Source organism: Drosophila nasuta, chromosome 3, assembly GCF_023558535.2.
Source record: "Drosophila nasuta strain 15112-1781.00 chromosome 3, ASM2355853v1, whole genome shotgun sequence".
Taxonomy (NCBI): Eukaryota; Metazoa; Arthropoda; class Insecta; order Diptera; family Drosophilidae; genus Drosophila; species Drosophila nasuta.
The window spans coordinates 29,428,099-29,671,891 of record NC_083457.1 but is presented as its reverse complement, the minus strand read 5'-3'; the positions used below and the strand labels follow the sequence as shown (position 1 = coordinate 29,671,891).

Here is a 243,793-nt window from a genome sequence, read left to right as displayed (position 1 = left end):
GATGACAATGGGAAAAATTAATTTTTTGAATTTTTTCGGCAAAGGAATAGCGCACAACCTCGCTGCTGAGCTGTTGGCAATCTTCTGAAAGCCAAGCTCCGAGGCGAGAGACAACTGCAAGCGCCTCGACACGACTTCGGGTAATGTCTTCGGCTCTGCGGCTCGTCTGGCAGCTTTTTTTGGCACTCGTATCGCGTTCGTTTTTGGCCGTCTCAACGTTTGGTAGCTGTTGCTGTCTTTTGGCCTGCCACACCGTTACTTGGCCAGTTGAAATACGCAGCTTGGGGCGAACGGTTCTAGCGCGCGCTTCTTCCAAAGCTCACAGCTAGCAACAGATACTAAAACTACTAACAGAAAGAACACATCGAGCAAAGACACACAGCAGCACGTCGTCAACTGTCGCGTCGTCGTCAACCGTTCTAAACCTCGGAGAGTGTTGTGCAAATAGACAAAAAAAAAAAAACAAATCAAAAAATTAAAACAAACAAAAAAACAAAATTAACGGCTCACGCTAAAGCCCACAATAGATTTAAACCAATCGTAAAGCGAGTTAAACACGAAAGAAACACAAATAAAAACTACAAAAGTATATAGTAATAAATATATACTACGTTGATTGATTGTGGGTGTGAAAGCCAAATAGAATATTGAATCATCCGTACAACTTCAGTGCGTCGTATCATCAACATCGAAGAAAGCATCTTTTAAGGGTGCGTGCTTGGATAATCGACAAGAAAAAAATCACGCATACGCTGCGTCGCATATTGCCAGAGAGACGGTAAGTGAACCAAATTCGAATTAATCATCAATGATGCTGCTGATGCAGCTGCAACCTTGACATTTAGGGGGATATACTACAATTAATTTGTCATTCTTTGTTAATTAAAATCACAGCACGTCCAACTGCTTTTGATTGGCAGCTAAATTGTGCAATAATTTCTGAAAGTGTTTAAGACATTTTTTGTTCACTGTTGTTTTTTGTTGGTTGGTTTGACGCTTTGGCGTTTAATTAGCGTTTTGCTGTGGCTTATAAATAAACATGTCTGGGCTGTGGTTTTATAGTGCATGAGCGCATGTGTGAGTGTTGGATGTGCTAAACGCCAAAGGCCACTTCAACAAATAGCATTAGTTGTTGTTGTTGTTGTTGTTGTTGTTGTTACTCTTGCTGTCCGTGAGTGTGAAATAAAAACTAAAGAGCAACGGCAGCGGCAGCGGCAACTGCTAAGGCATTGTAGGCATGTAAATTACAAAATCAAGTTCGTTGCTTGAGTCTTTTGTTTGCAGTAGGCACAAAAGGTTCTTAAGCATGAAATAGAAACTAAGCCAACGCATTTAATAATCATAATAATGCTAGCTAGCATACCAAGCCATACCATATCATACACACAATGCAAAGTGGATAAAAATTGTTGTGCAGCGATTATTTTTATTGTTGCTTTGCAACCTTCAATGTATGAAAAAAAGCACACACCACAGCAACAGCAACAACAACGAAACCCGTTCGACATGAAGTTGGACTGCGTGTGCTTAATTTACGCCCAGATTAGCATTTACATTAATATAATTTCACATTTTTATTAACAAAATGTCAGAGAGTAAAGCGTATTTATTTTTTCGGTTTGCCTTGACAGAGTTCTGCGTGCGTTAGCCAAGCCAATAAAGTCAAGTCAAGCCAGGCCAGGTAAGATATGCCGGTCGATATAATCTGCAGTTCGACCGCAGAAGCCCCAAAAATGGCCAAAAATAAAGTGAAGAGCACACAAATCAGATGCGTAATACTTGTCCGCTTTTAGAATCATAGTGTCGGTTTTTTTTTGTTACCTGTGACAGATGTTTATCGAAAAGCTCACCGTAGTCTCTCTGGGGTCTTTGGCCTATAGTTTGTTATGAAATTCGCCATCAATTTGGCAGATAAGAAGAAAGCCGACTTTGAATGGGTTCTTTCCACCATACAGACAATCACACAGAATCACAGATTTTGGGGCTTTCGCCAAAAAACTGCATATAGTAGTTATATATAGAATTTGGTTTATCTCACGCTCATTTGCATTCGACCCAATTTGCATGGTCGCGCTTTGTTCAGCTTAGTGAATGGTCATGGATACACAATCTATATACCCTATACTATGTATAGACGATCCCTAATGAATCAAACTTGAAACTAACGCTGGATTAATTTTGCTTCTTTTCAACAAATTTTTATTTGTCTGTTACCAAAAGCGAAACCAGTTCGTTCGTGCCTTAAGTCTTTTGCCCCTGAATTGATGAATTTATTTCTATTATACAATTACTTGCCAGAATTTTACACTAAATTATCAACAACGCAAGTACGCAACTTATATGTTTTTAATGATACAATATGTGGCTAAATAAATGACAGGCCATTTCATATTTAATTAGGAACTCGATTCACAGCTCAATTTCAATTTGAAACTGATATTAATGAACTCCAATTAAGCAGAAATCAGAAAGAAATAAACGAAAAAACTCAACTATTGAAAATGCTCGTATCGCAAAGGCCTTTTGTTGGTTGTCGATACGGGTTGACGTTGTTTTTGTTGCTTTATTATTATTATTATATTAAATTGTATTTATATAGTTGTATATTGTAGTTTCGAGTTTGTTTTTTAATGATACACCGACAGGTTGGACTGTCATCTCGTCTGCTATTGATTGGCAACTGAAAAGGCGTATGCGATCGCTATAATGATGTAATTTCAACTTGTAACTTGAGCAGTACATGCAACAGCATCAATCTGAACAAAGTTTATGAATCATAAAACTGTATAAAAATGGTACGGGTTAATGGAGAAAAATTAACATAGTCAAATTGGCAATTGACTAGCTGACTGAGACTGAGACTGAGACGGAGACTGCACGGTTGAATAAATGAACGATGATGAATGACTAATTGAATTGAGATGCTGTCAAAGTTTGAGCATAACGAGACACATTTAATTAGCAGCCACGTTAAACATGAAATTCATAAAGCAAACATAATCGAAATGTTCGCATTTGCATTGTTCTGCCTGTTGATCATAGATTCTTCATTCTCACTTTTTGTGGCTTTTTATTATTATTATTATTTTGCGGCACTTGTCAAAGCCTAAGAATAGCCAAAAATAAAAACATAACAACCAAGGCCCAAAGCGCGCACGTTCACAAAAATTTTGCAAGTAATTTTGTTGTGCACACACATTGAAACAATGCCTTGGCGGCTGTATAAAAAAATAATCACTCAATAGCAATAACAATAACAATAACATCAACAAATAATAGCAACAACAACAGCAACAACAAAATATATAACAAAAGCGGAAGTTAAAGTCGCCTTCGAAGCCACACGAAAGCGCTGTGTAATTTTTGTCTTTTCTCTTTCGCGCCTTCCTGGCACGAATGCGAATACGAATGCGAATATGAATATTTTTGTGAGAATTCTCAACAGTTGCAAAAGGTAGGCAGGCAGGCAGACGGCCAGACAGCCGATAGAGAAATAACTAAGCGAAAATATTATGAAAGCCGCGCGTCGCGCGCTGCGCTATAAAAACAAAAAAAAATGCAAGTGAAAATTGGAATTTATAATTTCGTGCCATGCAGCGCGGCCGATTTTCAACCGCAAATGAAAAAAAGCACCCGCCGACCCCCGCCATGTGATCCATGGATGCATTTTTGTCGACAGACCTGGCACTTGTCACTGAAGTTGCTATTGCTATTTCTATTGCTTCTGCTGCTGCTGCAGTCGCTACTGATGATGATGTTAGCTGATGATGATGTAATGAGCGACATGCACATCAAGTGACAGAGCAAAAGTTGCGCATACGCCGCATTGTACTTGCGCCGAGTGCAAAACTCACAACAGTCGAACAGGTCGAAAGCCAAGCAATGCAGAGCAGATGGATTGTTGCAGCTTTTGCTTGATCACATCACAAAGAATTGACCTAAAAACCTTTAAAACTAAAACAGAATGCACAACGAAGTGCAAAGACTCTTATAAGAAGAAAACTAAAACGAATTTTATATAACAAAATTAATTGCTAAGCTGCTAAGAGCCAACTGTACAACCCTAATTTGCTTACTTTTAGCCCATAATACCCCAAATATTTCTGCAGCAATCTCTACACTACCAACTACGTTATAAGCATGCAACAATCTGTTACTTCTGCCACATTATTTTGACATATGCACGTGCTGAGCGACCTAAAAATAAAACCAAAACTGTAACTTGGCCATAAACGTACAACACCTATGGCTAAGTATATGGCATAGTACTTGGCTTTTCATGATATTGCGTGCCCCTTTTTTTGTCAGCAGGTACTCGTACTTCAAGTCGTACTGTATGTTATTTCAATTTATGTGCTCAGCTCACATGAAACAAAAAGTGAATAACAAAAGACAAAAATAAAAAAAGACTAGAAAATAAAATGCCAACTCATAAAAATAATGTTAACCACAGTTATTGTTGCTGTAAGTTGTCGTTGTCATTGTTGTTTGTTACAGTTGCGTTGGAAACAACAGCAGCAGCAACAGCAGCAGCGGGAGCAGCAATCACAAGTCACACTGTCACCCCTTGTACCACCTCTTATGATTGTGCAAAACAATACACAATCCATATATATTTGCTGTTTTCATTTGCAGCATTAAAAGAAACAGAATTCATGTTATAAATCTTTAAAAGTAAGTCTTATAATTAATTAAGTCAATTGTTTGACGCGTTACTTTTTTTAATTAGAATGCATCACATAAACACACTTGTTAACAGCGGCGTTTTTTGCAATATTTTTGCATATTGTTCCTAAAATTGATGGCACCCATAAAAACACAAAAAAAACCTAAAAAATAAGACGAAAAATAAAAGTGAGCGCATTGCATAGAATTTTTGTTATATTTCGCGAACAAAGGCAAACTCGTTTTAGTCAAGAGACAAGCCGGAATCACAGCCGGACATGTAAGGCCTTCCCCCTCCCCCCCCTGCTACCCCTTCTCGCCTACAACACATAACGCATGAGGCATAAATGCGCTCACAGTTCAAGTCGTTTAGGTTTCCACTTTCAAGGTTGCAGCACACGCCAAGAACTTGCGCAAAAATAATGAAACAGAACAAACAGAAAGGCAGCAGCTTGTACAATACATTATGCAGTGCATTTGGGTGTGGGTCTGTCGTACGCCCCACTTTGTCCACTTGAGGTTGACAAGTCAGCTCACACACACACACACAGACACACACACGCAGCATGGCAGCGCCAACATTTTGAAAGGCGCACAAAAAAAAACCAAATTGCAACTAGTTTGAGTTAAGAGTTTGTGTCTTTGTTTGTGTGTGTGTGTGTGTGAGTGTGGCACATGCCAAGTGGCCAGCAGTTGCGCAATTTGTGGCATGATTCATAAAAACCAATTAAACAAATAAAACAATGCCACTGTTTTGTGCCATTCCGTGGCCACTCAGCAAGTTTTTCACTTAAGCCGCTTAGTAGCAGCAGACAAAGGCGACTAGCGATAACTAAAAGACTTCCTTCTGCGCAGGAACCGAACGACCTTGGCAGACGTACGCTATAGAGAACGAGCGAAGTCGAGAGCCAGAAGAGTTTTACGCACGCAGAGAACAGTTTCAGAATGCGTTGTGGCTAAAAATAAACATCGAGTTAAAACTAGCCCGTTGCGGCCTTGAAAACGGACCAGCAGCTTACATAATTAATTGCAGCTGAAATTGAGGCTAGGCGGTCACATATACACACATACATACGCTATATAGACTATAGAAATGTATTTAAGCTTGATTGCTGGACTGGCATGCGGAAAATGTGCGCGTGCAAACGAAAGACTTAAGACACGAACTTGACTCTGAGTGCGAATTGCAACGCATTGTGACGCACATCAATCGCAAAGCGACACGACAGCTTCTTAATTAACATTTAATGCAGTTTTAACAGCTCTCTCAGTGCGTAGTTCAAGCAACCTTTTTTTAACTGCCCGCTGATTAATAAAACCCACAAAAAAAAACAAAATATAAACACCGACGTTTAAATATTTACTAGATTTATAGGTACGCACATAGTTTATTATCTTTTTACATATAGTTTTTAACTGTCAGATTATAGCGAAGTATCATAATACGAAGTACAAATAAATCGGCGTTAAGATAAATAAGGTTTTTTGTCTGTGTAATAATTGGTTAATTTTAATGCACTTCCACATGTTGGTAACAACAGCAAGACAACCAAAAGGCCAGCTAGCTAATTAAATTTCATGAATTTATTTGCATGTGTGTGCGTGTGTTGGTGTTGGTATTGGTGTGCCATGTGATCATCGCTAAAAAATCAACAGCACGTTCGGCATACAAAAAAATTTTATATATTAGTTAAAAGCCAAAATGCCAGCAACAACAGCAACAACAAGGTAAAGAACTGTCAGGGAGCGAAAACAGCAAATGGAGAAAAGAACGAAATGTTACGCGTATATATTATACAAGATAATAATAAAGAGACAACAACAATAGCGATACATCAGCTGAGCAACAGAAACTTCAGCATTCTGGCGAACTTAATCACAATACTCTAAAATAGAATATGAAACACTCAAAGATTCCCTATGGGTATTTGGGTATTTTTTAACTCCGCAGAGGAGGTCAAATTTGTGGCCATTAAGCGGAGTTGACTCATGAATGAACATGAACTATATTAACTGGGGGAATTGTGCAGAAGATTGAAACATAGTATCTGACTAATCGAAGCATATAATACCAAAAGTTGTAAGTGAACATGTGTATCTACTCATATGTGGTACAAGGCTAGACTTCCATCAGATTGTGGGTGCGACAACATTAACAGCAAATTAGCAACAAGTTCTGCGTTCTCAAATGTACAGAAACAGAAACATAAAAACCAGTTGGAATTAGAAATTTATCAGGCAGGTAACGGACTTTTGGTGCGTGACATATATCAGTTTTATGGCCAATCTGCCTGCTAATTAAGAGCAACGCCAACGCAAATAGAAAGCCAACAGCCAGCAAAGACTGATGACTTCAATCGAGCTGACCGATTTGACCGCTTAGCACTTAGCATGCTCAGCGACCCCAAAGCCATTAAACGATTCTAAGCTATTAGGAAACGCACTTCACTTCAATTAGATCACGAGTGCAGCTCATTTGGCTTGCAGTGCGTGTTGTGCCCTTAATGTATCACTGGCTGGCTCCCTTGATGTGTGTCATTAGACGACCGATAAGTACCCGAAATGATGCTAAACGCATAGCAATGCCTTTTGGGTCTTGGGTGGGCAATTAACGTTGGCTAGGAAGTATTAAAGTATGGTCTGCATGATTTGGTTCTCAGACTCACTTTCAATGCCCACTCAAGTCGTGTGACATACATACGTTGACGCATTTATTGATAAATCGCATTTGGCTGAGCCAATTGAATGCCAATCACGTGCATGACCGCCACTACACCTGATATGCCAAGTTGGTTTGCTGGTTGGTAGCTGGAATTTTGTCACAAAACGTTGACAATGCGCATAAAAAAATCAGGCTACTTGACTTTGAAACCGTTTTCAACAAAATAAAAACCCAAAAAGAAGTCGAGAAAAACCAAGCAGGCAATTGAAATGCATTGCAAGTCTTGCTGACGAAAAATGCAAAATAAAAAGTTGAACAAATTGTCGCCAAGGCACACGCAATTAGAGGCAGTGACATTGATCATTTCATTATTTCAGCTATACAAACATTTCTATAAACACTAAATACAAAACAAATTCAATTTCAAAATCAAATGACTTGAGCGACAAACTCAGCACAAGCAAAAAAAAAGAAATATATATAAAAAAAAGTTGATGAAGTTCATTGGCTTGCAGATTGATTGGCTGATTGCTTAATAATCTTATACCGGATTAAGATTTTCTCTATAAAACATAATTTGATTCCTTACACGCCAAACAATTTAGTCGTCAGCCACAGTCAACAGTCAATAGTCCACATGCCCCCAGTCCAGATCTAATCATTTCAAATGGCGCTCAAAGAGCCATTCGCACCGCTAGCAACAACGACAAATTAATTGTTGTAATTATATCCATGTGTGTGTTTGTGCTGTCAATAATAATTTGGAAAAACGCTCTTTTCAGAATAGAATACAACGAACACCCACACAAAAATGATTTCGCGCCGCAAGATTATATCGCGTTCCCTGGACAATTTGGACGCCATTGGGCAAGACGAGCAGGAGGAAGATGTTTGGCACGATCGCGAAAAGTTATTCCGCGTAAGTATGACTTCATTTTTAATGCGTTTCTAATTCTAAAGCATTAACTATCTTTTAACATCAGGATCATATCAATGAAGTGCTGACCAAGTGGGAGCAAATCGATGATGAGATTTGGGCCAAAATTATTGTCTTCGAGAAGAACCGACGAGTAGCCAAGGCCTATGCCCGCTCCTCTGTGATAACTATCAATGGTTCCAAGCATGGCTTTGATGGCGTACGGTGAGTGCATAAGAATACTTCATTTTGAATCAATTTATTTATCTTTCTCTCCATCTAGTATTGGTCTTAACGGTTTCGAGAATCCCATGCGTGATGCAGAAACAAAGGTCATCAAGAAGGCTATCGGAGATGGCTTCAAGATCAAAATGGACGACACTGGAAACATTTTCATCAAGCGTTACGGGAAGAGCAGCATTTACGTGAACAACACTTCGTTCGCCAACGAAGAGACTGTGATTGGTGGAGACATTATTCAAATGCCACAGATGTCACTCACAGCCGGCACCTCGTCCAAACTATTTGACATGAAGAAGTTTCAGACGAATATCAATCGTGAATTCGCACGCAACTATCCGGAACGCAGCCGCTTGGAGCGTCAGTGTTTGTCAGCCGTGTCGCTGGTCAAGTCAAATAATAATCTAATCAATACACCATTGTGGATAATGGTTATCAATGTGGTTGCCATGGATATGCTGAAGAATCGCTTGCAAGCGCTGCCCAAGTCGGTGGATTCACTTGGCATGCGAGTGCCACTCACACATTCCAGCGAGGATCCATACTCCACCATTGAGAGCCAAGTGGGTCTCATTTATCCCACTCCGGCTGCATCGGATGATTCGCAAAACTCGAGTAACTCCAGCAAGGGTCGACGCAGTGTCTTTAGTGCAGCTTTCCTCAACGAGAGTCCATATGTTCCCAAGGTTAGTTCTAAGATAAATCCTCTAGGTAGCTGGTTAACATTTTGTTTTTTATTATTTGTAGCCGGACTACGAAGCAGGCGCTTCTTTGGCTCCAATTTATGCAGAAAAGAAACGCCCGAAAAACACGCAACAGCGCAAGAAGCAGGACGATCCCTACTACTGTGGCCTCTTGGCACGCATTCCCAACTTTATCAAGTCATCTAAACAGCCATGCGCCAGTAAGCCCAAAAAGGAGCCGAAAATCTCGCGTAAGATTTCGGCGCAGCATCATCAATTCCTTTTGGCCGCCCAGCAACAACAACAGCAGCAGCAACTGCAACCGCAGGCGCCTATTCCAATAGCCACTTTCCATCACTCATACTTCCCCTATAAGCTCTATCAGCCACAGCACCGACTCTCGCAGTCGCAGTTGTCACTCTGGGATGCGCGTAGTCTAATCAGCGCACATGGTAAGAAGATATTAACCCATCATACAATAACTTTTACTAATCAACTATTTTTTTATTTTCTTGCAGAATGAGTAATACGAGCAGGCCCTAATTTATTCATCGCCTAGCATTACATCTTACAAGTATTTAGTCAAAAGTCAACGTATTACATTTTTCGTCGGTGGAGTGCATTTCGCTCGCTCTTTTGTGATGATTGAATATGCGGAATGCAGCCATTATTATGAGCATACTTTTGGGCGCGTCACTAAAAATACGCATTAACCATAATATTAACCATAATTTACAGCAATTAATGATTAGACATGAGAAGAGATTTAATGATTATGCAATTTGTAATAATTAATTAAAATTTTGCCATAGTTTTTAAATCGTTTAAGACTGAGAACGTCCTAGAGTTGAGTTGTGCACAATAATAAGCGATAATAAGCACATTTTGTTAGCAAAATAAAAGTGTGAGAATTGTCATAAGCAATTGTTTGCTACTTTAGGCAAGTAACATTTATTGTTTTATTTCCTGTAAATACATTTCATATGTAAATAAGTTCGAATATTACACACATGTGAACACTCTGTAAACATTTAAATATTAAAAGAAAATTTCCCAAGCAAACGTGTTTATTATTTTGGGTGTGGAGAATCATCGATGGTGCTATCGATGCTTTGGGACATTTTATAAAATCGATTTATTATAACGTCAGCATTTATTTGCAGTCACGTAGTTTTATAATTTTTTTTATTTTTTAATGATCTTAAATTAAATGAAACATTTTCCTGCTGTAAAACTAATATTAAAAAGTTATTTTATAAATTTAAAAAAATACCGTTCATTACCGATGGAAATATACCATAGTACAAAAAGCCCAATAATTGCCATCTGGTATATTTCGAATTCTAACTTTCATTCCATATCGGTTAATTTTATTTTTTCATAAGAAAAATTGTTGCTTTTTCATATCAATCTGATCAGAACGTGGCAAAAGTCGTAGAACATCATCGCAACGCTTTTTAATATTAATGAAATTAAAAGCAATTAAAATATAGCTACTTTTAATGGAAATTATAAAATATAGTGTAACCAAACAGCTAAAAGCAGTATATTTTTTTACTTTTAAGGGAAATAGTATTTCAAAATTAGTTTTGTGGTCACACTGATGCTAACGCTAGGTAGCCGCCAAGTGATTTTATAAATTGTATTTATAAATCTCAAAATATATCAATAAAATTAAAGCAATATTATTAAATAAAACATAAACAGTTAGTAAACTTACTTTATCATACAATAATAAGCAGAGGCGATACATAGGAAAACAAACGAGTTCCGTTGGCATTCAAAGGCAACGCTCGTTGCTGCATCAGGTTAGCTTTGTTATTTTATTAATTATTACCCAGATATTTTATTTTTATTTAGAAAGCTCAAAATTTAAAGTGATTGTTAAAAATTACCATTGTGTTCGCAAACTGCACACAGCATAACAAAAAAAAAACAATGTCTGAACGTGCGTAATATTATTTTAGATTACAATTCAATTTATATTTTTAATGCATTCAGAGATAAAGGAAAACTTTGTGGACTTGTGCACCTCGCAGTCTTCTGTCCCTGATATAATGTCGACGGCGCAAATCGGAACTGCACCAGCGATTGCACATATGCTAATGACGCCCAAATCCAGGGATGCAAGCAAACCAGTCAGCCCTTCAGAGCATTTACGAAGAATGATGCCCCACCAGGATGCCAATGTTTTACGCATGCAAAGAGATCTCAATAGTCCCAGCGCCTCTTTGCGCATGCGTGCCCTACGTGCCTTAAGGTAAGCCAACAATTTCACGTTACAGGCAAAAGGTATAATAAGATTATCTTAACAGGAGTCCAAATAAAGCATATACCAATTTTGATGTACCACTTGCCGAACAAAGCATTATTACAGCAGACGAACGTAATCCGGTTCCAGAGACAAGTCTATCCGATATCTTAAAGGATGTAATTGTCTACGTTGAAGTACGCACTGGCAACGACAATCGCTCTGAGGGCGTCAAATCCATCATTTCCAAACTGGGCGCCCAAGTGAATGATCGCCTATTGCGGTATGTTGCACATTTTATAAGCGGTTATATTACTTAATTATATGCAATCTATGTACGGTCTGACAGCACTACCACACACGTGGTCTTCAAGGACGGCTTGTTGTCAACATATAAACGTGCTCAGAGCTGGAATATACCCATTGTGTCCATATTGTGGATTGAGGCATGCAAAGTGCAGCGTCGCCTCTGTGAGCCAAAACAGTTTCCCATTAGTAATATCCATATGTATGAATATCCGGAGCTCTACGGTAAATTGACGGTAAGTGATCACCAATTAAATGGGTCACCTAATATCAAATATCTAAACTTTGAATTCTCGCCACTTGGTTGCGTAGTGTACGTTCATTCATTTTTCGATATTTACATAGTACAATTTTACGTTTTAATTGATCCATTCCACTCACTGCTAGTAGCAATTTAATTGGTTTATGAGCGCCATAAAAGAACCCATATAACATAGTACATAGAAGTACTAGAGTACTTGCAAATTGATTAATTGTTTAGTTGACAACATGGCTTTGATAAGAAGCACTGCATTATCAAAAATGAAGAACAAAAAAAACCTAGGCAATGACTCAGATAAGCTTACGGGCTCTTTTCAATTACGTTTACTCGAGCATAGTTCATAAGATTACCTGCATTAGTTTGTATACGAAATTTGCTAGCCATGCACGTTCTACGACTCTTGATATCTTTGAAGTACAGGGTATGGCAACAAAAAGTCGCATGAATACATTCTGTTCTTCGTAGCGCAGTTCTGAGTGCCGTCTGCAAGTTCACGTATTTCATTTCACATCATTTGGGCTTTCAGCCTGACAGATTCTTATCAAGGGACGACAAATGTTATTATTGTTTTTGTTTGGCCAACTTGTGTTATCTAATTCAATTTGCGTGTAACGTTGTCGAGTTGTTGTGTCTTTTGCCTGTTTATCAACACAAACTAGCAGGAATTTGGCAACAGGCATAGCTAAGAGTCGAGAGTAAAAAAAAAGTGCAGTTTCTTATTATATATACAACAGTATATGCATACATTATGTTTTATTACTTAAATATTACGACAGTTTAAAAGACAAAGCTGATCAACGATGACAACTTAAAACCTATTTCACATGCACACGTCTGTTTACCGCCGCTTCACAAGAATACAATTTATACGCTATTATTATTATTCGCATTCATTTACATAACTCGATAGATGGATGTACGTCGACTTTAGGGGCAAGGCAAGACGTTGCGAGGCGGCGGCTGCGTCGTCGTCAGTACATAAAATGTTCAAGTTACTTATAAAAAATACTTGTGTAGGGTTTTGCATTTCGTTTTGGGGCTGGCGTTAAACGCGCTACAGGCAACGTTTTGTGTTTTTCTGAGATTTTAACAAATACATACACATATATGTACATATGTACAAACAGTGAAGTATATATATAAATAGCTATATATAATAAAAGTACTAGACAATTTAAACATACAAAATATCATATAAAGCCTGTTCTGCGGCTGCTTCTGCTATTTACATACAAGAAATGCGCATTAAGTACGTTCGAATTTTCAAATTTACACACTGATGATTTATGAGTCCTCGCTGTTTGCAATAACTATCACACGTAGGAACATTGTTGAGGATTTTCTGGGAGTGTAGGAAATGCAGGTGGAGGTGGAGGTGAAGGAGGCCACATCAGGATAGTGCAACCTCCAGGCACATCATTATCAAGAATCCAGAGACAGTTCCCCATGTCGCAATCGTGCCATTGCCGCTAGCATGTGCCTCGGGCAATATATCATCGGCAACAATGTAAATCATGGCGCCAGCCGCAAACGACAGTGCATAGGGAAGTATGAGATTAGCGAAGGTGACCGCCACAGCTCCTAGAACGCCAAAGATGGGCTCCACCATGCCCGACAATTGTCCATACCAGAACGCACGCAACACACTGAAACCGGCGGCATGTAACGGCAAACTGACCGCTAATCCCTCGGGAAAGTTTTGAATGCCGATGCCAATGGCCAGGTTTCTGGCACTCTCGAATGTCGATGAGTTTGTGGTGCCCACGGCACCAAAACTGACACCCACTGCCAGACCCTCGGGTATATTGTGCACCGTTATGGCCACCACCAGCAACATGATGCGCTTCCATTGTGACAGCGCTTCCTGTGCCCGCTGCTGCTCCAATGCAGCCTCAGCGGTGTACGTGCATTGCTCGACCTCGCTAATGCTGCCCTTCTTGCGGCGTCTTGACTCACCACCGCTATGCTGGACACTCAGGCAATCGGAGAAGCTGTCCAAGCTCTTGGATGTCTGACGTGCCTTCGCGCCGCCGTTCTGCTTGAGTTCATCAATGGCTATATCGGCCTTATCCTTGCTTTGGGTCATTTGTATCATCATATTGGTGCTGTTGAGGCCCAGATACGACATCAGTTTGTCGCAGCCATACACAAAGATTGATCCAAGCAGAAAGCCACCGGCGACAGGTAGAAACGAGTAAATGCCATACAAATTTGAGGTCTCGGCCATTTCAATAGCAGGGCTGAGCAATGACCAGAACGAGGCGGCGATCATGACGCCAGCTGCAAAGCCCAGAGCTGCATCCAATGAGCGTCGCTGGTTGCCGCGCACGAAGATGACCAATGCTGCACCTGCTGCCGTGAGGCCCCAGGTGAGAAGCGTGCCCAATAGGGCTTGTGTCACGGGTCCATAACCAGGTATCATCTTTGCTTTTGCTTTGTTTTGTTTACTTTGGTGCCTGTCTCAGTCTGGTTCTGGCTCTGCTGATATTATAATTGTTCTATAATTGCACCGTCTTTGTAATTTATGTACGTCTTATCGCAATACAATGTCAGTCTGTGTGGGGGGAAAACAAGTTTTCTTAATTATTTTTCCAAGACTGCTCAAGCAGACGATACTTCATCGACGCTGCTCTATGGAAAGTGCCACGTTCTAAGTTCTTTGCACTGATTCTGCTCGTTTAGTTTTTTGTACTTCTGTTGACAATAATAGCAAAACAAACAAAGTTTCACATTTAGTTTTTTGGTTTTGCTATTTTTTGGCTCTCTTAATTTGTTGTTAGCCGGCAGCGAGGGGGCGTAAGAGGGTCACACTTGTTGCTTATCGCTGTATGGCGGATGCGTGCCAATGCATGGAATTGTTTATAGTTCAATGAATTGACTATATACTATCAGAACGCGTAATACTGTTCGTTTAATTGGATTTTTTTCAACAGCCAGAGAATGTTGATTGAGCGCGACGACAAGCATTGAATGAGCCGCAGACTGAAGCTAACGACTGTGTTGAAGCAATTTTTATACGACAACGGGGGTTGCTCTATCTTGCTGCTCAAACAGCGCAAACGCTGAGAGCGAGAGAGACAGACGAGAGCGAAAGATCGAACGAGAGAACAGGGCTGCATACGCAAATGGCGACCAATGTTACCACACCTATTTTTAGAAGAAAAATACAAATATACAAATTAAAGGCGCAATTTATATTCGATTTGAATGTAAATAGTTTCAATACATTTCTTTTGTTTGTTTAAAAAAAAGAAAACATCTGAAATGTAATTTTTGTAAATTTATATTTCGTATATAGAACAGTTAAATCTGGTTTCATCCACTTCTTAAAGAGAGCGAGAGCGAACGAGAGATTCGTGATGTAGATAAAAGTCTCGCCAATATAAACATTTAAAACACCTGCGAACAACGGTGCTGATATCACGTACATAATAAACAAATAAAACAGTGATTTTAGCTAAATGTGACTGACAGAAGCAGTTGCGAAACGAAACGAGCGACAGCAACAGCAGCAGCAATAACAAACGAAGCATTTATCAGTTTACGTTGCGTCTTTATAATCAATCCAATGATAAATCCTTTTTTCAGCGCGCTCGTTATATGCAACCAGACTCGGAACTCAATAAACGACGCAAGCGGCCAGCAACACCAACTGGCTTAAAGGATCAAGAGAAAAGTAAGAAGGCAGCCACGGCAGCAGCAAGAACTCCAACTTCCACGCCCAAGGTAAACTATTGTGCATTGATTTCAATACACTTGTAATCGAATTTTATTTATTTAGCAGAATGACATTACTCGCTTCTTTAAACCTTTGAGCCAAAACAAACATCTTGTGGAAGACGAGGTCACAGAATCGCCAGCTACCAAGCTACTAAACAGGTAAGTAATGAGCGTTGCCTAAAATATATTTAAATGATTACTAATATTTGTTCATCATTCACAGAATCACAAATGGCTTCTTCAACACTCCACAAAGAACGGAATCAAAGGAACCCAATGCCCAGTCAAATGAAGTCGATTTCAATGCCATTGGCGATGTGGCAAGGGAAAATTCAATGGCCCCAAAGAGTTTGAACTTCAGCCAAGAGAAACGAGCTAGCAAACCACGGAGCAGTTCCATTAGTGTGGAACCAGCACACGTTCAAAGACCACAAGTTCGGACTCCTCGTCGCAGCAGCTCCGTGAATACAATTGACATTGCCAGCGACAAAGTGCAATCAGAACCGCGGATGACGCGACGACGCAGCCTAATAGCCAAGTCAACAGTTCACGAAGAGTGTTCCACACCTCCGCCCACATCGGAGCCGGATGAGCCCAGAACGCGTCGTCGCTCGTCTTTGCAGGCAACTGACCTGCAGTCACCGGCAGTGAGTGAGTCGAGGATAACGCGCCGTCGTAGCTTAACCCACATTTCGACGACAGTAGAGCCTAACACACCAAAGGTGCTGAAGAAGCCATCGTTTCAATCGATCGCCGAAGAGACGTTGGTCGAGCAACCAAATGAAAACAAAACCAATCATGTTGAACAATCGATGGACATTACTCCGACATTTGCTCACGTTATATCAAAAGTAAAGGGACGCCGTACAATGTATGTAAGCGAACACATGGAAATCAGTGAGATGAACAACGAGAATGTTAATCCTTATTTGGGATCAAAAAGTTCGAGTAGCATGCTGGTAGACACAACGCCACAAACGTCAAAAGAGAGCTTCGTAACCACCAAAACGTCGCCAGACAGCTCCGAAACACCAGTGCCAATCTTCAGCTCAACTCGTTTGCCAGGTAGCTCCAGCTCGAGTTCTATCGCAAATCGACGTCGAACGATCTTTAGCGTAGATATGGAGTTGATAAACGATCGTATTAATCACATTAATACCACATCAAAGCGGCGATCTCTGGCCTTGGTCCCTGACATGGAGAACGACGAGCCTCGCCCTTTGGTGCCACTGCAGGCGGTGGCTGTTGATGCAATTAGTGCTGCTGACAAGCAGATGGAAAAGGCTGAACCAAAAATGCGAAAACTTTTTACACCTAATGAAGAGGTGATTGTCACACCTCCGAAATCAAGCAAGAAAGGACGTCGCAGTTCAATTGGAAGCACATCTTCAAGTGGCACCCTGAAACGCCGACGAACTTTGGCAACGCCTAAACCGACGGCTGCAGTTGGACCCAATGTACAAAAGGAAGGCGATGTTAATAGCGCTGAAAGCACAACTCCGATAGTTATGCGCAGAAGATCTTCGCTAAAAAAACAGGCTATATTGCATACTTTAGTGCACACCAACATGCATAAGGATCAGGTGCAGGTCATCCACAAGGTTGGTAACACATCGACCGAACGTTAGATAATTTTGATTCTTTTATGCAGGACGTTTAGATCCGTACATCTTTTATACTCTTTATTCTGTAGTTATGTAGTTATACACGTTAATGCAATGTTTTTAATTGTGAATTAATTAGAGGAAGAGCATATCCCTCATCCATTTGTAATCACATAATCGAAAGTAGTATTAGTTTTTCAAAGTTGTATTTTCAAATTCAATAAGTATTGATTAAACATTATTAGTTGACACGCAGTTCTTGTTAATTGGCATACTTTTATACACTTACACAAATAAACCACATATAAATATTGCAAAAAAACAAAAAGTTCAATCGCATTAATTTATCCTTGCTTGTTGTACATCGTCTGCCCGTTCCCCCATTGCCAATTGACCTTCTGTTTCAACACGCAATCTCAGGCCATACGTAAATTACGTGGAATGCGCCTGGATCCTACAGTCACCAAGAATACCACTCACCTGGTTAGCCTGGAGCCTCGCCGCACTCTTAATCTTTTGCGTGGCTTGATGCGTGGCGTTTGGATTGTGAACTACAAATGGATTCTGGATTCGATGCGTGCAGGCAAATGGCTAAACGAGGAGAAATATGAACTCACTTCATTCTCACGTGCCATTGAGGTGAGTCGTACATCCGAGTAATCAAATCTCATTCCGTTTATCATCAAATATTTTCATTTGACAGATTTGTCGCACGGAGCGTCAAGCGTTTGGCATATCCTATAAGTGTGAACTTTTCCGTTATATGGAAACCTTTTACGTTTCATCTCTCTGCCGACCTATAACCTTCAATAACATCAAGGAGCTGCTGTTCCTAGGAGGCGCTAAGATAACTGAGAATCGCTATAAGGCCAAGTTCATCGTTGGCGATAAGCGACGCGCCGAAGATGATCGCATTTACCTAACTCCCGCTTGGGTTTTGGACAGCATAACGGCTATGCAAATTCAAAAGTTTAGTAAATATTTGATGAAGAGCGCTATAGTCACCCCCTACGGCATTCGCTACGAGGATCCGCGTGAGGAACCCGAGAGACCGAATAGAAAGAACCTGAAAGTCTGCTATAAAGACCCGGCATTGGTGATCAACAAATAAACTTTGGTTGAGTTTCAATTTGGGTTGGTTTGAATTTTTTCCAAATTTTAATTGTATTATATATATTATCGTTTAAATATTGTGAACCCAAGACGAAGATTAAACACACATTGAATTAATCCATTTAGCAATCGTTCGCTTTATTTGAAATATCGTTTGCATTTTACTTTGCAAGTAAATGAGGTAAATTGAGTTGTATTGTTTGCATTTTCCTTGTACTGTTTGTTGTAGGTTTGTACTTTTAACAGTTCCCATTTAGGGCTAATGAATCGAGCGTCTAATGATACTATTTAGGGAATAAATCGCTGCAGGTTGATGGAAAATTGAAATCATAATCAAAATTGACGCTGTAAATAAAAAGATGGCAACCTAAAAAGTGCTGAAAATGCGTGAAAACGAATAAATACAAAATGATGCGGTTTTATTTCTTGTAAATAAAGTTATTTATCTTTTTGTTTCTTCTAGTGTTTTTGTTTCAAATTATAGTGTACAAAGTAGTTGGTGCAAAAGTAAGATAAGATATAAAATCAAAATTTTAATTTATACGAATGAATACATAAATGCTTATACGCCTGCGCTACTGCTACGCAATTATACGAACTAAATATAATATTACAATGAAATCCATTCATTATAATATTATACATGTAGGTAAACTTAAGATTGAGGGGGGGTTAGTTTGATTAAAGTCTTCCGTCTTCTCTTTCTGCTTGGTCGGCTGCTCTCCTCTCCACTCAATCGCTTAGGCAGCTTCGATGGCGTCAAACATTCGTATCCGACGAAATTCTTTGCGATGGAAAAAATTAAACTTTTGCTTTTGCTGGAACATCATCTTATCGTTCATCTTGCCCAGGACAGGTGTTTGTGTTCTACTCTTTTGCTTACTGTTGTTGCTGAGTGTTGGTGGCTGCTGTATCATATTGTTTGCGTTGATGTTGTTGTTAATGGTATCGAAGGAAACCAGCTACTTCTTGCCCTTGGTGGCCTTCTCGGCGGCCTTGGTGACCTTGCCACCGGAAGCATCCTTGAAGTTAACAGCCTTAATGACACCGACAGCGACGGTCTGTCTCATGTCACGGACAGCGAAACGACCCAGAGGAGGGAACTCCTGGAAGGACTCAACGCACAGAGGCTTGGAGGGCACCAAGTTGACGATGGCAGCGTCACCAGACTTGATGAACTTGGGGTTCTCCTCGGTGGTCTTGCCGGAACGACGGTCGACCTTCTCCTTGATCTCAGCGAACTTGCAAGCAATGTGAGCGGTGTGGCAATCCAACACTGGAGTGTAACCGTTGGCGATCTGGCCAGGGTGGTTCAGCACGATGACCTGAGCGGTGAAGTCAGCAGCACCCTTGGGTGGGCTGGCCTTGGAGTCACCGGCAACGTAGCCACGACGCAATTCCTTGACGGACACGTTCTTAACGTTGAAACCAACGTTGTCTCCGGGAACAGCCTCAGTGAGGGCTTCGTGGTGCATCTCCACGGACTTAACCTCAGTGGTGATGTTAGCTGGGGCGAAGACGACAACGCAGCCGGGCTTCAGGACACCAGTCTCCACACGACCGACGGGTACTGTTCCGATACCACCAATTTTGTAGACATCCTGCAGGGGCAGACGCAGAGGCTTCTCAGTGGGACGGCTGGGTGGCAGAATGGCATCGAGAGCATCGATCAGGGTCTTGCCATCAGCGTTACCCTCCTTGCGCTCTACCTTCCATCCCTTGAACCAGTTCATGTTGGTCGATGGTTCCAACATGTTGTCGCCGTGCCATCCGGAAATGGGCACGAAAGCAACGGCAGCTGGGTTGTAGCCGATCTTCTTGATGTATGAAGACACTTCCTTCTTGATTTCCTCATAACGGGCCTCGCTGTATGGTGGCTCAGAAGAGTCCATCTTGTTGACACCAACGATCAACTGCTTGACACCCAGGGTGAAGGCAAGCAGAGCGTGCTCGCGGGTCTGGCCGTTCTTGGAGATACCGGCCTCGAATTCACCAGTACCAGCAGCAACAATCAAGACGGCACAATCAGCCTGGGAGGTACCAGTGATCATGTTCTTGATGAAATCTCTGTGGCCGGGAGCATCGATGATGGTCACGTAGTACTTGGCAGTCTCGAACTTCCACAGAGCGATATCAATGGTGATACCACGCTCACGCTCGGCCTTCAATTTATCCAAAACCCATGCGTACTTGAAGGAGCCCTTGCCCATTTCCTGAGCTTCCTTCTCGAACTTCTCAATGGTACGCTTGTCGATACCACCGCACTTGTAGATCAAGTGACCGGTGGTGGTGGACTTGCCGGAATCGACGTGTCCAATCACGACGATGTTGATGTGAATCTTTTCCTTGCCCATGTTGGTTTATAGGATAGCTATAAGTGGTTGATGTTGTTGGTTGTTGTTGTGGGATGTATTGAGTACAACGTGCATCAGGTGTGTATTGGTTTGTGTGTAATTGGGTTCACACAGGTACAAATCGCAATTTAGGGAGAAACAGATGGGTAAACAAAATTTGTTAGCAAAAAAATAATTATTTGGGCAAACATTAGTAGTCAGAGCGGGGGATTGTCTTAAAATGACACAAAATTCCTTCATATTTGAAAATGTTTGATTTATTACATTTGTTTGCGTGCCCAGCAGGTCAACCTAACCTCAAATCAAAACGTGTTTGCGTCCGCATTTTAAGCATTTTGCTGTTGTGGAACGTTCGCTCCGTTGAGGTTAGGTTTATCTGCAGCCGCCGCATGTCTTGGTGGTGGATGTGTGTAACAAAGGCACAAACGAAACTGGTTACAAAAAGAAACGTGCAAAGAGCAAAAAATTTAAAATTTACAATTTGACAAAAATAATAACTAGCGTTTGATGCTCGATTTTCTTTCAGTGATTTTGGTATTTTTGCTTTCGTCAAAATTCTTCAGTAGCAGAACTGAATAAATATCATCATGGAAAATCGAGTTCATTAAATTACAAAAAAATTAAATGCGTGTATGTATGCTCACATACACACCTACTTGAATACATTCGTGCAGGGAAATTTCCAGCAAATTTAATCTAAGCATGTGGCATTTGTGTGTGTGACGCTGTTGCCGGCCGCTTTACTAATCAAGAGTGTGAGCGAGAGAGCGAACTAAAATGGCGACTGCACACAATGATTCGAACAAAGGCAGATATACGATCAAGCTAGTAATGGCTGGTAGAGCGAGAGGCAACGATCAAGAAATAAAGTGCAGTCCAAGCCGGCCATTTTGAATCACATTTACTTGTACTTGCAATAGATAGTGAATTTCACATTAATCGAAATTATAAAACTTGGAAATGTCACACAAAGTCGTACGAAATTATTTCGTCTACACAAAGAGAAAAGTTAATCGACTTTTTGTTGCTGCAAGTATTCAGTCACACCATTGCGTCGCCATCTTGAAATTCTATGCCATATGTATAGAGAAAGCGGCCGGAAATTTTGCGCATGCAAAAAAAACCACGTTTTCAGCACATGTGCAAAAATTTATATTTTGCTGCATTTGTTGATAGAACTAATTGTTTCATGAATTAAAACATATTATACCGAAACAATATGGATTTGAAATCCAATTAGCATCACTAATAGACAAATACCCGGTGATGACTCGAGTAAGTGGGCGTGGCGTCAACGGTAATTACACCATATTGCTATTGCAGATTGCAATATGAATCATTTAGACAATTAAATATTATTAGCAACATTTTATGGTACAATCTGTATGTGCTGCTTGCCACGTGTTTGTGTCGCTTCGTCACCTTTCACTTTGCGCTTTCTTATAGGTTATTTCAGTGACGCACACACACATATTTCCACATGTTAAAAATATGCAAAATGTAAAGTCCAACTGCATATTTGTTTATAAACTTATCATTAAATGCACTGCGAATTTCCATTGCACTTGTACTTCCATGTTTTTTAAATATACACAAAAAATTTTATTTTTCACTTGGTACTAAAACTTACTCTCGAATAAATTGAATGAGAAATCACAAAGTCTATGCTAACACGGCGACAGACTTGAACAAAGTGAACGAGTGTTCGGCAAGACAGGAAACTTGTAGCCTCGTTACTGCAAGCGTGGCGTTCAGTGTGTTGAAGTTGAATTTCACAATATACTAACGTTGACAAATATACCAAATTATACTACATCATAATTTATATTTGATTACACTACATTAACAGTACTATATTTTTTATAATATACGTGTATAAATATGTCATTCCCTTCACCGATTTTTATTCCATGGTTTTTGTAATAAAAATATTAACCGATTTTAATTTATTAGCTGATCGAGTTATATATCAGAGCTGCTTTTTAAATATCGAATATGTCTATTTCCACCATCATCAGTGTGACCATGTGTCTGCGCAAAAAGGCAGGGCAAGCAGTTCAAAATGAGGAGTAAATAATGTTAACGAGAAGGCATCGACGATATTTTATAGCAAGTCGATGGGTTTTCCAAATTGAAAGAAAAAATTTGTTTTCCAAAAACAGAGAAACATAAAAAAATAACAAACTTAATTTTTATGCTGCCCCTATATATGTATTTATGTATTTTATAAGTTTCAAATATATATGATATAATCCAAAATTAACGCATCTATCTATAATTTATTGTCATTTTTATATTTTTTTTATTATTTTTATTTGCGTGTGTATTGCGCAGTAATTAAAACAACAAACAAAACAATTTTTATTGAAACCCCAATTATTTGATGTAAATTTGATTTTTTTTTTATTCATTTTCCTTTTATTTTTATGTTTGGCTTTTTTAATCTATTGCACTTTTCTGTTAAAACCTGGCAACACTGACTAGCAGCAGTGTTATAAAATGTCAATGACGTGGCTATTAATGTGAAGAATTCAATTGTAGTAACGCAGTTGACCGGCCTAGACGGAAAAAATTAAGCAGGCGGTGTTTAGACAGTATTCATACTTAATATAATTTATATTAACGCGAGTTGTTTAATAAAATCGAACAAAATGTGGCGCTCAGTTGCTACAGTATTTATTGTTGGCTTAATTGCAATTGCAAATGCCGGTGAACAGGATGTGCTGGAACTCGGTGATGACAATTTTGTGTCGACTCTGAAGCAGCATGAAACAACATTGGTTATGTTCTATGCACCATGGTAAGTGTTTGGGTGGGGGTCGAAGGGTGGGTGTGGCATGATTTGGCGTGAAATTGCATTTGCGAATTACCAATCGCATTAAGCGCTCTCATTGTTGAGTGTATATCAATGTACTTGTGGCGATTTTAATCGAATCAAATGTACACGTCAGCGATGGCGTGTGAAAAAACGGCGTACCGGGATTAACATTGCAAGAGACAGCCATTTTAGTGGGTGAATGTGTGCACACTTATATACAAGTGGATGTATGGAAATGTGTGTGTAAATATATTTCTATGTAAAAATGTAAGCTTTTGTCTAGGTGTGTGTGAGCTGATAGTAGAGAATGCTGTAAACTTGTCTGCAATGAATTTCTTTATAGCTGTATGTGTGGAAACGTATGTTCGTGCTACGTTTTCATGTGTGCGTAGACAAAGAGTAAAGCGATTAAAAGTTTCTTGGCACAAAATGCCGGCCGGCAAAGCAAGTTCTCTATCTAAATTTTGAAAGTATGTTTCTTGTCTAATTGAGCCTTTTTGGATTGGGAATGGGGGAAGGGAAGGCAGACGTTATCAGCTACAACATAAGCACAGAACAAGCGTTTTTAATTGCGCCGCATTTCGTTTAGATTGCGATAAGGCAAAACATTAACATTAAAACTATGACCTGATAAGGACCGCGAACTCTTGAGGAAGTTGTAAGCGTCTTGATAAAAAAAAAACAAAATTACTCACATTTTTTAGAACATTTGTGACGTGTCTTTATTTTACTTTCCTTTTTTTATAGGTGCGGCCATTGCAAACGCTTGAAGCCCGAATATGCCAAGGCAGCTGAGCTGGTAAAGGATGACGATCCTCCAATCAAATTGGCCAAGGTAAGCTAAACATCCACATAAAGAGAAAAGCTTTTATTAAGCTTCTTTCCAATCTTACAGGTCGACTGTACCGAGGCTGGCAAGGATACGTGCAGCAAGTTCTCGGTGAACGGTTATCCAACACTGAAGATCTTCCGCCAGGATGAGGTGTCACAGGACTACAATGGACCACGTGAGGCTAATGGCATAGTCAAGTATATGCGCGCTCAGGTTGGACCAGCTTCGAAGCAGGTTCGCAGCGTGGAGGAACTTGCCAAGTTCCTGGACACCAAAGATACTACAATCTTTGGCTACTTCAGCGATGTGGACTCAAAGCTGGCTAAAACTTTCCTGAAATTCGCCGACAAGAATCGCGAGAAGTATCGCTTTGGCCACAGCGAGGACAAGGATGTTCTTAAGCAGCAGGGCGAAACGTAAGTGAGGGAGCGAAGAATGGGAACAAACAAGATGGGGATTACATTTATACATCTACCGTGCCATTCATATATTTTTTAATTAATAATAAATAGTTGCTCATTTTCCATTTTGTAAGATCAACATCTTCATTTTCCATTTCATTGCGAGCGTGTGTTTAATTGGTAGATGTTAATTCTCATCTAGTCTAGTCGTTAAGATATGTTTACCCAACATTTAATAACATAAAACTTGCCTTGTTATTTTCTCCACACAGCGATAAGATTGTGCTCATCCGCGCCCCACATCTGAGCAATAAATTTGAGGCCTCTACCATCAAGTTTGAGGGCAGCTCCGAGTCTGATCTAACCACATTTATCAAGGAGAACTTGTAAGTGTGGTAATAATAATATCTCAGCAGTTGGCTAACAATTTATTTTATAGCCATGGCTTGGTTGGTCACCGCACCCAGGACACATCCAAAGATTTCCAGAATCCATTGATCACCGCTTACTACAGCGTCGATTATCAAAAGAACCCCAAGGGCACCAACTACTGGCGTAACCGAGTGCTTAAGGTGGCCAAGGAGTTCGTCGGCCAGCTGACATTCGCTATCAGCTCGAAGGATGACTTCCAGCATGAATTGAATGAGTTCGGCTATGACTTTGTCGGTGATAAGCCCGTCATTTTGGCCCGCGATGCCAAGAATCTCAAGTATGCCCTCAAGGAAGAGTTCTCCGTGGACAATCTGAACGATTTCGTTGAGAAGCTGCTGGCCAACGAATTGGAGCCATACATTAAGAGCGAACCCGTGCCCGAGTCCAATGATGCACCTGTCAAGATTGCCGTCGCCAAGAACTTCGATGAGGTTGTCATCAACAACGGCAAGGATACGCTGGTCGAGTTCTATGCCCCATGGTGCGGTCACTGCAAGAAATTGACTCCCATTTACGATGAGTTGGCCGAGAAGCTGCAGGACGAAGATGTTGCCATTGTGAAGATGGATGCCACGGCCAACGATGTGCCACCAGAGTTCAATGTGCGCGGCTTCCCAACGCTCTTCTGGCTGCCCAAGGATTCAAAGAACAAGCCTGTTAGCTACAATGGCGGTCGCGAACTTGATGATTTCATCAAGTACATTGCCAAGGAGGCGACCACAGAACTGAAGGGCTTCGATCGCAGCGCCAAGCCCAAGAAGACCGAGCTGTAAGCCAACAACACACAGCTGTGTCTGCGTCTAAATTTAGTATGTAACTAAGTAGCATTTCCATATTTTTGTAAAATCGAATGCATTCTCAGAAACAAAAAACAAAAAATTAAACAAAATGTAAACAAAACTTGTATTAAATTATTTAATAGTGTGATTACATAAATTTCAATTACTGCTGTCAATAAACTTAAACATAACTCTCCTCACTTATCAATAGACACAAATGTTCAACTTTATACTGAATATTAAAAAGGCATGCTACTACTGCCGTTCAGCTTAAACTTTTTTGTATACCAATCGGGTATGAATGTATGCTCATTACGTTCCGCCTCAACCCTGTAGGTGATCCCTTCTCCCTTTGGGTCGTATTCCACCATATAAACGGCATTAGGGCTGTCCACGGGAGCCATTAGCTTTTTTGATGTCCATCAAGAAACGTGACATGAAATTGGCACAAGCGTACGCCGACCAGTGTTTCTTCTGCACATAATAAAAGAGAGTTAATTTGCTGCCGCCATAAAAGACTCCTCAGGTGACTTACGCACTCCAGATGAAGATCACGCGCCACCAAGTCATGAAACCGTTTCACAATCAAATCTTTATTATGTTGGGCAACGTGTATTGTTTTGATGCCAGTCAAGAAGCATTCCGCCCACCACAAAATCATCTCATTTGTATAGTGTGCTGCCCATTCAGGACCACTCATTGTATCCTGTCGCAGACGCAGATCCACAAACGTTGTGGGTTGACCAATACTGTCAGTATTAGTTAAAGAACAATTCTTTAGTTTTCCATTAAGTGCGTAATTATTAGTGTTCTCGGCGATGACAGGAGCATCAAATAAGAGATGCGAGTCACCAAAAGTCGTCTTAAATACACCATAGAGTTGACCATTTTCCGTTCTCTGTTCATAATCTTCAATTCGATTCAAATCTTCAACTGCAATGCGGGTAAGATCAGTTAATATATAAAACAAATAAGCAGGTTGCAGTTATTTTTGGACTGAAAAGCATTCTGTACTATTCATTGGATTCGAGCTCGGATTTTAGTTATTAATTTGGAATTGGAGGGTGATATACAAATTTGGTCTAATGATGTTTTAGTTACCTCTTGATACCAGACAGTGTTGTTGCAACTTTTTCAGCAAAGAGTTTTTGTATAATATATGAATGCGTCTATTGTCCAATTTTTCGACGACGTCCTCGTCTGGTACCAGACACATATATATGGTATTGCGATATTTACTGACCGCAATGGACCATTTCTTTTTTCGATCGTAAGGAGTGCACAAGAGCAGGACTAAGACATCGCGACTGCAGACAAATTCGGTTTTCCTAATCATTTGGCGCCTTTCTTGTGTGGATGTCAGGAATAGGAGCAGCGTATCCAAATAACTTCGATTTGCAACATCTTCGTCCTGAAGTAAATTCTCGTTGGCTCCTAGGGCGAAGGGACACGTGACTAAAGGTTGAAAGAATCGCATACGTTTGTTGCAATTCTCAAATACTCCCTCGGGCGACACACTGTATACACCGACATTTATTGGTTCTTTCACAACGGGAAATGTGTCTTCATCATTGGGCATGCGTAGTTTAACTTCTAATAGTTTATAATTGGAATACATATATTTTTTTTTATACAGCCTCTGCTGCAGCTGGTTGATTTTGAATGAACCGTTATAATCTTCTTCTTCCCTTGTCTAAACATTCACAACGAAATTGTAAACAAACTGTTGCGTACATATTGAGAAGAAATATTCATGTAATTTTTAGGTTCTACAAGTGCGGTCACACTTCAACCGGGCAACTGCACTGCACGTGTTTTAAAAATTCGCATTGTTGATACGTCGTTCGAAATTACAGTGCGTTTAATTTTAATATTAATGCACTTAAAAACAACGTTATGGACGTAAATATCAACAAGCTGCGGCGCAGTGCGCAACAGTTATTACAACTAACCGCCAGTCAGCCTCAAGAGGATGTGTTTGTCTTAAGTTTGCAAAAGTTTCTTAAGAAGAAAGTAAGTGAGCACGTTTTATCAAAACATGCTAAATAAAGTAAAGATAATATATTCATTATATACCTTGTAAATTCAAGCGCTATGTAGAACAAGATGTGGAGCGACTGTTCGGCAGTCTCAGCCAACAGTTGACGGTCTCTGACTACACCGTGCCCATTGCCACCAGTTTTGAGGAGCAATTGTTGCTGCTGCTTACGATGTCGCTGCAATGTGATCCAGCTGAGAACGTGCAGCAATATAGATTGGAGGCAATTGCGTTGGCCAAGTTGTTGCATCTGTCCATGGATGCAAAGAGGTAAGTTACGGTACTCGGTAAGTCTGCAAATGATTTACGACTTCCACATCTCGCTTAGATTTTCAAAGAGCTACTTTCGCAACAAGCCAGCGCCGTTTGAAGAGAAACTGGTTAGCCAGAACCCAAGTAAAAAGGCAAAGAAGTCACAAGCAAATGGTGCTGCAGTTTTAAAAGAAGACAAATCAGTGATAGACATCGTGCAGTGCTGCTTCCAACTGTTAAAGAGTGATGTCGTATACTACAGAGAACTCTGGGACTGGTCACAGTTTCTTGCTAATTACTCGCAACATAACTTTGGCTGTCAGCTGACAACCCTTTACTGCAATCACATCATGGCCATGCTAACGGATATGACAGCCACACAGTTGTATCAACTGAATGCACAAATTCCACCCAAGATACAGCTAAAGTTTGAGGAGCAACAGTGCCTGGCCGCCACGTGCCCGGAATGTGAATATTTACCTGATTTGGCGGAACAACAGCTGACCATAAAGCTGGAGAAGGCGCATCAGAGCGTAACCAATATTGAAGGCGTGCTGATGCCCATCTTCAACAAGGAGAATCAGAATTTCTATGCCGAGACTGATGGCTGCTACGATCGTATCGTAAAAGTCGACTCAACCATTGTCAATCTGCGCAGTATTGCGCTGGGAGTGGCCGCGGCAAAACCCATTTGTCTTTCTGGCCCCGTTGGATGCGGCAAGACTACTCTAATTGAGTACTTGGCACGTAAGACTGGACGCATTTGTCCGAAGCCCAAGGAGTTTGAAATGCATGAAAAAGCATTGCGCGAAGCGCATGAAGAGGATGAATTACTGAAGCCGAAAAAGAAACCGAAAGCATCCAAAAATGTAGGCGGCAAGCGAAAAGCCGATGAGCAACCATTGGAAGATTTAATGGTATTGGAGGATGGCGATGCTCTTGCCAAACGAAATGGATTCTTACGTATACAGTTGGGTGATCAGACTGACAGTAAAATGCTATTGGGTCAATATCGTTGTACAGATGTGCCCGGCGAATTTGTCTGGCTGCCCGGAGTGTTGACTCAGGTAAATAAGTGCGACATGACATGTCATGTTAACGCTCTTGAATGTATTCCCTCATTTATGGACTATTTTTCATAGGCTGTTATGCATGGCTATTGGCTGCTATTGGAGGATCTGGATGCCGCCACACAGGACACTTATACGATATTAAGCAGTCTGCTGGAACGCAATTCCCTGAGCGTGCCTGGCTTTAGGGATTGCGTCAAGATTGAGCCAGGCTTTCAGCTGTTTGTCACAGTGCGGTAAGTTGAGACACCTATCATCCTATTAATTAAATAAACTATATGATTTTGTCTCTTAACAGCACCAATAAATCGTCAAGCAACTCGAGTCAAAAGTCTCTTTACTCTTTGCTGGAGAAATACTTGTATACCATCAACATTCTGCCACTTTCTCGCAATGAACTGTGCAAAGTTGTGAGCACCAACTATTCCAAACTGGCAACTGTTGCCAATCGCATTGTCGATGTGTTTCTGACCTTCTCCAGTGGCGATCACACATCAGCTGATAATTTGCGCCAGCAGGAGAGCAATGACAAGGCCGACACCACGGAAAACTATGTGGCATTGCCATTCGAGCAGGTGACGCTTTCTTCCATGCCGAACTCGGGACGTCTGGTATCCACGCGTGATCTTGTTAAACTGTGTCAACGTGCGAATGCTCAGTTCTCGGTGACGAGCTCCGAATGTGCTTACTTTGTCTTCCAAAATGCCGTCGACGTGTTTTGTTCGTACTTGCCGAACAGCAAGGAGAAAACAGCTTTGATCACAAATATTGGTGCTAAGCTGGGCATTATAAGATCACGATGCGAGCACTTTGCCAATGACTACAAGCCGGATGTCGAATTCGGCAAGGAATTCTTTAAAATTGGACGTGCATCATTGCCGGCAAAGCTCGAGGAAGAGGAAATCAATGGTCAGGAAAGTGCAACAAAACGACTGAAGCTAACTACGGAGACCAAGAGAGCTATACCCAAGTTCCAGGCTAAGAGAGCGACATTCTCCTTTACGCGGCTAGCCAGCTGCATTCTGGAACGTATTGCCGTATGTGTCAGCCACTCGGAGCCAGTGCTGCTGGTGGGAGAGACTGGTGTGGGCAAGACGTCATCGGTACAGTATTTGGCGGAACGTACGGAGCACAAACTTGTGGCCATCAACATGAACAATCAATCGGATGTTTCTGATCTCGTTGGTGGCTTTAAACCTGTAGAACTGAACTATGTGCTTACTCCATTGCGCTACGAGTTTGAGCATCTGTTCAGTGAAACTTTTAATGCGGAAAAGAATCAACAGTTTCTGCTGATCTTTGCCAAGCATTTCAACAGTGGACGCCACAGCGTCATCATACGCACCATGCTCAATGTGTGCAATGGTATGTTTACAAAGGCAGAGCACAAGCACAATCCATTGCTGCCACGCTGGCAAACGCTGCGTGAGAAGCTGCAACGGTTGCAGACGCAGCTCGACAAGAGCATTAATATATCGTTTGCCTTCATACCCGGCTCCCTGGTCAATAGCATCAGTAACGGCGATTGGGTGCTGCTGGACGAGATCAATTTGGCTTCCGCCGAGACACTAGAGTGTTTGTCCACCATTTTAGAACCAGAGGGATCGGTGGTTTTGCTCGAACGTGGCGACTTTATGCCGGTGAAGCGACATCCTGACTTTCGTATATTCGCCTGCATGAATCCCAACACAGATATTGGCAAAAAGGATTTGCCTGTTGGTATACGCAATCGTTTTACCGAATTCTTCGTGGACGAACTGACTACAGATGCGGATCTGAGTCTTCTCGTGGGCGACTATCTAGCCAATTCGGGCATACAACGCAAAGCTGTGCACAGCATTGTTCAGCTATACAAAAATCTGCGACGTCTCTCTGAGCTCCAGCTCAACGATGGCCTCGGCAACCGTCCAGTTTACTCTCTTCGTACACTCTGTCGCAGCTTAAGGATTTGCGCTCGAAATTTATGCGGTTCCATTGAGCGTAATCTGTACGAGAGCTTCTGTTTGAGTTTCCTCACTCAACTGGATCCCGAATCACATCAAATTGTGCTGCTGCTCATTCGTGATGCGCTGCTGCACAATGCAAAGGCTGTGCTGAATCATTCGCTGCCGCAGCTAGGTGAGAATTATCTACAATTTGAAGGCTACTGGATACAGGAAGGCGGTCTTGAGGTGCAGTCATGCGAGCACTACATTCTGACGGACAGCGTCAAAAAGAATCTACAGGATTTGGCGCGTATCATTTCGATTGGAAAGCTGCCCATTCTGCTGCAGGGACCCACAAGTGCGGGCAAGACCAGTTTAATTGACTATGTGGCCCGGAGGAGTGGCAATCGTTGTCTACGCATCAACAATCACGAGCACACAGATCTGCAGGAGTATATTGGCACCTATGCCGCCGATGTCACCGGCAAGTTGAGCTTCCGTGAAGGTGTCTTGGTGCAGGCAATGCGCCATGGTTATTGGATCATTTTGGATGAACTGAACTTGGCCTCGACGGATATCCTGGAGGCTTTGAATCGTGTGCTCGACGATAATCGCGAGCTGTATATTGCCGAAACTCAAACGCTGGTCAAGGCGCATCCCAATTTCATGCTCTTTGCCACACAGAATCCCCCAGGACTTTATGGTGGTAGGAAGACGCTGTCGCGAGCCTTCAAGAACCGTTTCATTGAGCTGCACTTTGCGGATATACCGCGTGCCGAGCTGGAGACCATATTGGAGAAGCGTTGCCTTATTCCCGCTTCCTATGCGCGAAAGATGGTGCAGTGCATGACACAGTTACAGCAGCATCGCAAAAACACCTCGAAACAAGTGTTCACGCTGCGTGATCTCTTCCGTTGGGGCAATCGCTATACGTTAGCGGATAAGTCATTGCAGCTGGATACGAAGTACGATTGGAATCAGCATTTAATCGAGGAAGGCTACCTGGTTCTCTCGGCCAAAGTACGGACATCGGAAGAGCTGGAGCTGATTGAGGAGACGCTGTACGGCAACTTCAAGAAGCGTGTCGATCTGGAACTGCTCTTTGACATTCACAGCAAGCGCGAGAGCTCTGCTGTTAGTCGCGATATCCTTGCGGCCATAAGGAATTTCAAGCAGCGCGGCGACATTGTATGGACTCGCAACATGACCCGGATGGCGGTACTGACCGCCAAGGCTTTGCAGTTTGATGAGCCAGTGTTGCTGGTGGGTCCAACTGGTTGTGGTAAGACTACAGTCTGCCAACTGCTCGCAAGCATTGCGAATGTGCAGTTGCGTATTCTCAATTGCCACATGCACACGGAGGGAGCGGATTTCTTGGGCGGACTACGTCCCTGCCGTAGCCAGGAGAATCAAACGCAGAAACTTTTTGAATGGGCTGATGGACCGCTCATCTATGCCATGCAGGAAGGTTCCTACTTTATGGCAGATGAAATCTCCCTCGCTGAGGATTCAGTGCTCGAACGTCTCAACTGCATATTGGAACCAGAGCGTAGTGTACTGCTGGCGGAGAAGGGCGGCGTTGTGGAGGAGGATATGGTGGAAAATGAAGCTAACAATATTAACAAGGACTTTGTGGTTCAGGCAAAGGCGGGCTTCCAGTTTCTGGCCACCATGAATCCAGGCGGTGACTTCGGCAAGAAGGAATTGTCGCCAGCGCTGAGGAATCGCTTCACTGAGGTTTGGTGTGTGCCCTCGGACAATAAGGCGGATCTCATTGAGATTGCGTACAATTGCATGCATCGTGGTGAATCCAATAGCAGCTCCTTGAAGAACACGCACAAAATAGCCGAGTATTTGGTAGAAATCGTGCTGTTCATACGCGACTCCAACGAGAAGTTCAAGTTTTCTGTGCGCGACATATTGGCATGGGCCAACTACATGGTCAGCAATGCGCATCTCACATTTGCGGAGCAGGCCATCTTTGGACTGGAGACAATCTTCCTGGATGCGCTGGAGATGCTGCCCCATGAGTCACAGACGCAAATAGAGGCACTCAAGGAAACGATCATCGAGTATGCCATCAAAAAGGCGGGCGAGATACTCAACGAACACTTTGTGCTGTCACACGTGACCCAGAAACGTGGTCAGCAAGTGGAACTTGATGAACGCAGCTTTGGTATACGTCCATTTTTCATTGATGTCAATAGAGAACGCTTAACGCCGGCCAATGCAGATTTCCTTTTCGATGCACCGACTACCAAACAGAATCTATTCCGTCTGCTGTCTGCTCTCTCGCTGCAGAAACCGGTGCTACTAGAGGGACCACCTGGAGTGGGCAAGACCTCGATTGTGGAGAGTATAGCGCATGCCATTGGCTACCAGATTGTGCGCATCAATCTTTGCGAGCACACAGATCTAGCCGATCTCTTCGGCACCGATCTGCCTGCTGAAGATAATCTACTGGAACGTGTTGAGGCACAAAGTCAGCTTGGCAGCTTTGTGTGGCGCGATGGACCGTTGCTGGCTGCCCTGAAGGCCCCAAACACTTGGATACTACTCGATGAACTGAATCTGGCACCACAATCGGTGCTGGAGGGTCTCAATGCGGTGCTCGATCATCGTGGCGAAGTCTACATCCCAGAGCTAAACAAGAGTTTCCAGCTAACGGCTTCAACGCGCATCTTTGCCTGTCAGAATCCTTTGAAACAGGGCGGCGGACGCAAAGGATTGCCACAATCATTCCTCAATCGGTTCAACAAGGTTTATTTGCGCAAGCTGAGCACCGAGGATCTGCTGCATGTGGTGAATATCAAGTATGCGAATTACTTTGAACAACTTAGCAAACACTTTGGCGCTCTTTTGGAAACGGAACAACTGCCCAAGGGCAATCTTTTTGAGCTCTTCAGCAAACAATCTACAGCTGAAGTTACGCGTGAAGTAACCTTCGATTTGGCTGCTCGCCTGGTGCGCTTCTCGGAGCAACTGGATCGTGGTGTGGCCACCATGGAATTTGGCTACAAGGGCGGTCCCTACGAGTTCAATTTGCGTGACATTCTGCGATGGTGTGATCTGCTACACAATCCTGAGACTGGCTACCTAATGTTAACCGAATCCACTACGTTCCAAGTGGCCTTCAAGGACTTTTTACTCACGCTCTACGAGCGCATGCAACTGGTTTACTATCAGCGCATGCGTTGTGACCAGGACAAACTATACATTAGGAACATCTTTGCCGGTGTTTTCAATTGCGATGCTGAGCAGTTGAATGCCATTGCCGAAGATGTGGCGCTCTATTGGACAGCGGACAAGGTGTATCTTAATGATGTCGTTTTGCAACGGGAACAAGTGGCTTTGGGTTCAGCTCAGCGTCAGGAGAAGGCGCCGCTTCTTTTGTCCACACAGCGACAGTTGCTCAAGCAAATTGTGGAGACGGTGCATATGGACAAGCCTCTGCTGCTTTGCGGTGCCACAGACAGTGGCAAGACCAAGTTGATTGATGCCCTGTGTGTGCTCTCAAATCGTGTCTGCAATTCGGATAACATTGATGATTCTGTTACGGGGAGTTTTCAACAGGTAAGTTAAATTTTTGACTATTAACATTGATTAGCCAATAAATTATTTGCCTTTCAGATTGATCTCAATCGTCATCTGGAGGAGATTTATAAAAATGTGCAGGCATTGGTGTTCGGCGTAGTGCAAAAGGCTTTTCTACTGCAGAACGAGTCAAAGTTTGTGGAGCAGCTGTGGCGCACTTGGAGCAAATACAATCAACTGGTGCGACCTACCACAGGTGAGTAACTGCTTTGATAATCCTTAAATTGCTACTGATAATTTTATTTGTATGTGCAGACTCACAGCAACAAAGCGTAGCAGAGGAGCTGCAATTATTTGAACAACGTCTGACGGCACTTGACGAGATCATCAACAAGTTGCTGGAAACGCCACAACAATGTCGCATTGCTTTGTTCCAGCAGTTGCCACAGAATAAATCACAACTCTCCCTACTCCAATCGTACCTCAAGTCAACTGATTCCCTCAACACTGGTGGCTCCTTCGAGTGGGTTGATTCACGTATTGTGACATCGTTAAAATGCGGTCAATATATATTGTTGGAGCATGTAAATCTATGCTCTTCAGCAGTGCTAGATCGTCTAAATCCTGTCTTCGAACCCAATGGCAGTCTGCTGATTGCGGAGAAGGGTATCAGTGCCCAAGATAGCGCCGAGGTGGTGCGAAAATCTCCCAACTTCCGCGCCTTTCTCACAGTGGATCCCAAGAATGGTGAATTGTCGCGTGCCATGCGCAATCGATGTGTGGAACTGTCGCTATCCGTGGCCAAGGATGCCTACAGCATTGATGATATGCGTGCGATTGTCCACGGTCAAGGCGTGCATCAAATTGCAGCCATTAACTGCATGTTGAGCATTCATCGTCAGCTCACTCAGCTCACAGAGTTTAATGCGTATACCATCTCGCATCTGACGCAGTTTGCGTTCCTTAGCGCTGCCTACAAGCACATTGGATACGAGTTGAAACGAGCCATCTACGTGGCCGCCATGGAAGTTTATGTGTATGCAGCTAACATGGACCTAATGGGCTTTGGCCTATCTTACTATCAAAACAAACTGCGCGAAGTGGTGCTGACACAAACGGAAACTTACGGCGAGGAAGAGACCGATGCAGTGCAGCAGGAGGATTATCTTAGTGATGTCATACTTTGCACGGATGATCTTAACGAATTGACGCTTATCAAACTGCAAGCGGCGACGTTGAAGCTACTGCTACAAGCAACGAACAAAGACGAGGTGCCCAAGGAGCAGTTGGCATCGCTCTTCCAGCGCATGGAATCGCTCAACTTGGATCAACTGAATCTGGAGCAGCTACGTCGCTTTTTCCTATACATGCTGTATGAGGCTAGCACCTTTGGAGATCTGCAATTAAGGCATCTTTACATACAACAATTGCTTTCGGAGCAAGCTGAACTGCAGCAATTGTCCTCGAGTCTCTTTGATTGCTTGCGGTTGCAAGGGCAACGCTTCCATCTATCGTTGACTGATCTACCCTGGCATAGAAGACTGTTTCCACGACTGCGTGACTATGCAACAACGCAGCAACCTGGGAATGCTGCCGATGACAATGCATTAGCGCTGAGTACAGCTTTGTGGGCGCAATTGCTGCTCGAGAAGATTCCCAGACGACCAGTAACCAAATTACAGCAGTTGGATGCCTTACAGTATTCCCAGGCATTGCTGAATGACCAAATCACCGACAAATACAGTAATGAATTTTTACTCAACCTCTCGACTTTCCTCGATGCACTGCTTGAAGCACTGCAGCAGCATTTGAGCTCTGCTAAGTTCGAGCTGTCGCATTATGCAAAGTTCTTGAACAAATTCCATTGGTTCAATCGTTTGTTGGCCACATCGCAGCAGTTATTGCTGCAAAATAACGAGCTGCATATTCCATTGATGCACACACTGGTGCTGCACTTCAAGTGGTTGGAGAAACATCTGCTCGCAGACATTCTAAAGGCTTGGCCTGAATTCCTGAAAGTGCACAAATCGCTGCGTCTCAGTCTGGAGAAGTTGAGCAACTATGTTCAGCAGACGAAGCGACCAATCAATGCTGCCAGCAAATTTTATGCCAAGCAGTTTACACAATTCCAACCTTACTACCTAGAACAGCAGGTGAGTGAAACGAGTTCATTGTATTTCTTCTAATTCCTTCAATTATTAATCCTAAATCTATTTCAGATTGCACTGTTCGAGCAAACGGAGCAGCTGCATCAGCTACTGAATGTGGTGCCGCAATATGGTGGCATGGACAGCAAACTCTGGTTACAGAAGTGGTTGGTTCTACAGTCCGATGATGCCCACAAATGGCGTGCTTTCCAGCGAGCATACACTGAGAGTTTCAAGTTCAAGCAGTTTGAGCTGACTTCCAGCCTGGACGAGAATGAATTGAAAACGCAGCTGCTGCAATTGCAAACTGAACTAAAGGACAAACAGGACAGTGAACCAGAAACGCTTTTGGAGGTGGACATAGACATGACGCAACTGACGCTTACGTTGTCTGGCGGCAAGCTGGAGCCGAGCGATGAGCACGTCGTTGACTTAGACGTCAAGCAGCTGCAGCTGTATCAGATGCTTGTGCCAGCATTGCGTGAATATTTCATGGATCGCGTTCTGAGCCGATCACTCAACGCTGACTTTGATGAGCAATTGAATCGAGACTACAGCGAGAAAATAATTACACTCAATAGCCAGCTATGGAGATGTCTAAATACGCTTAATAGTTCAACTCATGGCAAGATCTTGTCAGCGGCCAAGCAACTACAACAGGCTGATTTTGAGCAACTGCAGGAGCAACTCAATGGCAGCAGCTGCTACAGGTCATTGCGAAGCTATCAACGTCAGTATTTGAATGCACTACGAAGCTATCAACTGGAGAATATTGCCACACGCATTGATTGCGCCCAGACGCCAACAGAGACGGAGCTCTCAAGTCGCTATAACTATCAAGGTCCGCCATTGACCAATGCGTTGCTCGCCTTGATTTGTCAGTCAAATGGTCAACTGCTGTCGGTGCCACTCAGCGATCTGCAGCCTTGGCGACAGTCATTGCAAGAGACGCGTCAATTGCTCTGGCAGAATGCGGAGCTTGTGAGTCGTCGTCACAGTCCAGAGCTGAACAATAAACAGTTGGCGCAGCAGAACGCCAGTCAACTGCTCCAGGAATTGGAATACATTAAGAAAATTCAACAGCAGTTGCAGCAGACAGACGTTGGCTTTGAGAGCTGCATCACAGACCTGAAACAGGTGCTGCAGCAGTTGCAACTTGACACTCAGCAGTCCTTGAACAGCGTCTTTGATGCTGCACTGGCAACCGCGCTGATTGGCGCCTTGGAGTTGAGTGTGCTCACACATGCGCCCCTAATCGATCCTGTGGAGAAGAACCGACTGAAGAATCTGTACATAGCTGAGGACATTGATTGCCTTAGCCAGTTGAGTACTGCCTACGACTTCATGAAGATCATCATGAAGTACAAACACTTTGGCCAGCAAATCTATGAGCAGTTGCAGCAGCAGTTGCTCTTGGCCCGACAGCAACAACAGCAACTCAATCAAAAACTGGCTCTGCGTCCCGAACAGTGTCTCTATGCTTCACTTGTGCAGGATCTGACGCACTTCCTCAAGTCAAATTGCGACTGCAAGGCGTTGCACAAAATAATCACAGCCATCCGAGAAAATTGGTCACACTTTGTGGGTCCACAGTTGGCCGATGCAGCGCAGCTGAAGAGCAGCGCCGAGCTGCTCAACAAACTGGAGCTGTGGCTGGCAAATGCTCAACGTTTTGTACATCACACGCTCGCCCGTTACGCTGCCTATTATCAGGACTTTGTGCTGCCCATCAAATGTGCTGTGAATCAAATGCGTTTCGGCCTCGAGCAACTAAAGGTGCTCTTCTCTCGACTCTTGGTGGCGGGTAGCTCCAGTGAAACACAGAGGTTGGAGCACACCATCAGTCAGATTGTGCAGTTTCCCTCGCAGCGTCCATTAGCCATCAGGAATAGTCATGTCTACGGATTGCTGGCCAAGTTGCCCCACTGCGAACACGAGTACTTCCGCCTGCTCAAGGCAAAACTCAGCGAGTTGCGGAACTTCATCACCATAGCCTCGACCATTGATGAGACGATCTTTGTTGCCTACGACGATGCATTGAGCATCTGCAATCAGACCTGGCAGTTGGAGGAGAAGCGTCGCAATGATAAGCGTGCCGAGGAAGAAAGTCTCTACAAGACGAAAACAATTGGTGGCATTGAAGATGATGAGGTGGTGGAACTTCAAGAAATTGAAGAGAACTTCCCGACTCATTTGGACGAGGACTTTGCTGAATTCGTCAATCAACCAACGTTAGAACAAGTACTAAAACTGGATAAGAAGGCCAACACCAAATCTAAGCTGGCGGAGATTGTGAACGAACAGGATTACGTATTCCTAGTGCGCAATTTCATTGAGGTGATGAGCAGTCATACGCCGGTTAACTACAAGGATCAAGAACAGCAATCACATCGCTCAGAACTCCAATTAATTGCACCCTTTCAGGCGCGTCTTCAGGTCTTTGCTCAGTTGCATGGACACTACAAGACAGCGTTGAGTCCTCAACTGGATAGCACCATCTACAATGGCTTGGCCTTTGCCTTGGCGTTGCAGCAGCGTCAGCTGAAGGACATTGAGCTGGAGGACATTCAGGCAAATCGCAGTTACGACTACTACAAGGACTCGAATATCTCGGAGGTCGGTGGCTGCATGGGAGTCATGGAGCGCATAGAGAAGCGTGTGCTGGAGCAACTTGAACTGTATCCCGAGCACGCTGGTCTCGCGGACATTAAACTGGTCATTGCACGCATCCGCAAGCTGCCCGCCAATGCCAGTGTGGGTCGCTTCAACACTGGCTTCCAGCTGCTGCGTCAGAAATTGTCACTCTGGAACGAGGTGGCTCACAAAAACAACAATCTGGTGGCGGAGGAGATTGAGGTCGCTGAGTTTGTGCAGCGCTGGACGAAACTGGAGTTGCAACATTGGCGCAACTGTCTTAATCAGACGGGGCAACAAGTGGAGCTACAAGCATATCGCTATTGGTTCTTCATCTACAATCTGCTGCAAACTGGAGCCGAATTGCCCGAGTTAATACGCACACTGCGACAGTTTGTGGAGGCATCCAGCTATGGCGACTTCCATGTGCGTCTTCAGCTGCTGCATGGTTTTGAGATGTATCTACACAATCGGGAGCGCGGCGGCAAGCAAGAGGAGGCACAAATCCAACCGCTGATTGCAGCGCTGCACAATCTACAATTGTATTTTGCACAGTTCGCCAACGAGGTGACTGAAACCGTAAAGACGCGTCGCTTGCCCATCGAAAAGAAACTGCGGGAGTTCGTCAAGATCCAGAGCTACAACAAGGATCTTAGCTACTTTAGCATGCGCAACAATGTGGCCACCGTGCATCGCAATTTGAACAAGTTCCTTAAGGAACATCGTCTGCAGCTCGAGCAGAAGATCAGTGATGTTTTCCAACCCAAGGACGCCACCGTCAAGGACTACAGTTTGGACAAGAGCAAGTCGGCCAAAAATAAACCCATGCCTTATCTAATGGACAGCAAACACTTTGTGGCCAGTGAGCAGTTGCGTCAAAAGTACAATGCTCAGGATCTGGGCGAGGAAAATGCGTCAATTTTGCAAAAGTTGGGCAAACATTTTGGCACCGCTCGCACCATTGTGCGGGAAACTCTCGCAAATACTGGTTTTGGTCCGTTGATTGCTGAGCTGGATGAGCTGGTGGACCAGCAGCTGGAGCGTTGTGAGCATCTGCGCAACCTCAACGTGGACCGCAGCAAGGAACGGCCACAACAGAAGCTGCAGGCCAAGCAGATCTTGCAACAGAAGCGCAAGGCATTAATCGATCTTTTCAAGCTGCTTTCACGCCTTGGCCTCAACTACAAGACGGGTCTCATGGAGCTTTCGCTGCGCAACGAATTCGAGAACTTCCAGTTGCCGCCATTCAGCATAAAAGCCATGCTGCCCTCACTCCATGGCAATTGGAGACAGCTCAACCAGCAGCTGGATCTGTACTACATGAAAAGCGTGTTTAAGCTAAAGCTGCTGCAGAACATTATGCTCACTCCGCTGTCGGAGTTGGGTCCTCCAAATATCGAGCGTATCAAGGGTTTCGCTGTTGACATGTTCCTCCTGGTGCAGCAGCAGAGAGAGCAGCTGTCCAGTTCAACAATACAATTGCATGAGCTGCGGAATGTCTTGGATAAGCTACGACAACTGGCAGATATTGTGTTGCCAGAGCAGGCGACAGCTGTTCAGTTGAGTTTTGCCCGCAATGCGGATGAATGTGTCCAGCTGAAGCATAAGCTCTGTCAAATCCAGTATCTGCTACGCCAATGGCAATTGCTACTCCATTGTGCACCCGGTCAGGAGAGCAGCGAAAATAGTTTGTTGCTTCAACGTCAGTCGCTGCATTTGCCTGAACTTTTCGAACTTTGCAGTCAAATCCTGCGTAGCAGCCAAGTGCTGTTGCAGGAGCTAGAGCGTGCGAATACAGACTTCCTGGACAGCATCAAATTGCAGCATTATCAGCGCAGTTACCAGAAGATCATTGACAACATTAAGCAAGTGTTGGTGCAGCTAGAGGATAAACATGAGGAGCACTTGCCGTTGGCTCAACCACTACTCACATTGCTAACCACATTGGATAGCACTACAGTGCCGTCAGCCACTGAGGTAGAGCCCATTGAGCTGACTAATGTGGATGCCGAGCTTGCAAACATTGCCCATGCAGTGCTCTTGGCGCTGCAGAAGATCTACAAGGAACATGGCCAACAGCCTGACAAGGAAAACGAATCGGAAAATGGCACCGAACTGAAGGAGCAGCATCTGAAGCAGCATTTGACTGGCCAACTGGATGCGGATTGGGAACTGCTGAGTATGCCACGCACTCTCCAAAAGCTCTCGAATGTGCTGCTGGTGCTGAAGCATGCCGATCCCAGCGAGGAGAAGCTGCTTTGTTTGCGCCGCGCTGTGGCATTGTTGCCCGTACTGGAGCAGTATCAATTACTGGCTGATTACATGCTGTTACAGCAGCTCGGCACCCACAAAATCTCCGCCAAGATGCTGTCCATTATGCTGACCGCATTCGTTGAGATTGGCAGCAAGGGTTTCTGTGTGCCACCGGATCTAATGCAGGACGAGGAAGGTCAAGCCAAACAGGAGTCAAAGAATGGCGAAGGCTTTGGTCTGGAAGATGGCACTGGCGAGAACGATGCATCCGATAAGATTGAGTCCGAGGATCAACTGGACGATGCAAAACGGCCAGAGGATCGCAAGGATGAGGGCGACAAAGAAGAGCCCGACTGCAAGGAGGAGAAGGGTATCGATATGAGCGAAGACTTTGACGCCAAAATGCAGGACGTGGACAAACCAGAAGAGGATGATAGTGGTGAGTCCGAAGAGGAGGACGAGCTCAACAAAGAGATGGGTGAAACAGAAGATGGTGCCGAGAAGTTGGACGAACAGATCTGGGGCGATGACGAGGAGAAACCTGAAGAGGAAGAAGAGGAACCTGACATGAATGAAGAGGATCAGGGTAAAGGCACTAAAGATGAGAAGGATGAGCACAACGATCTGGACACCAAAAACGATGCGGCCAAAGAGGATGGCAAGGACGAGCATGAGAAGGATGGATTGGATGCCACAAACGAACCAAGTGGTGAAGATAAACGCAAAGAGCAAGCCAAGGATATTGATGACATGAAGGAACCAGAGCTTGATGAAGAACAAACGAATGCCATGCACAATGAATTGGAAGAGCCGCCAGAACCTGAAGAAATGGATCTGGGCGATATGAACAATGTGGACGAGGGTCATGACAATGAAGACGAACAGGCGAACGACGAGAATCCATTTGATATTGATGCAATGAAGGAGAACATGCAGCCAGCCGAAGAGGCAGAGGAAGATGCAGTGGAGGAAGAGACCAAAGAAGATCAGCCACAATCTGATGACAGCGACTCGGAGGCAGAGGAAACATCCACCGAAAAGGACAAAACGCAAAATGGCAAAGACGAAGCAGAAGATGAAGACGCCGCTGCTGAAGAAGAGAAAGAAAACGAGGAGCCAGAAACTCAAACTCGCGGCGAGCTCGATACGGAGGAAGAAGAGAAGCCAGATGAAGCACCTGCTGAGCCAGAAACTCGCGAAGAGAAACCGGAGGAGCACACGCAGTCAAAGGACAAGTCTAGCAAAGAGGAAAATGTTCAATCTGTTCCGGATACGGAGCAAAACAGCTCAGCGGATCATGTGCAGCAGCAGCAGGAAGAAGATGTTAAGCAGGAGCAGAAGATGGACGAGCAGGAAACTGGCGAAGAGAAGGATGGCGTTGGACAGGCTGAAAATGATGTAAGTTTTAATAGTATTTATTTGCACATATGAAAGGTAACCAATTCAAACTGTAATTACCTAAATTTTAGACAAACGATGGAGGTCACCAAGGAGTGGCTGAGACCAAGGAAACTGTTTCCCAGGAGGATCGAAAGAATGAAAAGGAAACTCAGGAGAAGCGTAAACAAGGACGCACTAATGAAGAACGCTCACTAGGTAATTAGTCAATGAATATATTCTTAATTACACAAATCTCTAATCTCTTTTTTCCATACAGGTGAAGCTGAGCAAAACAAACTCAAGCAGCTGAAAACGATTGATCAACTGAAGGAGTCCAAGCAGAACGAGGGCGAAAAAGAGGATCAAGCGGAACAGGATGCAGAGGCCGAGGAATATCAGCATGTGAAGGAACCGAAGAACAGCGATAAAACCACATTGGACAATGCAACAGAGGAGCAATCCAAGCAAATCAAACACCAAGAGGATGAGGAGCAGAAGGATGACGAAAATGCAGATGCCGAAAACGCTGATCAGCTTATGGAAGAGGATGAGCCTGCAGTTAATCCAGAAGAAGACCCACAACTTGAACAACTGAGTTCTGAAAAGACAGATCAGAAGTCGGACAAACCTTCCAAGACGGAACAATCAAAGGAACGCCTCGAAACACCACCCGAGCAAATGGAAATCGAGGGTGAAGTGGTACCTACAATGACAGTGCCACGGAGTGCCGAGACCACAGCGCACAGCAACACTGAGCTTCTGCTGGATAAGAGCACAAATGCACAGGATCTGAGCACAGCCGAACAAATCGAGCTGCGTCAAATGTATCAACAACAGTTAACCAATGCTAGTGCCACCCTGCCGCAGCACGAGGATTACGAGAGTTGGTCGAGTATATCGAATCGCATGACCCAGAACGCTCGCGAGCTGTGCGAACAATTGCGTCTTATCTTGGAGCCAACGAAATGCACACGACTCAAGGGCGATTATCGAACGGGACGTCGCATTAATATGAAGAAGATTATACCGTATATTGCATCACAATTCCGCAAAGACAAGATCTGGTTACGTCGCACGAAGCCGGCACAGCGCGACTATAAGATTACCATTGCCATTGACGATTCAAAGTCGATGCATCACAACAATTCCAAGACACTCACACTAGAGGCTATCTCATTGGTGTCACAAGCACTGACGCTGCTCGAAAGTGGTCGGCTAAGCATCATTTCCTTTGGAGAAGCGCCCAAAATCATTCTGAATCACACCGAACAGTTTGATGGACCGCGTTTGGTGAGTGCCCTCAATTTTGATCAGGATAAAACGAAGATAGCTGGTCTACTCGATTTTATACGCACCGTCAACATCGAGGAGAGCGGGCTTGGTGGCGATAACGGTCTATTTGAGAATCTTCTGCTCGTACTGAGCGACGGGCGCAACATATTTAGCGAGGGTAACCAAAAAGTGAAAAACGCCATCAAATTGGCTCGCTTGCAACGTATCTTCCTCGTCTACATAATCATCGATAATCCAGATAATAAGGTATGTATAGAATCTCTAAGTTCAATTGGAGGCGATTTTAATCGTGTGCTATTTTTCAGAATTCCATTCTTGATATACAACACGTGGAAGTGAACAAGGATGGTTCGGTTAATATTAACTCATATCTAGACAGTTTTCCTTTTCCATACTACGTGATTGTGCGGGACCTAAACCAATTGCCTCTTGTCCTAAGCGAGGCCATGAGACAATGGTTCGAATTAGTCAATAGTGAATTGTAATTTAGTTCTTATATTTAATGATGATACAGTTGAGTCCTATATCCTATTCCGACCAGCTTGTACACTCTACTTTAAGTTAAAAGTGAAGTAATATTTCAATTGATTTTTTTATATTTTATTGCACACACTTGAAGAATAACTTTTTAAGTCGATAGTTTTATTTTTGACTGGCAAGTTGTGACTTCATTTTGTGACTTTATTATCCTGCGTACCTTGGACGTACATAGTCGTTAATGTTTCATTGAAACTTTGTACATTGTATATAAATATATATATATATGTATATAGTATATATGGTTGTCTTATTTACACTTACAATGCATTTGGAATTGTTCTGTAAGATATCATGTTCTTTTTTTGGATATATCGCTAGTGCAGCACAACGTGAAGTTCAAAAGGATACTCCCTTGAGTTCAAGGCTTGTCTGAAGAGCTGTGAGTGTTGCCAAGACACCCCACCACTTAATTTGGCCACAATTTGGAATTGATTTGAGTTTTCAATATTTTTGTTTCCGTTACTTGTTTCAATGCTAACATCAATTTTCCCTTCGCCAAAGGTTTTTGTCTCAAAAATCAAATTGTATTGTTTTACTTTCAGATTTGATTTACTCAAATCGAATTTCCATATTATTTCAGCGCTGTCCGTATCCTCTGTAAATATATTTGGTTATAATTATTATATGGATAAGAGAGTAATCTAAGTGCAAATCTACCTAATCTGGCCAAATATGTGACCTTCCAATCGTGTTCCACTTTGCGAAATATGTTCTTTGAGGCGAATTGCGCACTCTGCCAAGTCTTGTAAGTTTCGAGTATATTCACCCTACTTCCATCTAAAAAAAAGAAAGTGATCGGTCATAAACTGCGATTAGATTAGATACACTTGGTAATTATTGCGCCGCAAACCTTTGATAAATCGTTCGTATGTATCACTGGAACAACTGTAGCGTAAATTAAATTGACGCTTTTCCACTTCGTTGTCGTTGGGGGTAAATACAAAAATCTGCAATTAAATAAATGCACAAATCGTCTCTCGTCATATAGACAATATCAATTAACAAACAGTGTGACTCACATTGCTGAATGAGTTTTCGCCACGCGACTGTCGCCACGTCAAACTGCCAGAGCTCCTGCCTTTCAGCTCGTTCTCAGTCGGCGTGCTGCGCAATTTCAAGAATTATAGAATAAAAACATTTTAACAATAAATTAGTACACTGTTTTCAAATGCTTACCGCTCCAGGGTCATCTCAATGACCTCGAATAAATTCCGCTGACTTAGGAATTTTTTGCGTTCGTCACTCACAAATTGCTGGCGTTTTCCTCGAATGCCATTCAATGCATCGATAAGCTCTTTTTCCGAGCACAGCTTGCGTATTTGCAGGATTTGCTTATGATTATTAGTGTAGCGCCAAGTTACATCCTGGGCATCGTCCCGTGAGTAGGCAAAAACATAATCGATATTACGTTTCCAGCCATGCTGATACATTAGCGGCGAGTCCACCACATTGTCCGATGGGTCAACGTGAAGCCAACGCAATTGCGTCTCCGAATAGACCTCGGTCCACACGTGATCGAAGTGCGAGTGCACTAGACGGGCATCGTAGTCCAGGCATCGACAGAGGAATGTGAAACAATTGGCAAATTCACCGCAGCGTCCCTTGCGAGTCACCAAAAGCTGCGATATGTCGTTGTAGCGATAGAACTTTGTCTCCTGACCACAGCAAACAGTAATCTCCACGCGCACATCACCTTCGGTTTGGGTGCGACGCAATTTGCCGTCCTCACTGCCACATACCTTACACGGTATTGTGTTGACCCACTCGAAGAATTCGGTTTTGAACCAATTGACCAGCTCCACCAGCAACAGATCTCGAAAACAAGGTTCCTTCTCCTGACACTGACCAGACGCAATCATTTCTTGCATACCAACGAGCTTCTCGTTGGCATTGGAGGTCAGTGTATCGACGGGAATCAGGCTGAGGCCGCTGGCCAGCAGCGCCTTATCCTCATACTGCATAACTGCATCGCTATACAGCTCCAAGGATTGCAGAAATCGGTTGGCAGTGCGCTGGTAGAGGAATTCCGTATTAGCGTCCAATTTGATATTTTATAGAATGTACCTACCAGGACCCGTGGAAACCGTATGCGTTGCTGATAGGGTACTGAAGGTTTTATGAACAAAGGCGTTGCACATATACCTGGCATTTCTGGCTGTGTTGTTGACACGGGTTTCGCATGATTATTAAGTGGGCCTTCACAATGGAAAGTGAATAAATTACAATTGCATATATAAAATCCAGTTTTACTTACTCTTTGGCGCTGCGCCGTTAAGCCACGCCTCCCGCCGCTTACGCAGTTCGTCCCGGTACTTTTGTATATGTTGCAGCGGTACCTCGCTGGGCAATGTGTATTCATTGGAGGCTGCCGTGCGTTTGAATCCAATTGCGGCTAGCAGTCGTTCGCTACCCGACAGCGACAGAAGTTTCTCCTTGATCGCTTTGTTCTCTAGTCGAATCGTGCGAAACTTAAGGTTATTTGGCTGGCTCAGTACATTTTCCAACAGCACTAGCAGAATGCGCGCCGCTTCGAGATACTGCTGCTGCTGTTGTTCCGTGGATGTCGATGATCGCGGCTCAATCAACGCCACACATTCAAGATTTATGTCAACCATATTATTAACAACAAATGTACAAATTCACAATGCCGCTTTGTCTTGTGGGTGGATGTATGTAGGTGATATGGTTTTGGTGTAAGACTAGAGATGAGCGATGTTTGTTAGCTTATATCGGAAGCCAAAGTAAATAACTCTTAATTATATGGTAAAACACTAATAATTGCACAAGTTATGATGAATAATTAAAAACAAACGGCGTTTTGTTCGGTGGCTTGAGCAGCTGTTTCACACTAGCTGTCTTATCTGTTATCGATCAATGATTAATTTTTAGAAGAGTGGCAACGTCATCTTGTTAATGCTGTTGTGATTTTAATTTTCGTATTTGTTGGAAAGAAATTATTTTTTGACAAATGTCTGTTATGTCCAATGAGAACCCATGGATGTTACAAAAAAAAAAGTTCTTGGAAGGGTCTAGATTTTTGGAAAAGGACGAAAATAATTTGTGTTTGAAATGATGCGCCTATTTACACGCATTTGGGAAATATACCAACGAACACCACAAAGTGTAACCAGGTGGCATTTTTACATTTTGGTATATTTCCCTATTAAAACCGATATATTACCAATTTCGCTTACGCTTACTTTAAATAAAGCCATATTTATAACACACAAAATAGTTACTAATAATATGTTTAGTTATAAAGAATTCAATAATTTGTAACACCGATATTTCCCGTTGCAAATCGATATGTACAAAAATTTAAAAAACATCGATAGTGCCATCGATTTATCTCTATCTCTACTAGTCAAAATTCAACCACTTTTGAAATAAGTAGGCGTCGGTTCAATTGTGAAGCGTCAGTCATTGTGCAAAGTTTGCGCAGCGGTAAATTCAGAGAATCTGAAAAAACTTCATTCGTCTCTTATATTTCCTTAAAAGGTAATAATTGAGTCTTTCTTTGTGCGTGTGCGTTGTACGCGGCTTTCAAGTCTGGGTATAGCAATAGCACTTCGTAGTTGTTGCAGTCAGTAGTCAGTAGTCAGTAGTCAGCAGACAGCAGTCAGTAGTTAGCGGTTGTCTGAGTTTTGTGGATTTGTCGATTTAAGTGTACATATTCGGCGTGTCTTTTTTCTCCAATTGCAGTACCTCAAATCAATCTACAGCATCATGTGTGACGAAGAAGTTGCCGCTTTGGTTGTCGATAACGGTTCCGGCATGTGCAAAGCCGGCTTCGCCGGTGATGATGCACCACGCGCCGTATTTCCATCAATTGTTGGTCGTCCTCGTCATCAGGGCGTGATGGTTGGCATGGGTCAGAAGGACTCGTATGTCGGCGATGAGGCACAGTCCAAGCGTGGTATCCTGACGCTGAAATACCCTATTGAGCACGGCATTGTGACCAACTGGGATGATATGGAGAAGATCTGGCATCACACTTTCTATAACGAGCTGCGTGTGGCTCCCGAGGAACATCCCGTCCTGTTGACCGAGGCCCCCTTGAATCCCAAAGCCAACCGTGAGAAGATGACTCAAATCATGTTCGAAACTTTCAACACACCAGCCATGTACGTGGCCATTCAGGCTGTGCTTTCACTGTACGCCTCTGGTCGTACCACTGGTATTGTTTTGGACTCTGGTGATGGTGTCACTCACACTGTGCCCATCTATGAGGGTTATGCCTTGCCACACGCTATCTTGCGTTTGGATTTGGCTGGTCGTGATTTGACCGACTATTTGATGAAGATCTTGACCGAGCGTGGCTACTCATTCACCACCACAGCCGAGCGTGAAATTGTGCGTGACATCAAGGAGAAACTGTGCTATGTGGCACTCGACTTTGAGCAAGAGATGGCAACCGCTGCCTCCAGCTCATCGCTGGAGAAATCGTACGAGTTGCCCGATGGACAGGTCATTACCATTGGCAACGAACGTTTCCGTTGCCCCGAGTCGCTGTTCCAGCCTTCGTTCCTGGGCATGGAGGCCTGTGGCATTCACGAGACCACCTACAATTCGATCATGAAGTGTGATGTCGATATCCGTAAGGATTTGTATGCCAACACTGTGCTGTCTGGTGGCACCACCATGTACCCGGGCATCGCTGATCGTATGCAGAAGGAGATCACAGCCTTGGCTCCGTCCACCATGAAGATCAAGATTGTGGCACCACCAGAGCGCAAGTACTCCGTATGGATCGGTGGCTCCATTTTGGCCTCGCTCTCCACGTTCCAACAGATGTGGATCTCGAAGCAGGAATACGATGAGTCCGGCCCATCTATTGTTCATCGCAAATGTTTCTAAGCAGCCGCTGACGTTGGGCGTGGTCTTGTCTGTGTTACGCCTCACCCCCGAAGAAAAAACCATCCATTGTTTCGCCCTTCGCTTTAGAATGGAGGGAGATGCAGACAACAAAGACAAAAAGACGGGGTTAGAGGCATCGATACATGCAATGGCGGCGCAACAACCACAAAAACAACAAAGAGACAAAACAAAGATAAACTACATTTTTTTTTGTAACATTTTTATACGAAAAGAAACATACCATTTACCATATACTACATACATCTTACACATAAGCAATTAGCCAGTTTTGTGTTCTATCGAAATTCACGAGTTCATACGCACATTGGTAATATTTAATATTTATATTCGGCATTAATCATTCCTACCCAAAACATTCCTACATACATATTGTAGTACACATTACCATAAAATGAAATGAAAAAAAGATAAAAAGTATTTGTAACCGCTTGAAACCAATAAAAAGCGATGAAGAACTGAAAAAAATCAACTAGTTTTCTTATGAATATCAATCGAGATACGAATGAATCATGGTGATGACGATACAATGGTCAATGGGGGCGATAAGATGTTGCTTACTAATCTTTTAAGAAAAAAACCAAATATGTTTTGATTTTCAACAAAATACAAATAAGGGGAAATCACATTCACATTCGCAGGAAGTCGAATGATAAACAATGTCATTTTATTTTCATTGTTTTTGTTTTGTTTAACTGCGATTTCTGGTGCAGCACACATGGGGGACATATTTCGGGTGTGCATCATGTACATATGTATGTATGTACTTGGCTTATCAGTGAACGTGTCGGAAATCACCACGCCCCTTTTTAGCCGGCGTTTGCAAGTTGATCGATTGCTGTAAGCAGCAAGCACCCCAAAAACAGCTGTTGCCGCAGCCGCAGTCGAAGTCGCAGTCGAATACCTTATAAGGTAACATTATAGCCAATATCAGGCACAGCGACAGCCACAAACACAAGTGTGAGTGGCAGTGTGTATTTTAGTTTATGCCCGAATTAATCAGCGACTGTAAATAAATAAAAAATGGAAAACAATTGAGTGAGTGCGCCGCTCTGCTCGACTGACTCACCCACAAAATGTTTGGAAACGGAATCGTCATCAATTGACATTGTTTTTATTTTTGTTTTTGCTTTTGGTTTGTTGCCCACTTGCAGCCATTTAGGGTGGCACTCCCAATGTCATGGGGAAGAGCGCCGCATATCAGTCAGACGACGACAACAACAACGCCAATGACAATGACAGCAACAACAACAACGACAACTACAAACATACATTCAATCAGACAACATTTTAGGCAGGGCTATTCAATGCGTTTGTTTTTTGTTTTGATCGCAAAACTGAAAAACAAAAAAAGTAAAACTCGTATTGACCAAATTCAATCAACTTTTGACCACTTTCGGCTTCACACGCCCATATATGGATGCTTAGGGGCTTCCAGCTTCAAAGATCAAAAGCTATCGCCTTATATATATGGTATATATAAAAGACCTATATGTTCATTTGTGTATATATACATGCACATATAAATATGTATATGCTTTGCTTTATTATTATTATTATATCATCGAATTGTCAAATTTTTGCATATTATGTTGTTATTTTCTTAAATATTAGAGTTCATAAATGTATTAGAGTGTGTGGGGAGTGTGTTTTGTTTTAATAGAGTTTGTTATTGTTGATTGCATTCGTTAGACATGGTATAATTTGTTAAATTTAAATGCCTTTAAAAGAATAATCTAAATTTGTTTACAGACATATTTCATATGAATTTTTATCTAATTACAAATGCATAAATTTCCATTTTCTATTACTTTTATTATTATTCTTACAACGATTACAGTCACGTTGATTATTATTAGCAATTTGTGCAATTTCCAGTAGAGAAGCAAACGGATTCTAGTTAAGAAGAACAACCCATAATTATGACTAAGTTTAGCATTATAAAATCAGCCTTCAATTGGTATAGATGTACGTAGATGGGGTATATAATAATAAATTTGGGATTTATGTTAATAACAATATTGCACTTGATTAACAACAAACAAAAGACACTGAAATAAAAATAAATGAAATACTCACCAAATTAAAATTGATAAATAATCAAAACTTTGCGGAAAACGAATAATGACGAATTAATGCGGGTTTGATTTATAAATTACGATAATAAATTTTATTTTGATGTTTTTGTTCTAAATGTACATGGATTCGTGTGGGTGTGTGTATGTGGTTTTGTATGTATGTATGTATGTGTATGCTGTGTATATTTTTAAATATATATAATTTAATGGTTAAAAATTACAATTAAAATGTATAACATTAATAATATGGAGTTTACTTTATTGCATTGCATTAGTATTACTTTTTTTTTCTTTTTGCTAGCACTTCTTTTCTGGTATTTGTGTGTCGTTTTTGTTTCATTTTGCTTTGTTTTTTAAGAATACACGATAAAGATAAAGCATATATGTCGTTGATTATGTTGAGTGTGTTTTTTTCTTTTTGAATATATAAGGTAAGACACGTAATGTTTTAACTAAAAGCATAAATATGTATATGTATTTAAATATCGTTTATAAATGGCTATTAACTAAAATAAATGTATATATGTATGTATATATATTTGAAGATCCTATATAAACTGTGACTTTATGCGTTCTCATATATATGTATATTTATATATTATGATGTATATACATACTAGCATGTATATATGATTTAAATGATTCATCGCATTCCACTGAATTTACGATATAATAATGTATATTGAACGAAACAAAATAATGTTTTGCAATTTAAATATAAAAATAATCGGTACACTTGCACTTCTTATCATTGCAATTGTGTAAACAGAAATTTAATACATCCGATATACATATATGTATTTTGTTGTATGTGTATGCATTAAACGTTATTTATATAAACATAAATCATTTCCAAATTGTTGGCGATATACATGTATTTAAAGAAAACGGTTTGTAATTGAAATACAAAAAAATTATTACACATACGTTTTTGTCTCTCGTTTCTCCTTAGCACACTGCTTTAGACACTAAAATATGCTTGCTTAAACATTAATAACATTTAAGTAATTCCTATATTGATACCTAAACATACATTTAACCCATGCAGTTTAGGGATTTTGTTTTTTTCATTTGTTTTTTTTTTTTTGTGTTATTTTCTCTTTTGTATAATGCGGTAGAAAATCTGTGCAAAACTGAAGTAAGTAACTAAATAAGAATTGTCCGTGTTGGGATGATTGGCGCAGTCGTCGTTTATGCATTTGTTTTGACATAGTTGCCTTGCTCCACTTGGCCAGCTGCTGCAGCTCCTGGCGCCACCTTATTGCAGCTGCTGCGTTTGCCAGCGGGCGCATAAAGCATTTATCAGTAAGCCTGTGCTTCTTTGTAATCGCTCTGGTCGGATGTGTAGAAGTCCTCCAGCTTCCATTGCAGGGTCTCGAATGTGGGTCTGCGCATGGGATCCTTGTGCCAGCACTCCAGCATTATCTCATACAAACGCTGTTCACAGTTCGGTGGCATGGGCATGCGATATCCATGCTCCACCTGGGTTAATACTTCGGCGTTGGTCATGCCTGCAAATAGAGATGATTTAATGATTAGCAAAGTGATCGAAAGATCTAAAGTTGTTAACTAACTTACCGGGATAGGGTATACGTCCATAGGTGACCAGTTCGGTGAGTAGAATGCCAAAGCTCCACACATCTGATTTGATTGAGAATTTGCTGTAATTGGCCGCCTCTGGCGCAGTCCATTTAATGGGGAATCGGGCACCGACACGTGCCTCGTATTCATCTTCCTTGATTAGTCTGTGGAATACAAAGCATTTATAATGATATGCTTAAAGAAATTACAACTGATTAATCGTAACTAACCGTGCCAAACCGAAATCGGCAATCTTCACGATGTTGCCGTCTCCCACAAGTACGTTTCGAGCTGCCAAATCTCTGTGGATGTAATTCTGTGACTCCAAATATGCCATGCCAGCGGCTATTTGGGCAGCCATATCGATGAGCGTTTGCATTTTGATACTACGACCTTTGCCTGCAATTGCTATAAGATATTAAAAAACACATTTTCATAAGAAATTAGAATGACATGATGAAAGCTGGACGAGCGGGCGTTGTAATTATTTGATGTTTTATTTTTTGGTTTTTGGTTTTGCTTAATTTGATCAATGCAAGCGTTAGTCAAATTTATAAAGGTGTTTATTAGTCACATTATTTATTAGTCCTCAGCAACATACCTTGCAGATATTCCAAGAGGGAGCCGTGCTTCATTAGCTCCGTAATGATATAGATGGGCTCCTCAACGGTGCACACAGCATAAAGCTGAATGAGCTTTGTGTGACGCAGTTTCTTCATAATTTGAGCCTCGGCCAAAAAGTCCTTGGGATCCATTGTGCCTGGAATTAATAGAAAATGTTAATGAATTGTACAAAAGCTTGGATTAATCTTCGTCTTACCTGATTTCAGCGTTTTAATCGCCACGGGCGTTGTGTTGTTCCACAGTCCCTCCCAGACATCACCGAACTGTCCAGATCCCAATTTTCGTACGAATTTCAACGATGTTCTGTCGATTTCCCACTGATCGCGAGTTCGATGTGATAGGCCCTCGGTAACAGGTTTCTCAATCTGTGAGTTGTCGTTATTTAAACACAAAAAAAGTGTAGAAAAACTTAATTAGTTAGCGATCAAAACATTGTCGAATTTAAAAGCTTTAACTGGTAAACTTTCTGTATGTGTTTTTTAGGCTCGTTTCGATGAATGTGCCAATTGTTTAATGGATTTTTGTAGCATACATTTAGGCATTATGTACAAATTGATTCAGTGTTGCTGTTGCGGCTTGGTTGTGTGTTTGGTTGTTAGATTGTTAATTGTGTGGGTAAATAGAGCGGAGATGTTAACAATAATTAACACTGTAATTTGACCAGTAATTGTTGGCCTTAACGCAAAGTCAAAGTGCAGCGAAGTACTTGGTGGAATTTGTCAATTACATTTTATATATTTTCTTGGTTGTGCTTTTTCGCAAATTTGCAGGCGCTGAGTCACAAGAGCGTCTTAAATTTGAAAGTGCATTGTTTGAACTTTTCAATTGTTGTGCAATTTTTGGTTGCCCTTCGGTGAGCTTTTCAATAAATTAACGCTTCAGACACGCGATTTGCTTCTCGCACTAGATTTAAGAGTGCGCTTGCACGTCAAAAGGCGATATGTAATTTTAAAGGTATATATTAAATAATTAAATGGAATTTTTATGATACAAATTATTCAAAATGTATGACATTTTATTGCATAAAGGCACTTCTTAACTCTGAATTTAAATTTGGATTTCATTATTTGGGGAAATTTCTAAAGTCTGAATCATTTTTAACAACGTGTAAAATTATTTCATATAATGATATTTGACTACTATTTTAATAACCAAAATTAGGGAATTAAATTAAATGTGTAGTTTTAGTTAGAGCAGAGATTTATGACACCAATTTCGAATAATTTGTTTTGTTAGTCATCTGATTGCACTTTGTACTTTGGCGATTATGGAATTGTTTTTGAAATTGATGAAATATGAATGGGAGTTGTTGTTAGTTATGTTTTTTTTGATTAATTTATTATTTGGCGTTGTGATTGTGGTTACTGGCAGTGGCACACATACACACACACACATATGAATAGAGGAGAATAACGTTAACGTTAAATACAAAATCCTACCTCAAAAATACCCGAAAATGAATTAGTCTTTTATTTGTTAGTATTTTGGTATTTTATATAGTAATTTCGTTAGTTAGTAGTATATTAATCAAAGAAACAAATATAAGAGATATATATAAAGAAAAATTTGTAATCGTTTTCGTTAAGTATTCGTAAATAATGAAATCATGATCAATACATAACAATAATAATGAGTCTTGATGTGAAATGAACGTTATGTGATTATGTTAATGTTGTTGTTGATGTTGATGTTGGCGACAGCAAATACATACGTAATGTCAAATGCATGTTAAGTGCATGTTAAATGCATGTACGAATAAACAATAAGGCATACAATGAGTTCCATTCTAAATAGTCAATGGATCGGTGCAGTATTAGCTTACCTGTACACAAGGTTTGCAGAGATTGACGCACAGGCCATCCGAATCCTTGGAATAGTGCTCGACAAGCTCTTGTAGGGTTCTGTTTTCGAATACATATAGATACCGATTAATCTCTGACTAATGTGTGAAATATGCTGCATGAACTCACCTGAATGTTGTGCGTCTGGCAATGAAGAAACCGCCTTCATCCAATTGTCTGATGCGGTAATGCTTAACCGTATCGCCATCGCGCACTGCAAAGAAGCACATACAAAAAAAGTATTGTAATATAGACACTCCCACACATATATGGATATTTAAATTGTTATAAATTATAATGGCATTAGTATGCCTGATGTGTGACACCCACCTGATAGCGAGTAGTCATTGTGGCGGCTCTCGGAATCGCGAATTAAAAATGCACCGTGCTCGTTCTCTGGCAGTAACAGTTTTTTCTCAGCCTCAATGCGTTTGATTTTGCGGAAGTACCAGCTGTAAAAAACAACAACGTTGAAAACAATTAATAAATGCAAAAAAGGAAGTCATCGTATGCGTTGCTAGTACTATACTATATAAATGAAAATATTACAACTCTAGCCATTAAATGGTTAGGTTTATTAAGGAAACTGCTGCCACACACCAAGGCTAACAAATTTTATTTCCATCAGATCAGGCAAAAGGAGGCACGTGCCACCTTCATTCAACTCTCCCTTCAACAGGCTTGCTTTCGATTATTTATTTCACCTCAATTGAGTCATTTGTTCAAGCATCAAGTGGAAATTAAGTTTAATTTTTTAAAACGTGCTTCGCTTTCGCATTAAGTATGCATGTATGCGAATACTCTGCCATAAGGCCATGATAATTTGAGTATGAAATATGTAGCACATTTATAAATTTATATTAAAAAGTGTATCACACTTTCGGTATAGATAAAAACAAGCTGTTCTCTTCTCCAGTTTTCTATAAAAACGATATAGAAATTTTTATTTTGGTTTATTGAGCACAGCGTTATTAAATCAATTTACAAATAGTTGAATCTGAAATGTGCTCACAGCTTATTTAAATTATCTTTTTAAATTATTTTTAATATTTTTTTTTCAACTGGAAATTGAAAACACTTGTAATTTATGCACCCATTGAACATTTGTTTTTCTTGCTCACACAATTTTAGCGACACTTTGAATTTATTTATGCATTTTATGAACACTTTAAATTCCATTTTAATTGCGCTTCCGAATCGAAAATTGCGGAACTCGGTTAAAAACTTTGCCGCTGCCGCTGCTGATGTTGTTATTTATTTAATATTTATGTGCAACAATTTAAAATGGTTGGTTATTATCTATTTGAAATTATATTTGAAAGCCGTGTTCAGTCACATGACAGAAATTCTGTTTGAACATTTTGTTTTGTGCGGCTTTCTATGGGGAATTCCGCTAGATTCTCCGTTTCCTCATCTCTTTAATATGCAAAATCTGCAACCGTCATTGGCCAGCAACAGCAAATGCGGAAAAACATCAATGAAATGGCTGTCAAACCATATCTCAGTGTGGCATTAACATTGACCTTAATATAAAAAGCTAGCTGATGCCATTGTTGTTCATATTTCTCTTTCTCTCAGTCTCTTTCCTACTGCTTCGAACAACTGTAATTACAATTAAAGTGTGTGAAAGAGATTTCTTATATAACAGTCTTATTTCCAGTCCAATTCAAATTTCTGTTTTTTTTTTGAAGTTCGTGTCAACACAGAGAAGATGTCAAAAGCGTGGCCAAAATGTGTCATACGAGAGGCGACGACATCATAAAAAATGCATAAAAAATGTATTGTGAAAAAGATACACACGCAGACGACAGCACAGAAAAACACGATAGAGAGATGCCAAGAGAGTAGAGACAACTTAATAGTTGCATCGCTCAAACACACACAGATGCAGATACATTTGCATAGAAATGAATACATATTAAAGTACATATATGTATGTCTACTATATACATGCATTATTTGTAAGTATAGTCAACTTTTATGTGGGTTATGTGGAAACGAAGCCATTTATGGGCTTTTGTCTCAACATTCAATGCGGTTTTTATGCTCCCCTCACGATTTTGCTGGCGTCAATGCGCGATAAAGGAAACTCATCAGCAGCCAGCCAACCAAGCAACCAACCAACGAGCTGCTGTGCTGTGCAAAACATTTTCCGGGCGAGCGAAACACACAAAAAATAGAGGCTCGCAAAACTTTTCATTTCAATGCATACGACAACAGCAACAGCAAAACCAACAACAACAACTACGACAGCTGGGGGCGTGTTGAATCTTGAAACGTGGCCAAAGTGGGGGAAAAAAAAAGTGAAAACAAAAAATTAGTGGACAAGGACATGCTTCCATGCCATATGTGTGTGTGCAGCACTACGATGCAGTGACAGCTTCTCGTGTTGGACTCTTGTGCATGCACAGGAATAAGCAAGCAAAAGCCTGGAATGCCCAAACCACAAAGATAAAAACCCCAACTGCATTTTGTATGCACACTACATAAAAAAAGACAACTTGCAGCAATAACAAGCCCAAGACCAGATCCACAGCCTCTGAGCACCTGGTGAGGTGAGTAAGATAGCTCTCGACTTTGGCTCTATTCGCCAAATGCAGGTTTCCGTTGCAGTTAGAACAAACTGAAAATGGAGCATGCTAAACTAAGGAAATACCTTTAACTGAAGTGAAGTTTCATGTAGGAGAATAAAGCAATTCTAAAAGAAAGATTTATTTTAGAGAAATCTAACTAAATTTGAAAAGTTGTCAAATTGAAAAAAATAAAGATTTATTCTAGTTAATTTCCTCTAAAACAGATATACCCCACTCATTCTACACTTCATGAGGTATTGCAACATGCACACAGCAATTGGCAAGACAGGACGCAATTCTAGATGGGCCTGGCTTGATGGCATGCACAGTTTGCAAATGGCATTTGCCAGTTCTATTGAATTTCACTTTGGCTTAGAATGCAAACAGACACGAGAGTCCAGAGAACAGCGAGGCGCAGAGCTGACTCCGTTGGTGTGTTCTTCTTCATTGCTTTTATTTCTTTTCATTTCCATTTCCATTTTATTTTGTTATTTCTGCGATGACTCTAGCTCTGACTTGGCTTGGTTTGGCTCGGCCTAGAGCCATTTAGTTAGCTGGAATTCAACGGGCAAAGCTGCAAGTAATCTGATTGCGCAAAGCCATTTAAAGCTATTATTAAAAGAACTTGTGGCTCGGACAACACAGCACAGCACAACACAACACAACGCGACTCTTAACTTGGCTGGCACTTTTAATTGGCTGTCTGCCTTGTTTCAATGGGAGGGCGGCAACGTTGGGGAGTTGTCTGTGTGTTGAGAGATCTTTTTTTTCTTTTGCTGTCGTTGTTGTTGCTGTTTTGTTGTCATCAACAAACGGTTGTCTGCCATCACCATCGCCATCGCCATCATCAGATTTTGCAACAAACTTACTGCTGCTGCTGCCGTTTGTTGGCCAGTAATTTACTAGTCAACAGCAGGCAGTTGGCAGTCAGCAGGATGCCAGGCAATATTACGGCCAACATTAGTTAGAAGCCTGCTACTTTGTCTGCTTATGAATGGACCTCAAGTGCATACAATTTGATTGATTGATATGAGCACTCGTTCATGGTGCACATTCATTGCAGCACGTGTCTATTATGCCAATGAGAGCCTTTATTAGACGCCATTAAACCCACTTTGAAACTGAACTTTTGTGTTTGCTTTTTTCTTTGCCAAAGCAACAGGCTAACACAGCACAGTGTCTGTCCTATTTATAGATCCATCGATTAATGCCCATTTAAGGGGCAATGCATGCATGGCATGACTTTCATAAATATGCAACACTTTAATTACAAAGTCAAAGAGAGAGAACAGAGATTCGCATCCTTTGTTAGGCGCTGCTCTGGACTTTGGCTACACAACGATCTCCTGACACGCAGCTATCACTTATAAGATAAAGTATCTTATACACTCAAATAAAATGTACGCCTTTAACAGACTTTTTTAATTGCCAATAATATTGAATTAAACATGTATGGAAATCAAAATTATGGCTTTAAAATAAACATTACTATTGGTAAATTGTGGACGGCTAAGAATTGCTCTGCTCTGGATTTTGTCTACACAACGATCTCCTGACATGCAGCCATTACTTATAAGGTAAAGTAATACACTCAAATAAATTTTACTACAAAAGTGATGGTCAAAAAACTTCGATAGAGTTTAAAAGCTATGATTGTGTATCCAATTATATTTTATCAATAATTTAATGAAATTAGCTGCCAATAATACTGCATTAAAGTTGTAAAATTTCCCAGCAATATTACAATCAAAATTATGGCTTGGAAATAAATATTCCAATTGGCAAATTGTGGGCCATATCTTTGATCTGTCGGGCAGACGATATCAATATATTATAGACTGATTGCAGTGCGGGGCATAATATGAAAAATTGTTCTACTAAGAACTAAAGTGTTATTTATAGACACAGCCAAATGGTTACAAGTATAGACAGTCTATGCAGCTGCAGAAGGAGACGAAGACGGAGTTGGAGAGGGGGGACGCAGTATACGCATGCCACAAAGCCAAAATCAAATGCCAAGCAAGGCGCAGTCGCAGCAACCGCCTCAAATGGTTGCTCCTCTGCTGGTTGTTGTTGTTGTAGTTGCAGCTCGTGTGTCTTGTGAGACTGGCCCAACTATTTTTAAACAACGCAAATGCAACGTAATGTCTAAAAATATCCACAAGCTGCCGCTGCAACAACGAGCCAAAGATACTTGCTACATGTTGTTTTTCCTTTAGCTCGTATTTTTTTTCTACAATTTTTCTACGTCAGACCATAGTTTAGTGGCTAGTTTTGTGTGTTGGTTTTTGGCCATGGTTAGTGGAACGACAACAACAACAACAACCACAACAACATCGTCGACGATGGCGATGACGATGAGGACCATCGATGCTGAGATGCTGCCACTATCTTTGGGCTAACATGTTTGGCTTGTTTTGGCTGTTAACTTAATTGCGGCGTTGCATTTCATGCACAAACAAGGCTGCCTGCCATGGACATGCACTTTTGAGTTAAAATTAGATTAGATTCAACATGCCAGCAGCCGGCGGCGGTGGCCAGACCATGTCCGGTCTACATCAATATACATATTTGTGTGTGCATACTATACTTATAACATAGTATGTATATATTGGCGAATCTCGGTTCACATCTTCATTTACAATTTGGTCAAAATGCTCAAGTGAAGTTGTTCTTGTTGGCTGGCATTCAGTTCAGTTGAGGCTGCTCCAATTTGCCTCCAGTTACGGCACTTGACGTGCCCACACTTGATTGTCCCTGGTCTCGGGCCCCTAGTCCCGTCTAGTTTGATTGACACTTTGGCTATGCGAGTGCATGTTGTTTTGAGCTTGTTGTTTTCACCGTGCCCAATTCTATACAATTCAGCCAAATTGTGCCAGGTTGAGACTGGCTAACTGGCTGCTCACTAACTAACTTTGGCAGCAATAAAACACAACAGAAAAAAAGAGCAGCAACAGAAACTAATCCATGCAACGGTTTAGACGTTCCACTGTCAATTGTTTGTGGCTGCCCCAATTGGCAATTGCCAGCCAGTCAGCCAGCTGGCTGTTCAATTGCTTTGGATTTATTGAAGCAGGTCATGATGTTGTTGTTTGCTGTTTGTTTGTTACTTTTTGTTGTTGTATTGTTTTGTGCAATTAACCATATATTATAACCAAATATACATAAGTACACATGTAATTTGCGCTTTCCAGGCAGCCAGTCAGCCAGCCAGCTCTCAACTAAACGGGTTTCGAGCGCATTTTGTTAAAACGTCACGCATGATTCAGAGGCTGTGAATTAACTGTGGATTACCTCAGAAGATTATTGACGAGCCCGAGCCACAAGCTTGGACAACAACCCGGACGAGGCTCGACGTTAGAGTTGTGCTCAGGTGTTTTGGCAAAAAGCCTCAAAAGCTAAAATCATCGAAATGCCATTAATTCACAAACTGTTAATTAGCTGTTTAAACTTTTCCTCGGAACACGCCTCGAGGCCAATTTGATTATGGTGTATGTGAAATACATTTCCACTTCATTTTCACATAACGAACGAACATGGCTGAGCTTTAATTCCTGATAAGTGTGTTTTCCAATTGCCAATTGCCGACTGCCAAAGCATTTTTTATGCATATTAATTGGAGTATGTAGTCAATTTTATTTCTCTCTTTTTTTTGCTTTGTTTGCTGCAGTGGCGCACGACTAAAATGCAGCCACTGGCTGCCGGCCTGTTACTTTCTCTATAATTGTTGTCTTGGTCATGTTTCCCATTTTATTTATATTTATTTTTAAATATATGTAAGTTTGTTTTTTTGTTTTTGTTTTTCAACATGCTTGTTCCGACATCCGCTGCCTGACACGTGCATACAACACATACTGTATGCATTTATTTTTAAATATTTAATTAGAAACATTAAAGTCCAGCTGATGTTTACACAACATCAATTCGAATTAATCAACTTTCGTATACGCTGCGTATGAGTAATATAAGAATGTTATATGATTTGAGTTTTATGTTGAATACTTAGCCAAAGTGCGATTGCTGTTTTCATGTCAAGTGTACACTTACCTGAAAAATAAAAAGAATTGAAAGGAATTGTTTAGTATAATCAGTTAAGCTGTTGGCCATTAGTGCAATCAATTTGCATTCTATGGCGCTGAGAAATCATCTGAAGCACTTTTGACACGCGACACTTGTGTGTGTGTATGTCTGTGTGTATAAATCAAGCGAATAAATGAATTATTTATAAGTACAATAGCAAAAGTGTTGCTGTTCTCCCTCTTGTGAACTTGCTCAGCAGATATATATTGATTGATGCATGTAAGGCAATATGTTAATGGAGCTGCTTGATCCGATCTCTGGACATATGAATGAACTTGTTGAGTATCTCTCTACTATTAGATACTTGTTTGTACGTACAACAGCTATGCAAATACGTGTACTATATCTAATACAAGTCATGCCAGTCAGATAAACAGTGCATAGATAGAGTTTAGAGTTTGTAAAATACACATTTAATTAGGGCAATGTCTAGAGGGAGGCTGAAGACACACGTCATTAAGGTCGAATATTTGCCTTCTCTCTTTGCCAAACAACAAATAATCGTTGGTAGCAAGAGAAATCGAAAGTAGTTTTTACACCTGCTATATTGTTATAGTACTATATGGTATATTTTGAATGTATCACTAGAACAATATACCAAATATAGTCTTTGGTATATTAATTTGGTATACTTTTTTGGTTTTATTCAAAATTTATATCGGGTATCTCACAGTCGAGCTTTCACTATTATTAAGTACTAATGTTTCAAAGTGCAAAATAAAATGAATGAAATACAACAATAACTTTATTAACTCAGTCGAGAAATACAATTCGTGATTTTAGTTGAATTTAGCGTTATTTTTGCATTGAATTAAACTACAATTAGGTCACGAAATTGGTTGTACATCGTATGTATTAAACAATTGCTGTCCTTATATAATAATTGTTTGTTCACATAAACAGCTGCAACTTGATTTCTTTGTAGTAAACTCGTATTCTTGACAGCGTTTTTTGTTGTTGCGAATTTATTCGAAGCGTTTTCAATTCATTTCCTGTATTGGAAATTGCCGCATTTAAGCGTTAGGCTAACGCTGCCAATCAAAAGACATGGACACGCACCACAATTGACAGTTGTGGACCACAATGGGAGCAACTGTGTGTCTATTTATAAAACCAAACTCAGCTGAACACCACAAGTGAATTGAAGCTGTGCCATAGATAATTGTTGATGGCGCCAAATGCAATTTTTCATTCCAGGGAACAGCCGGAGGAGCTGCTGCAAAAGTTGGTTGAATAAGCACAGGCAAGGCAAACCAAGGAAAAAAAAATTGGAATAATAACAAACTAAACTAGCAATGGGCAATGCTGTTTTTCTAGTTATTGTTTGGCTGCCGATGTTGCTGCTCCTGCTGCTGCTGCTGCAGAGCACCACTTAACAACAATGTGAACAACGAACAACACGAGGTTGCCCCGTTGCCGGCGTGGCGTTTATTTAATTGTTTTTCTGTTGTTGTTGCTGTTGTGTTTCTTTGCCGCAGGCTGCTGGACAGGATGCCCAGAGACGCAGAGAGTTAGTTAGTTGAGTGCCTAACACGCGGCTAGGCTAACAAACGACACTTGTTTATTTTAGGCCCCATCGGGGCAGAGCAACCAACTAAGCAACGAACGAAGCAACGAAGCATACGGATTTCGTGCGAAACAAATTTCAAATCAATGCGCAGAGACAACAGAGGCAGCCGCGGGGTGGTGGGTAATGGGCAAAATTGCCATAGAGCTGAGCTGGGGAGTTGCGAGTCCATCTAAAAATAGACATAAACCATTTACCAACCCATCCTGCAGCTACTACTCGTATTCGTGCTCATGCTCGTGGTCGTATATGGGCAGCAGCAGGCGTGTCTTAGTTCCAAGCACAATTTTATGCAGAAATAATTTGTTAATGCCAGGCTTTCGATTTTGCACCACCTGCAAATGGTTTAGGTGGTTAAGAGATGGTGATGCGATGCGAATGGTGAGCGCCAAGCTAATGCCGCTAATGCGGCTGGTAAACGTTTTAGAATTTTCAGACTGGTAGCTGTTACCAGCCATCTCTGACCATTTCTAGCAGTGAAAATGTGCAAATAGAAAATGGCCACACGGCCATAAAATGCGTTGCATTGTAAGTAAAAGGCCAAGCGGAGTCAAAGCAAGCCAAGAAATTATCAAGTTCCGGCATCAAGCACCGTTTTGCCATCAACATTTTTCCCCATATGCACAGAGAATGCACACTTTCCAGATAAAATCACACAAATATAAAAAGCACATTGGCTTGTAGCACATGCACAATTCGCAGTTCCCAAAGCAGAAAACACGCAAATGTAATTTGAGTATCTTTGCGACTGATATCGAGATTTTGACTAGCAAATAATAGCTGGAGAATGTCAGGCATTTATTTCTAAACAATTTCTGTATCTATTTGAAGAGTCAGTCATTATTTTATTATTATTATAATGACTTGGAACTTAGATCTTAACCAAAACTGTGTCGTTCAATGTCAATTACATGCATTGTGTCTGTGGCAATAGAAAGGCAAAGTTAGTAGCAAGGTTTTTCATGAGCAAACAAACACTTGGAGATCTCTCTATATTGAAGCTGTGGTTTATTGTATTCTGTAGGTGCTAAACAATTACTTGATTAGTTGACATTACCATAGCGGAGATACCCTGTAGACAGACATGCTTGATGAGTGCATAACAAACACTTTCAATTCATTTTCAATTAAGAATGTAAAAATAGATATTTAAGTAGCATAATCCAGCTGTGTTTTGGCCTTGCTGCTTCTACAATAAATCGTTGTTAATAAATTGAAATCAATTATAAAATTGTAGCAGTACGTTAGCCCCACAACGACTGAATTTGGGCAGGCTCGAAGGGCGTTGGATATAGTGGTTATTATTGTGGCAACGCATGAATGCAGTTTGAAAACAATTATCAAGTATACGTCTATAGGCAAAGCTATTCACCTATCTAATATTTATACGTTTGAAATGAAATCATCACGTGCTGCACGTTGCAATTCACAAGCTTATATAAGCCACACAACCCGATAAAGGTTTAAACGCATAGGCTAATGACCAACAATTTGGGGAAGAGCGAAGGCGTTACAATTCCATTGTGGGTTGGCTTTGCACACACGCTCGGTTCGCCACATACACAAGAGACAATGACATCAACCGCACCCTGGCAATTTGCAGTGGCTGTAAATTAACGGTTTGACATCGACTTGGAAGCATACAAAGCTCAAAAATATATAAAGTATATACTCTAGAGTACACACTAGAATAGAAGAGCTACTGCGACTGCGACTGCAACTGAAAGTTGTCAACGAAATTGCACTGAAGCATGTCGAAACTACATTTAATGAGCTTTTAATTGAAGGTCTCTCGAGTAAATAAATAAATTTGTATATATTATTTGGTGGGTGGCAAGAGTTGCTTGAAATTATGCAAATTTCTAGCAACCACAATTAAATGCAATACTTTATGAAAGCATCGTTCAATGATGCCCAAGGTTGCGGACTTTTGCCCGATGCTTCGAGCTCATTTCAAAACATCGCACTTGAAGGATTTATGGCTAGAAATAGTTTAGCTGCCAATAAGCGTCATCGTCACACCTACATGCATACATATTATTCAGGCCAGGCCACAATTCCAAATGTGCTAAAACCCAGACGCACACACACATAACTGTCTGTTTGTCTATCGGCTGACGTTGTTGTCATGCCACAAACGTCTAGTCCAAAAGCGTATGTAAAAACTGTGTTTATAATATGACTTTCATTCTGTTGGGAGACAATCAATAGGTGAGTGACTAATCAAACTGCAATTAACAATAACAAGCTACGTACTTTGACCAATGGAAAAAAAGAAGAAAAAAAACCAATATCTAATTGTTATTGCAAATAATTGTTAATGAATGGCAATCGTCATCAAAGATCGAGTAAAATTATTGATGAATAGTTGATAACAAAACAGCTTCTGTCTGTCTCTTTATCGCTCTTTCTGTCTCTCTCTCTTTCTGTGTTGCATTGCTCGATTTTGCTCGATAGGTTTATGCAGTGTTGTAATCGCGTTTAACGTCACGTCTTTATGTTATTAACCTGCCAATTATTTGACTATCAAATAAATGCACAAATCGTCTGGTACGTGGCCCAAAAGAGAGCTCCCACCCCCTCCTCCTCCTCATGCTTTACTTTATCCACCTGCTCATTATAAGTGCCTTGGGGTATTTGTACCGTCATGTTTTGTTTTTTTTTGGTTTTTGTATTTCTTTTACTTTTTAGCTGTTGCCATGCCCACGAATGTTTATTAGACTTGCGATGATAGCAAAAACAAAAAACCGAAAAAATAAAAGTCGTGACAATTTTTATGACACGATGGTTTTAATTAAGCGTTAAACAAACATTGCTCGACACATTTTTAATTTTTTTCTTCTTTTTCCAGCTTTTTTTTTTGTATTTGCCTTTGCGATTTGGTTGTTTGTGGTTTTGTGTCAAGTGTTGCAGTTTACTCGTTTCTTTGAGTTATCGACGAGTTTTTTGCTTTTGGTTATTGGCTTTTCGTTGTGTTTTTTGTTTGCTCCGTCTGGCGCTTGTCTCTTGAAATTTGGTTCGGGTTGGGATTCGAGTTTTGAGTTTGCGTTTGGGTTTTGCTCAAGTGGATAGCACGTGTGCCCCAAGTACAAAAGTTTGTACATTTTGTTTGTTGTTGTTGCTGTTGTGGGTATTGATATGCAAATTGGAACTGAACCAATTTGAAATGTTTTGGCCTTGAAGTTGACTCGCGTCAAATTCAATTCAATTTGTTTGACAGCAAATTTCTGCATAATAATGAGAAAGGTCTTCGTCAGATACATACAGCACCCAAAAAAATACAGGGCAGATTAACAGTAAAATATGTTAAGAATTTGATAAAGACACGTACTTAGTGTTGTCAAGAGACAAAAGTTTACAAGACTTGGCTAACAGTATTTTAAAACACAGTGGCGCATATGTTAAATGGAATCATGTTGGAATAATAATATCATCAGTGATAAGCAGAAGACCCAAGAGAACATTTTCTACTTTTTCTTTTACAGTTTTTTTTTTGTATAGTGTGAACTAATTTGTAGTAGTAAGTGTGTATGTGAGTGTCTAAATATAATCGAAATGTATCGATAATTTAAGCACTCATTATTTTAAGTTGCCAGAATTTGCAATAAGAGGCTGGTAGCTCACTCAAAAATCTGCAATTCGAAGAAATTGACAGCTCGCCAATAAACAAGCGTCCGTCTGTAACGAACTATCGAGAAGAGATTCCTTTAAATTTTAATAATTTTGAGTTCATTTTTAGCAACTCAAAAACATATTTTAGATCACTGCTTTTCATTGAAATCTGTTTTACTATGTCGTCTATTTCAAAAGGATTTTGCAACTCAGTTTCATTTCATTATGCGCACTGCGCAGTTTGCTTGACTGTTGCAAATTTACTGAATGAAATGAAGCGAAATCAAATCGCAGTCTATAAAAAAAACCGCAGTATAGTCGTAGTATACATAAACTCTAATCATAAATTAATGAATACAAATTGTGTGTGTGTGCGTATGTGTGTGTGAGGAGTTAAAACTTACGATTTTTCATTTAAAAATTCACCACGCGTAAATTCCGAAAGTCGACGCGATTTGCCTTTCTTGCTCGTCGTCGTCGTTGTTTTTGTTGTTGTCGTTGGTGATGTTGTTGTATTCGTTGTTGTGGATTTCGTGTTTGTTGCTGGATTTTTGCTGTTAGACTTGACTATTGGTGTGGCCGCCGTCGCATCGCAACGGCAACCGGCAACGGCGGCAATTAAATTAACGCACGTATGCGAGCAGGCTGCGGGCAGCGAGCGGCACTTCTCAATGACAGACAATGCAGTGGTGGTTGCTGTTGCTGCTGTCGCTGCCGTTGGACAAGTGCAATGGATGAGCAGTGACTCTGGCTCTGGCGCTTGGCAGGTGCATTTGAGTATCGTTTGATTGGACCAACGACGCAGCGGCTGCTTTGGCACCGGACAATTGTCCAACGAATGCTTCTTCATCAGCGGCGGCAACTGTCGCATTTGTTGTTGCTGCTGCTGCTGTTGCAGGCATTTGTGTTGCTTGAGGCTGCGTCGTGGACGCGGTGGCGAAGGTGTTGCTGGTGGCGAAATGGCCACCGACATGGAGATGGCATCCAAGGAATTGGATTTCATTAAACCCTTTTGGCAATCGGCATCGCTGCTCGAATTGCTGCTGGTGCTGCCCTCGCGTCGCTGCTGGGCAATGATGCGGGTGTAGAGCTCCTCGGAGTCGAGAGGCAACAGCAGATTGCTAACGCCAACACGTCGCTTGGCCTGACTGCGTTTGGTCTGATGTTGTTGTTGCTGCTGCAGTTGTTGCTCATTGTTGGCTGTTGTTGACTCCTGTGTAGCATGGCTGTTGCTTGATTTACTATAGCTAAGAATGTTGGACAAACGTCGCATTTTGCTGCATTTGCTGGCCTGTTGTGGTTGCTCCACGGCAGCAACAGTTGTTGCAGGTGTCACAGCCGGAGTGGCATGCAACATGTTGTTGTTGTCCGTGAGCTGTTGTTGCTCATCCACATGGCTGACCACGAAACGCGTCGTGGTTGCCGCCGCAGCAACTGGTTTGCTCTCGGCAATTGCCTCGTCGCCGCAGCCGGCATCCAATTTCTCTCCTTGTAGGATGTCATAAATTGTGCCATATTTGTGCGTGACATGTGTGCCCAAATTTGCAGTTGTGTCAGTTGCATCCTGTTGTTGCTGTTCACTCTGTTGCTGCTGCGGCTGCTGTTGTTGTTGTTGCCGTACTCGTTCCTGCTCCTCTTGACGTTCCTTTTCGCGCTTTTGCTGCTGCTTTTGTATTATATCATAAATCACATCGTTTGATTTATGCATTTTGACAGACGTCGCTGTGTCGCGTTCTAAAATCGAGCTGAGACTCTTTCGCTGCCATTTGTCGCAGCCGCTGCCGCTGGTTAGCGAGTTGCTGCTGCCTTGCGACGATGTCGACGTTTTGCGATGCAGTATCTCATAGATGGTGCCATAGGTCATGTACTTGTCGTACTTCTGGTATGTCAGCTGATAGATATCGTTCTTACGCTGGATGATGTCATAGATGGTGCCATACACGAGCTTATCGTAGATCTTAAAGTTACGCCTATAATTGGCACTTGAACTCACGCTGTTGCTGCTGCTGCTGCCAGCCATTTTGGCATATGCCTGCAACTCCAAGTCTGGCTTGCTTACCACCGTTTCCAATTCCAGCTCAGTCTTTGGCTCTTTGGTCGAGTTGCGACGCGGCAAAAAGTAGGAGGCAAAACTTTTACGCTGTCGCGAATTCTGACGTTTAAGTGGTGATGTGGTTGTTGTTGTTGCTGTTGTAGCTGGTGTGGCTGGAGTTACTGTTCCTGGAGTTGTTGTTGCTGTTATTGCTGTTGTTGTGGGTGTGTCCAGCGGACATTCCATGAGTGGACGCGGCTGCTCCACCACACCCCCATGAACGGCTCCATCAATCTCGCGCACCAAACGCTTAAACTCCTCGTATGATGTGCGTCGCTTGTGCGCTTTTTCCCGCTGCTCCTTGGCCGCCAACTGATGATCGAGTATCTGCGATAGAAAATCTGAATTCTTTCGCATTGCTTCTGTAGTGGTGTTGGTGGTTGCTGTTGCGGCGGCATTGGCAAAGCTTGTTGTTGCTGTTACTGTTGTTAGATCGTCGCCGGTATCCATTTCATCCGTTGTTGTCGCACCAGCAGCAAACTCGTTTGCGCAATCCGGTTTGATGTTGTTGCTGCTGTTGCTGCTCGTGTTTGTGGTTTCTTGTTCTGATATTGAGGCGAGCGTTGTCATCACAGTGTTATTGCTGCTGTTTGCAGTTGTTGTTGCGTCATCAACCGCTGTCCCGATTGGCATTGCTGCAGTTGGTATTGTGGATGTTGCTGCCTCAACAGCAACAACAGCAGCTCCTCCCACATTATGCTCCTGCAGCATACCGCAACGTCGTCGCGTCAAGCGCGACGCATCCGGCTGTGCGACATCGGCAAACATGGCCTTAAACTCTTCATAGGATTTGCGACGATTCCGCGACTGCGTCAAGCATTCCTTGTAGTTGCGCCGCGCAATCTTCTCGCCATTGCCACCGCCACTGGCCGCAGCTGCAGCAGCAGCCAAGGCGTCCAATTTGTTTTGCATCTCCATGAAACCCGAGTCCATGGAACTGATGGTGCAGGTGGAATCAAAGCTTGTCTTGCGACTCGAATTATTGCTGCCCGGTGAATTGGGCTTGGGCGGTGTGGGTGGCGGTGTTACGAGCAGCGACAACAGATTGGCATCCTCGCACAGTTGATCATTGGGAGCACACAGCAAATCCACATGATTGTTATTATCACAGATATTATCTCTGGCTGGATTGTTTGATTGGTGGTTTATGGCTAAGTTGGCATTTTGTTGCTGTTGTGGTTGTGATTGTTGTTGACTGTTGTTGTCATCGTCATCGAAACTGATCAAATCCTGCACTGTGGCAATTGTTGGCTCTTCGGGCACGGCAGCTAACATGGCGTTGTTATTGTTAACCGTCGTTGCTGTTGTTGGTGTTGTTATCGTCGTTTCAGTCTTTTCAACGTTCGCGTCACGCTTTTTGCTCACAATCGCATAGATCGGCAGCGATGTTGACAGTGCCGCTGTCACCGACAAACTGGCCGCCTCGACGTTAACGCTCGTCACTGTATTCGCAGTCGTCGTTCGCGTCATTGCTGCTGTTGTTGTTGTCTGGGAACTGGCACTGGGATCGGGTATGGAACATGTCGCTGGGGGGCACGCCCACGCCCACAGTGAGCGGTGATGTCGGTATAGTACACGCGCCGCTGAGCGGATTGTAACTGCTGCGATTATGAAAGATTTTCACACTGTGCATGGGTAATTTGCTACTGCTGTTGTGATGATTATGATGATGGTGATGATGATGATGACGATTGTTGGGCCGATTACGTGCAATGCCCATTGACACTGTGGCATGCTGCTTGTGTCGCTGCCGCTGCTGCTGCTGATGGTGGCGTCGCGCATATTTGCTGGCAATGCTGCTAACAGGATCGTCCAACATTGTGTTGGGTTCATTGACCTGTTGTTGTTGCTGATGCTGCTGTGACTCGCTGCTGTTGCCGCTGCAATGCCTTAAAAAAACGTTGCAATCGCCGGTTGGCACTGGCACAAGTGCCGTTATGTCCAGCACGCTGCTCATTCATGCACTTGGCACAGCACAGAAACTCATAAAGTATCTCACCAGCATCGTCGCCTTCGCCTTCGCCATCGCCCTCCTCCTCGTCGCCCGCATTCACCAAGTCAGCATCTTCATAGCCATCGGCGCCAGCCACCTCCACGTCGGCCAGCGAGCTGGGCGTTGAGCTTGGCGGTGTGAATGTCGAGTATTTGGGTTCCAGCAGGAATTCCAATTGTGCTGCCGCCGCTGCAATCGCTGCCGGCGTGCACTGCTCATTGCTGGTTGCTGTTGCAGTGGTTGCTGCTGTAGTTGTTGCTGCCGTTGCTTTGTTGTTGCTCACCGGCATCAGTATGTATGTGTTCTTGGGACTTTTGTCCACCACATGAATGTCATTGTTGCCAGCTGCTGCCCCAGCGACAGCAAGTGTTTCCTTGTTGTTGCCCGCATTGCCGCCAGCCAGTATCGAGCTCTCGATGCTCAGGCCACTGTCCAAGAGCATAAATGTGCCATCCGATGGCAGGATAAGACGTCCCTCGGCCGCTGCATTGACCAGTTCACGCAAGGCATTAACCTGCTTCTCGGTCACATTTCCCTGCAGCTGTATGCCATGCAGGGCAAAGGCTGTTGGCTTATTGTTCACCGAATTGGGATCGGTGCACCACACCACCGGCATGGTGGTCATCTTCTTCCTTTTGAATGTGATTATTACACAACTGAATAAATCTGAGTGTTATTCCTGTTTTTATATCTCCTACTACGTTTTTCTTCGATTAATCGCCAATTGTCTCTCTGCGTGGAGAGACGATGAGCGAATGCGTCGAAAAAACTGTTTTGAAAGAAAGCAAAAAAGCATTTCAGTTTAAGTTTTTTTTTTCTTTTCTTTAGGTTGTATTCAAGTTTCGCGCTTCGCTTGAACTTTCGTAAGTACTTTTCTTTTGAAGTGTTTCGTGTGTGTGCTTTCTCACATTTAATAATAGTTTATTGTCTACTACGAGTGCAACTAGTTTCCGCCTCTGAGGAATTGACGTCACGCCCCTGGACTTAAGCATATTCCAGTAATTTCGAAACTAACGTGAAAGTTAAATGCCATATTCAAATGAGAGTGGAGAAAGATATATATTTAGAATCAGGTTCTAACAAAAAAGAGAAAGAGATTTTAATAGTCTACACACTTAACTGAGCACTTGGCAGCTTAATTGTAAAGCGCAGCGGCTAATAAGCTGATTTATGGCTCATTTTCTGGCTCACAAAACTGTTCGCAGTTAATGCAATTCACACATGCCGAAATCGTTTTTCAAATCTGCTCCGCTTTTATTTTGAATGCTTTTGCAATAAGTCCGTGCAAATTGTTTTTGTGATTTTCATTTTCAATTTACACCCGCTACATATGGCGACAACCTTGATTTCTTCAATCCGTCCAAAATAAAAGAGATATAAAAGCAAAAACAATTACAGGGAATTCAAATATACGAGTATGTTTCACAGTTTAGTTTTTTTCCGCCACATTTTTTTTTGGTATAAATTGAAAACAAAATTCAAATGATTGTGAGTCGTGTGCACGCCATTCAAAATGATGGCACTTTGTCCAATTTTGAATGTTTTATGGGATTTGCATGTGATGGAATTGGGAGTGCTATCAAATGAGTCGTTTTTTTATAGTGCGCGAGTAAAAAATGCAATATTCATGCAAATAGAATTTCAAATAAATCGAACGAACTCACACTCGGATTTTGTCAATTGTCAGTTGCGTTTTTATTTTAACATTTGACATTGCAATCACTGATAATTGTAAGATAACATAAATGTTTGAAAAAAGTAAATCCCCATACATCATTTGTTGGAATATTTCTTTGTTCATTAAGGGGAAATTTTGTTGTGCGAAATTAAATAAAATAGCTAAATTCATTTCCGCTGATGGCATCCAAATGTGTTCTAACAAATAAAAAATTGGAAGCTTAACGAGTTCGTATCTGGGAGTTGTTCTGAAGTATTTGCGGTATTTCGAAGTATTTGCAGATTATAAAAGCGTGAAAAGACCTTGAGCATGATTTGGCAAATTGATTTCTAAGAAATGGAAACTCAATTAATTTGATTTCATCAAAAAAATTGAGAGATTCATATTGCGGTAAACATATCGAATTGTAGACAATTTAACTAATGTTAGTTTCGGCAATTATTTAAGATAAAAGTGTATGAAAAATGGGAACGGGGAGATAAGGTCCAAAAAAGCGGAGTTTAATGGTGCCAGTTGAAAGATGTCACAAAACACTCATGGAGAGTTTTGTCTGATGGCTGCTTGATTTTTTTGACAAACTTGAAGTATGCAATCAGCTGAGCAAACAAGTTTTATTATCGTTCTGCGTCTGCGTCAACGTCTGAGACTCCGAGAGAGAGAGAGATTCTTGTCTGAGATTTATGAGTGACGAATTATGGTTGGAGTGAATATTCATAAAACTGTTTGTTAATTTCTCGATTACGCGGCGGCTGTGGGCAGTTTGAGCTTGAAATTATTGGTAACAATTATGACAGAGTTGAATTCGGCCAATAACCAGATGGTTATGGTCAAGTGTAGCAAAAGCAACAATAACAACAAGCTCTCTGAAGGTGGCTTCATTAGCTGACCATTGAACTTTTTTATGCCATGTAAGTGCATAAGAGTGAGTACGCATTGAGTGTATGAGTGTGAGTGTGTGAGTATGTAAATAATTGTATGCGACTGACTTCAAGGCTGCATTGCCGCAAATGGAAATGGAAACAACTTGGACTTGGCAGCAGTCGCAGAGCAGTTCAAGTTTACAGTGACTGACTGACTGACTGACTGAATGCCTGAACACTTTTGCCGACAAAGCAAACAAACTGCGACTACGGCTGCGAGAAGTCATTGATTGGATTGGAATAGTCAACCACTTGAGACAAAACGATTTAGAGACTCACACTGGGAGCATTGCAATACATGCATTGAAGTGGACATCCTGGAGACAGAATGGAGACAAATAGCTTTTGACTTTACATCTATCTTATGCACAGTCAACACACAGAATCGGAGGCTGGTCATAAAACAACAACAGTCCATATATAAACACAACCGCATTGGCGATACAATATTGCCAGCATCAGCATCAGCAAATGTCAATGTCAGGCCATAAAGAAACCTAAAATAGCCAACGATATAACAAAAAAATAAAATACGAGTAATAATAAAAAAAATGAAAAAACTGCATCAAGGCAGCGTCACAGTTTTTGTCGCTGTTTTTGTTTTGGGTAATAACTTGAGAATCATCTGGAATTCATTATCAGCCATTGATAAGCACAAAGTGAGTTATGACTCACTTGGCATTTCAAAAGATCGCTTAATCGAAAGGCCAACTTTAAAACAAGTCAGAAAACTACAGTCGAGTATGGTTGACTGTCAGATACCCGCTACTTATTTTGAATAACTTTAAAAAATACCAAAATAAACAACCACAAAATACTAAAAATATACCATTGACTATATTTGGTATATTGATACAGTACTACTCTAAAATATACCATAAATAAATAAACCACACACAACGAATCATTGCTACGCTGTAAAACTTTGAAATTACTCACGGGAAATTATGCATGAATAGTGTGTTATTTTATAATTGTATCGAAAGAGTTCTACTTTATGCTAGATTACTCAATGTGCACGATATTTCATTCTGTCAAGCGCATTAGTCATGATTACAGATTATGGTATAATCATTAAAATGATTAAAAACGATTATAATCATTAAAATGATTGATTTCCCTTTTGATCCCTTTCAGATGTTATTCAATTTCAGGCCATTCTAAAAGCTGCAGTTCATTAGCATACTCGGCGATCGATGATTATCGATCGAAGATTTGTTAATACATAAGCATTCAAACATGAAAGTTGTCTCAGGCAAAAAGGTGAAAATACATATATTATTGCTTTTCCAACACGTGCGAGATGGGCTAAGCTGAGATAGCTATGAATTCGAGTTTTAAAATTCGATTGCATATCAGAGATTAACGAACATATAAAAAAGAAGAGTATTATTTAGAAGATTAATGATTGCATTAACTCCGTAATTCAGAGAATGAGAAAAGATCGATAATAAATGAACAGTATTATGCATATTATCAATAAAACTCAAAGCCATCGCAATAGTAGAGTATATAATGCATTAAAATTTTTATTGGCACGAGTTCGGCGAATTTGAACTTTATTTTTTTGGCTTCTGTTTTGAAAAGATCAGAGAATGCGAACAAAAATCAATAATTAGCGAAATTATGATAAAAGCATGTTCTCGTACGCAAGTGTATATAAATTACTCGATTGAGAAGAGTGTATTTATTTATTTATTTTTTTTTAATACAGTCTTAGAAAATAAAACAGCTGTGGTTAAAACACAACAGCAAATGCATTATATTATTATTAAGCACGCACAAAGCTCAAACCTGTTGAACCAGACCCCAGACGAAAGTCTCTGTGCCGCAGCGATAAGACAAAAGTGTGTGCATTTTATTATATATTTATAATACACTTGTGTGTATGTGCACATATGTGTATTTATTTATTTATTAGCTGGATTTTGTCAGAAGAACTAGTCAGTCAGGCATGGCAGTTGCTGTTCTTGCTCTTTTTGTTTTTTGCATTTATTTTTATTGTGTGAGAACTCGTAGGAATGCACTTTGGTCTCTCAACAATGCCTCGACGCATACCGTTAGCACAGGGGCAAAGACAATGAAATTAAAAGTGAAAAAATTGAATATAACAATAAATTAATACACAAAAAGCACGATTCGGAAGGCTAACACACAGTGGCAGCTAATCATTGGCGCTGTGAGTATGCAAAATGCCCGTTAATAGATGTTTAATAAACAATTTGTTTCTAGGTTTTCATGTTCATTTTCGTTGTGTTTCTATTGGAATGCCAAATGCTTTGGCATTAGAACCCACAAGGTTAGATCGGAAGGCCTTAAGGGTCGCCCTCTGAGAACAGAGCATAGTGGTGGACTCTCTTCTCTTCCACAGAGAGAAGACAGTCTTCAAAAGTCTGTGAGAGACTGAGACTGACCTATGCTAACCGAATCCGAAATTCGTTACAAAATCATTGAATCCACAGCAAGTGTATGTGTGTGTGTGGGTGTTGGGGGCTTTGTAGCGCGTGCCAAGAAAACTGAACAAGACCAACATAATAACCACCATAATGAGCCAGGCCAAACGAGTGGAGAGCCTATTGTTGTTGTCGATTGTTGGAGCTGTGTTGCTGTTGCTGCTGCTGCTGCTCAAAGGTAACAATTGCACTCAAAAGTACTACGACCCAATTTGAACCGGTTTGTTTTTTTTTTTTTTTTTGGTTTTGGTTTTTTTCATTTTTCTTCTTTGACTTTTTTGCTCATTGTCTTATGTGTGAGCCAACTCAAAAGCAAACGATTTGCCGTTTGTTGTTGTTGATGTTGGCAACTTTGTTGCCAAGCATTTGTTGCTAAGCAAATTATGAAACCGAGCAGCGCGAGCAACGAACTGCGAGAAAACACAAAAAAAAGCATAAAAAACATAAATCGCTGCCACTTGCCGAGGTAAGCAGCAGCCCCTGACACGCCCAATTCAAATCAATATCAATCAACTGATTTTCAGACATTTGAACTAAAACTTTAAGTTATTGGTTCGAACACTCGGAATTGTTGTATACTTTCTCTGCACACAAAAATAAACTGAACTTTGTGCCAACTCCACCACAACTCCGTCCATTTATGTGCAAATTAAGACTAAGCTAAAAGTTGAAAAATAAAATACTATTAAAACAGAGCGCGCGTTGGCAAAAACTGTTCACAAAACATAGGCAAAAACGCAGAAATGAGCTTGGGCTTTGATTTGGGTCATTGCACAATGGTAACGAGAGCGTCGACTAAATTTAGTAGCGCCAAATAACTTCAACCGCGCGAGACGAATTCACCAGCCCCACAGACACAGAGCTGTTGCTGTTACACCCCAAAAAAATATAAATAAATTAACAGAAAAGTTAAAAAAACAAAAAAAAATATTCACAGCAGACACTGACGCGCATATTGGGCAGACTCGGATGTAATTATTGCAAATGGCTTGGAAACCATTTCAGCTAGCTTAAAAAAAAAAACAAAAAAAAAGATGAAAAAATCAAGGAAAGCAAAAAAATAAAAACCGAAAGCTACACAAAACTGATGCCAAAAGTGTATGGAATAAAAGTGAAGCTCCTTCGACAACCAGTTTGAGTGGTGTTCAAGCATGAAATACCAAAAAAAAAAAAAACTACAAAATATATTTATGCAGAAGAAGATGAGGAAAAAATATATATATATATTGCCGTTGAATTTTAAGAAGTAAACGTCATTGTGGGAAATTTCCACGACGCATAAAACAAATGAAGCATTACCATTATCACCATCAAAAACAAAAAAAAGTCTTCTTTGTAAAACTGCGAAACCTTGTTCCTAAGCTTTAGTTATAAATGCCAAAAGACTATAATGCTTGAAGACGTCAACCTAGAATGTATTTACGACTCGCATTTTGCTTAGTCAGAGCAAATTGTTATGCCACAAAAAAGAACTTCTTGAAAAGTGGATATTATGTTATATAAATGAATTGTGCTCGTATCTTTATGTAGGAAACAAGCACTTTTGTTTTGCACACATAATATACGGTCTGAAAAACTCATATGCATTAAATTTAACACTGTTCACAGATAAAAATGTTGCAAAATGTCAACAGCCAAGCTGCAAAACAATTGAACTGCTTTTCCCCGCTTTTGTTTTGTTTTGTTTTCAGTCATTCGACTTGAAAGCAAATTTTCATTTGTTTTCAAGTAAAATATATGATGTGTGTGTCTGTGTGTGTGTGTGTATCTGTATCTTTATCGGTTTTGCTGCTGACGCGTGTATGAGTCATAGACAGGAAATTTACGGTTCAAAGAGAAGAGACAACAACTGCGACAGCAACAGCAACAAGAGCTCTGCCACACGCCGAGGTAGCTAAGAAAAAACAGCAATAAAAAAAAAGACTGTAAGAGGAGTATGTGCGAATAAGTAACAAAATCTGTATCTGAACTTGAGCTTCAACCACGACTAGAACATACACTTTTTAAGCCAAATTTTCATTGAATAAAAAACAAGCAAACACAATAATTTGAAGACTGCGAAAACATTGTTGTAGCTTCATTGAAAGTTAATATAGAAAATGACTGGCGGCGATCGTCTTATGCCACAGTTGAGCTGGCGATAAGCGAAAACGCGCTTAAATGACGACCAAGAATTATGACAACAACATGTGGAACCCGCTGCGAATTAAATATAGTATTATACTTATGTGAGTAGATGAATACATTTATATTGCACACATTGTACAATATGTGCAAAATAATGCAATTTGTTCAAGTCACGTAAGTTCAAATTGATATGGTGCAGGTTGCAGCACAGCAAAAAAAAAAGAAGAAAATAAACTAAACTTTAAGTTAACAAACCAATTCGCAAAAATTCAAAGTTAAGCGCAAATAACGAAAACTGACTGAGACCATGTGTCAAGTGGCCACTGCCAACAACTGGCTGCCAACTGTTGCCAGTTGGTAACTGGTAACTGGCCATTAACTAAATATTTATATCACCAGCTTTACTATTTCGTTATTTATTTATTTTTTTTTTTCGTTTTGCGGACAGGCACACTCACTCACACTTCAGCTTCCCATCTCACGAGACAGAGATGGCAGCAAAGCAAAGCAAAGCGACACGGAGTGTGAAATGTGGGTAGAAATTCGCATTTTAGCACATAGCAAACGATAAGAAGAGTTCTGTTTCGGTTTTGGTTCACTTCTCGAGGATGTTAATGAGCCACACTCTCGCATACATTTGTTAACAAAATGTTATGTAAAAGACACAACAAATCAAAGGGCAATGGCAATTTCAATTTAATTCTTAACAGGCGCTGTCAACGGTAAATGTGCGCAGTGCCAGCTTTTTTCTTACGAAATTCCCATTCATTGATATTCTAATGGCAGTCAGATATATGTATATATATAGATTTTGTGGGTGAATACTACACTATAGAGCTAAGCCATATACAAATACAATACAAAAAGCACATCACGAAACAGCAAAGAAAATAGAAAGTTCTGCGCCAGCGCGCAACTTGACAAAAACGGCAAAACAGACAGTAACAACAACAACAACAACAGCAGCAGCAGCAGCAACAAGACAAACAACAATAGCTATAAATATAAACATGTTGTTGTGTTGCACATTTGCTGTAGTTTTTGTAGTTGTTACTGTTTGCTGGCCAAATTCGTTTTTGGTACCTTTTCTCGTATGTTGCAGCAACATGTAGCTAAAGCTAGTATTCAATGTTGCTGATACGCTGCTTGATGCCGCTCCATATTACAATGTAAGTGCACATTATACATATGTATGCATGAATATACACACAAAACACATAGACACACGAAACACGAAACACAAACGAGGCACTTTACAGCGCTGTGCAGCAGAAATGTTGAACAAAGAAAACAGTCGCTGCTAAAAGTATGCCAACATGCCGCGCACGCGTGCAACAAGTTTATCTAAATATATATATCGATGTTTGGATATATATAGATTAGTATTTGTATATCTATTTGTTGTCGCTTTTATTTTGTTGGCTTTCGGTTGTTTGCTCCCGCGCGAGTTTTTATTTCATTTTTTTTTTCTTTATTTCGTATCATAAATTTTTTATTATATTGCACTGGCGCATTCGATAGATATTTGATTTCCTATATACGTTAAACTATATTGAATTTATATATCGACATGCAATTGGCATTAATAAAAATCACGTTATATTTGTTGTTGCTTTGAATATTTTTTGTATTTTCCCAATGCGTTGTTTTTATTTTATTTTTGCCACCTTCCGTTTGACGTCCGTTTTGTGCACCGCTTCGCAGACAACTGATACGTTTATGAAATTTTTATAGAAAGGTTTTAAACTGCGCGACACACGAAGCGGCGATCCGTCTTACACTCACACACACTCACTCACATAAGCACACACAAGTTCAGCACACAGTGAAAAGCGCGAGTCGCTTCGTGTATGTGTGTGTGTATCTATGTGCGCATCGAGTGCCATTTGAGCCAAGCTTTTGACAGTGTGTGTGTGTGGTGTGTTTGTATGTGAGTCGATACTGCTTTTCAAGCTCTTTTGTTAGCCGTCGTCGTCAGCTCTTATACGTTCGCACTTTGGTAAGAAGTCGACCAACTTTGGCCATCTCTTGGTCTCAATAAGATCCATGCTTTGCCATACACAATTGAAACAGCTGATTGTCTGCTCTCTTCTAATCTCTCTTCAGTGCTCTCTCTTTTTGGCTTCGTCTCTTTGACTGCATTTCGTCGTGCTCTTAGCAGCTGCTGAGGTGCTGACAAGATAAATGAGATTACTTTACCTGACAATTACGACAGCAATTAGTCATAAAGTGCGTCGAGTCGATTGTAAAGATCAACTGAGAGTTTAGTGTAATTAAATTGTTGTTGTTGTTTTACTTTTGTTGTTTGACATTTTGTCAAGTACTCCGGCATTTGTTTTGTTTATAAATATCAACGAAAAATAAAAAACATATAACTCAATGATCGCTGGAATCAAAGCATGCGCTTTAAATGCCAACTGTTGAGTTCTTGTGAACGCTATTGAACTCGTAATGGTTAAAGAATGCTAAAACTCATCAAGTGTGTGTGTTTAGGCCTCCCCTGGAATATTAATCGATCCACGTTTCAAGCGAAAATTTATGATCCCGCAATTTCAGTGAAAATCGCGTTGAACCAATCGTAATAATGATCGTATCAGCAAGGATTAAGCAAAAAAGTTACAATTACCAGACTTTAAATGCGTTTCAAAAGTGCTCCAGATTTGTAGATTATCATAGTATAAAAGGCAATAAACTTACCTAGAATAAAAGAGAAAAAAATAATTTCAAGTTATTATATATGTATATTATACCATATTAATTTATTATTTAAACAATTGACTTATTCAAGCGTGTAAAGTATTTAAATCTAGTTCAAAAATAATAGCCGGTTAAGAGTTGTATTCCATATTGATCTCATCGCTATGCCTATCAGGTTGAGTGTCATTGGAATCCTGTTAATGTTTATAGCACTAAACCCTTGCTATAATGTAAGTATATTTTATTAACTATAAGGCAAACTAACTCAATCTTTAAAGGAAGCCATCATTTTCAGGCTCACAAACTTTGTTTGTCAAAATAATGACGAAACGTGGTTTACTTTCCATGAATGTCGATTGCGGGCAATCAGTCGTAATAAGACTATTTTAAATTTGAATGGAACTTTTCATCAAACCGTCACGGAGTTTCATGTGAGAGGACAAATGTTTTACAAAACCAATGGTTACAAACCTTGGCTTTATAATGTTCAAGTTGAATGCTGTCGTTTTATGAGGAAGACATATAATCCAATTGCAATTATTATCTATAGATTTATAAAAAACTATTCAAATATGAACCATACTTGTCCCTATAAGGTGAGTACCGAAATTATTTAATTTATAACTCTTCAAATCGTAAATCATTTTTTTAGGGAGCGGTAATTATAAAAGGACTTTATCTTAGATTCGGCGCATTACCAAATGCACTGCCAACTGGCGATTATATGTTGGCATTAACTTGGTCACTTGAGAACAAAACGAAATTTACAACTAATGCATATTTTATGTTTGCAGAGGATTTGTGAGAGATTTTACTATTGTTATGGTAATTAATTTCTGAACCGAAATATAAACTAACCAAATATTCAGCTTCATTTCACTGTATGATCTAAATCGTAAATATATTTTTGTTTTTGTTGAATATTAATATATATTGTGCAATTAATTAACATACAAATATAGAACCCTATGAAAGGAACTGAAAGTGCTTTACGGAATGATAAATCGGAAACAATTTAACCTGAATACGTATTGTGGCTGAGCGTGTAAATTAATGACTCATAAGCTATCATTTTAAACGATCGTAAAACTACAGTTGTATGGCACTAGTTACCCCGATAATTATCTGAGTGTGTGTAGAGGCCATCAGGAAAGCAATAAAAATTCGAATCAAATACCAAAAGTTAATGCAAATGCTGGTCATGCAAAATCCTCCAAATCGATTAAACAAATTGCACTCGAAACTGTAACATCGACTTAACAAATTTGATATCTCAATTCGCCGCCTTCCGTTTAACAGTTCATATTCAAGCACATTAAATAGATGATTTAGTTAATTTGTTAATTGGTCTCATCAAACAGTAAATTGTTTTTAGTGATTTTCACAGTTTGAAACTTGTTTCAATTGATTTTCGTGTAATTTCTAAACTTCCTGTGCAATTTTGGGAAATCAAACTAACCGTTAAAGGTCTTTGATTAAATTCGTTCGGCAGCAACGCAAAAATATTGTTAATAAAAAATCATAATCATGACCTTCTTTAAAGGCATTGCCCGCACTTCGCGTATCTTCAACTACAGCTGACAACATTATTTAAACAATTGTTTTCCGATTTGTCGTTTTTGTTTTATGTATTTATAAAAAACGCGCTTCTATTGAATGTTGTTAACATGCCACAAATAATTGAACATTACGATCTGTCTGTCAACGTCATCGAATGTTTGCGAATACAAAACAGCAAAGCATGAATCGAAATCGAATCGAATCGAAAGAAATAAAATTGAATTAAAACGTATTCATAAGTACATATACTTGTAGTATTGGTATAAATATATAATATATATATAGAAAATATGAAAAAAGGCAGACACGCAATGCATAATCAACAACAGCAACATCCACTTCAATTGTCCAACAGTTCAATGACACTTTGTTTCATGTTCAATAACAACAATTGCAACTGCCAACACAAAATTGTACACCAAATACTTTGCGACACCATATGCGAGTGTATTTATTAATTAATACAATTTACGACAATTGCAATTGACATTTAATTAAATGCTTAAAATATAGTTTATTGGAAGGATTGAATTACTATTGCTAGATAGATTTATTTCTTCAGAGTAAACAAAAAAACAGATTTACAATGAAGTTGTACAAAGTTACGATTATATTACATGAGATCATCTAGAGATTGACACATTAAAATTAACTGAGCTAATTAATTTTACATGCATTAAAAGGTGTAACAAAAATATATATTAATATATTTATAAAAGTAAAAAGTATTTACTGCAATGTTTAGCACCATTTAGTTGATTACTTATTATAATCACTTTAGAAGATACAAAAGTATAAAAAATCATAAATTTCACGTAACGTTATTACCTATTTTTGACATTTAAATTTGTGATATTCACTTGTGAGACAAATTGAATTGAAGTGCTCATTTGGAATGGATGCGAGCAATTAAATTATGTCATTAATATGCAAACAATTGCTTAGTGCTACTGACATTGAAATTTGGCAAACAAAAAGAAGAGAAAAAAAAAAATCACACACAATATATAAAATTTCGCTGCGACAATTTCAAAAGCAACTACAACCGAAATCGAACAGCTTCGTCTGGCTTCGCCTTCCGTGTCGGAAGATGAGGTTTGCTCATCAAATACAGACAGACTGACACACACATGTGGCGATTAGTGTGTGTATAATAATAATAAAAACACAAATCACACACGCAGCCAATCGAATCGAACTTAGCTAGAGAGACTATCAAATGGATAGCGATAATACATAATATACATATAACAATAACAATAACAATCACAATAGAAATCGAAGACGAGACTAAAGCGCACAATTGTTAGATCGGAATATATACAATTTGCACTTGCGTAAGTTTTGCATTTCAATTAAAACGCACAACGCCTACAAAATCAGCAAAGAAAATGAAGCAAACAAAGTATAGTGTAGTAGGCTATAGTGTTTTTATAGTGTTTATCAGAATCTAATAATATTCTTAACGATGTTTTTTTAGGTTTGTGGGTGGTGCTATGGTCCGGTAACCGCGCATTTCAATTTCGCAAATCATTATTTTGTTGTGTTTGGGTTCAATGCGCCTACTATGGAGAACTTCCGACATGATTTCGGATGCGCCTCCTCCTCGCTGGCTCATTGGCAGTCAGGAGGTATGACATATTATTAACGATTTATGTGTCTAGATAATGGCTATTTGTGATTTTACGGCTAAAACGCACAATCACTTGGCAAATAGTTTGCATTCACGCTGTTTTTCCCAGCAACGGAAGTTACCGAAAAAAAAACTGTATAACAAAAAGTTAAATACACGAATAACGAAAGCGCTACCAGGTATTTCCCCGAAAAAAAATGCGACGGACTCAATGGACAAAATTCACTTGAATTAATTCGAGTTTTGAGTTTTGTAGCCTCGGTCTTGTTGACTCTTGTTCACTTTGGAAATCGATGACAACGCTTGACGTCATTGACCGTCCCTCGGCCCAGTCATGCCTTTCCTCTTTCATTTTCTGTGACCTACATGTGTAATTTTAGGATTGGCAGGACATCTTTAAAAGCGAATTAACTGCTCCCAATTGGCTGATGACCTGAAACTTCCTCTGGGTCAAGTTACAAAACTCAGAATGGATAATATGAATTAAACAAGTAAGAAAGCTACAGTCGACTGTGGTCGACTCTCAGATACCCAATACCCATTATTAATGAAAGTAAAAAAAAGTGTGATATCAAGTTATGTATTTGGTATATTATTATACCAATATATGCAAAATAAACCGTAGAGCGCAAAATATACCATATTGTCAACCATAGCAACTAAAAGCCGTAGTAATTTCTACAATTTTTATCTGATCGCAACGAAATTTTCAGGAATCATAAACACGGACGCTGACCAATAATATATGTATATTCTTTACAGGATCGGAGATGCTTCCTTAAGCTTGTTACATATCTTTCCTGGAGGCACAAAGTTAAGATACCCTTTTACCCTATGGGCAGCGGGTATAAGAACAATATACGTAAATGAAAATGGAATATTAATGAAATTATAATTGCATGTTTGCAATTAAAATAAACTTACGCTTTAATTATAATTTCAATATATAACAAAATGCAACGATATTTTTTATGTATATTGAAATTGAAATGGAATTTAAATTTCTAATCAATATTCTCAGTTCAAGTGGAATTCATCGTAATGCGCATCAACTTTATTCTCGTTCTGCTACAATTAATATTATTAAATCTAAACTATCATGTAAGTATTCTACATTTGGTTTTACTCCCTTAATAAGTCATTTACCCGTTCTTAAAGGACGCTGTTGAATTCAAATTCACGAATTTTGTTTGCGAAAATTACAACGAATCGTGGGTTACTCTGAACGAATGTCGTTTACGGGCTGTTAGTCGCAATAGAACCATTATGAATTTTAATGCGACGTTGCATCATAGCCTTAATAATATTGTGATTCAAGCGCAAATGTTTCGGAAGGCCAATGGATATAAGCCATGGCTTTACAAGATTGAAGTTGACGCATGTCGGTTCGTGAAGAAACCATATAATCCACTGGCTATTATAGTATTTAAACTTTTTAAGGACTTTTGCAACTTTAATCACACATGTCCTTATGAGGTAAGTCGCATTCCCTGAATTAACAGAAAATGAAATAAATATTCGTTGTATATTCTAAAGGGTCCTATACTTGTGAAGGGATTCTATCTGCGATTGAGTATATTACCACATAATATACCAACTGGAGACTATTTAGTGATACTCAAATGGTTATTCTATAATAATTTGCACTTTACTTTAAATTTGTATTTTTCATTTGTTGAGAACTTAATATGAACATTTGGATAAACAATGTTTAATTGGTATAGTTTCGACGAAGGCTCTATTAATAGAATTTTTGCATATTAAAAAACGCTTTGTACACAGTATTCCCTTTGCAATAAAAAGCTTTTTAATAGAACGAATAAAGCAATTTCAGATAAATGCATTTTAAACCTTCAAACAAAACTCATCGCTATGTCTATCTACATGGGAGTGCTATTGAATTTTGTTCTTTTAAATATCTGCTGCAATGTAAGTATCCAAGCAATAATTATTAATAATTTTAGTATTTTACAATACCAACTACTGCAGGAAGCTTTGATATTCACATTAACGAATCTTGTGTGCGAAAACCCAATCAAACCGAGTATACTATACACGAATGTCGCCTAAAGGCCGTTGCTCGAAATCGGGCTGTGTTAAATTTTAATGCTACTTTTTATCATTACATTATCATATGATTCTTCGCGGCGAACTATTCAAGAAAGCAAATGGCTATAAGCCGTGGCTTTATAAGTTCGAAATTGAGGCCTGTCGTTTTATAAGTAAGCCATACAATCCAATCGCAATTATAATTTTTCGACTTTTTAAGAATTACTCCAACTTTAACCACACATGTCCCTACGGAGTGAGTAAATGTTACTGTAATTTTTTATTGTCTATAATATTTTCTTGTTTAGAGTCCACCATACGTTAAAGGTTTTTATCTTAACAGCAAAATCTTACCAAATTATCTTCCAACTGGAGACTATTTACTAGTATTGGATTGGATATTTGGAAAACAAGTAATGCTGTATATAAAAGCGTATTGGTCGTTCGTTGAGAATTTAATATGAATATTATGTATCAAACGTTTATAAATACAAACATTTATTTGTTAAAACAAACTCATAAACTTCTGCTAATGAAGTACAGCGAAAAGATTCATTAAATGCTTTTTGAAAAAATTGCAAACTTTATTTAAAACTCATCAATATGTTGGACAACTACGAGGGGTTTTTGCTTCTGATGATTTTAAATATCAGTTCCAATGTGTGAACTTGAATACATTTATTCATTAAATATTGCAAATGAACTTTGCTGGAGGCTGTTACAACATTACACCAACTTCTGAATGATATACGTGGTCAAGTATTTCAGAAAACTAATGGCTATACAATAGAGGTATCGAATCTTGTAAATTCGCAAAGAAGCCTTAGAATCCAATTGCTATTTTGATATTTACACTTTTTAAAGACTATTCAAACATCAACTTGTCCCTATAAGGTGAGTACCAAAGCTTGTCGTTTATTTACAATACAATACATTTTTATTTGAACTAAATATTCGACAAATAGTTGAAATTTTTAACTAAAGTTAATCTTACTTTAGTTGAGGTTTTATTGTAATTGCAAAAAATATTGAATCTGAATGTTCAAGAAAAGTCTTTGATCAAAATATTTGGGGTCCGGTTTATGCAGAAATAAAAACTTTCATTTATAAAATTTATTGATTATAATATTTGTCAATATTGGATTATTTTTCTCTGTCATCATTTGTTTTGCAATTGATTTCCAAATTATAATAAATATGCATAAACCCAGTTTTCTCATGATTACGCGGAAGTAGGCGACTCACACAACATTTTCATGTTACACTTGCGTTACAAGATGACCACAAAAAAAATAAATAATAATAATAATAATCTCAGAAATTCACCAGAGGAATTAAAGCCAATGAGTGCTTTAAAAAATCCCAATAAAAATAACAAGAAAGCTGCTTAAATTATGCAATGAGCAACCAAAAATTAATGTGTAAGAGGCACACTTCTCAGAAGTTTCACAGCTCAGTTAATGTGAGCTTAAGCCGAACCAAGCAAAGTAAGAAGAAAAAGAGATGACAACAGACAATCGAAAATTGTTAAGTATCATTAACAAGAAGAAAGCTCTGGCTGGTTACAGTTATGTGCAATTTATTGCATTGCAAATAAATAAAAGAAATTACCGGAGTCTTAATGCTGACTTATGCATACAATTAAATGACAAAAGCATCAACAACACGGCACAGCACAGCACAGCAAAGCAACCAACAGCAGTCGCAGCAGCAACAATCGTCCACGAATTAGGCCAAAATAATATTAGCCATTGTTGTGGGCAAAAAAAAAACGCGTCATATTCGGCCTTGAAATACTTGGGAAATGCTACATGAAATGCATAAAACTAATGCAGATAAATACTAATACAATACACAATAGAGCAGCTGAGCTTCGCCTCTGGGATTACGAACGAGTATTCCTTGATTTGTGTAAATATTTGTGGTTTTGGCCCCAAGTGCTGCATGCCAATTGAAGTGGCTTGGAGCGGTCTAAATGTACAGTTATTCACAGACGGCGCGGACGGGCGGCGGCGGTTAACCAGCCGCAGCTTCAAGATAAATTTAATTAATGATGATTTTTGTTGTATTTTCGTTCGATTTACCGGTTTTTGAACTTTTCCCTACGCCCCAGTAGTATCTCAGTTTCTCTCACTCTCTCGCTCTTTCTCTTGCTCTCTTTATCAGCATCTCCTTCTGGCTCACACGTACAGAGACTCTCTCCATCTCTTTTAATTTATGCAGCTGTTTCTTGTTCATTTCGTTTCGGTTTCAGTTTTGTGAAATGCATTTCTCTGATTTGCGGCTTCTCCCTCCCTCCACCATTCCTTCATTCTGTTGTTTGCACCACAAGAAATGTGTGTCAAAGGCTCTACAAATAATCCTTGCTGTTTTGAATACACTATTAAGTGTTTGCTAAAGCCCCACACAGAAATTGGGTCAAGTGTGTGCAGTTTTATTAGCCATTAACGCGTGACAATGAACAGTTTTATGGAAAAATCAAGCAGAACATTTGATTCAATTAATAAACAAGCCGTGAAACTGTTTATTGTTGTAATTGTATCTAATGTTTACGTTATGGCTAAGCAATTGATATGTAACAGACCATCTGTCTGATTGCGCTCGTCAATTCTTAATGACTTTGGCTTTGACTAATGCCGCACATAAGCGAGGGTCGTTCGTAATCAAATTGAAGCTAATTAATTGTCTATGATACCGAGTAATCATAAAATGTCAGTGAACTTGTAAGAATAATCCATATGTGTAATAGTTATGATTGCACACCCGAATAAATAACATTAAATGCCCAAAGTAGTAACACATTAAAATTCATTGCTAAAAACACTCAACGCACTGTTGGGCCTACTAATTTTTTGGTAATTTTGGTCTTTCAACTTGTAAGCAACCCTGAACTGAACGATTCTAAAATATGAGACAATGCTGCAAAAAATTGGCATACATAGTTGTGTTGCTTATTTTAGTTGGTATTGTATTTTGTCGAAAGGAAATATCATCATTGAGATTCCGCTAAATATCAAAGGCAGCAAGCAGCTGTTGACTGAGTTTATTTGGTTGTTTGTTGATATGAATATGCATGCCATAGAGCCATATAAAAATAACGTGTGTGTGGCGCCAGGCACAAGACACACGCACATCGTTTTTTTGTTATAGCAACATAACAAAAACAAATAACATAGATGTATGCAAATGAGAGACGCTACACAAATTCAATTTTCAATTTCAGCGTAATAAAAATAAATGTTGCATACTTTCAGGCCGTCACAATTTGCCAGTAGGCTTAGCAAAGACACAAACCCCCGGCCCGAGAGTGGAGAATAACAACTCGGCAACAGCTCATACGTAATGTGTGGAGTTTGTTTTGTTAACTTACGGTTCTGCTTCGATGGATTTCAATTTGGCCACATAGTTGGATGGTATATAGCCCTCTTGGCGCGACTTCTTGCTACGCGCTAGCCACCAGTCACCCTGTAAATAAATCAATACATCAATATGCGATATCAAAAATTTGTATGGTAGCTTATTTAGCATGAAACAAACAATGAGATAAACCACGCTAAGTGGCCAGTTATCGAGGGAATTGTTATTTATTTGCCATTTAATTGCACGAGATAACAGCTTCAATAAGCATTGTGTTTATTTTTTAGATACACGATTGAGCTTTACGACTCATAGCAGACAAAATAGACTAACTAACTAACTGACTCAACGGCGAATTTCCTTATAGTGATTGTAGCTACATTTATTTCAAGTATACTATAATCGTTGGCAAAATCTATAATAAACGATCAGCGTTTGATACAATTGTGTGCATCATTTAATTATTTAATTTATAGTATGCTTAAATTAAATGTCTTCCCCCAAACTATATTTGGCTTTGAGTTGAAATATGTCTTTTGGGGGGAATGCGAAAGATACGTCAACAAACTACATATATTTCACCAGAAAATATATTTCTTGTGTTTTCGCTGAAATTTAACAATTTAGTGATTAATTAACTGGCAACTCAACTGGCTGCCGGGTTGTTTTGATTGCTATTTCTACTATCATTGTTGTTGCGGCTGTTGCATTGAACAACATTTTACACGAGGCTTAAACAATAATTAATTTGGCTGTCGTCAAGGGAAATAAAAAATAAAAAACGAATGCGAAATCCGAATGAATTAACACTCATTCGTATATTATTTCGTGGCTTCCATCTCAACAGAAAATTGTTATGGCCGTTGGCAGCGTTGGCCACAAATGCGAAACGTGTTTTGCAGTCATTTGATGGGTGCCAACGTTAATAGCAACTACAACAGCTATATAGAGAGTTATGTTTTTTTTGGGCAGCCATCGGTTGAGGTGAGTTGAGGTTGAACACTCTCCACGCACACTTTTCTCGACACCACTTTGACTATCGGCGGCATGGGCACTTGCCATTCGCATTCGCATTCCCATTCCCAGTAGTTGGACATAGTTCATATTTGTATGGGTTGGTAATAAAAATTCTCTTGATTGTTGACTATCAATTTGCAGTGGGCGACGCCGACGGTGACGACGACAACGACGACGACGGCAAAAGCACAGCTGTTAAAAAGTCGCACTCACGCAACCTGCGACCAGCAATAACAATCAACAATACATAAAACAACTACAATAACAGTAACAACAAACAAACATGGGCTGGATATACCACAATTTCGTTATACCCTGTAAGACCATAGAAAGCAAATGGATCAAAATGACCTTATTTCATTCACTAATAGGAAACCCAATAGAAATTATTAAAATTAAGTATACATTCTAAGGATTCATGTTTAACATTTAAACATATTCCTAAGAATTAATTAATATAAATAGTGATAATATATTGACATGTTCATAACTAAAAATGTTTATAATCAAACTAAATATTATTCCCAGGGTATTTCATATTCTATCAACACTGCTCCTATTTCGCCCAGTTTGGTTTTTCTCTGCAAATTTTTATTACATATTGTGCTGTAGGTTCGTGTAATTTGCCATTCACGCATTGGTTTTGCTTCGTTACAATTGGCGAAACAAAAATAAATGAAAAGAAAGAAAATAAAAGTCGAAGGAAAAAACGAAAATTAAATTAAAACTTTATTCATTTGGCAGTTCGTACGTTTTGTTTGGTTACGCGCTTTCCCAGTTTTGCTTTTTGTTCAAGCTTAACAAAACTAGCAGCCACAACATTAACAACAATACCAACAACAACAACAACAACAACAACAACAACTACAACAGCGACCACAATAACTGAAACTGGCTTTTGCCAAATTTGTGCAGCGATTTTGGTTTTCGATTGGACAAGATAAAAGCAAAACAGTTAGATATATTCACCCGAATATCAAAGAGCAAACTTGTTTTTTTATTGATGTAGTTTTGTTTCTTTCTTTGTTTTTGTTATTGTTTTTAATATTATTAACACTAAAATGTAATTGAGTTTCGTATCTCGTCCACAACATAACCAAAAGAGAGCGGGGGACGGCGTGAACCGCCCAAGTCAAGTGCTGTGCTATCATTAGCCTGCGACATGATTATGTCTGCGGGAAGGTCAATGAACAGACATTTTTAGGGTTCATTGTTTATTTGCTCGCTGCTGTTGCTGCTGCTGCTGCTTTGATTTTTTCACGCTTTTTCTTTCACTCACTCTTCTTCACAACTTCCCTCCCGCTTCTGCTGCTGTCCCCATCTCTTTCTCGCCTATGCTGTCTGGTTAGTTGTAAACATTTCTTTCCATCTAAAAATGCATTTCATAATCGGTTGCTCATGATCATGTCTGCAGCTATATATATACAATCGATATCTATATTTGTACTCGCAAGTTACGCCTTGATTCCGATGAAAATTAAATTGAATTTTTCGCTGTTGAAAGTGAAATACAGATTATATTTCAAATTGGGCACACATGACGAATTATTTATTTTGTTGCAGAACTCTTTTCACTTCACGGACTGTTCGCTGCCTTTCATTATGATTGAGCGAGCCGCAGATTTTTTACAGCTAGCCCCATGCTAGATAAGCTCCCAAGTTGACCCAAATGGACGACGACGACGACCACTTAGACAACATTCTATTTCTCTTTCGTGGCTGTCATTGACGAACTTGAAAAGAATTGCCGGCGATTAAAATCAGTTCTGGTAGCAATCTTTTTTTTGTTCTCTCTATAGCTGTTAGCGGTAAGCAGCTGGTTTGTTTTATTAGCCCTTGAGCATAATCTCAGCAGTTAAAATTCCAAGATAAAGCGATTGAGAAGCGTTCTTTAACATTAGTTTTTCGTAAGTAAAAAGTTTACTCATTTTCAGTCTGGAGTCTGAAGAATTTCAAGTCACATTAACATGTTCCACACGTCTCTACATAATCCCTGGCTAAGAAGTTGAATAGCCAATAAACGCAACTTGGCAAAGGGAGTGCAGCGGTATTTAGGGTAATCTCTATCTAGTTGGGGGGAAGCAATCCTTGAAGGGTTTCATTTCGCTTCCTGCTGTTTTGCCACAAAGCGCCCAAGCCGAACCCATATGAGTCGCCAAGTGAGTTATTTCTTCTTTTTTTTTTTGCTTTTTTGGTGTAAAAATATGAAAGCGATTCTCCTCTTTGGCTGAGCTGAGAGTCGAGAGAGCTTCACAAAGAATGCAATGTGCAAGCGACAAAACTGCACAAGTGACTGACTGAGTGAGTGAGCGAATGAGTGAGTGAGAGAGTGTGTGAGATGAGTGTGTTGTGTGCTTATGTGATGGTGAGGTGGTTGTTGTTGTTGTTGTTGATGTTGCTGTTGTTGGTTGGCAAATGACAATGAACAGAAGAGACGGCGGCAAACGACGTCGCTGACGAGGCACACCCATAAAATATTTTAACATACAATTTTAGCTCAGAGAAGCTGGGTCCAGTGATTTGAGATATTCAAAAAAAAATTGGTGCCCATTGTTTTAAATCGTTTGCCCATGTTTGCCCAGGAAAAATTTTTTTTTGCCCACCCTTAGTTTCGAAATTATGAAAAATTTTTTTTTTTCGAAAATACAAAAATTTTTTTTTTCAAAATTTTTTTGCGGAAATCGCTTTAAAATCGTTTGCCCATGTTTGCCCATCTTTTAGTTTTTCGAAAAAATTTTTCGTTTTCGAAATTTTGAATTTTGAAAAATTTTGACATTTTTTCGGCATGAATGACTCAAACTCGATCGCCCACACCTCGAAATTATGAAAACTAAAGCCACAACGGAAACCTCAAGTGTTTTCAAGTCTGCCCATATCTCAGAATTTCAAAATTTTGAAAAATTTGAAGGTTTTCAACTTTTTTGATTGCCCATACAAATTCATCGTTTGCCCAATTTTCAAAGTCTCAAATTTTTGCCAAATTTCAAAATTTTTCAAATTTTTTTGACTTTTTCAGACTGCCCATTCGCTATTTTCGTTTGCCCACCCTTTAGAATTTCAAAATTTTGCCGAATTCCAAAATTTTCATACTTTTTGATTTCAGCCTATGGCCCATACAAATTCATCGTTTACCAAATTTTCAAAGTCTCAAATTTTTGCCAAATTTCAAAATTTTTCAAATTTTTTGACTTTTCAGACTGCCCATTCGCTATTTTCGTTTGCCCACCCTTTAGAATTTCAAAATTTTGCTTTATTTAAAAATTTTCATACTTTTTGATTTTAGCCTATGGCCCATACAAATTCATCGTTTACCAAATTTTCAAAGTCTCAAATTTTTGCCAAATTTCAAAATTTTTCAAATTTTTTTGACTTTTTCAGACTGCCCATTTGCTATTTTCGTTTGCCCACCCTTTAGAATTTCAAAATTTTGCTTTATTTAAAAAATTTTCATACTTTTTGATTTTAGCCTATGGCCCATACAAATTCATCGTTTGCCCAATTTTCAAAGTCTCAAATTTTTGCCAAATTTCAAAATTTTTCAAATTTTTTGACTTTTCAGACTGCCCATTTGCTATTTTCGTTTGCCCACCCTTTAGAATTTCAAAATTTTGCCGAATTCCAAAAATTTTCATACTTTTTGATTTCAGCCTATGGCCCATACAAATTCATCGTTTACCCAATTTTCAAAGTCTCAAATTTTTGCCAAATTTCAAAATTTTTCAAAATTTTTTACTTTTTAGACTGCCCATTTGCTATTTTCGTTTGCCCACCCTTTTAGAATTTCAAAATTTTGCCGAATTCCAAAAATTTCCATACTTTTTTGATTTCAGCCTATGGCCCATACAAATTCATCGTTTACCCAATTTTCAAAGTCTCAAATTTTTGCCAAATTTCAAAATTTTTCAAATTTTTTGACTTTTCAGACTGCCCATTCGCTATTTTCGTTTGCCCACCCTTTAGAATTTCAAAATTTTGCTTTATTTAAAAAATTTTCATACTTTTTTGATTTTAGCCTATGGCCCATACAAATTCATCGTTTACCAAATTTTCAAAGTCTCAAATTTTTGCCAAATTTCAAAATTTTTCAAATTTTTTGACTTTTTCAGACTGCCCATTTGCTATTTTCGTTTGCCCACCCTTTAGAATTTCAAAATTTTGCTTTATTTAAAAAATTTTCATACTTTTTGATTTTAGCCTATGGCCCATACAAATTCATCGTTTGCCCAAGTTTCAAAGTCTCAAATTTTTGCCAAATTTCAAAATTTTTCAAATTTTTTGACTTTTCAGACTGCCCATTTGCTATTTTCGTTTGCCCACCCTTTAGAATTTCAAAATTTTGCTTTATTTAAAAATTTTCATACTTTTTGATTTTAGCCTATGGCCCATACAAATTCATCGTTTGCCCAATTTTCAAAGTCTCAAATTTTTGCCAAATTTCAAAATTTTTCAAATTTTTTGACTTTTTCAGACTGCCCATTTGCTATTTTCGTTTGCCCACCCTTTAGAATTTCAAAATTTTGCCGAATTCCAAAAATTTTCATACTTTTTTGATTTCAGCCTATGGCCCATACAAATTCATCGTTTACCAAATTTTCAAAGTCTCAAATTTTTGCCAAATTTCAAAATTTTTCAAATTTTTTGACTTTTTCAGACTGCCCATTCGCTATTTTCGTTTGCCCACCCTTTAGAATTTCAAAATTTTGCTTTATTTAAAAATTTTCATACTTTTTGATTTTAGCCTATGGCCCATACAAATTCATCGTTTGCCCAATTTTCAAAGTCTCAAATTTTTGCCAAATTTCAAAATTTTTCAAATTTTTTTGACTTTTTCAGACTGCCCATTTGCTATTTTCGTTTGCCCACCCTTTAGAATTTCAAAATTTTGCCGAATTCCAAAAATTTTCATACTTTTTGATTTCAGCCTATGGCCCATACAAATTCATCGTTTGCCCAATTTTCAAAGTCTCAAATTTTTGCCAAATTTCAAAATTTTTCAAATTTTTTGACTTTTTCAGACTGCCCATTTGCTATTTTCGTTTGCCCACCCTTTAGAATTTCAAAATTTTGCCGAATTCCAAAAATTTTCATACTTTTTTGATTTCAGCCTATGGCCCATACAAATTCATCGTTTGCCCAATTTTCAAAGTCTCAAATTTTTGCCAAATTTCAAAATTTTTCAAATTTTTTGACTTTTTCAGACTGCCCATTTGCTATTTTCGTTTGCCCACCCTTTAGAATTTCAAAATTTTGCCGAATTCCAAAAATTTTCATACTTTTTGATTTCAGCCTATGGCCCATACAAATTCATCGTTTGCCCAATTTTCAAAGTCTCAAATTTTTGCCAAATTTCAAAATTTTTCAAATTTTTGACTTTTTCAGACTGCCCATTTGCTATTTTCGTTTGCCCACCCTTTAGAATTTCAAAATTTTGCCGAATTCCAAAATTTTCATACTTTTTTGATTTCAGCCTATGGCCCATACAAATTCATCGTTTGCCCAATTTTCAAAGTCTCAAATTTTTGCCAAATTTCAAAATTTTTCAAATTTTTTGACTTTTCAGACTGCCCATTTGCTATTTTCGTTTGCCCACCCTTTAGAATTTCAAAATTTTGCCGAATTCAAAAATTTTCATACTTTTTGATTTCAGCCTATGGCCCATACAAATTCATCGTTTACCAAATTTTCAAAGTCTCAAATTTTTGCCAAATTTCAAAATTTTTCAAATTTTTTGACTTTTCAGACTGCCCATTTGCTATTTTCGTTTGCCCACCCTTTAGAATTTCAAAATTTTGCCGAATTCAAAATTTTCATACTTTTTGATTTCAGCCTATGGCCCATACAAATTCATCGTTTGCCCAATTTTCAAAGTCTCAAATTTTTTGCCAAATTTCAAAATTTTCAAATTTTTTGACTTTTCAGACTGCCCATTTGCTATTTTCGTTTGCCCACCCTTTAGAATTTAAAATTATGCTTTATTTAAAAATTTTCATACTTTTTGATTTTAGCCTATGGCCCATACAAATTCATCGTTTGCCCAATTTTCAAAGTCTCAAATTTTTACCAAATTTCAAAATTTTTCAAATTTTTTGACTTTTCAGACTGCCCATTTGCTATTTTCGTTTGCCCACCCTTGAAATTTCAAAATTTTGCCGAATTCAAAAATTTTCATACTTTTTTGATTTTAGCCTATGGCCCATACAAATTCATCGTTTACCCAATTTTCAAAGTCTCAAACGATGAATTTGTATGGGCCATAGGCTAAAATCAAAAAAGTATGAAAATTTTTTAAATAAAGCAAAATTTTGAAATTTAAAGGGTGGGCAAACGAAAATAGCAAATGGGCAGTCTGAAAAAGTCAAAAAATTTGAAAAATTTTGAAATTTGGCAAAAATTTGAGACTTTGAAAATTTGGTAAACGATGAATTTGTATGGGCCATAGGCTAAAATCAAAAAGTATGAAAATTTTTAAATAAAGCAAAATTTTGAAATTTTAAAGGGTGGGCAAACGAAAATAGCAAATGGGCAGTCTGAAAAAGTCAAAAAAATTTGAAAATTTTGAAATTTGGCAAAAATTTGAGACTTTGAAAATTGGGCAAACGATGAATTTGTATGGGCCATAGGCTAAAATCAAAAAGTATGAAAATTTTTAAATAAAGCAAAATTTTGAAATTCTAAAGGGTGGGCAAACGAAAATAGCAAATGGGCAGTCTGAAAAAGTCAAAAAAATTTGAAAAATTTTGAAATTTGGCAAAAATTTGAGACTTTGAAAATTTGGTAAACGATGAATTTGTATGGGCCATAGGCTGAAATCAAAAAGTATGAAAAATTTTTGAATTCGGCAAAATTTTGAAATTCTAAAGGGTGGGCAAACGAAAATAGCAAATGGGCAGTCTGAAAAGTCAAAAAATTTAAAAAATTTTGAAATTTGGCAAAAATTTGAGACTTTGAAAATTGGGCAAACGATGAATTTGTATGGGCAATCAAAAAAGTTGAAAACCTTCAAATTTTTCAAAATTTTGAAATTCTGAGATATGGGCAGACTTGAAAACACTTGAGGCTACCGTTGTGGCTTTAGTTTTCATAATTTCGAGGTGTGGGCGATCGAGTTTGAGTCATTCATGCCGAAAAAATGTCAAAATTTTTCAAAATTCAAAATTTCGAAAACGAAAAATTTTTTCGAAAAACTAAAAGATGGGCAAACATGGGCAAACGATTTTAAAGCGATTTCCGCAAAAAAATTTTGAAAAAAATTTTTGAATTTTCGAAAAAAAAAAATTTTTCATAATTTCGAAACTAAGGGTGGGCAAAAAAAAATTTTTCCTGGGCAAACATGGGCAAACGATTTAAAACAATGGGCACCAATTTTTTTTTGAATATCTCAAATCACTGGACCCAGCTTCTCTGAGCTTACAATTTTGATTTCTATGCATGACGTTGAGCTCAACGAAGATGTTTGGTGTTGTTGTAGAAAAAGTTTATAAAAGGAAGCCGGGACAGCTTTTTTTTTTTGTTTTGTTTTGTTTTGTTTGCAGCCGCTATGGCAAGTTGAAAGTCTTGCTGTTGTTGTCGAAGCAACGGCAGCAGCAACAGCAGCAATAGTTGTTGTTGGTGTACTTGTACTTTAATTAAACGCTGTAAATGCTGCTGTCCCCACACAGCTACCGGAAACAGCCGCGAGCTGCTGGCTGATTACTCTACTTTGTTGGCGACAGCTGCCACAACGAAAGAGACAGCAAGCAAGCGAGAGAGAGAGAGAGAGAGAGGGGGGAAAACGTACGTCTTTATGGCTATGCTGTGCGTTCAATTATTACAGCGCTACGAAAATGCTGCAACGTGAATGATACCAAAAAATTAAAAACAACAAAAAACCGTTGTTGGCCATTCCACAGCAAGTGCGCAACACTTGGCCCAGAGCCAAAGGTGGACGTCATGCTTTTAGGCGCCGCTGCTGCCACTTGTCTGAGCAGTCACCGAGTCAGCGAGGCGACCAACTACCTTCCGCCTCTCGCCTCCCTTCCTCCCACATTCGCCACTCTGCTCTGCTTTTAGTCAGATCATCCTATTCCCCCATTTCCCATCTATCTTATCTGAAGGTGGTCATGGCTGTGCTGACGTAAACCTCTTTAAATATGCATGCACAAATAAATAGAAAATGTTTGTACATCTGAGTTGAATGCGCCCTCTTCTGTCACAACACAATCTGAATTGGCCGGCACCAGATCGTTATGTGGGCGGTCGGGAGGTGTGACCTCCATGGGGCTAATCATAGAATTTATAGAAATATGCCAAACATCTCTGACTCAATGCCGACTGTTGGCTGAGTGCACGCTCTCAACCTCAGTCTCTGTCTGGTCTGGTTTTTCAAGTGGAGTTGCAGTTTGCTGCTTTAATTACAGCTTGAAAATAACCAGAAATTAAACAACTGTCGACAGTCGAAAGCTGAATGCCCTTTTCAGGAGTTGTCACAAATGAATATTGCATAAAAATCTATTACAGTTATTATATTTGGCTTTTCGCTATGTGCCAACAAGTTTTTCCAGCTGTCAACTACTGCAACTAATTAACTATTATGCCTTAACTATTACGTTTTCTAATGATTTAACGAGTCGAGTTAACTCGAGTTCAACTAAGATGTGTAATCTATTTGTGAGTCATAAACTTGCACTCTTTATGATGAGAATGTGAGATTAGAATGTCGTCTCTCTTTTAGTTATGTAAACAAACTGAGTTTATCTTTACTTCAAATGGATTTCCCCTTAATTGTATAGTATACTAGATAAGCTGTTTAGTATATACTATATATTGTTTTTAGTATGTATGTATGTAAACAATTATATTATATTCTTAAAGTAACTAGAAAGCAGTTGTATTGCTACTCTTAGTAAGCGTATTCAAACTAGAGAGCAAATAAAAAAAAAACCAGCCAGCTTGAAAATTGCCAAGCGCTTGTGCATGGAAAATGCAGTCTGGCTTCAAAGTTGGGGTTGCAGCAGTTTGGGGTTTCGTTGACTGCTTTTTGAGAGCGTGGTTCAAGTGGCAAGTGCCGACTGCGTTGGCCGCAATTACAGTGTCTGGTTTTACTGCCAACTCAATTCCCCAACCTCCTCCTTCTCTGCTTCCTCCACCCTCAGAAGCGCAAAAAAAAAAACGACGATGACATTGAAACAGTCGAGAGAAAAAATATCAAAAGAGAAAATAAAGAGTTTGCAAAATTTTTGTTGGGGATTTGTTATGGTTTTAACTATCGTGACGCATACACATAGCTCGATGCTTAAAGTGCCAATTGAAAATACAGAAATTTGATGTGAAAGATGTTCAACGTTGAACACGAACGAACAATATGCGATTGCCAAACGAAAATAACAAAGAATTGCACATAACAAAGTAAATTACTCAATAGAAAACTGATTTTTATACAACCAACAACAAATAGTTGATGAAAGTATAATTCAATACATTTGTAGTCTGTTAATTTTCTCACAAATTAACGATAATTATATGTTATGAAAATATCAAAACACGTATATTTTGATATGTATTTCGAGAAGCAGGGCGGTACTATGGTCACTCCAAAATAAATGTAGTTATTTTCAATATTTTTTTAAGTATTCAAGTATTCAATGTTTATAAGAATTAGATTGTTCCAAATGGGATATATCAATGAAAGAATATAGGAACTCGAAAAATAAATTGTGGTACTAATTTAAGTATTAAATTGTAATTGATAAAGAAATATGGGTTCTCTAATATAATACGAAATATGCAAATAAGTGTGGTCACTTTAAAATAAATCGAGATATTTAAAAAATGTCCGATTTTAAATCAGCTATTAAAACACTATTGGAAATGAATTGTGTTTAACAAAACCAGTAATATGGTCACTCTAAAGTTCAGTGAGATTAACCAAGAGCAGTTAATTAATCACATCAGCTTCTCATGAAAAGTCATTGCAGTCAGCTCAACATATTCCATATTTAACATGGAATTTGCATGAAGAAAAGTTTTCAAGATAAAAGAAACATTAAAATGGCATGCGATGCCTTGGAGCTCCAATGAATCGAATAATTAAAATGCTCACGAACTTTTTAATAAACTCGTAATTTATGCATAGTTCGGCAAATGCGCGACGGTTCCAATAGGATTTATGGCTTTCAAACAAATGTCTGTTAGTGTGTGTATACTTATACACATATACATACATTTACATCTACATATGTACATATGTATGTGTTTTTTGATAAGATATTTAATTGGCAAAACGATAGAGAATCAGAGACAGAGAGAGCGCAAAACTGTTGTTATCAGTGCTTTACTGCTGCTTTTTTGCGCTCTCTCGCTGCCTCTTTTAACTCTTTCACCACATGATTCACTCACCTGTGTGTCATTCAATATCTCCAAGTGCTCGCCCTTGCGGAAGCTCAAATCCTCGTCGGTCCGCGCATCATAATCGTAGAGGGCCACAAATATCTTGGCGTTCGCATTGGCAGCATCACTTTCGGGGATTTGTGGCACCGGACGTATTTGCTCTGGCTGCCCGGGCATGGGCATCACGATCTGTGGAACGCTGACGCCAACGCCGACGCCGCTGATCCCAGCGCCGGGATCTTCGAGGGGATTGCGAACATCGCCGGCATGCGGCTTCTCGTCCGCCTTCTGTGTGCGTAAACAGTTGCCCATGATAACGGATTTGGAGGAGGTAGTGGAATCAACTCAGTCCAGTGTGTGCGTCAGATGTGACGTATATTTTAAATGCAGTATGAATGGAAGCCAAGTTTTACTTGTGTGCGGAGTTTTACTGTTACTTTCACTCACACACAGACAGTGGCAGCTTGAACACTAACACTAAAACAGAGTCAGCAATTACAATTCAATTGCTCTCGGTTGTTTATGCGAGGACGACTCACACAAACGCACACACACAAGTGCACACTATTTGTTAGTGGTGTTGTTGTTGTTTATTTGCTCACTCGCGAGTCGCGATCAACATGGGGTGTTGGCACTTATCTCTCTCGCTCTTTTTACTACTGTGTTTGTTGCGACTGAAACGTCGCGCGTCGTCAGTTAATTAATTAATTTGTGATGCCTTATTGTTTTGCATTTATGGCAACACGCATTGGCCACTCACTGCATAACTGAAACTGCTGCACTACTGTATTAATTATTGAAGCACTCTCCACTACTAAATTAAATGCTTACACACACGGCTGGCAATGTTGTGAGTGTGTTTGCGTATGTATGTATTTTTCTGGCTCTTTTGCATGTGTACATATACATATATATGGATGTGGTGTATGTGTATGTGATGCTGGTGGCCAAACAAGACGGACGCGGCCAACAAAAACAATTTAAAAACACTGGTAAACTATTGAAGCACATGTACACATTATTCTTCTAATATTTTTCACCATTCATTGCATTTCTTTTACATTTTTAAGTTATTTAATTTGTGTTTTTCAGCTGCAGCGAAAATGGCTCCCCGATGAAAACCTGCGCGACAGTCGATATCACTCTGAAGCGATAGCATCGACTATCGCGATACATTTGCTGCCTCGCAGGCTTGCACATCGATACAAAAGCAGAGCTGTATTTTCCAATTATAGCTGGCAATGCTGTGTTTGTGAACGCTGTAAATAAACAGCTGTGGCTGTTATGTTAAATAGAGGTAATGTTATTATAGGAAACATTAATATTTTGTTAAAATTATAACCACCGTCATAATTAAAAAAAAAACTAATTTATACTATTCGATTTCGAGTTTTACCAGAAATTTAATCAGTTTTCGGCTGTAGCAAATAAAATGTGTTAGGCGGCCACAGAAGTAACAAAAGCACTTAAATCACGCGCCCATTGTGTGTTGCAACTAAATATACGAGGTTTATTCTTTATATCTCAAGGGTAAATAATATAAATATTCATTGTGATAAGCTTTAACACAGATGTCAGTTAAATCAGCTTTAAATAAATCTATTTCATATTGAATATATAATTCACTACAATGCATTTATGATACTTGATTTCTGGAGAGACGGTTGCTATAGAAATAGATTAATAAATGTTGATTTATCGATATTGTCATCGAATTTTATCCACCTCTAGCTAAATATTTTACATGTCTACTAACCCCCTTAAATTTTATTTCATTCTGTGTTAGAATTCGGTGAAGAGCATTTCATCCCTGGAAATTTCTGAACAAATTAAATAAAATTATTTTTATTTTATCAAAATGGATATAAAATCATTTTTATTTTCATATTGTGCAAAGAATCAAACGGAACCCAAGTTTGAAGTTCGTCCGACCGGTAAGAAAGAAATAATTTGCGGCGCCGGTTTTTTATTTGCATTTCTCCAAAGTTATTTTCCGTACTTTTGAAATTAATGTTGAATTATTGAAATTATAGGGCCTAAGCATCGACAGCGTTTTTTGTGTGAAGTGCGTGTAGAGCCGTGCACTTATATTGCTGTGGGCAACTCCACCAACAAAAAAGATGCGGAGAAAAATGCTTCACGAGATTACGTTAATTATTTGGTGCGCACGGGCAAACTTAATGCAAAGGATGTGCCTATGGACATGCCTGGCCAGGCAGCTGCTGCAAGCGGCGATGCTGGCGGACGTGCTGCCGGAGAGCAGCAGCAGCGGCGTGTCTTCGGTGGCGCGTCCGGTCCGCATGACTTAGGCGAGGCATATCGGCCCTTGAACCATCAGATGGGCGGACGCGACAGCTTCAACATTATTGATCGTGTGCAGGAGCAGAAGGATATGAACGAGGCCGAGTCAATTGACATGAATGCCGTTATCCATGGTAACTGGACCATTGAGAATGCCAAAGATCGCTTGAACATCTACAAGCAATCAAATAACATTCGTGATGATTACAAGTACACTCCAGTGGGTCCAGATCATGCTAGGTAAGTGTGAGTGGCACTCTCATCACCGCCCCACACTATTTCATATCTTGATTTCTTCTTCATTTGAATCATTTCATTGTTTTTTGTTGAATGATAAGCTGCGCACTGGATTTAGCTTTAACTGGTTCTAAATCTGGAGCGCAGCTCGTAGTTTTTGAAAGATTTATTGACCTGCTGTGCGCAATTAATGATTGAATGATTGGAAACCTAAAGCAAGTGCTCGTATGCAGTATACATTTGAACCAAAGGCTCATTAAATTCGATGTACAGTGAATTGTCGATTCAGTCTATTTGTTATAATAGATAATGTTCTTGTTGATTACTGAATTTACTCCTCAAAATGGAGGAGTAAGCACAGATTACCTTTCACCTGTACTTCGTGCATCGCACATTTAAGCTGCGAGTGTTTTTAGTTCAAATCCCATGTATACTGTATATGAATAGAACCGCGACAACTGAACGGGATTTTCAGAGCGACTTCGCGCACAAACAACAATTGCAACGAAAGAGAGATATCGGTAAACGATGACGACGAAACTCCTATTATGGCAGCAACTGCATTGGAGTTTATCGGTCCATCATTATGCTCGACGCAGTATGTGCACCTTGTGGCTCTGAAGGTCTGGTAATCAATTAACGATTATGATTGTTAAATCCGATTTTCGATGCTGCCATTCGATTATCGAGTATTTGAAAGTAGTTGCGCACAGCAAGGTTGACTTTTTGCTGTCTCTTATTGATTGCTCTGACCGTCACGGTAAGTCAGACTGCTTCCGAGCCGAGATACTCCTATACAACGTCATTCAATCGATCCTCTTCATTTAGGAGCTTCATGGCGGAATTGTCGATCTATGTGCCGGCGCTGAAGCGCAAAGTGACGGCTCGTGAGACGGGCTCAAATAAGAAATCGGCTAGCAAATCTTGTGCTCTTTCGCTGGTACGCCAATTGTTCCATCTGAAAGTGATTGAGGCCTTTAACGGCACCCTGAAAAAGAAAAAGGATGGGGAAATGAAGCCGTATCCCGTTAAGGTTGAGGAAGGACTCATCAACAAAGTGGATGAAGTCATCAAAGAGCTGGAATTACCCGTGGTTAATCCCTCCAGTATTAAACTCGAGGTTGACGGAGCTCCTCTTTCCCTGATTGTACGTTTTCAAGCCCAGTTCAGAAACATTTAATCACAAAATTTCTTCATTTGCAGGTGAGTCAGAGTCGCCCGGATAGTCAAGCGCAGAACGATGGCCGCCCAGAGGTTGCTACCGTCATACCGTGGGCACCACCGCAACCTAACTGGAATGCCTGGCATGCCTGTAACATTGATGAGGGCGAATTGGCCACCACCTCCATTGACCAACTGTCAATGGAGTATGAACGTCAAATACATAATCGCCGCCACAACAATGCCGAATATGGAAAGTTTCTGGAGTTTCGTGACAAGTTGCCCATTGCAGCCATGCGAGGAGAGATCATGACCGCCATAAATGAGAATCCCGTGGTTATCATTCGCGGCAACACCGGTTGCGGCAAGACCACACAGATTGCCCAGTATATACTCGATGATTACATTGCATCCGGTCAGGGTGGCTATGCCAACATCTATGTGACTCAACCACGGCGAATTTCGGCCATCTCGGTGGCCGAGCGTGTGGCCCGCGAACGTTGCGAGCATTTAGGGGAAACTGTTGGCTATTCGGTGCGCTTTGAATCGGTGATTCCCCGTCCATATGGCTCCATATTGTTTTGTACTGTGGGCGTTCTTTTGCGTAAACTGGAGGCGGGTTTGCGTGGCATTTCCCACATCATTGTGGACGAGATTCACGAACGCGATGTCAACACTGACTTTCTACTTGTTATCTTACGTGACATGGTCGCCACTTATCCGGACTTGCATCGTGAGTTGTTAAATATTATTTGGATTTTTATTGTAGATAAATATTTACTTTTGATTTGCAGTAATTTTGATGTCGGCTACAATTGATACGACTCTCTTCTCCAATTACTTCAATGGCTGTCCGGTGCTGGAGGTACCTGGTCGCGGTTTTCCAGTGCAGCAATTCTTTCTGGAGGACATCTTGCAGATGACACAGTTTGTGCCTACTCCCGAGTTGCGCCGCAAGCGTCGCGATGCCGTTGACGAAGAGGAAACAATGGCCAACGACAACGGCGAAATGGAACAGAATCTGAATAAAGTGTGCGAAGACAAGTATTCGGATCAAACGCGCAATTCCATGGCCATGCTCTCGGAATCGGATGTTAGCTTTGAGCTGCTCGAATCCCTTTTGATACACATCAAATCGAAGAATATTCCCGGTGCTATTTTGGTCTTTTTGCCCGGCTGGAACTTAATCTTTGCGTTGATGAAGTTTTTGCAGAGCACTACCACTTTCGGCAACGATAGCTATCTCATTCTGCCCTGCCACTCGCAGATACCACGCGATGATCAGCGAAAGGTCTTCGAACCTGTGCCCGATGGCGTCACCAAGATCATATTGTCCACAAACATTGCGGAGACATCTATTACCATCGATGACATTGTCTTTGTGGTGGACATTTGCAAGGCACGCATGAAACTCTTCACTTCGCACAACAATCTCACCAGCTATGCCACCGTCTGGGCCAGCAAAACCAATCTGGAACAGCGCAAGGGTCGCGCTGGTCGTGTTCGTCCTGGTTTCTGCTTTACTCTCTGTTCACGGGCTCGCTTCGCTCAACTGGAGGAGAACCTGACACCGGAAATGTTCCGCACACCGCTCCACGAGATTGCGTTAACTGTGAAGCTGTTGCGCCTTGGCGCCATACATCATTTCCTGTCCAAGGCACTGGAACCGCCGCCAGTGGACGCGGTCATCGAAGCAGAGGTCTTGTTGCGTGAAATGCGTTGTCTGGATGTAAACGATAATCTCACTCCGCTGGGCCGGCTGCTGGCACGTCTGCCAATTGAGCCGCGGCTGGGCAAGATGCTGGTGCTGGGCTCCGTTTTTGGCTGCGCTGATCTCGTGGCCAGCATGGCCTCCTATTCGAGCACGTTCGCCGAGGTCTTTGCTTTGGATATCGGTCAGCGTCGCTTGGCAAATCATCAGAAGGCGCTGAGCGGCTTAAAGTGCTCTGATCATGTGGCCATGATTGTTGCCTCGCAGATGTGGCACGCTGCCAAAGTGCGTGGCCTTTCGGATGAGATACGCTTCTGTGATTGGAAGGGAGTACAGATGTCCACCATGAATGTGATGTACGAGGCCAAAATGCAGCTGCTCGATCTTTTGCAGCAAGCTGGCTTCCCCGAAGAGTGCATGCTATCCTATAAGGTGGACGCAAATAAGGCTGATGCCATGCTGGATTTATCGGTGGCACTGCTCTGCCAGGGTCTCTATCCCAACATCTGTGTGCACAAGGAGAAGCGCAAGGTGCTGACCACTGAATCGAGAGCAGCGTTGATCCACAAGACATCGGTGAACTGCAGCAATCTGGGTGTATCCTTTCAATATCCATTCTTCGTCTTCGGTGAAAAGATTCGCACACGCGCTGTTTCTTGCAAGCAAATGTCGATGGTGACGCCACTGCAAGTAATGATCTTTGGCTCGCGTAAAATCGATTTGGGTCCCAATAATACGGTGCGCATAGATAACTGGCTCAATTTCGAGATGAATCCCGAGCATGCGGCCAAAATTGGTGCACTAAAGCCGGCCCTGGAGGATCTTATTACCATAGCCTGTGATAATCCTGCCCAGGTGCTGCACCTGGATGAACGATACGCGAAGCTGGTACGCGTCATTCGTGATTTGTGCGTGCAGAGTGCAGGCGATTACCAACTAAGCCGTGAGAATGGCATATTGCCGCATATGAGTCGCCTTGGCGGAGAAAGCAATAGTAATAGTGGCGATGGCAGCGGATCCGGAGGAGGACCACCAACAAAACGTGGTCGCTTCGATAACGGCAGTGGCAACTTTGGAGGCGGAAGTAGGGACAGATTTGCAGGCAACAGAGGCGGAGGCTTTGGAAACCAAGGCGGCGGTAGAAACTTTGGCGGAGGCGGTGGACACTATCAAGGTAATCAAGGTGGCAGAGGACGTTATGGTAATCAGGGTGACAACAGCGGAGGTTACGGTAATCAAGGAGGCGGCGGAGGATTCAACAACCGTGGAGCTGGTGGTAATAATTATGGAGGAGGAGACAGCTTTGGGAACAACAGCTACGGGGGTAACAATAGTACGAACATCAATTCAGGAGGCGGCGGCAGTCAAGGAAGATTTTCCAATCAACGAGGCTTTTAAAATTTAAGATTTCTTTGTTACCAATTACAATTATGTCTTCAAATAAACATAGCTACATTTACAAGCGTGTATTTAGTGCAAATAAGAGCTAGGAATCATAATAATTTAATTGGCACTCCACGCTGCAGAAGAACTTGCCCTGGAACCCATCCTCCTGGATGCATGCCGTGTTAAAGCAACTGTAGCACCAACGTTGACGCTTGATGTTGGCCAGCAACTCGTCGGGAGTTAATTTCAAGTGATTTCCTTGGTGCAGTTGGCGGCGATGGGTGTGAATCAGGCTTACTTCTTCATCCCACTGCTGGAACATTTGTTTTGCGGAAACCAAGTTCTTTTCATTTGTTTCCGAGTTGTCTGCAGTTGTTAGCTTTTCGGCCAGACTTTTCCAGTTATAATAATGCTGAAGAAAATCCTGCTCCCGATTCAGTAACTCACTTATGTCGATGGCGCATTTTGACTTTGGCGTGGAAGTTGCATTTTTAGTCGGATTTTGTATACTTGAGTACTCCGGCATATAGTAGAACGGAATGGTTTCTTCGGAATCAGATATTGATACGCCATATATATTGCTTTGCATAATGATATTTGGCATTTGCCATTAAATTCTTTTTGTTTTTTTTTTTTTTAAACAGATGACCGCGCAATGCCGTTAGTTTCGAGTGAGGGCTTCTGAAAGTTCTGTTAATAGAACTTGCTAGGGCTGCAGTAAAATGATAACTTACAGCCTCGATATGTTTCGAAATAGTTTACAGCTAGCCGTTACAATCAAACTGTTAACTAAATTGCCAGGGCTGCGAAAAATATATAGCTGTCAGCATCCAAAATCTTTTTTGGGTAGATTTGTTTTTATTATTTTTTGCACTTGATTTCAGACGTATTTATTGTTTGTAATTTACTTTAATTATCTCCATATTATTTATGTACATTTGCTTATTGTACACTACTATACAAATTGACAAGATACCTGTCTGTTAATTTTCTTTTTTCTATCGAAACGTATCGATAGTTTTACAGTTTCAGCGCCGCCATTCAATTGTAGCGTCACTTGCTATTCGCGCCGTTTTAATTCAGTAATTTTTATTATCTTTCGTTGAATTCTGAGTGTTATTTCGTTACATTGTTGTTTTAGATTAGTAAAATAATAAATAATGGATTTCGATAATGCCAAGGAGAATATCCAGCCCTTGGCAAGTGGACGCAACGTGAGCCTGTTGCAGGCATCGCTGTGTCAAGATGCCTCACAAGAGTTGAACGCCCAACGAAAGCAGCTGGAATTGGATATTAAAAACTACAGTGGCGATGATCCGCTGGAGCCGTGGTACAACTACATCTGCTGGATTGAACAGAGCTATCCGGCGGGTGGCAGCAACTCGGGCCTGCAGAAAGTCATGCACAAATGCCTAACAAACTTTGATCGCGATGAACGCTATAAACAGGATCGACGTCTCATCAAGTTGTTTATCAAGTTTGTAAGTTTGCAGACTTTGAAAGTTATGTTTTGAGTTTACAGTCGCGACTAAATGCTCTTTTGCAGATGGGCAACCAGGGCGATAAGATCGAGTGCTATCAGGAAATGTACAATAGTGGTATTGGCACCATGCTTGCCGATTTCTATATTGCATGGGCCTATAGCTACGATCTGGGCGGCAATATGCGTAAAGCGAATGACATTTTTCAATTGGGCATTAAATGCCGGGCCGAACCGCTGGAGGAACTGAAGGAGGCGCACCAACATTTCGGATTCACGGTTGCCCAAAGAATGATGTACACAGATGGTGAAGAGTCTGCAGTCGCCACACAGGAGCTAAATGATCGTCGCCTGGCGCTGCGTTCGCTGCATGGCCAGAAGCGCAACAATACCATCACAGTGGGCAGCGTACGAACAGGAGCGGCTATTAAGAGTAATATGCCGGGTGTGGTACAGGTTAGTCTTCTTTTAATGATGTGTAGCAATTAAAATTTCTTTATTTGCAGAACGATGCACCGAGCACGAGTCGAGCCAGTCGCAATGCCAACCGCCAGCTGGAAGTCTTTAACGATGAGAATGCTGATGCTGTTAACATGCCACCACCGCCAGCTCCAACAACGGATGAAGCAGAGCCAGCCAAGACCAGCTTGCGTTCCATTATTGATTCGGCACGCGAACAGGAGAATCTAAAGGAGCCAATTGCATGGAGCAAGCCGCATAAGCATGGTAAAATTTTTGCTGCAAATGCTGCCCATGATCCGGCATTTGCCATCCATGTGGACGAACAGACATTTCCACCCATCACGAACTATGAACGCAATTTCGATAAACCCTTCAAGCGACCGCCGAATTTTGTGGCAAAGAGTGCTCCACAAAAGCCTTGGGTGACGCCAGTAACCATCGAGGATGAGCCTAACAGCAGTGCGCTGCCGTGTTACGACAAATGCCTGACTTATCCGCGTCCCAACATGGAATTCTCGCCGGAGGAGTATTTGGCTTATCGCTGGTTTAAGAAGCGCAACGATCAGCATCCGTTTGTGCTGCGCAACAACGAATGGTGGGGCAATGGAGCAACGCATGGAGTTCGTCGTTATCCTAATTTTGCTACTGCCTCTAAGCCACAGACAATCGATCCTAATGATGGTTATCTGAAGCTGCCAGAGGTGCCATCAATGCGGCCAATGCTAGAGCAGCTCTACAACGATGAGGAGCAGCGAGAGTATCAGCTGGAGGAGATGTTGGCCGTAAAGTGGCGCACGAAACGCAATGAAATGCGTGGTGAAATGGATATGGAGGAGACGGTTTTGATGCCGCAGGATAAAATGCCCAGGCGCAAGAGTTTCTTTCCGGAGGGCGGGCCACCGGGCTCCATTCGCAAGTCGGTTATGCCGCATATGTCGTATATTAGAGAGGAAAACGATGAAGAGGATGAGGAGCAACAGCAACCTGCAGAAAAGAAGGCGCCAGAATCAAGTGCAATAAAAATATGGGTAGATCCAGCAGCTGAGGCGCCAACCACATCGTCAAAGGCAGCGACAATTGCATCAAAAACTGCAACCGTAGTTTCGCCAGCTTTTGAGGACAAATTTGTCGCGCCTGCACCGCCAGTGAGTAAATTTGCGATACATGAAGATGATGCATTGCCAACGCCCGCATCCCAATTGAACCCAGCGCCCAGCGCCTTCTTTGATGCCGACGAAACGTGTTCGACGCAAACGTTCAACATATTCCTGAAATCGCAGGCCGTGAGCACGCCAAAAATGACACAAAAACAGGCGCCAGCTCGTCAATTTGGCACGCTGCTCAAGGACACCGCATCGCCACTGCCGCCCGCTCCTGCTGCGACTGTGGAGGAGGCAAGCGGCGAGGCTATTGCTCAGCCTGTGTCGCCCATGATGCGTAAGCAACTTTCGACCATCTTGGAGACGTCCGAACATGGCGGACACGGCAGCTCTGGGGGGACAAATGCGACCACAAAGTCCACCATTGTGTCGGCCACAACAGCATCATCGGACACGTTGCAGGGCGGGCGACTACAGGGCGAGTGCACGCCGGGTCCGACGCGATTGCAGCGTCAAATGGTTGCGGGATTGGACGAAGAAGACCCACCCGTTGGCAATTTCGAGCGTTTGCAACTGTGGGAGCCAAATGCGCCCAGTGTGCCGCTGCTGAAATCACTGCACTTCCAAGAAGACAAAACAGAGACGGTGCCGCGACCTTTAATGGCCTGTTATCAGGAGGATAGAACAGAAACATTGCCCAAGATGCCAATGGCACTGCCCGAGATGTCGCTGCTTCAGAGCACAGCGAATGCATCGAAGCTGTTCCAACAGCCAGCAATGCCGCAGCTGCGCCATGATGAGGATGATGAGCTAAACAGTTTGTTTTGCAAAACGCCAGCCAAATCGAAGGCATTCGGCGGTGGTTCGCCAGTGTTTTCGGTCACATCGAAGCGGCCATGCAATCAACAGACTCCCGAGTTCAGCAAGAGTTCCATTAAGCAAACGCAGCTCGCTGCAAAGCATTCGCTTGATATGTTCGATGAGGTCGCCAGCTCGGGGCCAACAACCAAACCAACAATGCCGAAGAAGACCGAATCCTTTATGGCAGATCTGTCGTTGGTGCCCGATACACAGGCGGCTCCAAAAATGCAGCCAGCGCAAAAGAATTTCGAATTATTTCTGGATGACAGTATGCTGCCGCCGCCACCGCCAGCTTTGCCGCCAATGTTGGACTGCACACTGCCGGAGACGCAGCCAGAGACACAGCATCAGCAAACCGTTGGATTGGCGCATTTAACTGCTTCCTTTATGAAGGATTGCACCGAGTTAAGTATTTGCCCGCTGCAATTGCCGGTGGCCCCGAAGAGTCCACCTCCAAAATTTGAAATCTTTCTCGATGAGACGATGCCACCACCGTCTAAGCCATCAGCAATCGTTGTAACAGACAGCAGCCAGTCGAAGGGAGGCAGTCATGCTCTCATCGATAAGCTGGAGACAATTGGACCAGCCCACTTAACTGCATCGTTTATGAAGGATTGCACCAAGCTGGGCAATCCTTCGACTTCAATGAAACTGAAGAAACTCGACGAGTCCGCGGACGAATCCGCAAAGACATCCTCTGGGCAAACAGCGGGCAGCGATTACTTTGAATTGAATGCAGCCACCGAAATGTTTGCCAGCGATTTGAGCATAATCAAGAACTCCACATTGCTGCCGACGACAAGCAAGCGAAGCAATTCGCCTGTGGAGCAGTTGAAGCCTGTTGCTGTCACCGAGTTGCCGCACATTACCATTGAGAAGACCCACGACCACGGCGAGGATGGATCCATTTACTACAAGACAACGCCGTTGTCGCCAAAACAATCGCATACTGCGTGGCATCAGACGAGCTTGTGCACACCGCCGAGGGAGACGTATGAGCATCGCAAGCCCAGCATGGATGAGTCTGCGTTAAATAGTACGTTGGCTCAAAACAATGTGAATCCTTTCAATGCGGATATTATCAACTCGCTGCTTGATTCCATTGAGTTCTCACAGTACATCGAAAAGTTGCCCAATTGCCAGCTGATGGGACATGTGAAGCGTTTGGCGCCGCAGTCAATGCTGGAAGTGTGTGGCGAACAGTTTGATGTGAACAAAATGATTGGCAAGGGCGCATATGGAGCTGTGTTCATTGGCGAGCACAAGGCGTCGGGCAATAAGGTTGCACTCAAACAGGAGAAACCCACCAACTATTGGGAATATTACATATGTCTTGAGGTGCATTCACGGCTGGCCAACGAGGAAATGGTAAGTGAAAAGTAATCTCGTTGAATTAAAATCTTAACCGATTCAACCTATAGATTGGCGCCTTTATGCACATCGACTATGCGCTTGTGAGCAACAACTGCAGTGTTTATATCTCTGAATTCTCCGAGTATGGTTCACTCATCACCGTTTGTAACAAATACAAGAAGTACACCAACAAGAATGTGGATGAATATGTCGTTATGATGCTGTGCTGTCAGCTGCTCGATATCGTCGATCATTTGCATGCGATGGGCATCATTCATGCCGACATCAAGGCAGACAATATTCTGCTTATGAAACCGTAAGTCGGCTCTTACTTAAAATATCATCTTAAGTTGTCATGCAACTCGTAAAATCCTCATCAATTTGATTGCTTTTAAAGTTTAAAACGTAACGCAATTTAAAGTGTGGTTTACTCGTTTTGTTTACAGCGTCAGTACGCAAGCAAAGGAGCTCAGTTTGCAGTTGATTGACTTTGGGGTGTCCATTGACACCAAACTGTTTCCGCCTAAGCAAACATTCGACTATGTTCACAATGATGATGCCTTCAAGTGCATTGAGATGCGCACTCAGCGTCGCTGGACGTATCAATTGGATTTGTTTGGACTCGCTGGAGTGATGCATGTGCTGCTCTTCGGCCGCCACATGGAGGTGGGCCAACGTCAGGCGGGCGGCATTTGGATGCCCAAACAGGCATTTCCACGTTATTTCAATCGCCAGACATGGGAGTCGGTCTTCCGGGCGCTGCTCAATGTGCGCGATTGCCAAAGCATGCCCAATTTACAGGATTTGAAAACGATGCTCAAATCCGACTTGGCCGAAAAGGAGAAATATGTGGAGGCGGCCATCGCCAAGTTTAATATGGTCATGCAGAGGAAACCTTAGTCTGGAGTTTAATTTAGTAAAGTGTTTAAATATAAGATATCGTTTTAAGCCTCGAAAATATTCCTAATAAAAACAGCATTTTTTTTGCGTTGATAAATATGTTTTGAATATGCAGTCTCTATGCCATTTTGTATTCATATTTCCTTATTTTCATTTGGCGGCACGCAACATTGAAATGCATCCTTTAATGACCGCAATTGCACACTTTGTGCCATTATAATAGTCGCGGTCGTTTTAAACTTTCAGTCGGTTTACGAGCAACTCGCGTATAAACAAAATAATTTCGACCCAATTAAGCGGTTTTACGTAAATTTTACAATGCGGCGTCCGAGCATTAACCGAATCGCATCGAACCGAATCCAGCGAAACCAAAATGCTCTGTGCTGCCATCTCGCCCACTTCCGCTGCCACACTTCCATCCCCTCCGGCTACCCTGCCTGCTCTCCGCATCATAGCTTACCCAATAACCCACTCAATTCGAGTGCAATGCAATTTTTGGTTGAATCAAATAATTTGGTTTACAGCGCGAGTATTTTACTGGATGAATGGTTGCGTTTTTGCGGGGATCGAGAGGGAAGAGTGAAACTAGCTGGCGCCATTTGTATTTGAATTTTGGAATTGTACACGCATTTTTAGAGGCCTTTTTGTCGTTCCTGTTTGGCCTGCACTCGGACGATGCTAACCGATGCTATATTCGTTTCCGGCCATGTCGCTGATGTCGCTTGCGTTATGCCGGTCACAATTGTCCCATGGCCTGTGGTCGGGCATATGCACAGCATATAAATCAAAGTCACAACCGAGCTAGACATGATTCACAAATGATCAAAACAGGCGCAGAAGCTCACTACCCTTGGTGCTCTGCACCAAGTGCTGGACGCCATATGAAAGTCTTATAAATCAACTTTGTGCTATGTTTGCATCGCGGTAACTGCTAGTTGGTAACTGGGTCTAAGCTGCCCACTCCACCAAGCATGGGCAATGAATGCGGTTGACTTTTCGACTGCAAAGTTTGCACAAATTCGGCCGAGTCCGAGTGCCTTGTAGTTTGTCAAAAAATTTGATTGGCAAAGCCGAAAACTAAGCACAAATTGCGTATACGACCCATATGCAGAGGCCATATGTGAACTCGACCATTCTCGGTAAATACATGCATAGCTCTAAGTTATTCTAAAGATTAAATATAAATATACCCAAAATAGAAAGAGACGGCATTTGAGTATTTCGCATACTATATATTTAAAGCAGCTGTGTGCTGGATAAGTTTGCAATTTTATTTATCAAGCAATTGTTGTGGCTTTATTTGAGGGCGCACACACACACACTCATACACACATAGTAGTCGGGGTCTCACATGGATATACATGATTTATGCAAATTGAAAATGACCTTAGACCCTGACACATACACATTTACAACATGCAACGAACACTGTCCATTTACCATGTCATCCTTGTTGTTGTTGTTGTTTTTGCTCTGTGCACCATTTTTCGACTCCTGTTGACTTGATTGTGGCAGCTGCTTGCCGCTTAGCTTCACTTCCCCAAACCATTTTGCAGTTGCTGCTGCTGCTGCTGCTGCACAGCTTAGCAGCATCCCGGCAAACTCCTCTTAAGCCTTTTTTTTGGAGGTTGGGGTCTATTGCCGATGCCGTCATGCATTTTGCATCATAAAGTATTTTTGCACCATTATTTCATGAAATTCACATTTATTTTGCAGCTGCTCTTGGGGCAAAAAACCCAACGCGGGCGTCTAGCGTTTCCTCTAGCAGCCCCTTAACACGAAACGCCTCATTGGCCAAAAGCACACACACACACACACTCACAATTACACATGTGTGTATGTACATTGCATGTGTGTAAGTTAGTTCAATGTTTTGCTATACGAGCTGCTCTGAAATGAACTGCAGATTAGAAAACTGCAAGCAAACTCGATGCACACAAGCAAAACTTGAGTATAGGTCAAGTTACAATAAGTTGTTTGGCAGCCTGTTTCAGCCGTGTGTTGTTGTTGCTGCTGCTGCTGAGTTTTGGCAGATGGTTTTCAAAGAAAACCCAGTTAACGAAACAATGAGTTCACAAACTATTATTCTTGAGTGTGCATATTGTAATGCTTATGCAAATTCTTGCATTCTACTATTTGGCTTTATCTTCTCCGACTTTTATTGCCAGCTGAACTGTTGCCTTAATTAACTAAGTTAGTTAGTTTTGGAACTTAGAACCTTTATTAATTTTGATATTTTTAAAAAGTATATTGTGTGGCATTGCTAAAATGAGTTCTATTGAGTGTTAGGTTTCTTCTAATCATTTAATAACTTATTTGATACAAGTACTATGAAAGTATTGTTCTTTATAGTATATCATATTTAAGCTACATATGTTTTTTAAGCACGCTAGATTTAAGAAAGAGAGGCTTTATTTAAGACTATCAATTTACAATTCTTTTTGAAATAACAAATTACAATAACACATTGATAGGGAATAATTAATTTACTGTCTTTTTAGCCAATAAAACATAATAGTAATTATTAAAACAAGTGTTAAATCCAAATTCTAGCAGGTATTTATTTCTTATAACTCAGCAAGATTACATAATTCCAATTCACGAATCTGAATTTTTCGGATGTATTTGACTAAAATAAATACTGTGCGATTTCGCATAGTAGAAAGTAACAATATTATGCTGAACCCCATTGTATAATCATATAGCATATCATATCATCATCAGACGCTAGTAGCCAAGATTACCGTTAGAGTTAATCAACTTATAAAAGAACAGAATAGAACCAGAACCGTACTATACGTCTAATTGCAGCAATAATCGCTTATTGCTTGGAGTACTCATACGTCGCGTTGTACGCTGACTTACTCCAATCTCATGCCCAGACGTCGTTGTGTTTGGCTGCTATATGGCAGCAACAGTTTTCGAATGTATGCTCAGACGTATTTCAGATATTGACAAGCGTGTCTCGGGTGGTATTGCTGTTTGCCGCACTGTCTGCCCTATGGGAATGGGTGAACGGGAAGCCGTTTTAAATGGTTGTTAAGCACTTCATATGTGTGTGTGATAATAATAAAAAGAATATCTGTTTTGCGGCTAATTAGTTAATAAAAAAGTTTATCTCATTGCCAAAAATAATGAGTGCCTTCGTTGAAAATACAGGTGAATATCGGAATGAATATTTAATAACAAGAAGACCCCATCGTGTGTTATGAGTGTATCAATTGCACGAAAAAAATTTAATTTCCTAATTGTGCTTTGCTAAATGCATTTTTTATTGGTGTTTATAAATTATATAGTATAAATTGTTCGGACATTACTGAAATTTACATGCACAGCACTAATAAATTTCGTGTTTATTTTCTGTGATACAAAAAATGCACCGGAAAACCCGAATAAATATTTATCAGAAGCTCCAGTTTTTGTTAATCAGCGCAAACCATCTTAACAAATTTCTAAGACAGCATAAAGTGTTTCGAGTAATAAATAATACTAAATATGTTACTTCGAAATGGAATTTGAAAATAATAATTTGGTCAAAACTTATCGGAGCCGTCCTAGTAATTTTTCTCACGATAAGATAGAATAGAATAGAATTTACAGGAATCATAACTACAATAGTAATTATTGTATATACCAAAATTCGCACTCTAGCTTTAAAATTACGTTTGTTATTCGATTTTTTTGATTTGCGGGGGCGGAAGTGGGCGTGGCAAAAAATTTGAAACACACTTGATCTGCGTGCAAACTAACAAATGCTATCGAAAATTATTGCTCTGTCTCTTATAGTCTCTGAGATCCAGTGATTCATAAGGACAGACGGACATGGCGAGATCGACTCGGCTGTTGACGCTGATCAAGAATACATATAAATACTTTATAGGGTCGGAGATGCCTCGTTCTACCTGTTACATACATTTCCTGCCGGCACAAAGTTATAGGGTAGAAACCCTATGGGTAGCGGCTATAAAAACGTATTTGTACCGAACTGTTTATACCGTAGTTGTCATAAAAATATACTTATTTGAAACATCAAGATGCTAGCCACAAAATTACCCCAAAAAAGCTTTTGGTCAATGAGCTAAGCGTCTATTTAAAATTTAAGCATGATAACGATTTGGAATTATATTACCTGCATTTCTGATACTCCCAAGGTCCCGTTATCGGCATACGACATCTACAGGCTGTGCTGCTCTTCCTGGCCATTTGCGTCAATTATATAGCCCGGCTAAATGTGAGTATCGCTGTTGTGGCCATGACGGATGCGGAGACAACCAATTCGGATTTTCCAGTAAGTACAGCAAATTCTTGAACATTGAAGTTAAAGATTAACTGTTTTTGTTATAGGTATACGACTGGACAGAGGCCGAGCGGTCCTACATCCTGTCCAGCTTCTCTTGGGGCTATATTTTGACTCAGTTTCCAGCCGGATTTCTGGTGCGAATGTTTGGCGCCAAAGCTGTGTTATTCATTCCCACCTTGGCCTCGGCAGTGTTGAGCGCACTGACACCTTACTTCATCAGCTGGGGCGGCTGGGTTGCGTTCAGTGTGCTTCGCATCGTTATGGGACTCTTCCAGGGCCTCATATTTCCCTGCATACACGAGCATTTGGCCAAATGGTCGCCACCCAAGGATCGCAATCGTTTGGGTGTTATCGCCTATTCAGGTGCCGATTGTGGCTCAGTGCTGGCGATGGGCATTAGCGGACTCATTGCGGACAGTTCGATGGGCTGGCCGGGCATATCGTATGTCTCGGCGGGATTGTGTCTCATCTGGTGTGTACTTTGGCTGGTGTTTGGCTCCAACAATGCGCCTAGCTCGTGGATGGTCGGTGAAAGTGAACGTGATTACATTGAGCGTTCGATGAAGCGAGAGGATGGATTCCATGTACAGAAAATACCGATACCCTGGCGTGCAATGTGGACATCGGCGCCGTTCTATGCATTGCTCATTGTGCGCAGCGCTCAGGGATGCGCCTTCTCGACAATGCAGCTGCAGACGCCAGCGTATATGCACGGGGTTCTGGAGATGGACATCAAGAGCAATGCCTTGTTCTCGGCTTTGCCGTTTTTGGCCATGTGGTGCATGTCGTATGTTTATCTGGCCATTGCGGATGTGATCATGTCCCGTAAGTGGTTGTCGTTGACTACGATGCGTAAGTCCATCAACACGGTGGCGTATTGGGGTCCGGCTGCGGCGCTGATTGGCATCGGGTTTTTGGACAAGTCGCAGACGGAATTGGCCATTGCTCTGATGACCATTAATGCTGGCTTAAATGCGGGCTCGAGCATTGGCAGCCTTTTGACCATCATCGATATGAGCCCCAATCATTCGGGCATAGTTATGGCCATTGTGAATGGATTTGGAAATATTATTAACCTGCCAAACCCTTTGTTGGTGGGCGTCATTGTTACGGAACCCGTAAGTATCGAATGCTTATCTCGAAATGCCGCAACTATTAACTGCTTTCCTCCATCTCTTGTTGCAGAGCTCTCGAAGTCAGTGGCAAATTGTATTTGGCATGACGGCCTTTGTCTTCATCGTTGGCAATCTAGTGTATCTCATTTGGGGCACCACGGACCAACAGCCTTGGGATGCTGTGGACTTCTTGAAGCCGCTTCCCGACGCCGAACTGAATCAAGATGCAGTCTCTGACAAAAAACCAGAAGCAGGGCATAAAGTGTTAGAGAAAACCATGTGAAGCTCAATTCAGCTTGGCGTCAAGTGCTTCGAACTCCACATAAAACAAATAATTAAGAATGCAAATAAGTTTTTGGATTTGTTTATAAGCCAACAAGTTATTCGAGTTTGTGGGAATCCATTTTTAATTCTGGGACAAACGAGAATTTTATTAACCTCAGCCAAATCGCAGAAACGAAACTGTTAACTAGATTACTAAGTATAGGGTAACTTCTAGTCGATGCTCAATTAGTATTTACCCGAATTGTTAATTTGATTATCTTACAATAAACTAAAATTTGTGAATTTTACTTGTTATCTTATCTCAATCTTCTCGCTCTTACCTTTTTAATCTGTCACATCATATCGGAGACCTTAATTTCAATATAATTATAATTGCAAATAAATCGATTGGTCAAAACCATAAATCAGTATCAAGCAATTCAATTAATTTGAAATGAAATTAATTATTATGTTTACACTCGCATATGTAGTTGAGCTTAGATATTTGATTTTCTTACATTAAAATGAGTGAGTTTTCATTCTTATCTTATCCCAACCGTGTGGCTTGTTCCATTTTAATCGGTCATATCTAATCAAACATCAAATCATAAATCAGTATCAAGCAAATCGTGGAATAGCCAAATTATGTCAGCAATTAATTATGGTTGTTCACATATAATTGCGTCCAATCTTACAATCACGCTTAGCTATTTGTATAGTGAATATGCACGTTTTTATACCCGCTACTCATAGGGTAAAAGTGTATTATAACTTTGTGTCGGCAGGAAATGTGTGTAACAGGTAGAAGGAGGCATTTCCGACCCTATAAAGAATGTACATATATTCTTGATCAGCATCAATAGCCGAGACGATCTAGCCATGTCCGTCTGTCCGCCTGTCCGTCTGTGAGCCTGTCCGTCCGTCCGTATGAAACACTGGCTCTCAGAGACTATAAGAGATAGAGCTATAATTTCTTTTGACAGCATTTTTATACCCGCTACCCATATGGTAGAAGGGTATTATAACTTTGTGCCGGCAGGAAATGTATGTAACAGGTAGAAGGAGGCATCTCCGACCCTATAAAGTATATATATTCTTGATCAGTGTCAACAGCCGAGACGATATAGACATGTCCATCTGTCCGTCTGTCCGTCCGTCCGTCTGTCCGTATGAAACACTGGATATCAGAGACTATAAGAGATAGAGCTATAATTTTTCTTCGACAGCATTTGTTATGTTTGCACGCAGATCAAGTTTATTTCAAATTTTTGCCACGCCCACTTCCGCCCCCGCAAATCATAAACATTGAATAACAAGCGTAATTTTAAAGCTAGAGTTGCGAATTTTAGTATATTCAATAACTATTATAGAATTTATGATTCCTGAAAATTTGGTTGCGATCAGATAAAAATTATCGAAGTTATTAAAGAAATACTTTTGAATGGGCAAAAACGCCTACATACTAGGGGTCTTATTTGCCTTGGCTGACAATCTGGTATATTGTGCCGTCTATGGTATATTTTGAATGCGGTACTATATCGATATACCAAACATACCATTTGGTATATTTTTAGTATTTTTCAGTATATTCAGTATATTTTGAGAAAAATATATTTCTTTTATTCAAAATGGGTAGCGGATATCTCACAATCGAGTATACTCGACTGTAGGTTTCTTACTTGTTTGTGTTTGCACGCAGATCAAGCGGGTATCTCATAGTCAAGCACTCTCGACTGTAGCATCCTTACTTGTTTTTCTTTTGAAAAGTCGTAAAAGTACTACAGGTGCAGTACTACAGGTACAGGTTATATAGTAAAGGTTATAAATAACGAATTCTGTTTTAGTCAATAAAAAATAATAGTAATTATTAGCACCAGCCTTAAATCCAAATTCCGACAGTGATTTATTTCTTATCACATTGCCACATTACATAATTCTAATTCACGATTCTGATTCTGATTTTCGGATGCATTTGATTAGAATGAATGGCAGTGCATGCCATTTAATTACTGTGCAATTTCGCTGTGTAATCAACATCGCTTAGTAGAAAGTAACAATGCAATTGTTGGCGAGATATATAAATGCCAGTCATGCAGAACCCCGTTGTATAATCATTTATATTATACAATATCATATAGCATATCATATCATCATCAGACGCTAGTAGCCACGATTACCGTCAGCGTTAATCAACTTATGAAAGAACAGAATAGAACCAGAACCGTACTATACGTCTAATTGCAGCAATAATCGCTTATTGCTCGCACTACTCGTAGTACTCATACGACGCGTTGTACGCTGACTTACTCCAACCTCATGCCCAGACGTCGTTGTGTATTGCTGCTATATGGCGGCAACAGCTTTCGAATGAATGCTCAGACGTATTTCAGATATTGACAAGCGTGGACGGCTATCATCTCGCTTCGTATTGCTGTTTGTCTCACTGGGAATGGGCGAACGGGAAGCCGTTTTAAATGCCAGTTAAACACTTCATACGTGTGTGTGATAATAATAAAAGCAATATCTGTTTTGCTGTGTGTTTTGAGGCTAATTAGTTAATAAAAAGTTTATCTCATTGCCAAAAATAATGAGTGCCTCCGTTGAAAATACAGGTGAATATCGGAATGAATATTTAATTACAAGATGACCCCAGAGTGTGTTATGTATTTGTTGTTGTTGTTTGTGTGCGAATTCCGTATATCGAGTGGACGAAATAAATTGAATTTCCTAATTGTGCTTTGCTAAATGCATTTTTAATTGCTGTTTATAAATTATATAAATTGTTCGGACATTACTGAAATTTACATGCACAGCATTAATAAATGCACCGGAAAACGCGAGTAATAATAAATGTGTCAATGACATGCCATGAGTATAATATAAATAACAATAAGGTTATAAACTCTAACAAAATCGATGATAACTAAATACTTTTCGCATATTTAACTATATACTTAAAATCAGATCATAAAGTGTTTTTATATTAAATTGAAAATTAATCGAAACATTAATTAATTAAATAAAAACAAATTCTTTCATTAAACTAATGAAAAGATAAATTTAGTAAAACGTTGAAATATGCAAATATGCGAGTTGGTTTTTAAAAATGTACAAATTCATTCAAGTGAAAGCCCGAATAAATAATTATCAGAAGCTCCAGTTTTTGTTAATCAGCGCAAACCAGCTTAACAAGTTTTTAAGACAGCATAAAGTGGTTCGAGTAATAAATAATAGTAAATACTTCGAAATGGAATTTGAAAATAATGAGTTGGTCAAAAATTATCGGAGCCATCGTCATTGAGTTGACTTCTAGTAATTTTTCTCACGATAAGATAGAAAAACGCATTTGTACCGAACTGTTTATACCGTAGTTGTCATAAAAATATACTTAATTGCAACATTGTTGAGCGCCATTGATTTGAAAACCCAATTGGGGTTCCATAAATTTACCCAAAAAAAGCCTTTGGTCAAAAAGCTAAGCTAAATAGACGTATTTAAAATTGTTGCATGATAACGATTTGGAATTATATTACCTGCATTTGTGATACTCCCAAGGTCCCGTTATCGGCATACGATATCTACAGGCCGTGCTGCTCTTCCTGGCTATTTGCGTCAATTATATAGCCCGGCTAAATGTGAGCGTCGCCGTTGTGGCCATGACGGATGCGGAGACAACCAATTCGGATTTTCCCGTAACTACAGCAAATTCCTGAAAATTGAACTTAAATATTAAGTATTTTTGTTATAGGTATACGACTGGACAGAGGCTGAGCGATCCTACATCTTGTCCAGCTTCTATTGGGGCTACATTTTGACTCAGTTTCCAGCCGGATTTCTAGTGCGAATGTTTGGCGCCAAAGCTGTGTTATTCATACCCACCTTGGCCTCGGCAGTGTTGAGCGCATTGACACCTTATTTCATCAGCTGGGGTGGCTGGGTGGCGTTCAGTGTGCTTCGCATCGTTATGGGACTCTTCCAGGGCCTCATATTTCCCTGCATACACGAGCATTTGGCCAAATGGTCGCCACCCAAGGATCGCAATCGTTTGGGTGTTATCGCCTATTCAGGTGCCGATTGTGGCTCAGTGCTGGCGATGGGCATTAGCGGACTCATTGCGGATAGTTCGATGGGCTGGCCGGGTATATCGTATGTCTCGGCGGGATTGTGTCTCATCTGGTGTGTACTTTGGCTGGTGTTTGGCTCCAACAATGCGCCTAGCTCGTGGATGGTCGGTGAAAGTGAACGTGATTACATTGAGCGTTCGATGAAGCGAGAGGATGGATTCCATGTACAGAAAATACCGATACCCTGGCGTGCAATGTGGACATCGGCGCCGTTCTATGCACTGCTCGTTGTGCGCAGCGCTCAGGGCTGGGCCAACTCGACCATGCAGCTGCAGACGCCAGCGTATATGCATGGTGTACTGGAGATGGACGTCAAGAGCAATGCCTTGTTCTCAGCTTTGCCGTTTTTGGCCATGTGGTGCATGTCGTATGTGTATCTGGCCATTGCGGATGTGATCATGTCCCGTAAGTGGTTGTCGTTGACCACGATGCGTAAGTCCATCAACACGGTGGCGTATTGGGGTCCGGCTGCGGCGCTGATTGGCATCGGGTTTTTGGACAAGTCGCAGACGGAATTGGCCATTGCTCTGATGACCATTAATGCTGGCTTAAATGCGGGCTCTGGCATTGGCAGCATTTTGACCATCATCGATATGAGCCCCAATCATTCGGGCATAGTTATGGCCATTGTGAATGGAGTTGGCAATATTTTTCCCCTGCTTACTCCGCTGCTCGTGGGCGTCATTGTCACGGAACCCGTAAGTATCGAATGCTTATCTCGAAATGCCGCAACTATTAACTGCTTTCCTCCATCTCTTGTTGCAGAGCTCTCGAAGTCAGTGGCAAATTGTATTTGGCATGACGGCCTTTGTCTTCATCGTTGGCAATCTAGTGTATCTCATTTGGGGCACCACGGACCAACAGCCTTGGGATGCTGTGGACTTCTTGAAGCCGCTTCCCGACGCCGAACTGAATCAAGATGCAGTCTCTGACAAAAAACCAGAAGCAGGGCATAAAGTATTAGAGAAAACCATGTGAAGCTCAATTCAGCTTGGCGTCAAGTGCTTCGAACTCCACATAAAACAAATAATTAAGAATGCAAATAAGTTTTTGGATTTGTTGATAAGCCAACAAGTTATTCGAGTTTGTGGGAATTCATTTTTAATTCTGGGACAAACGAGAATTTTATTAACCTCAGCCAAATCGCAGAAACAAAACTGTTAACTAGATTATTAAGTATAGGGTAACTTCTAGTCGATGCTCAATTAGTATTTACCCGATTTGTTAATTTGATTATCTTACAATAAAATAAAATTTGTGAATTTTATTTGTTATCTTATCGTAATCGTCTCGTTTGTGCCGTATTAATCTGTCATATCTTATCGTATGTCTTGATTTAAAAAATATAATTGAATATAAATCGATTAGTCAAACCCGAAAATCAACATCAAACAAAGAAATTAATTATGGCTTACACACGTTTCACATATTTGATTATCTTACCTTGAGATTTTGATTTAAATTTAATTATAATGGAAAATAAATAGCTTGGTCAAAACCATAAATCAGTATCAAACAAATCAATTAATTTGAAATTAAATTAATTGTGATGGTTTACACACGTGTATGAAGTTGAGCTTAGATATTTGATTATCTTACATTAAATTGAATGAGTTTTCCTTCTTATCTTATCCCAAACGTCTGGCTTGTGCCATTTAAATCTGTCATATCTAATCAAACATCTTGATTTAAAAAATATAATTGGAAATAAATCGATTGATAAAAAATCATAAATCAGTATCGAGCAAATCGTAGAATAGCCAAATTATGTCATTAATTTTGTCAGCATTTAATTATGCATTATAATTGCGTCCAATCTTACAATCAAGTTTAGCTTTTTATAGAGTCAAACGGCACAATTCTTTTGTAATAAGTAGGTTTATTATCTTCAGGTTCTTCCAGTTGTATTTTTAATCTTATCTTAAACCTTCGAGTATTTGACAGATGTGTTCTTGAAAGCGAAACCCAAATAAAGATACTTGACCTTTTAAAAATACGAACGATGAGAATATTTATTTAATAATACAACATGTAACATTTAATGCACAACAAAATTTTAATTTGTAATTTTTTTGATATGCATTATCGAAAATGTGTATATTTTTTTCTTGAATATGAAGAGTAACCAATTGTCGCATAGAAACTTTTTTCTTTGTTTCTAATAAGTACTTTGCTTATCATTTGGTTTATAAAATTTATGAAAGAAGTAAACCACAACATCTGATAATTAAATAAGAATTACTGTTGTAAAATCATAATTAAAATGTAGCTTTAATTTTTGGATAAAAACGACAAAAGCGAGCAGATGTATTTCTTGCATTGACAAGCGAAGTGCTGAATTTAAGAGTTCTTCTAAAGGAAAAGTGTAAATTGTGCCTAAAATGAGTTCAGAAACTGCTGATAAAGGTTAATATTTTATATAAATTTACATAAATATATTTAATTGTGATAAATGTGCCTAATAAATTTACAAAATTAAATTAATTAATGCAATTGTGATGCAAAATAACTAGACATTACAAAAAAGGAATTTGTCTGCACAAAAAAACGTTGAAGAATTTAATTAGTTTTGTTTCTGCTTTCCAATAAATTAGATGTAATTAAAGTGTATAAACAATGTATCGAGTATTTGGAATTTCAAAATCAATAGCAAACATCGAGTCTTAAAAAAATCACATTATTTTGATATATTTATTAAAAACTACAATAATAAAAATAACTACAAATTTGTAATAAAATTGATAGAAAGAATTTTTGCTTCTATGAAATTGAGCATTTGAGTTTTATTTTAAATTAAGAATTATGTTAAAATTGTCCTTCGTTGCGTTAGTAATCAAATGAATGCTTCAATTGTATTAAAGTGGTATTTTTATACCCACTATGATATGAGTAAAAACGTCTATCTACTAGGATATTCGTTGCTTTGGCTGAGTACCTGGTATTTTGACCTCTATGGTATATTTTAAATACAAACTTCTACCAAATATGAAATTTAGAATATATAATATATTAATTTGGTATACTAGCGAGTATCTCACAGTCGAGCACCCTCGACTGTAGCTTTCTTACTTGTTTATATGTAATATTTATTTATACTTCTTAGGTCCGATTATTGGCATAAGACATCTGCAGGCTACGCTGCTCTTCTTGTGCATTTGCGTCAATTATATTGGTCGAAATAATGTCAGCGTTGCTCTTGTGGCCATGACAAACGCGGCAACCACCAATCCAGACTTTCCGGTAAAGGCGCTGTACGCCAATTTTCGAAGGGAGTTTTAAATACAATTTCCATTGCAGGAATATGACTGGACTGAGGTACAAAAATCGTATATCCTCTCAAGCTTCTACTGGGGTTATGTTATCACCCAGTTTCCTGCTGGATTTTTGGTGCGTCGCATTGGTGCGAAGAATGTGTTGATGATTTGCACTGTGATGACTACTGTGCTGAGCGCTCTGACACCTTACTTCATCAGCTGGGGCGGCTGGGAGGCATTCTGCGTGCTGCGCGTCAGTGTGGGATTATCCCAGGGTCTCATGTTTCCCGGACTACTGGCGCACATAGCCAAGTGGTCGCCGCCAAAGGATCGCAATAGGATTGGCGTTATCACGTATGCGGGCGCCGCGTGTGGCTTACTCTTGGCCATGGCAATAAGTGGACTGATTGCCGAGGGTCCGATGGGTTGGCCGGGTATCTATTATATTACTGCCGGCCTTTGTGGTGTATGGTGCATACTTTGGCTTGTGCTGGCCGCTGACAATGCACCCAGCTCGCGATGGATTACGCGAGCGGAGTGCGAGTTAATCGAGCGTTCGATGCAGCGCACAGATGGATTCCATGCCCAGAAGATACCGATACCGTGGCGTGCCATTTGGACATCGGTGCCCTTCTATGCGCTGCTCACAGTGAGCGCTTCGCAAAGCTGGAGCGGTTCAACGATGAATCAACAAACGCCCGCGTATATGCGTGGTGTACTCGATATGGATATCAAGAGCAATGCGTTGTACTCGGCGCTGCCGTATTTGGCCATGTGGGGCATGTCCTTTGTGTACTTGATCATCGCGGATTTAATTATGGCCAAGAAATGGATGACGCTGAACATGATGCGCAAGTCGCTTAATACGGTGTCATCCTGGGGACCGGCTGCCCTGCTGGTTTGGATTGGTTTCCTGGACAAGGAGCAGACGACATTGGCAATTGCACTGATGACCATCAAGTCGGGAATTGGTGCGGGTGACGGGCTTGGCAGTATCATCACCGTTATCGACATGTCGCCCAATCACGCTGGCATGGTTATGGCTATTGTGAATGGCTTATCAACAATATTGTCGCTGCTTACGCCGCTTGTGGTGGGCGTCGTTGTCACCGATACCGTAAGTTCAACTCATTTTTAATGAGACTTTCATTAACTTTATACTTTTGTTCTCGCAGAGTTCTCGCGTTCAGTGGCAAATTATATTCGGCTTGACGGCAGCTATTCTATTTGTTGGAAATCTGGTTTACATTATTTGGGGATCAACAGATCTGCAGCGTTGGGATGCTGTCGACTTTTTAAAGCCACGCGATGTGGAAAGAAGTCCAAGTGAATTGAAGTCATCATCAAAACAGGCGAAGGACGTGCCGAGCAAACAACTTGAGTATTAGCTTAGCGAACTCTCGATATACTTGTAAGTAGGAATTAATTAGGAATAACTCAAAATGCGGTTCGCGGTACGCGGCGTATACGCAATGTAGTCGCATTTTGTACTTAGCGCAATGTTGGCCAAAATGTGGTTAGGCTTTTGATTAAACGAATTGTAGACATTTTTGGCTATGTGGCTGAGCCGTTGATTTTAATTAAAAATTCTTAAAACGTTTTTGCGTGTATTTTAATTTCTTGTTTGCGCGCAATTTCTTTCGTTTCTTTTCTGGCCGCCGCAAAATGTAATAGAAAATTCTTACTACTATTTTCTTTGAATGAATTCATTTTCTATTTTTGGCCCCCTCGCATTTGCATGACCAACAACAGCAGTCGAAGCAAGGCAACCAGCCTTCCAGTCAGTCAACGCGATGGGGTAACAAAAAAAAAAAAAGAATATAAGGAAAAAAAACAGAAAAAACTTTGCACACAAATCAGAAAAATGGACACTTGGCGGAATTTATGCACGAACGCGTGCGCACAGTACGCTGGTCCAGGGAATTGTTTGGCCAGCGGGGCCTGGCAGTAACAGAGACAGAGACACAGAGAAAGAGAGAGAGCGGCATCCAGAGGCAAGGCCAAGCCACAGTTAGTCCCTTTTCGCCTCACAGTCACAGCCAGAGTCGTCGGTCTGCGTAGTTACAGCGGCTTACAGCCGCCAAGTGGCATGCGGCGGTTTTTCCAGGGGCGTGTGTGGCGCAAGCCCAAACCTAAAACCAAACTGAAACCAAAACTGTAACCGAAACGCAAAACCAAAAACGAACATGTTTTTCAATTAAAAACGTTGAGCAACGCGCAAAAATTCATTTGAATTGCCCACAGCGGACAGGCAGGCAAAGACAAGTCATAAATGGGCCCCGCGTTCGATATAGTAAAGTCTGAATTGAATGCAACTACACGAATTTATCACGAATGTCACAGGCACATTGCCTTGAATCGAATGCTTTTGATATTGAGACTGACTTAACATGCCAGCCAAATCGGGTTTTAGAATTACTTTAAAAATTTATGAAGAAAAGAATTTCTTTTTTTTTTGCAGTGGCTAAGTGGATCACAGCACAACTTGTTTCCAGTTAGAAAAATAAATAAATAATATTCGCAACGAATGAGTCAGTTAAAAATATCAATTTAAAACTATTAAATTTGTAGCCATGTCCGTCTGTCCGTATGTATACCTCACTAAATGCATAGATTACAAATAAATTTATAACCTAGCGTAAATTTACTAGCGGTGGCTGCTTTGGCCTGTGGCTAACTTCAGGGACTTTAAAATACGAGAACGCGTGCGACACCATTTGCAGTAAAGAAAAAAAAAAACATAAACGGAAACAATTTGAAAAACAAGTAAAGGTTATTCTTATAACTCTGGATTATCACTATATTAAGAGCCAAGATTGATTTTAGAAAGTTTTTTTTTTACGAAAAAAAATATAAAAATTCGTTATTTTTTTAGTTTACGTTGGAATTCGTTCATATTTGCAGCTATCTTAAAACAAAAAAAATAATTCCCAAAATTAAAGTGCTAATCAAGAGCTATAGGATTCAACTTCACTCATATTAAAAAATGATTTTCATGATTTTTCACTTTCGATATATATGGTCTATGATCTCATCGATCATATTTATAGGTCCCACACCACTGTATGAGAAACATGCCCATATCGTGATTTTAAGACCACCATGTTTAGCGGTCTTAAGGGTATTGTTTAGGTCATTTTAGGTGTTTGGTGGTCAACGGACATATTGTCTTGAACTTTTCTAATAATTAACACCAGTTTAGACGCATTTGTCCAAAGGATATTACGCCATTTGGAAAATGGCCAGTTCAAGTGGCGCTTGGCAAACTCCCACCTCGCTTTGAGATGTCTATAACCAAGTAATTGCACCTTTTCTGGACTTCGGGTATTCAAATTTGTATCCACCAGTCTTCGGCCAATAGCCACTTCACTGATTCCCCAACTCAGCCCTGCTTTAATATCCCTAGAGGATGCAAAAGAATTAGTTTAGCTGAAGAGCACTATGCATCGGTCCTCTAAAATTGTGGTTGTATCGCACCACGGTTTTCAGGCTTTGATTTATAATTTATGTCATTGAAAACCATTTTGGTAAAACATTTTAGGCGACACAGAACTTTTTTATACAATTTTGCTCCTTCCTAAGCTCAAGAAAGGACCTCCTCTCTACATTGGACCAGTTAGGTCCTTTACACACTAAAATTAAATTTTTTTATAGTTATAGTGTATTGTCGTATAAACTACAATAATAAACCAAATTAAACTCACTTTTCATAAAATTAAAAACAATTTTGGCTTTTTTAGTGGAAGAAAAGAAAAAACTGCTATTCTAATGTTCAGCCCAAAAGTGGTGCACTTGGGTAAAAATATCAAAATTTCAGAAAAACTGATCAAATCTAACGGGTTTTTTGCTGTTTTCTTATCTTTATGCTTCATTTTACAAAAACAATGTGCTAGCGATCATCTAACAAAAAGGAATAACCAAAAAAAACGGTTACATAGTATTTTCTCTGTCGCACTGCTATTTCAAAGATCACAGCTGTACATGTACATATCATCACGAAAATCAAGACGATTTGTTAGTGTTAAAATCTGAAGTCGCAACTTTTAGCATACACAATAATATCAATATGATATTCTATGGTATATTTTGAATGTAGTAGTTTGTGTATATATAAAATATAGTTTTGGTCTATTTTTTTATATGAATTTAGTATATATACTATATTTATGATGATGAGATTTTCACATTGATCTCCATTTATTTTTAGTTGCTTTCATATTAAACTTTCTTGTTCATCAAACATTATTAAGGCTTCAATATTTTTTATATAACATATATTACTCGTATTAGTCAATTACTCAAATTAATTACGCACCAAGAAACCTAAAAAGATCAATACTCCTATGTAGTCTGTAATTCACCTGCTTTCAGGTGATGTCAAATGCTGAATAATGCTAATTTTACCAACTACAAATAATAGAGTTTAATAAAATATGCATTTGAAGTACTTAGATGCCCTGCAAGTATAACAAATATTGAACAATATACTACTTCTTACAATACTCGGTACGTATACGTAATTGAGATGAGGTTGCTACCGAAAATGATTATTAGTTGAAAGAGATACAATGTTGAGATGAAATTCATTTTAATGAGATGACCGCAAGAGTTGCAATTTGAATGCATATTATGTGCACTTCATTAAGCACTAAGAGTGCATGAGGCAAGCAAATTGTTAGACAATTAACAACATGAGACAGAGAGAGGCATGTATTGTTAAGTGTCTGCAGCATGTGGAGGCAAAAGCTTCTGTTTGTATGTGTGTGTGCCGGCAACTATTATAGAAGACACAGTTGGTGGTTTAAATTGATGCATGTAATTTGAGAGTAGTAGTTGTACCTAATGTGAATGCAACACATTCATATATAGTACTTCCAACTGGGCACTTGTAATCGTTCTCAGACTCTTACGTTTCACTTGCAATTATGATGCGCAGGGCGTAAATTTGCGAATTATAATTGAAGCAACTTGCTGGTGTAGCCAACAACAATGGCCGAGTGGTCCGGCCCGGGGGTCACAGTAATAGTCTGTGGATGGTACGACGGATGGTCACTGTCTGGTCTGATCTGCTCTGGTCTCGTTTGATATGAACCACGCAACCGCATGGACAATACAAAACGCACGTCAAAGTGGAGCAAGTGCCTGCCGTCAAGCACAGCAGTTGCTTGAGAATTTAATTTATGCCTGGCGCTTTCAATTGATCAAGAGTCGGCGGGAATGAAGAACCGGGGAACAGAAGCTGGCGTGCCATGACCAACAATAGCTGGAAATTAACAGGCACAAAAGAGACATGTGGTACCCGGGGTTGGTGTCTCTTGACGCTTCATGGCAATGCTCCACTGCGCTGAGGTCTCTGTTGTCTGCTCATCCTTGGCCTTTAGTCGCTGCTTTCTGCCGGACAATAAGTCAATGCCATCATGCGTTGCCCAATTTTCAATGTCCCCAGTCACTTGCCCTCTGGTTCCCATGTCCATGCTCATGTCCATGTCCAGTTGCAGTTGCTTTTCTTCGCTTAATTAATATTGCATAAGCGCAGGCGCAGACTCTGCAGCAGCAGCAGCAGCAGCAGCAGCTGTTGTCCTTTCCCTCTTGTGCACTGCACTGCCCATAATTATGTTCATCTCCGTCCCAGTCGAGGTTATTGTGTCTTCAACACTATCGAAATTTATGCGTTGGGCTTCTTTTGTGTTTATCGTGTGCAATGAGTGATGTCTTTTTTCCACTTCAGAGTCGCGTGAAAGGACATTCGGCATATTTTTATGCAAATGTCAATGGTCAGAGCTTTACTGCTTGAATCTGTTCAATGGTCAATTGCAGTCTATTGTGCGATAGACTTCTTGTCCCATAGTACATGGATGGTGGTGCCATATCAACGATTGAACTTTCGACGGCAGGCGAGAATTAAAAGTCAAATGTCACAGAATCTATATGTAACCGGAGCGTATACTTAATATGCACAACGAACTGTGTCTTTGGACATTAAGTTAACGAGCCCCATCCTTATCTCAGCAATGGACTATTTTTAACTTTTATTATTACAAAATGACAATCAACTTTGTTGGAATATACAATAAAAATGGCACAAATATTTTTGGAATGTGCAATAAATGTTTAGTGTTTTGTAAAGGACTCCAAATATTTGCCAATAAAATGGGAAAGATATTGCAAAATTTCAATCGCAATCAGGTCAATGTACATAGATTATTAATGTTTGCCTGTGACTTTTGCCAATGCTATTAAAATATTAAATTGCTAAGTTTTGTTCGTTTTTATTCCTGATGCTTGGGCTGCCACATTTTCAATTTCATTTGCATTTGCATTTTTCCCATTTACCATTCACCATTCAACATTCAACAATTTTTTTCCCTTCATTTTTGCAGTACTTTTCTTACACTTTTACTGCCTCTGTCTTACTGTTTGACCTTGTTTCGAGAGCTGGCACCTTTCCCATGCACACAGTTACGTTTTAAATAAATGAGAACAGATCAAAGGGTTTTCCAAGCAACGGCAATGGCAACATGCAACACTTTCTCGCTCTCTCTCTCTCGCTCTCTCTCTCTCTCTCTCTAGGTGGCGCCACATTATATTGTTAATGCGATGACTACAAAATTCTGTCGACTTGTCGTTTGGCAAATGCAGCTCAGCTCAGACCCGGGGCCCGAAGCCAAAGTGCAAGCCAACAAAATGCAATGCCAAACAGCGACGGAGCTGCAAAGGAATTTTTAGAATTCATTGAATTTTAAAACATAACAATAAAGCACTCAAGATCTGCCATGTTCCAAATGGAGCGAAAGGTACACACATAACATAACATAGTATAGTCTTGCTTACCCCTCTAATACGATATACATTATATACATGCTTGCTTGCGTTCAACGAGCTTGAAAATTGCGCTGAAAATTGAGGAAAGTTTTCCGCACTGATGCTAAAGCAGGGAAAATCACATTTGTAATGAATCGCAGCTGTTGCAGGCGGAGTTAGCAGCAACAGCAGCTTCAGCAGGATTTGCAATTCATTGGCATATGCGGCAAAACTGGAGCAGCTTTTGCTTTTTTGTTTAAATTTAAATTGTGCTACATATTTTTTGACGGCAATATTCAAGTTGACCAAGTAAAATCCACGCTATCTCGGTGTTGACGGGCGAACTAAGAACATCGGGAACCCAAAATAAGTTTACGGCAATAAACGTGTTGATTTATTGATTTTGCACGTCGCATAATTTACTTTACCTGCACGACAGTAAAAACTGCAGCAACAACAATCACTACTACTGTAGTAACTACAACAATTGCAACTTGTATCCCAACAGCAACAGCAACTGCAACTGCCAACAAGCAAAGCAAATGAAAATCCTGTGCTCCTGTTTATTTCTCAGCCATGTACGAATGGGCGTTGCTTGTATTTATTATACCCTGCAGCCATAAACACTGTCCAAAGGGTATGACAAACTGGTGTCAGCAAAGCAATTGCAATCGAATTGTTTTACAGGATATTCCATAGTTCTGCAAATCCTGCTTGTAAAGCCCTCTGGCTTGCTTTATTTATTATTTTTTCTTTCTGTTTTTTTTTTGCATTTCACTTCTCGCCATTGCCGGCTCTCACTGTCTGCCTGATTGTCATCTCGTTGCCTGGTTGTTGTTGTTGTGCGGACTACAGCGCCACAGTTGCTACTTTTTTGCACCTATCTCTATCTGATGGCTGCAACAGCAGCAGCAGCAGCAGCAGCAGCACAAACAACAACGACAGGTAGTAACAACAACAAGAACGAGGGAGCAGACGCCATGTCGTGCGCCATTTTCAAGTTGTTTCTTGAAACGGAAACGAAAGCGGTTTTCATATGCATGTGCGCGCACACCAATACAAACACACGTACATACGTCTCTGTCTGTGTGCATCTGCATGTTGTAGTGTCGTTAAGCGGTTTCTTTGTATAAGTGAGTTTGCAATGTTTGTGTATGCACACACACACACACATACAGACACACCTTACAGGTGCCGACAATATGAAATAGGGCTCCAGCTCCACAGCTCGAGCAGATTTCTCGCTAACTGCTAACGCCAGCTTTGCTTACCGTATGCCAAATGCCAGAGATAGTGAGAATGAAAAGTGTGCGCTCAGCAATAAGATTCTTGTCGGCAATTTGATTGCTTAACATGAAAAGCTGACGCCAAAAATACTACAACGAAATTTTAAATTCTTTCGTGAAGTGTCTCACGTATGTTGGATTTCCACAGCTTTGCTGTAAAAAATGAGGTTGAAAAATATAAAAATCAAACAGATTTCCACTAAAATTTAATTTTCACTTTTGAAAAAATAAAGAAATTTAAAATAATATAAAAACAATACAAATAATAATATAATATCCATTTTTTTTTTATTTCTTAGATGAAGCTATGTCTTATGGTAAATAAAATATTATTTCAGTTTAGTTTTGTTTAAAAATATACTAGTTTAATAGATAAATTTAATATAAGATATCATGAAAAAGGCAAAATTTAATAATTTATAATTGCAATGTAATTTAAACATACTGACAACACTTTTAATTGAATTGAATTTTATTTCAACTGTGTTTTTTTTTTAAGCACAACATGTATTTTCTTTAATTCCAATAGCGAAAAGTGAAACTCTATTCAATTATTTTTTGTATTTCTATAGACGCATCAGTTTTCATTTAAAACACAATAAAATTAAAATGTGCATAACTATTATTGACAATAATGGAAAGGTTATTACATATAAATATTTTAAATATTAAAATACTTCAACAACAAGTAATATAATATATTATATAATTGCAATTTTAAATTTATTTCAACCATTTTTTTAACCCATACATCAGTGTTCTTTATTTTGTTGTACATTCAAAAAGCGAAAAGCGAAATTCTTTTCGATTATTATTTTTTTGTTATTTATAGTAAAGCAGACGCAGACATTTCTCAGGCAGAGTGTGCATTGTGCTCGGAGTTGATTGTTTATTGTACATGTAGCTGCATACATTTCGACAACTCTGCCCGCTTCGCAACGCCCCGCCATCCTCTTTACGTTCCTTAATCTATAAAGTACACCCCCTGCGTTCGACTGTCGACTCGTGTCTGTGCAGAGCATGTTAAATAAATTTGCATATTTTAGTTCATCGTTAGTTTGGCAAAAGCTCAATTTTCTATGCAAAAAATTCAACACTGATGACAAAAAGTGAACGAATTACAATGCGAAAAAAAATGTAGGGACAGAGAAAAGATAGTGAAAAAGAGCGAGAGAAAGACAAAACTGAGAAAAGCAACAAAAGACAATTTTGCTTTGTGACTTTGCAGTTCAAAACGTTCTGCATGTGTTTTACCAACTGGACTGGGACATGCTAATGAGGCATTTGTTATGCTGCATATTTGCAGCTCAATATTTTCCATTTTTTTTTCACTCGCTCTCTCGCACGCTTTTTATGAAGGATTGCTCAAGCTTTTGTCCCTATGAATGATTTGCCGACAGTCCAAAAAAGGGGGAAGAATAAAGTAACACGAACTTGCATTCTGTCAGCATTCGCTTGATTTATAAAGTCGCATTCACAGCGCTTTTTTGTTGTGTGGACGAAATCTAAGCATTGGCATTACCAGAGAGTCGTTGTGTTTTACCTTTTCTTAAATAAGTTGTTGTTGTTGTTAGTTTAATGACACATTTAAGCGCAACCGCAACTCGTAACTACAACGAGGCATGGCCAGAATAACATAGCGAATGTGCATCTGGCTAGCTGAATGTGTATAAGTGAGAGTGTGTGTGTGTATGAGGCTTGCATGTGTGCATTTTATGTACTGTTCTGCATGTTGTATTCGATGTGTGTGTGTGTTGCTTGTTCGCGGCGCCCACCGCGAGTTGCTGCTGCTGCTGTTGCTGCTGTCGGTGTTGCTTTGGCCCAAAACTGTTGGTTAAAATGCCGAGACACACGCTTGCGCGAAATTTTATGATAGTATTTTGGTGTAATGGTGTACCGCAGTGTAGCAGCAACAACAACAACAGCAGCAACAGCAGCAACACCAGCAGCAACAGCAGCAACAACAACAGCAACAGCTGCTGCTGTAGCTACAACCACAGCATTGCCTGTTTGTGTAATCTAGTGTTGAAATATGGTTTTAAGGTAGATTCAAGGCAATTTACCATATTGGCCGCAATACAATTTCCGCTCAGTAGCGGCAGCAACAACAATAATAACAACAACTGCCGCATAAAGCCACATAAATAGCCAACAGCAGCAACAGCAGCAGTAACAACAAGCTGTAAGAAGAACAACACGAGCAGCTGCAACACCAGCGACATGTGTATTTAAATTTGCCGCGCGGCTTATGTTTTTTGGTCCCCGTTGGGATAAATGTTGTTATTATTTTGGATCTGTCGCAGGAATAACAACAACAATCTTACATGCTTCAGTTATAACTGTATATATACAGATATACACTCTATAGCGCATATAATGCCTATAAGCCTAGCGGCTAATTTAAGGCTGGCTTTAAATCAACTGCGTAAATCCAAAAGCAAAAAAACCAAAAATGAAAAAAGGCACTCGCAACGAAAAAAAATATGTAAATAAAAATGTTTTAAATTTTTATGTGCCAAAGGGAAATGTCAAGAGAGTTTTCAGCCTAAGCTGGTAAAAATAATGAATAATAATTCAGCTCACATAAAATTGAATCAAAATCAGAATTTATAGTAATTTTAAACGCAAACAATTTCGGTGCTCGAAATGATCAGCAAATTTGGTTATCAAGTTAAAATTAATTTGATTATTATAAAATTAGTTTTTAAATTATATTTCATTCACTTTAAGCGATACATACAATTTATACAATACAATTTTTCTGTTGCACTTTCTATTCCCAATTACCATAATAATGCCATAAAAATTATATTTTTTAATATTTAAGTTTACAGTTTTTTGCAACGAATAATTATAAATAAATATCAGTTAATTTCATTTAGTCCTAAAGTTAATGCAAACGTACAAAGCGTACAAACTAGCTGCTTAAAATTTGTGGAAAGGAAGCTTCACTTGTTGAGCTAATTAATTTTTTACTTTGTTCAAATAAATAATATGTTAAACTGCATATTAAAAAGCTAGTATACATTAGAAATTATTCAAAATTTGTAATTTTATGCACTTCTTTTTGTAAGAAATCATTCTCTTTTGTCCACAATTATACTAGAGTTAAAAAAGCTTTTTTAGTCATATCAAATTTATTCTTAAAGCTAATATTTATTTTGTAAGCTACACTTGTCTAGCTAATTCTAATTAATTTTAAGTTTTCTTAAAAATATTTATGTTAAACTGCAACCAAAAAATGGAATTATAATCAGTTATTTTAACAAATTTTTATTTTATTTTACTTTCTTTGTAGGTATTTATTCAGTGTTGTTCACAATTATACAAGAGTCCCATCAAATTTATTCTTAAAGCTAATATTCCGTTTGTACGCTGGCTGCATAAAATGTAGGGGATTGAAGCTACACTTGTCTAGCTAATACGTTTCAAGTTTTTTGCAAATAGCCTCGTACAACTGATGCTTTTAGAGTCGATGGTAAGCGAGAAATGTGGAGCTGGATGCAGGAGCAGTTGCAAGAATCGCCATGGGCAAAACGGCGATAGGATGATGATGGAACTAGTAAGAGGGGAATTGGATGTCTTGACACTCCCTAGTCGGCTGGCTGGCTAGCAAGCAATTCATTTGAGCTTGCTCTGGCATTATTGCCACCCCGAATAACGAGACCGCACAGTCAGCTCGTATCCGCAACTAGATTTTTGGTTGCCATCGCCTTGGTTGCTATGTGGCACTAGGCAATTTGTTTGTCATTGCACTGTGCCAGAGCACAGCAAGCATGTGTGTTGATGTATTTGTGTGTGTGTGCTTCTGTGTGTGGCATTTTCTTTTGGCTGCCACGTTCCGTCTGCTGCTGTCGCTGCTGCTGCTGTTGCTGCTGCTCGGGGCAATCGTCAGCGCCTGTGTTCGCTGCGGCCAGACAGAAGATTTATGCGCTTGCCAAAGCTGCAAGCAAGCAAACGGACAGCAATTAATTTGCATTCTGGTAATTAATTTTGCATTGCTGTAGTCACCCTTTTCTTTTGGGGTTTTTAGATACGCTTTTTCTTTTGTTCTTTTCACTTGTCATTTGCCAAATTGCTGATTGCGTTTTAAAGGCAATACTCAAGCTCTAACTCTCTCTATCTTCCTAGCTCTGACTCTCTCTTAGAGCTTAAAGCCAACAACAATCAACTGCAGTTTGTGTGGCAGCCTGTTAACTATTTTACCTGTTGGCGTCCGTCTCTGAATCAATCAGCTGCCATTGCATGCTATTAATTACCCAACCCTTAACAACTAGACAACTCTTGCGTTTACTCTTTTAGCACCCTGCCTCCCTCTTCCTTCCCGCTCGCGTGAATGTTTGCATTGCCATTTTACAAGCTGAACACAGCAATTGAAATTGTCATCGTTTAACGCAAATGGCACGCCAAATACAATGCAATGCATACAATGCGAGTACATTCGGACAGAGGGACAGACCGACAACAGATGGAGAGACATGCCCTGACCGAGTAAGTGTCAGATTGCCGCCAAGTGCACTCGACAGGCCCTGTTTTGGTCTTGGATGTTCAAGTGCCTCCCACCATCCGCCATCCGCCATCAGCCATCAGCCACCCAGCAACCGACATCATCCACTCGCGCCTTATTATTATTATGGCGGCTACAAGACAATTGTTGCAGCATGCCTCGCTCGCTCGCTTGCTCGCGAGCTGCCACTCGTTGTTGTGTTGTTTATGTTACCCACAATCTCTGTGGGGCCTATGCGACGCATCACATTGGAATCCAATGTCTAAAATGCAAGAAATAACTTAATACAGAATTTCATTAAATTCATTCCTGTACAGCAAAGCATTTCAATTCCATTTGAAAGTAATTGGTATCTTGTAGTCGGGCAGCTTAAGCAAAACTATGCACCGAGAATTGTCTGCAAGTTGTCTTTTGCTGTTGCAGTTCATAAAGCCTTTGGCAGCAGCTGTGAACATGAACATGAACCCATTGGCAGCAATGATAGCGAACGTGTGTGGGTGTCCACTGTGTGTATGTATGTGTGTGCTTCCGTGTCTCTCTCTCTCTGCGTGTGTGTGTGTTGCAATGCAGTTCATTATTTTGCTCATTTCCTCTTAATGACAATATCAATTGCTATTTTACGCCCATTGTCTTGCATTTCTATTGTCTCTCAGATGTCTTTCATTTTATTTGATTTTCAATTACGTTTAATTAATTAAGTGTAAAAGCGTTGACACACACACAACACACACACACACACCCACACACGCATAGTAACCATCAGCATTATCTTTCAGCTAAAGGACAATGACAATAATGACCCTATAACTTCTTGGCCCTTCCATCGCTAACGGGAGAAAACTTGCAGCAAATGGGGCATGCACAAATTGTTCGATGTTTTGTGAAGCTTCAGCAAAACTAATTTAAGTCAAACGAGCTTTCACGCACTGCACTTAAATATTAAGTATACGCATGCAATTAACTGAGATCAAAGCCAACGAAATCGTCGAAAGTTTTATTAGCCAAATTTAAGTCCGGGTTAAAATGAATAATTTATGTAATTTAAATTGGCTTTTGGCTGCAGAACAAAAAATTAGCATTATATGCCAACAAAATCCATATAAGCAAAATGTTTAAAGCGGACTTTGCGATACTCTTAGAATTCTTGGGAATACAAACCAGAAAACTTTTAAAGATTTTTGTTGTTGTTGTTGTTGTGCAAAGTGATTGCAATACTTGTTACACACTTGCCTTTTTTTTTGTGTGTGTTCAAGTTTTACGTTGTCGTTTTTATAAATATTTAAAACTCTATAAGGCTTGCTGTTTGATCATCCTGAGGGCATTGCGAATGCAATAACATATTTGATACGCTCAGTGTGATGCGAAAAGTGCACTCCAAAAAGTTGTGCGTACTTGACAAATTTCTAGGGAAATATACTATCCTGGCGTAGTAGGAGAGTCGTGTGTTTGTGTGTGTGTGTGAGTGTGTGGCCCATTGGCCCCATTTTCCCTTTTTAGCTGTTCCTTTATGCCCGCGGCGCGTCCTTTGGCAATGCATTGCAAGTTAATTTAAGTTTATTTTCAACAATTTTTTTTTTTTTTTTGTTTATTTGCAGCATTTTTATCGTTGTATTTTTGGTCGAACTCTTGTGCTCTTGTGTGCCTTGCTTTATGCATAACCCTCGTGCCTGCATGGCACAGTAATAAATTCATTACAAAATTGTCGCTCTATAAAAAGATAAACAAATGCTAAAGCGGGACGGGTGTGTGACACTGAGCATGGTTTGGTGGGTGGTGGGTGGTGGCTGGTGAAACGGGAAGTCAAAAGTTTGGCGCAACGGGAAAATGCACTCAGAAATGAAACGACAGCAACAACAACGACAACAATAACAGCAGCGACAACGTCATCGGGAGGAGGGAGCGGGAGCGGAAAGAAAACTCTGAAAATGTTCTGAAAATGCGCACAAAATGAGTGTGCAGAAATAATTTCAAAAGTTATGCTATTTGTATTGCCGCGTCACCATACAATTTGCTATGGGGTTAATGTTATTTATGAATCATTTTGCACTTCATACACTGCGTATGAGTAATTTATGGCATCTGCGCGACATTTAATGCTGGCTTCTGTTCGGGAAAAAATACCACAGATCGTCACACACCGTTCGCTGGGATAACAGGTCAATGATTTCACATGAAGGTTAATAAACTCAAATTCAACTGAATTTCCTACTGTTTAAAATTATTTCATAGATTTTTAAAATAAAAACTACTAAGTAACTATATTATTTACATTTTAATTGAAATGCAGCTTTCGTCTGTTTAATTTATTCATAAATCTAAAGTTTTTTTAAACCTTTCCATTTTAATACAATACTAACAAGTAAGAAAGCTCGACTGCGAGATATCCGCTACTCAGTTTAAATAAATTTATATTCTAAAATTATATAAAAATTACTACATTATACAGACAGCTATGTTTGGTATATTGATATAGTACTACACTCAAAATAAACCATAGAGTACAAAAAATATACCAGATTGCCATACAAAACTATTTTTTTTTATAACTTCTACAATTTCCATATGATCACAATATATTTTTTAGGAATTATAAATACTGTAGTAATTAATGTATCCACATTTCCTGCAGCATAAAGTTATAATATATATATACCCTATGGGCAGTGGGCATAAAAATAAAAAATACTTGGAAGAATTCGCTATCATTGTACACGTATTTAAACTCTCTCGCAATTAATACACTAATAGTTTTCATAGATCCGAACATATATTCATCTCTCGTATGCAATTTATTTCTTTCATCCGATTAGTTTTTACCTAAATCGAAAAACAATATCCAAACAATTGTATATCATAGCGCTTAAATTGCGACTGCCAGTCAGAAAAAATACTTGTTGAAAGCGACCCGAAGCCGGAGTTCGCCACAGCACAATTTGTGGAAATTCTTCTTCTATTGCTGAATTTGTCTTTGACTAAACCGGCATGAACACAGTACACGTATGGCTTAACATTTTAGGACGCCTTTTAAGCCGCACTCGCCACTCCTTGTGCCCTTTTTGCGACGCCTCGTTTTAAGCTGCTCAGCAAAAGAGAAATTGCGGCAAGGCAAGAAAAGCGATGTGTAGAAGTAGTGCAAAAAAAAAAATATAAAATAAAGTAATATAAAAAAAAGGAATAAATACGCAACTCTTTGGCTGCGTTTCGGGTGGTACGACAAAGACAAAAGAAGCAAAAAATTCGCATATGCTTCAAATATAATCACGTATATTAAGCAAAAACATAGAAAAGGATTCGCAACCCATGCTCTTTTCTATTTTTTTTTGCTTTGGCATTGCTGCTGACTGAATTTATCTAAGTACTCGACACGCCCTTTGGGCTGTGTGAGTTTTTGGTGCGGTGTGGACAACTTGTGATTGCGCTACTCCTATGAACAATGTCAACTTCTAGTGGCTGTTCAGGCTGCCTTTACTTTGTCTGCGTGTTGATCTGCCAGTTGGCTAACTGGGCAGTCAACCAGACAACTGTCTTTTAATTACACGAGTTGCGAGTTACGAGTTACAAGTGAAGAGTTTTGCTGGCAGAATTCATGCATGCGCGTATAATGTGAAGTTGTTGCCGAGTCGCTTGGGTGATGTGCCCCATCATATAGTATTTTTTGTTTGTTCAACGTTTATTGTCTGTACAACGAGACGTATACTTAACGAGTATGGAGCAGAGCGCACAATTCGTTTATAGCAAAATATGCCAACGGCTCTATTATGACTTCTTCAAAATTTACAGTCTGTTGCTTGGCGTAAAATGGAAGAAGCGTTTTTATATTGCAAACACACACAGTCGCACACACACACACACACACACTCACACATGCATTCACTCATACTCTCTCGCAAGCAGAAAATTTTTCTCTTTTGCCTTTCCTCTAGTTGTTCGCTCGTTTTTCTGTTTTGTGGCAAACCGTAGCCAAGTTTGCACTGCAATTATGATTGCTGTACGCCCCCCAATGCCACAAACCCCCTTCAGCTATATACCCCCTCCTTTCCCCCTCCAACACTATCATGCAGCACTTCTCTTTGCGGCCGTTTACATGCCTTCTTCGCTCATTTAATGTATTCGTAAGTTTTTTCTTTCCTTTTTTTTTGTCTTGCAGCTGGCGTTTTTTGTTTGGCAGCCGCCAACGTCGACGGCGATGCTGCTGACGACGACGACGACGACGGCGTAGCTCGTTGCAGCGCTTTTGTTTTTTAGCCGGAAGTTGCTCAAGTGTTAATAATTTCATTATATCCGCTACGCTGCACCCCACACACACACACACATACACACACTCAAACACATAAAGTGGTATGCGCGCACATATGTGTGGCTTGCAGGCTTTGCTCTTCTGACTTCGGACATTGCCCGGCTCAGTTTCAAAATACCCTTACATTGGATTATCGCAAATTCGAGACATTCTTCGCTTCAGCTGGCGTCCATTAAAACGTCAATGAAATGCCAAACCATCAAATGGATTAATCAATCGTTCAAACTAATGGAATTACAAGCGATAATTTGATATTTATTAAAGCTTTTGATTTGATGTTACAATGCACAGAAATACTTCACATTCATTTTTCGCCTCTGGCAATTATTTATATTTTTTTTGGAGAGCATAAAAACGTCGTTACAGTTATTTTATTTTATTTTTGTGATTCAGCTTTCTTTTTGCTTAGGTTTTGTCTATAAAAAGGCCAGAAAAGTGCTGCATGTGTAATTTTTACGCTTTTTCATGTGTCCTAGGCGGCATCTAGTTTTTTTTTGTTGCTTTTTCTCGTTTTTCTCGTTTTTGTTTTTGATTTTCTTATGTGGAAAAAATGTAATTACATACGCCAAAAGTAGTAGTTGCACGACTGCAGTAAGAGGGCTGTGCTCTAAGCACAACAACAGTGCCAACAACAACAACAACAACGATAATAATGGGGGAAAAAAATACAACGAGTAGAAGATGGCGAAATGCGAGCGAAGCAAAGAAATGTATGCTTTACATCAAAGGATATAATTTAGGGGTCTTAAATAAATTAATACGCCGTCTGGTTTAAATTTCAAACTTTTTTAATCTGCTTGCTCTATCCACATGTGTTTGTGTGTGCCAGTGTACGTGTGTGTGTGTGTGTGGGGGAGGGCTTGAGGGTGTGTGCGTGGGTGTCTTTTTGGCGCCAGCCGATAACAAGCGACCGCTTTGGGGCTTGAGGCCAAAAGGACTTAGTTAACGTATTTTAGGCACATGTCAAAGGCTCCGGTTAACAAAGTTTTCAAGTAGTTACAAATTAGTTTTTACTTTCGCCCCTTTTATTTTTAGGTATTCCGAGTATGAGGAGATAAGCCCAAGCCAAAAGTACGACTAATGAAAACCCCGAAATGATAAATCAACGACAAATGCACTTAACTTATGCGAGAAGCCAAAAATGTTATAATTGGCTAACTTCCGTTGGACTTTTCGTGCTTATAAGGTTTGTTAACGACGTATATATTTAACTTATTTTACAACATTCAATTTGGCTATTTGTTTCTATGGGATAATAAAGGTTATTTTTACTTTATTTTGAAGCCGACTATGAGAAATAAATATAGAAACAATTACTTTTAAATTAAAAATTTCATATAACTTAAAAGAGTCTTGCAATTTGAAAATTAAATTAAATATTGAATATTTCTGTAATTTCTCTCCGAGCCCCAGAGTTTTAAGAGATTTCTTGAGTTTTGTTTCATACAATGTCAATTAACTAATAAACGAAAGGCTTTAAAATTGAATTATATTTGTCAGTTGGCCATAAACATATGACATTTGACATTTGATGATTGCCAACTGATAACTATAACTCAAAGGACTTAAAACCTCTTGTTTTTCAGATAATACAAATTAAATTAATAGTGCCCGAAGGCACTCTTGTGTATTAGAGAGTTGAAATATTCTGTATAAAAGATGTTACAATTTATGAGTTCAAGTCTTTAAAAATGTTGGGCATATTTATTAATATGAATCTAAATCTTAGAATTATATGAGATGAAAGATTAAATAAATTATTTGTTTTAGTTTTTCACACCATTTCAGTTATAAATTGTTTTTAGTTATTATTAGTTTAAAATCATAAAATAAATAGCTTGGCAATACACTGCATTATTTGTAAATCAGAGCAAATTGTCTGATGGCTTTAACGCCAGCACTATTGCACACGTATCGCTAAAGGGTATAAAACATTGATTTAAATATCGCATATGCTTTCAGTGGGCATTGCATTTCATTTTGAAAGGATTTACATGCAACAGTAACGCATTCATTGTCATTCTCTGTGGCCCGAATGTGTGCCCCCTGACGTGAGTGACGAGTGTGATTTGAAATGCATGATTTTTATGTGTGCAAGTGAGTATGCGTATGCGTATGAGTATGAGTATGGAATATGAATTTGAGTATGAGCATGAATGTATTTTGCCCATCGAGTGGCCACAACAAAAGCCCAGCATAACGGCGCTGCTTAAATTTGTTCAGCGAGCGCATAACAACCGTATGAACATGATGAATTCATAAATATAAATAAACCTTTCATTCCATATGCAATGATGCGTACATTGTTCCCGTTGTACGCTAACCAATGGCTATTGTGAATGAGCTGCATTTTGCGCCAGCCACAACAGGTATTCGACTGAGTGATACCGTTTAAAATAGCGAGGCTGAATACCTTAATTAGTCGGTGTTATTAATATGATTCACATTCAATTGCTTTCAAATTAAATTAACTGCAATTGACATAACTCTTCAATTTATTCAGATATTAAGAAAACTTAAGTTATGTTTTGTGCTTATTTCGCTTAATGTTCTATTATTTATTTATTTATTAACTATAATAGGTAATACTATTAAATATACATATAAAAATATAAATATTTGGAAATGTTTTTCTGGGCTTGTTAAACTTTACATAAAGATATAAAACGATACAATATTTGAAACAGAGGTATCGGCTAGTTGATAGACTTTATCTTTATCGGTTGGCATTCGCTAGTCGATAGGCACTAAACTATCGGTAGCAGCAGCTAGAAGGTCATCTGTCGTGATAAGTAGAGTAGTAGTCTTAAGAAGTAGATTATCAGTCGTCAAAGTAGAACAGTAGCAGCGGCAGTCATATTTAACGAAGTCAGTCATCAAAGGTTACTTCTATAACCAACATTATATATATTTATAAATATTTTATGTTAAGGTATTTAGGTTAAGATTTTCTGTGCTGATTAATAATATTAAACGACTAGTATTTATTTATCAGGTGCAATGGGTATTACTCTTAAGTGTTTTATACATATATGTATATATTAATTACTATTACTATTGTACTATTGAAGATTTGTTGCATAGTTTTTGCATAGTTTGCATAATTTGGTTTCTCCTATTTGGTGTAATAATCTCCAAATATTAATAATAACATTTTCTACTAATTGAAGTGAAGTGAAATTGTTCACAATATATATATTTCTCGTATGGTTTCTAAGAAATAATTTAAGAATAATAATTATTAATATTATGAACAAAATTCTTACTTTAAAGTCGATGTTCTAATTTTAATTACAAAAAAAAAATAATGACTTTTCTACTTATTAGTGAAGTAATGATAATAGTATATTTAGAAAATATATATTATTAGTGTGGATAAAAATGAATCACACATCTGTTTTATAGTCGATCTTACAATGCGTGTTCCCCATTTAAGCCAATGCAAAGGGTATAAAATGGCATATAGTTTACCCACGCAGCAGTCAGCTGGAGGTAGACGCTTATCCACAACTGAAAGCCGGCAATAACTAAACTTTGCTGACCATTTCGAGGTGGTGGGGGGAAAGAGGAAGCTGTAGAAGAAAGGGTGGCGTAGGGGAGGCAGGCGCGTAGGGAAAAAGGGAAAGCAGACATCAAAAGCAAACGAAGCAATCAAAATAATGGCGCCAAATGCATACAATGAAAATAATTGCCGGTAATCCTTGGCTACTAATTTGTGCACGCTTCGTTGCTGGTGTTCATGCTGTAGTTGTTGTTTTTGTTATTGCTGCTACTGCTCTGATTGTTGCTAGTGTTTGCTGGTGTTGTTGGTGTTTGTTGCTGTTGCTTATTACACACGTTCAGAGAGTTTTAGCGTTCGCCCGCAGTGCCACTTTTCATTATTTATGAAAGCTTATTTGGCATGAAAACAGCGCTTGCTTTTACGGGTTCGAGTTGCCGCAGAACCACACCACACACACACACACACTACACACACACACTACACACACAACACTAACACACACCCTTACACACTTTCACTGAGTATGTTTAGATGTTGTCTCATATATTTAACTTGTAGGTTAGTTTATGCTTATGTAGCCTGCCTCTCTCTATCTCAATCTCCCTCTCTTTCTCTCTCTCACTCTTTCTATTCAAGTTTTTCCCCGTTCGGTCTGTGTGTAAGTGTGTGTGCTTAAATACGTATTTGTTTTGTAGGTCGTAATTGGGCGCAATGCAATATGCGCCAAATAAAACACAGTTCGCATACAAATTTATTTTGATAATTCGCATTTTCCCATTAATTGCGCTCAGCCATTTGCAATACTTTATTGCTTACATTTCTGTTAAAACAGATTGCTTTACACTAGTTGAAACATTCAATACAAATTATGCTACAAATCAAGCATACGAGTAAATTCAATCCAGCATTTAACTTTACTTTAAGTGAGAATATTCTTAGGTTAAGATGGTTCATAATTAAAATAAGTAGTAGATAAATTATTTATTTAGGAATTCTTTTACTTTAAGTTTAGTTTTAAGCAAAATAAAAAGTAAATATATAAAACATTTGTTGTATTCTCCCATTTTCGGACTTTAATTTATGTTAAAGGTGACAGTTAAAACAGTTAATTCAAGGTAAAAGCATTCTAGTTCACCCATTTGAAATACTTAATTAATGACTTAAATTTCTCTTAAAAGTGAATATTTTCCATCTTAAAAGATTCTCTTGAAAGTAAGGTACAAATCAAGAATTCTAGTAAATTCATTTTAGCAGTTAACTTGACTTAAATACGAATACTTTCGGGATAAGTTTCGATATAATCGAAATAATTAGTAAATATAAAAATTATTTCTTTTGCAACGCTTTATTGCTTACTTAAATTTCTGTTGAAACTGACTACTTTTCCCATGTTAAAAAATTCCATTCAAAGTTAGATACAAATCAAGAATTCTAGTAAATTCATTTCAGCAGCTAACTTGATTTCATTAAGAATACTCTCAGGTAAAATATTCTTTTATTCCATGTAACTCATAGATATTTAAATTATTTATTGCTAAGTTGAGTTTTGTTGAATGGTTAAACAGGTTAAGTGTTCCGACATCTTTGAGTGGGTGCAAAAAACTTTGCCCAAGGCAACTGTATCACCACCGTAATCATCATCAGAGCGTAGCTCATCATCAGCAGTGTATCCATCTAATTAAATTTGTATACTTACATGACTTTTAAATCGCCTGCTGTCGTCGGACATGTTAAATTTAATTACTGAAATATGTGTCGCATAAACAAGTTGGCAAAGAGTTGCAAATGAAAACAGTTGGGTAGCTGTGACAGCAACACCAACAACTACAGCAACAATTTGACAACCGCAGCGACTACAAGCGACTAATTTTAAATGCAAGCGTTTCGAGCATCCAACACAAAAAGGGAAGCAGCTTACAAAAACAAAAACAAAAAAAAAAAATGCAAAATTTAAATCAGAATTTGCGGTCCAGCGTAAAACATGCAAGGCTTACACACACACACCAACATACACCAACACATATTTAGAAAATATGGTCAAATGCAACAGCCATGCGCTGCCAGAACACAATATGCTCTATACAAAGCAGCTGGGAATTCACAATAATTTATTTAAATTGTCAAACATTTGCCAGCAAACCTATAATTAGGAAATACAAAAAATAAATACGTATGCACACAGAATTAAAAAAGTATAGAAAAACCAATAGAGAGCTTTTACGCTAAATTAGATGCAAAAATTCATTTTATTTTAAAGCATATTAAAAAGCTGACGTCGTAAACAAACAAAAGTTTTTTGGTCCTTAAATGCAACAACTATGATTCCAAAAACAAAAACTATAGTTATTTAGCGAATGAAAGCTGTAAAAGATTTAATACCAGCGCTTAAGATAAATCTGTTTATCAAACTAAGAACAACTAAGAACTTTTAAAGCTGCTTGTTAACACCTAAAAAAGCACAGACAAACAGACGTTTTCCTATTTTGCTAATAGACGGCAAAAACTTTAATAAGAAATATGTGAGTTCAATTTGATTATATTGTTTTAAACTTAATTATAAACTAAGCCAATTTTCCGTGCAAGTTTTAACTGAATTCGCAATCAATTCGCCTTTTGAATATACCCTTTAAGTGGTTGTGAGTGCATGGTATATAGACATTTATAAACACTCGATACAAAAACGAAGCTCGTGTAGATAACAAAAACTTGTTTAGCAACCATTTTTGGTTGTGCGGTACTTTTTGCCTTGTTGTTGTCGTTGTTGTTTGTAGTGTTGCTGCTTTATCGTTTGGCAACGCTGCCGGTTGTCCACACATACAGGCGGCAGCCTGCCGACATCCACATGGACATGGACATGGGACTCACTAACTGGCCCAGACCCAGACCCAGAGCCAGACTTAGAACGAGACCCAGACCCAGACTTGGAACCCACTCATTCTCTCTCTCTCTTTCGATGTAGTGGCGGCGCCATGCGGAGCTGATGTCTAAAATTGTTTACATACATTTATATATATGTGTGTGTATACACACAGTATAACAAAGAATGTAAGTGTGCGTGTGGTGTGTGTGCGTGTCAGTGGGCTACCCCATGGGGCATGCATGCAGAGTCATGTCTGGCGTTTTCTTGTGGCCAACTCTTGTCGCCATTTGGCCAACGGCTAGTGGCAATATTTATCGCACGTCAACTGGACGCTGCGCTGCGTGTTGCAAATGATTTCAATTTCAGGTTGATTCTCTTGGATTTAGTTCACAGCATTTGACTGTGCCAGATGCTGTTGTTTTTACTGTTGTTGTTGCTATTGCTGTTGACGTTGACGTTGTTGTGGCTGCTTCAAGTGTTCTCATTTCAATGGTCCCAAACCACAAAGCCAAATACATAATTCTCGAAATATATAACATAAATTTCCACAAGTTGCCTTTGACTCGACTGCTGCTGCTGCTGCTGAGCTGAGTTGGGTTGCTGAGGGAAATGGGGAAATAGGGAAATGGGGAGAAAACAGTGTAACTGCGCTTTCACTTTTCGCGCTCAAATTAATCCTTGGAGTGTTGCCTGCCTTTAGCTTTTTGCTTTTTTTCAAATTATCGTTCCCAAGTTGTGTAGACAAATGTGCCAGGTCTCTAAACTACTTGCCATGAAAATTGTGTTCCTCACTTTCATCTATTTGTCGGTCTCTCTCTCTCTCTTTTTCTCTGTGTGTTTTGCATCGTAATTTTTCTAGACTGATTGCAGCAGTTGCATTTACCATGGGCGGCAAATGAATTGAATAATCCTTACCTCATAGAAGCAAAGTAAATTCAGGTTTTCAAATATTATTTATAAATTTCAATTGTGTGACTTGGCATTAACTCACATGGAATTATCACGACTCAATTGCTAATTGCCATCATTCAAATGAAACGTGTTTGATTTAAGCTTTAAATTCTATTAAAAGTTACAATGTATGTTGCATAATTTTTGTAATAAAGCTTTTAAAGCCGCAACAAATAGAATTCTTTATTGCAAATTAAATTCAATCAAGCAAACATTCATTTAAATAATGATTGTGCATTACTTATAGCTGCTATCATTTTGAGAGTGAGTGGTAGAAAACTTAATTAACTGCGCTTTGCTTCGACTTTATTACATTTCAATTTAGAAATTATATTTTAGCTTAATGCTTGTACATGATTTGGCTTAGTTTTGACTTTTACTTTAATGAATTTAAATTATTATTTAAAGCTTAAACATTATTTGCACACAGAAAGAAAATATGTGCTAATAAAATCTTAAATTATGATGTCAAAATTGAATGAAAATAAATATCGAAAAGCTCTTAAATTAAGATTTTCGATTTTCATTTCGATCCAGAACAAAACATTCGTGAAGCAAGTTGTTAATCTTAAAATATTTAGCAAAAAAAAGCATATTTTAAGATTGGTTTCTAAGATAAAAAAAACTTAAATCAAGATCTACAATCTCCTTTCAATTTAGATTTCTTTCTTTCTGTGTCGCTTTAGGCTTAATTCCAACTTTTCCAGCGAGTTTTAAAGTTTATTAAGTTTCAAATGCTATTCAAGCTTAGGTGAATTCATTTGATGATTGGATTCACTTTTCTTTATTCTCAGATAAGCTGAATAAATGCTGCTGCTATTTTTCTTTTTAATTAGTTTTTAGCTGCTGCTTGCCATTGTACTGTAGCTCAATTGACCCAATTGCATTGCCTGCACTTCGATATCTGTTACTTTGGCCAAGTTATATATACAAATGTATATCTTATTTAGGTATTCCGCCTCGTGGTGCCATTTGCTGTGAGCATGGCGGTGGCGGTGGTGTTAGTGGTGGTTTTCTAATTAAGCCACGTTGACAAAAGTGGCCACCAAATGCGTCTCCATTGTGTGATTAGCGCATAACTTTATATAAACTATGGTATATAGCATAAAGTACATGCAATGTATTTGTATTTGTATTTGTGTTGCTGTTGCTGCTGCTGCTGCTATTTCTGTTGCTGGTGGTGCAGTGTAAACGCCAATAAAAGTCAATTACATGCTTGCAATTTGCTAATGTAAATTAATTAGCAGTTGTAACCCCAAAGTCGGTTTCTGTGGTCACCAGTTCATTAAGCGTCAAAGTTTTTTTTTTGCTTTTTCTATTTCCCCCGTTGATGTTTTTTGTGGCCAGCACTAAAAGTTGGACATTGTAAAAAGTTCTGCGCATATATTGGAGTTGGTTTGTATTTTGCATTATCTAATATACATAATGAACAGCAGCGCCAGCAACGGCGACAGCGAACAACAACAACAATTCATTAGGAAGGTGGAAATCAAAAATTCGAAAATCGCATTAAGTATACGACACGTGGTGGAAAATAAATACGAGCAAAGTATTCAAGAAGGTGCCGAAGGATGGGCAAACAAAAGCGAAAAGCATGAAATGCAAATAACATTAGCACCGGGGGACAGCAATAACAAGAGTTACCACAGGAACACAGACAACATCAAATTCCATTGTACTTGAAAGGGTTAAAGACACGAACAATATTGTTATTCTTTTTGCTGTTGTTGTCCTTCTTCTTCTTACACTTGTTGTTATTGTTGCCGCTTCCCGTTTTAAGTGACACTTGCGTAATTTCGACAGGTGCTAAGAAAGCAAAAGACGACACTTCACACACAAAAGCGTTAACGAAAACAAAAGGTAAAACGGCATAGAAAACGTTCAGCCAAAGCACGATCCAAAGACCAGCCCAAGCTCAAGTCGAAGTCGTAGCCGAAGCCGAAACTCAAGAAGAAGCAGTTGCCGAAAACGTAAGCGAAACCTTGGCAGAAAGCAGTTGGAAGTAAAAAAAGAAACGGAAAAAGGAAAAGTTCGTTGAACAACAATTACAATGAGCGGATGATGGGCAGACGTTGGGCCAACGGGTCGAATGCTTGTTGCCTTGGCTTGCCTTGGACATTGTGCAGCTGTCGCATTGTTCCAGCAGCAGCAGCAGCAGCGGCAGCGACAGCAACAAAAAATACTTTTCTTATTACACAATACAATAAAAATAATAATAAAAAAATAATAATAATAATAATAGTTACAAGCGTGGCACACAATGACAGATTTGTCTTCCCCCTTTTTTTCGTCGTCGTTATTGTTGTTGTTGTGTGCTGCTGTTATTTGTAGTTATTGTTGACGCAACACGTGCGGAAATAAATTGCGACTTTGCCATAACAACTGCGAGAAAGGAGAGAAAAAAATTACCGAAACGAGGGAAATAACCAGCGGAAGCATTTTGTTGTAAACAACAACGATGGCAACGCAATGGAGGCAGCTTCCAAACAACTGACAGCAATACAAATTTTTGCAAATTAGTTGCACTTTAGTGTTATTTAGTGCATAAAGCGTCGCGACTCGCAACTTGCGACTCGCTACTGCATGACAAATTAGCAGCATAATAAAGTGGTCCACTCCACTGTACATAAGTATTGTAAGGATAATACGCAGCATTTCATGCTTTATATTCAACATAAAAACACAAAAAAAGAACTAGGAAGTGAAGCCATATTTGGATTGTTGACGATTGCATACTCTTGCCTAACATTCTATTTTCATATTTGTTTTATTATGTGTGAATGTGAAATAATTTTCAATTCGATAAAGTTGTCTTTAGTTGTCTTTGCATTTTCTTTATTTGTTTCCATTTAAACCATTTATTATTTAGTTTATTTTTGCGTCTATTATATTCTTTATTATAGTAATTATTTAAGGCTTAAATTGGTTTGTTTGTGCTTGAACGGATATATTTCACTCAATAAATAAAATTGAGAAAATTCAAAACAAGTTATGTTTCGGAGGATGCGGAATAAATAGAGATACTCATATATTTACATGCTCAACTTAACTTTACTCATTCAAATTATGCATTCAAATTATAAATAAATAAAAATAAATGCATTACTTAGTTAATACAACTGTTCAAATATCCACTCTTAGGGTATATAAGTATCTATATATAGACCAACAACTGTCTAACATCTACACAGATTTAGAGAGCGCGCTGCATTTCAGTTGCTTCTGTTGCTGTTTCTATTGCTGTGCTGTGCTTGGCTGTGCTGTATGTTGCGTTGCGTTGGCAGAGACAGTTGCTAGTCGCCCATTGACACTGTATATAGCATGTGTGCGTGTGTGTTGGTGTGCGTACTTATAAAGCGGCGCCTGTGTGTATGCTATATATTCAGCTTGTGGCTGCCCGCAGTCGTTAGTCCTGAGTCGTTTTGCGTTTTTTTTCGACTGTGCTGCTGATGTTGCTGTTCCTATTGTTGTTGTCGTTCTCGTTGTTGTTGTTATGTTTTTCTGCGTTTTTTGAGTTTGCCACAGTTGGCTGCTTGGCAATTGTTTGGCCTAAAAGTATGCTACTTGTTTCAGTGATTTCGTACCCACACACACAGGCACGTGATAGCTGCAAAAACCGCATAGAGCTTTTTAAAAAAAAAAACACTAACAACAAGTACGACATGCAAGTGAGCAAGCGTCCGCAGTTGTCGACGTCGAAGTTGCCAACGCAACCGCAGGGTTCCCTGAACAGCAACAGCAACAACAACAACTTGAGCAACAACTACAACAAGCGACAAGAGCAACCAAGTCGTGTACACAAAAGTTTGACAAAGTTGCAGCCAGTCGTTTCATGCCCACAACAACTCCCAAACGTGCAACAAACACACACTGCCCCACAAACAACGCCTTTCGCTCTTTCGTTCACTCTCTCACTATTTCACTCACGCACATTCGCACATTGCTGTTCAGATTTCATTATAAGCATCGCTTATGTGTATTCTTGTTAAATATTAATTAAAATATGTGCAATTCTTGTTGTTGTTGTTGGTTTTCGGCATGTCTGTGCGTGTTTGGCTCTGTTGCCTGCCTTTGGCCTACATAAAACTTCATACACCCTGTAAACTATATACTAACTTGAGCTGAATTGCTTTTCTAAAGCAACGATTGGAACGTCTGTTATGTGAAGAACAATGTGTATTACGTGTGTTTGTGTGCGTATGCTGTGTGAGATAACTTGTTACTTCATTTTGTTGTTCTTGGCAAAAACATGCTCCACTCTGCTTGTTTGCCACGAAGCAGTGCACTGCACTGGCAAGCAGTGCAACCGCAATCTGAAATCGTGTTGCCTACTTTTGGCTGCTGATGTATTTACCAATCAATTTGCAAGAGATTTGAGCCTTTTTGTTTATTTCATTTATTTATGTATTTATTTAGATTTTTAAACTTACATATTAGCATATATAACTTTTAGTTTGCGTAGTGTTAAAGTTTATTTTACTAAATTACATTTGTATTGTTGTTCGTTTTGTTCTTGTTGTGTTTGTGTTCGGGTTTGTTGCCAAAACATGAACGCACTTTTTGATTGCATTTGCATTTGCATTCGCAGCCAATTTGTTTAACTTTATTTATATAAATATGTATGTATATATGCTTTATATTTTTATTTTCATTTGGATTTTAATTTTTATTTCATTTGTTTGCGGCATGAGGCAAAAAAATGCGCACCACAACAATTGAATATAATTTTTTTGTGCCTAAATTTGCAAACTGCAAAAGGCAAACTGCATTTAAAATATTTGGAATTCGTATTCACGTATTTATTTAATAAAATTGGGCATGAAAAAAACGCATATTTATATATATATATATATCTCGTTTGTATATATGTGTGTATTGCTGAATAATATTTTCAGTTTGCTGCACATCAATCTCGTATCATTGAGTAGGACGCTGGGCTGGACTGAGGACGCGGGATTAAGGCACAGCAATAAGAACATTAAAAATAGTATTAACTTAATTGCGGGCATTTTGCAGATTGGCAAAATAAATTCACTATTAATTGAAAGTTTTAACAAAATTTCATAAATGTTTGGCTTACTTAAAACATGTAAGGGGACCTGTTCATGGCAGCAGACGGGGATTGAAGCGACCCATGAACAGGATCATGCCCGTCGGATTGTGGCGCACGAAATAGAGGAATGGCTTATCGAAGCGCAGCCGAGGAGCATCTGGCACACGTGCCTGACGAGGACGCAATGGGAGCGGCAATTCCAAAAACTTGGGATCCAGCAGATCATCGTAGAATCCACGACCCAATGCCGATTCCTGCACTAGCGAACCAAAGTCCACAATTGCCTCAGACGAATCGTAGGCATCATCATCGGTTGTATCCACATCCTTGTTACGCTTACGCAACGGCGGTGCTGGGTACATTTCGACATGATGATGATCGGAGATCTTCTCCTCGCCACAAGTGCTGAACGTATTGATTTGTGTCATGTCCGACAAGAAGATATCCCGATTGCCATTACCCGTCAAACCTCGGAGATCAGCGAAGTCCGACTTGAACAGTCCCTTGAGTCCCATCTTCTGTAGACCCAGCGAGGCATTTACAAACGAGCGATGTGAGAAACGCGGTAGTTGCACCTCCATGCCTGGGCGATCCATTAATGAGGTGAGCAGATTGCTCCAAGCGTTCTCTTTGCTAAATGCCTGCTCCACGAGGTTGCGTTCCAATCGATCCAGATTGTCGGTGGGCGCCACCGAGCTCTGGTGTCCGGGCATTACATAGATAGTGCTAACGGTGTCCTGAATACGTCCGAAGGCCACAATTGTGGCATCCAGCTTGGGTTCATAGCCTGCCGTAAAGCCGGAGCGATAGAGCACAGCGGGAATTGGCACAAGACGACGTTGTCGCACTGTGGGATGAACCTGGAAGAACATTTCACCATCGCGATCTGTTGTGGAACCACGCGTGCAATCCGTCTGAAAGAGATTGGCCGATACGGTGGCCAATGGGCCATTAACCCAAACGCTATTTGTACGTAGATATTCCAGCACTTTGCCCATGGTATGACGCTTGACCAAAAGATTGGTGCGTCTTCGCACAATATCGTTGACCACATGGAAATTCACCTCCTCCACATGTCCGGCATACAGTTGTTGTGTCTTCTCCTTGAAGAACGGCAAAATCTTGCCATTTGCACGATCACTAAAGATTTCGCGCACAAATGCCGCTGTGGCAATATCACCCTCCATCGACTGTTCCACCGAGTTTGTGATGTTGCGGAAGATCAAATGTGGATTGAATGTAACCATATCGTCTAGCTTGAGTATTTCGTTCATTTCACCCGAAGTGCTGCCACGTGCGCCGAGGAAAACCATAGACAACATAGAGGTCATAGCAAAAGGTGAAATAACCAAACTTCTGGCCGAACTAATCTTCTCCGAGGTGATGGCCTTCCAGTAACTAAATGCGAGTTCGTTGCATAGACGGGCAAAGGAGACAACATCGTCATCGAGTCGCACTGTTGATGCCTCTAAGCCCTGTGAGCTCTGCGGACTTGGCTCCAGTTTAACGGGTGGTCGTGTTGCTTGTGTCGAGGCGGCCATGAGATTGGTCAAGGAGGCTGGACGCAGCATTGGTCGTTGTTGCTGCTGTTGTAGTAACTGTTGCTGCTGGGAGTTGGTGTTGGCATTGTAGGGCAGTACCTTGGGTGGCTGGGGCTCCAGCTGATTATTGTAGCCGCCGAGCAGCGAAGGCTGCACATAGTACGAGACAGGCTTCAAGGTGTGCAGGCGCTTCGTTGTTGCTGGAGCTGCTGTTGTAGTCGTCGAAGTTGTTGTAGTTGTTGTTGTTGTGGTGCTGCTACTCAGTGGTTGCTCTGAGGTTGTTGTGGTGCTGCTGGGCAACAAAATGGGCAGCTGGTAGCTGGTTTGATCTTCGTCATCTTCCTCATCCGGTTGCTCATTGCCCTGATTGCCATAGCTGGCCAATGGCAAGCTCACCTTGTAGTTTTGCTCTTCCTTTTCGTCTTCCGTTGACTGCTCCGTGGACTTGACTGCGCTTTTGTCATGCTCGCCGACTTGGGGTCTAACCACCACGCTGGCCGTTGTCTCTCCCAACTTCACGTAGGGATCTTCATCGTCCAGCTGATATTTCTGTGAGCTTGTCGTATCCTCTTCGGTTATGGTGGCTGTCAATTCATCGGATATGTCTTCCATGGATTCCTCATTCAATTCCAGTGTTTTGACCGTGCTTAGCTCGATTTTTTCCGTCACTTGCTCGGAGCTAAGCGACATGTCTGATTCGGATGATACCACAGTCATATCGCCGGGTATTTCTGTAATCGTTTCTTCAGAAGTCACTTGCTGTTCACCCTCCTTGCTGCTTTCGGTCTGCTCCTCGGTAGCATCTGATTCTGGTTGAGCTGTGTACTGTGGCTGCAACTGCGCTGCATTGGTTACACTATCCTCGACACTTTGCATCGGCTCCAGTTCTGTTTGTGTCGTCTCTTCCTTCTGCGTCTCCTCCTCCTGTTGCAGCTGCTGCTCCGTTGATGTTTGCTCTTGTGCGTCCTGGTAAACAATCGTTGATGCCGCTGCCCCAGTTGTGCTCGTTGTTCTTGTTGTCGTTAGCTCCTCTTCGGTCTGTTTTTCCTCCTCCTTCTCAGCGGCAACCGACACCTGCGTTTGTGTCTCTTCGTAGTTGGCTGTCGTGGACGTTTCGCTGGCTTCCGCGAGGATTTGTTCGTTGTAACCATTTGTCAACATTTCGGGCATTTGCACCTCGTCGCTCTCGTTGCCATTGGTGTCCGGTGCATCGGGCTTTTCGTTGTCGTTTTGCTCGACGCTGGTCGACGTTGTCTCCTCCTCATTGACGGTGGTCTCTTTGCTCTGCTCCGCTTCCTCCTCTGACAGCTGCTGTTGGTCGGTGGTTGCCTCCACGCTCACTGTCGTCTCTGTTGCCTGCTCTGACGCTTGCTCCTTCTCCTGATACTGCTCTGGCTCCTTTTCCTGCTCAAGCGCCTGCTGCTCCTCCTTTTCCTCCTCCTGCTTGTTGACTTCCTGTTTAAGTGGCGCTTCGCTTGGCTTTGTGGCGGCCAACAGTTCTAGTCGCTGCAGCTCGAACTGCTCTTGCTCATCATCCTCGTCCTGTTGCTGCTGTGCATAGATTTGTGATAGCGACAGCACTGGTACCTTGAATGTGGTGCTCTCCTCGTGCTCTTCCTGCATCTCGCTAAGTGGCAGGGTATTAAGATATGCAGCTTCCTGTTTGATGAGCTCCTCATTGCTGGGTATGATGGTCGTGATTTCCTGAGCTGGTGCTGATTCTGTTGTCGTCGTCGAAGTCGATGTTGTTGTTGTTGCCTTTAGTTGCTGCTTTGGTGGCTTCGGTGGCTGCAACAGGAACGAGGTGTTTAGCTGCGCAAAGTTCGTCAAGCGATGCGAATCATCATCAGCGTCATCGTGCAACTGACTGGGATTGTATTGCTCCTGCTGGGTGATCTGTTGAATCACATCGGACATAAGGAACTCCAGTTCATCTTTCGTCTCGTTGGAGTTCATGTGTATATCAGAGACGAGCGTGTTGCTGCCATCGACAAGTGTGGAGGCAACTGTTGCCGCCTGTGTCTGGAAATTGGCCATAGAGATTTGATCGGTTGGCTTGAGTACTTCCAGATTGAGCTGTTGCACCAGATTGGCAATCATGGGCGTTACCTCTGTGCTATCATCGTCGTCATCAGCTGCCGTGGTGCTTTCCGATACTGGTAAACGTGCCACAAGCTCAGTAGTTGCCTCTTCGCTTTCGGAATCCGTTTGCTGATAGTAGCCACTGGTCGTGGGTGCTGTGGACTCTTCTGGCTGCTCGGTTAGCTCAGCAATCACAGCTTCGGGTACTTCGGCATAAAGTGGCTCAAACTTCACCACATGATTGGCTTCCAAAGTGGGCTTTGAGGTCGTGGTGGCAGCTGCGATTGCGGCAAGCTTGTCTGCCTGCTTTTGTGCTTCCAGTTGAGTTTGCTTCTGCTTCTCTAAGTCCTTCAAGAATTGCTTCTGCTTCTCCAACTCTTTTTCCATTTCCTTCTGCCTCTCCAATTCCCTTAGCCTCTCCAGTTCCTTCTGCCTCTCCAGCTGTTTCTGCTTCTCCACTTCCTTCTGCCTCTCCAGCTCCTGCTGCCTCTCCAACTCTTTCTGTTTCTCCAGCTCTTTCTGTTTCTCCAATTCCTTCTGTCTCTCCAACTCCTTTTCCAACTCCTTCATCTTCTCAGACTCTGTCTCAGTTTCCATATCGGAATCGTTTTCGGTTTCATCCAATGGTGCCATAGGCGTGGTCAGCAGGAATTGAGTATTATAGGGCAACTCTGTTGTCTCTGGTTCCTCCAGGGGCTGGTCCGTCTTCACGGGTTGCTGTGGCAGCAGCTCCATTGGTGGTGAGCTGGTCGAAGCAAAGTATTGTGGTCTTGCGGTTATCAATACCACCGTTGTCTCCTGCTCTGGCTCCACCTCAATGCTGCTGTGCGTTGTCTCCGATGGTTGCTTGTGCTGCTCGCCGAAATCCAAGTGCTCCAAACTGGTGCTGGCATCCTCCTCGTCAAGCATAGTGGCCAGCGTGCTGCCACCATAGTTGGCTGCCAAAGGTCTTGGGGTATTTATGATAGTTGTGGTTGTCTTGGGAGTTGTTGTTGTGGTTGTCGAAGTTGTGGAGCTTGAGGTTGTGGGAGTTGTTGTCGTCGTGGTTGTTGTGGAAATTGTGGTTGAAGTGGTAATGGCTGCGGTGCTGGTGCTGCTTACTTGCGTCTTCTTTTTGTTGGCCAACGTCTGCATTTGCTCGTTGTTCTCCGCACTGTCGTATTTCACGGGCACGGGCGCCTCATCTTTCTTGTCGCTCGCCAACAGATCCTGTGTGAGGCTCTGTACAATTTGATCCATCGAGAGTATCTGATCCGGCGATAACTGTGGTGCGGGCGATGGCGAGCTGTGCTGCAGCTGCTGTTGGATCATTGCCAATGATGGCAGCGGCTGTGGCGTCTTTTTCAGCTGTGAGGCGTCGGATTGGGCAATAAGCACGGGTAGCTGTTCGCTGGCCTCGGCATCGTAACTGGGCACGGGGTAGACAGGTGCCTGAGTGGTGCTAGTGGTGGTGGTGGTTGTCTTTGAGGGCACCGCATTCACATAGCCATAGGAGTGAATTGGTTTGTGGCTCGGTTTGTTGTTCACTTCATTTGTTGGCTCATTCTGTGGCTTTTGATGGTGCTTGTGTTGGTGCTGCGTGGTTGGTCGCTTGGTTGTTGTTGTGCTGGTGCTGGTGGTGCTCGAGTGCGCTGGTTTGTTGTGAAGCTTCTGGTGATGCAATGCAGGTCGCCTGCTTGTGGTTGTCGTTGGCTCAGCGGTGGTTGTTGTGGTTGGCGCAGCGGTTGTGGTTGTTGTCGGCGCAGCTGTGGTTGCTTCTGGCTCTGACTGTGGCTGATGGGGATCTTCTGCTGCTGCTTCGGGCTTCTGAGACTCGCCATGTGGATCCTCGGCGGGATCTTGTGGTTGTGCAGGCTCTGCCTCGACAGAAGGTGCCGCAGTGCTTGTAGTTGTCGGTGTTGTGGTTGTTGTTGTTGTGGTGGTGGTTGGCTTGGGCTTCTTGTGTGGGCGATGTGGACGTGGTGGTTTTACGGTGCTGACTTCCTGGTGGTGCGGTGCAGAGGCTGCTGCAGCGGGGTCCGTGGCTACAGCCTGCGGTTTCGGCTTAGTGGTTGGCTTACGCTTGGGCTTGCTGGGTTTGCTGCTGCTGCTACTACCGCTGCTGCTGGAGGTTGTGCCGCTGCTGGTGCTGGTTGTGCTAGTGGCTAGTCCTGGCGTGCGTGTTGGCTTACGCTTCTTCTTCTTATGCGTGGTGGACACTGGCGCTTGAGTTGTTGTTGACGTTATCTCTTGAGCAGCGGGATCTTCCTCTGCAGGAGCTGCAGCTGTGGTTGTGGTTGTTGGTGCCACTGTCGTGGTTGTTGTGGTCGTCGTGGTAGTTGTCTTCTTCTTGTTCTTCTGCTTGTTGCCACTGTGATGCGTGGTGCCGCTTGTGGTGTTAACGGTGCTATTTCCCTGAGCTCCGCTGGGTTTCTTCACGCGATGTGGTTGAGTGGGTTTGCGCTGCACATTGGCGGGTTTCTTGGCTAGCTGATGATTGGAGACAATCTTCTCAGTGGTGCTGGAATGACTTGCTGCACTCGTCGACGATGTGGGCGTGTGTATAATCTCCTGATTGTTGTAGAACACCCGACGCGTGGTTGTTTCTGGCCGGGGCTTCACAGTGGTGATGGGACGCTTCTGGTAGATGGGTTGCATGTTCACCACATCGAAATCATGCATATTGGCCGCCGACTGTTGATACTGTTCAATACCCGCATAGACAGATTCCATGGGATCGAGTTCCTCTTGCACCACTTGTGGTGCCATCTCAGTGGTGGTGGTGCTGGGCTTGCGTTTGTTGCCTGGCTTGCGCTTCGATGGCTTCGGTTTCTTCGTTACACGCTGCGTTGTCGGCACAGCTCGTGTTGAGGTGTCCAGTAGTTCGGATTCGGGTGTCATCACAACCTGTTGCGGCTTAGGAAAGATGTCGCCACCTGTGTTCCCAAAGATAGCAGGCAATATGAGTGACCAGGATGAGGAAACATCAGGTGTGTCCAGCACTGGTAGGAACTGCTCGGCAGAGTTGTTCTTTGTGGAGCTGCTGGCCACCTCTTTGTTGAGCACATTCTGCACCCGATTCACAATATCCTGGACATTCTTTTCTGGCTCATGTTCGGTTTGTGGTGGTGTGTGAATAATCGAAGGTCCTTCGCCATCACCGTTCGCCACAATGCTCTGGATCTCTTGCATGGTCATCAGACGCTTCACCAGCTCGCCGTGCTCATCGAAAGTGTAGAACTCATAGCGATCAGGATTCAACAGATCAATGGGACTGGCAACTTGCAACGAGGGCTGCGGCTTTGGCACTTTATGGCCCAGTGCATCCGTAAACTGTGGCTCATTGCCGTCGAGCACCACGGAGACCGAGGAAACCACGCTAAATGACACAAACAGAGAGAGAAAGAGAAGAAAAAGACAGAGCATATGTTATCGAGTGTCAGACAATGATTAATGACAAATAAATGCGATTATGCTGTGCTTGCAACAAAAAAACCGCGGAAGAACGCTGAAGTTGTGTGCTGGGAGTGATTGACTGTAAGTTAGTTTCCAAAAAAAATAAGTATAGAAATTATTGAATATCTGCTACTTATTTTCTTATTGTGAGGTAAGAGGTAACAAATATTAAAATTTTCCAATTTTATGTATACATATCAACATTACACCCTTGCACTTTGCGTATACCGGGTATAATAACGAACAGGCAAAAGAAATGTTGGACGCAAGTCATGCTGCATACTTTGCGGCGCATTCGCTTGGCATTTTAATGGAAATTGAATGGTATGCAATCGTTGCAAAAAGTCACAGAGTCACGCTCTGATGATGCCGCCGCAACTCCCCGTTTTTCATCTCCCCTTCCCCATGCTGGTTGCATTGGCAACCATCTCGCGCGGTAGTTAGTTAACATATTTACATGCAGCACAGCACACACATAAACACATACTCGTATGTGTACTCCTACAATCTCTCACTGTGAATGACAGCGAGCACATCATTAACATTTATGCACGTGAGCCGAGGCATGCCTCGTCATATGCAGCTGCTGCCCCAATTGCTGTTGTTGTTACTACTACTTTTTTGTTGTTGCTGTACTAGCTGTAGGATCTAGCTGAATAGCTAAGTGCATGTCAGAGTTATGTCTATCTATCTGCGCTGCCTGTCTGTCTGTCTGTCTAACGCGCTCTTCATTATCCCAGCTCAAATCACAGCTGCCGCATGAGTGGCAAAAAATCTAAATAATTCGCCAAAATTATGTATAATCATTTGCGAATATTTAAACACTTTTTGGTTTAGCCTTTCAACCTTTTATCTAGATTTACATATTTTAATGCAATGAATATAATTACTAAAATATTATGTTCCTTTTGTTTATTGTCAAATAAAATCACAGAATTTAACTGATTAACCTCGATTACTTGTGTGAAAACTATCTCTTTATACTAACAGAGTATTACTTTTATTATGATTATTGTAATAACAAAGGTTAACAATTAAAAATGACAGGGAAAATAAATTAAAGTGCAAACAAAACGAGAGGTCTTTGAGCGGTATTTTATTACTACATTAAAATAAAATTGCAAATACTTTCTCAGCGAAGGGGTTTAAATATTTATCTGCCAAAAACAGAAATTGTAATTTACTTTCTCTATATACAATACGTACATATTAATGTATTGCTATATACAATTTGGCTGACGAATTCAGATGAAATTCAAAAGCGAAATTGAAACAGAGATGGAGAAAAAATAACAAGTATAATTTGAATAGCAGATTTACATTTACATTTTCGGCTCTTTCTTTTTTTGCGTTGTTGTATGTTTTTTGGCGTAGCCAAAGGATATTATTGTACGTAAGAATTTGTGCCAACGGCAATGACAGAAAATGCATTAAATTGCCAATAAATTAAATACAATTTGTTGGCAAAGCAACGTAATTTATGCATTGCATATCCAAGTGCTGTATATAGTGTGTAACCCTTGGGGTAGTCGACTGAGGGTTATAATACACAGATTGCCCTAACTCCGATATAAACTTAAACATCATCAGTATTATCTATGTGGCAGCTGCTCGTAATCATTATCTACCGACTAACGGACAGACAGATAGAGAGACAGACAGACGGACAGACAGACAGATTGACTACCATATGCCGCTGGCTGTGAATTTGTTTACGCTCTGAATTAATGTGAAAGCAGGAGGATGAGGAGGAGCTAAAGGAGAGGTTGAGAGAACCTTGCCCTGAAGGTTAACGAAATTCATAACGAAAACAAAATATTAATTTTCATTTTCATTTTGCTTTTAGCTTTTGCTTTTCCTTCGCTTTTTTGCCACTTACTTTTTGCCTTTGCACTTCAATACATGTATTTTTGTATGTGCAAAAATTGTTTTGGGCCAGAGTTCGCTGTTGGCTTTAGCTGCACTCTTGGGGTCTGCAGCACCAACACCACCACTTAGCTGCCCCAAACCGAAGGCCACACTGCCACACAGCCACACTGATTAGCATTGATTTGAAGTTAATGAGCACTCAATTTGTGCCTCGCCTGCTATTTTGTTTATTTTTTTTTGCTTTTTCGTTGTATTCTTGCCCGTTGTTCTATTTTCCCATCCCGGTTTTTCGGTTTGAGCGTTGTTGGATTTTAAACAGAGCGCCGCAAGGTATGCCACGTGTTTTATTGCTGCTTTGCCATCAAGTGGCGTGATGCGGTGCGGCGCCTGTTGAGCAAATTAATTAAAATACTAAGGCATTTGCCAACTGACCAGACTTAGACCCACAGCCCAGACCTTCATCCACGCCCACGCCCATGCCCACGTCCACGAACAGCGGGCCAACAACAAAAGAGAAATTCTATTTCAATTAGTGGGAAAAATTGCAAAAAGCTGTACAAACAAAAGACTTTTGCCTAACAACAGCAACGACAACAACAAGCACAAACAATGCCTAAGCAAATGCAGAGGGAGACAAGAGGGAGGATGAGGAGTCTCGACTGCCTTACAACCCCTCCATTAAAGTTAAAATCGCGCTCACGTCAGCCAAAAGAGTCTGTGCACTCACCTGGAACCGATGACTTTCTTTGATGCCTCATCCGGCGACGTGAATGTTGCGGATGTTGTGGCCGTGGCAGGCGGCAACTTCTCCTCCTGCTTTGGCATAACTGCCTCGTACACAATGGCTGGTTGCATAGCAGCAGCAGCGGCAGCGGCGGCATCATTCCCGTGGCTGGACACACTCGATGTGGTCAGATAGGTGTAGATAGGCTGCTGCTTCGTCTGATGTGCTGCTGCTGGGGTGCTGCTGGTCTTGGGATAGGCCGCGACAACGGCGAGTTCACCCAGTACCAGGCACAGGCACAGCAGCCCAAGCGGCTGTAAACTGCGCAGGGAACGCATTGTTTCCTGCCTAGAGTCCTCCAGTCCTCTGCTCTCAGCTTCTTTCCACTCTTCTCTTTCTCGCTCTCACTCTCTCTGTCGCTGTCTGTTCTGATTGTTTGTTGTCTCTCCCACTCAGCAGCTCCTGTTTTTCTTTTCGCTTGCTGTTTTTCTGTTTTTATTTGAGCTTGAATCTTATCTAAAAATTGTTCTTAGCCGCGTGACCTTTTCGGGCCAGCTTTGGGTCGTAGTTGTTGGCTGTTTAATGTTGAAGCTCGGACGTCAGCGTCGCTTGCGTAAACATGAAGCGAGCGTCAAGAGCTGCAAAGTAAAATGAAAAACTAATTAATGCAATGTTAATGAAAATGCTCTAGAAAATATATATGTATAGCAAGTAGTATTATTAAACAGATAGCACAGCTCTCCCTAGCTCTAGGAAATGTATTCTTGTATAAATTTGTACATTTACATAAAGCTAGCATTAAAGTGCTCGACAAGTTGCAACAAACTCCCCTCGGTATAAGTGTGTGTATGTGTGTGTGTGGCATACTTTTAGGCTGTCATAATCAGGCAACCACGCAAATTGCCCAGGAACCTGATGCCCAAGCCGCAACTCGCTAATGCGCCTGTAATTATGCTAATAATAACGAGGCTGCCACATGAATCTCTCTCTCTCTCTCTCTCTCTTCTGAGTGTGTGTGTGTCTATGTTGGAGGGCTTAAACTGCCTTTTGCTGTTTGGAGGCAGCTGCATCCTCGTCTTCGCAACGTCTTGCTGCACGCTGCTGGCTTCTGGCATGCTTTCAATACCCCAACCTAAAGTGCACCACAATTTAGACATAAGACGCAAGGATCTGCAAATGCAACATGCATAAGTGGAAGAGTGCGAGTACGTGTTCTTCTGTATGTGCATGTGTGTGTCTATGTATTTCTATAGTCATATATGTGTCCAACTTCAGCGGCTGTTGCTTTATCCAACAACTGCTTCAGCTTGTGAGGTAGTTGTCTAAATTAAAGTTCAAAAAAAAAAAAAAAAAAAATAAACATCTGATTGTCACAAATCAAAGCATCAGCTGATGCGCCAAAGCCTTAATTAAGTTGGCAACTCCACTTAGCATAGTTCAACTGTTGAGTTTATCGAACGGGTAGTAAGTATCGCCTTGATCCACACAGAGATGCTTTGAGTACTCACTAAGGGCAGCCATCTTCACTTATGCACTTTTTTTTCACTGAGAGCATTATTACATCAGACCAAAAATTTGCAAAGAAAAATTGCAAAAATAAATTTAAAATAATACTGCAACCAAGAAAGGAAAGCCAACAATTTTGGCATCCAAGGTTTTCTTTTGTCGCCAACTTGGATTGGCCGGCTCTAATAGAGAATTTAGAATTGCTAAATTTTCTCTTTGCCACTGATTGGTAAGTAGTGTCCATCTGATTAGACCTTGCAGTAAAATGCTATTTTATGCAGCTTATTGGCCATACCTCTGGCAATTGCACCCGCTAGACCCTCCTTAGAGTGGAATAGGTGTTGCACATTGCGATCCTCGTCTCCCCTTTGTTGAACAAGTGCAACTAGTGAAGCGCACGCGGATATTCACCCTAACCTGCAAGCCTAAGGGAGTTTTGGGTGAAGGCGGCGAACCTCGCTGCAAACAACCGGCTAGAGTGGGAATAAGGCGATAATCTTGCGGCAGCGAATCTTCGCTGCAGATTATCAAACGGTATTCGATAGCGGCTAAGCGAAGGCGATACTAGAGACGTTCAAAGGAGCGTAGATCTTCCGGCGAGAGATCTACGGCTCCACACAAAACCCGCCAGCACCATCTGCATTGGATTGTTTTCGATCGTAAAATGCACTAAAAGTGCCAACATGGTTTGAATACTTGAAAAATTAAATTGAATTTGTAAATAGTACTTGTCAGATCAACTAACTCATTTTTTGACTTTTCACACAGCCAACATGGGTACATAGGGATTGATAGCCTGATAACCATAACCTTTTATCATCTTTAACAGCTATCATCATCAATCATATATGCTACGACGGATTCATCGGTTATCAGGCCTGCTAACTTCGATGGAAAGTGCGTAAGTACGGCATAGCCGTGACTGTATTTATAGTTGATTGGGGTTGTGATTGTGAGGCTTTCAATTCCGTGTGTTCCGTGTTGGTATATTTTTCGTATTATTAAGTCATGAAGACAAATATTTAAACAAAACAGATTAACGTAACGATAAATAATAGCTCGATAAATCAAGCACTATTGTTAATTAGAGATAATTTTTATAAACAAAATGAAGTATGTGTATTAAAATACTGAATATTATGGAGAAGAAAACAATGAGGCGTTAAACTTTTAATTTTGATTGGGCACTAGATGTGCGAGCGTTTGAGATAATGCGAAATGAGTACTGTCCCTCTCCCTGGTATTACACTCTGTCTACACTTTAATTTATGATGACTTACTACCCAGTCGAAGCCAAAGACCCACCCCAGCCCTGAACTGAGCCGGCAAGTTAGCTAGACAGAGTAGGCTTAGATGAGTAGAACCTCGTGGTGTTCGTCACATAATTAAATGGCGCCCAACTCGTGAGGCCTATGGAAAATGTGCCCCAAAATAAACATTTCCTCATCAAACTATTCATTCTTTTTATTGAAAACATAGATGTATGAATTTTCTGCCTTCTGGATTGGCTGTTTACTGATGAGAACGTCGGAAGCAGACCAGGCGAAAAGAACATACATAGCGGATTCATTAATTGATAGTGTTATCAATGAATTAAACCTGTTAAATGCAATTTTCTGGCCAATAATGTGATTAAGGAAATTTTTTGTAGAATTGGATGAATTTCGATTCTCTACCGAATCATTGTTAGGCCCAGTACACAATATTGTGTTGTGGTATTGAAATCGAGAATTGTTCAGTATTGGTTAATATCGATCTGTTCCTCTTTCAATCACAAACACTCATCAAATACGTTACTAATCAAAGTAGATTCAGACTCTCAGTACACACTTCGCATTGTCTTAAAATCGCATTGAAGGGTAAGTCCCAAACTTAAAAACTTAAAACTTGAACACTATATTATCGCATATCGTAAACTTATTTTTGTCAATTACCTTGTCAATATCGAATACCGTACTAGTTCACATTCATATTTTAATTCATTATGCCGGTTACTCGCAGCGACGAAAACCTCGCATCAGCTAGTTCACTAATTCTTTGCAAAATTTGCAATGATTTAAAATCGTCTGAATTTGAATTAGTAAAAACCCCTTGTAGTCATAACTTTCACTCCGAATGTATATCCAATTGGCTCAATACTAGCGAAACTTGTCCAACTTGCAAAAGCCGTGCAGGATAGGAGATATTTTGGCTCAGAACAATCTGAAGGGTTAAGCATGCTTCATACAGTTGCAGCACCCCCAGTTTCACGCGAAGCCTCGGGAGCCGCTGGTACTAAACCACGAGATCGACCAAAAACAAGAGCTAATCAGAGAGAGAATCTCATGAGAAATGCCGCACAATCTCCTTCTTGGCAACATAGGGCAAGCTTAGAACAAAATGTACCTACTTCCAGGCAGCATCAAAATGCTGCGCGAGAAAGTCGCTTACCCCGAGCATCAACAGGAAGTACAACCACACCCGTTCCAGCTGTGTCTGAACAACGAGTTCAAGGACTTATCACTTCTTCACTCGATAACTTTCGAGCGGAACTAGTCGCTACTATCGCTGATCAGGTTGAATTTGCCTTTAGAAACTTAAATATTGCCGCCCAACCGCCAATAGTTCGTTCCGAGGAACCGCAATTGGAATGGGATAACGAAATTCCAGATCAGAATAACGAAGGATTGGGGCAATCAGGAAATATATCTGGTAGTCTCGATCGGCCTGACCGAATTTCTAGTACCATTGTTAATTGGCATCTTAAGTTCAGTGGTACACCAACTGATATACCAATCGACGACTTTATATATCGAATAAATTGCTTGACCTCTCGTTGTTTGAGCGGAAACTTTGATACGTTGTATCAGTTTGCTCACTTACTATTCTCAGGTCCAGCGTTAACCTTCTATTGGAGATTTCATCGTAGCTCTCATCATAGGAATTGGTATAATCTTTGTTCTCGTTTATGCGAAAGATACCAAAATCAAAGAACCGATGAAGACATAAAAGATAGCTTACGGCGCAGGAAACAAAAGTTTAATGAACCTTTCGATGAATATTTGGATGCTATGTTGAACATAGCAGATACGCTTAATTCTCGTCTATCCGATACCGAATTGGTCTCTTATGTTAAACAGAATTTGAAACCAGATCTTCGACATGAACTGTTACATGTTCCAATTTCAAATTTAGCTATCCTTCGTAGAGAATGTCACAAACATGAAGAATTCTACTCCCAACTGCCTAAACATCAAAATCGATCGAATAACCCCAACCGAGTTATTCATGAGATTGCTTTAGAAAAAGACCTGGAGTTAGGCTCTGAAGATGAAAACTCAGAATCAGCAGATGTAAATGCTATGAAGTATTCTGATAATTTCAAATGCTGGAATTGCGATGAAATTGGTCATCGTTACCAGGATTGCCTGAAATCACGTCGCATATTTTGTTATGGATGTGGAAAACTTGACACATATAAACCAAACTGTACAAAATGTAAAACCAAACAGGAAAACTCGCAGAAGGGTATTCGCTTACCACCAAAAGCGGATATCCGCAATTAAAAATAGAACCAAATTCTCTAGAGTATTCTCAACCACCTGCTATATCGAATAACTTACCTGACTTACAAATTCATCGACATTTTATACCTTATCATTTGCGATTAAGAAAAATACACACATCTCCAAAATCGCGTGCTGCTCATCGTATGCATACATTTTGGTCGAAAAAGCGTGTACTAAATTCTTATAGGATATCAGCTATCGTAAATAAAGACAACGATATACGACCCTTTACTTACCTCAACATTCTCGATCAGCGTTGTTTGGCCTTGCTCGATAGCGGAGCAAATAAAAGCGTGATCGGAGGAAACTTAGCAAAGTACATTCTTGAAAATAATATTAACTATCTTAAATCCAAAGGATTTGTTAAAACTGCTGATGGACAACCTCAAAAGGTCGCTGGTACCATTAATCTTCCAATCGAATATAATTCGACAAAGCAATCGTTTGAGTTCCTAATTGTTAGCGCCATCACGCAAGATGTTATTTGCGGAATTGACTTTTGGAATAAATTTGGAATTTCTGTTAGTTATGTTAATGCAGTAACTGAATCTGAAATTGAAAATGAAACGATACCCAAATTGTCTCTTACAGTAATGCAAAACGCAGATTACAAGCAGTTGTTGATTTTTTCCGTCATGCGAAAGGGACGGCTTAGGAAAAACAACACTTCTTGAACATTCTATAGACACAGGAGATAGTACTCCCATTAAACAAAGATACTATCCCATATCTCCAGCTAAAGAAAAGCGACTTTGTGCCGAGATTGACCGCATGTTACGTTTAGGAGTAATAGAAGAAGCTTCGAACTCTGCATGGTCCTCGCCTGTGGTTTTGATTGTTAAACCTGGCAAAGATCGTCTATGTCTTGATTCTCGAAAGCTAAATGCAGTGACGAAGAAGGACGCATATCCCATGCCTAGCTTAGAAGGTCTTCTAAGTCGATTGCCATCTGTTAAGTGCATTTCCAAAATCGATTTAAAAGATGCCTTTTGGCAAATTTCTCTAGACAAAGAAGCGCGACCAAAAACTGCTTTTACGGTACCAAATAGACCCTTGTATCAGTTTACTCGGATGCCATTTGGCTTGTGTAACTCACCTCATACAATGTGTCGTCTTATGGATCAAGTAATTCCCTATGACATGAAGGAACACGTATTCGTTTACCTAGATGATCTATTGGTCATGTCCTCTAACTTTGAAGACCACTTACTGCATCTGACCGAAGTGGCAAATAGATTACGAAAAGCGGGACTAACAATAAATGTTACCAAAAGTCAGTTTGGAATACGAGAAGTAGATTACTTAGGCCATGTAGTAGGAGAAGGCACACTTCGAGTAAATCCAATGAAAGTGCAAGCCGTTTCCGAATTTCCGGTGCCACAGTCCAGACGCCAACTGAGACGATTCCTGGGCATGACTGGTTGGTACCAGCGTTTTATTCCCCAGTACTCAACGGTCATCTTTGAACTAACAGAGCTGCTAAAAGGAAAGAAATTTGAATGGAATGAAGAGGCCCAACATGCGTTCGAAGCAATAAAACATAGACTATGTTCTGCTCCGTTTTTGCGTCATCCCAACTATGAGTTGCCATTCATAGTGCAATGTGACGCTTCAACATATGGCATCGGCGCCGTATTAGCTCAACTTGATGCAGAAGGCAACGAACTACCCATTGCATATATGTCGAAAAAGTTGAACAAAGCACAACGAAATTATTCTACAACGGAATTAGAATGCTTGGCAGTTGTATTAGCCATTAAGCGATTCCGTATGTATATAGAAGGCCAATCATTCAAAGTTATAACCGATCATGCAAGTCTGAAATGGTTGATGAATCAAACAGACCTTCATGGCAGACTTGCTCGGTGGGCGTTAAAGCTACAAGGAATGGATTTTCAGATCGAACATCGAAAGGGCAGTCAAAATGTAGTCGCTGACACTCTTTCCAGAGCATTCGAAGAAAATGTAGATGTTGTTGAGCTCGAAATACTACCAGAGATAGATTTAAACTCGGATGCATTTCTCGAAAGTGATTATGTCGAGTTAAAAGAGAAGATGAGCAAATCCAATCTTCCGGATTTCAAAATCATAGACGGATATTTATATTACAGAGCAGTATTGCCTTCCGACGTCAGCGAAGATATTGGCGATGGCTGGAAACTGTACGTCCCTACATCTCTCAGAAATTCGGTGATAGTTTCAGCTCATTGTACCCCAACGTCAGCACATTGCGGCACAGCGAAGTGTCTAGAACGCATTCGTAGGCATTTTTATTGGCCACGAATGGTAGTGGAAGTGCGAGACTTTATTAGCAAATGCGAAATATGTCAAACCTCAAAATACCCGACACAAAATCTAAAGCCGCCAATGGGTATTCAAACAATTAGTGAGCGAGTATTTCAAAGACTCTACATAGATTTCATAGGTCCGTTTCCACGCTCAAAACTTGGTAATATTGGAATTTTTATCATCCTGGATCATCTTTCAAAATTCACATTTCTTATACCAGTTAAGAAATTTTCGACTTTAATAATCATTGATCACTTGCGCAACACTGTATTTAACTGTTTTGGCACACCAGAGTTCATAATCAGCGACAACGGCACTCAGTTTAAAAGCCGAGAATTCGCTGCATTTTTGTCTTCGTATGGTATCAAACACATGTTCACTGGAGCATATTCCCCTCAAAGTAATGCAGCTGAAAGAGTCAATAGATCCATTAATGCGGCGTTAAGATCATTTATTCGATCAGACCAGCGAGAATGGGATATATATGTTAGCAGTATCAATTGTGCTCTACGCAATAACATACATCAATCGATAGGCGCGTCACCGTACTATGTTGTATTTGGACAACATATGATGACGCATGGTAAAGACTACACAGTACTTAAAAATTTGAATCTCTTAAGTGAAGGAACTGCTCGACTCGATCGTGCTGACAAATTTTCTAAAATCCGTGCTGATATTCACAAATATCTGAAAAAGGCATATGAAAAGAATCAGAGATCGTATAACTTTCGTACTAAACAACGAACCTTTGAAGTTGGCCAGACAGTAATTAAGCGTAACTGGGCACTGAGCAATATGGCAAACAATTTCAACGCTAAGCTTGCACCAGTCGGCCTTAAGGCACGAGTAAAACGAAAAATTGGACAGGCCTTATACCTATTAGAAAATTTAGAGGGCAAGGAAATTGGTCAATTTCATGCTAAAGACTTGTGGGAATTCAAAGAGTAACTACCTTCTTTCAGATTTTACGTCTTCGATTGAACTCTCGATTAAAATCTGCTGTTGTGAGGTAGTTGTCTAAATTAAAGTTGCAAAAAATAAACATCTGATTGTCACAAATCAAAGCATCAGCTGATGCGCCAAAGCCTTAATTAAGTTGGCAACTCCACTTAGCATAGTTCAACTGTTGAGTTTATCGAACGGGTAGTAAGTATCGCCTTGATCCACACAGAGATGCTTTGAGTACTCACTAAGGGCAGCCATCTTCACTTATGCACTTTTTTCACTGAGAGCATTATTACATCAGACCAAAAATTTGCAAAGAAAAATTGCAAAAATAAATTTAAAATAATACTGCAACCAAGAAAGGAAAGCCAACAATTTTGGCATCCAAGGTTTTCTTTTGTCGCCAACTTGGATTGGCCGGCTCTAATAGAGAATTTAGAATTGCTAAATTTTCTCTTTGCCACTGATTGGTAAGTAGTGTCCATCTGATTAGACCTTGCAGTAAAATGCTATTTTATGCAGCTTATTGGCCATACCTCTGGCAATTGCACCCGCTAGACCCTCCTTAGAGTGGAATAGGTGTTGCACATTGCGATCCTCGTCTCCCCTTTGTTGAACAAGTGCAACTAGTGAAGCGCACGCGGATATTCACCCTAACCTGCAAGCCTAAGGGAGTTTTGGGTGAAGGCGGCGAACCTCGCTGCAAACAACCGGCTAGAGTGGGAATAAGGCGATAATCTTGCGGCAGCGAATCTTCGCTGCAGATTATCAAACGGTATTCGATAGCGGCTAAGCGAAGGCGATACTAGAGACGTTCAAAGGAGCGTAGATCTTCCGGCGAGAGATCTACGGCTCCACACAAAACCCGCCAGCACCATCTGCATTGGATTGTTTTCGATCGTAAAATGCACTAAAAGTGCCAACATGGTTTGAATACTTGAAAAATTAAATTGAATTTGTAAATAGTACTTGTCAGATCAACTAACTCATTTTTCGACTTTTCACACAGCCAACATGGGTACATAGGGATTGATAGCCTGATAACCATAACCTTTTATCATCTTTAACAGCTATCATCATCAATCATATATGCTACGACGGATTCATCGGTTATCAGGCCTGCTAACTTCGATGGAAAGTGCGTAAGTACGGCATAGCCGTGACTGTATTTATAGTTGATTGGGGTTGTGATTGTGAGGCTTTCAATTCCGTGTGTTCCGTGTTGGTATATTTTTCGTATTATTAAGTCATGAAGACAAATATTTAAACAAAACAGATTAACGTAACGATAAATAATAGCTCGATAAATCAAGCACTATTGTTAATTAGAGATAATTTTTATAAACAAAATGAAGTATGTGTATTAAAATACTGAATATTATGGAGAAGAAAACAATGAGGCGTTAAACTTTTAATTTTGATTGGGCACTAGATGTGCGAGCGTTTGAGATAATGCGAAATGAGTACTGTCCCTCTCCCCTGGTATTACACTCTGTCTACACTTTAATTTATGATGACTTACTACCCAGTCGAAGCCAAAGACCCACCCCAGCCCTGAACTGAGCCGGCAAGTTAGCTAGACAGAGTAGGCTTAGATGAGTAGAACCTCGTGGTGTTCGTCACAAGCTTCTGTTTCAGCTAGAACAAGTTTTGGCATTAGTTGGGGGCTTTAAAGCCTTAGTTTGCCTTTAATTAACACTGCTCGCATGTCGTATTTACAGATCAACTGACACAGGGCTTATCATTTGTATAAATCTCTAGCTGACAACTCAGTTTTTACTATGCATAAGCATTTTTATACCCAACTAAACATAGCTTCATTTGGGTATGTGCATTTGTCAAACAAATTTTTATGTTTGAATTTTAATTTTCAAATTCAATATTTAAAATTAGTTTGAACTTCCTCTTTAACTCATTTGTTTTTATTTATGCCCACATTTGTGCACTTAAGTAGTTCCTCAAGTAAGTTAAAGCCTTGAGCAGTTGTTCAACTAACATAAATTAATTGACTAAAGTTACCTCTGGGATACAATTAGTAATAATAGGAGAACACACAAAACTAAATTTGAGAATTTCCCCCTTTTGTAATCTTTACTGTAAACTTCTGCACAAAATTTTCGTATATTTAAGTATGTTCGAAAAGTTTTGCTACCTTTCTGTGCAAAGCACAACATATGCTCATTTATGAATAATTATTATTAATTTTCCTGTTTTCAAAGTGGATGCCCAAAAAATACAGGCCATCTAACAGTCGAGTATTTTGCATAGTTTTGAGAGTTTGGTTTTTGGGGGTTTTGTTTTTAGGTTTTGTCACTAAGCTTTCGTGTTGTGCTGATAACAAAATGAATTGTCAATGGCGCGACAGGCGCAAAACAACAATATGTTAATAAGCACAAGCGCTTACAGCAGCAACAGCAACGGCAGCAGCAGGAGGAATAACACAACTAATAACAACAACAATAAAATGGCTAAAGAACGCGCTGACAACTTAAAGCCTTTTGCTGTCAAAATGTTAACAGAAAGCCACACATTCCCCAACTCTGTGTGTGTGCTCGGATTTCGGGTGTATGTGTGTGTATGTGTATGTGCAATGAACCCCAAAAGTTTTGCCGCAGCACGTACATTTGATATGTATCCCACAATATAAGCAGCTAAACAATTTCAGTTCAATGCGAAAAAAATCGCGCATAAATATCGAAGCAAAAGCTATAAAAATATGTTGGCTGGCTGGGAATATCGCTTTGGTCTGATTCTTTTATGGCTAAACTGTGGCCAAATTAACATAAATTGTGCGTAAAAATCCCGTCTCTTTTTGCGTTTTGCGTTGTGGGGCCAAGCATAACGTTTAAGTACAAACGGATGCTGCCGTTTCAAGGATATCAACGCATTGACACGCGCTGACAAAACACACTCGGAGAAGGGAAGAGGGGGTCGAAGAGGCGTTGAAGAAGGCGTCATGGCCATAACTTTGACAATTGATTTGTAACGGTAAATTACGAATGCCAACATTCCCGAAGAAACCAGGCATCGTCTCACACAACCTGACATTGAAAATGTAAATGAAATGCAAGAGGCTCCGAAAAACCGATGCCCCTTGGGTTTGGCCCAAACGAGAGCTTTAGCTAGATTGACGACTGACTGCCGGCTGCTCGCTGCTCACTGCTCACTGCTGCCCTGCCATTGTCTGCATGACAATGACGCTGAGTGACATGACAAGTGGACGACACACGCACACACACACACACACGCACACCTAGTCTCACACACACACACATTGTTGCAAACCAGAACAAACACTAGAAGAAAGTGTGGTCGTTCAGGTTTCGGTTAAGGGCACAACGAGCACAAGATTGAACCTGACAGCTGTAGAGACAAGCAAAGGAAGCACACTTTGGACGTTTGTTTAAACAAATCAGCCAGACATTTACATAGTATACAGTCCCTCCCACCCCTACATACACACACTCACACACACACATGTTACTCACTTGCACCGCAAATACTTTGGGGCATACAATAAATCAAATGACAAAAGGAAAAGGTGTATTTAGTCGAAATGACATTTTGGGCCATGTGGTTGACAGTTTTTGTTAAGCACACGAGGAAAGGTTCGATAAACGAGGGTAGCTTAAATAGTTCGATCAACTTTGACATGCTCTAAAACCTGTTAAATGCTAAGCAATGTTTATGGTAAATATAACAAATATTAAAATTAATTCAGATGTTGATTTATATTTGTTCTAAGCATGTTTATTGTTAGAAATATATATCCAATTTAAACTTTAACTTCTACATTACCTGACTCAAATATATAATTTATTTTAAATCTGAAATGTATTTCATTTTCCATTCTCAACTCTCTGTCAACAAATGTTACAGCTGCAATATTTGATACTCCAGACAGTCAGTGTTAATTGGTTGAAATGAAGGGTTTAGTTTTGGAAATTAACCCGACCAACAAATTTGATATTGGCTACTTAAGACATTTGGGTTGAAATCCCAATTATATTACCTGGAAACAAGCACACGACCAAAAACATTTTCCTTGTTGCGTGTGATGAAAATACAAAAGAAATTGGTTTTGAGGCTAACCCATCCTTTCGCAACCAAAAAAGCAAAAACAAGCACCAGCCAATTGAGCCACACACACACACACAGATACACAATTGCTATGTGCATGTGTGTGTGTGTGTAAAGTTAGTGAACAGTTTGCCATGCGGTGGCTGCCGCCTCTCTGACCAGCGAAAATGTGTCACGTTTCTGTTGTGGAAAATTAAGATTTTCCCCAGAACTTATTTCGGTTTGTTTTTGCTTGTTAGCCATTGACTTTTCAGTCGCCGAACAAAACAGAACGGGACGAAACGGGACGGGACGGGAAGGGAGACATTTGTGATGGGCGGGATTGTATTTTTATTGGATTTTCTTGAACTTGTACTCAATCAGTCTTCATTTGCGGCTGAAAATTAAAGCAAATTGTATTAGACTTCGTCGGTCAAAGACTTTTAATGACAGCCGTTTTGCCATTTAAAGCTGAAGCCGAAATCTGAAATCACAGCACAACAAAAATGAGTAAAAAAAATCAGAAAAAAACTGAAATACACTCGTAATTTACACATTGAGAGGCGTCTTCGTCTGCGACTCACACTTGGTCTGGTGCAATTGTGTCTGAGTAACACATAAGCAAGCTGTTGAGTATGTTGCTTGTTTCTTGTGATTTTTCCAACTATTTTCATTCGCCTTTCCGTTTTTTTATACCCGCTATCCATAGGGTAGAAGGGTATTATAGAGCAATCTTACTTCAGCCTCCGCCATTAAAAATAAATCGAAGAATTGTAATTTTGAAACTTTTTTGTACAAACAATAATAACTACAGTATTATTGATTTGGTTGCGATCAGATAAAAATTGTCAAAGTTATTTAATAAACTCTTTTGTATGGACAATTTTGAATGTAGTGCTATATCAATATACCAAATGTAGCCTTCGGTATATATTAGTATTAATGAATTATTGAATGTAGTATTATATGAATAGGTATTCTTGAGGTATATTATTAATAATATCATTTCATTCAAAGTGAGTCGCGGGTATCTCAAAGTCGAGTACACTCGGCTGTTGCTTTCTTACTAGTTTTTTTGCAGGAAACGCAGCCAAGTGTTAGCCGACATTTACACGCTGCTTCTGAGCTGCGTCGCTGGTTCCGTTTGAAGCTGTTTTTGTGCTGGTGTCTTAAACGAACACGAAGCAGGAGACGTAGTAAGAGACGGAGATTGAGACGAAGACGTAAACGTAAACGTAGACGAAGGCAACGGCAAGAGAGAACTTGGACGGACTGGCACTATTGCTGCGATTGGGGCGCACTTTCGCACTTTTACGCTCCCGCGGGCCTCGAGTGTGGATTGCTGCGCTACACTAACAAAAGTTTATCGCTTTGTTTCCGTTTCCGTTACGCTGGCGTTACGTATACGCCATGCGGGCTGCCTGGCTGGATGGCTGGTTCCCCCTAAAGCGTAACCTCCAGACGCTCATAAGATGTAATTCAAGCGCTTTGTGCGTGGGTGTAGATGCGCTGCTGCCTTAGAGGCAACAACGATGTTGCACAGTTTTACCTAAGTTGCTTCCACAGCGAAGCCAAAGTTTTTCCACAGAACATTTGATTTTATTTATTTATTTCGATTTGTGTGCTTCTGCGCTTTTCGTATTGTTCTCTTTGCTTTTGGCTTTGCCTTTGACTTTGCTGCGCCTTGGCCTACGTAACAATTTCCTTCCTATCGGTTTTGCCACCGGCACACACACACATTGTGTTTCTGTGTGCCTTTTGGGCTCTGCTCCTTTTCGGCTAATGTGCATTTCATTTTCCGTTTTGCCACTGCCACTCAATTCGTTGGCCATTTTCCGTTTGGCCCAGTCAACTCACTGAGAGAAAGTGTCGTGCCGTGTGTGTGTATGTATGCGTGCGTGTGTGTGGGCTGTGTATGACATATATTGTTTTGCAAAAAGATTTCTTTTGGTTTCCTTGGCGCCGCAGGAGCCACTTAATTTCGGAGTTACATTCCAATCACGTGCATATCTATGCCAATCTTTATTTTGCTGCTTGCAACTTTTGAGCTCGTTTTGCGCGGCCCTCGCTCTCCTCGTTCTGTTGTCTGTCTATCACTTGTGCCTTCTCTTCTGTTCGTTGCTATTTTTTGCTCATATTTATTTTGGCTTTCCTTATATTATTTTTTCGTTGTATTTTTTTTGTTCGTTGGCATTGAAGCCTTATTATTGTTTTGCGCGTCAACACAGCGTACGTGAAGCATGTCTATTATAAGAAGAAGGCTCGCCATCTACTGTAACATATATCTTTTTATTGTGAGGCATACATACATATTTATGCGAGTGCGACTATTTTATGGTTGCGATGTCTGATTGTGAGTCAAATGTTGTGGGCGTTGCCAATTGCTGAGCTGGCTTGGCAGCACGGCCAACTTGGCATGCCGTGTTTTCTACTGTTTTTTTTTTTTTGCTCTGCTTGGTTCCATGGCTTCTGCCATGGCTCGGTCTGCAACTGACACCTAAACTGTGGCCACAAAAGCGCACACACTTCAGCATAAATCCTCAACGAGATGCCGGGGCTTTCAAGTTTGTTTGGCTACAATAAATGCTCAAACTTAAATGTGGCAAGCATTGAAAGAAGCTCCAGCTCATATTGTCGCATTGATTTGCGCACAAAGTCGAAACACGTTTCAGCTCGGAAGAGAGAAGAGAAGGAGGAGGAGAAGTAACTGTCGAAAGTTATGAGGCCAATGCGTGCAGGGGATTAAACACGTGGCATGAACTTGGATGCAACGTTTTTAATATATAACATTTTTGACATTAATTAGCAAAAAGTTGCAATGTCTTAGCGGCAGCGGCAAAAGCAGCGCCAATGTGGCGTATACGTGATCTGTGAAATAACTTGCTTGGAAGTTGGAAACTTGGCTTCACTTGGCTGGCTTGGCTCCGTCGCAAATATACGCAATATGCGCACTATAGATTGCAATATGCAAGATGGCATGCAGCATTTTTGATTGCCATCATTTGTGAAAATGGCGCGTGCGCTGCTCATTTGCATTTGTTACCACTTGCCGCTTTGCAGCTTGTGCCACACGCGCCCTTTCGAGGAATTGTTGCTGGCTTTAGGTTTGGGATTTAGATTTGATTTTGACATATATTCGTGTGTTGTGAGTTTACCACGCAGCAGCAACAGCAGCAACACACAAAATCCATTCAATAATATCGCAATTTTAATTAATTATGTTTAAGGCCAACAGCAGCAGCAACAGCAGCAGCTGCAATCAGTTGCACAGCAGACGAGCTTTAAAAAAATATTAATAAATCGCTTCAAATTAAGTAAAAACGCAAACAGTCCTCGGAGGCCAACGCAGTCGAACACAGTCGCTGTGGCAGTGGCTTCGACTGCAACAATGGCCTTATGCGTCATGTGGCATTCGCGGTCGCATTCGCATTTGCATTGATAAAGGCTTAAATAAAACGACAAACAGCAAACGTCAACGCCAGCGACAGCAGCGATGGCAACAGCGACATCGACATTGCCATCGACAGCGACAGCGACAACGACATTCGCATCCGTGAGTTTGAAGGCAAAAGAGCGGCCCGCATTTAATCCATTATGCAATCGATGCCATTATCACTTCTGTAATATATTTATTGTATTCGTAAAAATATGAAAAACAGCACAAAATATATTATATGGCAACGCTGACAACTGCAATGTTGCTTAAAAGTGTTGCTTTATTTTCCCGATAAAAGCTGCAAGTATTTTTCACTTTTTGCTCCTTTGAAGCCCTGCGTCATAAATAAGAAAAACATAATTATCTCAACGCTGATGAAAGTGCGTCAAAATAAGGGAACAGTATTGGAAAGTTGTTTGTAAAAACACAAGCATCTCGTATATAAAAAGTCAGTCTTTAGAGCAAGAGAAGCTACCAGCAACAATATGAAATTGCGTATTTTGCTGCTGGCAATAAATTGTGTTAATCAATAACAAACTAGTATTTAAATTAGTTGCTTGGCTGTTTGTATAATAAATAAATAATGATGAAATTGAAATTCAACATGCAATAAACCGCAAATAAATAATCTACAAATTAATAATACTGATGCTGGTTAATAAATGAATTGTTAGAAGCATGAAAGTGAATGAAAGTACATGTTAATGAATTGGTTGAAATTAAGATTCATTTTGTTAATTACAATCGAGATGAAAACTAGAATAGAATAGACTTGTTTTTCAATAATCTGGCAGGCAAGACAACTTCTCTGTGAGCTGCATCTGAGTCTTGATCATGGTAGACAGTGTAATGCTCAGAAGCATGTCTCGCACATTCGCATTGAACATTAAACGAAAACTCTCGGTATCCAACATGGGCACCGAAGTCAGAGCATCGTGCAGAGCACGTCCCACACTGTTGTCCGGCCGACGTTTGCGTTCCAGCACATCGTTGATGTAGCGCAGCACAAGATCCAGCTTCACGCCCAGCTCACGCAGCGAATCCACAACGTGCACCAGCTCGGGCAGCATGCGACCCACGTGCTTTGTAGTGTTGAGAGCGTACTTTTGCATGGTGCGCAGTGCGATCGACTCATCGCCCTCGGTGTCAATGGTGAACAGTGGCAGCTCGGTGAACATCAGACCTTTGGTGCCGCCGGGCACGCCCAGCATGACGCCACAATAGAGTCGAGTGGTCATACGTCCGCCACGCAGCGTGGTGTCCACCAGCAGATGCAGTGGCTGAAAGTCACCGCACTCACGGGAGTAGAAGGCGTGCATGGCGGCTGCGGAGCGGGACAGACACTTGCCGGTGCCGTACCAGCCGAGAATCTTTTCCTGGGGATAGGTGATCTGATTTAGCTCGTACATTTCGCTGGCGTACTGCGTGTCCAGCTTGAATTGCTCGACGTCGCCAACGGTGTGCTCCTTGTGCTGAACAGTGAAGCTGTTGGTGATCTCAATCACGTCGCTGCCCTTGTCCCGGCGACCCAACAGCGTGCCCACTGCCATTGTGGTGGACTTGGAACGACGTTCGTAGGAGGAAATGATTTGGAAGAGCACCACAGGATGCAGACGCACGTTGGTTTGCAGTTTATAGTTGGAGATCGACATTTTCAAATTGTATTTAAAAATAATTACGCGAAAGCTAAAGTCACGCTTGTTAAGTTGGCTGCGATTGCAATTGTCTAATTGCCAGTGTTGAAAAGCAACTCAAAAAATGAAAACTTTGCATACAATAAATTAATCGATAAGTGAAGCAAGTGACATAGCAATCAGCTTTCGCAGCTGACAGCAAACAGTGTGAAAATATTTTGTAAATATGAAATGAAACGATATTTGTAGGTATTTGATTAGCATTTTCAATCTATTGTATCGAAATATGTTTACATCTTCACAGATCTACTGGCAACAAAGTGTGTCCATTTTCAATGGGGAGAAAAGCCAAAGATGGGAATCGATTACCCATGGCTGCACACCTTCAGAAAATGGTGTGCGAACTTGAAAGTGTCAAAAACTTTTCTTTTGCTGTTGCTATTCTCGTTTTTTTTTTCTTCTTGTGTGTGTCGGTTGTCATTGTTGCAAATTTGGTTACTAACAAGCATATCCTTTATGTCTCAACCAAAAGACGACCCCACCCACACACTCACACACACACTTGAGGCAGCATTTCCACTTGGGTGCTCGGCCTTTGCGCTTGACCGCCTGCTCCGGGTTGTGACATATGGAAATGCCATAAAAATGGGGTAGTAGAGCAGTACAACAAGAAGAGCCAGAGCAATAGCAAACTGCCAACTGGCAACGAATGAAAGAAGAAAAAAATTAGGAAATTCCATGCAAACACTTTGATTTTGTTGAAATTTGCACAACAGCAAATTTTTCAATTTATAATCAAAACAAGTGAGGCACCGGGTACGCAACAAAATGTCTACGACCAGCTGATTAGTGCTCTGACCCTAACACACAAAGTTTTCCACCCACCCAAAACCAAACCAAACATATCCTTTCTCCTTTCTCTATTTTGTTTTTTAGCTCTTCTTTTTTTTTGGGCCTTGGCCCTGGCACATTCATTCATTCAATCATCATGCATTCATGCATTCACTCGGAGTCGCTTCAGCTTGGACTTTATAGAAAAAAAACTGTAAAAAAAGGGATTTTGAAAGGTGCGCAAAATCCTTTTACGTATTCAGCAAACAGCAGCAGCGGCAGCATCAGCGAGAGCAACAACAAAAGTCGTCGTATCCTTTCATGCTTAAATGCGTTTTCTTTGGTTAGAGTTAGTGGCCAAGTGTGTGTCAGTGAGTGTGTGTGTGTGTGTGAAAGGATTAGGTTCCACAGTATTTTTATGATTATCCTCATACTCCCTTCATCGTGCGGCATTTTGGTGGCCTGCGATGACGCCTCTGAATGATGGCCATAATGCAGACACGCGCTTAGTCCTCCCATCCTCATCCCCATCTCCAATCCCAACTAGCGTCTCATCCGCGTCCTGACGAGTTCCCTTTTGAGTTATGACTGGCACAATTTCTCTTCAGCTTTATCAGCAACGCGAGCGCGTGTGTGTGCGTGCGTGTGTGTGTGTGTGTGTGCGGTTCACTAAATTGGTTTCTCTCATGGGCGTAGGTAAGTGTGAGATGGGCGTGTGGGTCTAGGTTGAGGGATAGGCGTGTGTGTGTGTGGAGACATGGTACAGCCTGATTAGCCACTAGCTCATTAGTTAGCGGTTAGTTTAGCATGTTTTTTGTTGGCTCGCTCGCTCGCTGTTTGTTTAGCTGTGACTCAGCTGGCTGGCGCTGCTTAGTGCATTAGTCATGTTAATTAAGCGAATGGCCCCAAAAGCTTATCATACGATAATAATGCATGTGTTTGTAAGCACATTACAGAACAGTTGAAGCTGTATTAAATTGCGTTTTAAATTTCACGAAAATTCTCAGAAGAGGCATCATCACTTGGCAGTAAAAAATATGCTACACTTGGCCCAACGGCGTTTAGTTTGTTGCCACACACACACACATATACGAGGCAAAGAGAGAGTGTGGGCGTGTGGTGTCTATTAAACATGAGCACACTCACACTTACACACACTGGCAAGCAAAGTAAGATAAAGTGAAAGGCAGGTGCAGGATGCGGGCAACTGAAGAGACTGCTTCCTGACACTGCCCTCGCTTTGCGCACTATCAAGACAGCAAACAAAACCAATGCAAAAGGCAAAGGCACACGAGACACACACCCAGCATCCGCATCCTGACCAAGCCCAGACAACCAACGAGCCAACGAACCAACCAACCAACCTGTCGACCAGTTGGCCAGCCAAGCGAGCCAGGCGTGTGAACAGTCAGCAGCTTTTGAGCCAAAGGCGAAAAAGGTATGTGCGAACATTTTTCATGCAGGAATCTGAAATCTGGTGCGCCTTAGCATTCGGCTAAGTTGGCTGCCCAACCGAGGTGTCCTGTCGTCCTGGCAATGGCAGTTTTAAACGCGTGCCACGCAGATAAGATTCTATTTGCTGGGCTCCACAATTGTTGCCGCTGCCTCAGTCGCTCCGTTGCTCAGTCGTTGGCAACTGTTGACAAATACCCAGAGGAACTTTTGCCGCACCGCATATCATTTTACAACACGAGAGATACGACGACGGCAACAACGTTGCCAAAAGTGAATGCGAGTGTGTGAAGAAGATTTGTGCACAGGCAACTGGCCTTAATGATGGCCCCTTTAATATGCCCCCAAAAATATGCTCTTAAAGTTGTTTTCGATACTTGGCAGCTGCTTAGCGCCAGTTGAAGTTGAAGCATGTTGTCTTTTAATTATGTCATGCGTTGCTACTGATTTTGTTTGCCTCTGCTTTGCCTGTTTTTAATCAATTTGTGGCACTCTGTGTTGCGTCTTTCGAGCATTATTTGTGTTTGTGCGATAGTGTTGAGTGTCGTCGTCACACGTTGCCATCTCTATGTGGCATGCGTCTGTCTATCTCTCGTAGTTTTTCGTAGCTGTTGCAGCAGCAAGACTCTGTGCCCTACTTTGCTTTGTGCTGTTGACTCATCGTTGCTGCTGCTGCTGCTGCTGCTGCTGTCGCTGCTGACCCGCATTGACATTGCCGTTTAGGCAGCCAACCACCCAAGCACTCAACCACCCTCACTCATAATTTACTGCTCGAGGTTGAGTTTCAGTTTCGTGAAAGCTGCTTTACCTATTTAGCATAATTTTTGTTATTTTCAGTGCAGTGTTGCTGACGTCCAACGCAGCAACATCAACGACTGCAGCAGCAATAGTCGCCCGTCTTCTTCTGGCCACTTTTGTGCATCTCTTTGGACATTTGCCTGCTGTTTAACATTTTGGTTGCAGGTGTCATGGTTTCATTTTTTCTCCATCTTTCCATTTTTTTGTTGCCTTTGATGGGGTGACTCTGCATGCCAAATTTTTGTGGACGTGCAACACACAGACTGCTGCTGCTGCTACTGTTGCTGTTGCTGGCACCGCTGTTGACACAGTTAAACAGTTAAACGCTGCTGCCCATTTATTATGCGAATTTATTGCGGCTGACAAAATGCAGTTCCGTTCTGGCCGCAGTTTTGGGCCACAAACTTTTGAGCCAAAATGTCTTGATAACTTAATTAAGTTGCTACTACAGTACTGTTGTGTGTGGGAGCGTCTGCTCTCCGGTGAGTGTGTGTGTACAAGTTTATGAACTTTTGGCTAACACAGACACCCACACCCACACCCACACTCACGTGTGCGTGTGTGTGTGTGTGTGCGTGTGTGTACATACGGCTTGTTAGGCAAACAGACAACGCATTTTCGCACTCGCGTAAATTACCAAATAAGCGACGTGAGAATTTGCATGAGTGTTTGGCTGCACTCACATACATGCATAGTGTGTGTGTGTGTGTGTTCGTGTGTGTGTATACGCATAGATATGTATGTGCCAGACAAATGTCCGCCACGAGCGTTCAAAGTTTACCTTTGGTTTTTGGTGCAAATTTGATTTGGTTGCGCCTCTGAGGAACTTTAACTTGCATTTCTGCAGCTGCAAAAGCGTGATTTTCGGCAATGCCAACGTGAGGGTGTTTGTGTGTGTGTGCGTGTATGCACGCTGTGCTCTATGTACACAGGAACACACACGCACACACACACACTGCTGAAAACATTCATATGTATGTAGTTAATTTGCGCAACAATGCACCTTCTGCTGCTGTTTGGCACGAGTTGCTGCTGCCGATGCTGGTCTAACAGTAAAACACACACACACACAGAGTAAGCACTTGCATGCATGTGTTTGAGTGTGTATGCGCATCTTTGCCACTAAGTGGCGCAAAGAGCTGCTGTTGCACCGCTAACAGCTACTAAAAACTCAATTACCAGTCAACTCATTTTCCAACACACACTCACATACACACACTCTCACCGCACACCATTGTACGTGCATGTGTATGTGTGTGTGGGTGCAAATTGAATTTTGGGGTTAAGAAATCCAAAGCTGTTTAATTCGCAATTAATACAAATCTCAATTCATTTTAAGAATGAAGCCATATTTTCCATAATATGCATAGATAATATGCACATATAAAAAGTAACAACATATTAAAAATAACACATAAACAAATCTATTTTGTTTGTTTTATTTTTGATAATCTAAATTTTAGAATCTTAATCTTAATCTTGTTTTAAGATTTTCCTTCTTAAGTAGTTCAATTTTCAGATTTCGCCATTCTTGAAAGAAGATTAAAATCTTGAGTTTTAGAATTGGAAGATCTAGAATTATTGTAGAATTTTGATCTTGATATAAGAAAAAACCTTCTTGGTTCAATTTTAACATCATATAATCTTGATTTATGATTTTATTCTTGATTTTAGCACGTTTTACGGTTCTGTGTAATTTTGTATTTTATTTCATTTTCTATTCACTACTTTGTTCTGTTTAACTTAATTTCATATTTAACAAATTACTTTTACTCCAACTATTTTTTAAATTTCCCTATTTAAATTCATTTCCTATTTAAAATATTTCTTTAATGCCAAATATTTTTTAAATTCATCATTTAAGAAATAAAGTTTTTCAAATAATATTCAACACATTTATAAAAATACAGCCATTTTAATATTTTTTCATAGATGCACTTAACAAATAAGGTAATCGTGCATTAATTATTAACACCAAAAAAATATAAACAAATTGACAAAATATTTGCATTTTAATAAAAGGTTTTAATAAAGTTGAAACACGTATTTTTTTCCTAATTATGAATTCCATTCAGTTTCCATCTCTCTCTCTCTCTCTCTCTCTCTCTCTCTCTCTCTCTCCCCCTATCTTTTATCCTTGCTCTGTCCCTTTCTTGCGCTAAGCTTTAATGGCAAAATTGAAACTTTCCATCACGTTCTATAAATTTGAGCTGCATACAGAGAGATTTAGGATGCGAGAGAGGAGAGGGGGGAACAGTTCAACAGCTGACGTTAGAGTTTCCGCATCACCTTTAGCGAGTGCTGCCTGTAACTAATTGCGAATTAACGCCGCCCCACATTTTGCATATGTCCTGCGCCCACAAAATATGTGTGGGTGTGTGCATGTGGTATTAAAATATATGTTATATGTATGCATGTGTGTGTGTGTGTGGAATAAACTTTTTGAAGTTGTAGGAATAATATGGGCCCGAGGTTTATGTGCAATTGCATTTCAAATTCATATGGCAAAAGTTTTGCTTGTGCTTAACTAAAATTCAAACAGAGCAACGCTTTAAATCGCTATTAAAACGCGCACAACCAACTGACCCACAACACACACCCACAACACACACACAAAAGCGAGGTTTGCTACTCGTAAGTGAGCATATTTTGGCAACATTTTGTGCGCACATTAATTTATGCAAATAGTTGAAAAATATTAATGGCTTGCTGGCAGCTGCTGCTGCCGAGCCGAGCTGAGACCAGCCCAGGCTCTTGGGGGCTACAGAAAGCACTGAGGGGGGCGTGGCACTTGTGAAAGTTCAAACAGTAAATTGAACAGAACAGCAGCAGCAGCAGCAGCAACAGTTTCGCTTTATGTTTGGGTCAGGGACTGGCATTGCGAACTTGAAGCTAGAAAACTGAAAACTGGACTGTGCCGAAACTGAAACTTGGGCAAACCGTTGAAAGCGACATTTGAATTAAATATTTATATCTTTAAAAAGTTGAACAATTTCCGTTACATTATGGCGTATAAAAGGCAATAAGTGCCGCAAATACAAACTCAGTGCCAACTGTCGAACTCAAAACTAAATGTCCAGTTACGCTTGTATTCCTTTTGCTTCCCCTCTCACATATATACACATTTATATACATACATACATATATACACATCTCTCATTCACTCTCGCCTCGAAACATGCTGTGGAAAATATGTGTAAACAAAATGGCGCGCACAAGAAATAAACTTATGGCGCACTTCCGCCAATAGTCAAACATTTTATTTTATTTCATTCCATTTGATTTCGTTTACATTCTCGGCGCGCCATTCACAATGGTCAAAGCACTTTGAGTATGAAAATTAAAATGAAACACAACGGAAATGCTACAGAAATCAGCCAACTGGCATCAACTCTTGCTCCCCCCTTCATCCCTCTACACATCGAGCAAAAAACTTTCAGCATTTTGGTTATAGGTTCTCTGAAGCTGACTTTTGGCCGAGAGCTGTGCGAGTTGTGAGCTGTTCGAGCTCTGTGCTCTGAGCGAGCAAATCAAGTAAAAAAATTGTTCTGATGTGTTGTTGTTGGCTGCGGAAAATGGGCATTTCCTGTGGCAGTCAGTCGAATGGATAAAATGACCAAAAAGAAAAAACAGGCAAATAGATGGGGAAGGAAAGGAAAATGTATAGCCTGAACGTTGACTGGTCAATAACAAGGCCAACACTAATAGCTTCATTAGCCACAATAACAAACGAATCTCGCATTAAACATGAATAGTTATAGTGTCGATTTTTTGTTGCCAGCTCCCAAATGCTTAATATGCATAGTTGTTCAGTTTGTATGTAAATCTAACAGTTCGTTAGTGCATTTCCCATTTATGCGAACACCTTCTTTTTTCCTTTTTTTGCTATTTTTTGTTTTTTTTTCTGTGGCTCTCTCAATTTTTATTTGGACTCTGTCAATAGCGCAAGAGGATGCACCACAAGTGCTTAAATATGCATGCAAAATTCCATTGATTTGTTGTATTAGCTTTGGCATACAAGCGGAATAACCGAATCCCCGAATAGTTGAACAGCTGAACAGCCCAATAACCGAACAACCGCAATATGCTGAATTTTGCCCTCAAATATGTGGATGTGGATGCGGCGGAGGGATGCGAAAATATGATATACTGCTGAATGGTTCACCAGTCCAGAAATTTAATTAAAAATCGAGCAATGCAATAAACTTTACGAGCCAACTCGTCAAATCAGTCAGGCATAGTGCGATATATATAGGAAATGTATTGGTTAGTTATTCACTAGTCGCATAAATTGTGATTCAAGTGATTAGGAAATAGTTACAGGATCTGTGTCACGATGAAAACCACTTGTGAATTTCAATATGTATAAATATAATGATAATGTGATTTTACCTATTCAAAAGAAATGTAATCTGTAATCTGATAATAAAAACAACAATTATTTGTAAATCGAATCGCATTCAATAGGGACTCACAGTTAATAAGCCCGCTATTCACATATCATATACGCAATTTTTTTAATTTTTTCATCCTGTTTTTTCAATACTGAACTCCAAGCATATGTGTATCGATTACACAGTCTCTTTGTTGGGCATTCAGTTTATTTTTTGGGGGCCAATATTAAAAAGTCCTTTGCACATTTTATACAATTTATACGTCGACATCAAAATCACGACCATGAATGGCCGACGTTTTTTATATTTATTTTGACTGCGCAATGTGCCGTCGTCGCTGCTGTCGGCACATCAAAGTAAATTCAACTGAAAAATGACATGTGCTCGCCTGTCATCATAGTCTGGTATACGGAATGTAGTACTCCAGGACTCCAGTACTCAGTACTCGGCAGTCGGCAGTCGGTACTTAGCTCTTAGCGGCTTAAAAGCTCAATGAACGAATATTGTTTGATTCTGTAAAAGTTTTGTTTTTCGCTTTTTTTTTGGCTGCCGTATTTAGATGCGATGGGAACGAATAGTATTTGTTTATTTTGTTGCCTTCACACAGGCTATTTCAAATAATATTCGTTGTTGGCAGCGCTCTTGCTCGTTGCTTTTCAATAAAGGTTCCTAAAACTGTTGCCAATGGTCCAACAACTTTCGATAAAAATAAAATTTGGCATGTGCTAAACCAAAGCTGCAAGCCAATCATCCATTCGACGAATATATTGTATTTCGAATTACATTCATATGTATGTACATTCGATAAACATACATACATATGTATGTACATATATTGCAGTTGGCTCTATAAATACAATATGTATGTTCCGAATAGAACGAGCTTTGGCAAATCCTATAAACAGCTGGCCATATCCGGCTTTGCTCTAGCTTAAGCGACATTTAATTAATCTTTTAGCGGGGCATTTAAGCACAGTTTTTATGAACTGAAATTATTAAAGTTGAGCCAAAAGTTTTTCATTTGTTTGGTAACAACAAAGCGATAGTAACAAATCGATCAGACTTTGATAGAGTGCAACTTAATAGGCGATTGTTATTGTTATCGATTGTAACATATAGACTTGGAGAGCATGCAAATCGATACAATTAAATCCGATATTTGCCTATCGCATCACTCTACATCGCAATCACATAAAAATTTTGATATTTGCCTATCGCAATTTTACACCAAAGTTAGAGCATGTGCGATTCGTTTGTAATTATTCGGTTTCATATTTGTGTTCAATATAAACGTCAATTCATATTTAGAATTGGCAAATAAACTGCGGTGCATATTCACATTTGTCAAACACTCAATTTTGGCCAAAATAATTGTCATAAATGTGGCATTGCTGAAATATGCATGTATGAATGCAAATACGTTTGGATTTTAATATTGACCTAAGCTTCTGAGTTTGTCGCAAAGTCCAAATTAATTTTCAATGCGTACACTTACCAAATATGGTTAACAGTTAGCAGTTAATTGTTCGATAGTCCAAGCATTTCAATTGGAAATCACATGCAGCTGCAAATACATAAAGAAGAGAATAAAGAGAAATGTAATTTCCATAATATACTGCAATGTACAATGTGCATTAAGCTTGTAAAATCAATTTGTTACACACAACTGAAAATGAATTAGCCACAGCACGTGTCAATCAACGCTGACCGCTGCTCTTTATCATGCCAATTAAATTTTAATTGCGACACTTTCCAATCAAATAAAATCAAAATCAAAAAGGAGGAAAAAGTTTCTATCTAAAACTGCTTGCGGAAATGCGACTGTCGGGCGTAACTAATTGAAGTTCAATGGAAAAATGGCCAAAAGTTAATGATGACATTAAGACTGGCTGAAAGATACAGCGGACAACAGCAACGCCAACAACAACAACAAGCAAACGGAACGACCAACAAATCATCAGCACACACAAATCATCGCACTCAGCAAAAGTAAAATCACAAGAAGAAAAAATACAAAAAAATAAAAAATAAAGGAAGGCAAAGCACAAAAGGTAGGCGTTAATAAAATTGCTGCTGTGCCTTCAGCATTTTAGCTAAAATGAAAGCGTCAAATGTATTATTTAAAATTCCAGACGGGTACGCGTGCAAAAGACGATCAAAAATCAAAAAAGAAAAAGCAAGAAAAAAATTATACACGAACAAAGCAAATAAGAATGCTCTAGTCCAAAAAGAGCTCAAATCACAGATACTCTGTGATTGGCTTTTTCAAACTACTTTCAACACTATTACAAGATTATCCTTTTGATTTGCATAATTTTTATTATAATTCAGAGTTTATTATATTCCATTTGTGATTTCATGCGATTGAAATTCAATGCAACTTGCAACTGATTTGTATATTTGCATAAAATAAACAATTGCAGCTTTATAATCGACTTTATGACACCCATTTCTCAACTACATGCAGGGTATATGTAAAGCACAAAATAAATAAAAAGCCAAATAAAAAAGTGTGTACTCAAATTGGGCTGCAAGCAAAAATGAGAGAAGACCATGGCACACAAGAACGAACCCGAACGGGAATGTGAATGGGCCAAAAAAGAGATTGATTTCATGCCAAAATGAAAGAAGAGAATCGAAAAACAACACAACAACAACAGCAGTAACAAGCAAACTGGATGCCAGTTTGATCTCTGCATCGGCATCGGCATCGGCATCGGCAACGCTGCTGCTGTTGCTCTTACTGTTTTGTTGGTCATTTGCCATTTTCTTAAAGACGGAACGAACATCGACAGTTTGGGGCAAATGTCCAAGCCAAATAACTGACGGGAACAGAACATGCCGATGGCCAAACACCAAAAACACGCCAGACAAGCAGCTGCTGCTGCTGACCAAATGTGGGTCACCTGAATGCGTAGCTTTCAATTTTTATAACGTTACCGAAAACGAACATAAGCATCGTGTGTGTTTCGTGTGTTGTTCTCAATGTTCCCGATGTTCTTGTTTCTTTTCTTCTCTTCTGCTTCTGCTTCGCACTACTTTCGGCTCGAGATCTTCCAGAGATCGTTTGTCTCCGATAATTGTTGACCGTCAAATTAACGAGCGAGTGAGAAGCAAATCAGTGGAAGCTTACCCCCGTTGCATGCAACTTGGATGCTTGCATCATTTTGTGTGGCACACACACTCGTAATTGCCACACTCAAGTCGTTGTTTGAGCATGCTCTCTGCTCGTTCTCGAATCGCGTCAAAATCCACTAGAGACAACACACACACACACATAAGAACAACAAACATGACTTTATACACTTGACTGGCGGCGAGTGAAGAGCGTCGAGTACCCAAAGCGGACTAAATCAAGTGTGGCATAAACACATACAAACACACACACACACATGTAAAGAAGGCGAAGCAGAGAGATGGCAATAAGCTATATTGGAAGTGTTCGATACGCTTTTTATTATGGCCAAGCTATGCTATTTGTTTATTGATATTCTTCACAACAGCAACATCAGCAGCAGCAAAAATGAAAGTTGCTAGGCTAGAAAATGAATAAAACAAGAATAAACACGATGAGTATTACCAACTATACTCATAAATCGTGTTGTTCACATTTTCATGCATTGGTCACGCACACTTCAACGTCGTCTGCCTCTGGTAGCCGCAGACATTAGCCGGAGGCAGGCAGGTGGCTGATGGCTGTTCATCTGCTCATCATTGGGTGAAAAGAAGTTAATGCCAAAAATTGCAATATCATCTTATTGTCACAAGTGAGAGTGTGTCAGTGTGTGTGTGTGTTTGTCTGGTGCTAATGAAGGCAACTGCCGACAACCTACTGACACTTTGACCGATTTTTAGCATACTAAATATAGTAATTTTGTCATTATAGTATATTATAGCGCCTTTCGCCGCAAACTCCACTTTAGCTCCAGTCGAGTCATTCAATTTCACACACAGAAAGACACAGAGAGAGAGAGAGAGATAGAGAGAGGCACTCACACTGTGATACACAGAGGCTGAGCAATGCGTGCTCCTTTCCAACTGCATTCCTCACACCTTTCTTGGCTTTAATTAGTTTGTTCTTGTCTCTCTCTGTCTCTCTCTTGAGAGGGGACACATAAATCAAGTTGCAGATAAACCGTGTGAAAATCAACTTCTATATGGATGTATGTTAAGTAGTCGAGCCGAGTCGAGTCTAAGTACTTGCAAATTTTATTTAATAGTTCGTCAAGTTAGTGTTAATGAAATGAATCTCTCCCTCCATCTACATCTCCATCTTGCGTCTCGATCAATGGGAAATTTTTGAGTTGACCCATTTACGAAATGCTGTTATACTTTAGTCGTAGTTGTATGGAATGACTCCTCGTATTTTTCTTTTGTCAATCGGTGGTCTAAACTGGTTTCTGGGCTCGTTTTGGCTTTTGATTTTTGTTTGGTATTTTCGTATTTCGTATTTTTCGTATTTCGTATTTGGTTCTGGTGCTAAGCATATGCTAATGACACTTGCTCTGCTTCGAGTGAGTTCTTGGATTGCGGTCAAAGTTATTAACTAAAGTGGCATTTTGTTTGCTTGCCCTGGAACTGTAAATATGCTGCCGATGAGCTTAAAGCTGCTGCTGTTGAGCTATTTGCCTGGCTGCAGTTACACAGCTCTTTGCCTCTTGCTGCATATCGAGCTCCCCCAAAAAAATAAACTTGGCCCAATTTGCTGCTCATTAGGCGTAAACCAAAACTGCCAAATGAGAGGCTTCAACTCTGAAACTCAAACTCCAACTCCAACTTGGAAGCCAAAGTCAAAGTCACAGTCACAGTCAAAAGAAACACACGCACATTACTCATGCGTATAATTGAGTCATTTGTGTTGACCTCTGTGGTTTGTTTTGTTTGATGTTTGTCATAAATAGAGCATTAATTGGGCCATGTGCAATGCGTGAAGGAGATGAAGATGGACATCAATACAACGCAGCGTATACTTAATTTAAGACCCAATGTGCCGCAACGCATCTAAAAAGTTTCAAAATCCATAAATAAGTAGCCTCCACTTTTGGCTATTACAAGAGTTTCAAATTTTTCCCCCTTCCCTTGGCACTTAGGAAATACTCTACGTTTTTCTCTCCCCCCTTTTTTATGATCTAAACTTTTAGGTTTTGTTGTTGTTGTTGTTGTTGTTCTGCAACTAATTTCTGAACTGTGCTCGCCTAGAAAATGTATGTTTGCTTACGGGGAAGAAGGGTCAAGACTTTTGCACTCAGTGTACGCTGCATACTTTGCTGCGCACACTTTGCGGCTTTCATGAATTTTTCCCTTGGGCCGAAAGTGCAATAAATCATAATTTGCTACTTTTTCTAATGGATTATGGACAGCACTCTCCGTTTAGCTTGGCATATTGCCGCTGCCATTGGCGTCGCCATCGCCATCGCCGGACATGGTCTGAAAAGCGCTCTCAAGTGCTGATTGAGCTGTGCTTTGGTCAGTATGGATGGATGGATGGATGGAGGATTATTATAGTTCACATCATGCGGCGGGGTCAACAATATTAATCACTACATTCAGCTTCAATGTACTCGTATGTTATCTGTGAGTTGCAGCAGAGTTATTAACTGACAAATAAAATTGTTAATTAATACTTGAAAAGCCGCATTAAACGATGGTATTATAATTCGATTATTATTATTATTAAACATATGCGCAAATATTGAACAATTGAAAACAACAATGGGCAAATCAATTACAATGATTAATTATATTTTAGCGCTGAAAATTCAATTTGTATATTGTGTTTCTGACCCTTTGATGGATTGTGAAAGTGATTGCATAAAATTATATACAAAAAAGCAACGACAGAAATGAAGAGAGTAGAGCACAAAAAGTAACATAAATAATGCGAGTGGCATATTGTTGAAACTGTTATTATTTTAAGGCAATGAAAATACGCAACGTTTTTTCAATACGGTTACAATATAAATATCCGAGTGTGGCCATCGCGTAAACTGAGCTTCAATTCACTCGTAAATTAAAAATTAAAAATCAATTGTCGTTGGTCGATGCGATGCGATGCGATGTGTGCGTGACACATGGACAGCTCTCAGTTGATGTGTCACACCAAGCTCACACTCTCGACGCTGTCAACAAGTCTGTGGAAAATATGCTCAAATACTTTACAACAGCATTATCATCATCATCACAAGCTGAAGGTCAGGCCATAACTAAAGGCATTAGAAGATTAAATGTAAAAAAGACATGAGCTGGAAGTAACAACAATATCATTTCGAATATTGGAACATGCAACATTAATATTCCAACTGTCAGGATATTTATGTTGTGTTTGGGTCCCTGACAAACTATGACAACCAAACTGTGTTAAATGTGTCAAAAGTTCAAAGTCATGAGCCCACAATTTGGTGAACATCCTGACAACTGACCCGACTAGGGTTTAAGAAAAGGGTTAAGACGTCCGGACAGCGGACAGCGGACAGCACATCACATTAGCACAAGCGATGCGCATGAATTATTCCAAATAAATATTATATATATGCATACAATAAATATGTACTTGTGCTAAAAGCATTATTTGCATTGCGTATACGCCATGCAGTCAGCCAGTCCGACAGCAGAGAGCAGACAAACTCCGGATTCGTGTCGAGTTGGCTCAAGCACGCGATAAAGCAACAAAGTGGCAAGCTCAAAGCGCCAACGAGTCGTTGGGTTTGGAGCCAATGCAATAAATAAATTAAATTAAAAATTCTTTAGTAGCAAGTGCAAAGTTGAAACCGTTGCTTGACGTTGCTGATGTTGATGTTGATGCTGGTGCATGCAAAAATTTAGCTGAGCAAATAAAAAATATATAAAATAGAGAACAAGAGAACAGAAAATCTTTATTAATAAATGTGCAATGGAACAAAGTAAAATATTTCACTCCCATGATTTCACAACTTTTTTTTTTTGGCTTGCAAACTACTTGAGCGTCGTTTCGCGTCGTCTAAAAGTTCCCATGACATGTGGCACATTGACTGACTGCTAGTACTATGTGTGTGTGTGTGTGATGTTTGCCTGCTGCCAGCAACATGGCCACAAGTCAACGTCAGCGTTGTTCGTGCAAAGCGAACTGAACCGAACTGAAGCGAGCCCTGCTCCAAGCTCTGCGCTCTGAGCACATCAAAAACTTAGATGCTTTCAAATTAACCTGTACCCAAAAACTATGTGCAACCGGCTGCTCGCAACCAGCAACAGCAACAGCAACAACATACTTTCATTGCTCTAGCTCGAGCTGTTGCTGCCACTGACGGGCAATGAAAATGTGCTGCAATACGAGTTGCAGCCACTTTGATGCCCCTCACTGAGAACAGTGAGAGAACTGAGAACAAAGCAGCAACATTTATTAAACTAAAGTCATGTCCGAACTTGCTTCTGTCTCTGACACATCCTGCAATGAGATTGGCTTTCTCTCTAGTCGAGTCGAGTCGAGTCGAGTTGAGTTTAGTTACTAAATCTCGGGCTAATAGCAAAAGCACAATAACTTAACCTTAAATGGCCAATCAAATTTGCATTTGAAGAGAACTCAACTTCAATTGACTCGAACGAAACTACTTTATGAGCTCTTCGATAATTGCGACTGAGTAGCGAAGTTCTTGAATGGAATTATGTGAGGCTGAAGACTTTCTTACTCATCACAGCTGAAGACATTCGAAAATCTTCGTAGCCTGAGATGAGTTAAGACATTGTTTCATTGCATAAGAAGCTGATAAACTGGCGCATAACAAACTTATGCCAAATGTGCACGCCATGCTAGGCGGCGTTGGAGCTGTTGCCATTAAAAGCTGCTGCATTTTAATTAATCAAGTTAACAAACAGCGGCAGCAGCAGCGACAACGACAACATCGGCGGTGGCAACTGCCACGCTCATCTGTCAACAACAATGCGCGCCACAAATTAATTACACCACTCTTCGCGAAGGGAGGCAGTTGAGGAGGGGGGCAGCGAAGAGAGGCATAGCTTACCCCGAAAAACAAACCAGAAATACAAATTCAAAATCCCAAATGCAGATGCAGATGCAGTACATCATTGTTCAATGGGAGGTTTGTTTGCATATGCAGGGCGTGCGATTGGCAAATTAGATTTAGTCTAATTATGGCATTGGAAATGCAACAATACTGCCAGCAATTGCTGGCAAATAAACACTCTGGTGGATGCTATAAACTGACAGCAAAACTTTGTTCGGGCCCCAAAAAGACGAGCGGCAGCAGCAGCAGCAGCAAAACAAATGAATGGAATGGAAAAACAAAACTCATGGCAAGAAAACAAACCAAGCCAAGTTGATCCAAGCCAAGTCAAGCTGAGCACAAAGTTGTTGCAAACTGAGACTCAGTCTCAGTCTCAGCCTCAGCTTTAGCTCTGGGTTGGGGGAAACTGCACTTTATAATAATTAAATAATTTTCGTCAATTATAGAACGAGCACACAGCCATCTAAACGGACAGTCTCCACTTCCATGCCCAACTCTCTTAGTCTCTCTCTCTGTCTCTCTCTTACAACACTAATAAATAGAATTGCGTTTAATTAACAAAAAGAAAATTGTTGCAGCCGTCGAAGTTGTTCAGCAAAAGTTGCTCCATTTGCCTTCTAGAACGACAACGACAACGACGACAACTTCAACGAGAGGCTGTGCAACACAATATTTAAGTTGGCTCAGATAATAGAAGTTGGTCGAGTCAAAGGAAGTGCGGCACAGAATAAACTACTTGTGTTCACAGAGTCACAAGTACACACTCGTATTCGTATTCGTATTCGTGTATTCGCACACTCATAGGGCACTCACTTTGTTAACATTTTCCCCCAAATTGCAATCTATATTCATTTGACTTTTTGTCATGCCAAACAAGTCAGAAAGCTAGCTTTGAGGGTGCTCGACTGTGAGATACCCTTTATTGAATAAAGCAAAACAGTGCGGTATTATTCATAAAATACTCCAAATAATATACCGCAAAAATAATAAAAATATTCCAAGGGCTATATTTTGCATATCGTTGAAATACTTCTTTAGAGAAAGGTCAATATATACCAGATTATCAAAAGATATCAGAGTGAAGCAGTTGGCTTAATTCGCCATACAAAAGTTTTCCATAAATAACTTATACAATTTTTATTCGATCATAAGTACTACAGTTATTATTGTCTATACTAAAAATTGCTTCTAGCGTTAGCTTCAAAATTACTCTTGTTTTTCGATTTTTCGAAATATGAAACAAACTTTATCTGCGTGCAAACATTACAAGTACTGTCGAAAATAATTATAGCTGTATATCTTCTATAGTCTCTGAGATCTAGGTGTTCATACGGATGTTGACGATGATCAAGAATATTAATACTTTATGGAGTCGGAGATACATCCTTCTGGCTGTTACATACATTTCCTATCGGCACCAAGTTATAATACGCTTCTACCCTGGGTATCGGGTATAAAAATCATGCACACAAATCATAAGTGCGTACGTTTTAATTTCACTCAGTTATTATCCAGAATCTGGATTGTTGAAATTGTGCAGTTAATTAAATAGAAAACTTTTTGAGACATTTGCATTGACTTGCATACCTTAATTGCCTTTCGTTCTTAATATTTTGCAATGAAATGTTGTAAACTGATTTTAAAAATATTTAATTAAATTAATATGCATTCTGTTCTCAAAGAGATTTCTCACATCCAATGCAGAGATTCAGTCTGCAACTTCCGTAACATAATTGGTATTCGAGAACAATTGACTTTTGGCACATATTCAAGCTAATTAAAGTTTTGGTAATTAACTTTCAATTTGGTCTTATAAAAATGCAAAATTAATTGGCTGGCTGTTGAGTTTGCTTAAAGGAAAAGCGGCATTAAACTGCCACTAACTTTGACCTATCTGCGAGGAGAGGCGCATTTAACTGGTTATTATGTCATGAGAGTTGTTGCGTGGTCAGAGTATTTTTCTTCTTTTTTTTTGTTTGTTGGTTGGCATTTTGGGTTAAGTAGAAATGCTGAAGCCAAAAAACACTTAGATGCGGCTGTGAAATGTTGCACGTTGCACGTTTTGCCAATAATAAAAGATATTGCTACAGCCGCAGTCGCTGTTGCAGTTGCAGTTGCAGCTGCAAAGCTTAGGGGCAGGGTGCAGCTAAATAGGTAGATAGATAGATAGTAAGATACTCGTGCGAGTATCTGAAATTACAGATGCGCCGCTATGTTGCGGTCATTACATGTTTGACTTGATTCAAGCAAAGCAAATTTGTCTGTCTGTCTGTCTGGCAATTATTAACTGTTGCAGCAGCTGAAGATGTGGCAAATGGTAGCATTATCATTTTGTTTAGTGTGCCAAGCTAAAAAGGAAGTGGGCTGGAAAGCGAATAGAATGAACCCGAATGCATCTATAATTTCATTTCATTTCATTTGTGCAAGTCACAGCAGCAGCAGCAGCAGTTGCAATTTGTTGTTTGCTGAGCTGTGTGGCACAAACTATGAGCACGTCGTTGCCTTATTTATTTAACCGCAACATCAACCGCAATAAGAACAACGGGGCAACTGCAACTGCAGCAGCAGCAACACAAAACTGCACTAATCTGAGGCGCATTTAGAAAGTATCTCAAACTGAAACTCAAACTCAGACTCTGAAACTCTGGCGCTGTCAGCTTAAGTTTGTTACCAAACTGGCCATAATACCCTCGTCCCTCTGGCTTCTGGCTTCCCCCTGACAGTGGACAGACAGTTAGTCCAGGCTTTGGCTGTTAATGCTTGCATAAATATTGCGCATTGTTTGCTGCCTTTTATGATACGTTTTTTTGGGCGAAAAGAAAACAAAACAACGAGAATGAACGACAAAAAAAAGCGAGTTGAATAGAATATTATGGCAAAGCCAAGCTAGTTTATGTTTCGACTGGTTGGCCAAGTTCTTAGTAGGTTCATTAAAATCACATTGCTGCCACAAGCAACTCACACAGAGGCAGAGGCAGAGCGGCAGCAAAGCTGTTGTTGTTGTTGTTGTTGTTGTTGGGAACCTGCAGCTCTTGTGTTCTGTTTGATTCTGTTGAGGCTTTGGTAAGTCATGTAAACTTGACCAAATGTAGCTGAGGCATTTTAACTTGTTTCCAGTTACACACACGTGCGACTATGTGTGTGTGTGGTACTTGTTTTTGCTGTTGCAGCACTTGTTGTTGTTCTTAGTGTAGTTTTTTTTATGCTTGTTCTGCGCTTCGGCGGCGGCTGCCTTTACCTTTGCTTTTGCTCCTTTTCTTTAATTAAATACAAGTTTTCATTTCATTCTTTTCACCTTGGTGTGTGCGAGTGTGTGTATGCGAGAGTTTTGTTACCGCTGCTGGTCTTTAACTATTTAGTATTGGGCCACAAAACATACAATGTTGCAGCAGCTGCAGCTGCTGTTGCTGTTGCTGCATTTTATGTTGCAGGCTATTTGAAAATAAATATGGCATCAGTATCAGCATCAGCATCGGCATCAGCAAACAGCAAACAGCAAACAAATATGTTATGAAAAAAGGACATCATATACACACACACATCACAAACACCCACACACACACACACACACACATACACAATCATAATGCAAGGCTTGTAAATATTTTTATAGTAATCCGCTTTGTCGACACTCGCAACTCACAAATGCCCTTCGTCCTCTTCTGCCTCATTTTGTTGCACTTTTGTTGCCCTTCGCTGCTGCTGTTGCTGCTGCTGTTGTGATTGCTGGACTTTGGTTTTGGCGTTTGAGTTGGGGATTGGGATTGCGCTTGGGTTTGGGTTTGGGTTTGGTTTCTGGTCTAGCATAGTGTTATCTGGCTGTCTGGCTGTCGCTTTCGCTGTTTCAACAGTTTAAGCAAAGTTAATCCTTGCTGAATGCGAGGCTTACCTGTTGACGCGTCGCTGCCTCGTTGTGGCATCAAGCAAGCTGCCACTGTTCCTGCCACCACTCGTCCTACGTGTTAGAGTGGAAATGCATAAAATAAAATACCAGCAAATCCATAAACAATAACTGACGACAACGACAACGACAACGGGCAACGGCAACAATTACAACTCGCGAGCCGCAATCTGAAATCAGCAAACGTGCTGAATATACGTTTCTGTTTTTCCTTTTTTCCGTACAATGCAATTCGATTAAACTGTTTCGTGTGTGTTTTATTTTTTATTGGTTTTTACTCGTTTTTTCTTTTTGTTGTAATTGTTCGTTTCTTGTTTGTTGTTATGTTTTTTTTTCTTTTTAATATTTTTATTTTATTCAATTACCGTATGTGTGTTTGTGTTGAGAGGGGCTTTTAATTAAAAATCTTGTTACATTCGGCACGCACTTTTGCATGGCACAAAATCAGATGATTTATACGCAGTGATTTTCGTATCCTTTTTTTCGTATTGTTTTCGATATTTTTGATTTTTGATTTGTTGAAGAAAACACTTCCGTTACAACGTACCAAACGCTTGCAGCGCACAGAGCGTACTGACTGCTGTTGACTTGGCGCTTCCAAAAGACTTTTAAACATGTTGGCAAGAAAGTCCAAGAAGTTAACCAAGAAAGAAAAGTTGAAGCTTCCAAACGAATACTCACAGCACACACACACACAGACACGCGCGCGCAGTCGCAGCGCTCTCGCACACAAATGGTCAAGATGATCATCATGATCGTAATAACGATGATGACGATGTGTAACCGGCAGCCACAAGAGCATAACCAAACAAACAGAGAGCGCAACACAGAGAGAGAGAGAGAGAGAGAGCGAGCTCCAAGCTTAGGCGAGATCGTCTTTACCGGCTGCGCGCATGCGCCACAGCTTTCTTGCTTACTCTTTGCTAAGAGAGAGCCCAAGCGAGAGCGAGAACAAGCGCGTCACAGAGAGAGCGTCATCAGTGGGTTTGGCAGTGTTGGACAGCGCACAGCTGGCAATTGCATGCTCATTGCCCAACAGTGTTGTCAATGTTTACTAATGATGCGCATAGAACGGACCTGTAACTAATGAGCGAAGACGTTGACGATGCAAACAAGAACCAATTAATTAACAGTGACTGATAAAAGTTTACGCAACACATATGCTCGAAGAGTATGCAAATCGCATACGAACTTTGACATCCATCGATAGTTTAAATATCAACATCATTATATTGAGTCTTGGGCAATAAGCACATGAGGCCAAGAAGGTATCAACAACAAATGGCCAATTGTGAAATGAAAGCACACTTGGCCTGATCCACAGTCTCCGCCTGCCAAGAGTAAGTGTGAGTGTGAGTGTGAGTACGAGTGTGAATACGAGTATGAGTGCGAGTAATTGTGCCCGGGAGAAATCTAGAACCGAGTCGAGTTTAACCAATCGAAGCCAGCTCTGTGGAGCACTTTCTTTGCCTGTTTTCAATTTAATGCATAGTTACAGGAAGACGACACTTTGCTGGCGCACACACGCAGACAATATACACACATAGCAGCAAGCAAGAGCAGCAGAAGTATGTGTATCTTATAGATACATTTCATTTCATTGCATGTGTGGTAAATGCTGCTTGTTGTTCTTTGTCTAGTTGTAGTCGTCGTATTTGTATTACGACGACAATCGAGCCCATGTGCTTAAGAGTCTGGCACGTCGTCCCTGGCTGGCAATGTGTATGTACATACTTCGTCGCAACAAGGATGCAGCATACAAGAGCAGCAACAGCAACAGCTACAGCATGAGCTACAGCTACATCTGTGGATACAGATACAAATGCTGAGAGATACAGTTGGAAATACTACATGGCTTTGCTAAATTACTGCCAACTTAAGCGCATCTGCGGTAAATTCAATTAAACAATTTAGCATTGCTGTTGATTTTGTTACCCATAACATCCTCTCATTGCCGTCTGGTCCTTGCCTTGCCTTACCCCCCCGCTCCGCCCCTTTTTTGGCCAACTGATGAAAATAAGCAACATTTAGCAGATTGCTGCTGCTGCTGCTGTTGCAACTTTTAGCCACATTAAGTGAGAGCACATCTGTGTGGTTCAAAATATGTCTGTATATGTATCTCTCTATCTGTGTGTGTGTGAGTGTGTGGGCGGGCGTATGTGCATGTGGGTGGGTGTGTGAGTACTGCTTTGGCATTTGCTAAACATGAAGTGTTATGCAAATATTTGTGTATCAACTTTTTTATTTGGCTTTGTTTCAATTTGCTTTGCATCTAGATGAACATTTTCACATCATTTCCACATATTGCCAGCTCGAAGTTAAATCTCTTTTTACTTTTAGTTGACAGTCTATATGTATGTCGATATACATATATATATTTGCCTGTTTAGTAATGGCAATCTTTCTCAGTTGTTTACAAAGCTCTTGGCTCAACGTATGATTTCCCATTCTGGAGCCAACAAACACTCTGTTAATTATGTAGAAAGTGTTTAACACACTATAATCCAATTAAAACAATTTTACAGATGTGCAAATACTAGTTGCAAAGCGGCGCAAGTTCACTAATTACAGGAGACAAGCAACTTTAACGCCAAGCAAAGCAAAGCGCGAATCGCATTCACCTGCATCTGGATTTAGATTGTATTTGCACGTCCTTGCGACCCACAGTCAACACGTACGAGTTTTCAAGATAAAACTTACGAAATTTCCCAGTTTAAACAACAATTTTTTTCTTTTTTTTTTTGTTGCATGCTCTTTACACCCAAACACGAAATATAATTAATTGCATGTTCTGTAGAAGTAAGTGCGCATTTTGAGTACTCTAACAAAATTGGTTTAAAGTATATTCAACGAGTTTTATGGTTTTTAGTTTTTGAACATACATTTATGTTATTTTATATTTTTATAATTAACAATGTTTTAAAATTATGATTAATTATGCCTATAATATAAATGTAGACGATTTTATTTGTTTATTTTATTAATATGTAATAATTAGCAAATTTTATTGTATAGTATAGAATGGCTATAATGAAATATTTGTTCATCTACGAATTTTAGATTTTATTATTAACATTATTATAATTGTTTTGATACCAAATTGGTCTGTAGTCTTATTGTTCTTCTAGTAAACTTGTGAATATCCCTTTTCATATTCCATTAATTTTTTTAATCAAATATATCTATTCTTACCTAACACTACACAATTGATAGTTCAACCAATATAATTCAAATTCAAACTCAAAAGTGCTTTAAATTAAGTTTATCTTGTTTTAGAATATTTAAATTTCATTAAAGAGAAGCTCGCAATAATTGTCTATTAAATTTTGAGCTTAAATCTCAGCATATTTTCTCTCTAATAATCACTACTTTGACTAACACTCTTCCTTTTTCCTCTTTTGAAACTAGGTCTCTCCATAATTACATCTCTTCCGGATAGCAGACTAGATATAAGAGTAAATCTTTTTGCCAGAGGCAGTTGCAAAAAGTTCATAATGAAGTTCTTCAAATGAAATCATAATCATGGTGATATGGTTAGCCAAACTAACTGATTTGCATAGGGCATCGAAAAGCTATATGATATTTGGCAATGGTGCTCAATTAATTTATCATTTATCAAGTGGTTATTGCCACAACGGCAACTTAACTGCAACAACAACAGCAGCAACAGCAACAGCCGCAACATCAGACACTGAGAGAACGTTGACAGTGGCAGGCGGCGGCAAGTTGCATTCAAATGTCGCGTCGAGTGTCGACAGGCAGCGCCACCAACGTTGTTGTTGTTGCTGTTGCTGTTGCTGTTAGTGCTGCCATTGTTGTTGCGCCTTTGGTGTTGGCCAGTGTCAATTTGGTTGCCCGTTTCATTCGCGCAACTTTTGTTACTATGCATTTTTCGGGGCAACAGCCCAGAGGGGTGGGGAGCGAAGCGTTGAAGGGTGTGGTGTAGCAGCAGCCCATATTTCTGGCAATTTCGCAGCAATGTGACGCTTGTTTTGGCCATTACCTCGAGCTTCTCGTTGCCGCTCGTTGCAGCTCGTTGCTGCTGCTGTTTGGACGTGCGAATTTTGACATTTTCAATTGTCATTGTTGTTGTGTGTTGTATTGAGTTGTGTTGGGCTGTTGATTTTCGGTTAATTTTTCATTCTGACATTTCCATTTGTCAATAATAACATGTTGACCTGACCAGCACTAGCTGCAACACTTGCCCAATCCAACCGTTGATGATGTCTATGATGGTCGCCCCTTGTGGTCGGTAATTGGATTTTTGGCCGAAGGGCATTCGAACTTAATGGATGTGCATTTAATATGCAGTTGTGTTGTTTTTCAACTAACAAATGTATTTCTCTCTCTCATTTATAGATAATGCAAAGCAGAGCAGCCCAACCCAGCCGATGACCGGCCGCCCACACTTGCCGCTGTCACCACAATTATGGGATCCAAAGTAGTGACATTTCAATTACGCACCGTTGCATGCACCGTTATGGGGTGACGCAGACAATGATTGCAACTGCTGCTAACTGCTGACGTTGCAGCTTCTAAGATGTGTAGTATAATAGAACAACGGCAAGTTCTAAGGAAACGTTCAAAACTCTGACATAAACAGCTTGGTCATCATTATCAGCAACCTAAACGCATTCACATCTTTGTGGCTGCTCCAGCATAATCGGGCCAGAAGCACAAACACAGGCACACACACACACGCACATGGACTTGGGGCACCCACATGCTAATGAGACGTTCAAATAGACAAAGAGGCAGCGGGTTATTGAGGTATGGTCGCTGTCGTTTTGGACATCATCAGGTACATATATAGAGAGAGAAGCAGACGGAGCGAGAGACTTCGCTGCTGCCTCTCACATAAATCGTAAATCGGCTTAGGTTAAATGCTGGTTAAACAGCAGCAGCAGCAACAGCAGCAACAACAACAACAACAACCACGACAATCATCAACATCAACGTCAACATCAATATTATCAATGCCGTGGGGCAGCGTTGCAGCCATTTAATTTGCTGCAAGAATACGCGTTGAAGTAGAAGTGAAATGCACTTGTATCGACGCTACACTTCAATCACTATAACAACAGGCAGGGGGACAGAAAGACAGACACTGATGGCAAGCGAGAGAGACTGAGACAAAGACAGTGAAAGAAAGAGGGAGACGCAGAGACACAGACTCTGTTCACTTGACGACTGACTGTTGAAGTAGTTGCAGTCAAAGTCAGTTAGCCAGCTGGTTAACAATCTCTAATGCTGCCTGCAGCGAACAGTTAAAGCGAGCAACGTTGTTGTTCTCGTTGTTGCTGTTGTTACAGTAAACTACTGCGGGATTGAGAGAGAGACTTTGACTGCCACTTGCTATTGACAGCGAAGAGAACAAAAAAAAAAAAAACAACAACAAGATGAAAAGATGTTGCATGCTGCGCGCCTGCGCATTGCTTGCCCCGTTCTAAGTGGCAACACGACACGACATCTTCAAGAAACCGAAACAGTTAAATAAGCAAAAGTTTCCAAGCAACTTGTCCCGCTTGTGTGTGACTCGATTTCTTCGACTCCGACTCCAACTCCGATTGCAATGCAGACTCCCCAGTTCCCAGTTCCCAGTTCTCAACTTCTGCCCCAACATCTCGCCACATCGCCATCGCCATCGATTGCGACTGCAACTGGAGGTCGTCCCATGTGAGCACGCATTTTACCGTTTGAAGAATCATTCGTTCGCAGCTCTTGGCTCTTTTCATGCAACTGTGGTGCGTGTTTTTGGGCCGGGCCTTGAATAAGTATTCTCACCAAGCCTCTTCAGGCTCTTCTTTTATTTGTTGTTGCTGCCGCTGTTTCAGCTTTTGTGCTTTTCTTGCCGCATGTTTAACCGCAATCTCTGTGTGTGTGTGCAACAGAACAGAACATAACAGAATAGAAGCAAACGAAATGTGCCAACGTATCATAAGTAAAAATGTGCAACAATTGCATTCAAGTTGTTGTTATATACCTCTTCTTCTGTTTGTTGTTCTTATTACTCTTCAGCGCGATGCTGTTATTATTGTTGTTGTTGTTATTTTACAACACTTTCCGAGAGCTGGCTTGCCACAAAGTGTGTCATGAGAAGGAAACATTTGCCGGCTCATGAGGTACTCAATATTTCTGGCATTCTTATTCAGACACCGTTCAGACTTCAGTTGGCATAATTAAAGAAATTCAATACGCTTGCAGTTAATGAATTATTGGCTGCTGATTGCTTTCGTAATTAAGAATTGTTTATTAGTTATTATATCTCAATGTTGTCTATGGTTTATTAGAGCAAAACCATTAATGGATTTTCAATAATATTTATTTCTTTGAAATTAAATTATATGCTTCGATTTTGAGCCAAGTACAATGATTACTTATTATCAATTAGTTACAGGGTATTTCTATGGCAGCTTAGCAATTTGCTTTGCTAATTGTGGCTGCAATTGGCTGGGCCATAATTTGATTTATCGCTTTGTGAATGGCTTTGTAAACATTTTATGCATTTAGCGCTGAAATTTATTGTCGGCGACGACTACAACAACTACAACAACTACAACAACAACAACACCAACGAATAAGAGCAACGATAACAAATTCAATGACTGCGATGCAACGATGCAATTGTCAACGTTACGCCCAATGCTATTGATCAATGGCAATGACGATGGCGATGGCAAGAACATCGACGATAACTGGAATAACAACAGCAGCTGTAATCGCAAATATTACAGGCCAAGTTAAATGGGCAACATAATGGTCAATAACCTTTTGACCAATAAATCAAAAATTTGGCGTTTGGTTTAACTATAAATTAAATACACACAGAGTGCTAGTGCTGCTTTAGGCCGTGGCTTTTAGACATAATCACAGTCAAACTGCCAATTGGCAACTGGCTAAGTGATGTGGGGCAAGCGGCAAACAGTCAGAGGCAAGAGGCAAGAGGCAAACGATAAACATGAACGACAACACAGCCAAAAACATTCAGCGACAGCGGCCATAAAAACCAACAACTAAAATAATCGCTCGTAAATGCCTAGTGACAATAAAATTGATGATAAACCAAATCAACAGAACCGACAACACACACAAACATACACAGAGAAAAAAGAACAAAAATCAAAGCAACGGCAAAAGGCAAAAAGCAATCGAAATGCGAAGCGAACGAAACGAAACGAAATAATGCAAAACGAATTTGCGTTCGCCTTGTCGTCTTTTAGGCTGTAATTCTGCTAAGCAGTTTGTTGTTAATACCCTGTAATGCCCACTTAAGTAGTGTATATTCAGAATCGTTTGCTTTTCAAATGCATTTCTTTCGGCTTCTTGTCGCTAAGCTCATAATTTATGTGCGTTTGCCAGCAATTAGAGGGTATTACAAGTGCTGGCAGCTTTTAAGTTATAGTTGCTTTAGCTGTGGACAGAATCAAAGTTGCTGTGCGGTGATTCTTGGTGTATAATGCTACTTGAACGTTAAATGAAATTAAGCTGACGTTCGGCTTGATTGGCTCTCTAGAGGCCAAGCAATGTCGGTTCACAATTGACTTTGTCTTTTTCACTTAATCATTTATAGTACCATCTGAAATCAAACACACAAACACACTGACACACACACAGTCTCGGAAATACAATGGGTGAGTGAGAGAACCCCTAATCAAGCCGCTTCTAATGACACTGCAAGTTCTGGCCAAGTCCACGCCTCGTTCCCATTCGATGGCAGGCAAGAAGCGGCAAGCAGCACACAAATCAACTGCAATTATGCTGAAAACTCAAAACTGTACTTAATTTTCAATTTTCAATGGTAATCAATTTTGTAATTGAACATTCGGCTAGAGATTTTCATTTACTGCTGCTGTTGCTGCCGCTGGAGGCTGTCAGTTTTCCAACGAAGTACTCTCGCATTGTCCCTGAAGTGGACGTCGTCGTCGTCGCATCAGAAGTTCGCTCAATGGACAAATGGAATGCCGAATTCTGTCTACAGACTACTACTGAGTAGTGAATGCTTAATATGGAAAAAGTGTATACAGAGAACAGAAGAAAATTCAGTTAGCCTCACAGAATGTTGTCGTTTTGAGCCAAGGTTTTCCCTTCCATTCCCTTTTCCCACCCTAGCCTTCGCCCTCGTCTTCCATAGCTTTTACTTGTCGTCTACGCTTCGTTTCACTCCTCTTGGCATTGCATCTTCATTTAACAGTTTTGTGCTTTTAATTCTTATTTAAAATTGCATGCTCATCTCTTAAGTGGGCATGCTGCATTTAATTTTATTTATTCATGTTTCTTTTATATACTACAGTATCTTTTTTTTTTGGTTTTTTTGTATCTTTATTTATTTTTTTGCAGTCGTTCTTAAAAGCCAAGCGGCTTTGCTGTCGCTGCTGCTCGGACATTTTCCGTTTTTGTTGCTGTTGCTGCTTTTGCTTCTGCTGCTTTATTTTTCAAGTGGAGGAAAATATGCTTCTATTAGTATTGCTCTCTGTGTGCACTACGATTGCGACTCGGACTTCGGATGCGAGTGCGAATTCGAATGCGACTGCAACGCCTGACTGCGCCCCAGGGCTATTATTTAATTATTTTGTCAATGTGTTTTTGTTGTTTTAGTTGTATTCTTTTATTTTTTATTTTGCTCAGTTCGACCTGAAAAAAGAGAAAAAGAAAAAGATGGCCAGAGCTTTTGGCTTATACTATATACATATATATGGCATGCGATGTGTCCGTATTTTATGCACTGTTTTTTTGCGCTTGCTCTTCTTCAACTTAATTTCTTATTGATTTCGTTGGCATTCGATTCGATTTGCCACGCTCCGCTCTGCTCTCTGTGATCAGCTTATTTCATTTTCTATTTACCAAATTCAAGTTACTTGGCATTAATCGCTGCCAAATCTGCCAGTTCTTTTTTTTCTGTTTTTGTTTTTTTTTTTTTTTTGTATAGGCCAGACCCTAGACTGTAGAAGACTGTATAGACCCCCGCCAGTTTCAATCTATTTTTTTTTTGTTTAGTTTTGTGTTGTAAATTCTATTCAATAAAAACTCACAATGACTCGAGCATACAAAGTTAATTATTGCAAAAGTCTTATAACTCATTTCTTTTTCTATGCATAGTTTTCTTTTTATTATTATTATTTCTTAGTCTTTTTTTTTTTTGCGCCCAACCCATTCACATTGCCACCAAAAATCGTTTGACAAAGAAAGTTTGGCAAAAAAGCAACAAAAAAAAAAAAAACATAATAAATAATGTGCTAAGAAAAGCCGCTAACAAAGGCGCCCAGCCAAATGCGCTGTATGACGACTATCTATGAGTTTGTCTGTGTTTGTCTCTCGGCCCTGCGCGGTCGCACACAAAAAATAAAAGCCAAAAGTGGAAAAAGTTTATTCTGGTCAAACTGCTTCCGTTTGCGGAATTGACCTAGAAAACGCGAAATTAATAAAAAAAATCGCATGGAGCAACAAATAAACCGAATCCGAAGACACAGGCGACAACGTTGAAGCTTAAAGTGTCATCGAGTAATAACAAAGTAATCAAAAAGAAAGAGACAAGCGAGAAGCGAGAAGATCTGAGAAGCGAAGCATCGTGAAGTGGCAAGAAAAAATTGTACAACGAAGCTAAAATGCTCTTCTTAGAACAATTCGTGGTGTATTCAGAATTTATCAAAATAATAATAATTATTCTTAAATTTATTGGCTTAATAACATCGAATTTAGAGTTTCATTAATTTACTCTTCAAACTTTTTGATTAAATGTGCAAAAGCAATTCATTACTCGCGTTAATTTGATACCCTTTTCTTTTCTTTCTTCGCGCGGAAATTAAAAAGTCATAAAAAATAGACAAAGAAATGCTAAAAGTAAAAAATAGAAATAGCTACAAAATGCGCTGCCTAAATGAAAGACAGCAGCAAAAACAACAACGGAAAGAATCTAAACCGCATGAAAGCTGACGGCCAAGAGCGCAGACTAGTTTACTGTAGTTGCTGATTTTGTTGTTGTTGTTGTTGTTGTTGTGTGGCGTTCTAGCCAAGTTTGTCGCCGGCCTGCGAATTTTGTTACTGTTAAATAAATCTTCTTCAGTTGAGTTTTATGTCTTCATGCGGCTTTAATGAAGCCAACCCGACGCTTCATGTCGTGCCTTGGCTGCCGTTCTCCGGACGGACAGACAGACGGACGGACTGCGATGTAGCGACGGGACGACAACGTCTTTAGCCGCAGGCTGTTGACATGCCGCGCAGTTTTTTTCGATTTGGCATTATGAAAATGTTGTTCGTGTTGTTGCTGTTGTCGGTGTCGGTGTTGGTGTTGGTGTGGAGAGTGAATGTGCCATGGCGCGGTATCTTGGCCATGTAATTATGTTTTCATTTCAGCAGCAAAACTCAAAGTTAATAGGCGAGCATAGAACTACTTTCGTTTTGCTGAGCCTCCAGAGTTTGATTTTGATGGAGCAGCACTTATAAAGCACTTTTCTTAATTCACACACTCACAATCACACACCGGTCCGGCACACACACGTTGTTGTTTGCGTGTGTGTGGGCACAGAGACACCAAATAAAGATTCCAAACTCAAGTTGTCAGCCAAATAAATTGTCAATATTGCCATTTGGCCATTCGACTGTTTGGCCGTTTGCCTGTTAGTCGTTACTTGTTTGTTGTTGTTTTCCACTTTGGCTCTGATTTGATTTCTGTCTGACCGCCGTCCCGTTTGGCCGTTGATGGCTGGCCCTGGCCACTGACCACTGACTTTTCCGTTCGTCCATCCATCCGTCCGTCTTGCCTTCGTCACTTTATGGCCAACTGTATATTTCGGCCAAAATGTCACTTTTTTATTGTCTTTTTATGAGCGCAGCGTGTCGCTGGCCCTCCACACGGAGTTGTTAAACGTGCGTCGCTACTTTCGATTAACGAAAATTATTTCACTACATTAGTGTTTCAATGTGTGTGCCCAGAGAGACAGCAAACAAACAAGCAGAAAAGAACAAAATCACAAAAAACAACAACAACAACAAGCTGCATAAAGAGCAAAACAACAACAAGAAAAAAATTGGGATTTCGTTTTTATTGAGATATATTTTCCTTTTTATGACAGGCGTCTTATATGGACATCTGCCGAATTGGTCAAGTTATCTAGTTTTTTTTTCTCTTCTTTTATATCTATGCTCCCCGCAGCAGTTCGCAGTATCTTGGTAAAGAGAGCTGTGCCATCATTTGTATACAGCGGACGTAGATCGTACCTGCAAATAGTATAAAAAGGAATTGCTTTCAGTATTTATACGACTGCAGTTGGAAAATACCAATTGAAGTAGTAAACTAAGCACTGCCAGATGCGAACCTAGAGCCCATATATCTACGTAGTTATAGAACTCCATTCAAATACATTTTCTCTCATACTTTATCCGGATGCCAAAAAGAAATTTTGAGCAAAGCTTACATAGTAATTACGTTTTTTCGCGACTAACGAAGATTATTTTCTTGATTTCGGTGTTGTACCGCCATGTTTACTTTATTATTCTCCAGAAACATTATCTTATATACAGCATTTGGTATATTTTAGTATTTAAGTTTTGTATGATCTATAAATAATACCGCACTATTTTGCTTTGATTGAAAATGTGTATTTTAGTATTTTTCCAGTATATAAATTTTGTATGTTTTATAAATACCGCATAATTTTAGTTATATTGATTGGTATGTTAGTGCTTTTTCAGTATATAAATTCAGTATATTTGCAAAATGATATTTTAATGTTCATATAGAATATAAGTTTGGTTTACTTAAAATTATTTGCACACTCGAATGTAGCTTTCTTGCTTTAATTTTCTTTTAGCTCTCTCTAGGGTATATCTTAGTCAGTCAGCAGATGCTTGACTGCCTAGTGTTTCGCTTTATTTAGTATGCGTTGTTTTCTAAGTCAAATGCGTTGGGCATTTCAATTGCAGCTTTTGATAAATGGCCAGCAAACTGAGTGTCAGCATTTGTTGTTGTTGTCATTGCTGCTGTTACTCTTCTTCTTGTCTTGTTGTTGCTGTTGTTGCTGGGCTGTTGTAGTCAGCGCTTTCATCGTTTAAGCCAGACGCGAGCACTACATTTGACGACCGTGGGTGAAAATAACCAAAAATGGCATACAGCTTTCGCCCATTTCTGTCAAAAATCCCCACACAAAGACTCCAGTTGGAGTCGTCGCGACAGACGACAGACTACAGACATGGAATGTACCTTGCTTCAAGACATACAAGACACACAAGACACACTCTTTTATTTTTCACTTGTTTCTTCTTTCTTTTTAGCGCAAGGTCAACGCATAGTTCTTGTCTTGCTAACACACAAACTCATATTCATAACTAACGTTCGCTTTTTTGGAACTCAGTTCCGTTGTGGCAACGGAGGAGAGAGACGAAAGAGGTAAAGAGACGGCGCTCCACAGCGACACAAATTACGTGCCCGACGCGTTTGTCATGCGCGTTTCAACTTGCCGCATGCAAAAGCTGAAGTTGTTAGTCACTCAGTGTTCATTATACCACAAAATGCTGCACGCCCCAACGTGGCAGGCAGGCAAACAACAGCAGGGCTCTGCACAATTTTCACGCCTTCTTCTGCTGCACTTAATTTTACTTTCGGCAACAGATTCAAGTCGGCGACCAGACTCCAAGACTTCTTCCAAGTCTCCCCAGACGCATGCGCATGCGTCTCACGTAGCCAGACTCTGTGTCTGTCCGTCTGTCTGTCTTTCAGTCTTTTTCTTTTGACGCTCTGTCTCTCGCTGAATTGTGGCTGCTGCTGGTGGTTTGTGAACTTTCTGTGAAAGTTCTGTGGCTCTGCGGCGACTGCATAAATCTTCCACACACACATTTTTCTTCGCATTGTATCAACGTTCCTATTAGATACAATCTTGTCTCTTCTACACTTTTTTTTTCTTGTTTCTCTGACTACTTAGCGGCTTCTGTAGTATTTTTCCCACATGCTGCGCATTGTTCAGCGCAACTGCGCCGCAGCATTGTAATTATTATTTATAATAACAATAAGAAGTCTGAAATACATTTTTGTGAATAATATGCAAAAGTTCCAAAATGGCAACTCACGGAATTCTGCACACTTTCAAGCGTTTAATTTGTTGTGCAGTAATAAAATTAACTATGAATTATTTGAGTTTTGCATTCTTTCGGCCACTTACCGAATAATTTGAAAGTAAAATCGTCTCTCATGCGAGGAGGTTTTGTTGTGTCTATTTATAGAGCTACTGCTGCTACACATCTTTATGGGTAATTTGTTTATTTTATAACATTTTTGGATTAATGCGCCGCTACCTTCACGCATCTATAGATGCTGCTGTCGCTTCTGCTGCTGCGAGTCGCATAATGATAATGCCACATTATGAACGCGTTCGTCGTCGCATTAAAACAAACATAACAACTACGTGACTAATTATGTTGATATCAAACATGTTTTATTTTTTTCCCTTCTTTCTTCAACGCTATTAAAGCTGTCTGTGTATCTTTGTCTCTCTGTCTGCCTCATTGTCTCCACACATGTGCGTGTGTGTGTGAGAGTGGAAGAAAGTGAAATTAATGTTAAGTGCGCATATAAACATGTTTGTATTTCAGTTTTGCGAGCATTTCTGCCGTGTTTTGGTTCTACCAAAATGCCGTTTGGAACGTGTTTGTATTTTCATTAAAATAAATTAACAATCTGCTGTGAAACTGACAGTATAAAATTACCCAGTTATTAGCTCGTTAAATGCCTCAAACACTCCGTATTTCTTTATCAACTTTCGGCCAGAAGAGAGCCTGCAACGAAACCAAGAGAAAAAAAAACTATGCCCAGAACGTGTCTGCAGAAAAGTTCCCATGGCAAAGTTCAGTAACCTCCTCTGATGCTCTGATGAAGCTTTCCATTTCTATATGTATGTAGACTTGGTTCAATTTATTGCCACAATTTTTTATTTTTTGGTCTTTTTTCCGTTTTTATTTAGTTTTGGAACCCATTCAAATGAAAGTGATAAATTTTGTTGTGATACGCAGTGAGAATTTTCACCAGAAACAAAGCCAAACAAAATGCGCATAAAAAATAGTTGCACGTAATTTAGTACAAAACAACAGCAACCACAAAACAAAAAAAAACAATGACAACGACGACGGCAATGACAACTGCGCTATGGCTACCTGAAAGAAGATAGGTAAATGCGACTCGGCAATAAAAAAGAAAGAAAAAAAGTGAAAAACTTAATGCAAATGCCTTGAGTTGAGCTTGTTGTTGTTGTTGTTGTTTTTGTTGTCGTGTGGGCCAAGTGCATGAGAAATATACAAAAACCTAAATTAGAGTCCACAAAGTGGACATTGAAACCGAAAGTGCATAATTAATTTCGCTTTTCATCGGAGACCCCCAAATGAGAAATGCTAAACACGCGCCGAACCCCTTTCATTATTTCATTAGCACGTTGCTGCGTTTTGGAAGTGTCATTAAAGTTTTTTGGCAAATATGAGTGAGAGAAACACTTAGCCAAAGTGCTAACCGGACGAGTCGATGTGGCAACAGGCTGGCATCGGGCAAACACTGCGTATGCATAACATTTATGGGCATGTATGAGAGTGTGTGAGTACGAGTGTATTTTGTCTAAAAATAATATGGACAAGTGCTAGATTGAATAAAAATCGTATATTTCAAACTGTCAAAGGCAATTTAAGCTGAAACGCAAACACACACATACTCAGTATACATATATAAACACCCATACATTGGGGGGCACCCACCCACACTCACACACACACACATTGTGGCAGGCAACAGACCAGGCAACAACAACAAGAACTCATCGAGAGCGAGTCTACAACAAACTGATGTGCGGTTTTGGTTTCATGGCTTACGGTTTTGATTGCTGCCATCGCTCAATTGATTTTCCACTAATGCCATCGATTGGCACAACCGAAATAAAAGTGAAATGCAAAGTATTAAAAAGCACAAACACAGCAACGCACCCACACACAAAGGCAAGCTGAAACTTAAACGTCAAAATAAACAATTTGTCATGCTTTTATTAAAAACGCACAAAAAAAGAAGAAAAATAAACGAAACGAAAATAAATGAAACTGGAAACAAAAATAAGCGCAAGTCCATCATTTGACATGAAATTGAATCGCATCAGATTCGCATCGCAATCGCAAATAAGAATAAACACTCGACGACATTCAATTTAGGCCAAAACATTCAAACTTAAATAGGATTAGTTGCGGCTTGCGTTAAATAGTGGAATGAGCTCCATTTATTTGTTCAGTTAGGCGATAAGTGAAAATCAGCATACAAAAAAAGCCACAAAAAAGGTTTGAATTAATTCCAAATAGTAACACAAAATTCGATTTAGAATAAAATGCAGAAATAGAATTAAATAAAGAGACAAAAACAAGCAAACAAAAAGATAACTATCGTCATTTAGAAAGCTGCCAAAAATTGTTGCAGATTGTTTAAACTGATATGGCAACAGTCGGGCATAAATCTTTCACTCGACAACTGAATCACCTTTCGATACCCTTGCTGGCGGGTATTTTGAACTCGTTGCCAAATGTGTAACAGGTATGCGAAGATTCCTAGGGTATTTAACCTTCCGTCTACTTTTGTTTCAAGTGTGTTTGTGTCTGCTCTTTTGCGGAATCTTACGCCCACATATTTGCTGTCATCTGCTGGCCACAGTTTTGTGGGCGTGAAGGAAGTGTAAGGGAATCTCAAGTTTACCTCAAAGCACATAAATGTCAAATGCAACTACAATAATAATTCATTTCACTGCAAACTGCGAGCTGCATTTGATCTGTGTGATTTCCCTTTCTCTCTCTCTATCTCTGTATGTATAGTAATTTCCATTCCCATAGTTGGCTTTTGTATTGGTCTCCTGTGCAATTATTAATTAGCAGATTTTTAAGCAATTCATTTGCATACTTTGTGCAAGTTGTTAATATTTAACCAGTCATATTTGATTGCGCTGCGCTGTGTGCATGCTTAATAAATTTATTATTTGAATTTAGTCATATTATAAATAGTTAATTTCATGATTTGCCAAAGCAGACCGAGTTTCATTTAAATTTTAAATTTCGATGTGCAATTCAATAAGGTTTATGCCATGATTTTGCAGTTGCTGTTGTTGGCAGCTCCTTTTGTGCTTTCTCGGCTAATTAGCGTTAGTCAACATTGAGAAACCGCAGAGAAACGTGTGCCGTGTGAGAAATTAACGCAATAAGAAAATGAGAAAAATCTCTGCTAATTTGAAACTTGAAATCACGCCTAATGAAGATTTAAACAGCTGCATCTGTGGTAAATGAATGTGTCTGTGGCTGGCAGTGTCAGTGATGCTGCTCCTGCTGCTGCTACTCCTGCTTCTATTGTAGTTGTAGTTGTTGTTGCTGGGCTTTGCGGCTCAACGGCAAATCTCAAATGAAAACAAAAACGCACACGAAACGGAGTCCAAGGAGCACGAAAGCTCCAAGGGGAGCTTGCAGTGGCAAATGCATTATTAATAAATGAAAACGCTGCGCGTGTAGATTGCAATTTATGCAAGTGTGTGTGTGTGTATCTCTATCTCTGTGTCTGTGTGTGCCCCAGTGAGCGCACAGTTCATGGACAATAAGATGTCCTGCCAGAGAGAGCGAGCGAGCGAGCAAACGAGCGCGGACATCAGCTTGTGCGTCGTTGCTTTTCCGGTGTGAATTAGCGTCGAGTGCCACATGCAATTTCCTGTTGTTGTAAATTGCAGCAGCAGCAACGCGGCATTGGCAACAGCCACAGCAGCAGCAGATGTAGTCAGAGCTGCTGCTGATGCAATTCTTGGGCTGCCTTTAATTGCCGAACACGGTGCTGTTTTATGGTCGATGCTTTAAATTGAACGCATTGCGAGCACTTAACACACACTCAGCGCCAGTTTTGGGCAACTTTTAGTGGCCTCGCCGTCGGGATGTTGATGTTGCTCTGCATCAGCATTCAATTTGCTTGGTTTTTAGCAGCAGCACAGTAACAGTAACAGAAGCAGCAGTAGCGGCAGCAGCTGAAAGACTCGAGCTCAAGCAAGCACAAAGCTCAACTAGCTGCGGAAATTTGCTCAGTTACTTTTGTGCAATCCCCAAATCCCAGTTCAATTTTATCTATGTATCCATCTGAAACTACTTGGCAAATAGCAGCAGCAGCAGAAGCAGCAACGACAGCAGCTATGGCTTTGACTGGTTTGCTGCTGCTGCAAATGTATCTGTAAATGTATCTGTATCCGTGTCTGTATCTGTATCTGTATCTGTATCTGTGATTGTGTGTATACAGCTTCAATGAAATTGTTGACGTAAATGGACAACAAAGCCCGGCACTCAGTTGCATTTTTCTTTGGCCTTCCAATGGCATCCCTTTCCTTTTGGTCGCTCGCTTGCTTCCTCGCTCGGTTCGTCGTGTTATAACTGCTGCACAAAAATGCATGCTTCGTTTAATGGCAACGGGACTGAAATTCATGTTTATTGCATTTTGCATGCTGGCAAATAAACGCCAACCCTTTTGATTGTATGCAATACAAATACAACTAAAAAAAACGGAGTAAAGAAAAAAAATGTAGTAGAAGAGACTCTCTGCTAGTTCGGCTCAATTCAAAAGCTGGCGCTTGCTTAATTTTTTTTCTTTTATTTCATTTGCTTTTTTCTTTTGCTACTTGCCAGCCCCCCAAAGAGTTAGCTGACCACAAAGCCGCAGTTGCAATGCCTTGAAATTTACCTTTGCTTGGGCAAACAGACTTGATTGGCTGCTGGACGTGCAGACGGAGGAAGGGGAGAGGGGAAGAGAGAGGGAGTAAAGCGGCAATAGCATCAGCAATGGGAAGCTGTTGGTGACCTCAACGCTTCAGCAGCAATAGCATCCATCCATCTATAGTGCTCGTAATTAGTGCATGCTATATGCCATTCAATGTGAATAAGAGTAACTGGCTTTATTCGAGATCTCTCTCTCATTCTCTCTCTCTTCACATGTGAACGGGAAGCGCGCTTTTGTTTGCTTAGATTAATGCTTGTAGCTTGCAGCCTAGAGGTGAAGGGTCGCCGTTCAACCGTTCTTTATGCTCAGCTTTTTATTTAGTTATGCACTGTGACCAGACTAACATGCATGCAAATATCTAAATATCTACATTTACAAACGGGAAAAGTGAATGCAGGCAAAGGTGAACAGGTAAATGGTAATGGTAAATGGCAATCACTGGTTGCTATGGTGCGTATACGCAATGCGTCTTTGTGCCTGTCAATTAAATGCGCTTGTGCTTGCAACTTCTTTCAACTGGCAACTGGCAACTGTCTAATGCAGCTTACAGGCACATGCAATCGATTTGTATTCCTGTTACGTTCCTCTTGTCTCCCAGTAAGCAATTTGCTTAGTTACAAGCAAGCTATATTTGGTTCCATCTCCTCTTCGAATTTGCTTGTGATCATCATCATCATCATCATCCTCGTGGTTGTCGTTGTCGTAGACGCTTTTCTTTAGCTGCATCGAATGCACATTTTCAGACCATCCGCAGGGACAAAATGATTCACAAAGCGAACATTTTTCGCACAGTTTGCCTTATGCACTCGCATTCACTTGTGAGCACGATAATAAGACTGCTTCTGTGAGTGAATTTATTTAGCATTTGCTCAACTCTGAAGTTCAAAATCATATCTCGCTCTCTCACATCTGCATATCACAATATATTGTTCTAAATGCACTTGCAATCGAATCGATGGTGTAGCTATATTTCAGTTGCATTTGGAGCATATATTTCTATAGACAATAAGTAGTTGGAAACAGTTCTTAATATGGTATGAAATCCATCTTCATGCCTGGGAAATTAACTCACTTGATGTTGCAAACTGCTTTAGCCTGTTTAGAAGGCCAAATACACAATTGAATTCGGGTCGAACGTGGTCAGCAAGAAGAAGGAAATCTATCTGTTCAATTGGAATAAGCCCTTTGTTCGTTTGAACAGCATCGATACATAATGTGTTGCTGCTACTATAGAGCAAATTAGCATCCATTTGGTTTTAAATCTACTTCAATTAGTAGAGGCTACTAAGAGTAAGCGATGTTGAAACACGCACCAAAAGGATGCATGGCAATAAGTAAGAGAGAGAGAGAGAGAGAGAGGATGTAAATACAGAGAGACTGTGTGTTGGATTTTATTTTCAATTATGGAAACCAAGGAATATTGAAGCCGGAATTACGCATTTCACTTTCTCATTTCCTTCTCATAAAGGGAAAAATGCTTCCTTTGCTGCGGCAGGTCAGCATCTGAAGAGACAGCTGAAGAAAAAGCCACAGCACAGCTGCAATACCACCAGCAGCATCAGAAGCAGTAACAGCAAAGAGCGGGCGCTTAAGGGAGTAATAAAATTCATTTTAAATGTAGTTTGACAAAAGATATGGAGGACCATTCATATGGGAAATACACACCTCAAAGACAATTAAAAATGGAACGGAGAAAATGCTTGCGAAAGTCAAATTATTTCCGATTGTTATCCTTGGTTAAAAAGACTCGTAAAATATGGCATTGAGCAGGAATTGTGAACATGGGAATTTCGGCAAATAAATTCATGGAAATGAACTTGTCTTGTTTTTTGATGGTTTCGCCATTAAGCGGTCGCTTTTATGTATTATAATTTAGAATTTTATGACCTGACGTGATATTAAAATACGCTTACGCTTACGATTAATCTGGAGAGCAGCAACAAAAAGAATAGCATTGATAAAATTTTGCACAAAAATAAAACTAACAACGTTATTGTTATCGGGTCAGTTATTCCCAAATTTGCCATGAAAATAGTTATAGACAATTTGTGTTCAAATAGTTTAAACTCGTTTTACTTTTATTGCGTTGCTCAAACTATCGAATTTCAGGCTAATTTATAAAACTAAACGAAGCGCAGAGAAGTACAAAAAAAAAAAGGAAGAGAAAATGCAGCTAGATGCTGTACAAACGCTGATAAATCCATTGAAATGCTAAGAAATAACTCAATAAAAGCCATTGGCTGAATGACAAGAAGTTGGCAAACTTTAAGATATATAAATGCCCTTCGATTTCAGGACAATAAATTAACAAGAAACGCGCGCGCGGCTGAGTAAAATGAGCAGAAACAAAGAAAGGAAGACGGAGGCAAGAGAAGCGCAGCCAAGGAATTTAATTTGGAGCGTTGTCATTAAAGAAAATGCTAAAGAGCATTTCACAAATTGCTAAGAAAAGCGCATTCATGAGCAAACAGAACTTTGTGACGTTGCTGCACTCGCATATTCAATGGAGTTGAACAAGCAAATAAATTTGATGTTGCTACCAAAAAAAAGCATTCAATCAGGCCACAGTGGGGACACTAAAACTGACGTGCTGGAGGAGGCATGGGCACAAGATGGGACATGGAGTGGGCCAAAGAAGTGAGCAGTTAAAAGTCAAATGGCGCGCACAAGAGCAATAACAATGAGCACAACCGTCAGCAACAACAACAACAGCTGGAGCTGTCGTGACCATGACGATGGTCCGTCCATTCGGCTGTTCTATTCCCATTCCCAAAACTCAGAACCATAGCCATGGCCATGGCTAGGAGTCAGACTCATGCCAGGAGCCGGACACAGAGATCCGTTAGTCCGCTGGGCCATTGGGGACATTACACAAAATCGCTTGTAATCAATCAGCAGCAAATTAAATTTCCAAGCGGCGGCAGCGCAGATTAAGTATGAAATTGTACGCCGCATTGCAGACGCATGGGGAGAAGCTTAATGCAGCAATCTCTGACTCAGTGTGTATGTGTGTGTGTTGTTGTTATTGCTGATATCTAGTGGCAAACGAACATCTAAATGCCGAAAGAGCAGTTCGCCTCATTTAGCGCATCTAAATTCTGCTTGAAAATTAATAAATTTACCCAACGTGCCGCTGCCTCAATCTGCTGCTGCTGCTCTGCCGCGCGCTCTGCTGCTGCGCTGCTGCGTCAGCTGACAGCCATTTCTCACCACGCTCCCATAGACGTCGCCATGGCGGCCATCATTGGGAGCACCGAGGCGCTCAAGTGTGTGCGTGAGCTGAAAAATTTTTATTGCATACATTTCAGCAGTCAGCATAATTTCTCACTTCTGCCACGAGCCAAGCTCAACTGAGCTGAGAGCTGTGATGTGAGTTCAGTTGAGCTGTGCGTGAAGTTTATTAGGCGCCGGCACGCACCACAAAATGTCGTCAGTCAACACTCCTCTTTCTTCCCAGCTCTCTCACCCCAGCCAGCGTGGCAGCTTGTGGCTCAATTTTGACAAATTTCATATGGCCGCACACACATGGCATTGACGGAGGTTATTTTCATTGGGCCAACGCACGATTCAATAGATTTATGAAGCGATTAGTTAAAACACAATCCTTAGAAAATTTAATTGATTGGCAAAATATCAATAGAATACGGACTTTATTCAAAAACAATAACGGAAGTGAAATGTGCGCGATTTTTATTTTACATAATAACTCAACAATTTGAAACATCCAATTCAGTAGTATAACTGAGCTATCGTCGAAGTAATATTGCGAATTACCACCAATCAACATTCATGCGAAATAAGCAAAACGTGACGTATACGTTATTTTCACGTAAATGACTAAATTTGATTGTATGATAGATTCTTTATTTACTGTATACACATATAAGTAAACTAAATACTAAATACTACATTTTTAAATACCACAGAATAAGTTAGTTCTATACTACAATTAAAATGTTGTTACAATCAAGTTAGTATAATCTTCTGCTGTCATCAGACTTGCCATTTGTGGTTTCATTTGATTTCGTTAGGATAGCGCGTGTTTTGGGTCTTCATGTGCTATGTGCCGAAAAGATTGAAGCATAAACAGTTTATTTTAATGCGTGCTCCGTACGCATTCACGCCCATACTGAGCCCATAAATAAAGTCCTGGAGAAGTCCTTCGTACTCTTCCCTTTTTTTGCTGCCTCTTCACAGAGAGATGATGAATTGCGCTGATGACTCATTGGGGAGCATTCTTTTTCGCTTCTTTTCCCCTTCCTTCTTTTCTTCTTTAGCAATATTGTTTATATTTATTTGTAGCGTTTTTTTTTTGTTTTTGCCGCTTTCTTACTTGTTTGTATTTTGTTATCCGTTTTCTGGGTTTTGCTTTTGGGTTTTCTTTGTCAGCTGGTATGCACAGTTTATTGGGTAATTAGTCTAATTAACGCGCGCGCAACTTTCAAAGGCTGCCAAAATGAACCTGACTCTTGTTACGCACTCCACTAATTAAACACGCTTTTTATTTTAATCCATTACTCGATGGATTCGCACAGCTGTTGAATTGAAATCCCAAGCCTTTCTTCTTTCTTTGCTTCAGAGTGTCCTTTAGCTTGGCCTGCATTTAAGCTAAATCAAAAGCAAACTCGGGTGCTTGAACTGTGTTACTTTATGACAATGGAGAGGGGTAAAGGATGAGGAATAGAGACGAGTCCTGTGAGTAATATAAACCAAAAGGTTTGATTTTTTTTTAAATAGTTGCGCAGCACTTCAGTTTGTATTTGACAGAGAGAGAGAGAGACAGACCGAGTCAGTCTGAACAATGCAGAAACTAATAAAACTTTGTTTGCAGCGCCATATTCAACACACACAAACAGACATCATCTATACACATTTGTAGGGTGCAACGAAGAAAAAAGTGGAAGGAACGCCGTAAAACGTAGAATAACTGCAACTTCAACTCCAACTCGACACTAAATCAAAAGTTAAAGAAAGCAGCTCAATGTCCAGGGCAAGCGCACTTCGACTGCTGCCTGGCTGCCTGCAGTAGAAACGTGAGAAAGTAGTGCTAAGAATTTATGCACTCACCGCATGCCAAGGAATTGGACACACACACACACACAAGCAGTCAGGTAAAGCGGAAGTTCGTGGCCCATAATGGCTCAAATCTGAATTATGCGGCAAAAACGCAGAGGCAGCGAGGCAGAGAAGTGAATGAAGGGCGCCAATGGGAGTCTCTGAAGCGAATGGAAATGACATGCGGACATCCGACATCAGGTCAAAAATCAGCATGCTAAGCACTTTGGCGCCAACAACAACTCGTCTTGCTGCAGAGCAGAGCCTGCTTTTGACCAGCATTTGGACAGTTTAAGGCTTGACTTGCCCGTTCTCGTCTCCCTTTGGCCATCAAGTTTATCAATTATGCAAATGGCAAATTTAACACCTCAGCAACGTGCCACACACACACACACACACGATGGGAAGAAGAGGGAGAGAGACGTATAAGCAGCAGCCTCGCTGACTCCTCGCTGGTTTGGCCATAAATCTTGGACAAGCGAGTTGCAACGACTCGACGGGCAAAACCAAAAGCCACTGCAATGAATTTAAACTACTTTGAAGCTCGCGAATTTTTTTAAGCACCGCCTGCGACGGTCGCCAGTTGCCAGTCGCTCGTTGTTTAATTTTACAACGCTGTTCGGCAAAGTCCGGATATCACGGCAAAGTGGATTTTTCCGTCAAACATAAAAGCAAAGTTCGCACTCGCAATTAAGGGGAAGGGCAAGGGCAGCCCAGTCTGAATACTCAAACTGCAGTATTTTGTGCGAAAATGAAACACAAATGCCCGCCGGCTTATTAATTTAAATGTGAAAACGGAAAATGCACAAAAAAATAATGATACAGCAAAAAAAGCGTTGCAAACGTATGAAACAAAACACAAGCAATTTTTGCTGTCTGCTGTTTTCTTTATTTCAACCATAATTCTTAAACGCTTTCTGCTTGCATAAGCATTTGCTGTACTCAAACATATGTATAAATGTATATAGGTATGTATGTATTCTTAAACCTAAGCCGAATCGCATGCGATATCTTGCCAAATGGCAGACTCCGAATGCGACTTCAAATGCCGTCAGCTGCTGCTTGCTGCTGAGCTCAGCATAAAATGCCTTTGCTTATAATATTAAAATAGCCGGAAGCGGAAATTCGAAACGCCATTGCATGTGTGTGTTGAACTCGTATAAATATTCCATATTCACTCAGTCTCTGTCTCTCTCTATTTGTGTGTTTTTTGCATATTTGATTCTGTAAGGCAGCAGCAGCCCCCGTTGCATGTCACAAAGTATTTGATAAAAGTTGCATGCAACCGCCGCTGGCTACTTGGACTGCGTCCACCACTCAAAAGTCCCTCTACACACACACACACACAAACACACACCCATACACTCTGGGTAAATCAGTGTTATTGTTGTTTATTTTCAGACTGTAACAAATTATAAGTGCCGCATGTCGAAGGCTTCATTCCTTCTGCCCCCCTTTGAGCGTTGGTTGCTTTAAATGCTGGCATCTTGTTTGCATAACAAACACGTGGTGAACCTAAAAAAAAGGAAACCCACCTGCCGTGTTTGTTTTATTATAATGAGCAGAGCTAGTGAGAGAGAGTGAGAGAGAAAGAGAAAGGGAGACAGGAAGCAGAGCTCAGTAGGAGCAAGTTCAATGACTTTTAATTGGTCAACCAGACGGGAAACGTGCTTAGCTCTGGCTAGTTGCAATGTTAGTGCAAGGCTTTATTGACCGTTTTGCATACACAACTAGCTTAGAGTCGTCCGTCCAGGCAAGGTCATTACAAATGTCGAATGCCACGTCCCGACCTCTGTGCTCTGCTCTGACATTGATGTTGAATTGATGCCGAGCGTGTCAATTATGTTGCATTGCGACATGTAATCTGCAAATGTAAGCCACACACACACACACACATACAGAGACGGATATGGGCTGCACCCTGGAGACGCTCATTAGTTGACAACGTAGTCGAGTATGTGTATGTGTGTGTGTGTGGATTACAAGTATTCCCCATGTGCGGAGGATCTACCTACAATATCCTGTTCATTAAAATTAATGATTTCGATTTAGCTTGCAACACATTTCCAAGGTTGACGCACTCAACTTTACTCTAATGAGAATTGGATATTATCTAACAAATGCAACTAGATATGAGCATAAATGCATCCGGCGTAAGCAAATAGTTGCATTATGCATCATTCGAAGCCAAGTTCAGGTTGTTTTGCCAAGAATGTAATACCAAATGCTCACTTTGACGTGGCCTGCATTTGTAATTATGCTAATTGATCCAAATATTAATTAAATTAATACTATTTACATTTCATTCGAACCCGAGTTCGAGGCAATTTCTTTTACCAAATGATTCACATCGACATCAAAATGAAACTAAATTGATGACCATTTGCTTGCAGCCAAGTAGGCCAATTTTAATGAGACTTTAATTAAAATAAAATATACGGCTTATACATTCAACATTCAATCGAAATCCTATGAAGTCATTCGTTATAGTTGAGTCTTCTTCATTCACTTAACTTCCTTTTGTATAAGTATAAAACTTAATACACAGTCAAATATGAAGACACATTCCTAGAGTTATAAATTTGTTATATTTGTTTAATTAATTCAAATAAAATAATTGACAGCAAGTTAAGCTTTAGACTCTATATACTATGAAGTTATTTGATATTAGATAGATTCTTTCTCAAACTCGTATTGTAGAATTATTGAGCATAATCGAAAGTGAAATATGTATATTTTTGCACATTTATAGAATCATTTTAGTAAAATTTCTTTAACTAAAATGAAATAAATAGCAGCTAGTTTAAGCAATCAACTTTGAACTGAAATTTAATGAAGTTATTAGTCCTTAGATATAGTTTAATCATTATAGCTAACTAAACCTACTTTTGTGGAATTGTTGAAAATAATATTCAGTGAAATATGCAAACTTTTGCACATTTCTAGAATATTATAAATTTTATTTTCAATAATTCAAATCAAATAATAATCAGCTAGTTTAAGCATTCTGAATCGAATCGATATACATACTATGAAGTTATTAGTTGAGTCATCTTTCTTAACTCAAACTCGTTTTGTAGAATTATGGTGCATAATCAACAGTGGAATATGCAAAACTTTTGCTCATTTCTAGAAAGTTATTCAGCATTAAGGTAGAAATGATCAAATTTATAGAGTATGCTGTTTGCTGCGAACTTTTGATCAAATTAAGGAATACTTTTACTTTTAACTTTCTCTGTGTGTGTGTCGGTGTGTGCTTCAAATTAAAAAGTACTTCCGCATTACCGTAGTTAAGTCAAAGTTAAAGCCAAAGCGCGCTGCACATGTGTGTGTAAGTGTGTATGTGTGTGGCTAACTTTTTTAATTATGCTTGGTAAAATGAAAATGAAAATGCAACTTATTCGTATACTTGCACTTTTTTTCGACCTTCAGTCCATGTCCACGAGAGCTACTTGTGTCCAACAGCGAGAGTGCGGTGTGTGTGTGTGTGTATGTGGGAATGTGTGTGTAAAGGTGAAGGATGCCTTACGCTTTGAGTGCATTACAGCGTTTGGGACGTGATGATGCACTTGCGTTGCGTTGCGTTACGTTGCCAACATTGATGATAACTTTTTTCACCACTTGCGCTCAATACACAAATGTGCAATAAAATATGAGCAAAAATATTTCTTCAATGGGATGTCGGGCAGCACGTAAATGGCTTTTGGCTTTATTTTATGGCGTGCAGCTGTGGTTGTTGTTGTTGCTGTTGCTGTTGCAGTTCATGTTGTTTTGCCTTTGCCAATGCTGTGCACGGTTGCATCATCAATTATGCTTATCAAAACACAGAAAAGGGGCAAACTTTGGCCACTGACCACCAACAACACAGCACTACACTACACTGGCCCTTGGCTTGTCGAACGGGCAGCAAGTGCAACTGATTTGAGTGCACTCGACAGGTAATAAATATGAAGTGCTAAACACGAGATACGCGCATTTTTCTGCCGCAAAACTTTTTTGCTGTCTCTCTTTCATGCTCTCCCTCTCTCGATGTGCCTGCCACATCAATGAAACATTGTAGCCGCATATTGCAAAAGCTTTTAAACAATTGCTCTGTTTTGCTGTCTGAGGGGAGAGCAATAGTAAGGCAGAAGGGGAAAAGCGATGTTTTCCAATCAATTACCACAAATGTGCAGTGCAACCCTGTGAAATGACACGCCCACGTGGCATAGATTTCCACAAATGCACAATAATTTCTGGCAGCAAAGAACATGACAGCGACAGCTTAATGCCACCTTCAGTTTTGTGACCCCCTCATCCCCTCATCCCCACACCACCATCACCACTTGCCAACCCTTTCGTTTTCGTCTTGCTAGTTGAGCGTGTGTCCACGGAGCGTATGCGCAATGTGCGCGCCATTTGAATGATTGTTTTGCGTTCTGTTTGTTTGCACGGCCCGCGCTTGCACAAATGCTTTCTATCTAGTATGTACGTGCATTTGTTTGTGAATGTGCCAGTGTGTTGATTACAGTTATTTCAAGTTATTTGCAATTTTCTGTATGCACTTTTGGCGTTACAACTTTGATTGATGTGCCCAAGCACAGGCCATGGCATTTGTAATCGAAGGCTCCGATTGCCAGCAAGATGTTGCCTCCATCGCATAAGTTTGATTAAACTACTACAATTTGCATAAAATATTCCACGATTGAAGTGCACTTGACGATGGCTTCAAGAGAATTTGCAATTATTAGAAATGTATTAGAATTTAATTTCACTTAGATGACATCGAGTTGGACTGTTGAGGCTAATGTAACTCAAAGCTTAAATTTACGACAATAGCGCATAATGAAGTGTTTGAGATAAGCTAATGCTAATGCGTTCTATCGCTCACACATTTTATGAAATTATAAATTTTTGACACCAAAGACAAAAATGGTTTGCAGTATCTAACCGAGAAACGACTAAAATGAAATTGTTTTTCCTTTACCTACGCAAATTTTATAATCATTTTTGATGGGCGCCCCGTGCATTGGCAGTACACGTAATGTTATATCATTAAAGTTAATGCATTGGAAAATTCGATTACTTACAATTTGCAAAATGTGCCACAAATTGAAGCGAGTGGGCATGAGTTTTGACGTACACAAGTTAACTGCCAACAACTTGGCTTTAATGCTACGGACGAAGGTGGTTTAAATGCTTATAAGATTGCTATTTTTAGGTAATTTAGGACACGGTTAAAATTAGTCAGCTATTTGCGTGTTCGCAGTAGTAGTTAACGTGCCAAAAACCTTTTAATCAAAGCGGCAAATCGAAAATAGAAATCGCAAAGTTTTCAATCTCTCAAATGTCGAAGTATTTCGACACACTCGACTCGGAGCTGTCAACAGCCAATTTTGCCATTTCGGCTGCTTGTGCGAAAATAAGGAGAAAACTAAACTGAAAATGAAAATCAATAGTAGCTGGTCGAAATGTAAATACTCTTCGATAAGTTGGGTCAAAAAGTATAAAATTAAATTTCATAGATTTGTGCAAATAATCAGAGAAATATGGGCTAGAAAATTAAACAATTTAATTATTGCTCAATAAATTTGTAAGCTGTCCAACAATAATTTCAAACGATCCACTTGCAGAGTATTTCAATAAAGTTTCTTGCCTAGAAAGAGGCCGCTTCATGTCCAAGTTGCAAAGAGCCCATCGCTTTGTGTGTGTGTGTAGGAGAGTGTGTGTATAGTATAATTTCTTGTTGAAATTTCTCCATTACTTTTGCAGTTGAATGTTTTACTTTTACGCTCTTTGCTGGCTGCTGCTGGTGGTCCTGCTGCTGCTGCTCCTGGCTCCGCCTGCCGCTTGTGCATGGAAAATTTACTCGGGGTTCATTTGATTTGCCCGAAACTTTGGTGGCCACAAAAGTTTGCTTCTTGGCGGAGGCAGCGTTCAATGCATTTGATTTTGTACGCGATCGAAAGTTTTACTTCAAGAAATGTGAATTGAATGTGGGCAGGGCGGGAGCGCAACCGAGTTTCGTGGTGTCGAGGGAGGAGTTTACTGTGTGTGTGCTTAAGTGCAACATGTTTGCTGATGAAATGAACGGCGGCTCGTTGAATAAAAATGTTGACAGAAAACAAACTGCCAAAGCTTTGCGAAGAATGTCAAAATATAATTGGCGCGTAGTTGAAATATGCTTCTTATAGCAGGGATTGGGTGTGTGTGTGGATGTGTGCGTCTGCCTTGCTCCAACAATGGCGTCCAATTATAGCGCAAGTGTGGCACAATGGACGTCGATTTGACGTCATTTTGAGAGCCTCAATTGCCGCCAGCTGGCTGATTGGCATTGGCTGCCGAGTAGACACGAAATTGTAGCCTACTTTTTGGCTCCCATTGCAGCCACCCAAAACTTAAATGAAAGACTTGAACAGTTATTTTTAGTTATTTAAATTACATTTATTTCTCATGATAATCACTTGGTTTATTTCAATGCATTCCATATTGGTTTTGGTTTCAATGCAATCTCAATTAATCATTGTATGGCTATTCCGTTTTTTTTGGTTTCATTTTATGTTTGTTTTTTTTTTTTGTTCATCTTATTTGTTTGTGAACAAAGTGTTAAATTTAAGTTTTGTTAAATTCATATTCATTCGAAATTGTTTTTAAAGTTAAATTTTACAGTTATGCGCACGAGCATTTACATTGAAAACTCTTATTTTTTTTTAATGATTTCATCCCCCGGTTTTCATTCTCTGTGGTTGTTGTTGTTGTTGTTGAGTTATGCTTCGGATAAAGTACATACTTATATTAATTTCTGGCTTTATTATTTTGCATGTTTTCCATTAATTAGTTAATGGCCATTTCAATATGCTTTAATTAAAATATTTACAGTGGAAATGCTTAACAGTGGAAACCAAACGAATATTTGTTCATTTCATTTCATTTCGTCCTTTGTATCCTGTTTTATTTAAGTTTTATTTTTGTTTTTTTGTTTATATATAAAATTAAAAGTGCTGGCTTTAAATGGGCTTTAGGCATAGTACACATACACGTTACGTTAACATCAATGAAACTGACATTTGGTATTATTGGATTTGTGTTTTGTTTTTGGTTTTTTGTTACGCAATGATTTCGGCTTTATTTTCGTATTATTGATATTATTATTACTTTTGTTTACTATTATTAGTAATATTAATTTTTCGTATTCTGCTTTTCACACTAATGAATCTATTCAAATATCATGAAATTTTTAACAGTTGTTTATTATGGGTCTTTAGTAGAGTTTTCTCTTTCTTTTTTTCTTTATGTAAATGTACTTATTGTTTTTTTGGTTTTTAATTATTTATTTACTTTGAGTTTTTTCTTTTTGTAAACTGTTTAACACACAAATATGTGATTATTTTGGATTTTCTTTTGTATGCTTATATGGATGTTAATGCTTATGAAAAACAGTCAAAAAGTTGTACATGTTGGATTACATAGATGATTTTGTCTAATCTTCAGGTGTTTTGTCGTGAAGGAAGTTAGGAAACGTCATCCTGGTATCTAAAAATGTCTGAACCTTCAATTTGATTAGAATTATATCGAACTTGCGTCTCTATAGCTTACGGTTTCTAAATGATTCAATTTTTCTAGTTCGTTCCAAGCAGCAACATCTAAAGTAAGCCTCTTCGCATGTCTGTCTGATTCTCTGATTTTCGGTTTTGGCTGATTTGCTGAAACTTATGGCTAGTTTCATGGTTATAGCTACGATCTGTCTGTGTGTCTGTTCGGCTCTTAATGTTTCAGATTTGGGCAATTTATTACAACATGCAAATGACAGCTGCCCGCACTCCGAATACCCTTATTCACGCACAGCTGCTGTCCTTTCTTTTTCCCCCATTCAGTTCTTTGTGTCTGTTTTACTTGTTGTTGTGCTAGAATGCTTTTTTTTTTTTTGTTTTATGTATTTACACTTACAATAAATAATTTCTCTCTTTTTTTCTGTGTTTGTCGTGTGTGCCATGCCATTTGCAATACAATTTATTTACAAACTTAATAACGCAATTAATTACTATAATTTTTTTTATTTTGTGTTGGCTTTTGCTCTCTTTTTGTTTTGTTGTTATATAGACTTTGGGTTTATTCAATTGATAATTGGTAACAGTTGCAATAACGATTGGTATGGACTGAAATTGGCTACTTATGCAAAATGTTCTTATCTCGATTATATATATAATTATTCTGTATGCGGTCGCAAGTTTGATCCATTGAGATTATATCTGTCAGCGATGCAAACATTTGCTTAAGACCCAACAAAACATATTGATATCCAAAACAATTTGTTGCAGAGAATGGCCAATGATTGTTGTTGTTTTGTTGGCAAGGCAAAGCATTAACTATGTATAAGCTAACGAATTTAAAAGCCATAAACTAACTTTAAATGAAACTTGGGAGAAATGAATTTACCTTGAATTACAAATTTGAGGGTGATTAAAAAACTGTACACAATTATGTAAAACGATTACTAAAAACTCAACTTAAACTTATGTTTACGAGTATCAAAACATTTTATTGTTTTTCATACTTTTCTCATCTTTTGTTGTTGTTGTAAATGCCTTGCATACACACACACATTCATTGAATCTAAGTCTGAATAGATTGTGATTCGATTTATGTTGATTTTTACACAGTTTCTATTGAGCTTAGCCTAAGATTTACGCTAGATTTTTATTTCTTTATTTTTTAAATGTCGATTTTGTTCTTTTCTTTAAATAAATTATTTATTTGTATGTATAGGTATTATATTTAATTTTTTCTTGGATTTTATTTTATTTAAATTCTAACATTGAAATAGCTTAAATAGGATTTTGTTGTGTTGTTATCATCATATGAGTACTTTACTAAATTTCCATTTTTGTTTCGCTTGCGCCATGATTTTGTATCTGATTTAAGTTGCTTAGGTCAAGAAAATGCGTCTGCAGCAGGAAATTACAAAAGAAAACCAAGAAAACCATTTACGTTAACAGTAAAGTTATGATTGCAACTTTAGACGGGAGTAAAGAGTTGGAGGGGAGCGCAGCACTTACCTCACAACGACCGTGTTTAGCAGGAGACAGGGCGCCAGCATCGACCTAAATATGTGCGTAATGCGATCGGCCGAGGAGGTTTTGCGACGTGAGATTGCCGCCATATTGTCGCCTGCAAGTGACAGCGAATATAAATAGAAAAGTATATATATATATAAATTTGCAATAGAATTTGTATAGAACGGGCGACGCGCGACGAGCGAGGGGACAGCAGCGAGGGCGAGTGCAACGCGCATTTTCATTATCATTTTAATAAGCTGCAGGCGTTGCGCCGCTTACGCAATTTGCATATTTTCATTTACACTTCTTATCGTTGGCATCAAGTGCGCGGGATGGCTATTTAAATGCTAAAATCACAAGAAATTCAATTTGGCCGCGAGGTAGCCATGCAAATTGCATGCAACTGTAACGCCCTCGTTGTCGCCCTTTCCCCTCATACTCTCCGTTGTCATCATCGAATGGCAAGTTGGTAACCTAGAGTTTTCTTTGCAATTTGCGCGCTAATGCAAAAGTTGCAGCAGCTGTTTAATCCGCCCAAGATTCAGTCTGTGCTCACCTTTTGATACAAAGACATAAATGCTAGCTGGCTCGGTGTTGCTGGCAGAGCAGGTGTAGTTGCCGGAGTCGGTGATTTGGGGCTCCCGAATGATAAGACGACTCTGCGTGCGCGGCCCCGGTGTGGTCTCGATGGAGATGTCCCGCCTGGAGTCATAGTAGTTGATGAGACGGTCGTTTTTCTGCCAGTACACGTACTGCGGTGGTGTTGGACTCTGCCGAAATGGGAAATGAAACGGGTGAAGGAAAAAGAAAAACGAAAAAGGGATAGTATAAATGAGATGCAAATATCACGCATACGCGGTGTATGAGTTTAAATGCAAATTGGTTTCATAACTGTGCTGCAGCTGCGGCTCTGATTCAATTGTGGCATGCAACAACTGTTATTTTTTTGGGTACGTTTTTTGTTACTTACCTTCTCAATAATGCAAACCAAATTGATTGTTGAGCCCATGTCGACATGCAGTTCACCGGAGCCAAGTATGAAGGCTTCGGGCACAACCACTTGAAGATTCACAAAGTGAGAAATGATGCCAGTTGGTGTCGAGACCTGTGTTGACAAAGAAAGCAAAAGAGCAAATTCAGCAATTGAGTATCGAATTGTGAAGTTCAAGTACGATTTTGAAGTTGATTCATTCTCGCATTCGTTTAAAGCATGCGTCGTAATCAACTAAATTGTTAATGCATCAGTAAACTTGCTGCTGCTACTCTTCGTATTATATATAGTATAGTTTATTCCCCTTTCCAGACATCTAGCAACGTTTCGACTGCCAGAAATGTTGCACTCATTGAAATGCAAATCAAACAATTTCAATTTGGCACGCAAAATGAAACAAAAACGAGTATTTTCTATATAAGTGGAAAAGTGCTCGGCGTTTCCTACACGTTTCGCTTCGAAATATCCGGCGGGCAGTAGCAGCAAGAGCAGCAGCAGCAACAGACGACGGAGAACAGCAATTGCAACTGCAATCCAAAAGGAAAAATAATCATTTTGGCATATTTGCATGCAGTGCTCGTAGCCAGAGTCCGACTGTCGGTCAGACACTGACTGACTTCATATAGCGTTGGCTGGCATGTGGACTCTCCATATTGAAATTGCATGCAAACAATTTTGAAATTGAAGCTACGTTTTTCGAAGCTGCAGCTACAGCTTATCCGCACCGTTCGCTCGGCTGCTCAGTTGCTCAGCTTGTAAGTATGAATCCCAGCCAGCTGCAGTTCCAGTTGTCTTAGTGACTGGCCGGAGTAGCACTTGTCCTGATGCTACTGCTGCACAAACAGAGTTACTGTCAAGTGTCCATTTCAGGCGTTTCTGCAACTTTGTTGCTTTTCGGTTAGTTGTCTGCTGACTGCTTCCGTCTTTCGTCTTGTTGCTGTCGTAGTTTGATTGTTTTCTTTTCATTTCTCCATTTCATTTTTTTTTGTGCTGCAGTTGTTGTTCAACATACGCCCCAAAACTCATGCCAAACGTAACATATAGCAGCATGACTTTCGGCTTTGCCTGTTGTCTGTTGGGTTACTTTTGCATTACTTGGGATGCATGTCAGCACAGACTCGAACACACACATACACATCCTTAGTCACTGGGGCGTGTGTGTGCAAGTCACTGGCTAAATTTGTCAATGTCCAGTTTATCTGGCAGCCTTGGCGTCTGCGCTTGACAGCCACATGGTTTCGGCTGGCCGGCTAGCCTGTCAACGTCAGCGAACATGTGACACACGGCACGGCACAAGAAGCATGCAAGAGATGCGCGCAGACGCCGAGCATTTGGCTTAAATCGATGCCTTTGCATACATATACATATACATTTATGCATACATATGTATGTGGAGTAAAAGAGTACATTTGCATATTACAATTAAATCATGCGCCGTGTAAAAATCGACAGTGATGTGAAATCAGCGAAACCGTAAGCCCCAAAAACCTCAATATTGCGTATACGACGCATATACAAAAGGGGGCCAGGGAGACGCGCCCCAAAACGTAGCATATGCAAATGCACTTTAGTTCATTTCAACTGCATTGCATGCATAAAATATGGAATTGCCCACCTTCCCCTTTCTCTTCTCTTCTCACTCCCATTCCTTTTTCCTCTTATCCATACCCTTTCCCATTCCCAGTCCCATTCCCTTTTTGAGGTGAACTCACCTGGCACTCGTACATGCCGTGATCCCGGCGCTGCACAAACTTTATCTGCAGCGTCCACATGTTGGAGCCGGGCGTGTGCAGTATCGCGAAACGCTCATCGTTTGTATAGAGCTGGGCGCCGGAGGATAATATATGCCAGTCCCGTCGGCGTATCCAAGAAATTTGATTCTGTTGCAAGGTATATACATATAAAATAATGAAATACAAAAATACAGAAGCAGTGTACACATATAATGTATTATCGATTTCAGGCACTGCCTAAAGAGAATACATGCTTTTTAACATGCAAACACAGGCAGACGGGAATGAAATGTTAATTGCGATAGCGCATAAAAGTATGCAATACAAAAAAGTTTAACTCAACTCATACACGCTCATATTATATTATGGTATGTAGAACAAGTGCATGCAATTAGCGAAACATATTGTCATCCAATGGCCGCGATTTTATAACAAAAGTGTGATTATAAAAAGCACTTCAACAGGCGCTGAACACACACATCCAAAACTATGAGCATATTATAGAAATAAATTAAAATGTCGCAGAGTAAAACTACGATACGGTCATGTTACGGCGTGTTAAGGTCGAAGTGAGTTCTTATTTAATTGCATTTTAATAGGAATCCACCGCTTACCGTTGACCGTTGACCCCTTTGAATGAATGAATGTTGGTGTTTTGGTGTCGAATTGCATTTAATGAAATATAGTTAGTGTCGTGTGTTGTGTTTGCACTATTCCAATGAGATGAACTAATGAAGAGAATTGCTATGCAGATGTTCTTTGGTCTCTCGGCTTTTGATTAATTGATATTTTGGCACATGCCTGGCCCAATTATGACCTCGTCCGTTGCTGTTGCGTGTCACATTTTGAGCATTTAATTGCTTGTTAGCAAACGCTGAATGTCAAACAAAAGCGTACACAATGTCATGCCGAAAACGTTTTCTGGCTTTCAGCTGCAAATTAAGCTCGTATTTGTATTTCGTGCTCAACTCTCTCTCTCTCTCTCTCGCTTGGCCAAACAAATTGGGCTTTTGCGTGCTTCCCCCCCGATCATTTGGCGCAAGAAATAAACTAAACTACAAATAAGCAAGGACTGCAACAAAAACCAAAGCAAAGTGATTTAACTCAAATGCTATATAATTAAAAAGTGTAGCTCTGGCTATTAAAATGAAAATCGCACTGGAAATGCACTTAAAACTGCGCACAGCTGGAGTTGCGTTTGTATGTTTCGCTGTAGCTAAAGTGAAATAAATTCAATTCGCAGTGACTAAACATTTGCCAGGCAAGCGGAATGCGATGTGAGGCTCCATTGTTGCATGCATACAAATACGAATACGAAAACGAATACGATTACTACGCTTAATGGTAGATGCGAGTGCTAAAGGAATGAGGAAAAGCCGCGTTCACTATGCGGCACAATTAGAGAGACAAAAACAAACCCAATTTACACCCACTCTATCCACGCCGGAGACCTTGCAGACCAGAAAGGCGGTGCCACCAAGCTGGACGGTCGTGTTATGCGCCATCAGCTGTTGGAAGAGAACGAAATGAAAAGAGAAAGAAAAGAGAAAAGACAAGACAAAAAGTTAAAAGTTCATTTTTTATGTGTTGCCTGCAAAAAAATGGAATAGAATAATAGCAGCATAGCAAAAGGAAACCGAATATGCACACCAAATGCGAGCCACGTCGCACAATTAGTCAGCGCAACCAGAGGAGGACGCCATGTACAATACCATATATATTAGAATATTCTCGATCTGAGGCAATAGCTTCTCCATTCTGCACCGAGGGGGGAGGCAATTGCGGTTGTGGCGTGCCTCTGTCTGCTATTTGGATAATTAGATTCGAAGTCGAAGCAGTGGCAGAAGCCGAAGCCTGGACGAATGAAATATAAATAAGCACTAACGATTAATTACACTTGGCTCGTCCTTATGTTGTATGGTAATTAGCATTATCCTGGCCCACTATTTGCATGTCCTTCGGGCGATTTTCGTTTTGTCGTTTCTCGATTTTGGGTGCCCATCAAATTAACATATTGATAAACTAAAAGTTTGTATTCTCTTTACAACTAAGAATGTCCTTCGGTCTTTGGCTGGACACTCTAAAGTGCTCTCTTGGCACACGTAGTTGCTGCAATGCTGCTAAGTAAAGTGCGACAATGAAATCGACAAGCTGCGACGGCTGCTTTGAAGTCAATTCAATTTGAATTTAAAATACACTTGAATGCACTTCATTGATGCAACAACCAGCAATCCTCAGCTCCTCAGTAGTCTGTTTGAGCAATCTGTCACGATGGGCGTCGACTTACCTCACTGTCCTCGAACATGGGGCTGTCACTGGAGTCGAGATTATTATCCAATTTTGAGTCGGCATTTATACCGCCGCGCATCCATAGCTTCTTCCAATCGTTATCTGTGAGTATTGACTTTTGGTCTGCAATCAAAGAGACAAAGACAAAGCGAACATAAGACAACGACAAGAGAATGGACAAATAAGCTGCAAGCTACAAATTGCGTTAAAGGTCACTCAATGCACTCAGCTGTGTGTTGAGTTTAAGATAGGGTTTGAGTTTCCAGTTTCAGTTTGAATTGGCGTTTAAGATGGCCAATGCAATCAGTCGATGCAGGCACAATAAATCGTATCTAACCATTTGTAAAGTTCGCAATTGCATTGCCAAATATCCGTGTTCGATGTTCAACTGTTCACCTGCTGCCCCTTGTTCGAAGAACTCGATACTGTTGAAATAATAAAGCATTTGATTGACATCCCAAACTCAGCGTGTTATTTACGATTATTCCCTCAACATGGCATTTATTGATTTCACTTGTCACACACACAGTCACACTCGCTCACATGGTTAACCTTACAATAAAGTAAAGACAAAATGCTGTTCATTGTCCTCGGTTATTTTGTTGATCACGCAACATCGAGTACTCCTATAATTACATCAACTGAGTTCGTGCGAACTTGGGCTTTTAATTAATAATTTTATTTGATTTAACAATGTGTTTGTTGCTCAAAAGTTGCAACATTTTTTCAACAGAAATGCTTCCCCATGGGAGGTTGCCATAGCATTTTTATGTTTGTTTCTTCAAAATAAATTGTTATTACATTGAAATTGTGATCGTAAAGTGGGAATCTTGAGAGGCGAGAATCCTAAAGCGAATGTTGAACTTGGGGAATTGCTTTTGGGTGCGTAATGTTTGGGCACGGCTTTTCTAATTAAAATCAATAAAAAATAAAGCAAACATACAATTTTGTGTGAGCAGAAGTAACCACAAAATGACACGCCTTGCTTAATATCAAAGAGCAAATCAAATCGATGTTCGATTAGCTTGATTGAAATGTAGACAAAGCAAAGCTAACTAAGAACGGAAGTTACTTCTAGGCTCTAAAGAGAAGGTATCTGCTAGCCGAGAAAAGTTGTTAACCACTCAAGAACTGAGTGGACGACCGCTGTGCTAGCCATTAGTTTAAAATTACAACGCCAAGGGCCAGGATGGAAATTTATTAAGTATACGCTACATGCTAATTTTAATCAGGCAACTTAAATTCTAAAGTCGATGTGTACGTTAATTAGCAAACTTTGATTGCCCTGGCAACTGAGGAACAAGAGTGGCTAAGAGTGGCGGCCAGCCCTGAAGCTCAAAATTAAATTTACGCCGTCTTTAGCTTTAAATACTACAAGTGTAGAGTAATATATACGTGCATATATATTTTTTAATGCGCTGCGTGCTCAAGCAGCTGGAATATGGCTAACCGAAGGGCTGCCTCTCTTCATTGCCGTGTGGTGTGCTACTATTATTAACTCAATGTTGTGGAGGGGAGCGAGACAGCGTGCAGCTGTGAGCTGTAAAACGGAATTTAATCAATCAATCAATCAGCGGTGCGTAATGCAGGAAAACTTTCAAGCAGCCAACACATGAGCTTGGCCTTGAGCGTCATCCCCTTTCACACACACACACACACACACATACTTGCTTTTGCCCTACCCTAGGGCAATTTGTTGTGTGAAAAATCGAAGTAAGTAGAAACAGAAAATGCGCAGTGTCTACAGCCAACTACTCTACTCCCGTCTTCTAGTGTCTGCGTCTCTCTCTGTCTCACCATTCCCTTCTCCTTGATTTCCTGTGAGCCATAAAACACAGCGAAGCGAGTTCGCCTCGCACTTTTATTGCCTCGTAAATTTTTATAGTTCATACTTTAGGCATGCGTATGCAATTCGAATCCCTACAAACTCCACTCGCATGCTACCAAAAAACCTCATACTTGCTTCCGCGTGTGTGTGTTAACGCCTCTGCACTTGTATTTGTTATTGAAAATGTATTTTTTTTTTGGATTTGTATTTGTGTTTGTGTTTGTTGAGTACATGCGCATTGTCCTTTGTTAGTGCCGTGTAATTTATGCGCCTGATTTGCGCTCTGACGTCAAAGTTTTTGGTCACGCTGCATTGAGTTTAAATTCACCGAGATTCGTGTGTCTGTGCTTCGTATTCGATATTAAAAGCATGCAGACAATAATAACGCGCCATTAATAACAACACACACAAAATATGCCAACAGCACAACAAAAGGCGGCCACTCAACCACTTGGCCGCTTTATGATGGGTCAGGTCGATTTTTCTGTGGTCAACAAAACAAATAGAAACCAACACAAACGAAGAAGAAAGAAAAATATGTATAAATAAATATATACTCGCATACATATGAGTTTAACTCTGATGTTATGTGTGTGGAGCCAAAAATATAAATTCTTTATCTTTTGCATTTGTATGCATGACAGCAACAGACACACACACACATGCCGCACACACACTCGCACACTTGGCTAACTGACAAGTCAAAATATATTGCGCATGTTAAGAGGAATGTAAATGCTCAGACAAAAACACAAATACAAACACAAAAGCCAACGTTTGCCCCGCCCAACGCAGCGTCTAAGGTCAAGTGCCTGCCTCACTATGAGCCATACACGAGTGTGTATGTGTCCGTGTGTGTGTGAGTCTAAATGCGATAATAGTAAAAAAACACGCACAACTAATAAAATGGCTAAAGTCGCGTATTTCAACGCGAGGCTCGTTTCATTTTCTCTCAGCGTTTTGGCCGCTTGCTTTTCTACGTGCGCATGTCAGTTGCCAGCGGCTTAGGCGTGTGAATTATATTATGCCTGAAAGTAGGCAACAGTAATAAAACTTGTGCAAAAAGCAATAGAAACTGGTGACCGCCCAGTGACGCCCTATAGTCGACTAGCTGGCTGGCTGGCTGGCTGGCCACCCGCAACCGCGCAAACCGGATGTCTTGCAAAAATATAGCCAAAGCCGAAAGAAGCAAAAAAAAGAGAAAATATTGTTAAAGCCGCTTTTCGTTTTTCATTTAATTTCCCACCCACATTCTCACACTCGACAGCCTGGAGAGCTTCTCATTCTTGGCTGGGGCTAGTAAAAAGCGATAAATAATGAAGTCAGCAAGTGCGAGTGGCGTGGCTTGCATGTTTATTATTAATAATAAATATTTCTTGTCAATCTTGCGAGCGTTTAAGTTGTATGGCCCCTTGACACGACACATGGCCACATGGCTTCAGGCTCTATGCCTGCTGATAACGTTGTTGTCGCTGTTGTTCTTTTTGTTGTTGTTGTTGTTGTCGACCTGCTGCGCACTTGTCATGTTAATTT

The 243,793-nt window shown here is 40.2% G+C and overlaps 21 protein-coding genes, 1 long non-coding RNA gene and 1 other non-coding gene across 35 annotated transcripts in view; 13 read left to right on the top strand and 10 right to left on the bottom strand.

The window, feature by feature from the left end:
• Positions 1 to 264: 264 nt before the first annotated feature.
• On the top strand, positions 265 to 10,228 carry LOC132792221 (uncharacterized). 2 transcript variants are annotated; one of them, XM_060801483.1, is made up of 6 exons: positions 265 to 778; positions 8,115 to 8,246; positions 8,311 to 8,468; positions 8,527 to 9,169; positions 9,231 to 9,618; positions 9,685 to 10,228. In XM_060801483.1, exons 2-6 carry the CDS (start codon positions 8,139 to 8,141, stop codon positions 9,687 to 9,689), a joined length of 1,302 nt encoding a protein of 433 aa, XP_060657466.1. In that variant the 5' UTR covers positions 265 to 778; positions 8,115 to 8,138; the 3' UTR covers positions 9,690 to 10,228. The 2 variants fall into 2 exon arrangements, with proteins under 2 accessions (XP_060657466.1, XP_060657465.1); XM_060801482.1 differs by having other exon boundaries at positions 8,110 to 8,246.
• A 560-nt stretch (positions 10,229 to 10,788) lies between these two features.
• On the top strand, positions 10,789 to 18,539 carry LOC132792342 (microcephalin). 4 transcript variants are annotated; one of them, XM_060801655.1, is made up of 9 exons: positions 10,789 to 10,974; positions 11,168 to 11,426; positions 11,482 to 11,700; positions 11,767 to 11,959; positions 15,574 to 15,711; positions 15,767 to 15,864; positions 15,929 to 17,306; positions 17,730 to 17,948; positions 18,013 to 18,539. In XM_060801655.1, the coding sequence occupies exons 2-9, from the start codon at positions 11,224 to 11,226 to the stop codon at positions 18,418 to 18,420; spliced, it is 2,856 nt and encodes a 951-aa protein (XP_060657638.1). In that variant the 5' UTR covers positions 10,789 to 10,974; positions 11,168 to 11,223; the 3' UTR covers positions 18,421 to 18,539. The 4 variants fall into 4 exon arrangements, with proteins under 4 accessions (XP_060657638.1, XP_060657639.1, XP_060657637.1 ...); XM_060801656.1 differs by lacking the exon at positions 10,789 to 10,974 and adding an exon at positions 10,993 to 11,114 and having other exon boundaries at positions 11,176 to 11,426; XM_060801654.1 differs by lacking the exon at positions 10,789 to 10,974 and adding an exon at positions 11,000 to 11,114 and having other exon boundaries at positions 15,770 to 15,864.
• Positions 12,719 to 14,990, bottom strand: LOC132792344 (zinc transporter ZIP11). Its single transcript, XM_060801658.1, has one exon. It carries the CDS (start codon positions 14,405 to 14,407, stop codon positions 13,376 to 13,378), a length of 1,032 nt encoding a protein of 343 aa, XP_060657641.1. The 5' UTR covers positions 14,408 to 14,990; the 3' UTR covers positions 12,719 to 13,375.
• A 285-nt stretch (positions 18,540 to 18,824) lies between the features above and the next one.
• On the bottom strand, positions 18,825 to 22,551 carry LOC132792343 (elongation factor 1-alpha 1). Its single transcript, XM_060801657.1, has 2 exons — positions 22,407 to 22,551; positions 18,825 to 20,793 (listed from the first exon to the last, which is right to left on the bottom strand). Exon 2 carries the CDS (start codon positions 20,774 to 20,776, stop codon positions 19,385 to 19,387), a length of 1,392 nt encoding a protein of 463 aa, XP_060657640.1. The 5' UTR covers positions 20,777 to 20,793; positions 22,407 to 22,551; the 3' UTR covers positions 18,825 to 19,384.
• LOC132794575 (small nucleolar RNA snR61/Z1/Z11) lies at positions 21,296 to 21,370 on the bottom strand. The gene has a single exon (XR_009633248.1). It is a non-coding gene; the product is annotated as a small nucleolar RNA snR61/Z1/Z11 (small nucleolar RNA).
• A 757-nt stretch (positions 22,552 to 23,308) lies between the features above and the next one.
• LOC132794063 (protein disulfide-isomerase A3) lies at positions 23,309 to 26,159 on the top strand. The gene is made up of 5 exons (XM_060804292.1): positions 23,309 to 23,576; positions 24,342 to 24,429; positions 24,490 to 24,842; positions 25,100 to 25,213; positions 25,267 to 26,159. Exons 1-5 carry the CDS (start codon positions 23,428 to 23,430, stop codon positions 26,030 to 26,032), a joined length of 1,470 nt encoding a protein of 489 aa, XP_060660275.1. The 5' UTR covers positions 23,309 to 23,427; the 3' UTR covers positions 26,033 to 26,159.
• On the bottom strand, positions 25,521 to 27,709 carry LOC132794067 (protein cutoff). 2 transcript variants are annotated; one of them, XM_060804296.1, is made up of 3 exons: positions 27,140 to 27,709; positions 26,578 to 26,971; positions 25,521 to 26,512 (listed from the first exon to the last, which is right to left on the bottom strand). In XM_060804296.1, exons 1-3 carry the CDS (start codon positions 27,654 to 27,656, stop codon positions 26,461 to 26,463), a joined length of 963 nt encoding a protein of 320 aa, XP_060660279.1. In that variant the 5' UTR covers positions 27,657 to 27,709; the 3' UTR covers positions 25,521 to 26,460. The 2 variants fall into 2 exon arrangements, with proteins under 2 accessions (XP_060660279.1, XP_060660278.1); XM_060804295.1 differs by having other exon boundaries at positions 26,574 to 26,971; positions 27,140 to 27,708.
• Positions 27,710 to 27,840: 131 nt separating this feature from the next.
• LOC132794060 (midasin) lies at positions 27,841 to 45,066 on the top strand. The gene is made up of 11 exons (XM_060804286.1): positions 27,841 to 28,051; positions 28,129 to 28,346; positions 28,405 to 29,395; positions 29,471 to 29,634; positions 29,697 to 34,896; positions 34,954 to 35,113; positions 35,173 to 37,010; positions 37,077 to 43,289; positions 43,361 to 43,487; positions 43,549 to 44,810; positions 44,870 to 45,066. Exons 1-11 carry the CDS (start codon positions 27,935 to 27,937, stop codon positions 45,047 to 45,049), a joined length of 16,470 nt encoding a protein of 5,489 aa, XP_060660269.1. The 5' UTR covers positions 27,841 to 27,934; the 3' UTR covers positions 45,050 to 45,066.
• LOC132794062 (peptide-N(4)-(N-acetyl-beta-glucosaminyl)asparagine amidase) lies at positions 45,043 to 47,980 on the bottom strand. The gene is made up of 7 exons (XM_060804291.1): positions 47,359 to 47,980; positions 47,173 to 47,300; positions 46,281 to 47,116; positions 46,124 to 46,208; positions 45,955 to 46,051; positions 45,762 to 45,881; positions 45,043 to 45,699 (listed from the first exon to the last, which is right to left on the bottom strand). Exons 1-7 carry the CDS (start codon positions 47,717 to 47,719, stop codon positions 45,419 to 45,421), a joined length of 1,908 nt encoding a protein of 635 aa, XP_060660274.1. The 5' UTR covers positions 47,720 to 47,980; the 3' UTR covers positions 45,043 to 45,418.
• Positions 47,981 to 48,453: 473 nt separating this feature from the next.
• Positions 48,454 to 50,447, top strand: LOC132794066 (actin-42A). Its single transcript, XM_060804294.1, has 2 exons — positions 48,454 to 48,602; positions 48,807 to 50,447. The coding sequence occupies exon 2, from the start codon at positions 48,831 to 48,833 to the stop codon at positions 49,959 to 49,961; it is 1,131 nt and encodes a 376-aa protein (XP_060660277.1). The 5' UTR covers positions 48,454 to 48,602; positions 48,807 to 48,830; the 3' UTR covers positions 49,962 to 50,447.
• A 1,700-nt stretch (positions 50,448 to 52,147) lies between these two features.
• Positions 52,148 to 103,019, bottom strand: LOC132794061 (tyrosine-protein kinase Src42A). 4 transcript variants are annotated; one of them, XM_060804289.1, is made up of 10 exons: positions 101,886 to 103,019; positions 90,508 to 90,602; positions 56,434 to 56,555; positions 56,233 to 56,317; positions 56,085 to 56,163; positions 54,459 to 54,627; positions 54,240 to 54,398; positions 53,869 to 54,046; positions 53,636 to 53,802; positions 52,148 to 53,568 (listed from the first exon to the last, which is right to left on the bottom strand). In XM_060804289.1, exons 1-10 carry the CDS (start codon positions 102,186 to 102,188, stop codon positions 53,360 to 53,362), a joined length of 1,566 nt encoding a protein of 521 aa, XP_060660272.1. In that variant the 5' UTR covers positions 102,189 to 103,019; the 3' UTR covers positions 52,148 to 53,359. The 4 variants fall into 4 exon arrangements, with proteins under 4 accessions (XP_060660272.1, XP_060660273.1, XP_060660270.1 ...); XM_060804290.1 differs by having other exon boundaries at positions 53,869 to 54,037; XM_060804287.1 differs by lacking the exons at positions 90,508 to 90,602; positions 101,886 to 103,019 and adding an exon at positions 68,340 to 71,497.
• Positions 58,795 to 59,802, top strand: LOC132791198 (uncharacterized). Its single transcript, XR_009632879.1, has 2 exons — positions 58,795 to 59,108; positions 59,186 to 59,802. It is a non-coding gene; the product is annotated as an uncharacterized LOC132791198 (long non-coding RNA).
• Positions 71,457 to 80,887, bottom strand: LOC132794064 (lateral signaling target protein 2 homolog). Its single transcript, XM_060804293.1, is given in 3 exon segments — positions 71,457 to 71,924; positions 71,926 to 72,789; positions 80,866 to 80,887. Coding segments are annotated over 2 exon segments (1,188 nt in total). The 5' UTR covers positions 72,646 to 72,789; positions 80,866 to 80,887.
• Positions 84,741 to 90,412, top strand: LOC132792674 (uncharacterized). Its single transcript, XM_060802122.1, has 6 exons — positions 84,741 to 84,792; positions 85,851 to 85,950; positions 86,110 to 86,189; positions 86,247 to 86,564; positions 86,625 to 86,699; positions 90,392 to 90,412. Exons 2-6 carry the CDS (start codon positions 85,923 to 85,925, stop codon positions 90,410 to 90,412), a joined length of 522 nt encoding a protein of 173 aa, XP_060658105.1. The 5' UTR covers positions 84,741 to 84,792; positions 85,851 to 85,922.
• A 629-nt stretch (positions 103,020 to 103,648) lies between the features above and the next one.
• LOC132788090 (dosage compensation regulator) lies at positions 103,649 to 108,684 on the top strand. 2 transcript variants are annotated; one of them, XM_060795395.1, is made up of 5 exons: positions 103,649 to 103,810; positions 103,910 to 104,417; positions 105,243 to 105,561; positions 105,618 to 106,308; positions 106,370 to 108,684. In XM_060795395.1, the coding sequence occupies exons 1-5, from the start codon at positions 103,735 to 103,737 to the stop codon at positions 108,682 to 108,684; spliced, it is 3,909 nt and encodes a 1,302-aa protein (XP_060651378.1). In that variant the 5' UTR covers positions 103,649 to 103,734. The 2 variants fall into 2 exon arrangements, with proteins under 2 accessions (XP_060651378.1, XP_060651379.1); XM_060795396.1 differs by lacking the exons at positions 103,649 to 103,810; positions 103,910 to 104,417 and adding an exon at positions 104,496 to 105,174.
• A 1,015-nt stretch (positions 108,685 to 109,699) lies between these two features.
• Positions 109,700 to 114,921, top strand: LOC132788088 (uncharacterized). The gene is made up of 5 exons (XM_060795394.1): positions 109,700 to 110,153; positions 110,219 to 110,608; positions 110,659 to 113,943; positions 113,997 to 114,244; positions 114,375 to 114,921. Exons 1-5 carry the CDS (start codon positions 109,833 to 109,835, stop codon positions 114,826 to 114,828), a joined length of 4,698 nt encoding a protein of 1,565 aa, XP_060651377.1. The 5' UTR covers positions 109,700 to 109,832; the 3' UTR covers positions 114,829 to 114,921.
• Positions 114,922 to 117,777: 2,856 nt separating this feature from the next.
• On the top strand, positions 117,778 to 120,787 carry LOC132789806 (putative inorganic phosphate cotransporter). 3 transcript variants are annotated; one of them, XM_060798078.1, is made up of 4 exons: positions 117,778 to 117,987; positions 118,980 to 119,116; positions 119,173 to 120,246; positions 120,314 to 120,786. In XM_060798078.1, exons 1-4 carry the CDS (start codon positions 117,963 to 117,965, stop codon positions 120,524 to 120,526), a joined length of 1,449 nt encoding a protein of 482 aa, XP_060654061.1. In that variant the 5' UTR covers positions 117,778 to 117,962; the 3' UTR covers positions 120,527 to 120,786. The 3 variants fall into 3 exon arrangements, with proteins under 3 accessions (XP_060654061.1, XP_060654063.1, XP_060654060.1); XM_060798080.1 differs by having other exon boundaries at positions 117,779 to 117,987; positions 118,615 to 119,116; positions 120,314 to 120,785; XM_060798077.1 differs by having other exon boundaries at positions 117,808 to 117,863; positions 120,314 to 120,787.
• Positions 120,788 to 122,873: 2,086 nt separating this feature from the next.
• LOC132791999 (putative inorganic phosphate cotransporter) lies at positions 122,874 to 125,916 on the top strand. Its single transcript, XM_060801180.1, has 4 exons — positions 122,874 to 123,119; positions 124,063 to 124,199; positions 124,256 to 125,329; positions 125,397 to 125,916. Exons 1-4 carry the CDS (start codon positions 123,095 to 123,097, stop codon positions 125,607 to 125,609), a joined length of 1,449 nt encoding a protein of 482 aa, XP_060657163.1. The 5' UTR covers positions 122,874 to 123,094; the 3' UTR covers positions 125,610 to 125,916.
• Positions 125,917 to 126,012: 96 nt separating this feature from the next.
• Positions 126,013 to 129,451, top strand: LOC132792000 (putative inorganic phosphate cotransporter). Its single transcript, XM_060801181.1, has 4 exons — positions 126,013 to 127,037; positions 127,735 to 127,871; positions 127,929 to 129,002; positions 129,061 to 129,451. Exons 1-4 carry the CDS (start codon positions 127,013 to 127,015, stop codon positions 129,271 to 129,273), a joined length of 1,449 nt encoding a protein of 482 aa, XP_060657164.1. The 5' UTR covers positions 126,013 to 127,012; the 3' UTR covers positions 129,274 to 129,451.
• Positions 129,452 to 156,479: 27,028 nt separating this feature from the next.
• Positions 156,480 to 204,172, bottom strand: LOC132791521 (mucin-5AC). 2 transcript variants are annotated; one of them, XM_060800482.1, is made up of 4 exons: positions 203,575 to 204,172; positions 193,184 to 193,252; positions 166,797 to 167,431; positions 156,480 to 164,123 (listed from the first exon to the last, which is right to left on the bottom strand). In XM_060800482.1, the coding sequence occupies exons 3-4, from the start codon at positions 167,129 to 167,131 to the stop codon at positions 157,193 to 157,195; spliced, it is 7,266 nt and encodes a 2,421-aa protein (XP_060656465.1). In that variant the 5' UTR covers positions 167,132 to 167,431; positions 193,184 to 193,252; positions 203,575 to 204,172; the 3' UTR covers positions 156,480 to 157,192. The 2 variants fall into 2 exon arrangements, with proteins under 2 accessions (XP_060656465.1, XP_060656466.1); XM_060800483.1 differs by having other exon boundaries at positions 203,952 to 204,172.
• Positions 183,285 to 184,367, bottom strand: LOC132789854 (eukaryotic translation initiation factor 3 subunit F-2). The gene has a single exon (XM_060798145.1). The coding sequence runs from the start codon at positions 184,229 to 184,231 to the stop codon at positions 183,359 to 183,361; it is 873 nt and encodes a 290-aa protein (XP_060654128.1). The 5' UTR covers positions 184,232 to 184,367; the 3' UTR covers positions 183,285 to 183,358.
• Positions 204,173 to 218,400: 14,228 nt separating the features above from the next.
• Positions 218,401 to 218,958, top strand: LOC132792969 (uncharacterized). Its single transcript, XM_060802511.1, has 2 exons — positions 218,401 to 218,518; positions 218,551 to 218,958. The coding sequence occupies exons 1-2, from the start codon at positions 218,401 to 218,403 to the stop codon at positions 218,682 to 218,684; spliced, it is 252 nt and encodes an 83-aa protein (XP_060658494.1). The 3' UTR covers positions 218,685 to 218,958.
• A 14,550-nt stretch (positions 218,959 to 233,508) lies between these two features.
• LOC132788150 (hemicentin-2) overlaps positions 233,509 to 243,793 on the bottom strand; it is a gene marked incomplete at its 5' end in the record, with an annotated part of 13,377 nt that continues 3,092 nt past the window's right edge. The window contains 7 exons of the mRNA XM_060795480.1: positions 233,509 to 235,308; positions 235,420 to 235,531; positions 235,976 to 236,189; positions 236,390 to 236,524; positions 238,123 to 238,290; positions 239,577 to 239,651; positions 240,431 to 240,555. Coding sequence (XP_060651463.1) covers positions 235,290 to 235,308; positions 235,420 to 235,531; positions 235,976 to 236,189; positions 236,390 to 236,524; positions 238,123 to 238,290; positions 239,577 to 239,651; positions 240,431 to 240,555 — 848 coding nt within the window. The remainder of the gene's footprint in view (positions 235,309 to 235,419; positions 235,532 to 235,975; positions 236,190 to 236,389; positions 236,525 to 238,122; positions 238,291 to 239,576; positions 239,652 to 240,430; positions 240,556 to 243,793) is intronic.

Coding starts and splice junctions, on each gene's coding strand:
- LOC132789854 (XM_060798145.1), bottom strand. CDS start 184,231: ATGTCGATCTCCAACTATAAACTGCAAACCAACGTGCGTCTGCATCCT.
- LOC132792343 (XM_060801657.1), bottom strand. CDS start 20,776: ATGGGCAAGGAAAAGATTCACATCAACATCGTCGTGATTGGACACGTC.
- LOC132792969 (XM_060802511.1), top strand. CDS start 218,401: ATGTGCGGTTTTGGTTTCATGGCTTACGGTTTTGATTGCTGCCATCGC. Junction 218,519..218,550: donor GAAATGCAAAGTATTAAAAA/GCACAAACACAG, acceptor CCACACACAAAG/GCAAGCTGAAACTTAAACGT.
- LOC132794060 (XM_060804286.1), top strand. CDS start 27,935: ATGGACGTAAATATCAACAAGCTGCGGCGCAGTGCGCAACAGTTATTA. Junction 43,290..43,360: donor TTGGACAGGCTGAAAATGAT/GTAAGTTTTAAT, acceptor CCTAAATTTTAG/ACAAACGATGGAGGTCACCA. Junction 43,488..43,548: donor TAATGAAGAACGCTCACTAG/GTAATTAGTCAA, acceptor TTTTCCATACAG/GTGAAGCTGAGCAAAACAAA.
- LOC132792674 (XM_060802122.1), top strand. CDS start 85,923: ATGGGCAGCGGGTATAAGAACAATATAC. Junction 85,951..86,109: donor CGGGTATAAGAACAATATAC/GTAAATGAAAAT, acceptor CAATATTCTCAG/TTCAAGTGGAATTCATCGTA. Junction 86,700..90,391: donor TACCAACTGGAGACTATTTA/GTGATACTCAAA, acceptor GCATACTTTCAG/GCCGTCACAATTTGCCAGTA.
- LOC132788090 (XM_060795395.1), top strand. CDS start 103,735: ATGGATATAAAATCATTTTTATTTTCATATTGTGCAAAGAATCAAACG. Junction 104,418..105,242: donor GTGGGTCCAGATCATGCTAG/GTAAGTGTGAGT, acceptor CTCTTCATTTAG/GAGCTTCATGGCGGAATTGT. Junction 106,309..106,369: donor CACTTATCCGGACTTGCATC/GTGAGTTGTTAA, acceptor TTTGATTTGCAG/TAATTTTGATGTCGGCTACA.
- LOC132794066 (XM_060804294.1), top strand. CDS start 48,831: ATGTGTGACGAAGAAGTTGCCGCTTTGGTTGTCGATAACGGTTCCGGC.
- LOC132794061 (XM_060804287.1), bottom strand. CDS start 71,497: ATGACGCGAACGACGACTGCGAATACAGTGACGAGCGTTAACGTCGAG. Junction 53,803..53,868: donor GCCGATTTCGGTTTGGCACG/GTTAGTTACGAT, acceptor TGTATTCCACAG/ACTAATCAAGGAAGATGAAT. Junction 53,569..53,635: donor TGGACGTATACCCTATCCCG/GTAAGTTAGTTA, acceptor CTCTATTTGCAG/GCATGACCAACGCCGAAGTA.
- LOC132791999 (XM_060801180.1), top strand. CDS start 123,095: ATGAGTGCCTCCGTTGAAAATACAG. Junction 123,120..124,062: donor TGCCTCCGTTGAAAATACAG/GTGAATATCGGA, acceptor GATACTCCCAAG/GTCCCGTTATCGGCATACGA. Junction 125,330..125,396: donor GCGTCATTGTCACGGAACCC/GTAAGTATCGAA, acceptor CTCTTGTTGCAG/AGCTCTCGAAGTCAGTGGCA.
- LOC132792344 (XM_060801658.1), bottom strand. CDS start 14,407: ATGATACCTGGTTATGGACCCGTGACACAAGCCCTATTGGGCACGCTT.
- LOC132794063 (XM_060804292.1), top strand. CDS start 23,428: ATGTGGCGCTCAGTTGCTACAGTATTTATTGTTGGCTTAATTGCAATT. Junction 23,577..24,341: donor GTTATGTTCTATGCACCATG/GTAAGTGTTTGG, acceptor CTTTTTTTATAG/GTGCGGCCATTGCAAACGCT. Junction 24,843..25,099: donor CTTAAGCAGCAGGGCGAAAC/GTAAGTGAGGGA, acceptor TTCTCCACACAG/CGATAAGATTGTGCTCATCC.
- LOC132791521 (XM_060800482.1), bottom strand. CDS start 167,131: ATGCGTTCCCTGCGCAGTTTACAGCCGCTTGGGCTGCTGTGCCTGTGC. Junction 164,124..166,796: donor AAGAAAGTCATCGGTTCCAG/GTGAGTGCACAG, acceptor TGTGTCATTTAG/CGTGGTTTCCTCGGTCTCCG.
- LOC132788088 (XM_060795394.1), top strand. CDS start 109,833: ATGGATTTCGATAATGCCAAGGAGAATATCCAGCCCTTGGCAAGTGGA. Junction 110,609..110,658: donor ATATGCCGGGTGTGGTACAG/GTTAGTCTTCTT, acceptor CTTTATTTGCAG/AACGATGCACCGAGCACGAG. Junction 113,944..113,996: donor GGCTGGCCAACGAGGAAATG/GTAAGTGAAAAG, acceptor TTCAACCTATAG/ATTGGCGCCTTTATGCACAT.
- LOC132794067 (XM_060804295.1), bottom strand. CDS start 27,656: ATGTATTCCAATTATAAACTATTAGAAGTTAAACTACGCATGCCCAAT. Junction 26,972..27,139: donor ACACTGTCTGGTATCAAGAG/GTAACTAAAACA, acceptor CCCGCATTGCAG/TTGAAGATTTGAATCGAATT. Junction 26,513..26,573: donor GTGATCTTCATCTGGAGTGC/GTAAGTCACCTG, acceptor TATTATGTGCAG/AAGAAACACTGGTCGGCGTA.
- LOC132789806 (XM_060798077.1), top strand. CDS start 117,830: ATGGGAATGGGTGAACGGGAAGCCGTTTTAAATG. Junction 117,864..118,979: donor ACGGGAAGCCGTTTTAAATG/GTTGTTAAGCAC, acceptor GATACTCCCAAG/GTCCCGTTATCGGCATACGA. Junction 119,117..119,172: donor CAACCAATTCGGATTTTCCA/GTAAGTACAGCA, acceptor TTTTTGTTATAG/GTATACGACTGGACAGAGGC.
- LOC132792221 (XM_060801483.1), top strand. CDS start 8,139: ATGATTTCGCGCCGCAAGATTATATCGCGTTCCCTGGACAATTTGGAC. Junction 8,469..8,526: donor CATGGCTTTGATGGCGTACG/GTGAGTGCATAA, acceptor CTCTCCATCTAG/TATTGGTCTTAACGGTTTCG. Junction 9,170..9,230: donor AGAGTCCATATGTTCCCAAG/GTTAGTTCTAAG, acceptor TATTATTTGTAG/CCGGACTACGAAGCAGGCGC.
- LOC132792342 (XM_060801652.1), top strand. Junction 11,960..15,573: donor AGCTCTACGGTAAATTGACG/GTAAGTGATCAC, acceptor TCCTTTTTTCAG/CGCGCTCGTTATATGCAACC. Junction 17,949..18,012: donor CATTCTCACGTGCCATTGAG/GTGAGTCGTACA, acceptor TTCATTTGACAG/ATTTGTCGCACGGAGCGTCA.
- LOC132792000 (XM_060801181.1), top strand. CDS start 127,013: ATGAGTTCAGAAACTGCTGATAAAG. Junction 127,038..127,734: donor TTCAGAAACTGCTGATAAAG/GTTAATATTTTA, acceptor TATACTTCTTAG/GTCCGATTATTGGCATAAGA. Junction 129,003..129,060: donor GCGTCGTTGTCACCGATACC/GTAAGTTCAACT, acceptor TTGTTCTCGCAG/AGTTCTCGCGTTCAGTGGCA.
- LOC132794062 (XM_060804291.1), bottom strand. CDS start 47,719: ATGGTTGACATAAATCTTGAATGTGTGGCGTTGATTGAGCCGCGATCA. Junction 47,117..47,172: donor TACGGTTTCCACGGGTCCTG/GTAGGTACATTC, acceptor TTCCTCTACCAG/CGCACTGCCAACCGATTTCT. Junction 46,052..46,123: donor GCGAAAACTCATTCAGCAAT/GTGAGTCACACT, acceptor ATTTAATTGCAG/ATTTTTGTATTTACCCCCAA.